This window comes from Hypanus sabinus, chromosome 13, assembly GCF_030144855.1.
Source record: "Hypanus sabinus isolate sHypSab1 chromosome 13, sHypSab1.hap1, whole genome shotgun sequence".
NCBI classification, from domain to species: domain Eukaryota; kingdom Metazoa; phylum Chordata; class Chondrichthyes; order Myliobatiformes; family Dasyatidae; genus Hypanus; species Hypanus sabinus.
In genome coordinates, this window is record NC_082718.1 from 10,277,965 (window position 1) to 10,566,322 (window position 288,358).

Here is a 288,358-nt window from a genome sequence, read left to right on the forward strand (position 1 = left end):
TTATTTTGGTTTCACATCACCATTTCAGCAGATTTGATTTAAAAAATGGAATGACTCTTCCCTAGTGAAGGAATGAAATCTGGGTTTACAATTCAGCGAAAACATTTAGTCCTGCAATGGTTTGGGGTCAAAGAATGGGTCCATATTTTGCAAATATATTTTTTGAGGTTTCAAGGAAATTGGAAATTTAGAGAATATAAAAAACAAATCAAAATATAGACTGCCTCATTTAAATGCTAGTTTTTAAAAAGCACAACATGGGCATATTATCTTTTGAAACCCTCCCAAAATGTATTACATTTTATCTTTTTTGACTACTTAACAGACAATTGCAAACAGCAAAGTATGCAGAATAAATATCAGTTAACACAGCTATAGTGTTGACAGCTAAGCATGTTTACAGTGAGTCATACAGGCATAGAACACTAGGGATTGGGTGGGCAACAAAGGAGAAATAATGGCCGTGATAGTGCAATGCTAACTAGGTTACGCTCAATATTTCAAAGTAACATCAAGAAAAAAGTCGTAGAAAACAGCACAATAAATATCAAACTGTGTTCAATCAGATAGAGCAAAATAAATCTATACACCTATTGGTCATCTACTGAACATGGTATGACCAAGTGAATTTTAGCTAACAATTTAGTAGTCTCCCAATTATAAAGGCAGCAATTTTTTTACTCAGAAACAGATTTTTTATAGCTCTAGGCAGGTTAATTTTAATGTTTAAATTTAGTATAAATGCTTATGAAGTTTAAAATTGGACGTCTTATTGAATCTAATATTTCTCTTGGGTGTTCACAAAATTCTATAACTGACTCCTGAAGCAATACCCCTTATAGGCATCAAGTGCAAATGATTTCCAGCAAATACAAGCAAAGGTTTGTCCTGTGAACATTGTTTTTAATAACCTTTAAAGGAACAATATATTCAGTTGTATACGTAGACTATAATCCTATCTACAAAAGAAAATTCAAGCTAATAGCATTTGGAAACACTCAGGAGCCAAGCCAGGTCAAGGAATTTCATTTGCAAAAACTTACCTATGCATAAGTGCCTTTTCCTCCAATGGAAGAGAATGTTATAAAACTGAATTAATCACCCTTTACCCTTACAAAACAATTGACAAATACTGCTCATTTTTTTCAGCTAGATAATTAAAACATCAACTAGATGAAAAATTGTTTGAGGCAGTAAGTTATAAAAATAGCTGCAAGTTGCTAGCCTTAAATACAGTCCAAATCAAATCAAATTAGGCACTTTAAATATTGTCATGTAACCTTTTAGGTCACTAGACAAAAAAAAAACTATTTCTGAGCAGTAATAGGAATGCAATGCTTGTCATGCTAATTATGAGAAGCTTCAATGAAACTTCTACCTGTATATCAGACAATTGTTAGCCTCATGGACTGTACAAGCACTAATTCACAATATGTGGATAAAGGAAAAAACCGCAGCACAATACCGGTAATTTAATACAACAGGTGGGGGGGGGGGGGGTCTATATATATATATACACACACACACACATACACACACACACACACACACACACAAAAAGAACGCTTTGGTTTCAACTCAGATGCCTTAATCAGCATTTATCTGTTAGACGGTGGCCAACTGGTCCTGTGCACTGAGCATTCCTTTTAAGCAAAACTTAGCCAACTCATGACATACTATTCCAATCTCACTGTGGAACAATTTGAGACAACTCTAATTTTTCATAGAACATGCACAACTTTTAACTTAGTTTCTTCTAATTAGACCGCAACTATCCAACAAGACCTTTATAATCTCTTTGGTTAAAACCAGTGATTTTGGTACTGATCATTAAGGCTTTGCTGTGACATTTTCATTCCTAATCCCCACCCCAACACTCAGTTTTCTAAACACAATAAAACAGTGTTTTCCCACATTAACAACTGATTAATAGTAATGAAGGGGTTTGGGAAAATAACAAACATTTGATTTGTAGGATACTTCCATGAACTTAGTGGCAAAATAGTGTTTACAGAAGGTTTAAACCAAATCATTTAAAAGGTTATGTAATCAGAAAGGTCAGCAATACTTTATCACTTTGCTTAGTTACCAGTGTAACTTTTAGTGCGTTGAACAGAATCAACCGCATCAAGTGAATGTTTCTTCCTGTCGGTATTTCCATCAATATTATGTATAAATGTTTTAATTATGATTAGCCTCTGGCAAAGATCATTGAGGTCACGTTAATCAAAACAAAATTATCGGTGATAATATGCTTTGGTTAAAATGATTGTTAAATTGCGAGCTCTTAATGAGGATTGCTCAGTGAAGAAGGTGCAAGGCTGAACTAACGCATTGTACCAAGTACGAAAGGAAGAACATTGACTGGTAGAAGAAACAACTGTATTTTACAAGCTGGGAGAAAACATTAAGCAAAAGGCTTGCCTAAAGATTGACTTACAACTGAAACCATGTTGGAAGCTTTTCTTTTAACTCAACTTTCAACACTGCTAAAACTACAATCTTAGTCTGGAAGTATGCTCAAGTTGAGATTCACAAACCTATTTCTTAACAAATTCCTTATCTGCAAAATCAACTCAAAGCAACCATGTCAAGCTCCATGTCAAGACTCGCTAACAGTCTTCAAATCTATAGGAGAAAATCAAATTTTTACATGGCACAAGATGCTTGTCAGAGGCAAATGGAACAATAATGAAAGAAATTTTCATTCAGTTAGTCAGTTTCACCGATATACCCCTAACCCAATTAAGTATTTCATTGAAACTGGGAGGAAAAAAATGTACAACAATCTTTTACCTAAGAATGAAAGAATTTTACCTCAAAGTAGTCTAGAACACCAGCAGCATACAAACAACAATCCAAACACTGAGGTAAAGTACCATGATCAAGAATATTTGCAAGCAAAAACCTTCCAGAAAGCCATTGCCAATTAGCAAAGACTGCTTTTCACCTTAGCTATTTCCATGTGAGTAATTGAAAAGTAAATGTAATGAAAAGGTAAATATATTACAATTATGTAGATAATCATTGTACAAAGCTGTACATTTCAGAAACTTTCCTTGGTGCAAAACAACTTCTATAATCATGGGATAAGATTCCTGAAGGCATAAAAGATTTAAAATGGTTTATCTGAGAAGCTCATCAAAAATCTAAGTATTGTGACAAGGTTCCCATTCCCACACAACATTGCAATCGATCTTTGGTAGCTGAGTTGGATTTTTCTTAAAGCACAATTTGCTTCAAAGCATCAGTTTTACATATTTCACAACTTGATGTTATAACAAATGACTAAACTTTATTCATTATGCCTGATGTCATGAAAAAAGACTGAGAAAAAACAACGTGCAAGAAATGACGGAACAAACAAAATTAGATGTCAACTACAAGGGGTGTGAAAGCAAAAAATTAAGAATCAAGATGAACCAATAATGATCAACATAATTTTTTAATTATTTTGAAGGGAACACCTAGCACTCTTTCAATTTCATAAAAAAGGACAGCATAGAATCTGTTGTAGTGGAAATACTCTTATTGCTGGATTTCTACAGCAAAGCATTTCCTTTTTGTAACCACCTTTTTGTGAGCATATCTCATTTCCAAAGGAAAATTGTTTAATACCATGCATTTTTCAGCAGCCTATATCCCAATATAATACTGCAATATTAATAAGTTGCAAAAAAGGTGCTTCTTTCACAGCAAAACTGAACTCATGCCAGCTAATTCTTTGGAAACTGGCAACTGTGCATCATACTCTTTACTAGCTGCAACAGAAAGGGAGAAGTGCTGACAACTATTACTTTTGTAAGTAATTGCTTAACAATAATCTTTTGACAAGAAGGCGATACTAAATCTTTCACACCTTTTAACCAGCCTGTTAACAGCCATTTTGAAAGCTGGATATTTTTGTTTGCACAAACAAAACCAGCGAAATGGGGAGAATAAAGTTAATTCATCTGTAAATGGGACAGGAACTTCAAAGTGCAAACTAAAATAGACAATAGAAGGGAGTTATTCTGAAGTCAAAAAGCAACTAAATTATCCTCTACCTTCCCAGAATTCCAGAACATGATGCACAGTACTGAGATTTATTCAAAGTAAAAGGCAAATCTACATTTTGAAGCATTATTAATATTGCTGTAAAGGGCAAAGAGAACCAGATCTGACAATACAACAATACCTTGAAGTTGGGTTGATAAATTTACATGAACATAGACAAAAATGCTGCTGTGAAAATCAGTTGAGATCTCTGCAGTGTCACTCCAAGAATCAGGCCAGACATTAAGAATTTCAACTATGTGTTTATATGGACAGTCACATGGCAGGATTTATTATTTAATCTCAAAATAGTTTTAAATATTTACCAATGCAAATGACTTAACACATATGGGAAGCAAACCCATATTTACATAGCCAGCATCTGTTCCAACCCAGTTTTTAGAAGGTGGCATGAAAAAAACCACTGGAATTGGACACAACTCAAAAACCAGAAACGTGGAGGTATGTTACATAAAACACCTTTGCCAGCCAAAACCATAATCCAATCTAGCAAGTATAAAACAGGAGATTAGATCTGTGATTGACGTCCTCTTCAGCCAGTATCCAGCAAATACTGCGGAGCTACAGTGTGATGAGGTCAACCAGATTGCCTTTTGGAGGTGTCATGCTGTCAGGAAAGAAGTTTACCAGTGTATCAAACAACAGAGTCCTCTGGGCATAATTCTGATCGACATCTAAAAAACCTGTTGGAGATTTTTTTTAAAAAAACACACATTAATACCTGAGTGAAGTTGTGCAATTTCAAAATCAATAATTACTTAAGAGCAACAAAATATAACACTAAACAGAAACACAACAAAAAAAGGGAAAAAATGGGTCGTATTAAAATCACATTAAGACAGTATCAAACTTGTTTTTAAACAGACACTCTTATTTTTTGACTCCAACAACTAAAAGATTTATTCAAAAGAAATTCCCATTTTAAAACATTACAGGAGCAGTTTTATACACCAGTTAGAAAAAACTTAAATTCTACGCCTAAAATACAGTAAAATCACAATTAGCTGAATCTCTTAATGAAACTGCTAATTAGCTAAGTGGAATTCATGTCCTTTACTTGTTCTATAACAAGTACAAATTAAAAGTCCACAACATGCAAAAAAATTACTTGAAAGCTTTTCATCTTTTAATTAAATTCCTTCAAGCTCTAAAGCCTGGAGAAGGGATCTTGTGCCACAACCTAATTCTAATATTGCATTAAAATCTCTTAATGCAATGGATTAATGTAATCTTTTGCCAAAATCAATGAAAGGAAATACATTCAAATTTTTTATTTTATTTTTCCTCTTAATACAGGCCACACAATTTGCTGAATACTTATATCATTGTTACTAATTTTAGATTTCCTGAATTCAGAGCTCAAGACCGTTACAATCCCAGTTATGAGACCGCTCTATGAAGCAGAACATTCCTGAAACAGATGCATTCCAATTTGAAAATATGTCCCTGCATGCCAATTATAATTCTTTGGGAATATTATGCACTCATAACTTTGTAAATATTATAAAACTTGGAAAATTGGAGATAAAAGCAGTTTCATCATAGAGTAACAAGGCAATGTAATGAATACAAGAAACGGCCAAGAACAATTATTGACAGTCTGGTAACACTCACTCTTACCAAAAAACGTGGGCAACACCCTATCTGCGTCACTACAGTTCATTAAAAAGTCAAGAAGAGATCACATGCAAAGAAAGTATGTGAACAGTTGAAATCATAAGCATCAGATGAGGAGAGTCGGGCAGTTGTTTCAGCTGGTGAGGACCTGTTAAAACCCTGGGATGGGACTCCCACAGGTGGGTTTTCTGATTCTAGAATTAAGAGTAAACACTGTTTGGAAACTAAATAAATTGCTAACTAACCTATTTATACTATGATGATCTTTTTCTCTCACAGTATTTCATATAAACCTACCTTCACCCATTGTTTTCTGCCCAGCAATATACTTATCCAGCCCGGCTCTGAAGGGTCCTCAACCAAAAATATTAGCTCTATCTCTTTCATCCAGTTGTATCTGACCTGCTAAGGGGTTCCCAGCATTTTAATTTTAATTCAGACTGCCAGATTCTGCACTTTTTGATTTTCATTTACATTTAACCAGCATTCACTGAAATCTACATACAAATACAACATACTCACAAATTACATATTGTCACCATCCAACCAAATTATAAAAATATTCTACACAAAACAAACCATCCATGGTGTATATAAAGCAATAAATCTTTCAGAAAACTTACCCAATGGGATAAAATCTGAACCAGATCTGAAGAGTGCTTGAGCCAATAACTGAAACTTGGGAATAGAAGTAACAAATTAATTACAAATATATTGATGCAATAGTATTAATTGTTAAAATACCCATATATTAACTGACAATAAATGGAAACCTATGGGATCACCAATTCTATTCTGGAACAACACAGTTTCAGCTGGTTTCAAAAAAGTGATTAAAGTTCTTAAGAATATTATGTAAAGGAAGAAGACAGATGCTACAGAGGACCCATGGCTGTCCCCATTAACCATAAGTACTCCTGTTTGAGTACTGTGGAGGATGGGGGGCAGCCTACCTGGGGGAAGCAAAAGTGGCTGCGCCTCTGGTACAGAGTCTGGCCCTGTGGCTCAGAATCAGAATCCGGTTTATTATGACCGGCATGTGACGTGAAATTTGTTAACTTAGCAGTAGCAGTTCAATGCAATACATAATCTAGCAGAAACAAAAAAAAATAAAATAAAATAATAAATAAACAAGTAAAACAATTAAGTATATTGAATAGACTGAAAAAACGTGCAAAAACAGAAATACTGTATATTTTTAAAAAGTGAGGTAGTGTTCAAAGATTCCATGTCCATTTAGGAGTTGGATGGTGAAGGGAAAGAAGCTGTTCCTGAATCGCTGAGTGTGTGCCTTCAGGCTTCTGTACCTCCTACCTGATGGCAACAGTGAGAAAAGGGCATGCCCTAGGTGCTGGGGGTCCTTAATAATGGATGCTGCCTTTCTGAGACACCGCTCCTTGAAGATATCCTGGGTGCTTTGTAGGCTAGAATCCAAGATGGAGCTGACTACATTTACAACCTTCAGCAGCTTCTTTCAGTCCTGTGCAGTAGCCCCTCCATACCAGACAGTGAAGCAGCCTGTTAGAATGTTCTCCATGGTACAACTATAGAAGTTTTTGAGCGTACTTGTTGACATGCTAAATCTCTTCAAACTCCTAATAAAGTATAGCCGCCTTCTTTATAACACTATCGATATGTTGGGACCAGGTTAGATCCTCAGAGATCTTGACACCCAGGAATTGAAACTGCTCACTCTCTCCACTTCTGATCCATCTCTGAGGATTGGTATGTGTTCCTTTGTCTAACCCTTCCAGTAAGTCTTTCGTCTTACTGATGATGAGTGCCAATTTGTTGCTGCGGCACCATTCCACTAGTTGGCATATCTCACTCCTGTATACCCTCTTGTCACCACCTGAGATTATACTAACAATGATTGTATTGTCAGCAAATTTGCAGATGGTACTTGAGCTATGCCTAGCCACACAGTCATGAGTACAGTGGCATGCAAAAGTTTGGGCACGCCCGGTCGAAATTTCTGTTACCGTGCATAGTTAAGTGAGTAGAAGATGAACTGATCTCCAAAAGTCATAAAGTTAAAAAAGAAACATTCTTTGCAAAACTTTAAGCAAGATTAGTGTATTATTTCTGTTTTGTATAATTCTAGAGTAAAAAAAAAGGAAAGGAGCACCATGCAAATTTTGGGCACCCCAAGAAATTTGAGCTCTCAAGTTAACTTTTACCAAGGTCTCAGACCTTAATTAGCTTGTTAGGGCTATGAATTGTTCACAATTATCGATAGGAAAGGACAGGTGGTGCAAACTTCAAAGTTTTATAAATACCCCGACTCCTCAAACCTTGTCCCAACAATCAGCAGCCATGGGCTCTTCTAAGCAGCTGCCTAGAACTCTGAAAATTAAAATAAGTGATGCCCACGAAGCAGGAGAACGCTATATGAAGACAGCAAAGCGTTTTCAGCTAGCTGTTTCCTCAGTTCGTAATGTAATTAAGAACTGGCAGTTAACAGGAATGGTGGAGGTCAAGGTGAGGTCTGGAAGACCAAGAAAACTTTCCGATAACTGCTCATAAGATTGCTAGGAAGGCAAATCAAAACCCCTGTTTGACCGCAAGAGACCTTCAGGAAGATTTAGCAGACTCTGGAGTAGCGGTGCACTATTCTACTGTGCAGCGACACCTGCTCAAGTAGGACCTTCATGGAAAAGTCATCAGAAGAAAACTTTTTCTGCATCCTCACCATAAAATGCAGTATCAGAAGTTTGCAAAGGAACATTTAAACAAGCCAGATGCATTTTGGAAACAAGTCCTGTGGACTGATGAAGTTAAAATAGAACTTTTTGGCCGCATGTTTGAAGAGAAAAGAGTGCAGAATTTCATGAAAAGAACACCTCTCCAACTGTTAAGCATAGGGGTGGATCGATCATGCTTTGGGTTTGTGCTGCAGCCAGTGGCACGGGGAATATTTCACTAGTAGAGGAAAGAATGAATTCAATTAAATACAAGCAAATTCTGGAAGCAAACATCACACCGTCTGTAGAAAAGGTGAAGATGAAAAGATGAAGGCTTCTACAACAATGTTCCTATGGACTACCTCAAGAGGAGCAAGCTGAAGGTTTTGCCACGGCCCTCACAGTCCCCCCAACCTAAATATCTTCGAAATTCTGTGGATAGACCTCAAAAGAGCAGTGCATGCAAGACGGCCCAAGAATCTCACAACACTAGAAGCCTTTTGCAAGGAAGAATGAATGAAAATTCCCCAAACAATAATTGAAAACACTTTGCTGGCTACAGAAAGTGTTTACAAACTGTGATACTTGCCAAAGGGGGTGTTACTAAGTGATGACCATGCAGGGTGCCCAAACTTTTACTTCAGGACCTTTTCACTTTTATTATTATTTTGAAAATGTAAAAGATGGAAATAAAAAAAGTAATCTTGCTTAAAATATTAAAGAAATGTGTCATCTTTAACTTTATGCTTTTTGTAAATTAGGTCATCTTTTACTCACTTAACTATTCACAGTAACAGAAATTTTGACCGGGGTGCCCAAACTTCTGCATGCCACTGTATATAGAGAGTAGAGCAGTGGGCTAAGCACACAAACCTGAGGTGCACCAGTGTTGATCATCAGCAAGGTGGATAAGTTATCACCAATCCGCACAGATTGTGGTCTTCCGATTAGGAAGTCGAGAATCCAATTGCAGAGAGAGGTACAGAGGCCCAGGTTCTGCAACTTCTCAATCAGGATTGTGGGAATAATGGTATTAAATGCTGAGCTATAGTTAATGAACAGCATCCTGATGTAGGTGTTTGTGTTGTCCAGGTGGTCTAAAGCGTGTGGAGAGCCACTGAGATTGTGTCTGCCATTGACCTATTGTGGCAGTAGGCAAACTGCAATGGGTCCAGGTCCTTGCTGAGGCAGGAGTTCAGTCCAGTCATGACCAACCTCTCAAAGCATTTCATCACTGTCGATGTGAGTGCTATCGGGCAATAGACATTAGGCAGTCCACATCATGGGACCTCTTTTGGGACAAAAAGGACGGGTTGCACTTGAATCCGACGGAGACCAATATCCTGGCAGGGAGGTTTGCTAAGGCTATTGGAGAGAGTTTAAACTAGAACTGCCGAGGGGCGGAAACCAAACTGAAGAGACAGAGGAAGGGGTGGTTGGCTTGGAAAGCTTGGAGACAGTGTGAGAGGGAGGATAGGCAGGTGATAGAGAAGGGATACGCTCAGACCGATGGTTTGAAATGTGTCTATTTCAATGCAAGAAGCATCATGAACAAAGCAGATGAGCTTAGAGCGTGGATCAATACTTGGAGCTGTGATGTTGTGGCCAGTACAGAAACTTGGATGGCTCTGAAGCAGGAATGGTTACTTCAAGTGCCAGGCTTCAGATGTTTCAGAAAGGACAAGGAGGGAGGCAAAAGAGGTGGGGGCTTGGTACTGCCAATCAGAGATACAGTCACAGCTGCAGAAAAGGAGGGAGTAATGGAGGGATTATCTACAGAGTCTGTGTGTGGAAGTTAGGAACAGGAAGGGGTCAATAACTCTACTTTTATAGACTCTTATAGACCACCCATTAGTAACAGAGACATCGCAGAGCAAATAGGGAGATAAATTCTGGAAAGGTGTAATAATAACAGGGTTGTCGTGGTGGGAGATATTAACTTCCCAAATATTAGAACATAGAATAGTACAGCACATTACAGGCCCTTTGGCCCACAATGTTGTGCCGACCCTCAAACCCTGCCTCCCATATAACCCCCCACCTTAAATTCCTTCATATACCTGTCTAGTAGTCTCTTAAACTTCACTAGTGTATCTGCCTCCACCACTGACTCAGGCAGTGCATTCCACGCACCAACCACTTTGAGTGAAAAACCTTCCTCTAATATCCCCCTTGAACGTCCCTCCCCTTACCTTAAAGCCATGTACTGAGCAGTGGTACCCTGGGGAAGAGGCGCTGGCTGTCCACTCTGTCTACTCTTCTTAATATCTTGTACACCTCTATCATGTCTCCTGTCATCCTCCTTCTCTCCAAAGAGTAAAGCCCTAGCTCCCTTGCATTAATTGGCATCTCCCTGAAGCAAGGTGTTTACATGGGGTTGAGTTTACTAGGTGTGTTCAGGATGGTTTCTTGACACAATATGCAGATAAGCCTACAAGAGGTGAGGCTGTACTTGATCTGGTATTGGGAAATGAACCTGGTCAGGTGTCAGGTCTCTCAGTGGGACAGCATTTTGGAGAGACTGATCACAATTCTATCTTCTTTACCATAGCATTGGAGAGGGATAGGAACAGACAAGCATTTAATTGGAGTAAGGGGAAATATGAAGCTATCAGGTAGGAATTTGGAAGATAAATTGGGAACAGAGGTTCTCAGGGAAATGTATGGTAGAAATATGGCAAATGTTCAGGTATATTTGTGTGGTGTGCTACATAGTTACGTTCCAATGAGACAGAGAAAGGATGGTAGGGTACAGGAACTGTGGTGTACAAAGCCTGTTGAAAATCTAGTCAAGAAGAAAAACTTACAAAAGGTTAAAAAGACAAGATAATGATAGAGATCTAGCAGATCAGGAAGGAGCTTAAGAATGAAATTTGGAGAGCCTGAGGGGTCCAAGAGTTGGCCTTGGTGAGCAGGATTAAAGAAAATCCCAAGGCATTCTTACAAGTATGTGAAAAGCAAGAGGATAAGACATAAGAGAATAGGACCAATCAAGTGTGAAATGGAAAAGTGTGTATGGAATCAGAGGAGATAGCAGAGATACTTAATGAATACTTTACTACAGTATGCACTATGGAAAAGGATCTTGGCGATTGTAGGGATGACTTGGGAAGTGTATGGCAATACACTATGGTAGACAAAATGAAAGGGTTGACTATTTTCTAAATGGAGAGAAAATACAAAAAACTGAGGTCCAAAAGGATTGGAGAATCCTTGTGCAGAATTCCCTAAAGGTTAATATACAGGTTGAATCTGTAGTGAGGGAGGCAAATGTGATGATAGTATTAATTTTAAGAGGACTTGAATATAAAAGCAAGGATATAATGTTGAGATTTAAGCACTGGTGAAGCCTCATTTGGAGTACTGTGTGCAGTTCTGGGCCCCTCATCTTTGAAATGATGTGCTGAAACTGGAGAGGGTTGAAAGGAGGTTCAAGGTATGACCAAGATTAAGTAGCTTGTCATATGAAGAATGTTTGATGACTCTGGGCCTGTACTCACTGAAATGTAGAAGAGGGGTGACTTCATTATAGCCTATTGAATGGCGAAAGGCTTTGATGAACTGCATGTGGAAAGGATGCTTCCTTTGGTCTAAGACAAGAGGACACAGCCTTAAAATAGAGAGGCATCCTTTTAGAACGAAGATGAAGAAAGAATTTCTTCAGCCAGAGAGTGGTGAATCTGTGGAATTCGTTGCAACAGGCAACTGTGGAGGCCAAGTCTTTATGTATGTTTAAAGCAGAGGTTGATAGATTCTTGATTGGTTAGAGCATAGGTGTCAAACTCAAGGCCTGCGGGCCATACCCGGCCCAGCGTACAATTATATCCAGCCCGCGAGATCATTTTAGATAGATCTATTATTTTAATTATTAATGGCCCAGCAATATGAAGCCTATGATTGTAAGTTAATACCAATCATAAAAATAATGCTTGCTCAGCAGTCTTCTTCATAAGAAACGGAATTTGTGAAGTGAAACACTTTGTAGTTATAGCAGAGACTGAGACACATGAGAACAGGCTGAAAAAACTGAGGCAATGAAAGCTGCGTTCGCATGCGCCCGACTGATCCGGCCCGCATGAAGCTGCATTTTGCCCAATCCGGCCCGTGACCTAAAATTAGTTTGACACCCCTGGGTTAGAGCATGAAGGGATATGGTGAGAAGAGAGGAGATTGGAGCCAAGAGGAAAACTGATCAGCTAAGATGAAGTGGCAGAGCAGATTCAATGGACCAAATGGCCTAATTCTGCTCCTATTTCTTAAGGTCTCACGGTTTAAATCAACTGTAAATAGCCTGCAAAATCCACAATTTATATCATTCTCCACTCTAAAATCCAAAAATTCTTCACTGGTTAGACCCACCTTTCAACGTTGCCTTATCCCCCACAGGACAGAAGCGATTTTAAAACCCAGACTAATAACATTATATACCTAGTTGAGATAATTTTAAATAAATTCTATTTACCGACTATCAATGCAACTTTTCAGCCAGCTATCAACTTCAGTGTCATCAGAAAGTTTCGTAAATAAAGAAATGAAATGGTTCCTTATGTGCTTCATTTTACAGAAAGGCCACTGAATGCTGGACCACAAAAGAGAATATGGACAGACAATAATAACTTTTTAAACACAAAGAAGCCATCACACACTCTATATGCTGTTGACGTGGGTGGTGGAGTTGTTCAACTTATAAGGTACAAGGAAAGCTGCAGGCCTGGCAATGAGTCTGGTTCTGTGGCTCAGAGTGAAGAAGTGGTTGGGGTGGGCGGGGATTGAAGAGGAGAGCAGCGCTGATAGGTGATTCAGTAACTAGGGAGAATAGATTCTGTGGACATGGAAGAGGCTCCTGGATGATCAGTTACCTCCCAGGTGACAGGTCAGGGACGTCTCAGATCAAGTCCATGACATTTTTTGGGGGTGGGGGGGAAAGAAAAAACAGCAGCTATTAAGCTTCCCCTTCCCTAACACTAATTGGCATCTCCTTAGTGCAAGAGGTTTAAATGGGACCGAATTTGTTAGGTGTGTCCAGGAAGGATTTGTCACACAATAAATAAGCAAGCAGACTAGAGAAGACAGTTTTAGTATGTACTACTGGGCAATGGACGTCGTTAGGTGGCAGATCTCTCAGTGCATGAGTATTTTGGAAACAACGACCACAACGGCTTGACCTTTAGCATAGCATAGAAACAATAAGGATCATGGTATGGGAAAATATTTAATGGGGGAGGAGATAATTATAATATCATCAGGGAGGAAACAAAGTAAATTGGGAACAGAAGCTCTCAGGGAAATGCACAATGGAAATGTGATGGTTGTTTAGGAGTACTTGCATGGGGTTCTGGATAGGTTTGTCCCATTGAGGCAGGGAAAGGATGTTAAGTAAGGTGAAGGAACCATGGCTAACAAGAATGGTGGTACATTTAGTCAAGAGGAAGGAGGAAGCATACTAAAAGTTTAGATAGGAAAGATCAGACAGGGCTCTTGAGAATTATAAAGGTAGCCAGTTTAAGGAATGTCTTAGGAGAGTTAGAAGGGGTCATGAGAAGGCCTTGGTGAGTATGATTAGCAAAACCCCTAAAGCATTCTAAAGGTGTGGGAAAAAAGGAGGATGGCTAGACTGAGTATAGGACTGATCAAAGATAAAAGAAAGAAACATGTGCCTGGAGTTGGAGGAAGTAGGGGAAGTTCTGAATGATTACTTTACTTCAGTGAGAGGGATCTTGATGAATGTGAGGTCAATGTAAAATAGGCTAATGTGCTGGAACATGTCAAGGTTAAGATAGAGAATGTTAGAACTTCTGAAGACTTAAACTTCCAGTTTAAGATAGCGCTACCAAAAGCATGTGACAGCTCACTAGTAGTTCAGAAGGCAAGAAATTTGACTAAAAACATTATAATAATACCTCTTATGAAGTAAATTATCATCACAAACAAAAAAGGGGTGCAAGGGCCAAACAAATTTGATGAATGAATCGTGCTGGTATGTTACAGAAACAACATAGATGGAGTGAGCCATTCGAAAAGGAGAAGTCAGGGCAGAGGAGTTTCGGTGCCTGTACAACTGGCTCAAGAGCAAGGTTAGATCGCTCTGAGCAGTGAAACCTGGGTCCAGAGTGAGTCACTCGGTGGTGTGGTCTCGGCCCAGAGCCTTTCTCTGCAGCAGTGCCCAGATCCTAGTGCAAGGGATGATACACTGTTTGAACAATTTAATTTTTGAACAATAGACTGGAAAGACAGTATCAGGATCAGAGGTGAGAGCCAATTTCACTTGCCCGCTCACAAAGTTCACTCCCCTCTTCATGGCACTGAGACTATGAAGACTGCCCCAGCTGCTGTGCTCCATATCCGCTAATATGATAAACTGACACTGAGGCTTTGGGCTTATACCAGGCTGCTCCAGGGTTCGGATCTAAGGACTTATTTTGGTTTAGAATGTTGTTGCATGCTTCTATTGTTTGTATAATTTGTTTTCTTTCACTTTTTCTGCACATCAGGTGTTGATCATTATTTTATTTATTTTTAATCATGTTCTTCTGTGTTTCTTGCGTTGTGGCTGTCTGTAAGCAAACAAATCAAGGTTCTATAACTTATAAATTCTTTGATAATAAATGTACTTTGAAACTTTGAGATAAGTAACTGAGACCAGGCAGGTTAAATCCTTGGTTCCCATGGAAAGCAAGGGAAGAGAATGCTGCATGTATCTTTCTTTCCTTAATGGCCAATGGTTCGCACCAGTAGAATCGAGGATTGCAAATGTTATTCCTTTGTTCAAGGTAAAAGGGATAATCATAAAAAGTTTAGACCTCTAAATCTTACATCTTTGGTTGGCAAATGATGAGAGGAGTTTCTTGGAGACAGGATTTACAAACATCTGGAGAAGCATAGTCTGATTAGGGATAGTCAGCATGGCTTTGTGAGGGGCAGATTGCATCTCACAAGCCAGACCGACTTTTCTGAGCAAGTGAAAAAACTAAATGATGAAGGTAGAGTGGTAAATGTGGTGTATAAGGTGTTCAACAAGGTTCCCCATGCTAGGCTCATTCAGAAAGTCAGGTGGTATGGGATCCAGGGAAACTTGGCTATGTGAATTCAGAACTGGTCTGACCACAGAAGGCTGTGGTGGAGCATATCCTGCTTGAAGGTCAGCGTCCAGTTGTTTTCCACAGCCTTCTGTTCTGTGGCCTCTGCTCTTTATGATTTTTATAAATAACCTGAGGAAATAGAAGGGTAGGTTAGTGAGTTTGTAGATGCCACAAAGGTTAGTGATGTTGTTAATAGTGTAGAAGGTTGTCTTGGTTACAAGGGGACATTGATAAGATGCAGAGCTGGGCTGAGAAATGGCAGATGGAGTGTAAAGTGATGCACTTTGAAAGGCAGAGTACAAAGTTGATGACATGACTCTTACCAGTGTGGAGGAGCAGAGAGCTATTGGGGTCCAAGCCCATAGATCCCTCAAAGTTGCCACACAAGAACGCAGATGGTTAAGGCATATGGTGCGTTGCCTTTGTTAGTCAGATGGACATGCATAGGATGAGGTACAGATAAGAGAGGATAGCCAGTTCGTTCTTCCCAGCACAGCAATGGCTAATATCAGAGGACATACTTTAATATAATTAGAATAAAAGTGAATGTCAAAGGTATTCCATTTCCCCTTGCACAGAGCGGCAAGTGCATGGAACACACTGCCAAGGGTGGTAGTAGAGGCAGATACTGTATACTTAGATCATTTGAGACTCTTAAAGAGGCACACTGATGATCGAGAAGTGGAAGAAAGGGTTATATTAATCTTGGAGTATATTAAAAAGTCAGCACAACATTGTGGGCTGAAGGGACTGTACTGTGCTGGTCTGCATTCTAAAATTTTTTCAATAAGCAGCTGTATTAGGCCCAAATACTAACCTTACACACAAAGTATTGAAGCAGTAAGTTGCCGGAGTAGGACACATCCACTAACTTCGACCACTTCTTGTCCTTATTCACCTCAACCCCACCCTTGGTCTTGAAGGGAATTATCCTACTCTATTAGTGAAGTATTGTACTGAGCATTAGGTCTAAGCTACACACACACTAAACGTAGGCTCACTTGACAAAAGCACCAAGACAGTATCAGACAAAAATCAGTGTAACTAATTAAAAAATGCACATGCCAGATGTTAAAGGGCAGAAGTCTGACAAAGATCAAATGCAATTGCAATCTTCGATCTATTTTGTATAACTAACAAGGAAGTGAGGAATATAAGAAAGAACAGGTTGTGCAACTCCAAGTCTGCTGCATCATTCAGCAATATCAAACTAACTTTCTATCTCAATGTCCTTTGATTCCCTTAAAGCCCAGAAATACAGTCACCTTTATTCAAATGAAGAGAAGGACTGAACATCAGCATATCTTGTCCCTCACTACTCAACATATCTCTGCTGCTCTTTTCTGCTCCAAAGTGGATGTTGACATTTTCTCCACATTACACTCAATCTGCTATGTAACACCTACTCACTTGGAATGTCTTGGCATCCTTGGTTTGGTACTCTGAAGCAAAATTAACAGAGATTGTAAATAACTAGGGCCCAAGCATTGAGCCCAGCGGCACCTCACTAATCATAACGTGTCCACAGTCCCAGTCTTTGCTCTTTATCCCATTATCAATTCTCAATCCCTGCCTATGTTTAACTTCCAATTCTATGTGTGCATAATTTGTTGATCAGTCGCAAATAGCACCTTTTTATGAGCCTTCTAATAATTTAAATATATATCCACCGTTTTCCCACCTTACCTGTTTTCCAAGTCACACTGAATGAACTTTGGTACATCAATGATTTTTCATTCACAAATTCATGTTAACTCTACACTTTTAAATGTGTTCTTTACTTCCATGCACAAATTCAATGACAAATGCTCAAGTTAAAACATTTTTTTGTTTCAAGTTTTTGGGCCAATTTAATCATCAGACCATCCTCCATTTTTAAAAAAACAATTACAGAATTTTCAATGCCATACATTTGACTGACTTCTTGGTATTCGCTTTGTTTTGCTGTCTTGGATGCAACTTAAGTATGAAGTCATTTATGAAAACATAGCTTCTGGAAACCAGACTTCATGTGTTAATTTTCACTGATTGGTTAAGAAGTGAGCAACAGCAATTAGAGAAGATTACAGAAGTGGTAGAAAGTGGGTGTACTTACCTCTTTAGTTTCTTCTGGATCAGAATGATCCACAGTAACATACAAATCGTTCTGTAAGTATTTCAAAGCATTCAAAGGATCTGCTCGCGCTTTCTCCTCAAATCTGTAAAAAATTGAAAGTGCAGCAAATAAAGAACAAGCACAAGATGGCAAGTCATATCACATTAATGAAACAATTCCCAAAGCCAAGTGACAAGCTCAGTTGTGAGAGCAAAATCTAGCAAGGGCACCTGTTACTTCTTTCAGAGTAGAATGGGGAAAAGGCTAGGGAAGAACTAAGAATTGGTTTCACTACTCCTTGTGGCCTTCTACAAAATTATACACCCAGAACTCTCCAGACATCACCCACCAGCTTAACTAGGGATTGCTTGTAAAAACATGCCAAAGGATCAGCATAACCCACTGTAAAAGCTCCACCTTGCAATGTAATTAAAAAATTCAACAGGAAAAAAATCCAGTCTACTACAGTACCTGAAATTTATTAAAATCAGTTTTACCAGTACTTTTCAGCAGCCAATACAAACTGCAAATATATTATCCCATTTTATAGTACTATCAATGTTCATTTCTGACACCTTCATCAGACAGTATCAAACAGAAAACCCAGGAAAGGGGATATTCAATCATGGCTAGATCTGTGTGTGGACCCATTTGACCTCCTGACATTATAATCAAATAATCACCCTGGAATTTAAGCAATGAAAAATAACACACCTGTTACGGTTTCAGAGCTCTGTAGCTACGTGCAAAATTTCAGCCAAAATTAAAGAGCAAATTGGTGATGGGAGCTTATAAAATTGAATAAGAATGCAGAAATAAACATTTGATAATGGCTAAAATCTTCAGTTTATCAAATGACTTCAGATTATGCTTATTTGAAAAATAGGCTATTCGAAAATCATCCTTTCAGTATATTCTGTTAGTTCCATGGGTGTAAGTTAACAGAAAGGGATCAATAATTCTACTGGGTGTTTTTTTTAATAGACCATCCAAAAGTAACAGAGATCTAGGGAAAGATAGGGAGACAGATTCTGGAAAGGTGTAATAACAGGGTTGTTGTGGTGGGAAATTTTAATTTCCCAAATACTGATTGGCGCCTTCTAGAGCAAGAAGTTTAGATGGGGTGGAGTCCATTAGGTGTGTTCAGGAAGGTTTCCCAACACAATATGCAGATAAGCCTACAAGAGAGGAGGCTGTACTTGATCTGGTATTGGGAAATGAACCTGGTCAAGTGTCAGGTCTCTTAGTGGGACAGCATTTTGGAGATAGACAATAGGTGCAGAAGTAGACCATTCAGCCCTTCGAGCCTGCACCACCATTTTGAGATCATGGCTGATCATCTACTATCAATACCCGGTTCCTGCCTTGTCCCCATATCCCTTGATTCCCCTATCCATAAGATAACTATCTAGCTCCTTCTTCAAAGCATCCAGAGAATTGGCCTCCACTACCTTCCGAGGCAGTGCATTCCAGACCTCCACAACTCTCTGGGAGATGTAGTTTTTCCTTAACTCTGTCCTAAATGACCTACCCCTTGTTCTCAAACCATGCCCTCTGGTACTGGGCTCTCCCAGCATCTGGAACATATTTCCTGCCTCTATCTTGTCCAATCCCTTAATAATCTTATATGTTTCAATCAGATCCCCTCTCAATCTCCTTAATTCCAGCATGTACAAGCCCAGTTTCTCTAACCTCTCTGCGTAAGACAGTCCAGACATCCCAGGAATTAACCTCATGAATCTACGCTGCACTTCCTCTACAGCCAGGATGTCCTTCCTTAACCCTGGAGACCAAAACTGTACACAATACTCCAGGTGTGGTCTCACCAGGGCTCTGTACAAATGCAAGAGGATTTCCTTGCTCTTGTACTCAATTCCCTTTGTAATAAAGGCCAACATTCCATTAGCCTTCTTCACTGCCTGCTGCACTTGCTCATTCACCTTCAGTGACTGATGAACAAGGACTCCTAGATCTCTTTGTATTTCTCCTTTACCTAACTCTACACCGTAGAGTTCACATAGTGATAGTGATCACAATTCTATCTCCTTTACCATAGCATTGGAGAGGATGGGAACAGCCGTCAGGGAAGTGTTTAACTGGAGTAAAGGGAAATGTGAAGCTATCAGGCAAGAACTTGGAAACTTAAAATTGGTGACCAGTGGTGTGCCTCAGGGATCTTTTCTGTGACACCTTCTCTTCATGATTTTTATAAATGACCTGGATGAGGAAGTGGAGAGATGGGTTAATAAATTTGCTGATGACATGAAAGTTAGGGGTGTTGTGGATTGTGTGGAGGGCTGCCAGAGGTTACAATGGGACATTGATAGAATGCAAAATTGAGCTGAGAAGTGGCAGATGGAGTTCAATTCATAAGTGTGAAGTGGTTAATTTTGGTAGGTCAAATATGATGGCAGAATATAGTATTAATGGTAAGTCTCTTGGCAGTGTGGAGGATCATAGGAATCTTGAGGTCCGAGTCCATAGGACACTCAAAGCTGTTGTGCAGGTTAACTCAGTGGCTAAGAAGGCATACAGTGCATTGGCCTTCATCAACCGTGGGATTAAGGTTAAGAGCCAAGAGATAATGTTACAGCTTTATCGGACCCTGGTCAGACCCCATTTGGAGTACTGTGCTCACTTCTAGTCATCTCACTACAGAGGGATGTGGAAACCATAGAAAGGGTGCAGAGGAGATTTACAAGGATGTTGCCTGGATTGAGGAGCATGCCTTATGAGAATGGTTTGAATGAACTCGGCCTTTTCTCCCTGGAGCGATAGAGGATGAGAGGTGACCTGATAGAGGTGTATAAGGTGATGAGAGGCATTGATTGTGTGGATAGTCAGTGGCTTTTTCCAGGGCTGGAATGGCTAACTCAAGAGGGCATAGTTTTAAGATGTTTGGAAGTAGCTACAGAGGAGATGTCAGGGGTAAGTGTTTTTTAAAAACACAGACACAGAGTGGTGAGTTCGCGGAATAGGCTGTCAGCAACAGTGGTGGAGGCAGATAAGAGATTTCTGGATTAGTACAAGGAGCTTTGAAAAAAAGAGCTGTGGGTAACCTGAGGTAATTTCTAAAGTACATACATGTTCGGCACAGCATTGTGGACCAAAGGGGGCCTGTATTATGCTGTAGGTTTTCTATGTTTCTATGAAGGATTAACACACAACTCGTGAGCTATGCTTTTACCAATTATCTAAAAGTTCCACTGTTGTCTGAGGTGTTATGCTTTATTACCTTGGGAAAGGTTTGGAACTAGGGTGTAACATACCTGTGCTTCCTGATGAGATATCTGCAATGTCTCAGGAGGTAGTCCTTGGAGGGGCGGCAAAGCTTTAATGACCAAAAATCATCTAGTCTCATCTTCGGAGAGCACGACTTGCCAGGATTCCCACCAAACAAGTAGTGAACCTGCACACAGAAATGTACAGCCTCATTTAATATGTAACAAAAGCATAAACCACGGGACTATCATTCTAAAAGACAAGACTTTCAGAATCAGAATGACGACACTGCAAAAAAATGCTTGAATACAATGCTCAAAAGTCTGCATCAAAGAGAACCAATTTATCATCAAAGCTTTAAGGATATCCTGAGGATGAAGACTGAAATGGGTCAAGGATCAGAAGACACAAACCCTTTTTTTTCTCACTAATGAAATACCCCAATGATTATTATCTGAAATTTCCCATCCACCAGCTGTGCAGGACAGCCATTAGGGAAGAGGAATAGCAAGGTTATATCTGCATAGGTATTCATCCTCCTAAATGTAAAATGTTATTATCACACTACCAGTTGTAAGAATTTGCTATGCATAAATTGGATGTCATGTTTTACATCAAGGAAAAGGAAGCAATAAAGTTCAAGAAAGCTACAAAATGAGTAAGCAAACCAAAGGATAACAATGATCAGGTCATTTTGTACTGAAAATGCCAACTGTAGCTAAATTGGTAACATCTTCTCTGCAATCTAGTTGCCAGGTTAAGTCCCAGAAATCTGATCACCAAGTAATGGACTAACAGTCCAGAGTGATACTGATCAAAGTGCTAGATTTCTGATGAGATATTATCTAAAACTGTCTTCTCTCAGGTGGATGCAATCTCATGGGAAGATTCAGAAATGAAAGGCATCTCGTGTCCTTGCCAATTTATCCCTCAAAATTAGCATCAAAAGCAGACCTGATCCATCCCTTGGGTTCTTGCTGTATATCACCTTTTTTTAAAAAAAACCTCTTCTCTTCTCATCATCCAAAGAAGCAAACAGTAATTCACTGACACTTAAAAGAGAAATTCTGCAGATGCTGGAAATCCAAGCAACACACACAAAATGCTGGAGGAACTCAGCAGGCAGGCAGCATCAATGGAAAAAGGTACAGTCGACGTTTTAGGCTGGAGGGCTCGGGCCAGTCCTGCAGAAGGGTTTCAGCCTTAAATGTCCACTGTACATTTCACTTGCACTTAGCCCAGTAAGTGCACTTAGCCCAGTAAGTGTTTAGCATTCAAAGGTTACAATATGGTTGCCCCTACAATGAAGAGAAATGCAAACTGACTGACCATTTTGCAGAGTACTGCATCCAGTTCACAAGGTGACTCAAAGATTTGAGTCACCACAACTTTCCATCACACTCTGATCCATTCATCTGAGGCTTTTTACAGCAATATGACAAGGGCCAACATAAACCCTCATCTCATGCCATAGCACGTTGTCTTTCAGACTCTATACTGAATTCCCTCCCCACCACTGAACGCATCTACAACAAACGCTGTTGCTGGAAAGCTGCATTCATCATCAGGGATTCCTGCCACCCAGGGCATGCCTCTTCCCGCTGCTGCCATGAGGAAGAAAAACTCACACCATCAGGTTCAGGAACAGATATTACCCCTCAATCATTAGGCTCTGGAACCAAAGGGGATAAATTCAGTCAACTTCACTTGCTCCCATCGCTGGGATATTCTCACAACCTATGGGCTCACTTTCAAGGACTCTGTCTCATGTTCTTGATATTTTTTCCTTACTTATTTATAATTATATCTTTCTTTTCACATTTTTACATAGTTTGTTGTCTTTTGCATGCTGGCTGAATGCCCAAGTTAGTGTGGTGTTTCATTAATTCTGTTCTGGTTATTATTCTATTGTGGATTTATTGAGTATGTCCACAAGAAAATAAATCACAGGATTGCTTGTGGTGGGATATTTGTATTTGAACAATTAACTCCAGGTAACCTCTTACTCTGCTTCCATCAGAACAATGCAAATCAATCATCTGCGATATTGGCTCAGTTTTTTGCCACTCCATCAGTGCAAGATGACTTGCTGGATCTCTCTCAAAGCTCTGTATTCTTCAGCTTTTATTTTCCTTGCATCTGGCAGCTACATTTCATAGTGTGTGTTCATTTTCATTTTAAGTGCCCCCATTAATTCATCAAGAAGGTGATCTCTTCAACTGGCCCCCACAACACTGTCCTCTACCTAATAGAGATATTCCCTTTAACATATATATCTCTTCACCAACATACAAACTAATGTTTTCTCTTTATCCCCATTTCTGACTGCTTTGACCTGAAGGATCTTTGACCTCAAATGATAATTGCTTCTTTCCATAGGTGAAGCCTAACTTGCTGGTTTAAAAAAAAAACTAAATACAAATATTGGTTTCTCTGAAGGGTTTTCTGGACTTCAAAAGTACTGGAATGCACATCTTGTTGAACACGGGCTATTACAATTCAAATGGGAATTCTCTTCCTATAACAATATTTTTCCATGATTTTCCTTTCTCATTAGTTGGCTGTATCCCAATTGATGCATTTTATTTATTACAGATTTCCAAATGGAAGTTCCATAGACACTGTCAAAAAAAACTTGATTGCTTTATTACCACTTTATAAGATGGAAATATGCTGAATATGCTAGTCAGAAGTGGAGAAATGCAGCAGCTGATTTCTAATTTTCCATTTAACTCCTCCCTCACCTCAACTCAGGGCCTGAAAGTCTTTCCAGGTAAGCCAACACTTCATCTGCAAATCTGTTGGGGTCATCTACTGTATCCAGAGTTCCCTATGCATCCCCCTCTACATTGCTGAGACCCAATGTAGATCAGGGGCCCACTTTGACAGTCACCTTCTCTCCATCTAGAAATGCAGGATTCCCCAGTAGCCAACCATTTAAATTCCTATTCCTATTCTGACATTTCAATCCAGGACCGCCTCTTATGAGGGGGACTCTCAAATTGGAGAAGCAGCACCTCCTATTCCATCTAGGTAGCCTCCAACCTGATGGCATGAACATCGCTTTCTCCAACTTCTGGTATTTGTTGCCCACCCCCTCCTTTCCCTCTTCTTCAGTTCCCCACTTTGGCCTTTTATCTCTTCTCCTCACCTGCCTATTACTTCCCTCTGTGACCCTCCTCCTTCCCCTTCACCCATGGACCACTCTCCTCTTCTATCTGATTTCTTCTTCTCCAGTATTTTATCTTTTTGACGAACCTAGCTTCATCTACTGCCTTCTAACTTGATCTCCTTCCTGTCCATCCACCTTCTTATTCTCGCATCTTCTCCTTCCTTTCCAGTCCTGATGAAAAGTCTCTACCCAAAACAGATGCTGCCTGATTTAATGAGTTCACAAGATAACAAGACAAAGGAGCAGAAGTGGGCCATTTGGCCCATCAAGTCTGCTCCGCCACTCCATCATGAGCTAAACTATTCTCCCATCTAGTTCCAATTTCCGGCTTTTTCCCCATATCCCTCGATACCCTGACTGAGTTCCTCCAGCATCCTATGTACTATATGTACTATGTATTTCCAGCATCTGTAGACTACTAGACTTGGTTTGCAAATCTAAAACCATGTGCAATGATTGCAGCACCAAGTTTTGGACTAATGCTCTAAAGATCCTATCAAATGAAAATTTTAAAAATAAGAAATCAGTTTCAGAGTTCCCTTTCACACTCGCTTAGTTAAGTCTTGGATGGCTCCAACCTCAGACCATGTACTTTCTTAAGAGTTGTCTACTCAGTGGCCACTTTATTAGGTACACCTGCTTGATAATAGATACCTAATCAGCCAATCAGGTGGCAGCAAGTCAATGCATAAAAGAAAGCAGACATGGTTGTAAGTGGATGGACTACAGCAGCAGAAAACACCAACATACACTCAGTGGCTACTTTATTAAAACCAGGAGGTGCTGAGTATATTTCATCAATGTGATTCACAACTAAAGTTGGGTCGAATAAAATAATGGGCAAAAACTTGTTCAAGTTATACTGGATGAATTGGCAACTGAACCGTATTGTAAATCTATCTGCACCCATACACCCTAAGAGTTTCTTGAAGAGTACAAGTTTCTTCAATGAGGCATAGGTGGTAATTGATCTTAACTAATCAGAATCACCATAGGCATACTGAGACAGTCAGTTATTTCATTCACTCAGAGGTAACTTGCTTTCATTTTTAGTCACCAACAGGAACCTCCAAATAACATTTCCATTAATCTTCTATCTAAAGAGGCATTATTTGGTTTGCATTCAAAACTTGCTGAAACTCCAAACCAACTTTGCACTTCAACATTGACAAGCTACTTCCCCTGACTGCAATCAATATTACATTCAAACTAAACATTTATGAGAAGCCTTCACAGATGGACATTATGTAATATAGTAATCTCACAAGTGAGCTTAGAGCATGAACCAACACTTTGAATTACAATATTATGTTAATCATAGTAAAGTGGTTGAAGGAAGAGCAGATTGGGAGCTTAATGCTTAAAACATAAAAGTTTTAGACACAACAGAAGGAAATGCAAAAGAGCGGGCGTGATACTGCTGAGTAGGTAGAACATCTTGGCAGGACTTATGTTTTCTAGGGGAATTATCCATTGAAGCCTTGAGTGAAATTTAGGAATGAGAGGTTTCATGGGTTTATATTATATTCAGCAACAATTAAGAGATATGTAAGCAAATCATGGAAGTTTAGGAGCAATAGGATTGTAATAGAGAGCAGGTTTAACTTTCCCAGTATTGACTTGGATGTCTTTAATGCAAGGGACAGCATTTCTTTATAAATTTGTCAAGGTTGGCCAACCTAATATCGTCAGCAGAGGTGGAAGGGTGGGGTGGGGGGGGGGGGGGGGAAGAGAGGGTATGTGTGTGGCGACACAGTCATAGGTATACAGAAAGTAAAGAGAATGAGTGAGGTCCAAAATGAATACTCATCTTTATTCATAAAAAAAAATGCAATTGTTAGCAGTTTTAGGGAGGGCTGCACTGATGGCCTGGAGCATATCAGAATTAAAAAGCAGAGATCTTAGATATTACAGAATACAGAAGAGCTGATAAAGCCCCAAAGGCAGCTAAGATCTATCTCAATTTGCAAGTGAGGAGGTAGCTGGGGTACTGACTTGAGTAGTCCAAGACAGGTTTCAGGAGACTTAAAGATAGCTAACATTTTTCCTTTAAGTCAGGTAGCTACAGGCCAACAAGCTTCAGGTGAGTAGTAGATAAATTACTCCACAAAATTCAACATGTTAGCAATTATACACTGTGCATATGGAAAGGAAGGGGCTGATCATTTGGAAAGCCAGAGGAAGCTAGAATGGCATTCTGCAAGGGAAATACTGCCTCACTAACTTGATTAAGATTTTTCAGGTGGTAAAAAAGAAGGCTGACAAATAGGGTAAAAGTTGTTTATTTGGCTTTAGTAAAGAGGTCGACACAGTCTTTCATGATAGCTTGAACCAGGAGGCCAAGGCAAATGGGATCCATGGCAAGCCCTTGTCCAGAACTGGATTGGGGATAGGATGTAGAAAATGGCAAGGAGGAAGGATATTGTTTTGATTAGAAGCCTGTGATAAGTGGTACACTACAGGAATGAGCACTGGAACTTTTATTGTTTATGATTTGTTTGAGTGTAGATTACTAATGTACAATTCATAAGTTTGCAGATGATAATTGTTGGTACCATAGACAATGACAAAGACAAAATGACAAAGAGCTAAGAGATCAGAATGAAAGATGTGCAGAATACTGGCAGGTGGAATTTAATCCTGACAAATATGAAGTGGTCCATTTTGGGAGGTCAAACAGTGATTGGTCATACAGAGTAAAAAGCAGAACATTTAGGAATGTGTTTAACTGAGCTAATGGAGTTGAAGTCCATGGTTCCCTGGGGAGGTAGCTTTGTGAAGGCAGCATCTAGCAGCAAAGGTCAGTAAACAGGATTAAAAAGATATGTTGCAACTTTACAAAGTGGTTAGACTACAGTTCTGGTCACTATACTATAAGATATGAGTGTGCTGGTAAGAATTAAAGTAGTTCACCAGAATGTTGCCCGCACCTGTTGCTCTCCTAGGGAGAGCTTGAATAGGCTATGTTTGAAATCTCTGGAATCAAGACTGCTAAGGGAGACCTGATAATCTTGAATAAAAGTATACAAGGGTTATAATTATACTATAGAACAGGTAGATGCTCAGAATAATTTTTCCATGGTAGAGGTATCAAAAACAAAGGGGCAGAGATTTAAAGCAAGACAAAGGAGTTATAAACGAAGTTTGAGGCAGGTGTTTGTTTAAAATATGGAGGAATGTGATTGATACTTGGAACACACTGCCAGAGGTGGTGGAGAAGTCAGGTACAATCACTGTTTGAGACACTTAAGACAGGAACTGGAAAAGGCAGTCTATAGGATATAATGCAGGCAAATGAGATTTATGTAGCTAGGCAAAAAAAAGAGCATGGACACATTAGGGTAAAAACCCCACCTCTCTGCTTTTGACTCTCGTAAACAAGTCTGTAAAAGTCAAACCAGAAGCCAAACACAGAGTACTGGATCATTCAAGTGCTGCATTTCTCTCACTTAATATTTCAGACTGCAGAAGAAACTAATGTAAAATTAGAAGACTATTGCTGCAGAACTCTATTTATCACACGGTTAGAAACTCTGCTTAATTCCCCATTATAAAAGGTATCAAAATAAAGAGTTTTGTTTTTCCAAACAGGACATATGTAATGTGTCTGTCTGAGGCAGCAGTTGGATAAAGATAAATTACCTCAACTGAAATACTGCAGGCCAGTGGAAACTTAGAAGCACTTGGAAAAATATTCTTGGGGTAGGTAACAATTTGATGCCGAGATGTTATGTTCCAGTTGCACAAAGCACTGCTGAAGTTGCAATTGGAACCACCCATCACCCCACTATGGAAAAGATGCCATGAAGCTGGAAAGTGCATAGAGAAGATATGAGGATGTGGCCAGGATTCCAGGGATAATATTACTGAGAGAGGATGGGACTTTATTCACTAGATTCTAGGAGAATGAGGGGCAATCTTAATAGAGGAGTACAAAATCAAGAAAGGCAGAGGAAGGGTGAATGCAGACAGGACTGATCAAGAACAAGTATAGTTTAAAGGTAAGATAGGAGAGATTTAATAGTAAGCTGAAGGGCAGCTTTTCCACCCAGAGGGTAACATATTGTTGCAAGAAAAAAATATTGTGAACCCTTTGCAATTACCTGGTCTTCTGTATTAATTACTCAAAATGTGGTCTGATCTTCATCTAAGGCACAATAATGGACAAGCACTACCTGCTTAAACTAATAACGGGGGGCCCCCATGCTCAGTGTGATGGTGCTGGAGATGCTGCTCCCGATCCAGACTGACTGAGGTCTCCCAGTCAGGAAATCTAGGATCCAATTGCAGAGGGAGGTGTTCAGGCCCAGCAGTTTCAGCTTTCCAATCAGGTGCTGAGGAATGATTGTGTTGACTGCTGAACTGAAGTCTATGAACAGTGTATGAACGTACTTTTATCCAGGTGGGTGAGGGCCAGGTGGAGGGTGATGGCAATGGCGTCGTCTGTTGAGCAGCTGGGATGATACGTGAACTTCAGGGAGTCCAGTGAGGGGGGCAGCAGGGTCTTTATGTGCCTCATGATAAGCCTCTCAAAACACTTCATGATGATGGATGTGAGAGCGACAGGACAGCAGTCGTTGAGGCAGGACACTGAATACTTCTTCAACATGGGGACAATGGTGGCGGGCTTGAAGCACATTGGAACAACGGCGCTGCTCTGGGAGATGTTGAAGATATCAGTGAGAACATCTGTCAGCTGATCTGCACATCTTCTGATCGCTCTGCCAAGAATATTGTCTGGTCCAGCAGCCTTCCGTGGGTTGACCCTGCATAGAATTTTCCTCACATCGGCCACGGTAAGACACAGCACCTGGACATTGGGAAGAGGAGTGGTCTTCCTCGCCACCACGTCATTTTCCACCTCAAAACGAGCAGAGGAGTTGTTCAACTCATCTGAGAGGGGGAGGCATCACCAGCACAGGCAGGTGATGTTGTCCTGCTTCACAGATGGGATGAGGTTTTGGGTGTTGATATGCAATGCCCTTTTCCCTCCAAACATAGCAGTGTTCACTTCTGCCAAAAAGTTCAATCTGTCCACAGAACATTGTCCCAGAAGCATTGTGCAACATCCAGGTAATCTTTTGCAAATTTGACACTTGCTGCATCTTTTTTTTTGGAAAGTAGTGGTTTCCACTGTGGTATCCTTCCATGAACATCATTCTTATTCAGTGTTTTTCTTTTAGTGGACACATGAACAGTGACTTCAGGAAGTTCTAGGGATATCTGCAGGACTTGTGCTATTACCCTTATATACTTTTTCACCTCCATCAGCATAGAATGTTGTGTTCTTAGTGTGATCTTTGCAGGATGCCCACTACTAGCAGAGGTAGCAAGAGAACTGAATTTCCTCCATTTGTAGACAATTTCTCTTACTGTAGACTGATGAACACTCAGGGCTTTAGAAATGCAATTTTTGTAGCCTTTTTCAGTTCCATGCATCTCTACAATTGTTCTTCTAAGGTCCTCTGAAAGTTGTTTTGATTGAGGCATGGTGCACATAAACAGATCTTTCTTGAGAAGAGCAGGCTCTGTCATTAACCTGACTTTCTGTGTCTTTTTAAAAAATATATATTGGGCAGGGCACCTCTACAACTCACACCTCCAATTGCATCTCATTGATTGGAGCACCTGACTCCAAGTAGCTTTTGTAGAAGGCATTATCCCAGAGGTTCCCATACCGAGACTGTGAATGTTTAAATAGTGTACTCAGTATTGATGAAAAGGACAATTGCTTGTGCAAATTGTTAGTTTAAGCAGATTGTATTTGTCTACTATTGGGCTTTAGATGAAGATCAGGCCACATTTTGAGTAATTAATGCAGAAAACCATGTAATTGCAAAGGGTTCAAACTTTTTCTTGCAACTATATATGGAAAAGCTGTCAGGAAAAAGTGGTTGAGGAAGGTATATTAACATTTAAGATAGTTGGGCAAGTTTATGGATAGCAGAACTTCAGAGGGATGCGGTTGGACAGGAACTTATTATAGCATAGATAAGAGAGGTCTTTTTCCATACTGTATGACTATGACTCAAAGAAGTATTATCATTTTTCATTACCAAAGTAATGCTCTTTAAGCATAGATTAGTTGCACTGTCTTGACAACCACTGTAAAGGCCTATTGATGGAAGATCCAGATAGAGTGGATGTGGAGAGGATGTTTCATCTAGTGAGAGAGTCTAGCACCAGAGGGCACAGCCTCAAAATACGATGTCCCTTTCAAACAGAGATGAGGAGGAATTTCTACAGCCAGACCATAGCCAGAGGGTGAACCTGTGGAATTCATCACTACAAATGGCCTGAAGGCCATGCTATTGGGTTTATTTAAACGGAGGTTGATACGTTCTTGATTAGTAAAGGGACTAAAGTTATGAGACGAAGGCAGGGGAAAGAGGTTTAAAGGGATAATAAATCAGCCATGATGGAATAGTGAAGCAGACTCAAAAAGTCAGATGGCCTAATTCTGCTCCTAGGTTTTACGCTTTAATTGCAGCAGTTGCATGTGGTACTTGAAGCTGATACTTTGCACAAATTTTTAAAGTTTTGGAACTTCAAGGATGCAATTCTGTCACCTCTCAAGATCATTCTTACCTAGAAACAAACTGAACTCTGGCCATTTCCATTTACACACCTTTGTGAACACTGCCAAACTGTTTAAGCAATTAACATTGAAAGGATTTTAACTCTGGCTTGATTCCATCTCACTAGAAGTGAATTAAGCTGAATTAACTTGCTGGAATCACAAAGTGCTTTAAGCAGAATAAAGTTACACAGCAATGCATCACCTCCCACTGTAAAGTAATTCTGACTCACTTGATGAAACAAATACACAGAAGCAGAATGAGGTTTTAACTTCATGGATATGAGAGGGGGCCATCACTTTTCAAAGGTATTTGAAGATTATAGATTTAGTGTGAAATTGAAGATTCTCCTTTGTGCATTTACTCTTAAGGCTCTGGCTTCTTTCTGAAAGCCAATTGCACATTTACCTCTGGATATCTAAACAAACTCTATCCTCAGGGCAAAGGGGATCAAAATAAAGCCGATGTTTGAAGAAGGATACAACAAATATGCTACTTTAAAAATTAATGGCAGGGGAAGAACAATGCCCATTTGTCTCATTTCATCCACTTTAACCAAGGCTAAAGTAACAAATTTAAAAGTTTACTTTAAAAGGAGGTTGTTATGTTTTGGATTAGTAAAGGCACCAAAGGTTATGGGACGAAGGCAGGGGAATGAGGTTTAAAGGGATAATAAATCAGCCATGATGGAATGGTGGAGCAGACGTAGATGACTTCATACCCTGGACAATGTTCTGCCAGTCAACAAAATTATGGTCGATCTTCTACCTCAACACCATTTTTCTGCCCTATCCACCAATTACACAGGTAACCAGAAATCTTTCTACTTCGGTTTTCAACACAATGACAAAAGCTCCAGAATACTCCAGAGAGGAAAATTCTAATGATTCACCCCTCATTGATTGAAGATTTTTTCCCCCTCTTTTGCATCCCTAGTGGCCTAATCTTCATTTTGAGAAAAGAGCACTGCAGTTTCCACCCAAAAGATACTGGTTCAAAGTCCCTGCCAAAGTCTAAAGTCTGAAAAACCTGCTCATTAAAAGGGCCAAGTTTACATTTCACCTTTTCAAGACATCTCAGTGCACTTCGCACAAAACTGAAGGTTATAACCTTTAAGTGAAACGTCAACTATGCTAAATATAGAAGAATAGGATTCTATGCCAAATGGCTCATAAGCTTTGTCCAGAGTTTTCAATGCCAACTTTGCCCAATAGGAAGCATAAAGGATATGGGAATGATCAAATGGCAGCACAGACTTGATGGGCCAAATAGCCTAATTCTGCTTTTATATCTTATGGATATTCACCAACAATCAAATCTAAGAAAAGTGCATGAAAGAAGATCTGTGATTGCCCAATGTTTGTTCTCGACCCACAAAAGCCTCCAACTCCATCAATCAAGGCTTATTTTAAAAGATGCTCCTTTGCGCACACCACAATAATGTACAATCCACGACAATAATCAGTGGGTCCACTACAAACTACCCCACTGGAGAACTGTATTAAGCAACAGCTCTTGTCAACATTCTAACTACAATGATTCACCCACAACACACTTTCCACTACTGTAGAAGTCTAAAATTATTTGTTTTGGTTTGAGAAGCAGAGGTAATCTAACCTCAATCATATTACAGTTGTTTGCGTGAGCACTGAAAGGTGAGGCTCTCTTGACACTGTTGACTCACTCACTGCAATGTACTGGATTTTACATAAAAGGATCCAAACTACTCCTCCAACACTCAACACCTGCTGCAATGAACAACTTAACGTAGATCACTTCAAATTTTTTAGGGTTCCATCTCTCAGTAATAAACATCAATAAAACAAAATCCACCAGAAAGCTCTAACAGCCAGGATATCAAGACATCTGCAGCTGCCTGAAGAAATAAAAGGCATTTGAAGACCTATAAACCTGCTTCTGGTTTACTGATCAACAGCCATTCACAATCCCCTGAATCCAAAGACAAGGATAATGTACAGTAGGAGCCTCAGAGTACTCTAGTACAAACTCTTAAAAACCTTCCAAATCCACAAGGATAGCCATGCATAGGTAAGTGTCCTCACCCAGAACAAAATCCCAAGAAGATGCTCTAAACACACTCTGCAAGAACCAAAGTGAAATCTGTACTTCTGTGCAGACAGCTCCCAGAAGCAAACTCTTATCTGGTACATTACTGGAACCACCAAAGCCTCAGTGACATTCCTGGCCAAACTGGAAGTAAAGCATTTGTTTTCCTCTGCTGGAGACCAGGGAAAACAACAGAACAATAAGAGATTAAAAAACAGTGAAGACAGGCAAGAAATGTCCTTTACCTTGTGCATATCATCATATACCAGCTGGTGCGCAAACCGAGGACAAGGCTCTTCCTCTTGAAGGCTTTTGTTAGGATTATCTTTTAAAGACTGATCATTCTTATAAACACAGGACCTATAACCACAGAAAAACATGAAGGAAACATAGCTTAAAATATAACCATAGCTCTCATGTAAACAAATTACTAAAAGGTTCATTATATCCAAAGAAAATTGTGTGCAATAAAAAATAGATTGTGTTTAAAGTATCATCACAGCAAAGATCCACATCAATGGGAATTTATCAGTATTCTACTGGTTATGCATTTTGAAATTATCGCCCTCTTTCTGATGCAATCTACAAGCAGAGAATGATACTGGCATTGGTACAATTTAATTCAACAGGTACATCATTTATGACATCTTTCACTCATCAGGGTCAGAGCAATCAGTAAAAACTGCTGCATAACAACGTTTTAGCTTGTATTGCCAGCTGATTATCTGCAATCATGATCACATAGATCAAGAAAGCTGAACTGGTCTTTTTTATTTCAGAAGCCTCCCTCAGTGAGGTAGCTTAAATCCCACCAGCGTAGGAAGTGAAGTGCAAGTATTCCAATACATGGCCACAACAGAAGGAACGTGAAATATTTCAGATGATCATTTCCATGCTCCGAAGAAGGTAAAATACAGATGTGTGACACTTCTTTAAAAATAGGTACGATGCCTGAGAACAAGAACTGGTATTAAAGACAATTTCCTTTGGATCTGCAATTTTGGTTTAAAATAGGTCAGTTTCAAGCCATTTGAAAATACCCATTCTGTTAACAGAAACAGAATACTATATATTTTCTAATACCAAACTACAAATTTCACTTTTCAACTCAGAATCTTTCTAGTACACATCAGGAAATTGTAAACATCACTACCTAAAGATATTAAGAAAGTGCAGATAATGGTTCAAAAGGCAAATCATAAACCATAAACAAGAGTCACTCTGCTCAAGCACAATCTAGAAAGCATCAACCATAGATATTGCTTAGAATACATATTTCTGTTCTGTTTATGGAAGTAGGAAAAACGAAGTGTACGTACTGAAAACAATCACTTAAAATTGTGCAAGCACATTTTCTCTTCTTCCCCTCCCCCCCAACATACACACAAAAATCTGGTTTGAATGATCACTGTAGTTTACACTTGCACTTCAGTGCTGCAGGTTTCCCAAATACAAGTGTCATCAACAATTAGAAAAAAAGTGTCAATGAATATCAGTCAGGCGGTACAAAATAATCAGGCACTACCAATGTACGTTTATTACCAGCGATCAGGTAATTCTTTCTTACCAGTTGTTTCGTGCAATGTCATAAATCCAAAAAGAGTTGCGAACATTCTCGTCCCGTTTATCCTTGTCTTTACTGAGGCCTGACAGGACGTGAATCTCATTCAGTTCAGGGTCAATTGTAGCTCTCTGAGTGAAACCTGTCATTGGAACTAAAGAACACAAACACTCAAAAATACTTCTTAAAAAACAAGCATTTTAAAAATGTTACAAAATGGTACCAGTTGCAAAATGAGCAACAGCTTTGCATTTTCTCTTAAACCAACAACAATTTGGTGATTAACTTGATGCCAAGTAACGATATATGCTGAAGATCAAAAGTTCTCCTTTCACTAACTTTAATCAAGATAGCATAAACTTCAGAAATTTATATTTCCTTGTCAAAGGGCAGAAAGTACTAGCCAGCTGCACGGTCTAGCAAAACAAATGACAAATCATAAGACCACCAATATACCAGACTGTCTGAATACAGATCCAAGAACATATAGTAGCCTACATTTAGGCAGGTTACACTTAATGGATATGTGGAATTACTGTGTTAAGGACTGAGGTGGGTGGGTGGGGGGGTGTGGAATGTGATTGTACAAAGAGAACGGAAATTAGAAGAAAACTTAATCCCTCTCAGCAGGTGCTGTCCGACCTGGTCATCTCTGGCAATCCCTTCTGCATCTGCAATCGGCTATTTTCCATTTAAAATAAGCAATTTTAACATCAATTAGCAAATGCAGAAATATTTTAATTTCTCAAATATATTCTGTACATACTAGACTTCCTGCATATTGTCAAAAGATGACATTGGGTTTCTGATGTTAAATTTTTGTTATGTGTTAAAATTGTGTTGAAGTGAAACACTTAGAAGTAGTTAAAAATTATAATCCTTCCTATGAAATTAAACCTAAAGGCACATTGGAGATATTAATTCAGCAGATTCTGCATTGTTCTTGGAAGTGCTGTCAGGAGTCAAAAAGTTCTGAAGTTACCAACAGGAACAAAATATACTGAATGCCAGAAATGTGAAATTTGATGCTGGATTTGCTTATTATTTGTAATGCTGAACTCACTATTGATTTTCAATGGTTAACTTCTGGTTAAACTTGTTACAACATTCTGAAAAGTAATCAACCTGAAATGCAAACTGATTCATTTTCCAGAGAAGCTGCTAACAAGTTGAGCATTTTCACCTTTTGGCTTGAAGTTAATAACTCGTCAGGGGTGATTGATAAGGTAGAAGGAGATGAGTTATTAACTTCAAACTTTCTGCATAATCAAAGAGCAGACCTACATGTGCATGTAACAACAGCTGTATAACTCATCTCCTTCTACCTTAGACCATGAACTTATCATCCCTGGTATGTCAATATACTTAAGAGTTGCAATGGGATATTTTGAACCGGGCGGGGCAACAATGAAGCATTTTAGAAGCATCTGGGCCAATGAGCAAGGCATATAAGGATACGGGATTAATGCAGACAAGCGGGTTTAGTATTGATAGACAAAGTTGGTATAAATACGATGGGTTGAAAGGACTGTTTCTATGCAGCCAAGCAATATTGTTAGAACACAGCTAGGGTACTGTAAGTAGCCAGATGACAAGAAGTGAATGCTTTGAAGAAAATACAGAGAAGAATCACTGGGTTGCTGCCTGGAAGGGAACACTACAGTTACAAAGACAGACTGAGTAGGCTGAGTTTGTTTTTCTAATAGCAGAGGCCACTGAAGTTGGATTTTAACAACAGCTGATTTGAGGGTTGAAATTTCAGTGGTTGGAAAGAGAAAGGCTACCTCTTTAAGTGATGAATACAGGAAACAAAGTTCAGCCAAAGCTACACAAATATCTACCAACCAATGGTACTACAGAGACTGATTGAGTCCAGGCCAGTAGTACATATTGCATGGAAGAAGAAACATAGTACAAAAGTATAAGTAAATTTATTATCAAAATACATAAATGTCACCATATACAACCATGAGGTTCATTTTCTTGTGGGCATACACAGTAAATCCAAGAAACACAATAGAATCAATGGAAAACCACACAACAGGATGGACAACCAACCAACATTCAAGAACAAACTGTGCAAATGGGACCTTATTCATTAGTACTGAATACTGAGCTGTAATCAACGAAGAGCATCTTTATATATGCATTTTTTGCTGTCCAGATGCTCCAGGGTTGAGTGATGAGCCTATGAAACAGAACCTGCTGAGAACTTGTGCTGATAGGCAAATTACATACTATTTATTATAAATTACTATAAATTGCACATTTAGATGGAGACGTAACAAAAAGATTTGTTCACATGTATATGAAGGATGCAAGTAATAAAGACAATCCAATCCAAATTGGAGTGGATTCAATTTGCTTCTCAGACAGGAGTTGATGTTTCATTACCAAACTCTCAAAGCAGTTCAGTAAATCCAAGTGCTTCTGGATAATCGTTCATTAAGGCAAGTTATCATGTTCTTAGGCATTGATATAATTGAAGTCTGCTCGAGGCAAATAGGTACCACAGGCTGCTGAAGCAAGAAGTTAAAGACTTCAGTGATCATTCCAAATAGTTGATCAGCACAGGTCTTTAGTATTCAGCCAGGTACCCCATCAAGACTAGATTCTTCCCATGGGTTCACCCTCCTTAAGGATGCTCTCACACCGGCCTCAGAAACAGAAATTACAGGGACAGGAGGGGCTATAGGAGTTTGTCAAGTTTCTTCCATGTTTTGGCAGTCAAAGCTGGCATTGAGTTCATCTGGGAGTGAAGCCTTGTTGTCACCCATTGGCTTGTTTTGACTTTGTAAGAGGTAATAGCATTCAAGCCCTAACACAGCTGTTGAACTTCCACCAGTGACTGAAGCTTGGTCTGGAATTGCTACTTCACAGAAAGTGGCTTTCCAGAGATCATACTTGGACCTCTTGTATCTTACTTGGTAGCCAGACCTAAATGCCACTGGTTTGGCCCTCAGCAGATCGGAGATCTCATGGCTCATCCATGGCTTCTGGTTAGGGAAGATTCAGAATGATTTTGTGGTGACACACAAATTCTGTCTGTGACAACTATGGTATATTCATTCAGATCCTCTGATGAGTCTTTGAACACAGCCCAGCCCACCAACTCAAAGTAATCCCACAGCCGCTGCTCTAGCTCCCTGCAACCACCACTTTGTAGTCCTTTTCTTTTGAGCCTTGCTCTTTAGCCTCTGCTTGTATGCAGGGAGGAGGTCAGCCAAGTAATTAGATTTCCCAAAAAGCAGTCTAGGAATAGAATAGTAGGCATTCCTAATCATAGTAAAGTAGTGGTCTAATGTGTTGGGACCCCTGGTGCTGCAGGTTATATGCTGATAATAATTGGGCAGTTATTTCTTCATACATGCCAGATTTAAGTACCCAATTATGATTTGAAATGCACTGGGGAGGGCAGTTTCTTGTTTGGTGATGGCAGTATTCAATATCTTAAGTGCCTGGTTAATATCAGCTTTTGGCGGTATATAACCTGCAGGCAGGATCCTGGAGGAGGACTCTCTTGGTAGGTAAAATAGTTGGCACCCAATCATTATATATTCCAGGTGGGGGGACAAGGGTGGTACAAGACCAAGACTGCTATGTTCTAGCACCACAGAGAGTTTATTATGAAACTCAGACCCCCATCTTTTGCCTTCTCCAAATTAGCAGTTCAGTCCTTCCTGTGTCACCAAGAATCTCTCGGGGCCGCTCATTGAATCTTGCCTGTTCAGAGTGAACCATATATCCATGAAACACAGAATGCAGCAATCCCTCATTTCCCTCCAATATAGCAATCTTGTCTTAGGTCCGCAACCTTGTTCTCCAGTGATTGCACATTTGCAAACAAGATGCGAGTAGAGGGAATTTCACTGCTTGGTGTTTTGGCCTGACTTGGAGTCCTCCCCTCCTCCTTCTTTTCCAGCTACGGTGACGTACCTTCATCGGCTTAAGAGTGCCGTACCTGCATGATTGAGAGTTAAATTTAGAAGATAATGAAATTGCTGGTTCGTTAAGACAGTTCAAAGCTATGCTGCTTGAAGCGACACCACAAGGTATAGATTGCAGTGAGAAGAGGTATGATTAGAAGTTTTGTAAGTTGCCCGTAACATGTCACCATGGTTCACCACTGCCATCTTGCTATCATAGTAGCACATTTAAATTCAGAGCAATGCGATGACTGTTGGAAGTGTCAAGAGTACATAAAATGACATCACGCCAACCTGGTGCACAGTATGAGTCTGGGGAGCCACTTAATTTCCAGATAGTTGACTTCTCAACTCAAGAATCTGCAAGGACAATAGATAGTCACGTACATAGAGATGATACTCTAAACCCTGCAATATATCTTAACCTACCAAATGTTGTAAAGACTAGATAGGGTGGATGTGGAGAAGATGTTTCCTATGGTGGGGATATCCAGAACTAGGGGGCACTACCTCAGAGGTAAGGAGGAATATTTTTTAGCCAGAGAGCAGTAAATCTGTGGAATGCTCTGCCACAGACTACAGAGGAGGCCAAATCTGTGTGTATATTTAAGGCAAAAGTTGACTTTTTTCTTGATCGGTCAGGGCATCAAAGGATATAGCAAGAAGGCAGACTCAATGGGCTGAACGGCCTAATTCTGCTCCTATGTCTAATGGTCTTATATCGAAAGAGACAGGAATAGACTAACACACTTTGAAACTCTTGAAAATATACAATTCTATTATCATTGGGCCAAAATCCCAGAATACTTCTACAATGCACAAGATCGTCACAGCGAGTGCAATGTTCTCCAGAACAAAAAAATGAATTTAAGTACTGACCTCGCTAGTGAAGCTGTCATCATTCAGTCTCATATTATTAGTTAGAATTGCTTACACAAGAGATGCAACTACAGTACTTTACTGGTGTAAGGTTAAAGCTTGCTTGCCGCAGATACGTAAGTACTGTAGCTTGTGAATTACCAGATGGGCACATCCCGAAGAGTAACATATGGAACAAAACAGTAGGTCAAATGTGAAGAAGCAAGATATATACCATAGTAAATAAATGCCTGCATGGAGGGAAATTGCACAGACAGTGACAATGAGTAAGAATGCTGAATACTGGCCTGGTAAAAAGAGAACGAGGCCACAGTAAGGGGTTAAGGAACTTACACAAATGAATATAATCACCAGGTCCAGATAAAATATATCCCAGGCTCTGGAAAGGAGGAAAATCAGGAGCCAGTTAACTTGACTCATTTTGAAGAGATAACAAAATTGACAGCCGGTTGGTGGTGTGGTAGCATCTGCACTGGACTTTGAGGCCAGTAGTCTCGGGTTCAAATCCGGCCGGCTCCTCACACACTTTCCATCCGTGCTGGGTTGAGGTTTGAGCTAGCAACTCTGCCTCGTAAAAAAAAGACAAAAATGCTAAGAAATGACAAGGTTGCCACCTGATGTGCCACAAGGTGCAGCAAAGAGCAACAACAACAAGGTATGATGACTGATGCACATGATTCAGTTAAAGACCGTAGCAAAGCTTGTGACGGCTTCATAACAAATTGTCAAGAAAAAGACTGAAATTCAAAGGATGGTGGGAGGAAGGTTTCAAAAATTGGCTCAGTGGGAGAAAGCAATGTAAAGATCAACAGGAAATTTAGTGACTTTAAGACTGAATGCATTGCGGTTCCACAGGGTTCTGTTCGATGCTTTCCTTGTGATAATAATCAACTAAGCAAGGATGATGCAAAATCTCTCAGTACCATTGATAGAAAGAAAGTGGTAGGTTGTAGAAAATGTAGTCACAGAATGTATTCATTCATTCATTAAACCATTTAGTCTTTTAAGACGGCTCTGTGATTGCAGAACACCAAGATCAACCATGTCTGACATCTGCAGGCCAACACCCAATTTGCAATGTTCTTGATTAGATTAGCTATAAAAATAAGTTACCTTTCTTGGAATAAGCAGAGCCATATGTGGAGGGAATAAATATACTTCACAGATCCCCTTTAACCCTCCTCCTCCTCACCATAAATATGTTTTAGGCTGACCTACCACATTATCTACCCTTTCTATGTCTCTCGTCATGCTATATACGTGTTATGTCACCTCTCAAGCTTCTTTGCTGCAGTGAAACCAGATCCAGCCTATCCCATCTCACTAATAATCCAAACCAATTTCATTTTAAATTTCTGCTGCAACCTTTCCAGTCTTGCACATGTGCTGCCTAACACTTTGCACAACTTTTTCACATCTCACTCTTTGATTCAATGCCTCAGTCAATGAAAGGCAAGTACGTTGTATACCTTCCTCACCAGCGTGTTGCCACTTTCAGAGATCTATGTACTCTTGTACCCCAAAATATCTGTTCAACAGTACTCCCAAGGACCCCTCATTCACTGTGTTTTTACCATAAACCTTCCTACATCATCTCTCCTTTTTACCAAAAACCTTCCATTTTCCACCTTCCCTGCCTTTTCAAATAACCCTTCCTCAACACTCCCCAAGTGTTAGCTCAACTAAACTGACATAAGCATTCTGAAATAAGGCCGTGTTCTCAAAAATAACCAAAGAGTTAAATATAATTAATCTGGGATCTGGGACATCCTGATCTACCTGACACATCAATTCTTTTCCCTCCATAGATACCGCCTGATCTGCTGAGTTTCTCCAGCTGTTTGTTTTGAAATCCAGGTTTCAGCATTGTAGTATCTTGTGTACCCAAAATAAAGAATGGGATTTTGAATGTGAAGAGGGTAAGGGGTACGTGTGGAAGGGGTGGGCGAGGGGTAAGTGTAGCAAAATATGTAGACAGGACCAGGGAGAGGATACGTCATTGGGGAAGTGTAGGAGGACAGGGAAGAGGTAGCTAAAATAAGATGCCAGACAGCATGTGGCAACCACAAAGAAGAGGAACCTTGCGACCACAAGACAACGTGTTCAGCAAAGTATTTTGAGCTATATACCTATTTCGAGTGTTTTGCTTGCGTCCATAACCATTCCAAGTATTACGCTTGCGTCTATGCTTATTCCGAGTATTTTGCGTGCTTAGCTATGCAATAGCCAATCAATTGATGAATTTGAATCGGTAACCATATTTGCGAATGTAGTACCCTGATTTTGGGTATAAGTATGACCTTTGTAAACCGACAAATTGGGAGTTGGCTACCTTACACCCGAAGTGCGTGGGGCTGTGAACTCCTCTCTGAATAAAAGCCGTTTCAGAGATAATTTCGTGTCTCTGGTGTTTTTCCTCAACTGAGCAGGTTAATAATTTCAGGTTGACAGGATGTTCACACTGTTGTATGACCAAACTGTGTGCAGAATGGCATCTGGTTTAGTCTACTGCAAGAGACAGCACTTCAAAGTAATCCACTGCACGCAAAATACTTGGGGACTCAGCTAACATAAAACTGCTACATAAAATCTCAATTCTTCATTTCAGCAAAGCATTTCCATTTGTGACTCAAGTCACAAGCTTTGAAAGTGCCCAGAAGAACATCTGCTGTACAAGACAATTTTTAATAATGCCAAAACTTCTGCCACTCCTTTATGTAGAATTATTTGTGACCCGAATTCAATTTAATGAAGATCATTCGCAGAAATGTGTCCGAACATTATCATTTTTTCCATAGGCAACACTCTAAGCAAGGAAAAAAGTTTTTAAATGAACATTATCTAGTAAATGGATTGTTATTAATATACACAAAATAATTTCCATACACACCAAACAAATAGGAATAGAAATAACATTGTCCCTTACTGAAAGCACAAAAGTCAGAATTTTTTTTTACTGTACAAGATTCCAGTAAGACATCTTTTTGAATATACATGCAGTATTTGGCCTCCATACCAAAAGAGAAACATACACACATATTAGAGACAGTACAGTACTGATTCCCTAATTGGATTTCCACAAGGTGTTTACCCTGAGCCCATTCTTGCAGGACTTCCTAGAAAAAAATTCTCCAAAATGTGCAATATTTTGAGGGTTAAATTAATAAATGTAGGCAGCCCCTAATACTTCTGAAATTTGATTGATAAAGTATTATCCTATAGATTGAATCACAACAACTGATTAGACTCAGGATTAGTAATCAGCTGTTTCAGAGATGAGACCGTAGATGCTGGAATCTAGATCAACACAACTGCTGCTGCAGGGGCTCTGCAAACCAGGTAGCATATAGGGAGGGAAATGGACATCTTAGGACAAAATCCTATATCTTCTGAGTTCTCTACACAGGGCATTGTGGATAGAGAGCCAGAATATACTTAAGGCAAAAACCTGTAAGATTTTTAACACAGAATGAACCAAAGATAAAGGAGGTAGAGGTTTGGAAAGAGAGGGGCAGACATAATTTTAATGAATGCAGTGGAGGCTAGAGGAGCCTTGGGATCTACTCCTGTTCCAATATTTAACATTATTAATAGATTTCAAACTGCTCACACACTGTATAATAATTTTCTAATGGAAATATATCCAAATACTGAGAATGAGTCATGTAAGCTGCATACCACAGTTAAATAATCTTGAGATATTTATTGTATCTGGGAGGTTCAATGCTTCTTTTTCATTAGGCATCTGTGGGTGCCGCTAGTTTCCAAGCAACAAGGTTCATTCTTTGTTGAACATTATGAATCTGGATGCTGCTGATGCTTAATAAACTGCGGCAATTTATGTCCATACACTTCTGTAAGTGATTGCTAGCAAAAAGCACACCATCACATCTTCAAGTACTTTACTGAGGCAACTGTAAAGCAATGATTATAGGCAGAGTTTGAAGGAGTATTTCCTCATTACCCCACCCCTCCTCCAAATTGAATTTGACATTTTAGAATACTTGGGAAAATATTTTCATGTGGGAGAGGGGTTTAGAACATGGACAAAGGAAAGTTAGTCGAAGGCTATGCCACTGATGGAGTGCAGGGATAAAGGAGAGTTAGAGCATAAGATATAGGTGTAGAATTAGGCCATTTGGCCCACTGAGTCTGTTTCGCCATTGCATCATGGCTGATCCATTTCCCTCTCAGCCCCAACTTTCTGCCTTCTGCCTGTAACCCTTCATGACCTGACTAATCAAGAATCTTAAGAATGTATCAAACTCTGCCTTAATTATACATAAAGACTTGGCCTCCTCCATATCTGTCTCCGGCAACAAATTCCACAGATTCCCCACTCTCTAGCAAAAGAAATTCCTCCTCATCTCTGTTCCAAATGGATGCCCCTCTATTCTGAAGATATACCTTCTGGTCGTAGAATCCCCCACCCAAGGAAACATGCTCTCCACATCCGCTTTATTGAAGCCTTTTATCTTTGATAGGTTTCAATGAGATCCCCCACTTCATTCTTCTGAATTCCAGTGAGTACAGGCCCAGATATTCAAATATTCTTCATATGATAAGCCTTTCAATCCCAGAATCATTTTTGTGAACCTCCTTTGAACCCTCTCCAATGTCACCACATCCTTTCATATGCAAGGGGCCCAAAGTTGCTCACAATATTTCAAGTGAGGCCTTATCAGTGCCTATAAAGCCTCAACGTTACATCCTTGCTTTTATATTCTAGCCCTCCAGAAATGAATGCTGAACATTGCATTCGCCTTGCTCACCACCAACTCAAACTGCCAATTAACCTTTAGGGAATCCTGCATGAGGACACCCAACTCCCTTTGTGCCTCAGATTTTTGAATTCTTTCTCCAGTTTCTTCTACCAAATATATGATCATAAACTTCCTGACACTGTATTCCATCTGCCACTTCTTTGCCCATTCTCCTTCTGGAACTTCTCTGCTTTCTCAACACCACCTACCCCACTTATCTTCATCTCATTTGCAAAACTGTCATCAAAGCAATCAAGTCCATCATCCAAATCACTCGCGTATAATCTCAAAGAAGCAATCCTAACACAGACCCCTGTGGAAGGCCACTAATCACTGCCAGCCAACCAGAAAAGGCTTCCACTCTTTGCCAATGCTCTATTCATGCTAGTGTCTTTCATGTAATACCATAGCTGTTAACTTGTTAAGCACCCTCAAGCATGGCACCTTGTCAAAGACCTTCTGAAAATCAAAGTATACAACATCCACCGAGTCTCCTTTGTCTATTCTACTTGTTATTTCTCCAAATTCCAATGGATTTGTCAGGCAGGATTTAGCCTTGCAAGGAGTATTATTAACATAGTGGATGAGCTTAGTGTGGATCAGTACTTGGAGCTATGATGTTGTGGCCATTACAGAGACTTAGATGACTCAGGGGCAGGAATGGTTACTTCAAGTGCCAGGCTTCAGATGTTTCAGAAAGGACAGGGAGGGATGCAAAAGAGATGGGGGATGGCACTGGATCAGAGATAGTGTCACGGCTGCAGAAAAGGAGGAAGTCATGGAAGAATTGTCTACGGAGTCTCTGTGGGTGTAAGTTAGGAACAGGAAGGGTCTACTGGGTCTGCTGGGTCTTTTTATAGATCACCAAATAGTAACAGGGACATAGAGGAGCAGATAGGGAGACAGATTCCAAAAGGTGTAATAATAACAGGGTTGTTGTGGGAAATATTAATTTCCCAAATATCAGCTGGCATCTCCCTAGAGCAAGGGGTTTAGATGTGTTAGGTGTGTTCAGGAAGGTTTCTTGACACAATATGTAGATAAGCCAACAAGAGGAAAGGCTGTCATTGATCTGGTATTGGGAAATGAACCTGGTCAGGTGTCAAATCTCTCAGTGGGAGAGCACTTTGGAAACAGCGATCATAATTCTATCTCCTTTACAATAGCATTGGAGAGAGATAGGAACAGACAAGTTAGAAAAGTGTTTAATTGGAGTAAAGGGAATTATGAGGCTATCAGGCAGGAAATTGGAGGCTTAAATTGGAAACAGATGTTCTCAGGGAAACGTACAGAAGAAATGTGGCAAATATTCAGGGGATATTTGTGTGGAGTTCTGCATCGTTACGTTCCAATGACACAAGGAAAGGATGGTAAGGTACAGAAACCGTGGTGTACAAAAGCTGTTGTAAATCTAGTCAAGAAGAGCAGCTTACAAAAGGTTCAAAAAACTAGGTATCTTCTAGATCTCTATCATTATAAGGCTAGCAGGAAGGAGCTTAAGAATGAAATTAGGAGAGTCAGAAGGGTCCATGAGAAGGCCTTGGTGGACAGGATTAAGGAAAACCCCAAGGCATTCTACAATTATGTGAAGAGCAAAAGGATAAGACATGGGAGAATAAGACCAATCAAGTGTGACAGTGGAAAAGTGTCAAAAGAGTTCAACTCCAATGAGTGTGAGGTGGTTCATTTTGGTAAGTCAAATATGAGGGCAGAATATAGTATTAATGGTAAGACTCTTGGCAGCGTGAAGGATCAGAGGGATCTTGGGGTCCAAGTCCATAGGACGCTCAAAACTGCTGCACAGGTTGACTCTGTGGTTAAGAAGACATATGGCACATTGGCCTTTATCAACCGTGGGATTGAGTTTAAGAGCCGAGTGGTAATGTTGCAGCTATATAGGAACCTGTGACCCCACTTAGAGTACTGTGCTCAGTTCTGGTCACCTCAGTACAGGAAGGATGTTGAAACCTTAGAAAGGGAGCAGAGGAGATTTACAAGAATGTTGCCTGGATTGGGAAGCATGCCTCATGAGATTAGATTGCATGAACTCAGCCTTTTCTCTTGGAGCGACAGAGGGTGAGAGGTGACCTGACAGAGGCATAAAAATTGATTGTGTGAACAGTCAGAGGCTTTTTCCCAGGGCTGAGATGGCTAGCATGAGAGGGCACAGTTTTAAGGTGCTTGGAAGTTGGTACAGAGGAAGAGATGTCAGGGGTTAGTAGTTTTTTTTAAAAAAATACAGAGAGTGGTGAGTGCATGGAATGGACTGCTGGCAACAGGGGTGGAGGCAGTAACAACAGGGTCTTTTAAGAGACTCCTGGATATGTGCATGGAGCTTAGAAAAACAGAGGGCTATGGGAAACCCTAGGTAATTTCTAAGGTAAGGACTTGTTCAGCCTGTACTGTGCTGTAGGTTTTCTATGTTTCTGTATTTCTACGAAACCACGCTGACTTTGGCTTATTTTATCGTGTGCCTTCAAGTATCATGAAACCACATCCTTAACAATCAACCCCAGCGTTTTCCCAACCACTAAGGTCAAACTGACTGTCCTATGATTTCCTTTCTTTTGCCTCTCTCCATTCTCAAAGAATGAAGTGACATTTGCAATTTTCCAGTCCCCCAGAACCATCAACTTGAACTTCATTTACTTTCCCACTAAGTTTTTCTGTATTCTATGGAGATGGATTGGAAGGTAAGGAACCTCAAGTGCTTGTTTTGATGATTAGCAAAAAATGGTGAAGCTTTTCATGCAGATTTCAAAATATCAAATGACTGTCCGTGTGTAAACGTTTACTCAGATCATCATCCAAGAAGACAAAGGAGCAACAAGTCATACAATTTTTCCACATTTCTTTTAACAAGCAACATTATTTCATTTCCTTACTGAGTTCAAGTAATTCAAGGGCAAAAGTCCACACTTGGATTTCTAAAATGTGCTTGATGTCATACAGATTTTACATTCATGTTACTAGCTCACATGACCCCTAACGTAAAGTTAGTATCACTTCACAGCGCCAGCAATTACTAATTTGATCCATTCCTGCTGTTGCCTCTAACGAGTTTGTACATTCTTCCCGTGACCACGTAGGTTTCCTCTGGTTGCTCCTGTTTCCTTCCATTTTCTAAAGATGTATGGGTCTGGTTAGGGATCAGTAAGTGTGAGCATGCTATGTTGGCGCCAGAAGCGTGGCGATACTTACAGCTGCCCAGCACAATCCTCACTGATTTGACACAAATGATGCACTGTATGTTTCAATGTACATGCAATAAATAATTCTAATTTTTAAAATCTTTTTTTGTTTAAAAAAGATTGGATCAAACCAAATATAGTCATCTAATTTATGGTAACATTTGTGAAGAATCTACATTCTGGCTGAGCTGTTAGAAATCTTAAATTCTGAGATAATAACAGTACTGGGGCAACACAAGTTTTCCTAAGAGAACATTAACACAAGCTAATATCCTCAACAAACACTGGAGCTAATTCAGTACTGAATACCAAATCAATACTGTGTGAGACATTAACAATTCTCCCCATTGTTCTCTAACAATTCCTATAAAATCAAAATGATCCATACACCTTGGCTGCTTGCCTCTGGTATCTTCCATGAATCATCTGACAACTTTATATCCCATGGATACAGCAGAGTTTGTGGATAGGGCTTTTTGTGGGATGAGTCAGCTCTAACTACAATAAGCAGTAAACAAAAAAAATACAGCAAAACAATGAAAGTATACCAACAGAACACTCCACTTCCATTCAAGATTTAGGATATCTGCTTCCCAGGCCCAGTGTTCTGGACTCAGGTCAAGGTGGAAATGGATGGTTGCTGGTTTGTGGACTAAATAGGATGGTAAATCTCTCCACACATCACATCCAAATGCCATGGAAAGTGACCACTTGGCAGTGTGGACATTGAGTTCGACACTGTTGCCCGAATGGACCAGGTCCAAAACTGATGCAGGTGCAGACACGCAGTAGAGTGATGACTTAAAGAGACTGCAAACAATCTGCTGGATGAGCTCAGCACGTTGAGCAGCATTTGCAATCTTCATTTTTCTGGTGGAATCCCTGCATCAAGAGTAAAGTGATGCAGGTATACAGATGAAGAGGCAACCTGGTTGATACTCTATTAGTTATAATAATTTTTAAAATTCCTCTCTGGTTTGGAACTTTAACCTCTTCCCCCCATACAAATAAACCTGGTCAACATATGAAGTACTACTTCACTGCCAATTGTATGGTTATACACTTCTGAAGGTCTGAAGATTGCTAACTCAGTTCTATGGTCTTACTCTATGGTCTGCACCAAGCCTTAACCTATAATGAGTTAAAAGTCAAGGTAAAGGTGAAATACATAATATTTCAGACAACTGTGGAGGCCAAGTCACTGGGCATACTTAAAGCGGAAGTTGATAGGTTCGTGATTAGGAAGGGTGTCAAAGATAATAGGAAGAATGCGCAGGAGAATAGGATTGAGAGGGATATTAAATCAGCCATGATGGAATGGCAGAGTGGACCTGAGGGCTGGATAGCCTAATTCTGCCCCATTGTTTTATGGTCTTGACTCTTCAGTTGAGCTTACTATCAATTATTAAAAAGTACTTTCATCAAAAGGTAGGTTTAGCACTCCCACTTCCTATAAAAGACCAGATCTATTCTCCATGCCATATGATCAGCAATGTCTTATCCAAGTCTGTAAAGGTTACAAGAAATCAACTAAATGCCATGCTGTGAAAGCAAGCATGAAGGCAAAGCCAAGACCCCCGCATGCAATTGCCTGTGCTTAATCACAGACAGACATAAATAGGTCACAAAATTACTTATTTTGTTGCTCTTCTAACCTTTATTATGTCAGCATGAACAAAGAAAATCTTCCTGATCAGCAAAGGGCCAATCAAAGTAACTGCAATGACAATTAGGAGAGAAAGAACTATTCTACCTCCTTATCTCATGATTGAAGGCCAGACTTCTAAATTATGCCAATCATAAGCAATCAATAACCTAGCACCACAGCTTAATAAATTACACTACATTTCTTGATAGCATTTTCACCTCTGAGCTAGGTGGCTCTGGATTCAAGTTCCAGTCCACCAATTTCAACAAAACAAAATTACTATCACTGGGGTAGAGATCGAAGAGCCCAAGTGCCTGCAGACGCACATTCTTGGGAACAGCTGTTCCTCCTTGGAGTTCAAATTTCAAATGAGATGGCAAACAAATTCTACAACCACTGTCTCAGATTCAAGATCCCATTAAGGCCTTGTTGGGTACACTCTTTCATTGATTCTATTATGCTTCTTGTATTTACTACGAATGCCCACATGAAAATTAATCTCGGGGCTGTATTTGGTGACATGTACGTACTTTGATAATAAATTTACTTTGAACTTTTAGAAGATGAAGAGAAAGATTATCCCGGTGTCTCATATATTGCCAACATTACAAAAATAGATCTGGCATGACATGGCTCTTTTTGGGAACTTCAGAATCTGCATCAGCTCCAATATCGCCGGCATATGTTGTGAAATCTGTGAATTTTGTGGCAGCACTACGATGCAGTACATAATATAGGGAAAAAATAATAAGCCACAGTAAATGCATATACAGGCAGTCCCCGGGTTATGAACAAGTTCCGTTCCTGACTCCGTCGGATTTGTACGAAAGTCGGAACGAGTACATCCGGTATTACTTAGCGTCAGTTAGTCAAACATATGTCTTGGTATATTGTACATATTTTACTTTTCTATGCATATAAAACACTTAAGAAATATATGTATTACGATAATTAAACCACTGTGTTGCTTAGTAATAATTGTAGCTTTTATCAGGGCAGGGCTTTTCACATGCTCCATTATTCTCACTTTATCCTTTAAAATTGTTCCAATCGTTGACTGACTGTAACGTAACGCTTTTCCAATGACCGATGACATTTCACCTCTTTCCAAATGCTGTATTATTTCAATCGTGATCGCTTCCCGTCAATGGAACAGAAATACTGTGGGTGGCGGGTCCCAAGCTCCACCGGGTCCTAAGGACCACCGCACTGAATTCTCCAGGTCCTGAAGTCCACCACACTGAGCTAGGTTAAATGGGACAAGTGGGGGCTGTGCTGAGTTTGGGTATTTGATCCTCCACAATATTCCACGTGGGAATTTAAACTGGAGATGGTAGTGTTTTTTTTACAAGGTCGAGTTGCAAGCTTGACATCAACCCGGCACGGATGGGAAAGCACACTCAGGAGAGGTCAGTCACTGGATCAAACTTGGGAACCTCCGTTCTCGAGCCCAGCGCTGATCTCACTGCGCCACCAACTGACCGATAACGAGGGGTGGGGTCAGGGTGAATCTTGCTAAGAAAAATTTAAGCCAAATACAAAGTTACACACTCAACACAGTGTCAACGGCAATGACTTAAAATGGCGGACAGCATTGCCATCCAACTTAAAATGGCGGACGGCATTCTCCTTCCTCGGTTCGTAAGTACGAGCTGTTCGTAGGTCGGACGTTCGTAACTCGGGGACTACCTGTACCATAAATTCCGGTGTATAAGCTGAGAATTTGGCACTACATTTTGGTCCTAAAATTCGGGGGTCGGCTTATATAGAGGGTTTGGGAAAATGAATACACAGAAGACAGGTCGTATTTATTGGCTGTTTTTGAGTCAAGTTCGTTCCACTGTCAACGCATGAATTCTTTGAATGGTTTGTCTGAACTCACATCTAGTGGCTGGAGCACGGACATCAAACCATCAGGGATGACTGCAATGTCTGTATTTTCAGCTTTCAATGCTGCTTTTGTCTCACCTGACAAGTGTGCATTGAACATGTCCCAAACAAATAGCAACTTTTCCTTCCTGAAACCTTCGGGACATTGACGCCATACCTCTTTAACCCACTTCAAGCATCGCGCTTCATCCATCCAGCAGCGTTCTTGAATGTAAACAACAAAACCTTGCAGGAATTTTCTGAGCAATCTTTGTTTTTTGTCTCAACACAAGATCACGTCTATTCATAAATCGGGTGCAGCAACTTCACATAGCTTTGAAATTTTCACTGACACAGTGTTTTTCAGCCCATTTCAACGCTTGAACTCAAATCATTTCTCTGGTAACAATATATTCAGACGGTCACTGGTGATTCACCAACTCTTAAAACTTTTTCTTCCAGTTCTGGCCACTGGCACATTTTCCCGCAGTTTGCACATTTCGTCTTTGGCATTTCCCTCAGCATGTACTCTGCCTTTCTCCACTCTCACTTGTTTCTCTTTTACACTAAACTTCTTAGAAGCTGCAGAATTATTCGTTCCTTTAGCAAAATCAACAACCTTCAGCTTGAAGCCGGCATCATATCGCATTTGTTTTAATCTTTTGTACATGGTGGTCACAAACTCAATACTGAGTACACATACTGATCCTGCCACCCCATGTTATGTTTTAATGAGATTACTATGGGTGCTAAATGGTTTCATGAGGGTTACGTTTCAGAGGATTCTTTAGCATTGGGAGCCTAATCCAAAACTTCCCTCCCTGATTTATTTACTATGAATTTGCTTATAACCCTCTACAATGTGTAGGCCTACTTTCTTAACAGGTACTGGTTCACAAAATTTCCAGGTTCCGGATCTGGCAAAGCTGAGTACCAGTATGTGAGATCTTGTGATCTTTTCTAGTTAAATCAAAAACCTCTACAAAAGAGGTCGGCTTTTACAAAGGTAACATGAAGAAGTCACTTTTTAAACCTTGAAAATGGGGGGTTCAGCTTATACTCCAGGTTGGTTTATACACCAGAATTTACAGTATTCAAATAGTTAAGTTAAATAGGTAGTGCAAAAACATAGATTAAACAAAGGAGCGAGGTAGTGCTCATGGTTTCAATGTCCTTTCAGAAGTTGGATGGCAGAAGAAAAGAAGCTGTTACTGAGTCACTGAGTGTGTGCCTTCAGGTTTCTGTACCTCCTTGATTACGATAACAGTAAGAAGAGGGCATGTCCTGGGTGGTGGCCACCAGTCCTGGGTGGTGGCCACCAGTCCTTGAAGATGTCTTAGATACTACAGAGACTAGCACCCATGATGGAGCTAATTTTACCACACTCTGCAGCTTACCTCGATCCTGTGCAACAGCCCCACATCCCACCCTCCATATTAGCCAGGGATGGAGCTTGTCAGAATTGAAGTAAGTACACTAGATGCTACATTTGTGACTTCAAAAGCATTGTGTTGGTTATGAAGAACTTTAGAATTTGTGAAAAGCATTAAGTAAACAGTTGCCTTTCTCAGTTTATGCACTGTTAACCCATGAAGTCAGGTATAACATAGAGAAAATGGAGAATGCAGACATAGGTCTTACCCATACCAGAGTCCTTCTTTGTCCCATCTGATATTATTTCCACGTGGTCACTATCCACATCATAACTGAAGAAATCGTTCAAGTATGTCTTTGACCTCTGCCCACCAAAAACATAAAGGCACCGATTTTTCTGCAACAAGTAGGATTTTCTTTTATTAAAAAAGATCAGTGTTGAATATGAGCACCGTGCTGAAGTTCTATAAATCATTTTACTGAGGGAAGCAAATTCCCATTGACTTGATTAGTGTCTTCATTTACTTAGCCTTCACAGGTCATGTTCCACTCTTTACTGGCCCAAAACAATACAAATCAAAGATTCAAAATACATTTATTATCAATGTATAAATTATGCAACCTTGAGATTTGTCAGCTTACAGACAGCCACAAAGCAAGAAACCCGAAATAACCCAATGAGAAAAGACCAACACCTAATGCACAAAGCAAGAGGAAAAAACTCAAATCATGCAAACAAGAGAAGTGAACAGTGATATTCCAAACCAAATTTGTTCCTGAGATTGGAATCCCCGGAGCAGCCAGAGTAGGCTCAAGCCTCAGCCTCATTCCATCATATCAGTGGAGCGAATTGCTGCGAAGCTCACAGACACAAAACATGGCAACCAGGGTAGTCTCTTAGCCTGAGCCTCAGAGAAGAGTGAACATTGTGGTGAGCAAAGTCAGCCCTGACTCTTGCCTCCAGTCCTGACATCCTGCCTTTCCAGACTATTTAGGTCAGAATTGTGGATCATGGATCAGTGGATCATGCCTTGCATTAGGACTGGGGCCCCATCGCAGCGATACATGCTGGGCCCAGACCTCACCACCTAGCCCAAAGCCCTTCTTGCCCTCTCCTAATCAGCTCGGCCCTTAGAGCAATCCAAACTTGTACCCAGGTTAGTTGTACAGGTACTGAAACTCCTCTCCAAATCAATCACTCCAACTCTACCGGTGATGCTGTCTCGAACACATGCGGCTATGCTATCCACCAACACGTCTCATTCCTCCAATCAGCTTCACCTTCGCTCACCTCTTCAGTGTTTGCGGTGATAGTTTACCGCAATTTATTTCAGAAAATGTGTTATTAATTATGTTTTTAGTCAAACTTCTTGTCTTTCCAAATACCAGTAAGTGGTCGTTTGTCTTCAGTAGCACCATCTTTAACTTGGTTTATGACAAGAAAGATTTTTATGTCTAATGGCACATCTGTACCTCAAATATTGCCCCCATCCAATCTTTAATTTACTGTACTTACATGTCAAAATCTCTCATTTTTCCTCCACACTTCCTGTCGTTTCAATATTTTAATTAAAATTGCATTACAAAATGCTGCCAGCTGTTGCAGTTAACCCCAGCTGCCACAAGATGGCAGCAAGACCCTAGAGAGAAATCCTTGAGATAATCCAGTGGCTAGAAGTCAGGAATTCCAGAATTTTGGCTAAGCAATGAAGTGGCATAATATATCCAAGTTTAAGATGGAACCTTATAGCAGGGGTACTTTGCAACACTTGGGAACAAGTTCAACAGACTGCAGCATTAGATAGCTGATCAAAGCAGCTGGACTGAAATGCTGAATTTAAAGAAAACCATCAATGAAGCTGAAGTTACATTCAATTGACTGAGTGACAAGTGCCCCTCACATCACTAACTCCAGTTTGTTAAGAACAGCGGTGTGTTTCATTTAATGTCAAAAATACACTTTAATCAAAATAATACACAAACAAAAGGAAAAACAGTGCAAAACTCCTTACATTCTTAGTGCCTTTTGGCCAATAATTCAGTAATGTTAATATTTGGTGTTAAGGATAGCACCGTTGGCACTCACATGGCCTGCAGGGTCAAATAATTGTTCAAAAGGGGTTCACAGTGATACTACTTCGGCAATTATCCGTGCAACAGAAATTACAAAAAAAAAATGACTGTGAACCGTCTGAGATATTATGACAACTTTAAATATTACAGATTATGTACTCAGGAGAAGACCCTCAAAATAGGTATCCCATACCCAAGTGAAAAGAACAGCAAACTGCACAAGCTTAACAGAGCATTCAAATACTTACAGTATGGAAGAGCATGCAGTGTCCAATCCGAGACTGCACATCTTCTGGTCCAGCATTGCAAGAATCTTCTCTAAGTAGCTTCCAGGTGTTAGTAAGACAATGGTAAGCAAAAAGTCCACTGAACTGTGGCTCATTAGCTCGAGCGTCATCAACATTTCCATTGCAAGTCAATATTCTTCCACCAAATGTGTAAATCATGTGCTTTTCAGAATCCATACACATCTAAGAGAAAGAAATTTATTTTTGTGTTAAATACATTGCAGGAAAAATAAAATCAACAGGGAATTAAAATAAAAGCATCTGCACATTACCTTAATCTGCCCTAGTAAGAGTAGTAACCCAAGATCAATCTAAGGCTTTAAAAAAGGACGGAAGAAATTAAATGTGTCATTTTATCCTATAATAACTATACATTCTCAGTTAGGAATGGAAAATATTTCTCATCATCAATGTCATAATGTAGAACATTACAGCACAGTAAAAAGGTCCTTTGGCCCATGATGTTGTGCCGACCTTTTAATATAATCCAAGATCAACCTAACTTCTCCTTCCCACATAGGCACATGTATGAAAGAAAAATGAAGGGCTATCAAAGAAATTCTTAATTGTTCATAATGTATCTACCTTCTACCAGCACCCCAGCAACGCATTCTACACACCCACAGCTCTAAAAAACCTTCCTCTGATATGACTATTCTTTGCAAGTTAATGAAAATTTAGAAAAAAGGCCTCTGAACAAATAATCAACAGGAATGGGAAGAGGCTAACAGTTACTTACAACTGGAGTTTCCAGTGCATCATACCTGATGATCAAACACCAACTTTGGTCCACCATCAGTTGCTGTATCTTCACTTAATAATGACCACTTATTAGTGTCTATATCATAGCGATAGAAGTCACTCTTCAGAGACTTGCTATTTCTCACTGAAGAATCCAAGTAACGGCCCAGTGTGTATATTTGTCTCCGAGTTGTGTCAATGCACATCTTGTGACAGGATCGAGCACTTGGGCCACTCTAGAAAAGATGATGGGGATGAGGTTAAAAGTCCATATATACAAAATGCAGTTCAGCCACAAACTTGACCAAGGGTGCACAAGTCAACATTTTGTCTATCTGCTAAATGGTGGCTCGTATTTCAACTGATAATTTGAAAATTTGTCCAGAGCTAGCTTAATACAATGAAATATTTCAGCAGAATCTACTACAACTGGTAATTAAATCATCAAAAATTACCTCATCTGAAAAAAATTCTGATACTTCATACACTTATCCACGGAACATTTGCAATAACAGTTTATATCTTGATATAAGGCATACCTTTCATTTCCTATCTTTTAAGGACAAAGTAACCACATTTTAAAACATTCAATATAGAAACAGGCCCTTTGGCCCACCATGTCCATACTAGCCAATTTAAATTTCTTATCTGCCCACATGTGGTCAACATCACTCAAATCCATGCCTCTTCAGGTGCTATCTAAATGCCTCCTCAGTAACAAGAATTGCACAGATCCATCTTAGGTTACCCCAGTACCATGCCAATGTGAAAAAGCACTGTGCATTATCTTTTCCTTTCAAAGAGCTTAAAATAATTTAGGACAATTAGAACAATCTAATTTATAGAGAAAAAATAACCATGAATTGTTGCCAAATATTAGTACTGGTCTTGTCAATATGCAATCCCTTTGATAAAATGCAGAAATGATTGCAGTCAGAAGGAAATCTGCAGATGCTGGAAATTCAAGCAACACACACAAAGTGCTGGTGGAACACAGCAGGCCAGGCCGCATCTATAGGAAGAAGCACTGTCAATGTTTCGGGCCGAGTCCTGACAAAGGGTCTTGGCCCAAAACATCGGCAGTGCTTCTTCCTATAGATGCTGCCTGGCTTGCTGCGTTCCACCAGCATTTTGTGTAATGATTGCAGTGGTAGTGTTGGTTTTGGAGGTATGGGTGGTGAGAAATCGGTTTTGAGACAAAGAATATCAGACAAATGTTTATGTTCAATAATTCTTGAACCCAGATAGAAATTACAATTAACCTTATGAAAACAGTAAGAAAGTTAGTGATAGACTTCAAGAGAATACAAACAGGCTAACAGAATAATCAAATTAAATTTAAAGCAAAATTAACTAATGCTGCTTTCAATGAGAAGGATCAGGATAGACAATAAATCAGAGAGAATAATTTAAGCAGTAGTATGGGGAAGAGGAGATTGGAAGCTACAAGTATAAATCACAGAACATGAAAAAAAAAGATAAATGTAGTAGATAAACACACATCAATCCCACACTTGATAATTAGCAGCATTGTGCACAAAAACAATAAGGTTATTCAGCCACATCTGGGATTATTGTGTCCAGTTCTGGGCACCTGACTACAGGACAGATGTGAAGGCCACAACAGACTGCCTTGGAGATTTAGCTCATTAGAATGATTCCAGAAACAAGAGCTTTTAATTATCTGCACAACTAGAGAGGCTGAACTGATCATTGACGGAGTACACCAATAGGGAACCTGATAGAAATTATTAATATCATGAAGGATTGAAACAAGAGACAAAGTAAACCTGTTCCCAAATAACAGAAGGGCAGAATGAAGCCAGTTAGTAGAACAACAAAAAAATGAGAAACATTTATTTTACACAACAAATGGTTAGGGCTCAGAATGTCCTTGAACAGATTCAAATCAAAAACCAGCTGGACAGGAATTTGACCAGAATCTATAACTTAAATTCTGATGAATTGTAAGGTTATGGGGAGAGGGACAGGATGGTTTGTTATTTCCTGGAGCTCCAATGAATTCACAAGTTCATTCAAATAACCCCCTTCCATGTTATAAATGATGATAGTGCAACTGCTGAATACAATCAAATAAACTGAATTCCAGTTCATTGGGAGACATGAGGACCAGTGCATTTTGGCTCAATTAAGTGGCTGCCCCAATTAGCCAAAGTTTCATGGTAATAGTTAAAAAAGTATATAAAAAATAGACAACATTAAATGGAGTACCATTTAAATGAAATACAGAGCAAATTAAAACATTGCCAATTCTACTGGTGGTTGTCCATCATATCCAAAGATGACTGCAAACCTTTGAGAGTGAGTTTTTAAAGCGGAAACACCATCGCACTGTTATATTTCACTCTCTCAACCCCAGATGTCCATGTCCAGTGGTACAAGTTGATGTCACAACTGGGGTCTTCCCTGAATGACCATGATTTCTTCTGTGCATTGTCACATCTTTTGCTCTCCATAGAGCATTGCAGTACTGCCTTCCTGGCCGATGGATCTCACTGTAGATCCCATCTGCCCAGACCAATAGAGCTGCCTTCGCACACTGGGATAGGCATATCCCTATCTCATTGGGGTATGAAGCCCGTCAGCTACCCTCATCTGGATTAGGCCACTTGTCAGAGCAGTGTACCAGGGTGCAGCCGGTGTCACATGCAAACAGCTACTTGGAGCCACAGGTGAGAGCTGATTGTCTGGTGGACGCCAAAGAAAACATTCAAGGTGATTGTCAATACTTCAATTCCTTTGTAGTTTCTACCTAGAAGTAGTGAAATAGTTTCACTTACGCTCTCAGCAGTTTCTGGCATTCCCAAGCCTGAATGCTTGAAACCACAGTGAACAAAATAGTTCCAAATTGCCTTACCGCTTATTTCTTGCCAACTATCAGTGAAAAAAATCACTGCTTTTTGGACATAAGAACACGCAACTGACAGTATTTAAAAACCGTACACTCTAAGCACAACGTAGTGTCTCACAGCCACACAAACACATGCCACTGACCCTTGTTAGAAACTGTGAGGCAACAGTCTCCTGTCCCAATTAAGCACCATAGTGTTGCAAATAAACAAAGGGAATCACAGCTATTTTCTCAATCAGATTCTGTTCTTAAAGAATTGTCCCAAATAAGTAGCTGCTCAGATAAACCGATGACCCAATTAAGCTGAATCCACTGTACCTTATTTGACACCAGTTGTCAGCAATAACATGACAAAATTTAACAAGCACTTCCCCCAAGAGCTATCAAACTATCCTGTTCTGCAATAATGTCAGGATATTAAAATGAAGGAAGTTTCCAAATTCCAGTGGCAAGTCACTTTGAACATGAATTTTAAAGTAAAGCCATTGGGCTTTTCTGACAACATCCACGTGATCGGGCAAAGAGTTTGACTAATTATATTTGCCAGCATTGCAGTCAGCAACTTGGAATGAGGACACTAAAACAAAGGTGCAGTTTCACAGAATTCAGTGAAGTTCATCAAGACCTGCACTCATAGATACATAGTCATTAGAGACTGCTCCAGCTGAAAGGTTAAGTATCAGAAAGCATTATGAAAGGACCATAAGAACAGTACTGTGGAAGAGTAAATTCAACTGCTTTAGAATGCTTTTTATATACAGATACTGTAAACATGTCAATTAACTCAATTATTCCAAAACAATTTCAGATGAGATACGTGAGAACCTATCATGAATTCACTTGTTTAATTGGCAGTTTGGTGAACACAAGAGGAAAAGGAAGGCTGCTGTTAATTTCAAAATCTGTCTTTATTTCAAGAGATACAGTGACTTGTAAAAGTATTCCCTTTGTTCACATTAATTTGCATTACAGCCAGGGATTTTGATCAATTTAACTGAGAACTTCTATTTGTGAATTTTTATTTTTTCCACAGTAGAGCACCCCCTGACCAAAAACGAACAATTACAAAGCATGAAAAAACTAAAAATTCATAAACTGAAATGTCTGAAATGTTTGCTCTGCTCCCCAACTAACTTGGCACAGCTTAAGTAATTTTGCAAGGAGGAATGGGCAAATCTTACTCCATCATGTTGCATGAAGCCAATAGAGACTTATTCAAAAAGAAAACTGGCTATTATAGCTGCGAGAGCTGGTTCAACTAAGTAATGAGCAAAGTGGGATGAAGTCAAGAAAATCTGCTGATGCTTGAAATCCAAACAACACACACAAAATGCTGGAGGAACTCAGCAGACCAGGGAGCATCTACAAAGATGTAAACAGTTGACATTTTGGACTGAGACCCTTCACCAGGACTGGGAAAAAAGAAGAAAAGTTAGAGCAAGAAAGGAGGGGGTGAAGTTTATTTCAGGGAGAAATATCAAAGCTTGCGCAAAACTTAAATTTCTGAAATATAATGACAGGTCTAAAAAACATGTACAGAATAAAAGCCAAAATGCTAAAATTATTTAGATCAGGCTACTGACCAAGTACTTAAATATAATAAAAATGTCTTTTCTCAAAACACTCAGATTTATGTTATCCTTAGTGGTAAAAAAAATCCTGACTTCCCCTCTGGCCCTCTGCCAATTACATTTTGATTAGTCCTCATCCAAAATGCTTGTGACCAGACTATTTCGGGATTTTGGAATACTTGCATCAACATATTAAGATACCTTGGGTTGGGACCCAAGTCTGAACCCAAAATCCATTTATATTACACACATAGCTTATACTGTACCTATACCTTGAAGCAAGTTTATGTAATATTTTTAAGAGCTATAACTACCTCGACCACCCAGATGGTCAGTCAGTGGCTGTTTGGCATTGCCATCATTCCCAACACTGAATTTATGTGGAATCTTTGTCTTACATTTGTTCAACACACATACAGTTACAAGAAAAAGTCAGTGACAGACCGCTACCCTGACATTCTGTAAAATGTCTTAATACAATCTTGAATTTACTGTTCCCTCAATAATTGCAAGCTGTCCAGGGCCTGAGGCAGCAAAGCAGCCCTAAACCATGATGCTCCTTCCACCATGCTTTACAATTGGGATGAGGTTTGGGTGTTGGTGTGCAGTGCCCCTTTTCCTTCAAACATAGCAGTGTGTATTTCTGCCAAAAAGGTCAACTTTTGTTTCATCTGTCCACAGAACATTGTCCCAGAAGTGTTTTGGAACATCTAGGTAGCCTTTTGCAAACTTCAGATGTGCTGCAATGCTTTTTGGAAAGCAGTAGTTTCCTCTGAGGTGTTCATCCATGAACACCATTCTTATTCAGTGTTTTTCTTTTAGTGGAAATCTGAACAGACACTTTAGCAAGTTCTAGAGATTTCTATAGGTCTTTTGCTGTTACCCCCTTGGGTTCTCTTTCACCTCCTTCCACATTGTACGTTGTGCTCTTGGTGTGATCTTTGCAGGACACTCACTCCTTGAGAGAGCAGCAACAGTATTGAGTTTCTTCCATTTGAAGACAATTTCTCTGACTGTGGACTGATGAACACTCAAGTCTTTAGAAATGCTTTTGTACCCTTTTCCAGCTTCATTCATCTTTGCAATTCTTCTAAGGTCCCCTGAAAGTTGTTTTGATCGAGGCATTGTACACATAAAAAGACCTTTCTTGAGAAGGCTCTGTCAGTAACCTGATTTTGTCTTGTTTTTTTAAAAAATGGGGCAGGGTACCTCTACAAACGACAACTCCAATTTCCTCTCATTCATTAGAATGCCCGACTCCAAATAGCTTTTATAGAAGGGCATTACCCTAGTGTTTCACATTCTTTTTAGATGCTAGACTGTGATTATTTAAAAGGTGTACTCAGTATTGATGAGAAGTAGTACAATTGTTTGTGTTATTAGTTTAGGTCAATTGTGTTTGTCTATTAGTGTGACTAGATGAAGATCAGACAACATTTTGTAAGTAATTAATGCACTAAACCATGTAATTGCAAACCTTTTCTTGCAATTCCATGTACTCATGCAGCCATTCAATGTGTTAGATTTTCATCAATGATGATCTTGGAAAACTCAATAAATTTCTCTGTTGCCTTGTGATCAGTAGACACTATCACCAAAAATATTTTAAAAATTCATGCCGCGCCTTTTCTTAAGTTTCTGCAACAAGCCCGAATATTAACAATTACCCTTAATTTTCCATTCATCATGATAGACCTTTGTTTGCTTCATTATGAGCATCCCATAAAGCCACATACATTCACTCTGACACTGATGAATCCACTCTTTCAATACTCAATCGAGATCTTTTTTTTGCTTTATGCAATGCTTTTCTATTTTTTTTTATTAACGTTTGTTCATTACATATGATGTTACTTCTCAAAACCATTTGAGGTGTGCAGGCCTCGCTTGGGAATTTCCCAGTGCCTTATGGAATTTTCTATTTGTGATCTTATGTCAGCACTCTGAACAATTTTGGATTTTGGAGGTTTTCCAGTAAGGGGTGCAACATGCACTCTCAAGATTACTAAGAGAGCAGGATCCTTCTCCGTTCCTCTGTTCATGTTTTTCATAATTTTACACACGTCAATTCTTTCCCCAGTCTGCCCTGTTACCAAAGCAAAAATCTCAACTTGTATAGTTTTCCTTCCTAAGAGACAAAACAAAAATTTCAGTCCTATAAAACCTTTTCTACCACAGCTAATGCTACCACAAGTTTCCAGTAATGCGTTAATCAAAATTGCACATTGTAACCAAGCTGTGGTCTAATTTAGGTCATTTCAGTTTTAACATAACCTCCCTGCTCTTGTACTCCACACCTCAACTAATAACTGAAAGCATCTCATGTCTCTTGAACCAGCTTACTGACCTATCCTGCTACTTCAAAGGATCCGTGAACATGCAATCCAAGTTCTGCATTTCTCTACACTGTTCATTGGCTTCTCATCAATACACATTTTCTTGCCTTGCTGGACCCTCCCAAATGCATCACTCACACTATCTGGAATTGAATTCCAATTGCTACTTCTCCATTGGTCCTCTCCATTGATAACCTCCCTTCCAATGCAAAGCTTCCTTTCTGTCAGCAATTGTGCCTACTATTATTATTTACAAACTTCCGTGTTCCTACATGCAACTCTAAATTAATAAATGCTCTGAAGAGCAAGGTACTGAGTATCAAGCCCTGTAGAAACCCAAAGGAAACAACCACCCAGACACAAAATACCCATTGTCATCACTCTTTAGTTCTTTTCTTTGATCCACTTTTGGATTCAATTTTCCCACTTTCTTGGAAACCATGGACTTGTACTTTATTGACCAGACTGCTGCATGCGACACTGCCATCTTTCCTTATTAAGTCTTCAAATATTTCAATCTAATTCGTCGGACCCAACCTTCCCTATAGATTACCCATGCTCTTGACTTTCTAAACGGTTTATAATGCCCTTTTAAGTTAGTTCCAATAATTTGCCCAAAAGTATATTAATTGACCTTGAACTATTAAGATTACTTTTTCTCTTCCTCCACACTTTTTTTTAAATTGTACAATCACAAAAGTCTTCCATTTCAATAGACAGGGCAGATTAGAAAATGAAGACCTGAAACTCCACAATTCACCGCATTTATACAGAACACTAGAGGAACTTGGTGGGTCAGAGCACTGGTGGAGTAAAATGGACAATACTTTCAAATTTCCAAATTAAATTTATTATCAAAGTATATATATGTCACCATATACAATCTCAAGATTCATTTTCTTGAGTAACTACAAAGAAACATAATAGAATCAAGGAAAGACCACACCAAACAGGACAGACAACAATCAATATGCACAATAAAAAAAAGTGCAAATACAAAAAGAAAGAAAAGAGTAAATATATAAGCAATAGAGAACATGCATTGAAGAGTCCTTGAAAGTGAGTCAATAGGTTGTGAGAACAGTTCAGCGATGGTGCCAGTAAACTTAACCTTTCTGGTTCAAGAGCTTGATGATTGTTCATTTCTACGCAAAAGTGCTGCCTGACCTGCTGAGTCCCTCTAGTGCTGTGGGTATTGCTCCAGATTTCAGCACCTGCAGTCTCATTTATCTTCTGTTCACTGCCTTGCTTTGTTTAAATAAACCAAGGATACACTGCATCCATCTCTAACCATCTGGCAAATCCACTGTGGTTTCAAAGTAGTCATGAAGTGCAAAGAAATCAATTCAGTGCAGTTTAAACAAGGCTTCACAATCCATCAAAGTACTGAGAGTTCAGAAGGTAAAGAATGCAAAGTTTAATGCTGTAATAAAAATGGCCTCAGAACAATTTAGGTAAAGTGCTGTGACTCACAGTTTAGAGGAGACTTCAGACAAATTAAAATTGCTGGATTACAGGCATTTATTGGCCATCTTAACTACCTAGAAGAAATGGAAGTGAGTCACTACCTTCAATTATTGCAGTCTTCACAATGAAGTTATACCAAAGAACTGGAAAATAGATATCGAAGTTTAGAACCAAACAGATGTTTCCAGATCATACTAATTCTAGATTGAAACCTGAGGGTTGGAATGGAATGCTGAAGCACATTTTGAAGATAGTATACCTACAGCCACAGTGCACCAAGTGGCAGAAGAAATGAGTATTTTGGGGGATGTGCTTTATCCTACATGCTTTCATGGCTCTCAACTATTTAAGTTGCACTCCTTCAGCCAACTGAAAATTATTCAATCTCACCAAGCCTTGTATGTAAATTAAAAGCTGTGGGGAAATCAATGAAGCATTCACCTCAGAATACACATCCACTGGTGTCTGCGTATGAAGATAATTCAGATATTTCTGGTCTGTTATATCCCAAAATAGGCTCAACGATAGTTGGGTCAAGTGAACTGCTATGAATAATTTATGCAATTTCATGTTGGAGCCTCCAACGATCACTGCCATTTTCGAGTTCGGCAAAGAGGCAAATTCCTACACAGGAAAAGCTTCTCCTTGGCTACAATCTAAATTATTTTTTCATGATGTTTCCTGATGCCATGCTTAATTAAATACTGATTTCAACTCACCTCTGGAATTCAATTCCTTTGTCAGTGTATGGACCATAAACAAAAATGAATTCTGGCACACCCAGACTGAGCATTTAACTATTCTCTTAGCAAGCATCTTGATACAACTTAAAATTATGCCTTCCATTTCTTTGGTAGTAACTGAGCACTAATGAATAGCGTGTTAGCCAGAGTTTGTCCCAACTTTATTTGGAAAGGACATATGATGTACTTTTCCATACTTAAGGATAGATTCTGGTGCTGCAGCAGAACAACCTGAGCTGCAGAATAGTTAGGATATTGTTGGAGGATTATGTACTTCTTGTACCTGGCTATTTGACATAAAAATATAGCAAACTGAATTGGCTGCATTTGCTTCTGGGACAGTTGACACTTCAGAAGGCAATGGAGAAAGATTTCTGGCTCTAAAGATCAAGCAAATGCTTCAAATTTGTCATGTTGGGCTCTACAGTTACTGATAATATGACTGGACTTCCATAAATGCTTAACATCAACTGTTTAATTATTTACCACTGTACATGACTGGATGTGACAGAGTTGACTGAGATTATTTAACTATCAAATGCCAGTTACTTAAAGTGATCATCACACATGAGGTCTTGTGTTAAAATTACAGCAGGTAGGAAATTTCGAAGTTCAAAGTTAATTTATATTTACTTGCGAACAAGCTCCTCTCTGAACCTGATAGTCCTGTAGATTGTGGGATATTCTGAATCATGAGGTTAGCAACATAACAGAGTACAATTAAGCTGCTGCAGTATAAAGATGAGATTTAGCTGAACAGGGTCTTTCCAAAAAATAGATTGGTGCATCACAAGAAAAGACCCTGGGGCTCAATCAAGACCATTTTGACTATTAATTACTATTCCTACATTAATTACTAGTTATTTCTGTTACATTGTGATATCTTTTACAAGAATGATGGATAGATGCATCCATAACAGACATAACAGAATAATAATTTGAACTACAACAACTTTATTCCTCACTACAAGGAACTAGACTGACAGCAATTTCCTGCAGAAGCAGCCAGGTTCGTGGTGATGTCACCACTACAAGGGACATGTAGGCTTTCCACCCACAGTACAAGGTAAGCATGCTATCTTTAGAACAACTTGCAAATGGCTTTTAACTAGGAAATGCACAATTTCTTAGCTGAAGGAAAGATGATCAGTATGAGATTTCACTGAATGAGTTTAAACTAATGCCATAAAACTTCATGTGTTCATAGTTAACAATGAGATCTTGAACCATTTCTTCCCAGGTACATTATACTGATGTTCCAATTGGTTTCAGCATGTTCTGGAAATAAAACATAATCTAGAAATATTGAGATAGGCAATATCTCAGTCAGCCCTATGTTAATGATTGCATTATGCTTCAGTGAGGCTGATCTATTGGAAAACTATTAACTGAAACACAAAATTCCCAGATACTCAAGGGCTCACTGGGCTAAGGCTGGTGATCTGTGCAGCTTTGTCATGTAAGAATCAACTGCCAAAGTTTGAACCAATTTCAACTAATTAGTTGTGCTGTACCTCAGACAACACAAAAAGGAAGCAACAGGCCAAGATGTACATTACATGAACATTACAACCTGCTTTGTTATATCAAGGCCTGCTCACAAAGCAGTCACTTTCTCATTTAATACTACCACAAATCTACTTATTTCTCTTTGAAGATGTTCAAAACTTAGGACTGAGTTGCCTTAGTGGATGAAAACCACTGTAACACCAAGTTTAAACCCCCATGTCAACCCTACAAGAACCTCAAAATTCAATTCCTGGGATATTTCAAACAGTAATTTTAAGACAATCATAAATAGTTAAGGACACAATGCCTGCGAAAGACACTATCTGTATAAAGCTGACTTTTGCAAACTGTATTTGAATCAGCCATGGCAAAGCATGAAAAAGAACACTGTTAGCAACACTAATGAAAGCAAGACCATTTTTTGGCTAGGCTTTAAAGTTAATAAGCATCCTGGCTAATAAATGTGAACTGACAATAAATCTAATCATGAACTCACTGCTGCTCACTGCTACCATATTTCCTACAAACAACTGTAACATAACATTACAAGTGCTTCAACAAGTTACAAAGAAAAAAATTAAAAGTGCTTTCCTGATCTTTTGTTCTTAAATTGCATTTCTTGGAGGAATTATGATAGTTTTAACTCAAGCATTTAAGTTACACATGTACTTTCTTCACAACATCCACAGCTTTGAACTGTTGGTGCATTTAGGCCAAATGGCAATACCCAAATATCCCCCAATAAAATGGTACCAGCCACTGTGGTTTTCAGCCAATTGCTCATAAAGGACCCCAACCATCCATGGCATGCCCTCTTCTGGGTGCTACCATTGGGAAGAAGATACAAGATCCTCAAGTCCCACACCACCAGATTCAGGAACAGTTATTATCCCTCAAGCTGACTCCTGAATCAGTGTGGACAACTTCACTCACCTCAACAGTGAACACAACCTACAGATTCACTTTCAAGAGCTATACAATTCGTGCTTTCAGTATTCATTGTGCAATGCCCTGGTTAAGATTTTTACTGCTAATGGTGTGGGATGGTGTCAAAATAGTGGTTGTGATGCATCAAGTGTGGTAGTGTAGTGGGTGGTGCTTGCTCTAACTTTCAGCTTCCATCGCTGGCTAGCAGCCTTGCAAAAAGGGGAGCTGAATGTGCAAGTCTCTACCTGCCAGTACATAACCTCTCCAACAGCAAGCCTCATGCAGTGCCTCTTCACTGGCAACACACAGAAAGTGAATTCCTTTCGGGCTCCCACGGCAGCTGGACAACATTGAACATCCTTACAGCAGCTCCTGCAGCCAAGCTGATTTCAAATGTATTGCTTCATAAGCTTTCCTCTGGACTACACTGAGAGAGGGATCCTGACAACTCGGCATCTCACAATCACCATATCTTCTGCCCAGACTTGTGATGATGATGATCATCATCGTCCATTTTCTTTCAAGATAGACAGATGCCATGATAATTCATTCAGTAGCTTTCTGTAAAAGCAGTGTGTCCTGTTGATAGCATGTTTGGGTTTCAGGTAAAGAGGCTATGATATTCAACTTAGGACTGTTGTGTCAGCCAAATTAGGAAAGTGGAACTGGCAGAAGGTTCTAGTGAAAGCTGGGCAGAGAGAGAATTGTGAAGGGTTCTGGTAGGATTCATGATCCTTTTGGCGGGAGATGCAGAAAGAAGATCAGGATAGGTGGCTGTAGGGTTCAATCGGAAAGTAAGATGTGATTGCAGGGAGTGCTTCACGGCTCCGGGGAGTCCAAAATAGGAAGTTGTACTGATGATTGGTAATGAGAATTCAGTGCCATGAGTAACAGTTATACCCAACTTTTGGTCAATATGAACTCCAACAACGTGCACATTTAGATTAATTTAATTATAAAGGAACTTTTTTTTCCCTCTTAATAACTGATTGATAAAACTGAAATTAGTAAATATACTTTCTTTATATTTAAATACAGTATACAATTTGTTATTTCTTGACAACAGATAATTGTGTATAGGCACTATTTACACAGCATTCGCTCAAATCTGGGTTCTGTAAATCAAAACATCCCAATTTCCCAGTTTGGTTGAACCCAAATCATACCAACCCTAGATGTCTATTGTTTAAGAAAGGTGGCCTTCTCACCACTAAGTCTAGTGGCTGTTAGCAGAGCCAGATAACGAGCCAAGTTTCTATATGAGCCTGGTGAGGGGCTTCAATTATTTATTATCAGTATTAGTAGCAGAGGTAGTTTTTTTTTCTGCATTTGCAGTTAGTTTTCTTTTGCACATTGTCAGTCTTCATGAGTAGTTTTTCACTGATCCAATTGTATTTCTTCGCAAATGCCTGTAACAAAATGTATCTCAGAATAGCATATGGTGGCATATGTGTGTACTTTGAGAATCAATTTGCTTTGAATTTTTATTGTAAAGCAGTTGATCTGTTGTTTGAAAACAGCCGCATTTCCCAACAAGTTAGGTGCACTGAAAATACGTGGCTTGACACAATATGATGTCAACGGTTGAATGGGAATGTGTGGTACTGCTGACAGCTTGGAAATCTAATGACCAAGTAGCCAGTTAAAACTTTCAAGACAGAAAAATTAGAAGATAAAGGTGGAGGGAAGGAAAAATAACTTCCATCTTCAGAATTCCTAAAATATCCGTCAGGCTAATTTCACTGTTTTTAAATAAATCAGCTGCCAAGAAAACTACTGCAAATAAAGGGCTCCTCTTTCCAGCAGGGAGTGTTAGATAATCAGACTATTAAGATGGAAGATCATATAGTTCTTCTTAAATTTCTTCATGCAAGGGATCCTGTAAGCACCTTTGTCCACGAAAAACTCACTCGTTCAAGAAACAAAGCAGTTAATCTTTTGAAATAATTAACCTACAAAGTAAAGCAAAGAATGATAAATACATCATCTGTTCCAACAGATTTCCACAGAGCTATTCAATAATCTTTCAAAGCTGCCCTTTGAAAATATTAGGCATTATTGGATCATTTGAGGCATGCAGGAATACAAAGCTACTTTACCATTGCAATGTCTTTAATTGCAATTCTTTTAAAAAAAGTCGAAGCTGAAGCTCAAAGAGCCACCCACATCCAAAACATATATGAAAGGAAGGTAAAGTTCATTTTCTTTTGTAAAAATGAACTCATTTCTGATGTAATTAAACCATTTATGAACTTTTTCCAACAAGAGTGCCCTGAACAAATTTTATTTAAAAAAAATATAATTTCTAATTTATTATCTGATATCTGATTTGGGCTGCTCTCCTGTCCCCAGTTTAGCAAGGAGTGAGAATCAAGAATGTAAAGACCAACCAGAATCCTGATACAAATACTAACCACAAACTCCTATGGATTCTGACTGGTTGCAACAAAGTCTGGTATGGAAATTCCAATGCACGGGAATGCAGAAAGCTGCAGTGAATGTTGGGCTCAACCAAATTATTGGTACAGCTCTCTCACCAATTAGAGGTAATGTCTCAGAAAGGCAGCATCCATCATAAGGGATCCCCACCATCCTGGCCAAGTTCTCTTCTGTCATTAAGCAGCCTGAAGGCCCACATCTGAGATCCAAATACAGCTACTTCCCCACTACCATCAGGCTGTTGAACCAATCTGTAAAGCCCTTATTTCTAACTTGTTTCTTGTATATTCTGTAATTTATATTAAGCTTATGTGAACTTATGTTTGCCATGTTTGTAAGGTTCTGTTCTGCTGCTGCATGGCAGTCACACGACCATGATATTAAACTTGACCTTGAATATACAGGAAATTTAAAATTTCAAACTGATGCCACACAGCAAGCTCTCTACAATGATTCACTCAACTTGCACATTAAACTCTCCAGCTGCATCAGAGTGTACAAACCTCCCAAGAATTTTATCAGTCTGGACAAAACCTGTACCTTTAGACACATAAACCTGGCTTATTCCAACTTGAAAGTTAACAATATTTTATTCCAAATTCATCAAAGACAATACAGGTAAGCCAAACATATGAAGTTTGTTTGCATTTATGCATTAAATTCTCTCTTCTTGAAACAAAACTTAACTTTAAGGCACAAATAGCACATGATATGCAAAGGTCAATGAAAAAACTTGCACTTATACGTCACCCTTCTGATCTTATCAGAGCCAGTGAATAGTCAGTATGACAATGTAGCCCCATTAACAGTAACCTGCTCACAAGAAGCTGCAAATATGAAATGACCACAAAAAATAATACTTATGCTTGTTAACAATTAAATATTGCCCAAAAGATAGGGATAAAGCATCACTTTTTGACTAAAATGGTATCATGGACCTTTTATACCTATCTGAAAGGATAAAGGGTGTCATTTCAGCAGAAGTATATCACTTTGATTCTGCTACTTTCTCCATACTCGGCAATGATGGGAGAGTTTTACAGGTGAGCCAATTAGAAAATAATTTGGACAAATCATGAGCAAATTAGGACTGTTCCTGCAGAGTTAGAAAGTTTCTGCCTGGTATTTGCAGTTTTCAAAACTACATTTATAATCTTTCTTCTTTAGCTTCAGAATATTTTGTCCTTTTTGGATGCCTCATTATACATCATGCACACATTTCAAGTCTGTCTTGCTGTTCAGTACTTTTTTTTGCTGGGTTGCATCCACTCCCACAGAAGTCATTATTCTCTCAGTTACCTGAGTGAAAGAAAAACCTGCTCTAACGTACTTCCTTCTCCAAGTTCTGATCAAGGATGTGATCCTGCTACACATCTCCATTTAAAGAGTGCGTTATTTTTTAAACAAACATAAACAGAAATGAGTCTCCTACTCTCAACAGAATCCAGTTTCTTCCATTAACGTCACAGCTGACTCTGGCCTGGTAAGTTGGGAACTAAGATCACAAGATGCCGATTCAAGCCTGAGAGGCCAGCGTCGGGCATTTTTTCATGCCATACAAGGCCCGCCACTCCTCATACAGACATTTCACAGTATTTTTTCTTTATTTTACACACAGCACCACCAGCCAGTCAACAAGACCATGAAGAAGAATTAGACCATTCAGCCCATCAAGTCTGCCCCATCATTCAATCACAGCTGACTTATTATCCCTCTCAACCCCATACTCCTGCCTTCTCCCCATAACTTTTATGTCCTGACAAATCAAGAAAATATCCACTCATCACTTTAAATATATCTAGTGACTAGGCCTCCATAGCTGTCTGAGGTAATGAATTCCACAGATTCACTACCCTCTAACTAAAGAAATTCTTTCTCATGGTTCTAAAGGGACACGTCTCTATTCTGAGTCTCTGTCCTTTGGTCCAGACAACCCCATGACAAGAAACATCCTTTCCATATCCACTCTAGCTAGGCCTTTCAATATTCAATAGGTTTCAGTGAGATCCTCCTCATTCTTCTAAACTGCAATGAGTACAGGCACAGGGGCATCAAATGCTCTCATATATCAACCTTTCTATTACCAGAATCATGCCATGAGCCTCCTCTGGACTCTCTCCATGCCTGCAACAGGTGAGCTGGTATGCCATTTCAGAAGCAGCATTGCACTGTCAAAAAGTGTTTTTCAGTTTTGTCTGTTTATTTTAGTATTAAAAGATCCCATCAGAATTTACAGAGAAACAACAGGTTCACCCAATACCACAAACCAGCTGGTTATTAAGTTCATCACCTCTCCACGGGACATCGTTTTCAAGTTGTCTGGTATATTTCACTTCTCAATACAAGTTACTTTGCTAGAGCATTTTTACTGCTAATACTTTGTATTTCCTCATTACGGTTATGAATACCAGTTGCTTTACAACCCCAGTATCTATTTTTATGACCAGAAAAACCATTAAGGGCCAAGGCAAGGATTTATAAAATTCATTGACCAAGAATCACTTTCTACCACTGATGTCGGATTAGTCTAAATTTCAATTATTTTAAATTTATGCTTTTCTTTTTTTATATAATCACCTGTTTGTCTATAATTGTTCAGTGAATATCAGTAATTATATTATCGCTAGTTCTGTATTACTCTACCAGTTTCACTGCACCCTGTATCATGCCGCTGAATTTGTAGGGATCGCAGACTGCTGCAAGAAACAAGAGGTTCTGACTGTAGGTGAACTTTCCACAAATTCACTAGGACGCCCATATTGTAAAAGGGTTGGATGGGAAAGAATGCCAAATGAGTTCAGGAAAGTTTCCTTAGTCAGTACATAGAAGTCCCAGCTAGACAGAGAGTGATAGTAGGTCTCGAAGGAGTTTGTGTAAGAGAACACTTTATATCCAATAAGCATAATGCCATTAGTTTCAATATAATTACGGAAAAGGATGGGTCTGATCCTTGGGTTAAGATTATAAATTAGAGAAAGACAAATTTTGATGACATCAGAAAGGTTCTGGCAAGTGTGCATTGGGGCAGGTTGTTTTCTGGTAAAGGTGTACCTGGTAAGTGGGAGGCTTTCAAAAGTGACATTTTGAGAGTGCGGGGTTTGTATGTTCCTGTCAGAATAAAAGGCAAGGTGATCTGGTTTAGGGAATCTTGGTTTTCAAGAGATATTGAGGCCCTGGTTAAGAAAAAGGAAAAGCATATAAAATGCAAAGAATGAGGTAATCAGGGCTAAATGAAGGCATGAGGTTACTCTAGCAAACAAAGTGGAGGAGAATCCTAAGGACTTCTACAGACATATTAAGAGCAAAAGGACAGCAAGTGATAAAAGTGGCCCTCTGGAAGATTAGCGTGGTAATCTATGTGTGGTGCCAAAAGAGATGGGGGAAGATCTTAAAATAGATTTTTTGTAACTACATTTTCTTGGAAGATAAAAGACAGAATCTATAGAACCAAGGCAAAGCAGTAGCAAGGTCATGAACCCCATGTAGAATACAGAGGAGGTGTTTGCTGCTTGAGGCAAATTAGGATAGATAAATCTCCAGAGGCCGACAAGGTGTTCCCTCAGACCCTGTGGGAGGCTAGTGCAGAAATTACAGGGTCCAGCCACTGATATTTAAAAAATCTTTAGCCACAGGTGAGGTGCCAGAGGATTGGAAGATAACTAATGTTGTTCGTTGTTTAAGAAAGGCTCTAAACATAAGCCAGGAAATGTTGGCCCAGTGAGCTTGACATCAGTTGTGAGAAAGTTAGTGCAATGAATTCCAAGGGACTGGATGTACAAGTATTTTGATAGCTAGGGACTGATTAGTGATAGTCAACATGGTTTTATGCTAGGCAGATTGTGCCTAACCTATATTATAGAGTTTTGAGGAAGTTACCAGGAAAGCTTATGAAGGGAAGCCATAGGATGTTGTCAACATGGATTTTAGCAAGGCCTTTGACAAGGTCCTGCATGGGAACTTGGTCAAAAACATTCAGTTGCTTGACATTTATCATGAGGTAGTAAACTGGATTAAACACTGGCTTTGCAGGAGAAGCCAGAGTGTAGTAGATGGTTGACTCTCGAACTGGCAGTTTGTGACTAGTGATATGCCATAGGGATCTGTGCTAGGTCCGTTGTTGTTTATCAACTATATCAATGATCTGACTGATAATGTGGTAAACATTAAACGTGTGGATGATACCAAGATTGGGAGTGCAGTGAAGATGACCAAAGCTTGCAGCGGTATCTGCAAAATGGCAGGTGGCATTTAATGCAGACAAGTGTGAGGTGTTGCATTTTGGGAAAACCAACCAGGGTAAAACATTGGTACTGCCAAATTTGGAGTTTTATGTCTAGTTTTGGTCAACTACCTACAGAAAGATTGAAAAGAGTACAGAGAAAATTTAGAGGGATATTGACAGCCCTCAAGGAGCTGAGTTACAGGGAAGGGTTGAATGGGTTGGGGCTTTATTTCTTGGAATGTAGAAGATTAAGGGGAGATTTGACATAGGTATACAAAATTCTGCGGGTTATTTATAGGCTAAATGCAAGCAGCCTTTTTCCACCAAGATTGGGTGAGACTACAATTAGAAGTCATGGGTTAAGGGTGAAAGGTGAAATGCTTAAGGGGAATATGAAGGGAAACTTCTTCACTTAGAGGGTAATGATAATGTGGAATGGGCTGCTGGAGCAACTGGTGGATGCTGATTCAATTTCAACATTTAAGAGAAATTTGGATAGGTACATGGATGGGAGGGGTATGGAGCGCTAAAGACCAGGTGCAGGTCGATGGGACTAGCCAAATTAATGATTCTGACCTGACTAGATGAGCCAAAGGGCCTTTTGTGTTCAATGACTCGATCAGCCTGACCATCTCATAGGTACCTTCTTATCAATGAAATGTCTGTCAAGTCTCAGCTTAAATACGACTATAGCTTTTATTATTTTTCTCTTTGCTCCCTCTCTTCCGTACATTAGAACAAGTTCATTACTGTTATTTCCTTGTTATGAACATCAAATAAAACAGATGTCACCACCAGATTTATGCCTCATCCTTGACTTCTGAAGATCCTCTAGATTTGGAGATAATTTGATCCAACACTCTCTAAACAGCATTGAGAAATCTTAAAGGAGTAAGGAGCAGGTTCTGAAACATTTTCTAAAAACCAGAAAACACTGTTTCAACAGTGTCAGGCAGCTACTTAATGAAATTTAATGAATTTAATGAAAGAGAAACAGTTAACACTTCAATGTCCAGGACCCTTTATCAAAACTGGAAAAAAAACATTAAGTTGTGTGGTCTATGTAATATGTGGCTGATATTGTGCAATGTTGTAGACTATAAAACTAGAAGTGGAAAAGGGATAGTAAGCCATTATACCAGAAACTGTTCTCATCATCTAGAGTTGGAGAAATTGAATTAAGGGTCTTCAGGATATTTCATGGTTATTGTCTGATTTGATTAGAAATCAAAAGATCAATACTGATAAGGAGACATCCATTGAAATCCCACCTCAACTGCTGTATAATTTATTGTTTCAATTAATTAATGTTAATGTTTGTAATGCAATGCTAAAACTACTGGATTATTGCAAAAACATCAACCATTTCAAAAAGAATCTACCTCATCACCCATTCTCCAACATGCAATTCTAGACCCTTGCTAATGTCAGTGATTCTCAAGTATCCTCAAACAGTCTAGTGGCTCTGTCAACAACTACAAAGAGTTCTGGGAATATTCTCAACACATGGTCTGTTTGTATCAATTACAAAGGTTTATCTCAACCATATTTTCAGGTAGGGTAAAATTTACAAATCAATATAGTTGTAAGCATGGTAGATTCTGCAGAATATGCAGTACGACAAATTGTTGTCTTGCATTGCAAAGAAAATCAACAGATTGAACAATGGGGTACAGAAATTTTTCCTGAAAGATGGGGTTCTTGACAACAGATAATCTTTTGATACACACAAGATTAAATGGGAAATTTCTCTCTAAACATGTTAGACTGAATAAGAATTTAGATCTAGTAACACAGATAAAATGGTGCCAAATCTGAATTCTGGAAGCACAAATACTATTTTCTTGTAATCAACTTATTGTCTATGGCATCAGTAACAGCAGAGCTCACGAGCTCCTTCAGCAAGGCTTATCTGGAGCATGATTCTCTAAAACAAGGAATGAGTGATCTACTTCTCCAATACAAATACTTAACTACCTGACACTTCTCTCTACAGGGGTACAAACCAAAAAGTAAATCAGATAGGATTAAGATGAAGACAAAATTGAATGAAACACTATGAAATTCAGAGGTACTAAAAACAGAAGAGTGTATCGGTATTGTTGGCAATGCATGCACACAAACTGAAGAAAATGAGAATAGGCCCAGGTGAATATGAAAAGTACAGTTCACCACTGAATATACTCGCTCTGCAAGTACGATGTGAAATACAACTACAACCCTCTGAGAAACAGCATATCTCTATTTACCTTGACGTGCCATCCCAGAGATGGCTCTACCAGAAATAAGATCCTTATTTACAACTACACCTTAATTCTACTCATTTCCTACCTCACATTATTTTCTAAAACAAAACACTTACCTCTTTCTCAGTATCTCTAGATATAAAAGTCCACTGGTTTTCTTTAACACTGTATGCCCAGAAATCTGCCAAATCCTGTGTTCCATCCCAACCACCAAATAAATATACTGTTTCTGCAACGAAAAAGTTATTAAAAGTTATACAAAGCAGTACATGTTTGTAGACCACTGAATTAATGTGGCATGGCTCGTGTGTCACATATTGGCACAAACTTTGCACAATATAATGTTTTAAGTCCCCAAACATGGTTCACTGCCAGGAAAGAGTGAGGAGTGGTCAAGTTGAAATATATATACATCAACTGATTTAATTCTTACATTAGAAGAAAGATAAGAGGAAGTGCATATAGCTGCCCAATAGTTTGGGGGGAGGAGGGGAATGGATACACAAGTCAAAGCTCAGTATTTCATTAACTTCCTTACTCTTCATGAAACCCTTAGAGGAAGAATTACTGTTGGATTAATGCAAACTGAATCTTGACTCCCCTTTGTTACAATCTTTTTTGAATATGCTCATTAAGATTAATGAAATTAAGAGAAGCAAACTATCTGAATATAAACATGTTCAATACTTTCAGAAAATATGATAACAGCACATTCAGCGAGGACAGCAAAATATTTGAATCCATTATGAATCAAGATCCCTCCCATTCTTAACTTCAGAGCAACATGACTGCATGTCATTTCAGAAAAGAGAGGGAATAACATGAGATATGGTCACAAGACAAGTCTTTTAATGCTGTTAACAATTTATATTTGCCTTTTTGCATGTTTTTCTTCTCCTTATTAAGCAAATTAGAAAAGGACAAGGTGGGGAAGAGAGAAATAGAAACAGTTGAGTTCCATTGTGTTTATAAAGAAGGTTATGAGAGTTTATTAACTCTAATTACCCTTCAACAACAGACTCCTTGTGTTTCAACTGAGAGAAGGCCTTCAACGTTCATAAATTTAAAGTTTAGAGACGCCATAACATCACAACAGCCTGATTGAACTCAAATCTGGCATAATCTCACTTCCTTCTACAAGACTGAGCCAAGTTTCGAAAGGTCATCAGACAACATTTCCCATCCACCTCTGCCCAGGCTGAGCATCTTTTTTAGTTTGCAATTAACTGAAAGCATTTTTGGAAATGAGACAACTCTACTTCCTCCATGCTCTGATTTAAACAACAGCAACTTTTCTTTCAGGATTGCAGCTCCAATACCATGCTTTTCTTCTGGCTACCCATTTTTCTGTTCTTCATGTGAATCTGCTGGGGGGAATCCTGGCTTGGATCGTTGGTGATCTGCTGTTCATTTTTCATCTAATGCTCATAAACTTCCCAAACTCCAAACACAATAAGACCAATGTGGAACTGTTTCAGGAATTAGCTAACCCATGCACTTTAGAGCCTCAAAAATGTATACTGGCCTTCAACATGGTATCTGAAAATCTGATGTCATGTGGGATACAAAGAAAGTATTCTCAAGACATTTTCATGGGTTTTAACCAGGAAGATGTTTCAGTAAGTTTACCTCGTGAACACATTCCATTCAAACTTACCTCAAATAAAACTACCCACCCCCCCAGAACAAAATGAGACAAGGTTTGCTGCATCACCAAAAAGACCAATATATCCTCCATCGATCCAAACTGTGTGCAGTACTTCAGGTATGGTCGCACTGAAGCCTGATATGCGTTATAGAAGATTTGCCTACTCTGGCAATCTAGCCCTTTACAATAAAGGCAAACATCTGATTTACCTTCTTATTGGCTACACTTGGTGCTTCTTGTGCAACACACATATCTTTCCAAGTTCATCACATTTATGTATTGATCAGGCAAATGTGTCTCTTTTCCTCCCTCATAACCACCCCAAAGACAATTTCTGCACAATATACTCCAATTTCTATCTCTTTACACACTCACATAACCCATGAAAATTCCTTTTGCTGTTGGCACCCCTCCTCCCAACTTACATTCCACCTTGTTTCGCTTTGTCAGCAAACTGGGATGCCAAACACATTACTTTAAGACCATAAGACATAGGGGCAGAATTAGACCATTCAGTCCATTGAACCTGCTCCACCATTCCATCACGGCCGATCCCGTATCCTCCTCAACCCATAACACTTACCTTCTCGCCATATCCTTTGATGCCCTGACTGATCAGGAAATGATAAACTTCCCACAAACCCACGGACTTGACCTCCACCACAGTCTGTGGCAGAGCATTCCAGATTCACTACTCTCTACCTATAAAAAAAATCCTCCTTACCTCTGTTCTAAAAGGTCACCCCCAATTTTGAGGCTATACCCTCTAGTTCTGGATACCTCCACCATAGGAAACATCCTCTCCACATCCACCCTATCTAGTCTTTTCAACATTCGGTAGGTTTCAATGCTTTTCTAAGTGTTCTGTTATTACTAAGTCATGGATTCAAGTTTATCCCTAGCAAGCAAGGCTACCGTTCTGACGAAGGGCCTCGGCCTGAAACGCTGACTGCTCATTTCAATGGACGCTGCCCGAACTGCTAAGTTCATCCAGCTCGTTTGTATGTGAAGGCTACTTTTCCATGTTTCCACTCCCTCCTCTCCTGCATTACAGAGTTACTTTTGCTACTTTTCCATCTTCATGCTTGTTGAGATGGTAGAACATTTCCAACATAAGTTTTAAGAACAGATAAGTATAGAATGAGTAATCACTTGTCAGTCATTAAATCAGCAATAAAGTTATCAGAAAAAAATCGTTTAGATACGCAAAGACCATTAGGCATGAATTTGTTAGGAAATCTAATTTGATGGATTCATTTAATAGATGTACAATGAGGCTAGTTACTTCAATATATATTCTGCAAGGATTTAACTTGCACAAATAAGTGATAAGTGCCCAATGGGATTTAGCAGAAAGTGGCAAGTCTACTTGAAAATTGCTTCCATGGAAATAAATGGAACAAGCAAAGGGTAGAAGGCTTAGTGATGATAAGGCTGTAGAAGTTATTTGAATTTTGGAATTTTACAAAGTTAGTAAGCTAATTAAATATAGAGCCTCTGATAAAGTTTGTTTGTACTATCATATCTTCCCAAGAGGTTGATAGAAAGGAAGAAAATTCTAAGCTGCAGAAAATTGTCAATGGACTGGGTCATGGAAAAAGAAAGAAGCAAAATATATTTTAATTCATAAAAGTACAAAATGGTGTATTTGGAGATGACAAACGTGGCAAAGGAGTAGAGAATACCTGTGGATGCTGATATGCAAACAGGAATGCAAATATCTCGAAGAAAATGGACAAATACAGGAAAATTAGAACAAGTGGTTAAAGTATCATATTCAATTCTTTCCTTTTTAACATGAACAGAATTAAATCAGTTCACAAGTATGTACATAACTACAGAATATGTGGTTCTACAAGACTATCAAGGGAATATACAGATAGCATTAGATCAAATGCACTCAATGTACAATTCTAAGTAGTTCATCCTGGGTGCAGAACATAATTCAAAACAGCTGGAATCCTTTTACAAATACTACAACACACTAGTCACTGTCTTTCTTCGAATAGTTTGTGATTAAGAATCATCCACACTGGTGCCTGTCACTATAAATTATAGCTACTGACTGAGGAATCACTTCCTCATGCTCTATGTCAGTGGTTTTCAGCTCATGGCCCCACCCTCCATAGTTCCAATTACTGTAACCTTAATGTCATGTTTTATAAGTATTAACATGCATGGGTCAGTGAAAGGCAAACAGAACCAGCCTCCTACTGCATATTTGTTGATTGGCCTTGGTCGCAGCCAGCCCCACCCAATCTGCAGTTTGTGATTTGGGATTGAATGTGGAGCGAGGTCAGTGGGCAGTCCTGCAGGGTGTGAACGGTGATTTATGTGTGGTCAAGCACAAACAAGATAATGATTGACGTGCTCCACCACACCCCCCACCCCCAAGCTAAGCTGTTATGCTGACTCATTTACATCATCTAGTATATTTTCCCATTATTTTATTCATATTATTACATATATTCATTTTTTTTATTTATATAGTTTAGTCATATTTCATTAAAACAGTAAAGTTGTCATGGTCCATTCAGAAACTCCTATGGCAGTTTCTTGTTTTATTACTTGTGGCCCCCTACAATATCCGGCATAGCCCACATTGAGAACAACTGCTCTACGTGATGTCAATAGTGCACTGTTGTTATTAGCAGCAGAGTAACTTGTTCAAGGCTATTCCAAGAAATCTCAAAATATCCAGCAAAATGATAAAAGGGCTTTGAATTGAAACAGATTTCTCCATCCAATTAAACTTTTTCAAAATAGTTTTTCATCGTAATCACCATTTAATTCCACACAAAAATCTTAGTATCAATTCAAGCTAGTATCAGGTTTAAAAATACCTTTTTGTTTTGAAGATCACACTTCAATCCAGCGATTTCAAAGACAGAAACAATCTTACTGAACAAGTCAGTAACCTTAATGTTTCTCTACTTGCTATATTTTGAACTCTCATCAGAAGCTAATCATTCACCTTTTCTATCTTCTTCAGTATTGATTTCATCCTTAAGTGAGCCATCCATAATGAACTGGACAGGGCATATTTTCACATTTCATACCACCTCAACATTCAACATGCATACTGCTAATTCCACCTCTTGCAAAGATTCATCAGATTAAGATTTCACACCAGCAAGATAAAATTAAGATAAGATTAAGATTTCACACCAGCAAGATAAAATCAGGTTTTTTTTTGTAAAATTGCTTCCAGTAACTTAGGCTATGAAAAGTTTATGAATGCAGAAACTTGACCAAATGTAGGATGGGCAAAGTGATTTTAACTTTCAAGCATTGGGATACACAATCTTATCAAAAAGGATGTAAGCTACTTCAGCAAGTTTATAATTGCCTTGTGCAACATTGCCCAGAATCAACAAGGTGTCAGGCTATATCTATTGTGGTGGTGAATGAACAGTGCATCAAACAGCAATTGCAAATGCAGTTTAAAGGTTAAAAATGAATATGAAATATCTACCAAGATTCTGGATTTAGATAAAGCTAATTTCACCCTTCCTCTTTTCTGCCACTTCATACTTTTCGCCCCACTTTCCTAGCTCTGATCAAGTGTTTAAAAATTTCTTCTTTTCTTTGGATGTTGGCAAGTGCTTGTTGTTTTTCCTTATTTTGGATTTCCCAGGGCATGCCCTTTTCTCACTGTTACCGTCAGGTAGATGATACAGAAGCCTGAAGGCACACACTCAGCGATTCAGGAACAGCTTCTTCCCCTCTGCCATCCATTTCCTACATGGACATTGAACCTATGAACACTACCTCACTTTTTTTAATATACATTATTTCTGTTTTTTGCACAATTTTAATCTATTCAGTATACATAATACTGCAAATCGATTTACTTAATATTTTCTTCTTCTATATTACCTATTACATTAAACTGTGGCTATTAAGTTAGCAAATTTCATGACACATGCCGGTGATAATAAACCTGACTCTGATTCAATGTCCTCAGTATTCTGCTCCAACCATATGTGTCTTAATTTATTTTGATGGTCTGCACAGAAAACTGAGGATGTTGGAAATCAAGAATAAGAAAAACAACATCCACCCACAAAGAAAAAAAGCAATTTTTAAACACTTGATCAAAACTAGGAAAGTGGAAAAAAAAAGTGTGAAGGGGCAGAAAAGAGGAAGGGTGAGAAAAGAGAGGAAATGTCAAAGCATGCATCCATTTAACCATTACTAACCATAGCAATTAGAGAGAGCAGAAATAAGAAAAAGAGCTAGTTACACAAAATTATGCTGTTCCTCAAGCTTACGTTGAGCATAGCTGAAGCAATGACAACAATGAGAAAGGGTGAAAACAGGACAGAGAATTAAGGTAAAGGTTACAGGGTCACCCATTGTAAAATAAGCTTCCAGTCAACCATCAGTTTAATACTCATTCTCAGTCTCACGTTGGTGTCTTTGGTCTCCTATAGTATTCCAACCATGATCAGCATGAACATAAGGAACAGCACCTGACTCAGTTTGTTGCAGCCCTTAGGAATCTACAATGATTTCCAAGAGCTTCATCATTTCAGCTTTTGTTGTTCCTTTTCTTTCCTGTCTACCTGCTGGTATTTAAAAGGAAAGTTAACTCATAAACTTTTGTCTACATCCAGACAAAGTATTCTTTCTGCTCTCTCTACCCTGCACATTCACACTACCTAAAGTCCATTTACTTGCACACTTTTCCAGTATTGATGATAATTTCAGATGGAAGAATGAAGTTGTGATTTTAACAATAGAGATCAGTGTGTATGAGTTTAAAACTGATTAAGACTAGAACTAATTTATGTCATCAATATACTTACTTGTCCAAGAGAAAAGTCATTTATAACTAAAGAGCAATGGGATAGCTTATAAGTGAAACAGTATCTTGAATAAATTAGATATGCAACAGCTACAAGGAATATTGGAAATTTAAATTCAAGTAAACCTAGAATTTTAGACAATTAATGCCTGTAATCATGTTCTCAAAACTGCCACACTGAGAGAAAACTGCATCTATTTTAACAACACCTTTCAGGTAGGAAATCTGCTTTCCTTATCTCGTCTGACTATTTGCAACTCAAGTTAACCAATACAATTGATTTCTCAGTCATCTCACCTCAATGTAACAGATGAGTAACATTTGTTCCACCCAGAACACAAATGAATTAAAACAGGATAAAAAGAAACTTAAGGCATAACAAACAATTATTAACAAAATTAATATCATACAGAATAAGTGTGCTTATAAGTTTAATCTTGATAGATTCCAGATAACAGTAGCCTGTTGAACCTCCTGTAATTAGTAGCAAATTAGCAACAACTTGGAAATAGGCTGTGTGGCAGGGGCAGGAGTGTACAGAAAACAGACGGGTATTCAGATTGGCAGGGTACAAACAGCATTGTTGCCAAAAATTTGCATTAAGCTTGAACATGATGCACCATATAAAACAATTGGTGATGGAACAAAAAGTCTGGTGAAGGAGAGGATGGGAGCTGATGAAGACTTGTAATTACAAGAAGTGCAAAGGACGAACTTTGATGCAAAGCAAAACTGCCACATTGTCAGAAAACTGCATCTATTTTGAAAAGGTTAAAGCAGCTTTCTCCTAAATCATGAAAAGTTCACAGCAGTGGTGGACAATCCAAAAAGTCTAGGTATACAAATCACCCAGTGCTGAATTTAATCCACAAGGCAAAGGGATGGAAACAAAGGGAGGTTGTTGAATTTATCTGATACCAACATAAAAGCTGACAGACTGTAGGCAGTTCTGGGCCTCTCTTGAGGCTGCTATTTAATGGTCACTGCTACTGTCCTTGTGAAAGTGATGATGAGCTTGAATTGTTCCACATTGTGATAAAATAATGTCCACAGTGAAGTTGGACAGTGAGTCACTCTATTTTGATTTGGTGGTAATAAAGTGATGCCAAATGTTGCAGATCAGCCCAACACACAACTTGCAACAGGCAATCTATAAGTGGTAGCACTCTCTTAGTAGGACTCTATTACAGTTCAGGAGTCACAGAGTTTAGAGTTCAATCCCAGCATCCTCTGCAAAGAGTTGCATATCCTCCTTGTAGAATGCAGGGGTTTCCCTGGGTGCTCCAGTTTCCTCCCACAGTCCAAAAATGCACAGATTATTAGGCTAAATGGTCATTGTAAATTGTCCAGTGATTAGGCTAGGTTTAAATTGGGGGTTATGGACTGCATGACTCCTTGGGCTGGAAGAGTCTATTCTACACTGTACTGCTATACAAATAAATGTGCCCAAAGTTCTTATTGTTGTATGTTAGATGGATACTGTCAAGAAGTTTACAAGTTTCTACATTACTTTGTGTAGATGCCACGCACTGCAGCATTATTACATTACTGCTTTAAAATAATCAAGAATGGGTCAAGATGTTGCTTTGCCATAGATGGTGACAGGCTTGTTGATAGTTTTTGGAGTAGCATTCATTCAATCAAGTGTTTTTTTCCTCAATCCTGGCTTGTGCCTTGTGGATGGTGTAAAAAGGCTTTGAGAGGTCAGGAGATGAGTTGCTTGCTTTTAGATCCCAGCTTTGAACCTAACATTGACATGGTTCATTCAGCTAGGGTCCTGAATCATAGTGAGCCTTTGGACACCGATAGTGGGAACTACAACAGTAGCAATACATTTGTAGTAATACATTAGAATATCACTATAAAACAGCTAGATTCCCTCTTGTTTGCAGATATTGCAGCAAGCAGGCACAGGCTACTTTACTGAGTTGTGAATACAAATTACCTAAACATCCTCTCTTGCTATGAAGAGAATGTCAATGACTGGGCCTGAAGCTAAGATGACTGTCCTTCAACAACCAACTTACCCATTTTTATTTGTACTTGATTTTAATCAATTAAATAAAAACACATTAATGCAAGTTGAAAACATTTACTTAGTTATCTAACATAGTTATCTTACCTGTCTGAACATCAATTACCATCTGATGGCCTCCCCGCATACCAGGCCGATTGTCTTCACCATCACCTGATGGGGAAAAAACAATTCCTTTTAGCACCTGCTAGAAACCAGAGTTGCAGCATCACCTTTTGAAGATACAGGGAATACAGATAGCATAAGACTGTATACATGCACAGGGCATTTTCAACAAAGACAAATATGAGTGAATCAAGTTACATCTGTCGTGTCTTGCCTTCCAGTGCAAGCTGACTCCTCAAGCCAGGACAATTCTTTTTCTTCTAGATTGGAAAACAGTTCAGCAGCAGTATTGCTGACTACAAAATTGGACATTTGTAAAGTGTCCACATTACTGCATAGAAGTCCTAAAAATCAAAATGCACTGCTGTACAACTTTACTATGTTTAAACCACACATTAAGGAGGGAAAATGAACAGTAAATTTATTCTTTTAAATAGTAAGCCTCCAGATTAGGTCATTGTATTTTTGGACAGTTTTAAAAAGGTTGAACTAAAATCTGTTTGCACTTTAAGTTAAATGGATGGCTATGCAATTGCTTAGGTAAGAAGTTCTTTTCACCTTGAAGTCAAAGTCAGGTAAACAAGAAGCAAAGCTCACTACTCTGTCATTTTGGATGAGGTATCAACACATACTTCCATTAATAGCTCACTTCAATCTTTCAGCCCTACACATTCTCCTGTCATGTTTAATCACAGAACAAATTCAGAAGCAGCAAGTAAATATTGAGAATTTATAGCAGAGTTTGTGATTCCTCAATGCATAATGGGTAACATCTAGAATTACCTAAACTTCCTAAAACTGATCTTTGGAATGCACCTTTTCTTCCTTGCAGGAATATAAAAGTATAAACTCAATTCAAACTATAATTATGGAACAACATTGCATAGGAACAGGTCCTCTATCCACGATGTTGTGCTGTATTATTAAAACCAGTAATTAAATGCCCAACTAAACTAGCCCCTTCTGTTCACACAGGGTCCATGTCCTTCTATACTCTCATGTGCCAATCTAAGAGCATCTTAAACAAATCTATCGATTTGCCTCCACTACTGCTCCTAGCAGCGTATTCCAGGCACCCACCATTCTCTGTGAGAAAAATAAAACTTAACTCACACATCTTCTCTGAATTTACTCCTCCTCACCTTAAATAATGACACTCTAGTAATTAGACATTTTGACCCAGGAAGAAAGATAAATTGTCCACCTTATCTCTGCCTCTCAATCTTATAAAATTTCTCCTCATACACCCAATATGTACCATACTTTCTTGACCAAGATAATTTTCCTCCATATGGGATGGTCACCAAAAATAACTCTAGAAAAGTAAAACTTTTTTGTCAGTCCTTAAAGTATACATTTGCTCAACATACTCCAATATACTTACAATTATGAGGAATTTGGGCTTTGTTGGGACAAATTACAATCAAGGAAAAACAGAATTTGACCAAACTGAATACTGCAATTTGAAAATCAAGGGGCAAAGGCAGGCTTCACAAGATTCATTGAAGAGTCTCTTCAATTTTCAGTATTACATAAGCATAATCTTTCAAGCAATATAACTTGCAATCAAAACTGCTCCTCAAATATCCATTCAGAACAGCATTCTTTTGCTTCACCTGGAGCACTGACCTTTTGTAAGAGATGCTAAAGGTAAATTAACCACACCATTAAACTAGGGTTCCTGGACATGCACAAGATCTGCAGCTACAGACAAAGTAAAATGAGGCATCCTAACATGAATGAACGTTGTTACAAAGGCCTGCAGCTTCATTCACACAAAACCCATCACACAATATCTTTGCATATACAGTTTGACAACAAAATCCCTTTCACCCTTCATTAAATGTGATGGGCAGGTGGTTTGGGGGAATGCAGTATCAATTTTCAAACCAACCCAATTACTCTTGCCAAAATACAAACTACAAAATCCACATCAACACATTCCACATCTCCTACCTTTGTTACTTTGAGGGATGATCTGTGTCCATCTGGGCTTGTATTCTTGTTGACTAATGTACTGATTAAACAAACCATCTGTAATTAAAAGAAAATAATGTTTTTGGACGTTGCTGTGCAGCTGAAGCGCAAACCTTGCTTGTCCAATTTTTGAGGTAGTCTTTGTCCAGTCATCTTTCCTCTTGTCTGCAATTCAGATTCAATCCACTGGTATAAAGAACACCATCATTTTTGTCAGATTGTCATTAAAATTCTTATATGGCTTATATGCAATTTGACACTGAATTTCTGTAAGACCATGGGTGTAAAAGCACCCATTCTTTCAGATTTTACAAGTTTAACTGAGCATGAGGAAATAAGTCAAAAGTATATAGAAAAGCATATATCAAAGCATATGGAAAAGGGTCAAGATCAGATTCTAATTTCTATTGAAGATAATACAAATGAATTCAATCATTAACCAAGAGTCACAAACTACAATTGATCAAAGACTAACAACAAATTAGTAGGATTAACTTCTCCCATAATTGTTCAACAATTCTTCCCCCTTTGCAGCTATAAATAGGGCTTGACTTAAGACCCAAATCAAGATGCTTCACAATGTTAAAAATAATTCCAAGGGAAATTAGTTAGTTAAATTTACAGATTTCCTCATGGTTGATAAAGCATTTGACTACATTTCATCTATTTCCTGTATCTCTACTTTCATCCATCTCATGCAGAGGAATGAAAATTTCTGAGGCTTTATTTCAACACCACATACAAAACTCCACATACAACATATCAACCACCACCAACCACATCACCCCTCCTTTTCAATATTTCCCAGGAGCTATTCCATTTTCAATTCTTTGAGCTGCTCCTCAATCTCCACCAACCAATCTCCTTCATATTGAACATGTCCCTTTGCCTCTTCCTTTCTCAACAGGAGTTTCATTAGTCCTTTCAGGTCAAGAATGCAGTTGCACTTCTTCCAATCTAACATCTAACAAAGGTGGTAGAAAAGTGCCTCTACTTTGAGAAGTTTGTGCAGTTACAGCATTTCATCTATCAGTTTGTCAAACTTCAGATGTACGGTATAGAAAATCCTGATTGGTTGCATAATGGCCTGGTGTGGAAATACCAGTGCCCAAGCTTATAAAAAGTGGTATATACAGCCCAGTCTATCACAGGAAAAGCCCTCTGTACCACTGAGCACATCTACAAGGAGTGGTGCCATGAGAAAGTAGTATCCATTATCAAGGGCCCCCACCATCTCTCTTCTCACCATGCTCTCCTCACTTCATCAGGGAGGAGATCCCACACCACCAGGTTCAAGAAGTTATTACCCTTCAACCATCAGGCTCCTGAACTAGGTTAAATAACTTCAGCTCTGAACTGATAGCACAACCAATGGACACACTCTCAAGGACTCCACAACTCATATTCTCAGTATTATTTGTTTGTATTTCCACAGATTGCCTTCTTTTGCACATTACTATTGTTAATCCTTTTGTGTAGTTCTTCAAGGATTTGTTGTGTTTCTTTGTTCAACCGTGAATGTCTGCAAGAAAATAATTTTCAAAGTTGTATATGGTGGCATACTGATTATTCAATGAACTTCAGTAATAAATTTATTTTGAACTATGATGCTGAATTTGGTGTTTATAATGTAGGCACATCTACAATGAAGAAACCAAATACAAACTGAGTGATCACTTTGTGGTTACCTGTATTGAGTTGAGCTCACAGGTCTGACCCCTAACTTTCAGCTGCCTGCCACTTAGATTCTCCATCCAAACTCCATGTAATGAAGACAAATTACCTCAGTGCCCATCTGAGCTGCTGACTAACATTGAGACTGAAAGTGTAAATCCAAACTGTAGCATTTTATTCTCCACATTAATCTAAAGCTTCCAGCAACTAGGAGACACAAGAGACTGAAGATGCTGGAAATATGGAGCAACAATCAGCTGGGTCAAACAGCATGAGCAGGAGGTAAGGAACTGCCAGCTTTTCACATCAAAACTTTACATTAGTCTCCAGTGACTTGCTCGTTAGCATGACAAGTCCTGCTTTGTATTAGCTAAAGCTCAGCATTTTATTTCAAATTTTCTTTGTTACTGTTAACAGCTCTCATTAACCTATCAATTACATTATATCATTAACATCTTGTGCCACAAAAAATACTGACCTCGCCAATATTCCCCAAGTCCTATCCGACCTCTCCAGCTTCTCTGAAACATAACCTTAAGTTGATTTCTTCCTTCATCTTTTTCTGATAAGGTGTCAACGCAAAATACCAACTCCACCTTTCAGATTATGTCCAACCTAACTGTTTCCAACAATTTGTTTTTGCACATGTTGCATTTTTTCATGAAACAGCAAAAGGCTGAATTCAGGTTCTAAAAGTTGAATATAACATTAAAACATAGACATTATTTAAGTTTGCTCCTTTCTGTTCCCTTACAATTAAACACACCCCATCTAATGTGGCAGGGAGACCCAGGCTAATTTATTTGTGTGAAAGGCCAACACCATGTGAATCATTCTGGGACTGAAGTTAACCCACGAGCATCTGTTCTGGTATTGAAAGTTAGATAAAAGATTGTTAAGTTTCAACCTAAAGTAGTATTTCTGCAATACATCACCTTTCAATTATATTTTCCTGCTAACATTTAAATTTATCAGCTTAGACTCAGATTATTCAAATGATATTAGAACATTCCCAACACACAAGATGTTTTAAAGTTTCATCACAGAGCCATGTTACAAACAGTTTTTAATATCTCTTTAACATATTGGAACAATTATTCTTTAAGATCCTTAGTTCCAGGTTATTGTATGGTTCCTCAAGAATTTGTGAAAAAGCAGGAAGATGAAACAGGTACTTCTAAGTGAAACATGAATGGCAGAATTTAGACCCACATGTGGAACTAGTCCCCTCTGTCAAAAAAAAGTAATCTGGGACGGAACAGCAGAAAATAGCAACTTTAAGACTTTGAATAATTCACAGAACAAAATAACATGCCAGTCAGAGCCCCCCAAAATGTTGTGTCCAACCAACTGAAAACACACACACTCAAACTGCCAGCACTTTTATCCTCAACCTCAATGCCCATCTGTTTAGGGTTTATAAATACTGGTATATTTATAAACAACCCAAATACCTGCAGATTCTCACACACTGGTTCGGAAATTGCACCATCTCGAATCACAAGACTCTGCAGCAGATAGTGAGGTCAGCTGAGAAGATCATCAGGGTCTCTCTTCCTGCCATCATGGACACTTACACTACATACTGCATCCGCAAAGCAAACAGCATTTATGAAGAACCCCACCCACCCCTCATACAATCTCTTCTCCCTCCTGCCGTCTGGAAAAAGGCAGCAAAGCATTCGGGCTCTCACAACCAGACTATGTAACAGTTCCTTCCCCCAAGCTATCAGACTCCTCAATACCCAGAGCCTGGAAAGATACCTTACTGCCCTATTGTCCTGTTTATTATTTATTGTAATGCCTGCACTGTTTTGTGCACTTTATGCAGTCCTGGGTAGGTCTGTAGTCTAGTGTGGTTGTGTGTTTTTTTTCTCTGTGCTGTTTTTTATGTAGTTCAGTCTAGTTTTTGTACTGTGTCATGTAACATCATGGTCCTGAAAAACGTCTCATTTTTACTATGTACTGTACTAGGAGTTATGGTCGAAATGGCAATAAAAGTGACTTGACTTGACATGTCTGAAGAAGAGTCTTGGCCTGAAACATTGACTGTTTATTCATTTCCATTGAAGGATGTTGCTTGACCTGTCTCTTAAGCATCTTCATATCAAATGATAGTGCATACTCTCTTAACTGGTGCTGGATAATACGCTGATTTCAGTAATCATCACAATCTTTTGACTTAATACACCACACTAGTGATATACAACTTTCTGTTTGAAGCAAGTTAAACAAGCATAAACAGTCTTGATGAAGGATCTTGGCCTGAAATATCAAATGTATATTCCTTTCCATAGATGCTGCCTATTCTACTGAGTTCCTGCAGCATTTGGTGGGTGTTGCTCTCAATTTGCAGAATCTCATGTTTCAGCATAACCAGTGCATTGTTCTTACAGCTCTTCTCATGTACAAAATACTTCATGATGAGGAAGTTATCTTCCCTGTTAAGCTTTGTTAGAACTTTCTGAACTCAATGAAGCAGAACTACTTTAACTCTGTAACATAAGTTACTTTGGCCTATTGCTGATAACAGCCAGTCTGAAAAGAAGCACTTTAAACTTTGAAGTGTTTCAACTTTCTTAGTAATGTTTCCATTATAGCAGGCTGGCAAATGGACACAGGTTTAAAAAGTCAAAGTGCACAAACTGCAGAATGTACACATTAATTCTAAAAAATTATACTTCAAACTGATTTTGTGACCCAAGCAGTTCAAATTAAAATTCAAGTTGAACTTCTGAAATTAATAGCTTGCAGTTAGATTTCAACCTCTTGATCAGATCAATATACATATGATTAACTAATAAGTTTCCCAAATGGTTCAGCTGTTGAAATATAGAACTCAAAACTGAGACAATGTAAGTGAAGCCTGCAGCAGTTCCTTTCCCAGGAGCAAATGGAATAATAATAAGGCACAAGAGAATAGTACACAAGGGCACAGATTAAACTCATTATTTCAGATACAACTATCAACAAATCTCTGCTCGGTCACTGCCTCTGTAGTTGTTGCATAAACCATATTCCACATAGTTTCGGGCACTCTGCCCAAAATACACCAGTCTGACACAAGGATAGGAATTTAATTATGAATAAACTCTTCTTGGGCTTCCAGCTGGGTGCAACTATCAATTACAACCAAAATTTCAATGACAAGCTCTGCCATCTTCTTCAGGGCGATGCTTGGGCATGTCTAGTCTGGTAGTATTTATACTCCCATTATCCCTCTCTCCTGACTGGTTAGTCCTCATCCAATCAGGTTCAAACTCTCTCACCTTGTTTACAATCAAATTCCAGTTCTTGCTTAGAGAGAGACCTATGTCTTTGTTAAAATTATTTTCCTCTTGTTTTATTTCAATGATTCCTTTACCAAGCTGCCCCAAAAGCCATTGGTGTGGCAGAGTATTTTGTGCTGAAGTCAATCCTATGGCCATTGCAAAGCGCCGATTTCTATGGGTAATCCAAACAGATACACATCGTCTGTTCCTTGATGCGAGTTTCCACCGTGCATCCCATCTGCTTGGTCAATATACACTGCTCCACATTCACAGAGAATCCTGTAAACAAACGCCAGTCAAACTAAGTCCCAGGTTATCTTTGACCCACAAATGGTGTGACTTGATCTTCCTTATGGGTTTGTGAATGGTATTAATCCAATATTTCTTCAGGTTCCTGGCGATCCTTCCAGAAACTGTGGAAATACAGGAAGACGGGAGGAAGCGACAGGTTCCTCACTCATTGTTAAGTTTCCTGGTTTTGTTGAACTTATACATTAATTAAATTTTCTTGACTTTGCACATCTGTATTTTTTAAAAATGATGACTAAGCAATGTAATTGGGTAGATATAGGGAAGTGATTTCCTTTGGTGGGAATCTAAAAGAGTACAATTATAAATATTAGAGCAAGGCCATTCAAGGGTGAAACTGCGAAGCAAATTCTCTACCACCAGGTGTGTTAGAGTGTTTTTTGGGGTTAGCACATATAGCTAAACTTCAGTGACTAACTTCAGCCACAGTCTACAGATGTAAAGATTAATTGTGGATTAAGTCTAAAATGCAGCTCTTAACAATGGGTGTCCAAGAACCGTGAAACCACAGTTAATTGGAAGACCAGACAATTTTGATAAAATTTGTTATTTGGGTGCTCTGGTATGGGTGCAGAGGGAGTTACGAGGGTGGTATGTAGTTCAAAGGAAGCAGTGTAAAATAGAGAACCGTCCTTTGATCTTTAGCACATAAAAGTGTGGGTTAGGCCGGCGTTTCTCCTCCGAAAAGGGTCTGAATATATGATGCCTGCAATGTCTCATTTTGTTGAATAAAGTAACTACTTCACATCTACCAGTACTTCTCTCTGGTGATTTTATTCACGTGACAAGATGTACTATAAATGTAGAAGTGTTGTGGTTGTTGAGTTGATAAACACTGAGGGTAACAGAAAGGGGATGAATCAACTTCAAAGATTAGTGGAGTCCATAAACTAAGCAATCCTAATCTAAACAGAGTACCAAACAGACCCAATGGCCTTCTCTGACATTTTCACCAGCCTTAACATTTTCACCAGCCTTCCTCTGGTCTAGTCTGACTGAAATTGGTAATTGTGATCTAAGTAATAAGCTTTAAATCTGCCAAATTCAAATGAAAAATGGCAATCAAAATCTCACCTTGTTTCACAAAGGTCATCTCTTTGGCATCAAGTTCTGTATTAAGTAAAACTCATATTCAATTCCAATTAAGTCCAATTATCTCCAAAAGGCAAATCAGCCAGTTGCATATGGGTTATATAAGTAGGCCTGGGTTACACAAGTCCCGTCCCTGAGAGATGTCGGCAAGCCAAGTTTTCCACAAATCAGAAACATCTGTTTTCCTTAGTTGTGTATGGGTTATACAAGCAGGCCCTGGGTTACACAAGAGTCCTGTCCCCATGAGATGTCAGCAAGCCAATTTTTCCACAAATCAGAAACATCTGCTTTCTAGTGCCACCCCAATTGTTATACCCATATTGCTATGTTTTCATTTCATTGACTAATCACCCTATCACCATCCATAACATCAATGGAATGTATGTAATGTATCCAGTCGTTAGTGAATGCATGAAAGATTTATGGGTTTAAAAATTTATGAGAGAATTTGACTCAAGTTGGAATTTCACAAGTTATGTCATTGATAGCCTGAGGAGTATTCATCCACCAGAAGAAACTTGATAGACCAGACATGAAATGAGGCCAATTATTGGAGATCCCATGATAAAATTCTGCAATGGTACCCAAGTTCTTCTTAGGTTCTGATCAATACTGATTCAACTACAATGGAAAACAATTAAGTCAGACACAGAAATGTATCAGAAGGGATGCAAGTAAGAAAATTGCTGCTTCTTTACTTAGTTGGCCAATTTGATTTAAATGATTGCCCACATGTGCACAAAGACTGGGCTTGTACTCTAAAGTTTACAAAGTTCAACAGAGATGAACAGGAATGGTAACTCACTGGGTGCAAATGTCTGCTTCAAATTAAGGAGTCAGGTTTTCAGGACTGAGGAAAGAATAAATTTCTTTATCTGAGGAGAAAATCTTTGGAATTCTCTGTCCGAGAGGGTGAAGAAATACAGCAAGTACAATCAATGAGAGAAATTCTTGGGATATTAAAGGAACTAAGCAGAAGAGTGACTCAGAGTTAAAATATAAACCACAATCCCAGTGAATGGCAAAGAGGACACAAGGAACAAAATGGCCGAAACTTGCATCAAATTTTTGAGTTTTTATGAACGATGTGATATTTTGCAAAATAATTCAACATTTTTTTAAATCAACAATATGCCAAGATCCTGGATTTCATTTTAAGTCAAATTCCTATAGGTTGACAACTGTAATTTGATGTAGCCATGGAGTTGACTGATGAAATATTGTGCCTTTTGCAATACAATTCCCAACTCAGAAATAGCACAACTACCACAACATCAGAAAAGAAACTAAATTACTAAGATCCAGACAAGAATCAAGCAGTACCAATCAATGCCATTGATAGCCTCCTAAGTATACATTCTGGGGAAAGTTACATCACAAAAATAAAAACAAAATGAAAATTCAGTACAGTTGAATCAAATTAACAATGGCATGAGGATACTCTTTTTTACACTATTTTAATTTGATATTTGAAAATTTACATTGCATTGTCAATTATTCCAATTTACCACATGACCTCAAATGGTTGATGAAAATCTGAAATCATCAAGATTATCACGTTCACAACGAAACTATACACATCACAATTTATTCGCTAGCCATCACATAAATGGAATCCTAGGCACAAGTCTTAATCCTGCATTGTGGCCCTCGGAAACACATCTTGCCTTGGCATCCGTCAGTATCAGTCATTAACTCCAAGCTCAAAATCATGAAAGGAGGTGCTGGAATTATTTTTGAAGATAAGTAGCATTACCAATTGCACTTTCTCGATTTACATAGGAAGCACCAAGATAAACAATATACTCACCGCTGACAGCTTTCTCAATTAGTCCTTCACATGCATCAAAGTCACCTTTCAGAACCAACTTGTCATGCAGCTCAGTTAGCATTGGATGCTCCAATGCAATCTTAGTTTTCTTCTGCAGTGACTCAAAGGCCTCGGTGTAGTTGTGCTGACGGAAGTGTTTCAAGCAGAGCCTAATGGCTTCTTGTTCACGGTACTACTGGAACATAAGGAAAAAGTGACCACCATTTTTATGCTGTGAAATATTTTGTGTCCAGTAATGTTAACATGCCAACACTAATTTATTGCAACACTGAAGGAATCTATCAGGCTTTTGCAAGCTTGGAACTCAATCACATTCCATTAATATGTCCTAACTGAGAGGTAGCTAGTATAAAGAGATAATAGCGAGGGATGAAGTAGGGACTGGCAGGTGGAGCCAGATACATAGATGAACAGATGGAGCCAGGCAAGAGGGAACAAGGAATCAGAAAACAGTAGTTGCTGAGTGACAGGTAGAAGCAGACAAGAGAAAGGAAGAGGTCTGATGAAGCCAGATAAGATCCCTGCATTTGGTTCCACCTATTGCCAGCCAATCACTGCCTCACCCCTCTACCTCACCTCTGTAGACCGTCCATGTTCCCTCTAAACTCAGTCCTCATGCAGGCTCACAAACCAAAATGCTGACTATCCTTTTGCCCCACAGATGCTGCTTGACCCAGAGTTCCGCCAGCCATTTGGTTATTGCTCCAGATTCTAGCAACTGCAGTCTCGACTCTTTACAACGTTTGGGGTTCCACTTAAAAGACATAAGACTTTGAACATGAGAAAATTCAAACAAGTAATTTGGCTCCCAAAGGATATTTCTTTTAAATTTTATTGACAAATTCTGAGCTAAGCCTCATGCCTCATTTTACTGACAATATGTCAAAATACAGCCCAACTCAGAAATTTGAAGCTAGTCAATGCAAGGTTTTAACATGCACAAACTAACCTAGTAAGTCCTACTACAGTATGTCAAAATAGTGTTTTTTTTTTAACCAAACTACAAGTTACTCTCCAAAATAACTTCATATTAGCATGTTGCACAAATTAAGTTGACATATTGGTGCCAGAAAAACAAGTAGTAACCAAATGATTGAGCAAACTAACTTTAAAAGTGCTAATGTAATGCTACTGTCTGTCCTCATTTGGTATGAATATTAACTTTTAAAGAAAGTTACTCATAGAATAGGGCATTGAGGTAGAGTTGAACCATTACTGCTGATCCCCAATTTCTCTTGAAGTGACCACTGTACTTAGAAACAGATACCAATTCTCTCAGTACTCATAATTCAGTGTGAAAAATCCATTACCTTAAATGATAAATTGTGTAAATTGTGCAGTGGTCTAACTATTCCCCAAATCACCAGACACATTCAGTGATATCCTCAACAGGGTTATTGTTCCTGAGCAAAAAAGAATAAAGACCAATTTCTCTCACTGCACTGTTGTCCCACCTTTCTCACAACCTCTCAATAAAGTCAGAATCAAAATTTAAACTGACTGGAACAGAACTAAGAATGTTCAATGATTCTGTGGCATAACATTAATTCCATCTTGCCACTCAGAAAAGACCATAAAAGATTTATGCTGGAAAAGATTTTTTCTCCCTTTATCAATAAAATAGTAGAATACGCAGATTGTTCACAAAGAGTCCCTTGAATGTTCCCAATGTATCTGTCAGCAGCACCACCTCCAGTCGTGCATTCCACACACTTGGCACTTGATGTAAAAAACAATTACCTCTGGCAACTCCCCTCTACTTTCCTCCAATCACCTTAGAAGCATATACTTTCATATTAGCCATTGCCATCCTGATTAAGAAAACACTAGCTATCTACTACATCTATGCCTCTTATCATCTTGTACACCTCTATCAAGTCTCCTCTCATCCTTCTTCACTCTAAACAGAAAAGCTCTCGCTCATTCAACCATTCCTCAAGACAAATCTCTTCCTCATCCTCACTGAAGCTTCCACATTCTTCCTGTAATGAGGCTTCCTATATTGAGCACAATATTCCAAGTATAGTCTAACCAAGGTTTTATAGATCTGCAAAATAATCTCATGACTCTTGAACAATCCTGACTAATGAAGTCAACACACCATATGCCTTCTTAAACACTCCCCAAAGTTGCCATACAATTTGATAGGATGTATGGACTTGGATCCCAAGATCCCCCAGTTCCTCCACACTGATAAGAATCTTGCTGTTATCTTAGTAATCAGCTATCACGTTCCACCTTCCGAAGTATAACACTTCGCACTCCATCTGCTACTTCTCAGCCCAGCTCTGCATCCTGCCAATGTTCTGTTGTAATGAACAACAACCTCCTACACTATTCGCTCCACCACCAACCTTGATGTCATCTGTAAGCCCACCTTTCTAACTTCCTTATCTTGCTACCACGCACTGTCTTTTGTGGGCAAACCAATTCCAAATCCACAGAGTCAAGTTTCCCTGGATACCATGCCTTCTGAATTTCTGAATAAGAATACCATGGGAACCTTGTCAAATGCCTTACTAAAATCTATATACACCACATCCAATGGTCTACCTTCAATTTGTTTTGTAAGTGTCTCAAAAAATTTAGTAAGGCTCATAAGGTGTGACCTATTCTCTCATAAAGCCACGCTGACTATTACGAATCAGACCTTGCTTCTCCAAATGCTCATAAACATTGTCTCCAAAAATCTTCTCCAATAATTTGCCCATCAATGATGTCAATCTGATGAGACTTCAAGATCATCCTAATGAATAAACTTCTGAGGCGCTCTTCATTACAGCCTCTCCTAAATTAAGAGAAACTGGTGATGCAAGAGTTCATGCTATTCCCTCACAGCTCCAGGGACCCAGATTCAACCCTGACCTCATGGAGTTTGCACACTCTCACCATGGCAACCTTACTCCAGGTGCTCAGGTTTCCTTGAATGTTTCAAAAACAGCGTTGATTAGGTTAATTGGCTACTGTAAATGTAGAATAGTGGCAAAATGAAATCAAGAGTACTGATAAGCACGTCAAGAAAACAACAATTTGCAGGCAGGAATACATTAAAATAAAAGAGAAGTGGGACTGATGGATTTGCAAAATTAACCTGAAGGGCTGAATGGACTCATTACATTAAGTTCTAAATATAGATAACCAGGTACCCTCTGTGTAATTAGACAGTGAATTGCAGGATTTAAACACAAATTCTCATGTGCAATTTGGTGGGTGTACCTATAGGTGGTGGCAGTTTCTTACTTCAACTAACCTTGTCCTTCTTGGTGATAGTTTTTCCAAACCTTCTCTGGTTTGGAAAATTCTGTCAAAGTAGCCTGGATGAATAACTTCAGTGCGTTTTTTTAAATAAAGAGTGAAATCCAGGCTACTCAGCCTCTGATCTTCTCTGCTAGTCACAGTATTTACATTTCTTGTTAGTAATAACCCTGAGGATATTTGATGCGAAGGACAGAATTATGGTAATGACGGTCAAAGATAGATTTGAGTGGTAGTTAAGACTACAATTCCCTCACATGGTTGTGACACAAACACAATCTATCACTTATTCGCCTTTGCTGAATGCTGTATAATGCCTGCTTGGTAGTAAATATTTAGAATCAGTTTTATTATCACTGACACTTATCATGAAATCTGTGGCCAGTTTAGAAGGCGCTACTGGGAAAATAATTACTGATTCTCTGAAAGAAGTGAATATTGTTCCTTCAAGAGCAAACTCCTTGAAGCCAAACTCAGTTTGCTTTGCACAGATTCCGGTTTAATGAACTGATGGAAAAATTGCTTTAAGATTTTAATCAAAGCCCAGACCCAAAAAGTTGATTCGTGTTTCTTGCTGTAGAAACTCCTTGACCAGCTGACTAGTGTTTGTTGTTTTTCGCTTCAGTATTTCAGAAACTGCATTTTTTGTTGCCTTTAGTTTAGAATGGGTGTGCTTTAAACATTTTTACCAACTTTAACCCACTCACCAGGAATTGCTAGTAGTTTACGCAAGGAACCATAATCATTAAAAACTGACAAGCAGACAGCATGCACATACAATGAAAAACCTACTTAAAGCCAACTGAGGAAAACCAGGAAAGAACACGTACATCATGCTCAACCTATACATCGAGTGTAAACTTCAAACAAATATCAAGAGGAAATTCAGTCACTTTTCATCAAAGCATTTCTTAGCATTCACTAGAATCCATCCCAAGTGGATTCAATCTAGATTACAAGTTGATAACTAATGGGCTTTTACAGGCTTCTACACACTTCAATAGAAGCAACAGTGGATAAAATTAGATTTTCAAAGTAGCTACACATAGAATTATTTCAATTTCATTTCATTCCATTCACTTTTAAGGCTCAGCAGTCCTGTTTTGCAAATCAGGAAGTATTTTAGTTAGAACATTCTAAGCATTCTGAATTGAGCAAGATTTAGTTATGGCCAATTTCTAAAAAAAAATGCACAATTATGAGGTAATTTTCCAATGGTTCGATTTATCTGTTGCTGGGAGGGGGTGCAAAGGAGGGGATGGGGTCTTGAAAATAATTGCATTTCTGAAGGTCTTCATTTAAATGACGCAAAAGCTTCATTTGTCAACAGTAGAAAAGATAGAAGTGTTATTAAAGAACAGTTAGACAAGTTAAAACAAAAATCAGTGACATTTGTTTGCTGCTTCAGCCCAGATTTCAGAAACACAGGAATGGAATTAAAATTTACTTCAGTTTGATAAAGGCCAAATTAAAACCTGTATCAACCTGCCATGCAATTTTTTTTTTACATGGGCTTCAGAACAAATTCCTCTCTTTCAGCACATCACTCTTTTGGAGTGAAGATTTATTTTTGCTAATCAATGAATTAATTATAATAATTAAAACAACATATCCAAAGCATAAAGTAGTATTTAAGTTCTGTATTTAAATTCTGACAGAGGAAGTGTTTTACATAGAAGATATCTCCTACCTTGCTGTACCAGTTAAGGCAGGGTTGTACAATATCTGGTTCATCTATTCCATGTATTTCAACATACCAGATGCTGAAGTTAAAGCTAGGACCCCAGGACATTAATGGAACTGTAAAGGATGGAAAGAAAATAGTTTCATGCCCATATTTGATATTCTGTAGTTTTATACAAAATTAATATTTTCTACATCACTTATTTACTTATTCAATAACTATAACCAAAAATAGATTTCAATTATGACATTTTAAAGATTTGACAAGAGAATGCAGAGGGAAAATAAACCAACAATCAACACTCAGAAAAAATATTAAACATGAAGCTACCTGTATTAAAGCCTAACAAATAGAATTTGTGCAGTTTTTTGTCAACAGTACATCCATTAATGAGTATTCACTTCACTTTCATCTGTTCAAACTGTACTCTATAATCCCATTATAAAGTCACTTTTATAAGATAAAAAAATTGAGCAATGCTACAAAGCTATTTCAAAATATGTTCCTTCTTAGCAGATGATGCACATGAATACATTCCCTCTATCAAACTAGAAAGAAGCACGGTACAGGAGATAATTAAAGGACTTCAAAATCATTCAGCTTGGAGGTGGTTCTAATTCTGTTTGAAGACAAGGCTGAAACAACTTTTATTCAGTGTTTTTATGCAGCTCACAGCACATTCCGGACTTAACGAAAACAAACAATTAATTGAAACCATTTCATGATTAGATTATGCTATGTTCACTAATAACAGACCAGTACTATGTATAAAATAGATAACCTATTGGAGGGTTTACTTGAAAGTCGAAATGATGTCTGAACTACACTGATTATCGAATAGTACAGTAAAGGAACTAATTAGTTCTTCTACCCATTTTTCAGTGCTGGCCATCATACCATTTCCCATTTGCCTACACCTGGTCTACATCTCTCCAATCCCTGCCCACACATGCTCTACATCCTTCCATTCCCTGCCAATTCATTCATCCATCTAAATGCCTCTTAAATGCTATTGTATTTCCTTTTACCACCTTCTCATACAGCATTTTCCAGGTACCTACCAGTGTGTAAACAAAAAACATAACCTTTAAATTTCCCTCCCCCACCTTATTTGACATTTCCACACTGGGAAAAATACCTTCCACTTAACCTATTTCTACCTCTCATAATTTATATATTTCTCTCAGGTCACCCTTAGCCTCTGACATTTCAGGAAAAACAATCCATGTTTGTCTATTTTCTCCTTATACACCCCAATTCAGGTTATCGGCTTCTGTATATTCTCCAGAACTTACACCACCTTCCCCTGTAATGCAGCGCCCAGAACAGCACACAATATAGTACCCAGAACTGTGTCAACCAGGCAGGACATAAACTCCCAACTGGTTTACGGGAACACAAAATGGTTGTACAGAGACTGTCGCTAATCTTGGAACATGAAGACTGAGGACACCACTTTAACTGGGACACTGTGCAGGTTCTGGCGCAGGCAAACACAAAGCAGGCACGAGAACATTTTTTTAGAAGCATGGTTCTCTTCTGATAACCCTGTAAACAAAACTATCAAAATAGACACCACCTACAAACCCCTAAGAACCAAAGAAACATAAGCCAACAGAATTCAAAGGTCAACTGAAGGGGAAGCCAATCTGGACCAAGGCAAGCAAACAGGGGCGAGCACTCCCAGAGAGAAACACCAACAATGTTGCACTGAGGATGACAACTTGCCTGGTGATGAAACATCTAGCTAACTGCCAAGCTCAGCGACCAGTGCAACATCAAACACCTCAACCCAAGCTAACAATATTTACCACCACCCTAAGCATAACACCCAAATGTAGCTTAATCAGAGTTGTACACTACGACAACCTGGCATCCCAAATTTTATACTTGATAACCAACTGATAAATCTTTAAGTATTTCAGTACAGCCAATTCTTCATGCCATGAAAAATACTTATGTAGGGACTTCTGGTAAAATGGCGATTACTTAGCCGCTTCGAACTTTTGCTCCGTCATTCTCCCTAACTTTGCACTATGTGTCTCCATGCTTAAACCTTAGTTAGGAATTTTATTAGGTCTCTTTTACTTGCCTGCGAACACATCTATTTTATAATGTCTACCAAAAGCTCTAAATCTGGGTAAAAGGAAGTTATGGCTCTGCCGACTGAGATTCGCGCTGCTCTGGAGCAACATCGAGAAGATATTTTAAAGTAATTTAGAACCTCTTTCAACCAGCTGGATGCCAAACTGGATCGGATCAACGCTAGAGTGGACGAACATGCTGAACATTTATCTCGCATCGACTCGACCTCTGAAGATGTAAAACACCGTGTCCAATACCTCGAGACCCTCTGTTCCAGCCTAGAGGAGAAGAATAGTAAACTTTTTTCCAAAATGGTGGATCTTGAAAACCGGAGCAGGCGTTGCAATCTACGAATTCTTGGTTTGCCAGAGGCCACCAAACAGGGTTCCCTCATGAAGTTTTTTTCCCGATTTTCTCTGTGAGATTTTCAGGAAAGAATCTCTTCCGAATCCACCTGAGCTTGAAAGGGCACACAGGGTCTACGTTCCCCGTGCAATTCTGGGTTCCCACCCACGACCAGTAATTTTGTGCTTTCATCAATACCAGGTGAAAAACCGTTTGATTATGGAGGCACGCCGTAGAGGTACTTTTGCTTTTCAAAATTCAGTCATTCATTTTGGGGAGGATTATGCCCCCCAGGTTCTGAAGATGCGTGCTGAGTTTAAAGGTGTAATGAAAGTGCTTTCTGATCATGGACTTAGACCCTCCCTTCGTAATCCAGCCGACCTTCGAATTACGCTTGCTACTGGAGAATATAAGTGGTTTAAGTCAGTGAAGGAGGCTGAGGCATTTGTTGGAAGTCTTCCGGCTATCCAGTCTTCTTCGGAACCTGGTCGGACCTCCTAAAATGGTGGATAAGTACCTCTCGCAGTAAAATTATTTTTTCCGGACTCAGACTTTACTTGAATAACTCAGACATTATCTATTGAAACTCTAAGGGCTGTAGACAATTCTCCCTGGACGATGCATTTTTTCTAAATTGATATTCTGTGCTTAATGTTTCCCTGTGGACGCTTAGATTGTACTTGTGTATTCTATTTTATTCTTGTATAACTTTATCTATTGAGTTCTACAATTGACTCTAACTTGTTTTGGAGGTTTGGAGTTTTTATTGAAGGCCTCCCTGTTGGTTGATTTACATTTAAGTTTTGCTGCCCTCTTTTTTCCTGTAAATGGTTGATAAGTACTCTCCTCAAATCTATAATTTCCCCCTTTTCTCACTCCCTTTTTTTTCTCTTCTTTTAATCTTCTATAATTTTTTGCGGGTAGGTTAGTTTTGGTTTTCCTTTGATTTTCTTTGTATTAAGTTTTATAACTTCTGCAGAAGTTGTTCCTATTTGTAATTATGTTTTCTAGTGCATAAACTAGTTACCATTTGCTATAGTATTTATATGGAACTGTTGTTAATGACACAGATCTGGAAGTCATATTTGGGTTAATTTTTTTGGTAGAGCTAGCTGCTTTTTTTGGTAGCCGTCTAGTTTTGGGTTGAGAGGGTGGGGTGGATTTTCCAGTTCTAACATCACTCACTGTTTCTATTGCTTTCTCTTGTTACTCAGGACATGTTTATGTTTTGATTCTACGAATCTATGTTTACATATCTGCTCCCAGACTGTTATTGTACTGCTTGACTTTTTATATGCCTGCTGCCTTTTATGCATTAACAATTGATAACGGCTAGTACACTTAAATTTGTGAGCTGGAATGTAAAGGGATTGAATCATCCTGTTAAAAGAAGGAAGGTATATTCTCACATATTAAACAACTCAAAGCTGACATTGCTTTCCTTCAAGAAACTCATATTCATTGTTCTGATAACTCCCGCCTTTTGACAAAGTGGGCGGGTCAGCATTTTCATTCATCCTTTGCCTCTAAAGCTAGGGGGGTCTCCATCCTTATTAACTCAAATATTCCTTTTGAACTCCATAATAAGATATCTGATACAAATGGCCGTTTTATTATTGTTTCTGGTAAACTATGTAATACTAAAGTTGTACTAGCAAACCTGTATGCCCCCAATTTTGATTATGTTAATTTTTTTGAACGTTTTTTTTCTTCACTACCAGACTTAAACTCATACTCCCTTATACTGGGTGGTGACTTCAATTGTTGGTTAGATCCTAATTTGGATCAATCGTCCTCTGTTACTTGACCACCTACTAAATTTGCCTTAGCTATCCAATCGTTTCTCTCGAACTATGGTATCTCTGATATATGGCGTTTCCTTCATCCTACTGAGAGAGATTATTCTTTTTTTTTCACATATTCACCATACTTTTACTAGAATTGACTACTTCTTACTCGATAACCAACTCATTCCATTTGTCTGTTCTTGTGATTGTCAGAGTATACTGATTTCTGACCATGCCCCAATTACTCTCTCTTTAAACTTTCCTGGTCTCCCTCAAAGGAACAAACACTGGCGGTTTGATTCGACTTCATTATCGGATGATGATTTTCTAAAATTTATTAAGGATCAGATAACCTTTTATTTTAACACTAATACATCACCTGAAGTGTCATCCCAGATTGTCTGGGATGCCATGAAAGCATAACTGAGGGGTCAAATCATCTCCTATACAGCAAATCTTAATAGAAAGTCCTGTACAGATCGATTAGACCTCATTAACCAGATTAAAGAATTGGATCAACTGTATGTTCAAACTAAGAATCCTGAACTATACAAGAAGCGTGTAGAACTTCAAACTAAATTTAATCTCCTGTCCACTCAAACTGTCGAACGCCAACTTCTTGAAAGCAAGAGTCGCTTTTACATTCACAGTGACAAATCTGGTAAATTTCTAGCCAATCAGCTGAGGCATTCCAAAGCCAAACAACATATTACAAAGATCTGGAAGGAAAACGGAGACTTTACATCAGATCACTTAGAAATTAATGACGCATTTAAAATTTTCTATTCTCCACTTTATTCCTCTGAATCTTTGAATGACAATATCTCTGTTGATCATTTTTTAAATAATCTGAATATTCCTTCGCTTTCATCTGATTTTAAAGCCAAACTTAATGCGCCTATATCATCAGAAGAAATATCTTTTGGAATTTCTGCATTGTCCTCAGGGAAATCTCCTGGACCTGATGGGTTCCCTGTAGAATTTTATAAATCATTCTCTGCACTTCTTTCTCCTCAGTTACTCTCAGTATTATCTGACTCGTTTAATTACGGCAAATTGCCACCCTCTTTTAATGAGGCATCTATTATCCTTTTCTTTAAAAAGGATAAAGACCCAACAGAGTGTTCCTCGTGTAGGCCGCTCAATGTTGATTTGATGTTAAAATCTTGGCTAAAGTTTTGGCTTATAGATTAAAAACTGTTATTCCCTCTATTATCTCTGATGACCAAACTGGTTTTATTAAAAACCGTCTCCCTTTTTTTAACATTCGGCATTTATTTAATATTTTATATTCACCTCCAACTGGGATTCCTGAATGTGTTATTTCCCTCGAGGCAGAGAAAGCATTTGATCGTATAGAGTGGAACTACCTTTTTGCAGTTTTAGAAAAATTTGACTTCGGTCAAAGTTTTACCTCTTGGATCAAATTGCTGTATTTGTGTCCTACTGCCTCTGTTTTAACTAATTTTCAGAAATCCCAGTTATTTAACCTCAAATGTGGCACCCGTCAGGGATGCCCTTTAAGTCCCTTTCACTTTGATTTGGCTATGGAACCTTTGGCGAAAGCATTTCGAAATTGTCCTGAATTGACCGGGATTTGGAGAGGGGATGTTGAGCATAAAGTTTCTCTTTATGCTGATGACTTATTACTCTTTCTCTCAAATCCGTCTACATCCTTACCTCCAATGTTTTCACTTCTTGACCAGTTTAGCCAGTTCTCTGGCTATAAACTTAATTTACACAAGAGCGAACTTTTCTCAATTAATAAAGAAGCACAAGAATTAACATTTCGTGATCTCCCTTTTAAAGTAGTCCATAATCAATTTACCTATCTTGGTATTACAGTCACAAGGAAGTTTAAAGATCTCTTTCGTGAAAATTTTGCCAATCTTTCATATACTATAAAACAGAGTCTGGTACAATGGTCACCTCTATCTATGTCTTTGGTAGGTCGTATTAATGTTGTTAAAATGTATGTTCTCCCTAAACTTTTATACTTATTTCAATCAATCCCAATTTTTAGTCCTAAATCTTTTTTTGATTCCTTAGACTCTATTATTTTGTCATATCTGTGGAAGAATAAGCGCTCTAGAATTAATAAAGTCTATCTCCAAAAACCTAAAAAAGAGGATGGCATGGCTTTACCTAACTTTCGTTTATATTATTGGGCAGCCAATATACGTAGTGCTACCTTTTGGTCTTTTTTTCCATGGCCAACCCGAGTGCCCTAAGTGGGTGGCAATGGAGTTGAGCTCCACTGAAGAATTATCTATCTCTGCACTTCTTGGCTCTGTACTCCCTGGTAGTTTGTCCAGATTAATAGTTAATCTTCTTGTTAGACACACTTTGCGTATTTGGGCTCAGTTTAGGAAATGTTATGGTTTCCATGGTTTTTCCATCTCCAGCCCTGTCGTACATAATCACCTTTTTTTTTTACCAACTACATATGACTCAGCATTCTATGATTGGTATAGGAAGGGCATTAGACATTTTGAAGATCTTTTTGTTGATAATCACTTCACTTCTTTTCAACAGCTCTCTGCTAAGTTGAATCTGCCCAATGCTCATTTTTTTTAGATATCTCCAAATTAGACACTTTATTGTTCCTTTAATTCCTAACTTCCCTGAGATGCCTGAGAAAATTGTTATGGACTTATTTCTTTCCATTAATCCACTAGGTAAAGGTTTAATATCAATTATTCGAGATAAGTTAGCAGTCTTACAACGTGCCCCTGTGGATAAAATTAAAATGGCATGGGAGCAGTATTTATCTGATGAGACTTGGGACTTGATTCTCAAATCGGTTAATTCAACCTCTCTTTGTGCTTGCCATTGCCTTTTACAGCTTAAGATTGTTCACAGAGCCCATATGTCTAAATCTAAATTATCTCGATTTTACCCTAACATTAGTCCGCTTTGTGATAAATGCAAAAGGGGCGAGGCCTCTCTCATTCATATGTACTGGTTTTGTCCTAGCTTGGAGAAATTTTGGAAAGATGTCTTCATAACGTTATCGTATATTCTGAATCACCACCTAGAACCAAACCCTTTAACTGCTTTGTTTGTTTACTGGGGTGAGACAGATTTACATCTGAGTTTGACTAAGTGTCGAATATTATCTTTTGCCTCTCTCCTGGCTAGACATTTAATCCTCCTTAGATGGAGAGATGTTGCCCCACCCAGGCATGCTCAATGGCTTAACGATATTATGGCCTGCTTAGACCTTGAAAAAATTCATTATTCAGTTCTTAATTCAGATTTAAAGTTCCATAAGGTCTGGGGACCTTTTGTTGAGTACTTTCATAACCTTCCTCTTAACTAAGGTTTTTTCTTCGGTCCCTTGCTTTCAGCTCCTTTTTCTTTTGGTAGTAGGTATTATCTTCTGTTGCTAAGTGTATTCACAGTTTGGGGGTTTGATTGTCCTGATTTATATTCTCTATATTGTGTTGTGGTTGGTCTGGAGCTTTTTTTGTGTTGTGGGGTTTCGGGAGGATACTAAATTTACTTGTCTTCAATTTGGGTGCTTTTTCAATTATCTTTCTTTGTATCATATTGTTATTGTATGCTTATTTTTGCAGTATATCAATGTTCTTCATTTTGATCTGGGGGTTTTTTATCTGTAGTTATGTAGAAAATGTATTAAAAAACTAATAAAAAAAAATTAAAATTAAAAAAATACTTAAGTAACAATTTGCAAAAGCCAAATGAAATCTTAACCAATTAAAATATTAAGGTATCACAGTATTCAGTGTGAATCATAGCAGTGGAAGCACACTGATAACTTTACAAGAATGAATATTACATATTAATTTACCATGGGTTGCCATATAATTACATTTGCCAGATACGATGTGAGCTTCAAGGATGTTTAAACAAACACAATGGATTCCAATAAGCATTTCTAAAATAGAAATCTGCTGGCCCCCTTTATATTTCTATACAGAGGCTCTAATACTTGGTGCTTTCAGTACAGCCTTTCCGTGTTACCCAATTTTAAAAAATCAACTCTAGGCCATCAAAACTGAAACTTTACCATTGTTTAAAAGGAAATAAAACTAAGGTGCAAGGATGAGACCTCCCAAAACAAAGGCATGAAGTTCTCACTAAAAGGGAAGCTCTACTCCAGTAACATAAGCAATGAGCCTCATTCTTTTTTGAAGTGGACTGCAGAAGGAATATAACACTCAAAATTATGCACAACATATCTCAGAACAATGAAACAAATGAAATCACCAAATGGAAAGTTTCACTCTCACAAATAAACTCATGTTAAAAAGATGGGAGAGGGGGTGTTAAGAGGTACTGAAGTAATTTAAAAAACATTCAATGTGGAACTTGCTACATGCACTTTAAACAGCATAATGAAAATAAATCAAGAAACTGAAGTTTCTTTTTGTAATCCCTTCATTTCCCCAAGCCTATATTGCCAACTTATTGCTGACGTTAACTTTTATTTGCATAATTTCCAAACATCAATCTTCACATGTCCTTCATGCCAATTTTGACTTAAATCTGCATAATGAAAAAGTTCTTTGTGTCGATAAATGACTAGAAACACAAATCTAATGCAGTTTAACAGAGAGTTTAACAGAGTTTAACAGAGTTTCAGCTAGTTTAACAGAGAGAACAAAATTAAAATTGTGAAGTGAAATTGCATTAGTTTTGCCTCAACTGTCAATAATACTACATGTAGTCAGGACCAAGACAAGCACAGCAGTAATAGTGAATAATCAAGTTCTAGATTTTGATGGACAACTGTGTACCTTATTATTCTGACTTAAAATGTTAATTATTGAATGATGGATGTTGAAAAGTGAAAGCTTAAATCAGAGATTCCCTTAAACTCTACCCATGACATTTTTTTCTATAAATATCACCTACTATAGCCTAAAACGCTGACTGTGACCCATGGATTGCAGTGTGCATCACTGCCCTCCTTTCCCTATTGTCTTTTAGCTAATTACTCAATGAATCAAGATTATGCCTTTATTACCACAAACATTGTCACATGCACTTCCTTAACACTTAAATCAGGAAGCAGTTGGGTAAGTGTTCCTCTGGCAGTTTTTTCCAATGCTTTTATCCTTCACATAATATGCTCACTAGAACTAAAGCTTCCGTCAAGGTTCTACTTGGTTTAAAATAGTTTTGTTCCTTTTCAACTTCACTCTGTAATCAATCCTAATGCATTGCTTGCTTCAGTTTTAAAATTGGTTTCTTAGCTAGTGTTGTAGATTTCCAGCATCCAGCAATTGGTACACCTGGGCCCTTGTTGCTGTACCCTATTCATTTTCTAAAGTTCGCCACCTCACACCTGACTATATTCACACGTCACCCCTAATCTGCAATTTCCTGAATTTTCTCAATATTACTTATACCACTCTATCACCTACTTAAAAATTCAACAGTACAAATTTTTGGTCCAAGATAGATGATACATGATCAAAGCTCTTTCAGGAAATGAAATATACAATGGCTATGAAACTATCCCATCTATCATTTTTGTTCTTTCTGCAAATAATTTATTAAATATAACACAAATTTCTTTTTGGGATCTGTGACAATTATCTAATTTTCAGTTGTATATGCTTTCTGGTACATCTTTGGAAAAGGATTCAATTGATACCTGCTATCTCTCTCCCTGATTACTTTTAGTTCAGATTTGTGCACTGGTTTAAACAGAAAATACATTGAAATTGACCAGTCCCGATTCACTATTGGGTATGCTCTATCTAAAAGCTTATGCAATAATTCAAATCGCAAAAGCACTTCAAAGCCAAATTTTCAAAACAGACCCAGAATTCAAGATACAACAAAAAGAAAATACATAAATTCAAATCTGAAACCAAGCACTAAATATTCAAAATGCTGGAGGAACTCAGCAAGTTAAGCAGCATCTATGGAGGAAAATAAACAGTCAACATTTCGGGTCAAGTCCCTTCATCAGGGATGTTGGCCTGAAATGTTGACGGTTTTATTCCAGCATATTGCATGTGTTATTCAAGATGTCCAAGCATCAGCAGAATCTCTGATGATTAAATATTCAAGCCAGCAAAATGAATAACAATAAACTTCCTGCGTAAAATATACGCTAGAAGCAAATTAACAAAATGGTGATCTTACTTCACAATTATGCTAGTACCACTAACTGGTAGATTTGGTGCTTGTCCTCACATCCAATGAACAGATTCAGACCTATAATCGTTCATGAATATATTCATGATGCAAGCAAAATTCTTTATAGATTTGCCAACTGCTTCTTAAGAACCATGTGTTCAGATTCACTGCCAACTGTTCAGACAGCAGCTTCAATTTAAACTTCCCAAACTTCTTCACTCCATTTATTTCAAATGCAAGTCTGCAACCACTTATTTGGTTGTTTGCCCTCCCAAAGCACTTATGCACCAGTCCTACTGAACATCTCACATGGATGACTGAAACAAATCAATGAGAGGCCTTACCTATTTTAATGAAACGACAAGGGAACATCTGATCATCAATTTTGTGCTTCAATGTGAAAGTCTCCTTGTTGTAATCATTCTTTAAACCACTGAATTAGAAGCAGATTGAGATGTGAATGGATTGACTTTTCTTATTGAAATTGAAACAAAACACAGCATGTAATGTCATCAAAATTAAAAGTTTTCCGCCTGATATTCATACCATTATGGGTGGCAGGGAAACAAAGAAAGATCTTGACCCAAAGCACTAACTCCAGAATCCAAATATTTGTTCCTTCTATTTCATTAAAATCATTACAGGTAAAAGTAATTATTCTTTCCCCCAATCAGGACCCACATCTATGTGCAAAATGTTATTTCAGGTTCAAGTCTCATTGCAGTTCCTTGGTATTTTTAGTTTTACAGCCCCAACCAACTCCCTTCAAAGACAAAATGTTTTAATTTTTTTAATTGAGATACAGACCTTCCCGCCCTTCGAGCCACGTTGCCCAGCAATACCCTGGTTTAACTCTGGCCTAATCACAGGACAACTTACAATGACCAATTAACCTACCAACCAGTAGGTCGGACTGTGGGAGAAAAATGGAGCACCCACAGGAAGCACACAAGATTACCGGGAAAACGTATAATCTCCTTAAAGTCAGTGGCAGGAATTGAACCCGAGTCGCCTGTACTGTAAAGCATTTCGCTAGCCACTATAATACTATAACTATCCAAGAAATGCTTTTTGCTTAGTATCTTGAACCCTTAAATTACACCCTGTTCAAGTGCTATCATAAAAGCGCATGGCCATGTGCTTCTTTGAAAGGACCAAATAAATCATAACAATTTGCCTCTTCTTTACCCAATGCCAGCAAATTGGTTGTTTTCAAAAAAATACCCAATTTCACTTTTAAAATGTTAGTATTATGTTTGCTTGCACCATGCTGTTAGGTAGTACCCTGGCACATTTTGCCGTGTAAGGGGGGAAAGAGACCTTTATTTTCCCTCTGGGATTTGTGCCAATTTTAAATTTGTGTCATGAGGTTTCCACTTTTTCTGCCAGAAGAAAATTTCATTCTCAACTGTTTTAAAATTCTGTCACTTATCAACAAATTGCCAAGATTGCAACCCAAGCCTCTCACTACCAATGGATGAATGACTTTTCTCTATTTCTATAACTTGTAGTTTTTTCTTATTTTAATCTAGCACATTTTGGTTTGATTTTGGAGTGTTTGCAATTTCTTTTAGTCCTCCTGCCGAAAACATCAGTTTATTGGCATAGATCTTTACTACAAACACTATTACTTATATTGGCATAATGCAGCACATTCTTCTGCACAAATCAATGGTCAACAACTAAATATGGTGTCATCTTTCATGTCATGCACAAGGTACAGGATTCAACCGTGGACCTCGAGTGTTCTAACCAGTGGAAAATGGAGCTACAACTCCAAATTTTAGACATGCTGCTGAAAAAAATCCTCTTCAGCACGGGATGTCCACCTCATCTGATTAAGCCAAATGTCCTAATGAGAAGATGATTTAGTTGTAGAAGGAATATTTCAGAATCAGGTTTATTATCACTGACATGTTGCAAAATGTGTTGTTTTGTAGCAACAGTACAATCCAGGATGTGAAAAGTTACTACAAATTGCAATGATAAAAAAATGGAAAAGAGTAAGTGAGGGCTCATGGACCATTTAGAAATCTGCCGGCAGAGGAAAGAAGCTGTTCCTAAAACAGAGTTTGTCTTCACACTCCTGTACCTCCTTCCTCATTGTAATAATAAGAAGGCATGTCCCAATTGGCGAAGGATACTGTCTTCTTTGAAGTAGTTATGGTCTTATTGTCCTCCACGGTGGGGAAGCTTGTGCTCATAATGAAGTTGACTGAGTTTTTACAACCCTCTGTAGCATTTTTCAAACCTGTGTACAGGCACCTCCAGACCAGGCAGTGATGCAACTAGTCAGAATGCTCTCCATGACACATCTGTAGAATTTTTAAGTTAAGTTTTTATGTATTCTCCTCTGTTACGTACTCTTCAACACCAATTATTCTTTCACAAGTTAAGCAACTGAGCCAAGGGTTTTCTTCCCCAACACTAGTCAACAGTCATCCATGTCACAGGGCTACACAGTAAAATTGCCATTAAATGGCTAGAGTTTCAAGTTTCCTTGTAGCTTTACTGCTCCTTTGTCCTGTAGTTACTCATACCAATTAACATTCAGGTTTTCTGTTCTGATATCAGTTTTGCTTTACTCAACATTTCTTTTCCATTAGTCCTCAGGTTAACAGATTAATTTAGTTTCCTCACTCAGTGGGCAGAAGCTTTTGGATGTATCACCAATACTGCCTATCACTGCTCTGCTCACTGTACACCAATGACTGTTTGGTAAGTACAGTTCCAATACCATATGCAAGTTTGCTGATGACACCACTGTTATGGGAGTGATGAATCAGCATACGGAGGGCACTTGAAAATTTGGCTCAGTGCTGTAATAAAAAAATCTCACACTCAATGTCAATAAGACCATAACATCTTCAAGGAACTGACTGTAAACTTCAGGGGAGGGAAAAACATAGGTCCATGCAATCATCAGAAGATCAGAGATGAAGAGGTTCAGTAACTTCAAATTCCTAGGAGTCACTATCTCAGGAGGACCTGTCCAGAACCCATCATATGAATATAATTGCAAAGAAAGCACGACAGCACCTCTACTTCCTCAGGAGTCTGTGGAGATTCAGTATGTCATCAAAAACCTTGACAAACTTCAATAGGCGTGAAGTGGAAAGTGTGCTGACTAGCTGCATTACAGCCTAGTAGCAGAATATCAATGCCTTTGAGCAGAAAATACTACCAAAGGTAGTGGATTCAGCCCAACACATCATAGGTAAAGCCCTCCCAACCGTTGAGCAGATCCACATGAAATGTTGCGTAAAAAATCAGCATCCATTATCAAAGATCCTCACCACCCAGGCCACGCTCTTCTCTCACTAGCACCAGGTTCAAGAACTATTACTATCCTCCATCAGGCTCTTGAACAAAAGGGAAATAACCACACTCATTTAAGGACTCTCATTTTGTCTCATGATTTATTGCTATTTAATGATTATCTGCACTTGCACAGCCAGCTTACAGATCCTGGTTAGTTATTATTTATACTTACTGTTCTGTAGATTTACAAAGTGTTCCTTGAGAAAAAATCTCAGGGTTGTATGCGGTGGCATGTACTAACTCAGGTAATAAATTTTACTTTGAACTTTGATTTCACATTCACACCCAAATTATTTGTCACTTGTGAATTGTTAGTGAGATGGATGAAGTACTGTATATTTGGATTCATTTCAAATAGACTTATAATTTTTAGTAGTATTTTTAAACCTCTTAAGTTGTCTACAAATTTCTCTACCCTGCTTAGCTTTGCATATGCATTTGGAATACACACAATTATGGATATCATTCCAAACACATTTTGCCAAGATACCTGAGCACTTCAGAAGTTTAAACTTGAGCAACCCTAGGAATGTTCAACTTCCTCACTATACCTCAATTTCTATTCAGTATTTACCAATATAGAAATTTCCACTCCCAGACCCGTCATTAATTTCCAGTTGTCGCAGGCAAACGTGCAAATTAAGGATTGCCTAGCAACTGGTTCACAGTTGCCCTTTTAAACCATTGTTCCGCAATTTTTCCTTTCAAACATTCACTTATTGGAAGATGCAACAAAAAACATTTGAGTCAATTCAAGACAGCTTAACACTTAGGAAAACTTCTCTCCATCCTATAAAAACATGACCAATTCCTTTCTTGGAAAAATACAAAAGTAAAAAAGCTTTTATTTGCATATAAAAACCATGTTCATAAAAACAAGATGTCCATTATAATCTTCATTCACAATTAGGTATAAATTGTAGAATTTTGGAAACACCAATGGCCTTGAACGAGAAATCCTACAAAACGTAGTCAATATGGTCCAATTCATCAAAGGTAACGCCCTCCCCACACTGAGCACATCTACAAGAAACACTGTCACAGGAAAGCAGCATCCATCATCAGCGACTCCCCAGCACCCAGGTAAGGCTCTCTTCTCACTGCTGCCAACAAAGTGGTGGTACAAGAGCCTCAGAACCCACATCACCAGATTTAGGAATAGTTACTACTCCTCAACCATCATGCTCTTGAATCAAAGGGGATAACTTCACTAAACTTCAATTGCCCCATCAATGAAACATTTCCTCAACCAATGGATTCACTTTCAAGGACTCTTCATCTCAAGTTCTCGATATTTATTGCTTATTTATTTATTATTATTACTTTCTTTTTGCATTTATACAGTTTGTTATCTTCTGCACTCTAGTTAAATGCCCAAGTTGGATGGTCTTTCATTGATCCTGTTATGGTTATTATTCGAGAGACTTACTGAGTATGCCAGCAAGAAAATAAATCTCAGGGTTGTATATAGTGGTGTATTTGCACTTTGATAACAAATTTACTTTAAACTTTGAAATTGCATAGACAATTAGCTTTGGGTAACTCAGTCTAAATTTAAATATTACATCTCAAATAGCAAGATGTTGTTCAATAAATTATTTCAACCTGTTTCAACACAATACAGAAATTCCCCTCATGAAAATACAAATTAAAAGGAACACCAAAAAGTTGGTACTGGCAGAATGAAACAGGGCGACGGAGCTGTGGTCTTTGCAGAAATCACAATGATACAAGAGCATTACACTCAAAATCTTAACTGGACCTTCAGATCACAACCAATCCATAAAGCAGAATGGAAAAACTCATGACTAGAGATTTATTAAAGATCAAGATGGAAGCCAGCAACAGCCACTCTACTGCAAATCACTGATCAATATTACTTGCCTTGACAATAGTTCAGTCATGTTTTCTTCACTCATTCCCCCATAAACTTTGAACTTCTTTAGGTTACAAACATGAGTCTTTTCATATTTTCCAAAGGTAATACTCTGGACTATGGCTGGTCTCTCAAGTTTTAGAATCAAGTACTAGAGGAAAAGAATCAAAAGTAATTCAAAAAGAGAGCAGTAATATTCTTTGAGAGCACTATTGCAATATTATCGTAGAGACAAACCTAACTTGTTAACAGTGGTACAGAGAAAAGGTCAATTTTACAACCAGAGAAAAAAAAATAGGATAATCATTGTCATTTTAGGAACTAACATGCCACTTCTCTTAAACAAACAACAAAACTAGTGGCAATCCAAGTTTTCTTGGATACAGCACAAAGAATGTCTTAATGGAATGTTTAAGGAATGCATTAGCTTAAGTATCTGATGGCTGTTGACTGAACTCAAATTAACAAATGCCACACTTGTCAAAGTTCAAGATTTAAGCTTTTAAGAATGAAGATGCACAGCAATCCACGGCAATTAAGCCGGCTATACTCTGAACAGGTCTATAAGCAGTTATAAATAATGATTCTGAGCTCATTTAAATGAGCCCAGGCAGCAATAAACACAACCGCGCCATTGGAAGAATCTATAATTTATTATTACAATGGGATAAGCACCCTTTCTTTAAGATTAAAGAAGTTTGGGAAAAGGAACTTAATTTGACTTTTATAGCGGAGGACTGGATGTGGTTCTTGAAGTTGGTTAACTCTTCTTCAATTTGTGCTAGCCATTCATTGATTTAATTTAAAATTGTACATCATTATTATCTGACGAAGGAGAGTCTAATCTTCCCTAATGTTGATAGTTATTGTGATAGATAAAAAACTGAGACAGCCCAAGAGTTATATGGACAATTTCATGGGAACATCGTATAGACCTATTTTTTTAAAAAAAGAAAAGAATTAGGCCTTAGACAGTTTGCTAGTGTTGTGTTTTTAAGAACTATTTTCCATTAAACATACTGCAGTATGGGGGGGGGTTGGGGTGAAGGCAGATGGGATGGAAATAAGGACACATTCCTAGTTTAAATTGTCATCAAAAAAGTTGGGATTTTAAAGTGAACCCTATGGTGCTCTTCCTTTCACTACACTGTCAAAATTAAGTAAACAGTACACACATTTTATCTCATTTGCACACTTACATTAAACTATATAAAACAGGACAAAAAGAAAAATCTGCCCATTCATAACTCCCAAAATGTCAAACTAAGTTCAGTCAACAAGCAAAGCTATGCATGTTACCAGAAACATTTCTCCACAGCATACCCATACTGATTTTTTTTTAAACTGCAAATCACATTTTCTAATAAAAAGGTGAAACAGACATGAAGTATTAACTGAGGGAAAGCACTCCACACAGAACACCGAACAAAAACATCTTCAAAAACTATTATCTTTGGTACTCTACATTATAGATTATAAAGTAAATATTTCAAATTAAGAATGAAATAATTTCTTCAATTTCACACTTACTTGGCTATTGAATATAGTTAATATACCAACAGGTTTTTCATAAACTTCCAACCAAATGGCAAAAAGTCAGTAACTTCAGTTAACAGCAGACATGCTGGCAAAACACAACTCTTCTCAAAATGTTATTCACTGCTCTTATTTTGTTTGCAGCGAATTAATACTTGCATATGTTCCCATTTGTACTTGCAAAGCACTTCCCCTTTCCAAAATAAAAGTCTGTGCCTCCAAATGCAATTGATTTGTGAAAAGTATCAATTGTGATAATTGCATCAAGTTTCTGAATGAATACTTTAAATAGTTCAGAATAATTAAGCAGAATTTAAGGAAATGAACATACACAGTCTTTGTTCTAATGAACATACAAGTCAGAAGATCAGCTTGAGGAACAAATTAAAATCTGAGATGTGAACATTAATTCAGTTTAAGAAGCTAGAGATGGACAGAAAGAAACAGGGCTCAAAGAAAACAGCTTGTTCTTCCATGTTTAATTGAAAAAAAATGCAGCTAATATAACAGCAGAGAAGTCAAGGGAGGCTTCAGATTGCACCAGTCGAGACTGCAGTCATATCTTAAATGAAATATACATAAACCCATCTCTCCAATCAAAGTGCATCACATACAGCAGCTTTGGGGCCACCCTGGAAATTCTAATGAAGCACCATTTATCTAAACAAAATCGTCACTTACTTTCCCCTTCCACCTCACCTCCAAGCAGACCTCAGGTTCCACCTGTTTTTTGGAAGAGTGAATCTATAACTTCTCAGTTAAATGGTCAAAACTAATTACAATAAGATACTTTAAAAACATGGAGACCAATTTATTATCCAAATACCTGCAAAATGGATATATAAATAACTTATCAGCACAGAAGAAATATTTTCAAATACTTCACTGCCTGCAGAAATTCACTTGTTAAAACTTTCGGTTGAAACTGTTAAACCCATCTTCCAACGCTAAATTTTGCTTTTGTCAACCGCAACACTGTGTTCAAATTGGGATGACTCGGCATTTACAAAGACCAAAGTTCCACGGCTCAAGCCCCATTCTTCACAGGCCTTCAATTTATATAGTCAAAGAATTTTCTCCTAGGGGTATTTTCAAGTTTAAAGATGGTTTTAATGAAGTAATCACAATATCTAGAAGTGTTGTACAAATTAGCTCGACAAGGTTAAGAGGTTCAGAAATATAATAATCAAAGATGCAATCGGGAAGGGATTCAGTTTAGACAGCAATAAATGGGCACATTAAAACCCTGAAATCAAGTTCTAGCTGCACTAACTCAACTGAGCTGAATCACAAAGTAATTAGCCCCTCATCTCAAGACACACAATATATTAATGAAGTCTGTCAATTATCAATGCATGAAAGGACTGATGCAGCAAGGCAAACCCGAGAAGGGGTATGGATCATTTCACCTGGGGTGGGTAGTTGCTTTCAGATGACCATCTTGAAGATTGATCATTAGGTTTATCCACCAAAATATTCCTAAAAAAAAAAGAAAACAACATATTAGCTCATCCACAACTCCTTTTCCATAATCAGCATTACGTGCTGCTGCGCAATCTTGCCTGATTACACAAAATAAACATCTCTATCAGTTCACTGCTTGAATCATTTCTAACATAGAGACATCTACACTGTTTAACCTGAACTGGAACCTTATGAGAACATCATGTGGGGAGGGAGGGCTTTTGAAACACCTCTCCTCTGCACACAAGACCCCATTGGCCAAGTTGGAACAAGCACAAGAAAGTCTGCAGATGCTGGGAATCCCAAGCAACGGACAGAAAAGGCTGGAGGAACTCAGCAAGTCAGGCAGCATCTATGCAAAAGAATAAATAGTTGGCGTTTCAAACCAAGACCCACAAAGAGTCTCAGACAGACAGACATACTTTATTGATCCCAAGGGAAATTGGGTTTCGTTACAGTTGCACCAACCAAGAATAGTGAAGAAATATAGCAATATAAAACCATAAATAATTAAATAATAAGTTAATCATGCCAAGTGGAAATAAGTCCAGGACCAGCCTATTGGCTCAGGGTGTCTGACACTCCGAGGGAGGAGTTGTAAAGTTTGATGGCCACAGGTAGGAATGACTTCCTATGATGCTCCATGTTACATCTCAGTGGAATGAGTCTCTGGCTGAATGTACTCCTGTGCCTAACCAGTACATTATGGAGTGGATGGGAGACATTGTCCAAGATGGCATGCAATTTGGACAGCATCCTCTTTTCAGACACCACCATCAGAGAGTCCAGTTCTACCCCCGTTGTCAACTTTTTATCATTTTCCAAAGAAGCTGCCTGACTTGCTGAGCTCCTCCAGCATTTTCTGTGTGAAGCTGGAGCACTCAACATGTTACTGAATAAGAAACAAATACTGCAAAGTAAATTCAGAAATCAGTTTGCAAAATACAATGTTATAGCAACTCGCCGATTCTAATGCCACGGCAGATATCACAGAAATAATACTAATGCATGCTCTTTGAATTAAGCTAGAAATGATTTCACAAGATTACTGTTGTACAAGATGGCCAAAAATTAGGCAAAATTCATTAAACAAAAAAAAATAAAGGAAATTATCCATACCTTTCTTTCCTATGCTATCCTCATATGAGATATTATAGTAGGAAGTTAGATTGGTAAGATTTCAAAAACCAACAGAAGGCAACTAAAAAAGTCATTAAGGTAAAGATGGAATACAAAAGTACCTAGCTAATAATATTAAAGTTTCTTCAGATACAGTGCCTAAAAAGTATTCACCCCCTTGTAAGTTTTCATGCTTTGTTTTACAACATTGAATCACAGTGGATTTAATCTAGCTTTTTTTTACACTGATCAACAGAAAAATACTCTTTTGTGTCAAACTGAAAACATCTCTACAAAGCGATGTAAATCAATTCAAAATATAAAACACAAAATAATTGATTGCATAAGTATTCCACCCTTTAATATGACACACCAAATCATCACTGATGTAGCCAACTGGTTCTAGAAGTCACATAATTCATTAAACAAAGATCACCTATGTGCAGACAAGGTGTTTCAATTGATTATAGTAAAAGTACACCTGTATCTGGAAGGCACAACTGCTGGTGAGTCAGTATCCTGGCAAAAAATGCACAAGACGACAAAATAACACTCCAAGCAACTCTACAAAAGGTTATTGAAAAGTTCAAGTCAGGAAATGGATACAAGAAAATTTCCAAGTTACTGAATATTGCTTAGAGTACAATTATGTCTATCATCAAGAAATGGAAAGAATATGGCACGGCTGTAAATCTGCCATGAGCAGGCTGTCCTCAAAAACTGAGTGGCTGAGCAAAAAAGGGACTAGTGAGGGAGGCAAGAGATCTTTGACAACCCTGGAGGAGTTACAAGCATTAATGGCTGAGATGGGAGAGACTGTGCATACAACTGTTGCCCAGGTGCGAATCACAGCTTTATGGGAGAGCAGCAAAGAGAAAGAGAAAGACACTGTTGAAAAAAACTCACATGAAGTCTTGGCTAGAATGTGCCAGAAAGCATGTGGGAGACTCTAAAGTCAGTTGGAAGAAGGGTCTAAGGTCTGATGAACCCAAAACTGAACTTTATCGCCATTAGGCTATACATTATATTTGGCATAAGACAAACACCGTACATCATCAAAAACACACCATCCCTAACATGAAGCATGGTGGTGGCTGCATGATGCTCGGTGGTGGCTGCATGATGCTCTGGAGATGTTTCACTGCAGCAAGCCCTGGAAGGCTTGTGAAGGTGGAGGGTAAAATGAATGCAGCAAACACAGGGAAAACATGATGCAGTCTGCAACAGAACTGCAACTTGGGAGATTCATTTTCTGGCAAGACAATGATAAGCATAAAGCCAAAGCTACACAGGAATGGCTTAAAAACAACAAAGTTAATGTCCTGGAGTGGCCAAGTCCAAGTCCAGACGTCATTCCATTTGAGAACTTGTGGCTGGACTTGAAAAGAGCTGTTCACTCACAATCCCCATGCAATCTGACAATATCCACACAGACTCAAGGTTATAACTGCTGTCAAAGGTGCAGCTACTAACTACTGACTTGAAAGGGATGAGTAATTATGCAATCAATAATTTTGTGTTTAATAATTGCAATAAATTTAGATCAATTTGTAGAAATTTCATTTCACTTTGACACAAAAGAGTCCTTTCTGTTGATTAGTGTCAAAAACGCCAAATTAAATCCACTATGATTCAATGTTTTAAAACTATGAAACACAAACTTCGGGGGGGGGGGTGTGGGTGAATAGTTTTTATAGGCATTGCATACAAAGTGTAAAAGAGAGACAAAAGTGGATATTTATGCTGGAGACATAGTAATGAGCAACAATGAAATGGCAAAGTAAGTATCTTGCATCAGCCTTCATGGTGGAAGACACTAGCAGTATGGTGGAAGTTCCAGGTATCCAATTCTGCTCCTATATCTTATGGTCTAAAATTACCCTAATTCCAAGGTTACTGCAAACCTCACACGTGCCTCCAAAACTGCAGGAGGGCAACATGCAAATCTGGCTGCAACATCAGAGAATAAGCTTAAATTTAAATTCCTTTGTGACCTAGAATTCATGTAATGATGTACATAACACAATCATTGACTTCTGAGAGAAAAAATAAGATTAGCCTAATGCCTATTCAAATTGCCAAGTGCAGCAGAAAGATCATCAAAGAAAGAGTAAAAACTCAACAGGATATTGAACATCTCCCAGCAGTAGCACAGAAGAGTTACCTGTAATTCACCAAAATATCAAGATGCACACCACTAATCAAAGTAAAATGGCTCCTACCACCAGTCATTCGTCAAGAGTAACAATGCCATTTTGTTTGCAAGGAAACAAATTTCTCAGCTTTATTCATGTCAAGTGAATGGTTCATTAATTCATTGGTTGTAACAAACTATAACAATTCACTATCAATTGATCCTCAGCAGTCTGTACACTACACTTATTTTCTGCAAAAGCAATGTTAGTTTTGGATCAGGAGCCCCTGGTTTAGAATCAACAATTTGGAATACATCTGCAGCTTGCTACCACCCACACTGGAGGCCCTACAATTTGCCTACCGACACAACCAATCGACAGATGCCACATTAGCCACAGCTCTACATACCATCCTTGCACACCTGGAGAAGATTCTTATGTGAGAATGCTGTTCATCAACATCAATGGAGCTGCGGTTAAGAGGATAAACAGCTTTAAGTTCCTCGGCATAAATATCACCGAGGATCTCACGTGGTCTGCACATACCGGCTGTGTGGTAAAAAAGGTACAACAGTGCCTCTTTCACATCAGATAGTTGAAAAGGCTTGGTATGAGCCCCCAAATCCTAAGAACTTTCTGCAGGGGCACAATGGGTTGTATCACTGCCTGGTATGGGAACTGTACATCACTCTCTGCAGAGTCCTGCGATTGAGGGGTGCGGGCAACCCAGCGCAACTGTAGATGTGAACTTCCCACTATTCAGGACATTTACAAAGACAGCTGTGTAAAAAGGGCCCGAAGGATCACTGGAGACCCAAGTCACCCCAATCACAAACTGTTCCAGCTGCTACCATCTGGGAAATGGTACTGCAGCATAAAAGCCAGAACCAATAGGCTCCGGGACAGCTTCTTCTACCAGGACATCAAACTACTTAATTCATGCAGACACAACTGTATTTCTATGCTATATTGACTATCCTGTTGTACATTATTTATTATAAATTAGTATGAATTGCACATTTAGACAGAGATGTAACAAAGATTTTTACTCCTCATGTAAGGATGTAAGTAATAGTCAATTCAATTTTGTAACAGTAAGATGCATATATCTTCGTAAGACCATAACATAAGGAGCAGAATTCAGTTTTTAGCCCCATCAGGTCTGCTCCACCATGGAAGATTTATTCTCTCTCCTCAACTCCATTCTCTTGCTTTCTCCCTGTAACAAATGAAGAACCCATCAACCACCACTTTAAAAATATCAAATGACTCCGCTTCCACATCAGTCTATGGCAATAAATTCCACAAAATCACCATCTTTTGACTAAAGAAATTCTTTCACATGTTCAGCTGTTCCAAAAAGAAAGTCACAGCCTTTTTCCTCAAGTCAAATTCAAGTGATATTAATGCTGACAGAATACTTGCTCATCCACTTGTGTCGGATTAAGGTTATTCACAATCTCAGCACAGCTTGAGATAAAAATGTGAAACAGGCAACCATAGTACAAGTTCAATAGCTGTTCACTCCTTAAATATGTCTAATTCTGTACCAACTAATTTATCTTATATCTGTCCAGTTTAAAAAATGATTGCCTTAATGCTTTGATGTCATCTAGTATCTAGACATTAGAGCAATTACAATGAAACAGCAGTCTAAAGCAAAAGTGACACAATCTCTAAACTGAAATTGTCATAAATACAAATGGAAAGGACAAAAGCCTCCATGCAGGAAGAGACAAAATAGTAAACAATGGTTGCTAAGATCAGAATGGGGTTTAATATCACTGGCATATGTTGTAAAATTTGTTAACTTCGCAGGAGTACAATGCAGTACATGATAATAAAGGGAAAAAATGAAGTATGTATATTTTTCTTTCAAGAGTTAAACTTGTTACGAACCCCATAACTGGGTATCTTACCAGCAAAGACAGGAGTATCCGTTGGGAGTCTGGTGATACTATTTTTAACAGTATTTATTAGTAAAAATACACAAAAATATTATCAATGCAAATATAGAGATAATATACGTCATCAATACTAAACCTAAAAGTGCGGGTATAATAATAATCAATAAGAAATAAGCTGTATCATTGTCTAGGGGATAATGAATTGTCCGATGGAAATATAAAGTTCAGTTCAGTTCATGCAGGCTGCAGTAGTTGTTGTTCACGGTGTTGCAATTGTTGGAGAGAGAGAGAGAGAGAGAGAGAGAGAAAGCAGTAACAGCTATTGACTTGCCGCCTTTCCTTTTACAATCTTGATCCGTCGATGCGTTGTTGTGGCCATTCACGTATGACCCCTCCGTCCTTTAGCTAGACCGTTCTTCCGTGGCGGACTCGTCACCCAGGCAAGGGCGGACACACACACAAGCCCCCACTGGTCTCGTAGCGTCTCTCCTGGTGCATCAGAGGAGTGTTGCCCCAGACCTTACTTTTATCCCCACTCACGGGGTCCCAGGTGTCAATCAGGTTGGGATATGCAACCCATCAACCAGACCACTCTGGTTGCCCCGAAAGGGTTTCAATGAATAGAACAGTACTCAATACTCAATCCTTCTCCAAGAGACAATAACAGTAATCAGTGGTTCCGTTCTGCTTTTGTTAGGAGGAGACATTCCACTTTTGTGTATCTCTGCGTTGTCTCTCTCTCACTTCCTTGATATCAGACCCGAAATAGTACTGCAAAATTTAAGAAATAAAAATTAGTGAGGTGGAGCTTATGGGTTCAATGTCCATTCAGAAATTGGATGGCAGAGGGGAAGAAACTGTTCCTGAAGCTATGCCTTCAGGCTTTTGTACCTCCTTCCTGATGGTAGTAATGAGAAGGGAGCATGCCTGGGGTGTGAGAGTCCATGCTTGGGGTCCTTTCTGAGGCACAGCAAAGATATCCTGGATACTTAGAGACTAGTATCCATGATGGAGCTAATTTTTACTACTCACTGCAGCTTACTTCAATCCTGTGCAGTAGCCCCATACCAGACGATGATGCAGCCAGTTAGAATGCTCTCCACAGTACATCTGTAGAAATTTGCCAGTGTTTTAGGTGACATACCTTAAGAAATACAGTCGCTGTCTTGCCTTCTTTATAGCTGCATTGAAATTTTGGGTCCACATTCGTCAGATATGTCAGGTCAGATATTGACACCCAGGGGGACGTCATGTGATGACGTAGGATCGAGACGCTGGAACCCAGCTCTCCCGTAAAAAATCAATAAATTAATGTTTAAGTGAAGAAAAGTTAGTCAATACTTTCCTAAAAGTTACATATAAACTACACCAGATTGTTTCAAGTTATGCCTCACAAACAGAAGATGTAGAAAACTACTACCGTGAAGACAACGCAAGTTGGAACAGAATCAAGGCCCACTTCTGACAAAGAACCGCGGGCTCAAGTACATTATACCACCGGTGATACAGAACAGGAAACTGCGGCAACATCGACCATTTCTAAAGAAAAAGACCAACGAGAACTGCACAAACGTGAAGGAAGGAGCATACGCAAACGGAAGCAACCAGAACTACAAATCCCAGTTACGACTGAAACCGAAAGTGAAAGTGAATCTGAGAGAGAGTCAGATTCTCTGGAAAAATCAGATGAAGATGGAGGTAAAAGTTTTTCTGGAAATATAGAAACTTTGATGCAAATAATGCGTAAATTTGAAAAATTAAACGCATTAAAAGTAATCAAAAAAGTGATAAATATGGAGATTATGTTTGATAAAATTACAAAAAGACTGGAAAAAATGGAAGAGAGAATTATAGATTTGGAAACTACAACGGAAAACATGGTTGAAAGAATGATTAAAATGGAAGATGATATTACTGCCTAGACATCAGAAAGAAAACGATTTATGGAAAAAATTGATAAGCTTGAAAATTTTAGTAGATGAAACAATATTATAATTGTTGGACTTAAAGAAGATATAGAAGGAGAAGATCCAATAAATTTTTTTCAAAACTGGATCCCTGAAAAATTGGAAATGGAAGGAGAGACTCTAATTGAGATTGAAAGGGCTCATAGAGCCTTCAGGTCAAGACCTCAAGCTGATCAAAATCCACGATTAATTTTGATAAAATGCTTAAGATACCAAGATAAAGAAAAGATCCTGAAGGCAGCTGCCCAATGTGCCAAAAAGAGAACTGGGCCATTGATGATAGCAGGGAAGGCAGTTCTTTTTTATCCTGATATAAGTTATAACCTTTTGGAGAGAAAGAAGGAATTTAACCCAACGAAAAAAGTTCTATGGGAAAAGGGTTATAAATTTATAATGCGTCACCCAGCAACACTGATAAATTTTTGGAGGAGGGAAAAAAAGGTTTTTACCGATTGTCAAGCGGAGTTCACACAAAAACTTCCATCTACTCACTAATTACACAGAGATTTCCAAGCGTAATGGATTAAAGATGAAGATAGAGACAGTGAATGGAAGTGATGGACATTTAAGGATGATACAGGGGAGAAAAGCAAAATTTCAGAAATACTAATAGAGAATAGTATTTTTTTTCTTCTTATATATATATACTTTTTTATGTTGCGGGGGTGCTGGGGAGCTTTGGATCGATTACTACGGGATTCACGTGTGTAATCATGGCGATCGTCATGACCCGTACAACAGAGGGGGGTAATGTTGTGTTCTTTTTTTTCATAACATTAGTAGGGGGGTATTTTGTTTTTTTCTTTATACTCTATTTTTCTTCTACCTTTCCGCCTGGATGATCAGTTGGGACACACATAGCAACATGGAGAATCTTAAAAAGATTTCCCAAGATACCACGAAAGTTGAAAGATTAGGTATTATTATAGATTGGAGTAACATAATTAAAAATAATGACTAATTTACTGAATTTTTTAAGTTTTAATGTTAATGGGATTAATGGACCAGTGAAAAGAAAAAGAATTTTAACATACATTAAAAAAATGAAAACAGATATAGCTTTTTTACAGGAAACACATTTAACAGACATAGAACATCAGAAATTAAAAAGAGACCAGGTTGGAAATGTTATTGCAGCTTCATTTAATTCAAAGGCGAGAGGAGTTGCAATTTTGGTTAATAAAAATTTACCAATTAAAATACAAAACGTATTAATTGATTCGGCGGGGAGATATGTGATTATACATTGTCAAATTTTTTCAGAACTATGGACTCTTATGAATATTTATGCACCAAAAGAAAATTACATAAAATTTATACAAGAGGTCTTTTTGAATTTGGCTAACACACATGACAAAGTATTAATAGGTGGAGATTTCAACTTTTGTCTAGATCCAGTTTTAGATCGATCAACAAAGGTTGTCACAAAATCAAAAGTAGTAAAATTAACTCTATCATTGATGAAAAACTTAAATTTGATTGATATATGAAGAATTAATCCAAGGGATTATTCATTTTATTCAAATAGACATAAAACATATTCAAGGATAGATTTTTTCCTATTATCAACGAATATTCAAGATAGAGTGAAAAATATGGAATATAAAGCGAGAATATTGTCAGATCATTCTCCTTTGATAATGATAGATAAAGAGAAATCAATTTATAGATGGAGATTTAATTCAATATTACTAAAACGTCAAGATTTTTGTGATTTTATGAAGAAGCAGATTCAGTTCTTTTTAGATACAAATTCACATTCAGTTGATGATAAATTTATATTGTGGGAAGCAATGAAGGCATATTTGAGAGGTCAGATAATAAGTTATACTTCTAAAATTAAGAAGGAATATATGATAGAAATAGATCAATTGGAAAAAGAGATTACAAAATTAGAAAAAGAATCTCAAAGAAATATGACAGAAAAAAACAAAGACAACTTATTAATAAGAAGCTGCAATATAATACACCAGACATATCGAACAGAAAAAGCAATTATGAGAACTAAACAGAGATATTATGAACTAGGTGAAAGATCACATAAGGTTCTTGCGTGGCAGTTAAAAACAGACCAGACTTCTAAAACAATAAATACAATTCGAACGAGAGTAAATAAAATTACTTATAAACCTTTAGAAATTAATGAAATTTTAAAGAATTTTTATTGAGTTGTATAAATCAGAATCACAAAATGATAATGTCAAGATAGAAAGGTTTTTATCACAAATAACTCTTCCAAAATTAAATACGGAAGAACAGAAGGGTTTAGATATGCCTTTTACATTGAAAGAGGTCGAAGAAGCCCCAGGATCACTTCAAAGTAATAAATCTCCAGGAGAAGATGGTTTTCCACCTGAATTTTATAAGTTTAAAGATTTATTAATTCCTCCTTTTATGGAGTTAATACATCAAGCGGAAAGAACGCATAAACTTCCAGAATCTTTTTCGACATCTATTTTAATAGTATTGCAAAAAAAAGATAAGAGATCTTTTAAAGCCAGCATCATATAGACCTATTTCTTTATTAAACACTGATTATAAAATAATAGCAAAAATCTTATCTAACAGATTATCTAAATACTTACCAAAATTAGTACATATGGATCAAACAGAATTTATTAAAAATAGACAATTGGCAGATAATGTAACTCGGTTATTTAGTATAATTCATTTGGCGCAAAAGAGGAAGGAAATGAGTGTGGCAGTTGCTTTAGATGCAGAAAAAGCATTTGGTAGATTGGAATGGGATTTTTTATTTAAGGTATTGGAAAAATATGGATTAGGAGTATCTTTTATAAAATGGATTAAAACCTTAAATACTAATCCCAAACCTAAAGTAGTGACAAATGGTCAAATTTCAACACCATTTCAGTTAACAAGGTCAACTAGGCAAGGTTGTCCATTATCACCTGCTTTACTTGTGCTGTCGATAGAACCATTAGCTGAATTAATTAGAATGGACCCAGATAGTAAGGGTTTCAGAGTTAATCAGGAAGAATATAAGATTAACTTATTTGCTGATGATGTTCTGCTTTATTTAACAAACCCATTGCACTCGTTGCATAAATTATCCTATAGATTAGAAGAATATGGGAAAATATCAGGTCATAAAATAAATTGGGATAAAAGTGAAATTTTACCTCTTACTAAAGGAGATTATAGTCAATGTCAATTAATAACTCAATTTAGATGGCCAGCAAATGGTATAAAATATTTAGGTATAAGAGTTGATAATGATATAAAGAACTTATATAAATCAAATTACTTACCATTATTGAAAAAAATTCAAGAAGATCTTGATAAATGGATGGTATTACCAATAACATTAGTAGGTAGAGTAAATACCATAAAAATGAATATATTCCCTAGACTACAATACTTATTTCAATCACTACCAATACAACTACTCCAGAAGTTTTTTCAAGAGTTAAATAAATATGTGAGGAAGTTTCTTTGGAAAGGTAAGATGTCAAGAATATCGTTGGAAAAATTGACATGGAAATTTGATCTAGGAGGGTTACAACTTCCAAATTTTAATTATTATTATAAAGCAAATCAACTTAGATTTATTGCATCTTTTTTTGAGAGAGATAGACCGGCATGGATTAGAATAGAACTAGATAAAATAGGAGAAAATACACCAGAAGATTTTATATATAAAAGGGAATCTAAATGGATACGGGAAAAGAAAGAATCTCCTATATTAAAACATCTGATTGACTTATGGAATAAGATAAATGTTGATGATGAGACAAAGAAATCTTTATTAGCAAAGAGATCTTTAATTCAAAATAGACTTATTCCTTTTACAATGGATAATCAACTTTTATATAATCGGTTTCAAAAAGGGATTAGATATATAGGAGATTGTTTTGAAGGAGGTATATTAATGTCATTTGATCAATTAAACAATAAATATAAAGTATCAAACAACACTCTTTTTGTTACTTCCAATTAAGAGCTTATTTAAGAGAAAAATTAGGTCAAACAATGTTATTGCTAAAATCTAATGAAATAGAAACTTTAATTCAAAAAGGAAAGACTAAAAAATTTATTTCTTGTATGTATAGCTTGATTCAAAAACAGGCAATTAAACAAGGAGTCCATAAGTCAAGACAAAAATGGGAAAATGACTTGAATATTAAAATTGAAGAAACAAATTGGTCAAGACTATGTCTTGATAGTATGACAACAACAATAAATGTCCGGTTAAGATTAGTGCAATATAATTTTTTACATCAATTATATATTACACCACAAAAAATAAATAAATTAAACTCAAATTTATCCGATCAGTGTTTCCGATGTAACCAAGAAATCGGTACTTTTTTAACATTCTACTTGGTCTAGTTCTAAAATTCAACCATTTTGGACAAATTTAAGAGTTTTATTGGAACACAACTTCCACATAATCCAATATTATTTTTATTAGGTAACACTGAAGGGATAAAATCAAAACCCAAATTGAATAAATATCAGAAAGAATTTATAAAAATTGCACTGGCAGTAGCCAAAAAGGCTATTGCAGTTACTTGGAAATCGGATGTATACTTAAGTATAGATCGTTGGAAGAATGAAATTTACAGCTGTATTCCACTTGAAAAAATTACTTATAATTTAAGAGATAAATATTAAACATTTTTGAAAATTTGGCACCCTTATTTACAAAAGACAGGATTAAATATATAGGTGCTCCGAAGATAAAATAATTGGTTATTTGGGGAAAGAAATAAATATATATATATACTAAAGTTATTACGAACTCCATGGAGCATGTGGGGATCTTCCGATATCCAGGCACTCTTTTTTTTCTTTCTTTCTTTTTTTTTCTATAGGGAGGTTAGGGGGAGGGGTTAAGGGGGGAAAGGGTATATATTTTCTTACATATTTTCTTTTTCTTCCTGTATTTGAAAACTCAATAAAAAGTTTAAAAAAAAGATATTTACGCCCAGTAACTTGAACCATTGAACTAGCTGATATATCCCACTCTTGTACACCCTCTCATCACCAGCTGAGATTCTGCCAACAATGGTTGCATCATCTGCAAATTTATACATGGCATTAAAGCAGTGGCTAGTCACACAATCATGGATGTAGAGAAAGTACAGTAGTGGGCTAAGCTTTCGTACAATTTTTGTTTTTCTTGAGCACATTGTGGCTAAACTACTGAATTTATTCAACAATCTGTTTAATGAACCAAGGATCAGAACACACTAAATGAAATTAAATTCAGCAAAAATTAATTTTAAAAGTTCAAAATAAAACTCACTAGCTTCAAAAGCAAGCATCAAGTAAATCTATAAATCCTTCAGTCACAGGGCTTCCCAGACTCTAGATTGTGGCATCAGCTTGTATAGCCATGATCCACATTTGTAGCTCCCACTGACACACAATAAAAGCTAAAGTTCAGACTACTGCCAATTTCACCAGGAACACTTATTTCAAGCTCCTATTACTTGACTATTTGCCATGTAAAAGAAACTCATGGGTGGTGTGACAATCGGAGTGGAAAAAATGATGTCTCCATTTCCTTTCTATGGTCATACGAATACAGATCTCATGACGTTTTTTCTTCTAATTGTTTTCTTTCTTGTACTATTTTTGCTTTTCTTGCATTTTGCCTAATGCTATGTGCCTACGATGCTGCGGCATATAAGATTTTCATTGCACCTGTGCAATTATACACTTGTATGTACAAAAATAAACTCTCCTTTAAACAGTCATGCAGGTTCATGGCAGTAATTTTAATTTCTTTCTTTTTTTTTCTTTTTCAATCTTTTTATTATTATTATTAATATCAACATAATAAGATTAATACATAGCTAGTGGGATTACAAACTTACAAATTTAAACTGAACATGAAAGGATACACAAGCAATAGTTACAATATAATTAAGTCTTCCCAAATCATGAATGATACAAATATCATATAAACAAAGCAAAACTAGGTATATCATAATATGTTTAAAAAAAAAGAGAAAAAGAAAAAAAATTAACCCTAGAAAAACTAATAACCTAATAACTAATAGAGGAAAAAAAGGAAGAAAAAAAGAGAAAAAAATGAATAATGGGCTGTTTATAATAGCTATTTAAAAAAATACAAAATCATCAGTGTCGCCAACTTCAATCCTCTCAACATATGTATAATCAAAACTGGAAAAACGAATAAGTTTGGAACAGGGTCAAATTACATCATATGAAAATACTGAATAAATGGTCTCCATGTCTTTTCAAATTTGTTAGAACTAAATCCTTCTCAGAAAGGTGTAATATCAAAACTCTACAATATAATTATGAAAATACGTTCAGAGTCCTTCTATTAGATTAAAAATGATTGGGAAAGAGAACTTAACCTTACTATCCTTATGAGAATTGGGATAAAATTCTTCAATTAGTCAATTTATCATCTAATTGTGCTAAACATTCATTAATACAGTTTAAAGTTGCGCACAGGGCTCATATGTCCAAGGATAAATTGGCTCGTTTTTATTCCTATATAAATCCTATATGTGACAGATGTCATTCTGAGATAGCGTCTTTAACTTTGGTCATGTCCACTTTTGAAAAAATATTGGAAAGACATTTTTGATATTATTTCCACGGAATTGAACATTGATTTCCAACCTCATCCTATTACTGCAATTTTTGGTTTACCAATGATGGACTCAATCCATTTATCTTCTTCTGCTTTGTCGAATGATTGCATTTCTTACATTAATGGCTAGAAGATCTATTTTGTTCAATTGGATAGAAAATAATCCCCCTACCGTATTTCATTGGCTTTCTCAAACTATGTTATGTCTAAATTTGGAGAAAATTAGAAGTGTTGTATTTGACCCTTCTATTAAATTTGAAAAGACATGGAGACCATTTATTCAATATTTTCATATGATGTAATTTGACCCTGTTCCAAACCTATTCGTTTTTCCAGTTTTGAATAATTTTAATTTCTATGTTCTTATAAATCTTCTGTATCAAAATTGTTCAATTAAATGCCAATGCTTTAACTTCAGATAGCCCTGCATGCAAAGTTTGGGTTGAAACACAAGTGTGGTAACTTCAAGAATGCAACATTGGTCTAAGAGCCATTTTAAACCAAATTGGATGCAAAATACCCTAAAATATATGCATATCTTTCTACTTTATCAACACTCTTAATAAGTGAGATTAGTCAAGTCATAAGTAACATTGTCAAATTGTCATTTACGGGATTTTTCCTCTCCTTGACTACCAGTTTGTTTCAGCCACATTCTGGGATTATATGTTATTTCCAGAATTTAAAAAAATAACTCCAGAATTAATTTGGGATAAACTTTTCTAATAAATCTTTTTGCATTATTTTACTTTTATATAGCAAGGTACTTCAAAAAAAGCAACAAAACTACATATGGTAACCATTTAAGAGATCAGTGGTAAAAAGCATTCTAACAGAAAAATCAATATGGCTTTGGGAAGGAATTACAAATCCTTTGGTTTAGACAACTGAGAACACAGCCACAAAAAGCAGACCAAAGAAAATTTAAGGTAGCATTGTGGTTTTAGTGGTCAACCCAGACGCGGAGGCAGAGTTAAGATGGCGCTAAATGGTGACTCCTTTGCTTGCATCTTCAGAAAAAGCTATTTCCATCTTTAATATGTTTATTTGTTTCTCTCGGGGTTCTTTTGACAGACAGACTTTATTGATCCCAAGGGAAACTGGGTTTCATTACAGTCGCACCAACCAAGAATAGTGCAGAAATATAGCAATATAAAACCATAAATAATTAAATAATAATAATAAGTAAATTATTCCAAGTGGAAATAAGTCCAGGACCAGCCTATTGGCTCAGGGTGTCTGACACTCAGAGGGAGGAGTTGTAAAGTTTGATAGGAAGTCATTCCTGCCTGTGGCTATGATGATCAGTGTTGAAGACCCTGGCCTGGAGTTATACACAGACTTCGGTTCTTTGCAGGAATGGGACCCATTCTCGGGGTTTCAGGACTGGTCGTAATCCGACATCCAAGGGTTCGGCCTGAGAGTCTCTCATATTTGCAAGCCCAAGATCTTGGCGGTTCTGGAAATGAGCAGATCAAGGGTCGGTGGACACTGCAGGAGACCCGTGTGTCGTCAGGGGCGTCAGAAAACCTACAGCTGTGGGTCTGAGACTTTGCAATCTTCAGGCACAGAGCTCGTAAAAAGCAACGAAACAGAGCTTTAGCACCTTAAACCAGCAAGTTATTGCTATGCCCCCCCCCCCACTTGCTTATTCGGGAGAGAGAGAGAACCTGTGGTTTGTCGAATGCCAGATGAAATGCAATGTTTTTGGGGTAAATACTAATCTGTGTCTTGCTTTTTATGCCAGTGGGGAGAGGGGGATTGTTGCTCTCTGCCACTTGTGCATGGGAGGGGGGAGATGACGGCGGAGACTTTGGGGTTCTCACATTTGACTGCCGTTCATTCTTTGGGGCACTTCTCTGTTTTCGTAGATGTATGCAAAGTAAAAGTATTTCAGGATATATATATGGTATACATTTCTCTGACATTAAATTGGACATGTGAACAATAAATGCCAGATGGTCGTGAGTCAAACAATAAACTAAATATTCATAGAGTTGGAGGAAGAATACAAAATTGGACACGCATATAAAAATCATAAGCAGCAGTACAAAGTTGCATAAAAAGGCAAGTGAAACCATAATGAAAATTTTAAAAATTCAAAACCTGCAAGACTCAGATGTATTTAAAATTCATACATTGATCAAAGCTCAAAGTAAAATTTATTATCAGAGTACATACACGTCACCACATACAACTTGGGATTATTTTCCCCTACAAACATATTCAGTAAATCAACAGAACAGTAACTGTAAACAGGATCAATGGATAACAAAATGTGCAAATTCAAGTATAAATAGCAATAAATAACTAGAGCATGAAATAACAAGATAAAGAGTCCTTAAAATTAGATCACTGGTTGTGGGAACACCAAAAATACAATGAGTGTAGTTATCCCCTTTTGTTCAAGAACCTGATGGTTGAGGGGTAGTAACTGCTCTTGTAACCTGGTTACAAATAACCTAGTAACCTGGTAGTGTGAGTCTTGAGGCACCAATACATTCTAGCTGAAGAACATGGCGTGGGTGCTGAGATCTTTGATGGATGCTGCTTTTTTTTTTATGGCAACGTTTCATGTAGATGTGCTCAGTAGTTGGGAGGGCTTTAACTGTGATGCACTGAGCTGAATCCACCAACTTTTGTAGGATTTTTCTGGACTTTATTAATCTGTTACTACAAAAAGATTATCCAATGACTGACCATCCCATTTGAATAGTGGAATGGACAATATCATTGACATTTTTCAATAAGCTTTCATCTTTTTTCCAACTACAAAATTAAAATAGTTCACAGTATTTCATTACAGACTAACAGGTTTGTGGTTAAAAACATTAAATTTTTCAATCCACAGGAATTCCAGAAGTATTTTGACCAGTGTCTGCAGAATTTCTGCTGGCAGGGCAAAACACTTGCTGCACTCGTTGCACAATATACGACTGAAACAACACAATTATCGCAAGATAGCCGGCAAAATTACCAGTTTAATTTGAAAAATAAATCATGCCATTTTAATTTTGACAAATCCCTATTGTGCAGCCAATAAACAAAATGCTGTTCCTCACGAGGTCAACCTTTCAGATACTTAATCAAATTTCATAGAAACCACTTAGTAGAGCATTAACAAGATAAATTCTAAGCAAAGTTTTTTTTTTAAAATGCAATTTGCTCCAAGAAAAAAATAGATCCAAACATGCCAGAAAGAAATTCTGCACATTTAACTGCAAGATCAGTTACTCTCTCCAACTCATGTTTATCAGGAGTTCATTCCACTGAAAGCCACATCCTTCAGCTCTTGTGGGACATGATCCTATTGACAAGAGCAACTGATGTCAAAGAAGTTAATCCTGAAACTAATCTGTTAAAGTTTCTGGCTGCTGGCAGGTTGAGATCAGGTTTTGTCTTGGACCATGCGAGAACAAGTTCACGTTGGTAGTAGTGTTAATACACCAGTAAAACAAGTCACTTGGGCACTCAATTAGAGATTGACAGAACACAGGCTGGACATTTTTGGAGATGCAAGACTATAGCCTTGTATTTACATTGAGAAGTATATTATATATTTCAACAAAGCCAAAACAAGTTAATTTGTTTAAATCTATGAACCTCAACCTGATTTACAACAGCATTTCTAAATGCAAATTGAACATACTACAGCTTTCACTAAATTGACCTCACTTCTACAAAGCTCACAGCAGCGGAAGTGCCCTCAAGAGCACAATGTTCTCTATTTTCAATCATATTTCCACAGTTATTCATAAATAAAATTTTCAGTACTCTGTCAACATTAAGGGTAGCACAAGACAGTGAGTATCTGCAAATTTCTCAACTGCAATCCATTAACCTCAATTGCTATTTTTCTTGTATTATTATTTTAATAAGGAGTTTAAAAAGGTAGAAACAACCTGAATGAACACTTAATTAAATTCCTGATTCCGCCTAATGAACAACTCCTCACCACAGGTAGCAATTGTATTATTCCGAAGTAAAATAAAACTATTAAGCAAGTTGAACAATTCATTATGTACAGATACTTCCTCTACAACCTTTCTCCTCCTAAATTTCTATCAAGATTTAAACAGACTACATCAATTGATAGTGAAGATGGTCATCAGGATTTGCAAAGATATCTTGATCATCTGGACAAGTGGCTGAGGAATGGCAGATAAATTCGAGTTGTTGCATTTAGGTAAAAAAAATGGCAGTAGGCATTTCACAGTCCATGTTCGTATCTTGGATAGGACCCTAGGAGTAAAAATATATAGCTCTCTAAAAGTGGCACCGTAGGTATGCAGGGTGGCACAGGCGCCACAGATCTTCATCAGTCAGGGCACTGAGTAAAGAAGTTGGTGAGGCTACATTTGAAATACTGTGTTCAGTTTTGGTCACACTGCTTCAAAAAGGATGCCATTAAGTTGAAAACAGTGCAGTGGAGATTCACAAGCATGTTGCTGAGACTTGAGGGACTATGTTCTGGAGAGAGATTGAGCTGGCTAAGAACTCTTTTTTCTTTACAGCATAGGATAATTGGGGGGGGGGGGGGTGACCCTTTAGGTCGTCCCAGGGTTGGGAAATCAAGAACTAGAGGTCACAGGTTTAACATGAGGGGGAAGAGCTTGAATAGGAATCTCAAATGCAACTTTTTCACCCACAGGGTTGTACATATATGAAACCAGCTGCCATAAGAAGTGGTTGGATAAGTTAAATATTTAAAAGACATTAAATAAGTGCATGGATAGGAAAGGTTTAGAGGAGTATGAACCAAAGGCAGGCAAACAGGACTAGCTTAATGGGAATTCCAGTGGTCGGATCTACCAGTTGGGCCAAAGGAGTTTCCATGCTGTATCTCTGACTCTAAAATTTCCTTTCACAATAAGCACAGATAACCCTGTAAAAACTACACTGGTGTTTCATAGTTCATTCTAAGGTGTAAATACTTTGTTTTGAAAAATATTCCTCTTAACCATTTGTTGGAGAATAAAAATCAGACGCAAGGTGATTTGCCAATTTAAAAAATTAGAAGTAATTTTGGGAGACAAGATCCATGGCAAAAAATTTAGGTCAGAAATTGAAAACCATAAATTGTGAAGCATGAATGCATGCTTCAATCTTGAAACACACAAAATGGGATTAGTGTAAGTGAATACAAAGAATAGCAAAGACACGGCTTGCTTCCGTGCTGTATTGAAAGAAAAAGTGGTGACCAATCATCTAATTAAAGACGGAACCCAAATGGTGTTAATCCAAAAATTTCAAATCTCCAGAACACTTATAAACAGTTTGAACCACAGAAGAAGCCAAAAGGAAGAATGTTTTTACACATGCCTCAAGGAACAAATTTTATCACATATTTTCAAAGGGATTTGGCCTTTATGTGATGCTTAAAATAGATCAGCAGTGATATATCTAATAGTCTCTTAAATTACTTCTTCTAGGATTGTGAAAATAGTTTATTTACTACTCACCATACTTAGAAATGGATTCAATAACTATATGTGACATTCAAGAAAAAACATATGAATGGTAATGTTCATAGGACAAGACTCTTATCAAATGTTTACCCCGGATGTTTGCCCATTCTGATGGAGCAACTTTGATGGCTACATCAGAAATCTATGTTTCATATTGTGGCAATTCTTACAGAATTTGGAAGAGGGAGGGAAATAAACCACTATAATTTACTAAGAATACCATGCTCGAAGCAGGTAACAGACTGGGAGCAACAAATTTCCAAAACACAAGTTGAAGCACACATACAAAAACTACTATTTAACATTATTGTATGTTAACTCATTCTGTGCACATGCAATATACATCTGAAAATATCCTTCTCATCCAGCCTCATGCCTTGCCTCCATTGACACTTGCTGACCACTTTGTTTATCTGCTTTGAAATTAAAGCCCCATGTTGCTGTAAGGGCACCTGAATGATCACTTCTCAGATATTTTGGTACAGCAACTTACCTCATAATACTTACCCCTTAATAATGCCCTCATATACTTAATCATTTTTTCATATATTTATGGAATGATTATTGGATAGATTAGCATTTACTGCCCAGCCATAGTAAACAACTTTCTTCAGAAATCCCCACCACCATCACCAAGGCCAGTAATGAGCAAGTTCATGAAAGAACTGTAAAAACTAGGTACAACAAAGGCTCCCGAACCAGAATGCATTCCAGATCTAGTACTGAAGGCCTGTACTCCGAAACAAGCTGCACCTCCGGCCAAGTTCTCAGTATATTTATTTTCAACACCAAATGGAAAAATCATCTAAATTTGCCACATTCACAAAGCAACCAAAATCCATGCTGGCTAATCACACCTTAGTCTTCTTCCAATCATACCTGATAGAAGATATTAGGGACAGTGTTATCAAGCTGCACTTCCTCATTCCTAAGCAGATCAACAATACCCAGTTTGGGTTTATCACAGCAGTACTCCAGAAGCATCGCTTTGAGCATGAACCACAGCCAAATTCCTGAGGTGAAGAGTAATTGTTTTAACTAACTGTGGCAGCAAGATCTCCTTGTAATCTTGGCAATATTATTGGCTTTAAACAATTGGGAGCTTAAACTAAGATGGTTATTCTAATGTCAGTGACAAAATGCTTCAACCAAAGCAGCAATGCATGCAAGAAAGGAGGAGATATGTCTAAGTGACATAGCACTCAGGAGTCCACAATGATCAAGCATCCATTTACACCAATCAGACTTCATTCTCCCTCAACTCCTCCCACATTCTAACACACTCAGCTCACATTAGGAGCAAATCACCTTTGCCTTCGGAGCAAGCCATTCCTGACCTCTAGTGTAATTTGCAGGTTTCCTCTCCCATCCAAAAGACATTCAAGTGGCTGCTATAAATTGATGTAATATTTAGTTCTGAGGTCAAATCTGGGAAAAATTGACGGAAAAGTGAAGAGAATAAAGTTTTGGATGAAGGGCCTGTTTCTATATTGTATAACTCATAATTACTCCTTCAAGACTAACGTATAATTATATCAACAACTAAGTTTGCTAGCTCAGAAAATATGTGCAGTGTTGGGCTTTCAGATCCATGTTTGCTTTGACTAGAGGGAGTTGACCTGTGAAATAACAGCAATAAAAACAAATCCAATTACAGGCTGTAGTTCACACATTCCTAGTTGGTGCGAAAAAATAATTTACTCATATTCAGTTTGGGTCAGAGTGACCTCATCTGCACATAACACACTGAAGTTGAAAAAGATGACTACAAAATAAATGCCACTTCCCTTGATGATTATTCATTCCCCTGAAGTTTATCACCACAGTAAATTGAAGATGAAATTTACACCAACCTGGCAAATTGGTTTGAAATACTATCACCTTCCAAATACAGTGCACAAAATTCAAAGAAGCAATAAATAAAAGCTTATGGCTAATTGTTACTGGGTTACAATTACCAAGGGCTTTTCCTGGAAGAGAGGATGGCAGAGAACAAAAATCAGAATATTATGAAGGACTACTTGATTACTCTTTGGTAACTAAGGACAGGGTAGGTCCAGTTGAGAATAAAGAAAGGGGTTTCTATTTGGAGTCACAGCAACTAGTTAAGCCAATGTATGAGTACTTTGCTTCAGTATTTACCAACAAGAAGGACAGTGAAAGCAGATGTCACAGGCAAATGTATTGGAACATCTTGAGATTAAGGAGGTAGTGTGAAGTTTTCTGAAAAGCATCAAGATGGTTAAATCCCTGGGACCTGTTGACAGAATATCCTAGAATACTGAAAGAGGCAAATGAGGAGATTGCTGGGGTTTTGACAAGGACCTGTGCCCTCACGAGCAAAAGGCAACATCTTTGAGGACAGGAGAGCAAGAAATGTTGTTCCTTTGTTCAAGAAGGTAAATAGTAATTCACCAGGTTTTCCATAAAAACAAGAGATTCTGAAGATAGTGCCTGACTTGATTTCCACCAGCATTTGATGTGTGTTAATTCAGGCAAATATAAACCAGTGAGTCTCATGTCAGTGATAGGGAAGCTACTGGAGAGGATTCTGAGGGTCAGGATTTTTGCACATTTGTAAAGGAATGATTAGAAACAATCAGGGCTGATCATGCGCAACAGATTTTGTCTTTTTTAGGTGACAATGGAGCTTGATCAGGCTAAGGCTGTGGACGTTAACCACATGGACTTCAGTAAGCATTTGTTAAGGTCTCTTATGACAGGTTGATTTGGAAGATGCATGGGATGCAGGATAAATAGCATGTTTGGATTCAGAACTGGTTAAAAGCTATTAGTCTAGCTGGAGAGTTATAACCAGTGGTATTCCACAAAATCAGTGTTGGGATCTCTGTTTGTACTACACATCAATGATTTGATGAAAACGCAGGTAGAAAATGAAACAAATTTGTGAAGAACACTAAAATTGGTGGAGTTGTGGGCAGCGAAAAGGATTAACAAAGAATACAATAGAATATAGACCAATTGCAGATATGATAGAGAAATGGCAGATGGAGTTTAATCCAGGCAAGTATGAGATATTGCACTTTAAAAAATCAAATGTAAAGACAAAGTACAAGGTAAATGGTAAGCACTTTAATAGTACTAAGATACAGAGGGATACTGGAGTCCAAGTCCATGGTTCAATGAAACAGGTGTTTAAAGTGGCAAATATGGCACATGGCATGCTTGTTTTCATTGGTGGGGGTACTGAGTACAAAGGTTATGCTGCTTTAGTCAGACCACAGGGTATCATTCTAATCGTCCCTTCATAGGAATGATGAGACTGTGGAAAGGGTGCAGAAGAGATTTACCACGATATTGCCTGGATTAGAGGGCATGAGCTGTAAGAGAAGGTGAGACAAATCTGAGTTGTTCAAAACTTGGGAGTCAAGAGGCTGAAAGGAGGCGTGACAGAAATTTTTTAAGTTACAAGAGGCATAGATAGGGTGGAAAATTAGAATCCTTCTCCACAGTAGAGCAGTCATACACCAGTGAACATGTTTCTGGGGGGGGGGGGGGGGGGGGAGGTGGTTGGTGCCAGGAGTTAACGTCTCTTGAGAAGCAAGCATTTTGTGAAATAAATGCAATGCCGGATCCCTTCAACTGGTTATCACAGGTGGTGGTGGAAGCAGACAACTTGCTGGAGTTCAAGCGGCTTTTAGACACACATATTCGAATGGATATGATACACAGGACGACAATGACAACGCATCACAATAAACTGCACAACACTGTGGGCCAAATAGTCTATCCAGTGCTATACTGTTCTATGTTAACTCACCAAAATATTCAATTGTAATTGGGCAGAAACTCATTTCCCTGAGCATATGGGTCAAAATGTATTTAAACTCCAAGCATCAGATGCTGACACTCCTTCCTTAATTACCTCAAATGCATCCTCGTCCTCAATTTTAACTACGGTTGGCCCTCCTTAACCATAGGGGGATTGGTTCCCGGACCCCCCCCCCCCCCCCCGCAGATACCAAAATTCGCGGATGCTCAAGTCCCTTATTTAACTTGTCTCAGTGTGGTGGTCTTTAGGACGCAGCAGAAACCCGGACTTTACCTAACATGTCCCCGTGCAATGGACATTAGAACCTGGCAGTGCAGCTCTGAATCCACAGTGTTTCTGTTCACGAAAATAAACACGATTGAAAATAAGGTGGAAGTAATAAAGCGATCGGAAAGAGGTGAAACGCCATCGGTCATTGGAAAAGCGTTAGCTTACAGTCGGTCAAGGATCGGAACAAATTTAATGGAGAATGGCCCTGCCCCAATGGAAGCTACAATTATTACTAAGCAACGCAGTGGTTAAATTATTGAAATAAGTATGTTTCTTAACTGTTTTATATGCATAGAAAGGTAAAATATGTACTATACACTAAGAAAAACGTTTGACTAACTGACGCTAAATAATACCGGATGTACCTGTTCCGACTTCAAATCTGACTTAAAGAGGACTCAGGAATGGAACTCATTCATAACCCGGGGACTGCCTGTACTTTTAAGTCATTTCTAGATTACTTATAATACCTAATACAATGTAAATGCTATGTAAGTAGTTGTTGTATTGTATTGTTTAGGGAATAATGACAAGAAAAAATAGTCTGTACATGCTCAAATAACGAGTGCTGGATAGAGAACTTCTGGATTTTCCCGATCCGCAAATACGGAATTCAAGGATAAGGAAGGCTGACTGTACTCCACTTTTGACAACCTTTCAGCTACCATGGCTCTAAATAAAGCTCATACTTCAAAAAAGTATTTCACTGAATGCTATTCAGTCCACGATGTGTTTAACTGGATGGCAATGTATGCAACATCTCCCCTTCCTGTGTATCATATATACCTCTCAGTTTCGGAACACAAAAGTCAGTTACACAAGGGTTATCTGCACTGGCAAGCTTAGTAATATATTCTCCACAATTCCCTTGTCCCTTTGTCCCACCCCACTAATCTACCTCCAGGTACATATCCCTACAAGGAGCCGAAATGCTGAAGCTGCCCATTCACCTCCTCCCTCACCTCCATTCATTGCCCCAGGTAGTTCTTCCAGGTAAAGCAACACTTCACCTGTGAATCTGCTGAGTCGTCCATTCTGTCTGATGCTCCTGAAGCAGCCTTCTCTACGTTGGTGAGATCCGTCATAAATTTGGGGACCACTTCGCCGTGCACATATGCTCCATCCCCCAAAAGCGGGACTTTCCGATGGCCAAACATTTTAATTTCTTTTTCTTTCTTTCTAAATCTTTTTATTAGTATTGGTAATATGGACAGAATACAAATGATATATTGATAAAGAAATTACCAACATACACATTCCATTACATATGAAAAAAAACATACATAATAGTTAGAATATATATGAGTTTACCAAGACCTAAAACATAAGATATATGTATGGACATAGTAAATCTAAATATTTCATGATGTATAATATAAAGAAAACAGAAAAGGAAAGAAAAAAAACAAAAAAAAAATTATAATGCAAAACTAGCTAATCTAATAACTATAACTAATAAGTAATAAAAAAGAAACAAAAAAAAGAGAAGGAAAAAAAAACAGGGGGCTGTTTATAATATCTCACAAAAATAAGTATTCATCAATGCCGTCACTTCCGATCCTCTCAAAATGCATAAGCTAAAAGCTGGGAAATCAAATGAACTTGGCACAGGGTCATATTACATCATATGAAAATGTTGAATAAATGGTCTCCATAACTTTTCAAATTTAATAGAAGTCTCAAAAGTACTTCTAATTTTTTCTAAATTTAAACATAACATAGTTTGAGAGAACCAATTAAATACAGTGGGAGGATCAATTTCTTTCCAATTCAACAATATAGATCTTCTAGCCATCAGAGTTAGAAATGCAATCATTCGACGTGCTGAAGAAGATAAATGCAGTGAGTCTAACATTGGTAAACCAAAAATTGCGGTAATAGGATGAGGTTGTAAATCGATATTCAAAACCACAGAAATAATATCAAAAATATCTTTCCAATATTTCTCCAAAAGTGAACACGACCAAAACATATGAGTTAAAGACGCAATTTCAGAATGACATCTATCACAAATAGGACTTATATGAGAGTAAAAACGAGCTAATTTATCCTTGGACATATGGGCCCTATGTACGACCTTAAATTGTATTAGTGAATGTTTGGCACATAACGATGATGTATTAACTAATTGAAGAATTCTATCCCAATTCTCACTAGAAATACTAAAACTAAGCTCTCTTTCCCAATCCTTTTTAGTCTTATAAAGAGGCTCTGAACGTATCTTCATAATTATATTATAAAGTTTTGAAATAAGCCCTTTTTGAAAAGGGTCTAATTCAAATAAACTCTCCAAAGTATCTGAAGGCACAAAATTTGGAAACGTAGAGAGTACAGAACTTAAAAAATGTCTAGTCTGTAAATATCTAAAAAAATGAAATCTCAGCAAATTATATTTGTTGGATAATTGCTCAAAAGACATGAAACAATTATCTAAAAATAAATCAGAAAATCTTAGTAATCCCTTAGTTTTCCAAGCCGAATAAGCTTGATCTATAATGGAAGGGTGAAAAAAACAATTAGATACAATAGGACTATTTAAAACGAATTGAGTCAACCCAAAAAATCTCCGAAATTGCGAATATACGCAAAGTATGTTTAACTATCGGGTTGTCAATTCGTTTCGGCAATTTAGAAAGAGCAAAAGGGAGAGAAGTCCCTAAAATAGAACCCAGAGCATAAGCTGATACCGATTTAGTTTCTAAACTCACCCAACAAGGGCCAAAAGATCCACCCCCATCTTTCAACCAACATAACAAATATCTAATATTAACTGCCCAATAGTAAAATCTGAAATTAGGTAATGCTAACCCGCCTTCCTTTTTTGTCTTCTGTAAATATGTTTTACCTAACCTGGGATTTTTATTCTGCCATATATATGAAGAAATTTTAGAGTCAACATTAGTAAAAAAAGATTTCGGGATAAAAATTGGTATCGCTTGAAAAATATATAAAAACTTAGGTAAAATAACCATCTTAATAGCATTAATCCTACCTATTAGGGATAAAGACAGAGGTGACCACCTAGTAAACAAACCTTTAATCTGATCAATTAAGGGTAAAAAATTAAATCTAAATAAATCTTTATGGTTTTTTGTGATTTTGATCCCTAAGTAAAAAAGTCATTAACTAATTTAAAAGGTAAATTTCCATAAATTGGGACCCGTTTATTCAATGGAAACAATTCACTTTTATTAAGATTTAACCTATACCCAGAAAACTCACTAAATTGAGCCAATAATGATAAAACTGCTGGAATGGATTTCTCCGGGTTAGAAATGAATAGTAATAAATCATCTGCATACAAAGATAACTTATGAATATCTGTCCCACGATTAATACCCAAAATATCCTGTGATTGTCTGATGGCAATTGCCAAAGGTTCTAAGGCAATGTTAAATAGTAATGGACTAAGAGGACATCCCTGTCTAGTGCCCCGAAACAGGCGAAAAAAGGGAGATCTTTGATTATTGGTAAACACTGAGGCTACTGGAGTATGATAAATCAATTTAATCCATGATATAAATATCGGACTAAAATTAAACTTCTCCAACACATTAAATAAGTAAGGCCATTCAACTCTGTCAAATGCTTTCTCCGATTCTAATGAAATCACGCATTCTGAAGTATCATGTGAGGGAGTATAAACAATATTCAACAATCTCTTAATGTTAAAAAAAGAATAACGATTTTTAATAAAGCCAGTTTGATCATCTGAAATAATTTTGGGTAATACCTTCTCCAATCTAGATGCCAGTAACTTGGAAAAAATCTTGGAGTCTACATTCAATAAAGATATAGGTCTATAAGAAGCACAGTTAGTAGGGTCTTTATCTTTCTTCAATATTAAAGAAATGGAAGCTCTATAAAAAGATTGTGGCAAATTCCCTAATCTAATGGCTTCCTCAAAAACCTTACCTAACCAAGGGGAAAGAGTAGCGGAAAAAAATTTTAAAAATTCAACTGTATAACCATCTGGACCCGGTGCTTTCCCAGAATTCATTGAGGAAATAGCCCCTTTAATTTCTACATCCGTAATACGAGTATCCAATATCAAAAGATCATCAGATGATAACCTTGGAAAATTTAATTTTCCAAGAAAATCAGACATGGTATTATAATCTTGAGGAAATTCAGATTGATACAGGGAGGTATAGAAATCTTGAAATGCCTTATTTATCTCATCATGATTAACTTTCAGATTCCCATTCTGCTGACCAATCTTAGTGATTTGACGTTTAACCAAAGCATTCTTCAATTGACTAGCTAACAGTTTACCAGATTTATCACTATGTATATAAAAATCAGATTTAGTTTTCATTAATTGATTTTCAATCGAGGATGTAAGTAATAAACTATGTTCCATTTGAAGTTCAACCCTTTGTTTGTAAAGCTCCTTACTAGGAGCAATCGAATATTTCTTATCAATCTCTTTAATTTTATCAACCAATAAAAGAGTTTCCATCTTGATACGTTTCCTCAAACCAACAGAAGAAGAAATAATCTGTCCACGTATATAAGCTTTAAGTGTCCCAAAGTGTTCCGCAGGAAATATCATCTGTAGAATTAGTTGAGAAGAAGAAGTCGATCTGCTCCTCCATAAATTTTATAAACTCAGAGTCTTGCAACAAGGTAGAGTCAAATCACCATTGTCTAGCATTAGAAGCTGTATCCGTAAATTTCACAGAAAGTAATAACGGAGCATGATCAGAGATAACTATAATATCATAGTTACAACCGATTACCAATGGAATAAAACAAGAGTCTACAAAAAAATAATCAATTCTTGAATAAGAGTGATAAACATGTGAGAAAAAAGAAAACTCTTTGTCATTAGGATACCGGAATCTCCATTGTCAGTCAAAAAAGAGTTAATACAAGTGGCCGACTTATTAGGTAAAGTCTGAATAGATAAAGATTTATCCATCAGAGGATTTAAACAACAATTAAAGTCACCACCCATTATTAACTTATATTCGTTTAGATTGGGTAAAGAATAAATAAAGACTTAAAAAAGTCAGGACAATCCACATTTGGAGCATAAACATTAACCAAAGCAACCTTTTTATTACAAAGTAAACCCGTAATTAACAAAAATCTGCCATTCGGATCCGAAAAAATATCATGTTGAACAAATGAAATAGAGGAGTCAATAAAAACTGAAACTCCTTTTACTTTAGCAGTCGAATTTGCGTGATACTGTTGACCCCGCCAAAATCTAAAAAAACGAAATTTGTCCTCCCTCCTCACATGAGTTTCTTGTACAAAAATGATATGAGCATTAAGTCTTTGGAATACTTTGAAAATCTTCTTTCGTTTAATTGGATGATTTAAACCATTAGTATTCCAAGACACAAAATTAATGGTCTGAGCCATAATTCTATAATCAACCCTTTGGTATAAAAAGGGTTAACCAACTTATAAACTCATGCACCCGGAAGAGGAACAAAAGTAGTGAGAAGACCCGGAAGTGACGACAACACAGACATATTTGAAGTTCAAAAACAGCCCAAATAAAAAAACTAACACAAACTGGTACAAAAAAAATAGAATTAGAAAACAGACCATCCCCCCACCCCCCGAGAAAAAGAGAAAAAGCCAAAATATGACTTAAAAAGAGAAAAAGTAAGACTAATCCTACCCCCGTGTCAGCTGAAGAACACTCCACATATAAAGGATATAAATAAAAGAATCACCCCAACTTTAAAAATTAAAATCGCTCTAATAAAAACCATATTTCTAAGTATAGTTAGTTGTAAAAAGAATAAAAATATAATCACTAAAAAAAAACTTCTAAATCGGGCTCTGGCCCAGACAAAACAAAAAATATTTAAGCTAAGATAAGCGATGCATTGTACGAAAGAAACACGAAAAATATAAACATAACGCCATCTTAAGCAAAACCAAAAACCTTTTCCAAAAAACCACCATCTTAATCAAGGAAAAATTCACCTTCAAAAAATTAAAAATATACCTTCGAAGGAACAAAGTTAATAGACAAATATGTAGTTAAATGATTAAAGTGTATAAGGCAAAACAATTAATATGACGCAAACACACTTTAACTTAAGTATAAAGTGTAGGATGAACCTACACCAATAACCAGATTTTAATTCTGGTTTAAGAGATCGAGAACCATCTTACACGATCAGAATCGTTCATTTATTAGAGACTGGTGTCTGTAGCAGTAGGGAAGTTCTCCTCCAGATATTTTCTCGCTTCTGAAGTTGAAATGAAAACCTGTCATGGAGCATTCGACGGAGATATTCGAAGCTTCGCAGGGTATAGAAGCGCAGGTTTCAGATTTTTCTCATAACATTCAGCCATCAACGGTTTAAAAAGAAGCTTTCTTTCCATAATATCATAATGTATTTCATATTCGTCTATGCAAGTAATTAATAAAAATATTGAAAAAGAGTAATATAGAAATCCTTGACACCCTCCTACATTAAAATCACTATCTACAGCCACCTTCCAATTTATCAGGGTTAATATCCTATTGCTCTAATATGCACCAATATCAGAATGCAGGACTACTGAAACAAATAAATTTTTACAGATGTACCACAAGCATCATGACTGACATAGAAGTTAATAGAAAACCTCTCCTTCAAATACTCACTTTCCTCTCTCAGCACTACCCTTGGGTCAATGGGCACACCTTTGATATTTTCCCTTAATCACTTGCTTCACAGCTTGCTGCCCAGCATAGAAACACCAGCTAAATTAAAGGTTTGAGAGATCAAGCCTTACTCCATCCATATACGGAAACCTGATCACGCCAGACAATGAAGTAGTAACAGAACTATGCATTTCCAAAGGCATGAGAGGGTACAAAACAGTGTTTTCATCTCAAAGTGAACAATGGTATATAAGGAGAGGACAAAAGTCATGCAGAACCCACTGTCTCACATGCTCGAGACACTTCTGCACAATCTAAGAGATAAAATTTGTAAACAAGCACCTTCAATCTCCTGACAGATTTATAAATCCTTTTTAGAAAGTTACGTTCAACACTGCCTTTGAAATTGACAGATAGTTACAGAAATGCATAGACTCAGGCAATGAAGACTGCATGACACTATTTTAAATAATGTCAATGGAATTTTTCTCAACCCAAATGAAAACCAACAAAAGCCGCAGATGCAGAAAAATCTAAAATGAAAACACTAAATGCTGGAAACACTCAACAAGTCAGGATGAATCCATCAAAACAATGTCAAATGTTTTATGAAATATTATGTCTTTTCCCACATGATCTGAGTATTTCCAGGGTTTTCTGTTTTTATTCTCCAACCTATCATAAAATCATTGCTGTTTGTTGGAAGTTGTGGGGAAGATATTGTTCACCCCCATGGTTGTTCAAAATAAAGATCTCATCAAATTACAGAGCTGATTTTAAGGGCAGCTGACTTTCACCCTTGCAGTTCTCCATCATGGCAAATCATTTATTTTTTATATTACAGTGCATTCCAGTTAATTGGAACTCATCAGGACCAGTGCATTTTGGTCCAATTAAGTAGCTGCCCCAATTAGCCCAAGTTTCACGGAAATAGTTAAAAAGATATATAAAAAAGAAACCCCATTTAACTGAGTAACAAATTACACATATTGTAATGAAATACAGAATTAGACCACTATCAATACTAACACAGAATAAAACTGTTTTAATTCCTAATAGCTCTATGTATACTGTCACATTCTTTTGATTGACTATAAATGAACAAAATCAGTGCAGACACCTATTGTGGATTATGGACTGCCTTCATACAATGGTATCAAGGAATACATCCTCCATTTTTATTGTAAAACTCAAGATGATTGTCAATACCTCCAAATTCTTCATAGTTCCTAACTTGAAGTAGTGAAACTGTTCCATTTTCACTCCCTGCCTTTCCGGCATCTCTAAGACTGAATACTTGAGACTGCAGTGAGCAAAACAGTTTTGCTGCTTATTTCTCGCCAACTATCAGTGATAAAAATCATGGCTTTTTGAACACAAGCACACATAACTGATGCTATTTAAAAATTGCTCTAAACATGGTCCAGTGTCTACCTGCCACACAAGTGCACGTCAGTTAGAAACTGTTCAGCAAGTCTCCTGCCCCGATTCCCAAATTTAAAAAATCCCAACTAATTTCTCAATTTCGTTTTCGCAACTAACCCATGGACCAATAAAACGAAAGTCACTGTATTTTATTTTATTTAAGAGATAATGCGTGGAACAGACCTTTCCAGCCCACTGAGCCACAGTGCCCAGTAACCCACCTACTTAACCTCAGCCTAATCGCAGGACAATTTAAAAATGACTAATTTATCTACCGACTGGTACATCTTTTGACATTTACTTCAACACTTTCTTGTGCTATGTTCTTTGATTTTCTCTCAACATCTGAGATCAAGCCTAATTCAAACTCTTATGTAATCTTCCAATTTACCTTTTCTTCCTCCAGCAAAATCTCCTTTTACCCAATCCTTTGTCTCTCATTCCAAGATGGGAACCTGTATTGTGGGCCTCTACTAAATTTTCCTGTGTACTTCAGGAAATTTTCAATTGTACAATTAAAATATATTCATGGACATATTTTCTCCCAAGACAATACTACGAAAGCTACTCAAGCTAATTTTTTTAGGCCGATAAGATTGATGCAGATAATCCAGTGAATTTGTCTGCTGCCTGTGTTGAAAGGCATAACAGAAAAGGCTCATTAATATTCACCTGGTATGAAGCAGAAAAGAACTTTAGTATAAAATGAAATCAACCATCCATCCCACAAAAACATTTCTCCAATATTAATTTCTTCTAAAGTATACACCTCAATTAGTGTAAAGTATTTTGTCTCAATCTAGTCACTGATGTGTACTGAATGTTGGTGCACATAAAACACCCATCACTTTAACCACGCTTGCTCCACTGCAAAACTGATTTACGGGAAGCATTTTCAATTTTGTGATCAATCAAGGACACCCACCATCCAAACCCAACCAAGCACTCCTCTCGCAGCTGCCATCAGGAGAGTAGTACAGGAACCTCAGGACCCACACCACCAGGTACAGGAACAGCTATTATCCCTCAACCATCAGTCTAATAACCCAAAGGGAGTAACTTCACTCACCCAATCACTGAACTGTTCCCACAACCTTTCAAGAACTCTTTATCTCATGTTCTTGATATTTATTGCTTTTTTTTGTATTTGCAGATTTTTATCTTTTGCACATTGGCATTCATTTTGTTGGGTGTTGTCTTTCTTTGATTCAATTGTGCTTCCCTGAATTTACCGTGAAGGCCGACAAGAAAATGAGTATCAGGGTTGTGTATGGTGACCTGTGTGTACTTTGATAATAAATTTACTTTGAACAAAGCACTAAGTAACTAGAAAACTCTCATTTGTTCCTCAAAAGCAAAAGCAGAAATTTATAAATGCAAAATAATTTCACAAGGCCATTGCAACATTCTTTGCTACCCAAGTAACAAGTTCAATGTAAAAGCCCCTGCACCATCAGCTTTCTGAATGGTCCAACAACCCTATTTTTGCACTATTTATTTTGTAATTTATAGCAATTTTATTTCTTCATACCCCACTACTGCTGCAAGACCTACAAGTCAGTATTGAAAAACCTTAATCTGATTCTAATTATAATAGCATTCACATGGGAAATAAGCAATTCTTCTTTCAAACTGAAATGAGACCCTGAAAAGTCAACATTGCAATAATGTCTTTCAGATAACTGTCAAAGCAACCATAATCAGCAATGAAGTGTCCTCAGAATCTAATGTTTCAAAGCTAACCAACAAAGAATAGGTTATCCAAGTTGCACAACACAAATGGGCATGTCAGCCCACCATATCCATGCCAATCTTTTTGTCCATCAACACTAATCTCATGCTAAGTCCGTACACACCCATTTACTTCTTATTGGTATCAATGTCTCTTCAAAGCAGTGATAATATACTAGCAAGTTCAAGAGAGCAACCATTCTCCGTGCAGAGAAATCCCCTTACCCACAAGATCCTCCTTAAATCTCATTCCTCTTAGTTTTGATACTCTACTAATGTTGCAAGATTCCAACACTCCATGGCTTTAATCATTTTAAATACCTCTACCAGATCACCCTCAACCACCTCTGCTGCAGGAAAACAAAATAATTTTATGAAAGAACTACACACGCCTGAGGAATTAAAGCCTATCAATTTGAATAAATATTCCCATATTAAAACCAGACAAATAATTGCTAATCTAAGTAAGGTAGATGTAACTAAAAGCAAAATAATCCTATTCTTCAGTCAGTTAATTTTTATACCAATTTTTATTAACAAAATATTTAGTTATTGTTACAATCTTAACTGTTTCTATCTTCCAAAAGGCTGAAATGCTTTAGTGATTTATTCAGATACACCGTGGTCCTTCCTGCCCCTCGAGTCATGCCACTCAGCGACCCCCAACTTAACACTCGGCTAATAACTGGACAATTTACAATGACCAATTAACCGATCAACCAATCCATCTTTGGACTGTGGGTGGAAATTAGAACACCCAGAGGAAACGCAGTCATGGGGAGAATGTTTAAGCTCCTTACAAACAGCAGTGGGAATTGAACCTGGGTCACCAGTACTGTAAAGCGATGTGCTAACCACACAACTATACTGCCCCTAAACAACAGAAATAACAAACTGAAGAAACAAATTTTGACACAAATGCACAGATTAGATTTGCGAAAGAAAACAAAATACATCTGTTCCAACAAGATCAATTGAATTATGCTCAATTGTTCAGGGAGTTCATTATACTATTGATGAGGATACATTTGTCAAAATCAATCTGATCATTCATGCAGAAAAAAAGAGAAAACTGGAAATATTCATGTTTATACAATGACTGTAGATAAAACAAAGGAATTACAGAAATCTTATCAAACACGTACTTGCAAGCTGAACTCAGTTCGGTTGTTTTCTGAAAGAAAGAGAATTCATCCGCTACATCGTTTCACAACCTATGTTTACAATAATACTGGTTTTAAGATACTGCATATTTAACATTCCCAAATATTCGAGACTGACAGTATTTGCAGATACCGCCTGAACAGCAGTATCAATTGCAACCTTTCTAAAAAGATTTGTGCTACTTTCAACACATGCTAAGTGCACAGCTGAAGAAACAATGTACTCAGACTAAAGTCTCAGTCATGGCTAAAGCACTTTTAAATATAATTAGAAGTTATAGCAAACCATAAGTGTAGAAGAGGGTCGACTTATAACCAATTCACACTAATAAAACACAACATAACAAATTCCAAAGGAAAAGTCGACTGTTTAATCATTTCCATATAAGTTGCCTGACCTGCCGAGTTCTGCCAGCATTTCGTTTTTTTTACTTTGGATTTCCAGCCATCTACAAAATCTGGAGTTTATAACCAATTCCAAATCTCCCTTCGTGTTCCAAAGGACAAACACAACAAACTACTAAAATATCGCTTCACTTTCATTGAACATTAAGCATTAAGATACATAAATAGGACAGCAGATAAATTGGATAGTAGTTTGTCATTGCAACATATCAAGTTGCTCCGTATTACGCACACTGAAGGGGTTGGGCAGATTTACAGCCCCAATCAATTGTGCTATCGGCATAAATTGGAGAATGTCCTAAACATGAACATGATTAATCGCTACACGTATTTTGGAAGTACCTGTGTAACATATCGGGTTTGAAACATAAAGGGCGTAATTACATCAGCCCTCTCCCAACACAGGTTGCTCTCTAATTCAACGCTTAATTCAACCTTAACAATTAGAATAGCATTTTATTTTAGAAAAGGTTAACAACGCTCCTAACAGCCGACCGCAACCTCGAAACTGCCCTGCAGCCCAGCAAGGGTGAAGCTCAGGGCGGCCTTGGGCAGTAATCAAAGCCGAGGCCTCAACGGCTCCAGAGCCTGATGAAGATAGTGATCAGAAGCAGCGAACGGGAGTTCTTCATCGGCAAGGCTTGTGAGATGCTGCCTAGTTATGTTACAGAGGTTAAAACGCCACTCTGGATACTTACTCCGGGACATATGTAGACGAGTAACTGGACCATTTATAGACGCAGTAAGTCAGCACCCTCCGCTCGGGCAACGCGGCCGCCATCTTACAGCATCGGCGGCGCGACTCGCACCACGTGATCCGCAGGCGGTCGCCGACTCGCCGAGCGCAGATAACCAGCCCCCGCGCTGACACCGAGCTCACTGGGAAAAACCCCCTCCCCGTCCCCTCATTCCGCACTCCCCCCACCCCGGACACAGGGTGCAGATGTCTGACCCCATGTTCCCCGTATCCCGCTGCACAGCGATATTCAGCGCAGGCAACTCGCACAGTCGGCTAACTCATTGCACAGACACTACAAAACCATGCTATGCATTAGGATATACGCTCCACCCCCACAACTGTGACATCCCATTGCCTGCCACACGATGATACGTATACCCCAAACCCCACGACACAGAGGCATGAACTATCCACGCTGCAAAGGGACATTTTCCGTGCAGATTTTCATTCACAGGTATTACCCAACGTCTACGGCACACGACACAGATGTAATTCATTGCATAGGGCCTACCACTGCCAACAGGTACAAACATCCAAAATGCTGGAGGAACTCAGCAGTACCTCTGAAAAGGAATAAAAAGTCGACGTTTTAGGCCAAGACCCTTCTCAGGACTAATGTTTCAGGTCAGATGGTGCCTGACCTCCAGAGTTCCTGAAAAATGTATTCTTTGAGATACCATGTGGAATAGGCCCCCTCAGGCCATTCGAGCCATGCTATGATTTCACCTTAGCCTAATCACAGGAAAATGTACATTGACCTGCCAACCAGTATGACTTTGGACTGTGGGGGGAAATTGGAGCACCTGGAGACCACCAGGTCACAGGGAGAACATACAAACTCCTTACAGGTGGAGGCGGGAACTGAACCTGGGTCACCTGTACTGTAAAGCATTGTGCTAACTACTACACTACCATGCCACACTTTGTGTGTTACCCTGAATTTCCAGCATTTGCAATATCTTTTGTGTTTAGGTACAAGCATCCTCCACTTTCCCCCTACATACACTAACACACAATCACTTAACCTCATGGCACACGGATATAATCCAGGCTTCTCAGATTCACATTGCACAGATAACTTTCCTCCCATTCTCATCCAGCTACTCACTGTACCTCACCTCACTGCGGATACATGTGCCTCCTTAAACAGAAATGGATGTTCTTGCTCCAAGCCAGAACCTCAGCACTGTGAATGAGTTAAATCCTCTTGGGATTGGTAAATTCTGGGATGGCTCATGAGGCTGGTTGAGGGGAACTGCAGACTCAGGAGGTGATTGATAGGGTAGGTAGGCAGGTACTTTCTGCCAACCAAACTCCTAAAAAAACACTATCCCTATGTTCACAAATACTGACCGTTCAGAATCTGGTTCAGAAGGGCTCCGTTCTCATGCTCTTGAGAAATACACCGAGGCTCCCTTTCCACACTCCTTATGAATACACTGTGCTTCTGTTCCCAAGCTTCCCTGAAACACACCAGATTTGGGTGTGTATGCCACATTCCATTTAAACCCACCTGGTCCATTGAAAAATACATTTACTGTGGAATATCTAAAAAGAGACAGATTAAAAGTGCTTCATGAGATTCTGCAGATGCTGGAAATCTTGAGCAACACACACTAATGCTGGAGGAATTCAGCAGGTCAGGCAGCATTTATGCAGGACATAAACGGTTGACTCTTTAGTCAGAGACCCTTCATCAGCACCTTAGCCCGAAACATCGACTGTTTACTTCCTTCCTGAGATGCTGCGTGACTAGCTAAGTTCTGTCAGCATTTTGTCTGAATTAAGAGTGTATTGGCGTGTTCCTGGCCATGTCTCTTACTATACTGTATCTCTTAACAAATAAATAAAATAAACAGATTCAGGACTGCTTCTGCTTCACAACTTAGCAGTTTCCTATGGTGAAACAATCGCTAGCGGGACTGAGAGGCCAAAGTGACCAGCTCGGGTTGGAGAATGGATTCAAGTTATCAGAGACGAAAGGTGAGCGGTAACTTGAAGGAATACACTGTCTGCAGTCTGCTGGGGGAACTCAGCTGGTCGAGCAGCATCTGGGGTGGGGGGGGGGGTGTAAAGGAGATGCATATTCAAATTTACGGCCATTTTCATTCCCTTAACTATTTATTTATTTTGATTGTTGTTCCTTTCCACGCCTTGTGGCACATCTGGCAGCAACCTTGCCACTACTTTAGCGTGTGTCTGTTTTATGTTACAAGATCGAGTTGAAGGTATGAGAAGGTTTGGGGAATACAAATTGCACCTTCCTCTGGAGATTATCTTGTGCAAACAGTATGTAACAGTAAATTTTAAGAAAATGACTTCAGAATCAAATCTTGTCTGTAGAAGTATACTCATGTTACCATGGGCAGCTGAGGAAGTGCACCCAAGAGCAGGACACAGGCTCGGAGACTTGACACGGAGACAGACTTGGACATGACTCGCACTCAGAACTTGACTCGGACTCGGAACTTGACTAGACTGGAACACAGAGCCTGGACTCGGACTTGACTAGACTGGAACACAGAGCCTGGACTGAACACTCGGAGCTTTGACTTGGACTGGACACTCAGAGCCTAGACTTGGACTTGGACTCTGAGCCTTGGACTGGACTGGGACTGGGAGCCTTGGACTGGACTGGGACTGGGAGCCTTGGACTGGACTGGGACTGGGAGCCTTGGACTGGACTGGGACTGGGAGCCTTGGACTGGACTGGGACTCAGAGCCAACAAAGCAAAACAATGACAGACCACTCGAATCCCAGCTCGGAGCAGCAGCAAAGCGGCCGGACCCACTCAGAAGGAAACGAGGCAACAAAAACAAACAACAGACAAAATGTATTTTCACAGGGAGAAGCTCATGAAGACAGTCCCTTATTCTTGTGGCTCAGAGTGGCGACAAGCGGCCAGCAAAGCTCAGGCAGACATGAAAACAGCAAAATTCGCATCTTGACTCGGAGTAGCAACAGAACAGCTGGCAATTTAGCTGGACACGAAAACAACTGAATTCACTAAGCAGCCACAGGCACCGACCGAAGCAACTAAAAGTGCACGATTCTCGGCTGCCCCGGGACGAGCATAGCCACACAGGCTATGGTGATGAACCAGCACTGAGTAGATATAAGCCGGGGTTTTGTCCTGCCTGTTCGAATGAGGATCAGGTGCCTTAATCAAGGCACCCAATGGAACACATGGAAAAGGAAATAACCAGAATGAGAAGTACACCGACCGGACCGCAACAACTCAAGACTTTTTCTTCTGGTTACAAACAGGGAACAGTTTATCAATAGTACTTCTACTCGTAACGTTTTACAGCTTTAGAGATTAAGGTTCAATTCCCTCTGTAGCGCTAAAATACTGATCCAAATTCAAAACAAAACAATTGCCACCAGCCTACAACACCAGGAGGAGTTGTTATACTTGTATGACTCGCGCACAGCTCCAGTGATTGCTGCAAAGAGTCAAATTCCTTATTTCAAATCCTTCATTAGCAATTAGCAAACTTACAATACAGCATTGTTGGACATTATCTCAGCGGTCAGCAAATATATGGCCTCCATGGTCCCAAGCTCCAATCTCTATGAAAATAACCATGAATACATAATTTATCCCCTGCACTTTTACCTTGTCCCCCACTAATGAGACTGTTTATCATAATACCCCCAATAAACTCGCAGAATAGGACATGTGGCTGCTACATTCCGTGCTCGATGTTCAACCCAGCACAGATGAAAAGCGTGCAAGGAATCAGAATCAGGTTTATTATCACTGGCATGTGACGTGAAATTTGTTAACTTAGCAGCAGCAGTTCAATGCAGTGCATAAACTAGCAGAGAAAAAAATAATAACTAAAATAAAACATAATACACAAGTAAATCAATCACATATATTGAATAATTTTTTAAAAAACATGCAAAAAGCAGAAATGCTGTATATTTAAAAAAGTGAGATAGTGTCCAAAGATTCAATGTCCATTTAGGAATCGGATGGTGGAGGGAAGAAGCTGTTCCTGAATCGCCGAGTGTGTGCCTTCAGGCTTCTGTACCTCCTACCTGATGGTAACAGTGAGAAAAAGGCATGCCCTGGGTGCTGGAGGTCCTTAATATTGGACGCTGCCTTTTCGAGCCGGCCTGATTTGAACCCGGGATCATTTGATGTCCAGTGCGGCTCTTGTAACATATAGTACTTGTTTATGTCTTGCTGCTGCCACAGGAACAACAAATTCACAGCACAGGTCAGTGATAATAATTCTGATTCTGAAATATTAACCCTCCATCTAAATTCTTGTGAGGATTCGACCTGCATCAGGATACCTCTGAGTGAGGGGTTTATTGAGTTAAGCCATAACCATCCCACTGTTTGAAGCCTGATTGTTCTAATGCTGTGCCATTGTATTTGAAGATACTGATTTATCCTCTCATAGAACATAGAATAGCACAGTACAGGCCCATGGAGAGCAAAACAAAATATGGAAGTGAACTCTGCATTCTGTGGTTATTCTGCCATGTACTTGCTCAGTCACAACTGTGAGAAAGAAAATTAAATGGGTTAAATAATCCAGATTATTGAACTGGAAAATGTTAACACAGAGATAAACATATGTACAAAACAAAACGCAAAAACCCAGCAGGTCAGATGGTATCTGCTGAAGAAGAAAAACTATATGGTTCATGTATCTGTGTAAATGAGCAATATGTATATTTGTTCTCTGCAAAAAAAATTACCCAACTTGTTCAGTATTTCAAGAATTTCCTATTTTATTTCAGAGTCCCAAAACATGAAATATTTTGGTTTGATGCTTATGATTAGGAACACTTTCCTTTATCAGACTGGTTTCAGATGGGTCTAAATCCTTGATCCCAGTTACAGGAAGTCATCAACTAGATTCCATAATTGACTTATATTTGTTTAATTTTTAAGTGCAATACAGCTGGAAATTTGCCTAAAACATTATGCCACCTTAAACAGTGAACTGCATTAGAGCCTTTAATAGATAAACAATATACTGACACAGATGGATAAACAAGATTGTAACAAAAAAATAATTAGGCCTGAACATCATCCAATTGCACTTAGCTGATGATGAGAATTTTAGGTTCAAATAATCACTGTTAATTTCTTGGAAAATGGCTTTGGCATGATTTTTTTAAACCAAGCCTATGCCTGATCTGCGTGAAAATACATTAAAACAACATATAATGAAAATATAAGAAGGTATGTGGAATACAAATTACATGTTCCTGTGAAGATTATCTTGTGCAAACAGAATGTAATAGCAAGTTTTGAGATAATAACTTCAGAATCAAATCTTGTCTGCAGAAGTATACTCAAGACTGGTGCGGTCGGATGGATACCATAAGAATAGTTACAAAGCTCAACCTCATTGGTGATACAAAGACATACATTACCACTGCACTTCAGTGGGACCAGCTGAAATGGAAACCACAATGTGTATCCATGGAGCACAGCTGATTCTATTGGGCAAATGAGGAATATATTTTATTGCAAGTGGCCACATGTTCATCATCTATGTACCAAATTTGCCACAGACAGAAAGTAAATGTGTACTATTGCAGTTTGTGGAAGATAGTGATTAATGTGGATTCATTTGCCTAAAATTACGAAGTCCAAAAATAATTAGGTTACGTTTCATCACCAACCTGAGGCAGGTTACAACATTCTTCTTAGGCATTGGTATAATTGAAGCAAATGGGTACCTCATTCTGCAGAAGCGAAGGTTAAAAATATTGGTGAACGCTCCAGCCAGTTGATCAGCACAGGTCTTTAGTTCTCGGCCGTTTACCCATCTGGGCCGGATGCTTTCTGTGGGTTTATCCTCCTGAAGGACGCTCTCACTTCGGCCTCAGACTGAAATCACAGGGTAATGGGGTCTGTGGGAGTTCATGAGGGTTCCTCCATGTTTTGACAGTCTAAGCAAGCATAGAACGCTTTGTGCTCATCTGGAACTGAAGCCTTATTGTCACCTATGTCACTTGGTTTTGCTTTATAAGAGGTATTAGCATTTAAGCCTGGCCACAGCTGTCGAGAATGCTTCTGTGATTTAAGTACGGCCCGGAATTGTCATTTGTCCATGATGACTTTCCAGAAATCGTTCCTGGATTCTTGTATCTTACATGGTCGCCAGACCTGACTGCCACCGATCTGCTCCTCAGCAGACTGCACATTTCATAGTACATCCAGGGTTCCTAGTTGGAAAAACTCTGATTTTGTGGTGCACACTGGTCTATGAGTGTTTCTACAAGGTCCATGACATCCGTGGTGTATTCGTACAGATCATTTGATGAGTCATTGATCACGGCTCAGTCCACTGACTTGAAACAAAAGAAGATTCCCCCTTGCATAAAGAAATTGCCCCTTTTTAATACACTTCAAGATCTCTTCAAAAATCTACCATAATACTTACCCCAGTATTTTTCCAGGCAAATGGTACTCACACTAAGTTCTCAAAACATGGCTCTGGACTGGTGCCCTTGTACAACCTCAAAACTTCCCCTCATCATTCAGCTGAATCTTCAATCAGCTCCTTGCTGAATCTACCCTCTATCACTTGGTGTCCAAAAAAATTGACTTCTCTCCTGAAACTGTGGTCATTTGATGTCACAAATCCAAAAGATTCAAATTTTGAATGAAGAAATATTTCATTTCTAACTGGTATACTCCTTATTCTGAACATGAGGGCATATTTGCATTTAACTAGCTAGTTCTGCTCCAGTTAATTCCCAGGAAGTGAGTATTTAAGCAGACACTTCACAAGGAACATATTCCACATGGATAGGCACTGGCTAAGGAGATCTTGTACTTCAGAATCAGAATTAGAATCAGATTCAGAATGAGGTTTAATATCACTAAAATTTGTTGATATGCAGCAGCAGTACATTGCAATATACAATGATAAAACTGTAAATTATAGAAAGAATTATAGTTTTTTAATGTCGAATTAAATATGTAGTGCAAAAAGGTAAAATAATAGTAGTGCGGTACTGCTTATGGGTTCAATGTCTATTCAGGAATCAGATATCAGCAAGGAAGAAACTGTTCCTGAATTGTTTAGTGTTTGGCTTCAGGCTCCTGTTCCTCCTCCTTAATGGTAACAATGAGAACAGGTCATGTCCTGGGTGGTAGGGGTCCATAATGATGGATACTGACTTTTTGAGGCATTGCTCCTTGAAGACGTCCTGGATGCTGGTGAGGCTAGTGCCCGTGATGAAGCTGATTAAGTTCACAACTTATGCAGCTTATTTCAATCCTATGTAGTAGCACCCCCCCCCCCCCATACCAGATGGTGACGCAGCCAGTCAGAATGCTCCCCATGGTATATCTGTAGAAATTTGTGAGTGTCTTTGGTGACATACCAAATCTTCTCAAACTCTTAATGAAATATAGCTGTTGTCATGCCTTCTTTGTAACTGCATCGACATGTTCGTCCCATGATAGATCCTCAGAGCTGTTGTCACCCAGAAACTTGAAACTGTCACTCTTTCCACTTCTGATCCCTGTATAAGGACCAGTGTATGTTCATTTGTCTTACCTTTTCTGAAATCCACATTGACATTGAGTGCAAGGTTGTTGCTGTGACACCACTCAACCAGCTGATCTATTTTGCTTCTGTATGTCTTCTTGTCACCATCTGAAATTCTGCCAACAATAGTTATGTCATCAACAAATTTAAAGATAGAACTTGAGCAGTGCATAACCGCACAGTCATGGGTGTAGAGAGAGTAGAGCAGTGGGCTAAGCATGCATCCTTGCACTCCACCTTATCAGCAAGGAAGAGATATTATTTCTGATCTGCACAGGCTGTGGTCTTCCAGTGAGAAAGTTGAGGATCCATTTGCAGAGGGTGATACAGAGGCCCAGGATATGGAGCTTGTTGATCAGGACTATAGGATTGATGGTGTTAAATGCTGAGCTGTAGTCAATAAACAACAGCCTGACATAAGAATTAGTATTGTCCAGGTGATCCAAGGCCGAGTGGAGAGCCAATGAGATCACATCCTCAGCAGACCAATTATGGCGCTAGGCAAATTGCATTGTGTCCAGGTTCTTGCTTAGGCAGCCGTTGATCCTAGACATAACCAGGTGGGAACCTGGACTGTGGTAATGTGAAGCACAGGCTTTCAGAGCCCTACCAGGTACACCATCAAGTCCTGTCACCTTGTCAGGATTGACCCTCTTGAAAGACATTCTGACATTGCCCTCCGAGACAGTGTTCAGTGTCACTGGATGCTGCAGGAATCCTCATAGCTGTAGCTCAAAGCGAGCATAAAAGGCATTGAGCTCATTTGGGAGTAAAACATCACAGCCATTCATGATGTTAGGTTTCACTTTGTAGGAAGTAATGGCTTGAGAACCCTGCCTGAGTCCACGTGCATCTGATTCTGCCTCTAACCTCAAAAGGAATTGTTCTTTTGCTCTTGAGGTAGCCCTCCACAAGTCAAACCCAGTCTTCTTCCATTGTCCTGGGTCATCACACATGAATGTCACAGATGTAGCCCTCAGCAGACTACAAATCTCCTGGTTCACCCACAGCTTGTGATTTGGGTATATCCAGTATGTTCTTGAAAGCACACATTCATCTATGCAGGCTTTAATGAAGTCAATGACATCGGTGGTATATACATTGTGTGCTGTCTAGTCCACCAGTTCAAAGCAGTCCTGTATATGCTCCTCCACCTCACTTGTCCATACCTTCCTGATCCTCACTACCGGTGCTAGGGTCCTTAGACTGTGCCTGTACGCATGGAGTAGAAGTACAGCCAGGTGATCAACTTTCCAGCTGCACGCTAGGTTCAAGGCCAAGGCCTTTGAGCTTCCTGTCGAGCCTGGATGGAACAATGGTGTTGAATGCTGAACTGTAGTCCAAGAACAGCATCCTCACATAAGCAACCTTCTTCTCCAGATGTGTAAGCATGTGTAACAGTGGTCTATAGTGGTTCAGTGTGTTGGTTCCTCTGGTTCCACAACTGATATGCTGGTGATAATTATTTAAGTACTATTTCAAGCTAGCATGATAAAATTCCCCAAAATGATGGGGAAGGCATCAGGGTGCACAGGTCCATGCCTGTTGATTATGTTGTTCAGTTTGCCTAGAGCTTGTTTGACATGGACCTGAGGTAGAATGTACACTGCTACCAAGATGATGGCTGAAATTTCTTTCAGCAAATCAAATGGATGATGTTTAATCATGCAATGTTCTAGATCAGGTGAACGGGACTGGGGCAGAGCTGCCACGTTTGTGCACCATGAGGAGTTAATCATAAAGCATACTCCACCTCCTCTGCCTTTGAAAGTATCAGCAGTCCTCTCTTGGCGGTGAATCATAAAGCCAGTGAGCTGTATTGGTGAATCTGGAATGGCGGGGGACAGCCAAGTCTCTGTGAAACAAAAAATATAAAGACTCTGATGTCCCTCTTGTACAGTAATCTTGCTCTGTGGTTTTTGATTTTATTTTCCAGAGAATGATAAATGGTAGTGGAAGTTGGAGCCCTCTTTTCCTTAAACAAATTTTTAATCCAGCACGGCATCCTCTCTTCCATTGTTTTAAAGGGGAAACACACCTGCGTCTGAGATTTGTCAACTTTGAGGAGTGCTAGATTTTAAAATTGCCTTAAAATGCCTTCAAAGCACATAACGTGCTGACAGAAGTTGACAAAACAATTTTTGCCTGTTCACAGCTTAAGGACAGGAGAGGATATGTAAATCTCCATTTGAAGATCAGGGAATAATTGTGCAGTGAAAATAATATCACAAAAATGAACTTGCCTCAAGAAAACAGTACGTTTGTATTCCAATCACAAACGAGAGAAAATCTGCAGAAGCTGGAAATCCAAGCAACACACACAAAATGCTGGAGGAACTCAGCAGGCCAGCCAGCATCTGTGGAAAAGGGTACAGTCAATGTTTTGGGCCAAGACCCTTCATCAGGGCTGGAAAAAGATTTTGAGGCATCACAGAGTAAGAAAATGGGTGGAGGGGAGGAAGAACCACAAGGTGATAGGTGAAACCAGGAGTAGGGGGCAGAGTGAAGTAAAGGGGTGTGAAATGGATTGGTGAAAGAGCTACAGGGCTGGAGAAGGGGAAATCTGATCGGAGAGGACAGAAGGCCATGGAAGAAAGAAAATGGGGAGGAGCACCATAGGGGGTGATGGGCAGGTAAGGGGATAAGATGAGAGAGGGAAAAGAGAATGAGGTGATAGACACATAAGGAGACAGGGTGAGAGAGGGGAATGGGAATGGTGAAGGTGGGGGTCATTGTTGGAAGTTCGAGAAATCAATATTCCTGCCATCAGTTGGGAGGATATCCTGACAAAATACCAGGCTAATCTCCAATATGAGTGTGGTGTCCTCACAACAGTCAGTCCATGTTAGAATGGGAAAGGGAAGTGGAATTAAATGGACGGCCACTGTGAGATCCTACTTTTTCTGGCAGATGGAGCATAGGTACTCGGCAAAGCGGTCTCCCAATCTGCATCAGGTCTCACCGATATACAGGAGACCACATTGGGAGCACCAGATACAGTAGGTGACCCCAACAGACTCGCAGGTGAAGTATCGCCTCACCTGGAAGGACTGTTTGGTTCTGAATGGTAGTGAGGAGGGAGGTGTAGGGGCAAACATGGCACTTGCTCTGCTTGCAAGGAGGAAAGTTTCAGGAGGAGGTTCAGTGGAGAGGGACGAATGGACAAGGGAGTCGCGTAGGGAGCGATCCCTGCAGAAAGCAGAAAGTGGGGGGGGGTGGGGGGGAGGCAGTGGGATCGCACTGGAGATGGCGGAAGTTACGGGAAATTACGTGCTGGATGCGGAGGCTGGTTGGGTGATAGGTGGACAAGTGGAACCCTATCCCTGGTGGGGTGGCAGGAAGATGTGGGGAGGGCAGATGTGCGTGAAATGGAAGAGATGTAGCTGAGGACAGTGTTGATGCTGGAGGAAGGAAAGCCCCTTTCTTTGAAGAATGAGGACATCTCCTTAGTTCTGGAAAAAAAACCCTCATCCTGAGAGCAGATGTGGCAGAGACAGAAGAACTGAGAGAAGGGGATGGTGTTTTTACAAGTAACAGGCTGAGAAGAGGTATAGTCCAGGTTGCTGTGAGAGTCTATGAGTTTATAATAAACACTGGTGGATAAGCTGTCTCCAGAGATGGAGACAGAGAGGTCAAAAAAGGGGAGGAAGGTGTCAAAAATGGACCAGGTAAATTTGAGGGCAGGGTGGAAGTTGGAGGCAAAGTTGATGACATCAATGAGCATGGGTGCAGGAAACAGTTGTCAGTGTAGCATGGGAAAAGTTGAGCTGTGATACCAGTGTAGGCTTGAATCAGGGCCAGGGAACTTAAAAACTTTAAAAAGATTTAGGTCCTTAGAAATATTGACACCTAGAAACTTGTAATTGCTCACTCTCTCCACTTTTCTAATCCCTCTATAAGGATTGATTTCTGTTCCCTCATCTTACCCTTCCTGAAGTCCACAATCGGCTCTTTAGTCTTGCCGACATTGAGTGCCAGGCTGTTGCTGCGACACCACTCCACTTAATGGTATATCTCACTCCTATATGCCCTTTTGTCACCATCTGAAATCCAGCCAGCAACGGTTGTATCATTAGCAAATCTATAGGTGCTGTTTGAACTATGCATAGCTACACAGTTATATGTGTAGAGAGAGTAGAACAGTGGCTAAGCACACATCCCTGTGGAACGCCAATGTTAATTGTCAGTGAGGTGGAGATGTCATTTCCAATCCACACAGATTATGGTCGTCCGGTTAGGAAGTCGAGGATCCAGTTGCAGAGGGAGGTACAGAGGCCCAAGTTGTGTAGCTTTTTGATCAGGACTGTAGGATTGATGATGTTAAATGCTGAGTTATATTCAATAAACAGCATTCTAACATGGATATTTGCATTGTCCAGTGATCCAAGGCTGTGTGGAGAGCCACTGAGATCATGTCTGCTGTAGACCTATTGTGGTGACAGACACATTCAGTGGGTCCAGGTCCTTCCTTATATCCGTGACCAACCTCTTAAAGCATTTCATCACTGCAGATGTACCGCTGACACTGCTCTTCTTCCATGCTTCCATACTTCAGGAACCAACGTAGCATGCCCACAGCTTACTATCCCTAACCTGGACATCTTTGGAAATCAGTGCACCCTGAGGAAAAACAGTCACAGGGAAAATGTAAAAACTCCTTACAGACAATGGTGAAAATGAACCCCGGTCACTGGGTTAGTGGGTGCCCTTCTCTACAGCATGTTAAGAGCACGTTGAAGGGAATGACATAGAGGAGTACAGAAAACAATCAACTCCTTTGAGAGATTGCTGGATAAGTTGCATTGGGAATTGGACTTAGAAAGAAATGAGTTGAAGTTATTGGTAAAAGTTATGTGAGGTTGTTAGAGTACAGAATAGGGAACAGTACTTTGTTGTATTTCATGTAGTAAAATTGAAATGAAAAAGAAGATTCAGAAACACAAAAAATATCAGCAGATGCTGGAAATTCAAGCAACACACACAAAATGATGGAGGACCTCAGCAGGTCAGGCAGCACCTATGGGAAAAGTACAGTCAATGTTTGGGGCCACGACCCTTCATCAGGACTTCCAGAGAAAATTGGTGGCTTATGTTGGCTGCTTGTATCTAGGGTTGTTCACCAAGCCTGAAGGCAAATATTTCATCACCAGTCAAGGTGACATCATCAATGTGCAATTGATGGTGTCATATTGACTGGTGACAAAACGTTTGTGACCTAACCTCTAGGCTCAGCAATTAACCTTACAAACATTGAAAGATCTTCTGCAGTTTCTTATAATAGGTTACTGTATCTGTAGTGCTTATATTAATATTATTTTAATTGAAGCATTTTCTCAGTCTTGATAAACATTTAAGAGAGTTCAGTCCTGATGAATGGTCTTGGCCTAAAACGCCTCAGTTTATTTCACTCCATAGATGCTATCTGAGTTCCTTCAGTACTTAACCTTGATGATTAACAACAAGATAATCCTATTAGAGAAAAGAAGACACAAACAAGAGAAAATCTGCAGATGCTGGAAATCCGAGCAACATACATAAATTGCTGGAAGAACTCAGCAGGCCAGGCAGCCCCTATGGAAAAAAGTACAGTCTATGTTTCGGGCCAAAACCTTTCAGCAGGATTGAGAAAAGAAGATTTTGAGGAAACCTGGTTCTGCTATTTAAAATGTAAGGACATGTTACATGGAAGTGAAAATGTTATTTACTTCAGATTATGAACAGCAAATTAAGAGAAAAAGCCTTAAATAAAAATAAACAGGCAAAATTTAAAATTGGAAGAAACATTTTTACACCAAGTTTTGAATTTAAAAATGTTGTGACTAAGTCTAGGTGTTGCAAATTCTTTAACCCCCATTCTGTATGGGAAAATCAGTCAGAGTCGTAGAACACTACAGTACAGGCCCTTCAGCCCATCTAGTCCATGCCAAAATGTTATTCTGTCTAGTCCCAAGGAACTTCACTTGGCATTGTGACTAATGATAAGTGACCTCAGCCCGATTTCTTCCTAAATGTGGCTCTGCTCCAACTTAGTCCTGAATGCTAATCAAGGTTTTAGCGTAAGAAGCTGGAGCTGCATTCATCCTTGCAAGTGGAAGGTATTCCTTGACGTCTGTGACTTGTGCCTCCTCGTAGATGGTGGAAAGTTCTTGCTGTGTGAGGATTTTCTTGCTGCACTGTAGTCAGCCTCTGACTACAACCTGCTCTCTTATTCATGAGGCTGGTCCAGCAGAGTTTCCTGTCAATGGTGAACCCAGAGTGTTGATTTTTAGTGAACTTAAACAAACCATAAGATATAGGAGCAGAATTAGGCCATTCGACCCATTGAGTCTGCTCCGCCATTCCATCACGGCTGATTTATCATCCCTCTCAACCCCGTTCTCCTGCCCTCTTTGATACCCTTACTAATCAAGAACCTATCGATCTCTGCTTTAGGTATACCCAATGGCTTGACCTCCATGACTACTTGTGGCAATGAGTACCACAAATTAAACACCTGCTCGCTAAAGAAATACCTCCTCATCTCAGTTCTGTATTCTAAATAATGAGGATGGCAAGTATGCCTTCTCAAACCTTGCTGTTCTATTGGCTTCAGAAGCTCGTGAACTATCTTGCCAAGTTGCTGCAGTGCAGGAGCTAGAAGTGCCAAGAACCACCTCAGAACACTGATGGTGGAGGAGGGAATGGAGGGTGGCTGTCAGTCAAGAGGGCTGGTTTACTCAGGGTGACTTCAACTTTCCTGACAGATTGTCAAAGTGTGTCAAAGTAACTTTATTATCAAAGTAGATTCATTTTCCTGCACCATTGTTGGTAAATAAAGGAACACAATAGTATTTACGAAAAATTCTACAGAAACAAACAGCTCATGTGCAAAATAAGACACATTGTGCAAATAAAAACACAGCGCATGAATTGTAGAGTCCTTGAAAGCGAGTCTGTAGCTTGTAGATTTTGAAGCCACACTCATTGAAGTCCTTGGAGGGTATCCCCTCACTCACAAGCAGTGCCTAAGGAGAGTGAAGAAAAGTCACAAAATACCCAGCCTCTGACTTGCTTTTGTGACTGTGGTGTTTTTGTCAGAGTCTATTTAAATACTGGTGCAGACGGAGTTGGATTAAATGGCAGAGGTGGCACTGAGAGCTAGCACGGGGATTTAGATTCTTTCCTGTTGAAGAAGTTCATTACCTGCCCCTAATGTGGTGGAAGTGGCCCTCACCGCTTGCCACCCTGACTGCTGCCTGGATCGAGTTCAATGCAGTACAGAAAGCAGAATTCTCTGTGGATTTGCAAAAAAAGAAAGGAAACCATGCAATCTTTCCACCTTCTCTCCTTATGATGGACTATGTATGTGTGCAGGTGTGTGGGCGGGTGGTGTATTAGCAGATTGCCCGGTGGGTAAACCCTAACCCATCACTAAGCAGCGGGGGATATTCTACTTATTTAATGCTCTTTAATTGTACGCTAATATCTAACTTTTCATGAAAGGTCATAACTGAGTGTCCATCAACAGGATATGGTGTCTTAGGTCACATGCTTTTGGCTCTTCATTTGAGATCACAATTTAATTCCTTGGAGTTAAGCACCACAGACATATTTCTGAAAGATGGCAGACGATACATAAATATGAGCAACATACACAAAATGCCAAAGGAATCCATCAAGACAGGTAACATTTGTGGAAGGAAATAAATAGTTGACATTTCAGACCAAGATCCTGAGTCAGGACCAGGCCTCCATCCAAAATAGTGGCCATTTATTTCCCTCCATACTGCTTGGTTTGTGAGTTCTTCCGGTTTTTTGTGTGTGTGTTACTCAAGATTTCCAGAATCTACAGAATCTCTTGTGTATATTAAATTGAACTGAATTGACTTTATTTCTTACATCCTTCACATACATGAGGAGTAAAAATCTTTACGTTACGTCTCCGTCTAAATGTGCAATATGCAATCATAGTAATTTATAATAATTTATAATAAATAGAACAGTCAATGTAACATAGAAATACACTCAAATCAGCGTGAGTTAATCAGTCTGATGGCCTGGTGGAAAAAGCTGTCCCAGAGCCTGTTGGTTCTGGCTTTTACGCTGAGGTACCATTTCTCGGATGGTAGCAGCTGCAATAGATTGTGGTTGAGGTGACTCAGGTCCCTAATGATCCTTTGTGCCCTTTTCTCACACCTGTCTGTAAATGTCCTGAATCATGGGAAATTCACAACTGCAGATGCACTGGGCTGTCCGCACCACTCTCTGCAGAATCCTGCGATTAAGGGAGGTACAGTTCCCATACCAGGCAGTGATACAGCCAGTCAGGATGTGCTCTCAGTTGTGCCCCTGTAGAAAGTTCTTAGGATTTGGGGGCCCATACCAAACTTCCTCAACTGTCTGAGGTGAAAGAGTCGCTGTTGTGCCTTTTTCACCACACAGCTGGTGTGTACAGACCACGTGAGGTGATGCAGATGCCAAGGAACTTAAAGTTGTTTACCCTCTCAGCCCCAGTCAATAGGGGTTAGCCTTTGTCCAGTCTTCCTGTAATCCACAACCAGCTCCTTTGTTCTTGCGACATTGAGGGAGAGGTTGTTTTCTTGACACCACTGTGTCAGAGAGATGAGTTCTTCCCTGTACGCCACCTCGTTATTGTTTGAGATTAGGCCAATCAATGTAGTATCCTCAGCAAATTTAATTAGCAGATTAGAGCTGTGGGTGGCGACACAGTTATAGGTATACAGGGAGTAAAGGAGGGGACTCAGTACACAGCCCTGAGGGGCTCCTGTGTTGAGAGTCAGAGGGGTGGAGGTGAGGGATCTGCAGAATCTCTTGTGTACACACAGTAAATGTAAATAGCTCTACCTATGGAATCTGGAAGGGAAAGGGTGGATAGAAGCTTTAACTATTACCTCTATTTTTGGAGCAGATCTAGGATTATCTAGCAGGGTTAGATTTTAAATAATAAGCTTTAACTCGGAAGCTTTGTGCTTGGATTTGATGCTGCCACTTTTCACAACTACAAACACTTTCTACAGAGACAACAACACAAAGAAAACAGAAGATGAATTAATATGTTATTAGGCACAGCAAGACTTGCTCATGTTGACTCTTGGTCAACAGCTTGATTCTTGAAATATGCCTATACCTGTGGGCCCACTGTTGAGTTTTGTAACTCCAAAACATAAAATTAATTGAAAGAAAAGCACGGAGCTAGGGATAACTCCTGTATGTGTAGTTTTTACTTTAGTGAGTGTAACAAATTGTAGTGTAATGTTGTGGTGCTGTAATGAACTATGCTGTTCCCATACTTTTACATATAACCTGTAATAATTTTATAAACAAACAAAGAATGTTTAATCAAACAATATATTCACAAAATTACTGAAATATTAAATACACAATATGGATAATATAATACAACTATTATAGTATTATTATAATACTATATAATATAACTACTATATAGACATCCACAGCACAGTAAATTTTGAATGGTCCCATTCAGACCTGTGGAGGATTTTTCACTCTTGTGGCATAACATCTTTCCTGACAGGTGGGGGTTGGTCACTCTGGTTGGAGGTGAAACAGCCTCAGTTTCCGGGACCTCCTCCATGCAGGTTGTAGGAGTTGACGATGTGGTTCTTTGTACCTTTCTTCTGGATGTATTGGCATTCTGAACAGCGCATGCCAAGCTTCGATTCCAGGCCTCCAGACAAAGCTTCAAGTCAACACTTTAATTCTGACCACGCCAAGATGACCGGCATGTAGCTCCTCCAACACTTTGGCTCTCATCTTGGATAGTACAACAGACAATGCATCTCACTGTATGTTTCAATGTAAATGTGATGAATGGATGGATGGATGAATGAATGAGTGAATGAATTAATGAATGAAAGGATAAATGGTGATGCTTTTTGCCAATTTCTCCCGGAAAAAAGGCAGGTCAGTGTGAGAAAGGGAACAACTTTACTTGACTGCCAAACAGTTTCAGATTAGATTACAGATCTAAAATCAAAAGAAAACGATTGCGATTTAACAGTCCTTGCAGATGAGTGTAACAGGAGCATAATGCATGGAGAGATAATAGCAGCTCCTTCCTGCTTTGATCTGTGCTTTCTCTTCAAGGTTCTCATAATTATATACTATACTTCATCATGCCTTTCAAAAGTGCATCTCACATGCTTAATTGCAATAAATTAAAGTGAAGAGTCAAAAGCACTTTGAAATGTAGAGTGTGCAAAGGTACCATTTAAAAGTCAGTTAAACTCCAGAATGGAATGCTGATGTAAGTATGCATATTAAAGAGCACAAAAAGCAGATTAAACTGATAGTGACATATGCAAATACTGGAGGAATGCAGGTCAGGCAGCGTCTATGGAGAAGATGAAAGAACCAATGTTTCAGGCCGAGACCTTTCATCAGGCCCGAAATGACTGTTAATTCATTTCCTTTCCTTTCCAATTTACTATGGAAAATCCTTTCCCGAGATGCCTGACCTGCTGAGTTCCCCCAATATTTTGTATCTGTTAATCTGCAGAATTGCTTTAAATTTGTTTAATTGTCATTCAACCATGCACATAAATACAGACAATTGAAACAGCATTCCCCAAACACTAGAAAGTCTGCAGATGCCGGAAATCCAAAGCAACACACACAAAATGTTGGAGGAGCTCAGCAGGTCAGGCAGCATCTATGGAAAAGAGTTAACAGTCATTTTTTTGAGCTGAGACCCTTCTTCAAGACTGGAAAGGAATGGGGAGGACGACAGAATAAAAAGCAAGGAGGGGAAGGAGAATAGCTGAAAGGTGATGGGGAAGTCAGGTGGGTAGGAAAGGTAAAGTGCTGGAGAGGAAGGAATCTGCTAGGATGTTAGAATGGACCACAAGAGAAAAGGAAGGAGGACAGGGCCCAGTGGGAGGTGATAGTTAGGTGAGAGGCTAGAGTGGGGAATAGAAGAAGAGGGCTGGGGGAGGGAACATCTTTTTACTGGAAGGAGAAAACAATATTAATGCCATCAGGTTGGAGGCTACGCAGACGGTAGCCTTATCGTGGCACAAAAGGAGGCCATGGACTGACATGTTGGAACAGGAATGGGAATTGGAACTAAAATGCAAACACTAGGAAATCTGCAGATGCTGGAAACTCAAGCAACACACGCAACACACTGGGAGACTGTTTCACTGAACACCTACGCTCTGTCCGCCAGAGAAAGCAGGATCTCCCAGTGGCCACACATTTTAATTCCACGTCCCATTCCCATTCTGATATGACTATCCATGGCCTCCTCTACCGTCAAGATGAAGCCACACTCAGGTTGGAGGAACAAAACCTTATATACCGGCTGGGTAGCCTCCACCTGATGGCATGAATATTGACTTCTCTAACTTCCGCTAATGCCCCTCCTACCCTTCTTACCCCATCCCTGATATACTTACTTCCCCCCCCCCCTTCTCTCTCTCTCTGCCCATCACTCTGCCTGTTCTCCATCTCCTTCTGGTGCTCCCCTCCCCTCTTCTTTCTCCCTAGGCCTCCTGTCCCATGATCAAATTTCCCTTCTCCAGCTCTTTATCCCTTTTGCCAATCACCTTTCTGGCTCTCAGCTTCACTCCACCCCCTCCGGTCTTCTCTTATCATTTCGCATTTCCCCCTCCCCCTCCTACTTTCAAATCTCTTACTATCTTTCCTTTCAGTTAGTCCTGACAAAGGGTCTCGGCATGAAACGTCGACGGTGCTTCTGCCTATAGATGCTGCCTGGTCTGCTGTGTTCCAGCAGCATTTTGTGTGTGTTGATTGGAACTAAAATGTTTGGCCTCTAGGGTCAAGGTACAAAACACACAGAAAGTCACACACAGCACATGTAGCACATAAAATTATGATAGTAGTTACAAAAATCAAATAAGATATAATATTATAGCCCAAGTCCCCAATTGTGTTTAAGATTTAACCTGTAGGTTTAGTAAAAAGTTATGTTTCATCCACTGGGCCTCTCAGAAGGAGATTCTTATCTGGATCTGGCACATTGACATGTTAATTGCTGCTGGGAGAAGCCCAGAACAAAGTGTTTCATTCCATTAATGGTAATGCCCTGGGAAATGTTTTTCAAATGCATGTATACAGCCATTCATTCACAACAAAGACTTGATTTTATGAGGTATCTTTAATGTGATGGAATTTATTCCAAGATTCATATGTTTTAAGGAGTGTTTTAAAGGTGAAAAAGGACAGTAAATGGACGAGGTTAATAAAACAGATTTTACAACACAGAACAGTACAGGAAAAGATCCTTCAGCCCAAACTATTATGCTAACTATGATTTTAATTTGTTGTCCCATGTTTCTTCAAAGACAATCTGTGATAATCTTTGAAGATATCTCAGACTATTTTCAAAGGAAATATAGCAGAAAAAAATCTCTTTATCATCCCATCATTGGGAAGACCCATTTCTGAGACTTCTCTCAGATTATTTCTAATGGCCAACAAAACCAATGGCTCACACAACAGAGACATTTCTTGTCTAGCTTGGTTATGGAATATTTATTGGCAAGAGGCAGAAGTAAAATATCTTACCAAACTCAGTCTTCCTAAAATGCCTTCAATGTTGGCACTCATTTCCTGGAAGAAAGGAGGTGGAATGGGGAGGGGATTACGACTTCTTGGGCAGTCTTTCTCATAAATCTCCAAACAACAAAATGAGTGTGCTTTTCTGCACTGGTAGAACAGTACGTATGTGTCATTGTTTCATCATTAATATTGTCCTCAGAAGGAGAATAGTGAAGAACAAGAGGCAGTCTCACCCATAAGACTGAGATTTAGTTAATGTGTTCATAAACATCTGTGATGTAGACCATAAGACATAAGAGCAGAATTAGACTATTTGACCCATTGAGTCTGCTCCGCCATTCCAGCATGACTGATCCCAGATCCCACTCAACCCCATACACCTGCTTTTTTGCAATATCCTTTGATGCCCTGACCAATTAGGAAATTAAATTCCACCTTAAACATACAGACAGATTTGGCCTCCACCACCTATCAAACACCTTCTGAAAATCCAAATAAATGATATCCACCGCTTCTCCTTTGTCCACCCTGCTTGTTATGTCCTTGGAGAATTATAACAGATTTGTCAGGCAAGATTTCCCTTTACAGAAACCATGCTGACTTTGACTTATTACTGATATATTATTGGCATTCAGAGGTGTATTTGTGAATAAAGCTCCTCAGAAAGACCAATGCACCACTTTCTCAATGCAGCTTGTTAACTTTTATTTGTTTGTTTAACATCCTTGTACCTTGGCCAAGATGTTACTCTACAAATGCTCTGTGTGTTTACTTAACTTAGATGTTGTGGCACTTGCTGAGCTTGGCAATTAGCTTACAGGCATTTAAGATATAGGAGCAAAATTAGGACATTCAGCCCATTGAGTCTGCTCTGCCATTCCATCATGGCTGATCTAATTCTTCCAGTCATACACGCTCTCTTGCTTTCATCCTATACCCTTTGATGTCCTGTCTAATCAAGAACTTATCTATCTCTGCCTTAAGTGCACCCAATGATTTGCCCTCCACAGCCACTCGTGGCAACAAATTCCACAGATTTACCACACTTTGACTAAAGTAATTTCTCCGTATCTCTGTTCTAAATGAATGTCCTTCAGTCCTGAAGTCGTGCCCACTTGTCCTAGACTCCCCTATCATGGGAAATAACTTTACCCTATCTAATCTGTTCAGGTCTTTTAACATTTGCGATGTTTCGATGAGAGCCCCCTCATTTTTCAGAACTCCAGGGAATAGAACCCAAGAGCTGCCAGACATTCCTGATACGGTAACCCTTTCATTCCTGTTCTCGTGAATCTTCTCTAAACCCTCTCCAATGTCAGTATATCCTTTCTCAAATAAGGAGCCCAAAACTGCACACTACGTTTCAAGTGTGCTCTCACAAGTGCCTTATAGAGCCGCAACACCACATCCCTGCTCTTATATTCTATACCTCTAGAAATGAATGCCAACATTGCATTCGCCTTCTTCACCACCAACTCAACCTGGAGGTGAATCTTTAGGGTATCCTGCACAAGGACTCCCAAGTCCCTTTGCATCTCTGCATTTTGAATTCTCTCTCCATCTAAATAATAGTCTGCCCATTTATTTCTTCCACCAAAGTGCATGATCATACACTTTCCAACATTGTATTTCATTTGCCACTTCTTTGCCATTCCCCTAAACTATCTAAGTCTCTCTGCAGGCTCTCTGTTTCCTCAACACTGCCCACTCCTCCACCTATATTTGTATCATTGGAAAATTTAGCCACAAATCCATTAATCCCATAGTCCAAATCATTGACATACATTATAAAAAACAACGGTCCCAACACCAACCCCTGTGGAACTCCACTGGTAACCAGCAGCCAGCCAGAATAGGATCCCTTTATTCCCACTCTCTGCTTTCTGCCGATCAACCGATGCTCCATCTATGCTAGTAACTTCTCTGTAATTCCATGAGCTCTTATCTTGCTAAGCAGTCTCCTGTGTGGCACCTTGTCAAAGGTTTCTGAAGATCCAAGTACACCACATCTACTACATCTGTGTTTACAAGGCTAGTAATTTCCTCAAAAAATTGTAGTAGATTAGTTAGGCAGGATTTTTCTTTCAGGAAACCATGCTGGCTTTGGCCTATCTTGTCACGTGCTTCCAGGTACTCCATAAGCTCATCCCCAACTATCGATTCCAACAACTTTCCAGCCACTGATGTCAGGCTAACAAGTCTATAGTTTCTTTTCTGCTGCCTCCCACCCTTCTTTGTCACTAGTGGAAGTGATATCCTTCAGTGTGCAATTGTTGGTGCTTCTCTCCGGGAGTGTCTGCGTTTATATAGCTTCCTGTTCACTTGCCTTGGTCCTGAGTGGCTACCCCGTCAGTTGACCTTTGAATTCTATTGGCTCATGTTTCTTTGGCTGTTAGGGGTTTGTAGATGGCGTCCATTTTGATGTGTTTGCTTTAGGAGTTCTACAAATGCTCATGCCTGCTTTGTGTTTCTCTGCACCAGAACCTTGGCTGTGTCCTAGTTAACATGGTGTCCTTCACTCCCTTCATGTACTGAGATCAGAGACAGTTGATCATGTCTCCGTACCACCAGTTTGTGTTCTTGTTTATTTAACTGTCATGTGAGTAGGATTGAGAGCTGAAGGATCATTTGTTCTGTTCTGGGGTGCTCGGTCTGGCTTATGCCTGGAAGGATCAAGTAACTTCAGGTGAGTCATTGCTATCTGTGATAAAAGGATGTGCAAACAAGCCAGGTAATGTGCAATGCTGATGGAATTTTCATGAATGAGCTCAGTTTGTCACAGGCAACTCAAGCCAAAACCTGCATTGTTAATTAATCTTCACTACAAGGTTAGTGAAATTTGCTTCTATATTCCTTTTCAAAGTTCAAAGTAAATTTAATATTGAAGTACATACACTATATGTTGCCCTGAGATTCATTTTCTTGCAGGTATTCACAATAGAACAAAGAAATACATTAGAATTAATGGATAACCACACAGAAGTACTGACAAACAACCAATGTACAACAGAAGAGAAATACAAGACAAACCTTAATGGGAAGTTACAGGCTGCAGATTGTAGTGTTCGTAGTTCAGAAGGTCTATCTAGTAGTTTTGTGAGCTGCCCACAAGACGTTGCCATATATTCCCAGTGCCATCTTGGATTTTTTGGTTTCATATGATACCTTGCTCAAATTTTGAACATAGAAAGGAAAGAGAGCATATAACAAGTGTGCAAGACAGATCATCAAGGCCAAGCAAAGTCCTCTCCCAACACACAAGTGCATGCATCCATACACATGCAGACGCATGTATGTGCACACGTGTTTCTTAATCATGGGAAGTAAGTTTGAATCCTACAACAGTCAGTTGGAGAATTCAAATTCAAGCAGTCAAGTAAATAGAACATCAAACTATTTATCAATAATGATGGTCAATATGCATCTTGATTAATAAACATAAGAGATTCTGCAGATGCTAGAACTCCGGAGCAAAACACATGAAATGCTGGATGAACTCAGCAGGTCAGGTAGCATCTATGCAGAGGAAAAAACAGTCAGTATTTTGGGTTCTAATGAAGGGTCTTGGCCTGAAACCTCAAATTTTATTCCTCTCCATAGATGCTGCCTGACCTGTTGACTTCCTCCAGCATTTTGTGCTGGTTGTGATTCAAACCCCATCTGTTGTAAAAGGTCTTCAGGCAGGAAATTTGCCATCCTCACCCTCACTGGACAGGCCTATATGTGACTCCAGACCCAACAAAGTTGCTGCTTCCTCAGTTCCGGAACAATGAGGGAAAGGTAACTACTGATAAAAAGACACATGACATCCAATAACTGACATCTGCTACTCCCAGTTACCTCATGGTTTAAAATGGAACCTTCTAGGCCTGCATACCCGAGAATGCCTTTGCGTGATTTTAAACTAACAAATGCAAATTCCATTTAAACAAAAATAATCTATTCTTCATGGATGCTCTGTTCTCAATACGGAAAACGTACATGTGCATTTAGTGATACATTATAATGAATTGCGCTCTATTTCACTTCAGAGTTTTGAGATCAGGCAGCATATATGGAAGTGAATAAACAGTTGATGTTTCTGGCCGAGACCCTTCTCCAGGACTGGAAAGAAGGGAAGGACGCCAGAATAAAAAGATGGGAGAAAGGGAAGATGGATAGCTAGAAGGCACGTGAAGCCAAATGGGTGGAAAAGGTAAAGGCTATGAGAAGAAAGAATCTGATAGGAGAAGAGGGTGGACCATGGGTGAAAAGGAAGAAGGAAGTGCACCAAGGAAGATTCTGCCATCTTCAATGGGATCCTACCACCAAACACATTTTTACCTCCCCCTGCTCTCTTCTTTCCACAGGGATCACTCCTTCTCCTTCATTCATCTCTCCCCACTAACCTCCCTCCCGGCACGTATTCCTGCAAGTAACAGAAATGATATACCTGCCCATTCACCTCCTCCCTTACCTCCATTTAGGGCCCCAAACAATCCTTCCAGGTAAGGCTTCACCTGCAAATCAGTTGGTATTGTCTATTGTATCTGGTACTCCCAATGCAGCCTCCTCTACATTGGTGAGACCCAACATAAGTCAGGGAACCACTTTGTTGAGCACCTTCATGCCACTACCAAAAACAGAATTTCCAGGTTTAATTCCTAACCCTGATCCCATTCTGATATGTCAGTCTGTAGCCTCTGCTTTTGCTATGATGAGGCCACTCTCATGGTGGAGGAGCAACACCTCATTGGAAGCCTGCAACCAGATGGCATGAATGTTGATTTCTCACTCCGATAGTTTTCCCCTCCCCCTTTCCTTCTTCTGCTATTCCCCATTCTGGCCTCTTACCTTTTCTCCTCATCTGCCTATCACCTCTCCCTGGTACCCATCCTTTTCCCCTTTCTTCCATGGTTCACTCTCCTCTCCTATCAGGTTCCTTCTTCTCTAGTCCTTTATCTTTCCCACCCACCAGGCTTCATCTATCTTTTTTTATCTGGTCCTCCTTCCTCCTCTCCCCACCTTTTTATTCTGACATCTTTCATTTTCCTTTCCAGTCCTGATGAAGGGTCTCAACTCGAAACATTGACTGTTTATTCATTTCTATAGATACTGCCTGATCTGCTGAGTTCCTCCAGTGTTTTGTGTGTTTTACTCTGGATTTCCAGCATCTGCCGAATTGTTTCTGTTTAGTGTTGAGAAGCTGTCAGCATTTTTAATTAGCTTGTCTTTCCAAAATGTAAGAAAAAATTTGACAAAACTTGCTTTCAAAAATAACGCCTTCCTTGACTGTATTTCATAATATTCACAAACCAAATGATGCCAAGATTGTTGGAGTGAAGCAATATCTATTTTTATGCATTCAAGTCAGTATTCGATCACATTTGCTTCTTCAGACATTATGTTATGAGAACACACTTTATTGCAGAGTGTACATTTTTCTTTCCATTTGGCTTTTCAGCTGTTCAACAGAATGTCCAGTTAACTATCAAGTTTTTAGTACTTCTTGCTCTAAATTCAGCCTCATTTGAGACTGAGGGAATGCACACAGGAAATACAAAGAAAGATTTCTCATCTTAAACTGAGGCAGAGTTGGAGATTTCATTTTTGAGGCGGAACCATTGTCATGTAGTCATACAGCATAGAATCAAGCTGTTTGACTAACTACATCCAATGCCACCAATGGGTAACCATCTGTATTAATCCCTAAACCATAGCTCCTCTATTTAGGCAATTCAATTCCTCATCTGCACAACATCTTAAATGTCAACGACTCTGTCTCCACCACTGCCTCAGGCAGTGTACTCAATATGCTGACCATTCTCTGAATGAAAGAAGTCCTCCTCATATATCCTGTTAATCCTTTATCCCTTCCCCATAAATCTATGTTCTTCAGTTCTCTTCACTCCTGATTAGAGAAAAAGGTTTCCTGCAGTATATCCTTCTATATTCATCATCAATTTATATATTTCAAAGTTAAATTTGAGGGTTTCACCCATGGAAACGTATGGGGAAGAATTTCTTTAGACAATAAGACTACAAAGTATAGAAGCAGAATTAGGCCATTTGGCCCATCGAGTCTGCTCCACCACTTCATCGTGGCTGTTCCATTTCTCTCTCAGTTCCATTCTCTTGCCTTCTCTCCATATCCCTTCATGCCCAAGCCAATCAAGAATCTATCAACCTCTGCCTTAAATATACCCAATGACTTGGTCTCTACAGCCACCTGTAGCATAGAATTCCACAGAATCCCTACTCTTTAGTCACAGGATAATGAATCTGTGAAATTCATTGACACAGACAGGTATGGAGTCCAAGTCATTCAGTATATTTAAAGTGGAGGTTGATAGGTTCTTCATAAACAAGAGAAGTTCTGCAGATGCTGGAAATCCAAGCAACACACACAAAATGATGGAGGAACTCAGCAGACCGTCAATGTTTACTCAAGCCAAAATATCAACTGTTACTCTTATCCATAGTTGCTGCCTGGCCTGCTGATTTTGTGTGTGTGTGTGTGTGTGTGTGTGTGTGTGTGTTGTATTGATAGGTTCTTGATTAGTCAGAGTCTCAAAGGTTATAGGCACAAAGCAAGAGAATAGGGTAGAAAACAATAATAAATCATGATCAAATGACAGTGCAAACTTGATGGGCTTAATGGCCTAATTATGCTCCTATGTCTTGTGGTTTTATGAGTCAAAGGGTACATGGAGATGTTAAAAGGCTCAGTATTGTAACCAGGGCTTCACATCTGAAGCTAAGCTTCCCTGATTTTAGTCTATTGACAGGGCTGGTTGCTATGAGATGAAGAGATCAAATCAACAAATATTTTATGATTCAAATTCAAGTTTTTCCCAGAAAGCTTTTGCAAATGGTCCCCATACATCATCATTGACACTAAATATATAGATGTTAGATAATAACTGTCGTGTACTTAATATTTCAGTAATATTTAAGTAATCTTGTGTGAGTGTGTGTATATCTATATAAAGTTTGATTTGGCATTCCTGTTTGTTTAAATATTTCATTCTAGATTGTATAAATAAGTCATTTGCATATGTCATCATGCTGCCATGTGATATATGCACATCTCGCTTAAAGTAAGGATGAAGTTAGACCCACATTTCAGACTCACCTGTATTCCTTTGAGTTAGCTTAAAGTTTTGGAGTTACAAAACACAACATTGGTGCTGTGGATAGGGTTTTTGAAATAAATCTGAGTGGCTACCAACTTGTTGAAGAGCAGCGAGATGATTGAACTAAAAAAAAGTGCAGTGAAGAAAGACGCGTGAAAAATGCAGCCCAGCACATGCAGAGATAGTCAAGTTTAAAAAAAATGGCAGAAAATGGAAGAAATCACGGGTTCATTAAGAGTGAGTACCAGGTGATAATAATCATTAAAAAAGATCAGAAATGGCTGACTACATCAGAAAGATTGGCACATTTGATTCCACAAGAAATAACTGGCTCATGTATACTGAGCTAATTGATTGGTATTTTGAAGCAAATGAAATAGCCAATGAGAAATGAGTACCAACTTTGCTCAGTGCTTTGGGCTTACAGTTTGCTTCAAAGTTTGACTGCTCCAACCAAAGCAGCAGAAATTAGCTTTACTGATATTATGAAAGTGATTCTGTTGATTGCAGAAGGTTTTAGGTTTGACAAGTGGAATGAAAAGGAAAGGGAGTCCATTTCAGCATACGTGGCTGAATTGAAGAGATTATCTGAGCATTGTCACTTTGGTAATAGTCTCAATGATGCACAGAGAGATCATTTAGTTTGTGGAATCTTACAGTGTCAGGGAACACATTACATGACTTTCCTTAGTTGCTTTGAGCATTTGACAAATAGAAGACATATAAGAGTATCCATTAACAACTTTATTTTAGGGCTTTGAGAAGGTTTTTGATGAATATAATTACAGACTATCCGTGTGATGCAGCCATTGTTTACAGAAACTTCCCTTTGCAGAATTCACAGATCACTGCCGAAAAATTAAGATACAGAATAAAATTAGCTTTTACAGAATTTGTGTGGAGTAAATAATAAATAAATAAAAAGCTACCCGAGGCCCTCCGTTGGCTAGAGTCGACCATGGATGTTGCGTCCTAGCTGTTTATGTGATACGCAAGCCAGAGCAGTAGGTTGTGGAGAGCAAGCTGTTGCCCATGCAGTAGGCTCTCTCTCTCTTCAGCTGATATATCCAAAGGAACAGCAGAAACTGGTAGTTTGGCACCAGCAGCATCACAGCAGTTGCCAGTCAGCCTTAGGGACTTGAGCGCCAAGATTTTCTTTGGGGCTTATTCCTGAAGCCTTCTCCATGAATGGGTATAGCTGCAAGACAGAAGAGGTTTGAGATCAGAGTTTTCCTTCCTCTGGACTCTGCAGTTCATGCTCGATGTATAACTTGTTTATTTCTATTCACTATTGGTATAATTTGTCTTCTCTTGCACATTGGATGTTTGTTGGTCCCTGTTGTGTTCCTGCAAGAAGATGAATTTCAATGTTGCATATGATATAAATACTTCAATAATAAATTTGAACATAACTTTAGATGAGCTGCTAACAGCAGCTGACGAGCTGCCTGGAGTGACTGGTTTTAAGGTGCCAGTAACCTGCCTTTGCCCCTTCTCCTACCAGGAGAAATGGTTTCACCAGTTTAATAAGTTAACCACACTCGAAGGCCAGGAGCAGCTGGACTTGGTTGTCAGAGTCTATTTGAGATGCGTGCCATTGGGAGCAGTTCATACAGCGTATCCCCATCACCACCTATGGGCTATGACAACTTTAAGGAACTTGAATTTGAGAAAAGCACAAAAAAGCAGCTTCTCTTTCATAGCTACTCCCCTCACTTGCTATTAGCTGTCTTTCTGTCTTCTATGTCCCCCCTCCCCAGCTATAACAACCTTAAGGAACCAAATACATAGGTATATATATAAATAAACAAACACAAATCTCAAAAAAGACAAGGTGCTTTCTGCGAGGTACTTTCACTAACGCATTGTATTATGGAGAGCCACAGTAGGCATAATCAACCTTAAAGCCCTCATTCCACTTTCACTAAATGATCATGCTTTAACCCACTAGCCCACAGAACTCTTCCCACAGTGCATTTCTGCTATGGATACCAATCCTTGAATCCCATCCCTTTCCCTGATATCCCCACTTCCTAAACCTTTCACTGATGCATGAGCCTTGCACGTCAGAGACAATGCCTTGCAGTAGAAGACATGCCTGCCTGGCTATAAACAATCTCTTGGTGACTATCTGAAGAAGGATGTGAAAGTTTCCTTTTGTGCCAAGCTTAACACTTACACCTCAACCAACATCACTGATGCAAATTATTTTGTCAATTTTACTTTTTTTTGTGTGTGGGAGCTTGACCTGGTCAGCAGGGTAGGTGCTGGTTAGCACAATCGCTTTATAGTGCCAGCAGCCACTGATGGGGGTTCGATTCCCGCTCTCTGTAAAGAGCTTGTACATTCTCCCTTGTGACTGCATGGGTTTCCTGCAGGTGCTCCAGTTTCTTCCCGCATTCTTGGGATGTACAGACTAGGGTCAGTAATTTGTGGGTATGCTATGTTGGTGGTGCTGGGAATCTGGTGATATATGTGGGCTGCCCCCAACACATTCCTCAGACTGTGTTGGTTGTTGATGCAATATGACACTTTTCACTGTATGTTTCAATGTACAAGTCCCATTCTGCCTTTGCTTGATGACCTGTATTGATTATCAGAAAAGAAACACGTTAATTTATACAATACACATGCTTCTTTACAAATTCCTAGCGTCTTTGCATTCTGCTCCAGCCTTACAAACCCCCCAAAGATACTTCTGCTCCATCAAGAGATGATTTCCTCCATCAATCCTAAATTTTATTGCCCCTCCAGTAGCAGAGCCTTCAGCTGCCAAGAGCCAACACTCTAGAATTGTTTTCCTGATTGTTTCCACCTCTCTAACTTTTCATTGCCTAGAATCAGGATTACTACGACTGACATGTGGCAGCAGTACAATGCAAGGCAAAAAAAAAAAATACTGGAAGTTACAATTTAAAAAATTTTAAAAGTGCTGAAAGAAAACTAACAAGATCGTGTTCATGGACCATTTAGAAATCTGATGGCAGACGGGAAGAAGCTGTTCCTAAAACATTGAGTGTGTGTCTTCAGGTTCCTGTACCTCCTTCCCGATGGTAGTAATAAGAAGAGGGCTTGTTTGGGGCTGTGAAGGATGCTGCCTTCTTGGGGTATCTCCTTTTTAAGATGTCCTCTTTTTAAACCATGCCTTTTAAACCTACAAGTTTGACCATATCTTCAGTCTTCTGGGTGAATATTTCATGAGACTGGGTGTTAAAAGTAATGCTGGCTGGAAAGTTTGGTGTCTTAAAGATTCATTGTATAGGAGAGTCACCATGATATAGCCACTGTGTGGTTATCAGATGGATTGGAGTGGACCTGACTGTGAAAGAAACAGAACAATTGAGTCCTACAGCACAGAAATCAGCATTTCCACCGACAAAGTTCACATTGACCATCAAATACACATTCCGTAGCATACTATGCTCTGGTGATTCTAATGCTCATCCAGATGTTTCTTAAATTTTATGTTAGTTCCTGCCTCCACCACCCACCATCCAGAAAGCAACCAGTCTCTTCATTAAAAATAAACCTCCACAGATACCCTCTAAACCTCATAATCCTGATGTTAAACCCATGTTGACACAACATCGTGGGCCGAAGAGCCTGGGTTGTTTTATGCCCCCTGGTCTGAGTCTGGCATCAAATAGCAAGACAATTCTCATGTATCAGTCTCCAGACAGTCATGGTTCTGAAGCACTTATAGTGGATAGAGAAGTGCACAGTACAGGCCATTCTGTCCATGATGCTGTGCCAACCTTTTAATGGTACTTCACCTGTGAGTCTGTTGGGATCATCAACTGTATCTGGTGCTCCTGGTGTGGCCTCCTGTCTATCGCTGAGACCCGGCGTAGATTGGGAGACCGCTTCACCGAGGACCTACAGTCCACCCACCAGAAAAAGTGGGATCTCCCACTGGCCACCCATTTTAATTTCACTTCCCATTCCCATTCCAATATGTCACTCCATGCCTCCTCTACTGTCGCAATGAGGCCACACTCAGGTTAGAGCAACAACACCTTATATACCCTCTGGGTAGCCTCCAACCTGATGGCATGAACATCGAGTCCTTGAACTTCCAGTAATGCCCCCCCCACCCTCCTCCCCCCCGCTTCTCTATTCTTCATCACCTTTTCCCTCTCTCACCTGTCTATCACCTCCCTCTGGTGCTCCTCCCCCCTTTTCTTTCTTCCATTGCTTTTTGTCCTCTCCTATCAGACTCCCCCTCCTTCAGCCCTGTATCTCTTTCACCAATCAAACTCCCAGCTCTTTACTTCACCCCACCCCCTCCTGGTTTCACCTATCACCTTGTGTTTCTCCCTCTCCTCCCCACCACCTTTTAAATCTATTCATCATCTTTTTTCCTCCAGCCCTGCTGAAGGGTTTCGGTCTGAAATGTCAGCTGTACTCTTTTCCAAAGATGCTGTCCGGCCCACTGAGTTCCTTCAGCATTTTGTGGGTATTGCTTGGATTTTCAGCATCTGAGGATTTTCTCTTGTTTCCAAGAATGAATCTAACACTTCCCTAGGACATCTCTAAATTGTAAAGCCATGAAAGGAGAGGAGAATGAGGAGGAAAATCGAAGTATGGAAGAAACAGGCATTAAAAGTAATTGGACTAACAGGGTGTTCTTAGAACCTTATATTTTCCCATCTGATCACTGCACTCAGAGTGACAAATGCATGTGGTAACCATGGAGACGTTACTATGGATAGACACCATGATGTACAGATCTGCCCTACATCAAACTTCAGTCACAGTCAGACACTTCCGTGCCGCCCACCACCCCTCCACTGTTAATCATTTTTTTACTTGCGCAACAGGCCATCAAAAATGGGTGCAGAAATCGCAATTCCCAAATAACCGCTGCTGTCAGTTGCAATCCTACAGTCACACCATCTTCATTCTCCCTGCCTTCCTGTATGAATTTTGCATACAGACTGTTCAAATTGTTGAAGTTCCCAGCAAAGTCCAAACACATAATGTCTGAGCATCACTAAAAGTGAGCGTGAGCCTGCATTCCTGAAAGGAGAAGTGCCCAGAGATCAGATCGGGTTCCCCAGTTGCTGGGAATCAATGAAGAATTGCAGAGCAAGTAACAAGCTACTGGAAGAACTCAGCGGGTCAGGCAGCATCCCTGGAGGCTGGACGATTTAATCAAATTTTTGGGTTGAGACTGTTTGCCAAGACTGAGAGTGTAAAAGGGAGATAAAGATATCTTTCAAGATAAAGATATACTTCAAATAGAAAGTACAGACCTGTTAGCCTGACATCAGTGGTTGGGAAGTTGTTGGAACTGATTGTTAGGGATGAGGTTACGGAGTACCTGGAGGCACATGACAAGATAGGCCAAAGCCAGCATGGTTTCCTGAAAGGAAAATCCTGCCTGACTAACCTACTACAATTCTTTGAGAAAATTACAAGCAAGGTAGACAAAGGAGAGGCAGAAGACATGATGTACTTGGATTTTCAGAGAGCCTTTGACAAGGTGCCACACATGAGACTGCTTAGCAAGATAAGAGCCCACGGAATTACAGGAGAGTTACTAACATGGTGGAGCATTGGCTAGTTGGCAGAAAACAGGGAGTGGGAATAAAAGGATCCTATTCCAGCTGGCTGCCAGTTATTAATGGAGTTCCACAGGGGTTGGTGTTGGATCCACTGCTTTTTATAATGTGTGTCAATGATTTGGACTATGGGATTAATGGATTTGTGGCTAAATTTGGTGACAATATAAAGATAGGTGGAGGAGCAGGTAGTGTTAGGAAACAGAGAGCCTACAGAGAGACTTAAATAGTTTAGGTGAATGGGCAAAGAAGTGGCAAATGAAATACAATGTTGGAAAGTCATGCACTTTGGTGGAAGAAATAAATGGGCAGACTATTATTTAGATGGGGAGAGAATTCAAAATGCAGAGATTCAAAGGGACTTGGGAGTCCTTATGCAAGATACTCTAAAGGTTCACCTCCAGGTTGAGTTGGTTGTGAAGAAGGCGAGTGCAATCTTGGCATTCATTTCTAGAGGTATAGAATATAAGAGCAGGGATGTGATGTTGAGGCTCTATAAGGCACTCGTGAGACCATGCTTGGAGTATTGTGTGCAGTTTTGGGCTCCTTATTTTAGAAAGGATATACTGACGTTGGAGAGGGTTCAAAGAAGATTCACGAGAATGATTCCAGGAATGAAAGGGTTACCATATCAGGAACGTCTGGCAGCTCTTGGGCTGTATTCCCTGGAGTGCAGGAGAATGAGGGGGAATCTCATAGAAACATTCCAAATGTTAAAAGGGCTGAACAGTTTAAGTATGGCAAAGTTATTCCCCATGGTAGGGGATCCTAGGACAAGAGGGCACAACTTCAGGATTGAATGACATCCTTTTAAAACTGAGACGCAGAGAAATTACTTTAGTCAGAGAGTGGTAAATCTGTGGAATTTGCTGCCACGAGCGGCTGTAAAGGCCAAGCCATTGGGTGTATTTAAGGCAGAGATAGATAGGTTCTGGATTATCCAGGGCATCAAAGCGTATGGGGTGAAGGCAGGGGAGTGGGGATGACTGGAAGAATTGGATCAGCCCATGATTGAATTGCGGAGCAGACTCAATGGGCCAAATGGCCTACTTCTGCTCCTATATCTTACGGTCTTATGGTTATCTCTTTATACTCTCAGCTTTGATGCAGGTTCTTAATCAGAAACGTCAGCTATTTCTTTGCTTCCACAGATTCTGCCTGGCACATTGAGTTCTTCCAGCATTTTGGTTGTTTTGGCTCCAGATTCCAGCAACTGCAGTCTCTGTGTCTCTGGTATGGGATAGTGCTGGATCCGAGGTCCTTAACCACTATACTGGAGAAGGTGATTTGGGCCCCATATTCACAGTGTTAAATTTAGTAAATATTATTAGATGAAAATCTGAACAATTGCAAGTGACACTTTAACTCTTTGTGAGTTTGCAGCATGTCTGTTAAACACTGTAGTTTTGTTAAATATTTGCTAAAAGGGCTGGATTCTTACATTGTAGGTTTGTTTAATGTTTGCTTTTAGTGGCTGGATTCTTTCTTAGCTCAAGGCACCAGTGGCATGAGAACAAAAGACCCAGTGTGTCTGTCCCTGTGTCTCTCACTATGCTTGTGGGTTGAACCCTTTTTACTGAGGCACCTTTTGCTGAGTTCTTAGGACTTCACCTAGACCAGGGGTCAGCAACCTTTACCACTGAAAGAGCCATTTGGACCCGTTTCCCACAGAAAAGAAAACACTGGGAGCCACAAAACCCGTTTGACATTTAAGATGAAATAACACTGCATACAATGTTTTTTTTTGCCTTTATGCTATGTATAAACAAACTATAATGTGTTGCATTTATGAAATTGATGAACTCCTGCAGAGAGAACGAAATTACATTTCTGCATGCAACAAAAACATTTTGAACTCCGAAAAAAAGATGTTGGGTTGAAGGTTACTTTTAAGTAAAATACTCAATGTCTATTTGAGTCCTTCTTGTATTTATGAAAAATGCCGAACTTAAATTTTCCGTCAGCAGCAAACCAAAAATAACGTCAGCCAGCTGTCAACCTGAAAAATAAAAGGACTATTTCACTGAACAATGAAAACATATGAATATACATAAAATAATAGGCAACTAAAATATTTATCATACTTGGTTAATGGGATTTCTGCTCCTGGACCTCAGCGCACAGCGTTTGGACATCAGGGCTATATGACGTCACCTTCATCTTTACACAGGATCACAAGCTGTCATCTGTGAGGCGTGCGCGATGTTTGTTTTTAATAAAGTTCATGTTGGAGAACACCTGCTCACATACATATGTGGATCCAAAGATCCACAGGACTCCAAGCGCATACGTTTTAATGTTTACATAAATGTCGGGGATAGCATTACGTGTTTGTCCGGTTTTGAGAGGTTTTCAATATCACTCCATTTGTGATTCTGAGCAAGAACCGCCTTCTGACGGGCAACATCTTCAAGGTCTGCTGTCAAGCGTCTAAACTTGGACACCCATATGTCTTTGTCGGCTGTGTCGGCCAGTTCCATCTCAAGATCAGGTTGACTCACACCTGCCAATGCAGTTGTATTCAGTAGGGAAGGATCGATGCTTAAGGGAGTGACCGGGAAGGATAATGTGTTTTTTTCCCTCTCTGAACTCACAGAAGCGTTTCCCAAACGATGTTTGCATTGTGATGATTGCAGAATGTAAATACTCCGAATTTATCATGTCGTGACATTGTTTGAACTCTCTCAAATTGGGGAAGTGAGACAAAGTGCCTTTCTGTAAATCTCTGGCAAGCACTGTCAACTTGCGCTCGAATGCCAAAACATCCTCCAACATGTGTAGGGCTGTACGTCCTTTCCCCTGAAGAGCTGTGTTCAGCGTGTTCAGGTGCGCTGTCATGTCTACCATGAAGTGTAGCTTTTCCAGCCACTCTGGCTGTTCCAGCTCAGGAAAGGTGAGCCCTTTGCTGCCCAGGAAAGTTTTCACTTCTTCCAGACACGCGACAAAGCGTTTCAGCACCTCCCCTCTGGACAGCCACCGGACTTTGTTGTGCAGCAGGAGATCAGAATATGCGCTTTCCAGCTCGTCCAGTAACAAATGGAATTGACGGTGATTTAAACTTTTTGCCATTATTTTATTGACAATCTGAATGACAACATCCATTACTTCTGTGCATTCCTGAGGAAATGTTTGAGTGCACAGTGCCTCTTGGTGCAAGATGCAGTGAAAAGTCAGCAGCTTTCTGTCCAGCGACTTCTGCAGTAAAGCCACAAATCCCTTGTGCGCTCCTGTCATACTTGGTGCCCCATCAGTAGCTATTGACACCAGGTGGGTGGTCTTTATTCCTTTGGCTCTTAAACAATTCAAGACAGCCTCAGAGATGTCCTCCCCCGTGTTTGGTCTTTTAGAGGTATCAACTCAATCAGTTCTTCCTGTGGCCCGGCAGAGTTTACATACCGGCAGAACAGCGCTATTTGTTCAATATCACCTTTGTCTTTAGACTCGTCACAGGCAATCGAGTAGGCCACAGCTGAATTGATGTCTTTAATTTGCTGTCTTGTGATGTCTTCTGCCATTTTTATGGGTCTGTCTTTGACAGTCTTTGCAGAGAGGGGCATATCCCTGATTTTCTGCACAATTTCACTCTTGTTTTTAAAGTCCGTAAATAGATGTTCTGAAATCTTAATGAAAGATTCTTTTATATATTCACCATCTGTAAACTGCTTCCCGTGCCTGACTATTTCCTGAGTGGCAATATAACTAGCGTATGTAGTTGATTTTCCAGACTTCATCCATTTCTTGAAATGATTTTTGCTCAGATCAACCTTCCGCATCAGTTCTGAAATGGCTTTTTTTCTCTCATCTCCATCCGGATATTTTTGAGCAAAGGCTGCGTGTTTATTCTGGAAATGCCTTGCGACATTTGACTTTTTGTTGTTTGCTAGTTTCTCATTGCATATTAAGCATACCGGTAAACCAGTCTCGTCAACAGTGAAAGCAAATGAATCTGTCCACGTATCATTAAACGTTCTGTTTTCTTCAGTCACTTTTCATTTTTTAGAATTCTCCATAGTTAGCCTACCTTGGATCGAAAAATTAAAGAAATCGCGCACTGACGGGTGTCAGGTATTGGCAGTGGTGACGTATATTAATAGCAATAAAAACACGTTGTAGTGGTGTGCTCACGCAGTCAGTAAACTGCAGTCGAATAACTTTATTCGAACTAAACAGCCTTTCTTTTAAGCCTCCCTCAACCCGGCCCCCATGGGCACGGATGCTCCAAAAGACACATACTCACAAACCCCTGTAGGCTATCTCCCTTAGCCTGAACGCCGGCTAATTGTGAGCCAGTTCCAATGTGCCAGGAAATGGGTCGCCACAACATCTTATTTAGATTGTACAAGATCACCATAATCTTCAAATTTAGAATTACATTTCAAAAACTAACAAACTAACATAAAATACATTTTAATTAAATACTGACCATTTATTTTCCAAAGCCACAGGGAGCTGCAGCACAGAGGTGAAAGAGCCGTATGCAGCTCCGGAGCCGCGGGTTGCTGACCCCCGACCTAGACCAAGGAATCATGATTGATCAGTGCCGAGGACGAACTCCGGATGATTTCACAAGTTTGGAATTCAGAGCTCCCCTGACAACAGTGACAATCAATCGGCAGCTGAGAATTGGGAGCCCACAAATCTTTGTGGAAATATTGGTAACTTACTAGGTCGTATTTTGTGTGGTTTATTTGTGCTTTCTGTTTTATAATAAATTAAGCTTAAGTTACTTTGTTGTGCTTGTACATTTGTTACCATATCTCCTGGACTCTTGAATTGTTTGGGTCTTTTGTGTCTGATCAACAACATCTATTACACCATGCACAAGTCTGACTGTCCTTCAGTGACTTGAAAAGCATTGTGAAGGCACGCTGGCAGGGCTGAACAATGTGGAAAGATAAGTCAGTTCATATCTATACGCAATCTGTATTTATAATTTTTGTTTATTAATGTACTTTCAGCTGGATTTTGTTTTTTTTTGACTGTGACCAAGTAAATATTGCAGGGAGCAGAGCAGAATCAATATTTTGTTTCAAGGACTCCTTGTTGGAGATCTTTCACCATTGCTTCAAGCTCTATATTTTCTTCTCAGATGTTCGGCATTTTCAGCTTTTTTGCACCAAGCAAACACTGTAGGTTGCAGAGGGAAGCTGAGAGGAATTACTTCATGAAGGATATAAACATGTTGGAACCAGTTCACAGAGGAGCTACAAGATTAATGTTGAATGTCTCATGTGGGAAGGTTGGACAGCCTAGATGTCTGTTGACTGGAGTTTCAAAAAGTGAGAGGGAGCTTGATTGAAACATTTAAAATTCTGTGGGGTATTGACATGTGATGAGGATGTTTCCTTCAGCTGAGAAACTAAAATGCTGTGTAAAATAGAAAAGAAGCAAAATTATCTCCCTGAGGGTGAGGAGTATCACATATCATTTGCTTTTGGTTGCATGCTTGCCATGTGTGATTTTATTTTGCTGTTACTTTCTCACAAGTTTATGAAGATTCGGCATGACATCTAAAACTTTGACAGTTCAGGAACTGTTCCCGTAATCAATGGATTGACTTTCAAGGACTCTTCATTTCATGTTCTCTCAATATTTATTGCTTCTTTATTATTATTATTATTTCTGATTTATTTTTGTATTTGCACAGTTTGTTGTCTTTTGCACATTGGCTGAATGGCCAGTTAGTACAGTATTTTATTGATTCTCTTATAGTTATTGGAATTATTGAGAATGTCGGCAAGAAAATTCATCTCAAGGTTGTATATGGTGACACATATGTACTTTGATAATAAATTCACTTTGAATGTTTTACTTCATAAAACTCTGTATATTATTCCTGCTATTGATCACTCTTTATACGAGGAAGTGTTTTCTGTCAGCATTTTGCCTTTGATTCATTTGTTGGTCATTCATTGAGTTGACACAACCCACATGCCAATTCCATCCACCTTTATATTCCCAAGGTTCTGTCTCTTTCAATTGTCCACACAATTAAACATCTTTATCATATCGTATATTTTGTTAAGATATGAAAGGACACTATTTGATCCATCCAGTCTGAGTTGTCAAAGCATTCCAAATAGTCCCATTCCCTTAATTTAATTCCCTAAAACCTATTCTCTTTCATTAACTGCTCCTGATTCTCCCATTACACTCTGAGCACTGCAATCTACCAACACATCATTGGGATGTAGGGCAAGAAACTGGAGAAGCCAGCAGGAACTTGTATGGTCTCAGAGAAAGATGCCCGCTAAACTCAAGATCGCATCTGACGTCAAGATGAAACCGAGGTTGTAGGAGGTGTTGGCAGCAGCACAGCTGCTGGGCCACTGCACTGCTCTTCAGACTTTACTTTGTAACTGCTGCTGGACATGAAGTATCAGCCCAGTGGAGTCCAGGGCTTGCAGATCCATTGCTTCCGGCTCTATGTGGCCAAGTATGAAGTCTATAACTGAGTCACATGATGTAGCAGCCAGAAATTTCCGTTGACATCAGCCCTCGTACACATCTACACTTATCCTTCTATGTCCTGCCAACTTAAGATTCAGATATATTTATTTATCACATGTACATTAAAACATATAGTGAAATGCATCATTTGTTTTAACAACCAATACAACCTGAGAATGTGCTGGAGATTTAGGAATAAAAATGAAAACTTATATATAGTGGATTCTGGTTAATTAAGACACATCAAAACCAGTACATTTTGGCCCAATTTAGCAGCTGCCCCAATTAGCTGGTTTCATGGTAATAGTTAAAAAGGAATAAAATAGACAAAAACAGAAAAAAATCAGAACACTAGAATACTACTACAGAACTATAATAGTTATCGATGAAGGAATTAATGCAGTATATGCTGGTTTATTCTTTTGATTGACTGTAAATAAACAAAATCAGCACAGACACTTAGTGCAGATAATGGACTGCCTTCATACAATGCTTTCAATGATTGCATCCTCCAAATCTTCATTTTCATTGTAACACTCAAATTGATTGTTGATACCTTCAAATTCGTCACAGTTCCTAACTTGCTGAAACAGTGAAATCATTTCATTTTCACTCCAGGCCGTTTCTAGCATCTCCAAGGCTGAATGTTTGAGCACAATAATTCTGAATTATCTTTCTGCTTATTTCTCACCAACTATCAGTGACAAAACTTACTACTTTTTGAACACAAACACATGCAACTGATGCTAATTAAAAACTGTTCACTCTAAGCATTGTGTCATGTCTGATAGCCACACAAGCGCGCATGACTGACATTAGTTAGAAACCATTTGATGAAGTAAACATCCTGAAATATTCCCAACAAGAGATGTCAGATAGTTTTGTGATATGAAGACAAATATTCATTGCTTTCATTAAAATAGGAAGTATGATTACAATTATTAATTTGCAATTATGTGATTCCAATGAAGTTCACAGAAACAAAACTTAACACAAAACCATGGAAGGAGATATTAGGTTGGCTTGGCCAAGGAGGTAAACTTGAAGTAACATCTGAAAGGAGAGAAAGAGATTAAAGGGATTATGCTGGGTTGTCTTTTGCAGTTGTGGGAGTGATGGAAGTTTGTAGGACAGGGAAAGGTTACAAATAGGAAAAGGCATATTTAAAAACAGAAATAAGAATTTTGTAATCAAGACTTTGCTGCATGTTGTTTAGTGATGTAGTATCAAAAAGAATTACGGTGTGGAAACTGGCCCTTCAACCCATTGAATACTAGCTGATCATTAACCTTCCACCCTACATTAATCCCATTTTTCTCTCTTGTCATCAACATCCCCAGGTTCTACTGCTCACCTACACACTTGGGCGAATTTACAGTGGCTAATTAATCACCCAACCCACACAGGTTCAGGAACAGCTTCTTCCCCTCTGCCATCAGGTTTCTGAATGGTCTATGAACACTACCTTGCTATTCCTCTTTTGCACTTTTTAATCTATCTACTTATTTATTATTTTTATTGTAACATCACATTTTTTATGTTTTACATTGTACTGCTGCCACAAAACAGCAAATTTCACAACATAGTACATCTGTGATAATAGAATTGATTCTAATTCTGATGTCTTTGGGACACTGAATCACCATTTAACGCAGTGCAGGTGAAGGCACACGTTTTGGTATCTATTAAAAGTTGGGAAGCTGAGCTTTGCTATAAAGATATTAATAATGTTGAAACAGCATTGAAAAAAAATTACAAGGATATTGCCTGGACTTCAGGACCTTATTTATAGGGGAAGGTTGAATAGGTCAGGACATTTTTACCTGCGGCACAGGAAAATGAAGGGAGATTTAATAGAGATGTACAAATTTAGGAGGGGTATAGGTAAGGTAAATGCAATCAGGCTTTTTCCACTGAAATTGGGTGGGACTATAACTAGAGGTCATAGGTCAGGGGTTAAAGGTGAAATATTTAAGGGGAATCAGAGGGTGGTGAGTGTGTGGAATGAGCTCTCAAGCAGTGAATGTGAGTTTAATTGTAACATTTAAGTGAAGTCTGGATAATTACATGGACGAGAGGGGTATAGTACCAGTGCAGGTCAATTAGACTACACAGGGCAACAGTTTGGCATAGACTAGATGGGCCAGTTACTATGTATAGTACTCTCTGACTCGATGACCCTAAGCTGAACTGCATGGATGATGTAAGGAGTGAAATGTCCGGAATATCTAGTCTCAGAGATAAGCACACAATAATTACAAAGAATATTGTACCAGCAAATCAAGCAGAGGTCCTGCAGTGTACCTGAGAGAGATCTTTGAAGGTCAGTCATGTATGCTGTGGAATCTCTACCATTGTCCATACATTAATTTCAGTTTTAATGGATGGAAAATGGTGAGCAGTTTGCCTGCAGTTTCTTCGTACACGTAGCACAACATGTAAGCCTTCATTCCAGTAGTGTGGATTAGTAACAACGACATTCAAATGCTTCAATCCATAAAATAAATACAATTCTTAATGCTTTGCTATTGATTCAGTTTCCCTTCCCTCTGATTTAAAAAATAATTCATATTCATTGAAGGCCACAAGAGTTCCTGCAATGTCCTAATTATTCTAGAGGCTTCAATCTTAAAATGTTTCCACAAGTATCTAATTAAGTATTATATTTCTTGTGAATATGATTGCATTTAACGTAATCATGAACTTCTCCACGGTTATAAAGGGATGAAACAAGGCTGAGAAAATAATAACCCATTTCCTCAATTCCTGGTTCACAAATCAACACCCAATACCCATTTTAGTACATTCCGCTTTGCTGGAAGAACCATCATTCAGAACTGTATCTGACATGTCATAAAAACATTGACAAACTTCTGTAGATGTGTGGTGGAAAGTGTGCTGACTGGTATGGAAACACCAATGCCTTTCAGTGGAAAATCCTACAAAAGCTAACAGATTCAGTTCAGTACATCATGGGTAAAACCCTCCCAACCACTGAGAACATCGACATAAAACATTGCTGTAGAAAAGCAGCATCCATCCTCAAAGATCCTCACGCCCAGGCTGTGCTCTTTTCTCACTGCTGCCATTAGGTAGAAGATACAGGAGCCTCAAGACTCACACCACCAAGTTCAAGAACAGTTACTACCCCTCAGCCATCAGGCTCTTGAACAAAAGGGGATAACTACACTCATTCTATTTTTGGTGTTCCCTCAACCGAAGATCTCACTTTAAGGACTTCTTATCTTGTTGTTTCACACTCTCGTTATTCATTACTATTCATTTATATTTGAATTTGCACAGTTTGTTGTCTATTGATCCTGTTTACAGTTACTATTCTATAGATTTGCTGCGTATGCCTGCAGAAAAAAAGAATCTGATAATAAATTTTACTTTGAACTTTGAACCCACCACAAACAGGATCGTTACTACTTGAAAATAATTTCACTGCAGTGATATATAGATTGGCATTATGCAGGAAACATAAAGATTTTAGTTTTTAACTGCAGGGAGAATAGTGGGCGAACACTGCTCAGTCACGAGGGATAGGAACAGACCTGATGAATCACATTTCTAATTTAGCAGCTGTGCCTTATGTCAGGCAACAGACAAGATCCTGTGTCTTGTTTCAGTAACATTGCCTAGAACGTTGTGAGCGGTCTTAACGCAACCTTTGCATCAAAGTGTGTGCCCACAAAATTGTCATGAACGCAGTGATTTCTTGATTTCTTTCCTCTCCGGGGTTCCTTCCTCTTTAAAAGGCATTGACCTCTGTAAGAGGTTTCAGTCCGATGTCACTGGGTCTCCTCTGGTACCTTGCGGGACTCTAAATCTGACATTGATCAGCGGGTTTCTTCAGGTGGCAGGACAATATTCATACGCCAAGACTAACTTTGATTCTATCCTCACCTGCGACCCATTACATCTATTAAAGAACAATAGAAACGAGGAGCTGGAGTAAGTCACCAGACTTTCAAGTCTGCCCTGCCATTCAATATCAAAAAATGGAGGGCTATGTGGGAGGAATGTGTTAGATTAAATTTGGTGTCAATTAAAAGGTTGGCACAACATCATGGACTGAAGGGTCTGTATTGTAATTTTCTATATGTAATATGCTCATGTTCATTTCAACTCTTTTTTGACCTTTAATTCCTTGATTTTTCATCTGGTTATCTATCTTCACTTCAAATTTATCTGATGATCTGGCCTGCAACACCCTCACGAGCAGAGAATTCCAGAGAGTCACTGTTCTTTGAGAGAAATTTCTCTGCAGCTCAGCACTAAAAGACCAGATCCTTATCTCGTAGGTAATTCCTCTTCTTTCTGTCTCTCTCACTAATGAAGACATCTCAGCATATATCCTATCAACCACTCTTAAGATCCCAAATGTTTGAATACTAACTGAGACTGTCTTGCCACTCTTGATAACTGTCATGTCTCAGGAATTGGCCTAGTGAGCCTCCTTTGGGTAGGCCCAAAGCTAATATATGTGATTTTAGGTGAAGGGACTAAAGCTGTGCACAGGATTCCAGCTGTGGTCTCATCAACACCTTGTTTTTAACTGTCTTCCATGTTCTTAAGCTTGAAACCTTTGCCAGAGAGGCCAAAATGCCATTTGACTTCTTAACTGCTTGTTGGACCTGCCAGCTAACCTTTTTCGATTCATGGAGAAAATACCTAGTCCCTCTGTACCTTACTTATTTCAGCCTCTCTCAATTTGGATAATAATTTGCCTCTTGGTTCCTCCTACTGAATTGCATGACCCCACATTAAACTCCATTTTCCAGGTTTTCGCCCAACCACAATCCATCACAATGTCCTTATTCACATAATCTTGGAAATGTTCCCTCTTATCTTGTTCCCAAGTTGTTCCGTCTTCCAAGTTATTGATGAAAATAGTGATCACTTGAGGTTTGATCCCTGAAATACTCCCACCAGACTGATAGGGACCAGGTTATTCTGTTTTCAATGTATGTTAACACCCTCCCTTTTATACCTTAAGCTTCATGGAGATAAAGGGTCATAGAGCACTACAGCACAATATAGGTTCTTCAGCCCATTTACTCTGTGCTAGGCTGGTTTTCTGACAAGTTGCTTCAGCTTGTTTTTCAGCCTAGTCCCATCTAACTGCACCTTGACCATAGCCTTTCATATCTTTCTTATCATGTAATGATCCAAACTTCTCTTAAAATGCTACAATTGAACCCCATTCTTACCACTTCTGCAGGCAATTTGTTCCATGCTCTCATCACCCTCTGAATAAAGAAGCTTTCCCCTCAGATTCCTCTTAAATCATTCATCATTTGCTCTAAACATATGACCTCCAGCTCTAGTCTTAACCAATCTTAGGAGAAAAAACCTGCATGCATCACCGTCTCTATACCCCTCATAAATCTCTACTCTCTCTTAAATCTTCCCTCATTCTGCTGAACCCAAGGGAATAAAATCCTAACCTGTTCAACCTTTCCCCTATAACTCAAGTCCTCAAATCCCGGCAGTATCCTTATAACTTTTCTCTGCACTCTTCCAATCTTATTGATAGCTTTCTTGCAGGTAGGCGACTAGAATTGTAAACAATACTCCAGATTTGGTCTTACCAAAGTCTTATACAAATTCAACCTATCCCTGTAACTCAAGTCCTTAATCCTGGCAACATCCGTGTGAATTTCTGTTCCAATGTAAGTGTGCAACTTCATGAAATACACAAAGGAAAGAGAGACTATTACAACAGCCGCAGTGAAGACCAGTCGCAGGAAACAATCAAGTGCGAGTAATGTTTCAATAAGCAAAAGATGAAGCATTGGTTTTAATTAATATATCACTGATGAATTCCTGTTTGTACTTTGCAACATTCTGTAATAAAAACAATTTGTACCACATCCTTCATCTGAATGCTGCTACATATTGCAGAGGCTAACACCGTCTTACTTGTTATTGGCAGTTTATGCAACAATTTTCCCCTGCATTTGCATTTCCTTGTTATTATGCAACAGGCTTTGCAAATCTTCATGACGCAAGTTAATTTTGGCAGGGGAAAGGAAAAGAACCAGGAACCTTTGAATTGGAAGCTTTTGAGGATGGTGGTCAGGGCTGCTGGGGGCAGGGGGATTTTTTTGTAGAGATGGATGTTTGATTGCAGTGCTTATTGGTCACTTTTAAGGACTCAACCCTCATGTTCTCAGTATTATTTATTTGTTTATTTATTTATTTTTATTGAGATACAGCACGGAATAGGCCATTCTGCCCCTTCGATCCTCAATTTGGACCGAACCTAATCACGGAATAATTTTGAGTGACAAATTGACCTACTAACTTGTACGTCTTTGGAATGTGGGAGGATACCAGAGCACCCGGAGGAAACCCACATGGGGAGAATGATCACACTCCTTACAGGCAGTGGCAGGAATTGAATCCAGATTGCGTGTACTGTAAAGCTAACCGCTATGCTACCATGCTGCCATTTTTAGTATTTGCATAGTTTGTCTTTATTCTGCACACTGGTCACTTATTCTTGGTTTTCTGTGTAGATAATCCATTGATTCTACTGTAATTCGTGGTTCTGCCAAGAAAGTCTGCAATCTCAGGATTGTATATGGTAACATATATGTACTTCGATAATAAATTTACTATGAATTTAAGTCTTCTCATTGAAATACTTTTCATACTTTGTCTTTGGTCTGGCCACAAGAGGGAGCACCAATTAAAAAGTTAAAATTGATTAGATCGGAGTCACATTGGTGGCAGAGTCATTGCTCCCAGCAAGGAAGCAACACCTCAAACAATTGCATAACTGTCTGTATTTCATCAAAATTCCACACAAGGCCGATAATGTTTCAACTGCACTCACTTGTTTGCCATCATGTCAAAAACCACTTCAGATCAGATTGGCAAAACTTCAGAATTCACAGAAACCTAAGTGTTATTTTTGCGGTGTGTTCACTGCATGTCAACATGCTATATCAAAAATGAGGCAGCAGGTCTAAATCCACTGATCCTTCTGTGAGAAGTTCCTAATATTGTTCCAGGTATGAACATGACATGGTAGGACTTGCTGAACAAAATTCTGTTTGAACAGGATGTGCAGGTCAGAAGCTTGCTTGGTTTAGAAAATTCAGATTCAGATTCATTTATTTATCACACGTACATCGAAACATACAGTGAAATGCATTTTTTTGTGTGTTTTAACAGCCTAAGTACGCAAGTGTCACCACACATTCCAGCACCAACAAAGCACACTCACAAGTTTCAGCAGAACAACAATAACAGACCAACTCAAAACAACAACAGCAAGGCAACCCCCTTTCCTCACCTCCACCCACAAGCTCACACATATACAGCCTCTGGACAGGACACCTCTGGGCTTCTAACCACCAGCGGACCCTCCGATTCACAGATGTCAGATTTCTGATCTCTGATTTACCCTGTCTTTACAGATCCAGGATTCCAGCGGGTGTTGAATGCAGATCTGGAGGGATTAAGCAGAAGTGTGATATGCATAAAATGTGTTGGATCCTTGGTGATTCAAATTCATTAGAGATTTAAGATGACAGTCAGAAAGTCACAGAATCAGACAGTATGGAAATAGGCTCTTCAGACCATTGTGTCCTTGGAGTGACGGAGGATGAGAGGTGACCTGATAGAGGTGTACAAGATGATGAGAGGCATTGATCGTGTGGATAGTCAGAGGCTTTTACCCAGGGCTGAAATGGCTAGCATGAGAGGGCACAGGTTTAAGGTGCTTGGAAGTAGAAACAGAGGAGATGTCAGGGGTAGGTTTTTTACGCAAAGAGTGGTGAGTGCGTGGAATGGGTTGCCAGCAACGGTGGTGGAGGTGGATATGATAGGGTCTTTTAAGAGACTCCTGGATAGGTACATGGAGCTTAGAAAAGTAGAGGGCTATGGGTAACCGTTGGTAATTTCTAAGTTAAGGACATGTTTGGCTCAGCTTGTGGGCCGAAGGGCCTGTACTGTGCTGTAGGATTTTCTATGTTTCTATGTGTTGATACTAGCCATAAAATAGCAATCCCACTTTCCAGTTCTTGGCACACAGCGTTCATTGCCATGCTGATTCAGGGAACATCCTTCTTCAACGTATGAGACTTCTTGCATCTGTTGTTAATTAGTATTCAACACATGCTAGCCTGCTCATGACCAGTGGCCATGACCATGCTTTTCTTTGGAACTGAAGGTTGTCCAACACCAGCTGTCAGAGAACAGATGGAGAGCCTAGAGAATGAGGAATGGTCAAAGATTGGGGTCTTAGCCTGAACGAATTGATCGTGTGCCTTCGGGTGTGGCCCCCGGATTCCTCGCTGATGTCACAGACTGAAACGTTGAACCAGCAACTGGTGTGTGCTGCTGTTGGAAGAAGGCCTGTGCATTTGAGCTATCTTCTCTCACTCTCTCTGTTTGATAGTGAATGAGAGCCGGTTAATCCTTGAGTCGGGGGACGTGGTGAAATGATGCAGAAGATTGTAAGAAGGGAACAATGAGCTGCTGGTCTCCTGCTCTCATTGTTTCCTGTCTGAGATACCAAAGTGTTGAGGTGGACTGTAGTTTTTGATGGACTCTCAGTCAAGGTCTCTGGGGGCTTTGCTATTGCTTGCATGGAGGGGGAGGGGGTCAGTGCTTCTGCTGGTACGTGGGGGAAGGGGGAGGGAGAGGGTCGATGCTTTTGTTGCTGCTTGTGGTTTTTTCCCCTGTTTTCTGGATGTCTGTGAAGAGTAAGAATTTCAGGTTGTACTGTACACTGTATACATCCTCTGATATTAAACTGAAGAAGACAGGGAAAGATTCAAGACAAGCTAATGGCTTTTCCAAGTGATAAAGATTCATCAATTCTCCCCAAAGGAGGCCAGATCATTTGACCTGTCACATTATCTCTATATATCTCTTTCTCCATATATGCTTCATGATCTGTTGAGTTTTTCCAGAAATTATTGTTTTTTTTTATCTTGGTTACATCCAAGACAGATGATATTAAACATGGTTTTCAAAGGTTTATGTTTTCTTGAATAGAATTTTCTGTTATAAACCCAATACATCAACTAATTTTCTATCTCCACAGACCTGCTGAGCATTTTCAACATTATAGAAATGAGCTAATTTGCATAATTTGGATTTAAGACAATGATCGACTGACCCTGTCCCTGCTTTGGACTTAATTGTTCCAATGTCCTCACCATTGTTATCCCATTGTCAAATTAAATAAACTTCACCTCAACCAGATCTCTGACCCCATGTCGTGCCTGACATGCTGAGTATGTACAGGCTCATTTTGTGTGTGTTACTCCAAGTTTCCAGCATCTGCAGAACCTCTGATGTTGCTCATCTGATTATCTGCAGACTGGCGTTGAGACATTTTATGTGCCTGCTCCACCTTTCAAGAGGTAGCATAACGGTTAGCGTGATGTGATTACAGCACTTGCAATGGCAGTTTATTCCACACTCACCATCCTCTGAGCGAAGAAGTTCCCTCTCATGTTCCCCTTAAACATTCCACCTTTCTCCCTTAACCCATGACATCTAATTCTAGTTTCAGTCAACCTCAGTTGAATAAGTCTGCTTGCATTTACCCGTTCTATACCCCTCATAATTTTGATTACCTCTATTAAATCGCTCCTCAATCTTCTAGTTCTAGGGAATAACGTCCTAACCTATTCAATCTTTCCTTATAACTCAGATCCTCTCGACTCAGCTACGGATTTACAACATGCTAAAAGTGCAAGGATTATATGTTTTGATTTATTTATTCTTTCACTTATTTAGAGACACAGCGTGGAACAAGTGCTTCCAGACCAACAAGCTGCACCACCCAGCCATCAACCTCTTTAACACAGCCAGAACGATAGGACGATTTTTACAATAACCAATTAACCCACTCAGCTGTATGTCTTTGGACTGTGGGATGAAACTGGAGCACCTGGAGGAAACGCACATGGTTCTCAAGGAGACAGTGCCAGAACTGAACTCCAAACCCTGGAATGGCCCAAACTGTAAACGCTTTGCTCTAACCACTACGCTACCATGGCAAACAAACTTGTAATGATTCCAGTGGCAAATGTTCCTGTAAAAAGTAATGGCACTATTTCATGGGATACACACCAGCAACAGGCACAAAGTCTGAGGTGACTAACCACAACCACTCCCCTCCCATTTCTGATGAAAGCTGCTACACCACAAGCCCACTTTCTCTTTTCTGTATTTTCTGCTGGCCTCTGCTGTCCAGGTGTGAGCAACTCCTGCAACTTAAACAAGTCTGAGGTCTGCTTTCTCTCATCTTCTGCCTGCAGTGAACCACACAGTTGGAAGTCAAAGGCACTGGGCTAGGAGGTGCAAGTTCCAATCGGTAACCACACTCCCCTGTGACGCCCTTGGCTAAGACTCAGAGGACCAAGGTGAAAGAGAAATAAGAGCTGGTATATTTCATTAGGAGTTTGTGGAGATTTGATACATCACCAAAGATTCTAACAAATTTCTAAGGATTTATTTTATTTTATATTTTTTTATTTAGAGATATAGCACGGAATAGGCCCTTTCAGCCCTTCAAGCTGCTCCACCCAACCCCCAACAATCTCAATTTAACCATAACCTAATCATGGGACAGTTTACAATGACCAATTAGCACCTTTGGATTGAGGGAGGAAAATGCAGGGCACAGGGAAAATCCATGCATTCCACATGGAGCAAGTACAGAGACTCTTTACGGAGGACGCCAGGACTGAACTCCCAACTCCAATGCCCCGAGCTGTCAAGCAATGCACTAACGGCGAGGCTGCCATAGTGCCCATGTTCCGTGGAGAGCATCCTGACTAGGATCCAGTCAGGAGGTGCCGTGGCAGCATGGCGGTTCGTGCAAAGCTGCAACAGCTCAGGCTGTCGGAGTTCAGAGTTCAAATTTGATGCTGTCTGTAAGAAGTTTGTACGTCCTTCCTGTGAGCTTGTGGGCTTCCTCTGGGCGATCCATTTCCCTCCCACAGTCCAAAAGTGTACTGGTTGGTAGTTAATCGGCCATTGTAAATGTCCTGTGATCAGGCTAGGGTTGAATAAGCGGGTTGCAGGGCAGTGCGACTCACTGGGCCAGAAAGGCCTATTCTGCACTGTAGCTCTAAATAAATAAATAGATTTATGACTTTTTTCTTTTAGATTTTACTCGACTTGTATTCCGGCGGCTAGATGTTAGTTCAAGTACCCCTAAAGAATTGGGGGCATTAAAATCAAGTTGATTAAATATGCAACTTGAAGCCATGAAACTACCAAATTGATCAGTCTCATTAGTAATCCCTCCGGTGAGGCAATCTGCTCTCCAACAATGTACGTGGCTTCAGAACCCCAGTCAGGTTATGGCCAAATTAGTCATTCAGTTGCACCAAGTTGCATCATTTGTGTACTCGTTGGACATGAGTCAGCTTTGCCATTGAAAGCCTTGGCAATGATGAAATGAGCAGTAAGTAATGGGCACAATGTTCAGATTATATTATGATTTGTAGTTTATCTACTGAGCACAAGCATACTGAGAAATCTTTGCTCTCCTTCACCTTTCCTTAAATTATACAATAAAAAACAACTAAACAATGTTGTTTGTGAACTTTTTTATGCCAATATTTAATTCCTGCAGCTTTAATATAGCTGAATAAATGATTTAGTGGGGATCTGAACTCTGGGAATTCAGAATTAGATTAAATGCCTTGATAGACTGTAATAACCCACTAATTTATCCACCATTTTCCTACTGTCAGTGGAAAGAAAACTGCAGATGCTGGAAATCTGAAATAAAAAGACTCTCAGTTCACACTGTTTCTTTTCCCATGGATGCAGCCTGACCTGCTGAGCATCTGTAGTATTCTCAATTCCCCCCTCCACCACGCCACCTTCCCATGCAGGCTTTGGAAGTCATATAACGAATCTCTGTGCTTCTATACTCTAAGCCAAGCAGTTAAACAGATTCAGCAAAAAAGCTATCCAAAAATTATATGAAAAAATGTCATATGTAAAAAAATACTTCGAAGAAAAAATATTGATTTAATTTATTTACATACCAGGCAAGTTTCAAAGAAGTTATACAAACATCCTGTATTATTCTTTTAAGTTTTAGTTTAATATCATCGTTTATACAACCAGGTTTCATCAGCAGAGATGTTTCTGGAATGATAACATTTGGTTTTGGCATTTACTAAACTCAGTCTGCCCAATAACATTTCATTGGTATCCATTCACAGGCAAAAAGTTTGACTTTCATTTCACTGCATTAACTCAAAAGAAAGTTGTACTGATTGATTTTGTGGATGTAGGTGTTATTGACTGATCACCCACTTTTGATTATCTTTGGGAAAAACAAGCAGCTGCAGTCCTAGTGGTAAAGATACTCTGAAAGCTGTTGGGGAGGGAGTTTCTGCATTTAGACCCAGTGGTGAAGGACCAGCCAAGTCAGGATGAACCATGGAAATGTGAAACTCTGAAGAACATGTGTATTCTTCCGGTACTGTTAGTTTCACGTCCTTACCACTGGAAAGTCTGCGGAGAATGTATGTGAAAAGCCCTGCAGATTGTGGTGTTTAGGAGATCAGGCTCCAATACCAAGGCATTCCCAGGCAACTAACATGCCATGGCATCAACAACTTCAGTCCAAGTGCTGGGATTTGGGATTAGAAGAGATACCTAAGGCTGGTTAAATGGTTAAGTTGCTGGACAAGTGTCCAGAAGCCTGAAGTGTTGACCCAGGGACTCCTGTACCCCTGACCCCACTACCCTCTTCCACATGGCAGTTGGATTCAGTTAATTAACTAACAAAATACAGGAAACCTGGAGTGAAAAGTTGGTATAGACAATGATTGAATGTTGTGAAGACCAATCTGTTTCACTGCTAATCTTCAGAGAAGGATATCTCCTGCTTTTCTCTGGTTTAGATTAACTATGACTCCAGACCCATCTAAGAGTCTCTTAATTGTCCCTATTGTACCAGCTCTGCCATCACTGCTGGGGAGGTGGTTGATACTGATAAACAGGGACAATTAAGAGACTCTCAGATAGGCACATGGGTGTAAGAAAAATGGGAGTTATGGGCTGTGGAGGAAGAAAGTGTTCTATTGATTGTGGAGTAGATTTTCCTAGGTCAGATCTATATTGCAGGCTGAATGGCCTGCACTATGCTATGTTCTAATATGGTCAACACTTAACCTGTCCTTTGAAATTACCCAGTAGATGATTCCCCACCCAGGGCAGAGGTAGCGCAGTGACACTGCTAATAGAGTTGCTGCCTCATGGTGCTGGAGAACCAGGTTCAATCCTAACCTTGGGCACTGTCTGTGTGGAGTCTGCATGTTCTTCTGCCTGGGTCTCCTCCAGGTGCTCTGGTTTCCTCCCCCATCCCAAAGACATAAGGGTTGGTAGGCTGATTGGCCACTGTAACCTACTGCTGGTGTCTAGGCAAGTGGTAGAATCTGCAAAATGATGAGAAAGGGGGAGGAGTTATTAAAGTGGCATCGATGTTGGTGTAGGACAAGTGTAAACAGGCGGCTGATAGCTGCAGAGATCCAGAGGATGAAAAGCTGGTGTCCACACACCTTCAGCAACACTTATTGAATGCTAGAGGAGCTCAGATGGTCAGACGGCCTGTATGGAGGGAAATGAACAATCAATATTTCAGGCCAAGAGCATTCATCTGTCCTGATGAAGGGTCATTGCCCGAAACATTAACTGTTAAGCCTTAGGTCTCACACCATCAGTCTTAGGAATTATTATTGCCCCTCAACCATCAGGCTCCAGAACTAGTGTGGATAACTGCACTCACCTCAACACTAAACTGATTCCACAACCAATGGACTAATTTTCAAGGATTCGACAATTCCTGTTCTCAGTATTATTTATTATTAGAATTAGTTTTTTTTTGTATTTGCACAGTTTGTCACCTTTTATACATTGGTTGTTTGTGTGTCTCTATGTGTAGTTTTTCACTGAATCTGTTGTGTTTCTTTGCAACAACTGTGAATGCCCACAACAAAATGAATCTCAGGGAAGTATATGGCGACATATACTCTATGAACATTGATAATAAACTTACAAAGCACTTTGAAGTTTTTCAACATCTCTTGTTTCCACGCTCCTTCTGTCCTTTCCTCTGTGATATCTACAGTGCCTATAAAAATCATTCACCTCTCCCCAGAGGTTTTCATGTTTTTTTTATAGCATTGAATCACAATGGATTCAATTTTGCTTTTTTTGACACTGATCAACAGGAAAAGACTTTTTGTACCAAAGTGAGATACAAAGTTAAGCTAAGGCTCCGACCTGGAAATGCTCTGAGGGTACATGGACCACAGGAACAGGCCATTCCATTCAGCTAGTCCTTGCTGGACTGTCCCATTGACTCATACCTGGACTATATTCCTCCATACACTTCCCAGCTGCGAACTTATCCAAATCTCTCTTAAAAGTTGAAATTGAACCTGCATCCACCACTTCCACTGGTAGCTTATTCCACACTCTCACCACCCTCTGAGTGAAGAAGTTTCCTTCCATGTTCCCCTTAAACATTTCAGCTTTCACCCTTAACTTATGACCTCTGGTTCTGGTCTCATCTGACCTCAATGTATAAAGCCTGCTTATACTGACCTCATCTACAGTAAATCCCTCATGATTTTTACATACCACTACCAAATCCCTCCTCATTCTCCTTCACTCAGGGAATAAAGTCCTAACCAATTTAACCTTTCCCAATAGTTTAGTTCCTCACATGCCAGCAACATCCTAGTAATTTTTCTCTGGATTTTTTCGATTGTAGTGATTCCTGTGGGTAGGTGACGAGAACTCTACACAATACTCCAAATTAGGCCTCACCGACATCTTATACAATTTCAACATAACATTCCAACTTCTGCAAAAGCGTTCTTGATGGCCGTACCTACCACATTTGAGGAATTATAGATCTGTATTCACAGGTCCCTTTGTTCTACCACTCTCTTCAGAGCTCTACCACTCACTATGTAAGATCTACCCTGTTTGGTCCTCCCAAAGTGCAACACCTCACACTTCCATCTGCCATCAATGGGCAAGCCAGTTCTGAATCCAAGCAGCCAATCCACCATGCATCTTAGTCTTCTGGATGAGCCTCCCATGAAGCAGTTTGTCAAATCCATGTAGACAACATCCACAGCTCTACTTTCATCAATCACCCTTGTCATCTTGTCAAAAAACTCAATCTAGTTAGTAAGACACGACTTGCCCGTGCAAAGACACGCTGACTCTCCCTAACTAGGCCACAGTTGTCATGGTGAGCACTTGCAGAAGTGGACCCAGGTACAGAGGTATGGCAGATTCCCTCTGTCATGATGGTCACTGGCACTGGTTCAACCCAGGAGTGGAGAAATAGCCGACTCTCTGTCAAACATGAAATTAGATATAGAAATACCAACAGAGCATCGGAAGCACGACCAAGCAACACTGCAAGACAGATCATTCTCCAACACACCGTAGGACTCCGCTAACAGAGCACAATGAGGGTCTCCTTTAAGTGATCAGAATGCGGGAAACAGGTGCCAGTCACAATTAACTTCACAAGATTAAGCCGAAAGCACCTGGGCTTAACAGCTCCAACAAGCAGTAAATACAGGTGCTTGACAAACCCTGATGCCCAATGCTCTACGGCGAGCTACAGAGGCCTGCAGGGCTTGTGACAACAGTTTTCTAAATGCTCATGAATCCTATCCTTAAGAATTCTCTCCAGTAACTTCCCTACCACTGAACCATGATCTACGGTTCCATGTATCCATATACTGCGGGATGTACAAATGTATTGAATATATTTTCACTTTCTTCGGTGGCTCTGATTCCGAAGGATCCTTCAATAAAACTGGGACTTTTAAATTTATGTCAGAAGAATCAGTAATCCATTTCAATTCCTGCTTTTTTCAAGTGCAGGTGTCAAAAGCAACACTTATCTTGGTGTAAAAGATTTGAGACATGTGCAGAAGTATTTAGAAATAGTAAAAGCAGATGTCACAAATGTAATAATGCATATTTCAGGAAATTAATGACTTTAATCAGCATAAATCATTTCAAATTGGATAAGAATAACAGTTATATTGGAAAATACTTTTCTTACATACCTGAATATTTTAGGCAATAAACAAAAGATAAGGGGTTTAAAGATTAGCTTTATTTGTCACGTATACATTGAAGCATACAGTGAAATGCATCATTTTGCATCAATGACCAAATACAGTTCGAGGATCATGCTGGGGACAGCCCACATGTGTCGTTACGTTTCTGGCGCCTATGTAGCATGCCCACAACTCACTAAACCCAACCCTATCATTAGGTTTGGAACGTGGGAGGAAACCAGAGCATCCAGAGGAAACCCTCACGGTCAACGTAAAAACTCCTAAAAGACAGCAGTGAGAAGCAAACAAACAAGAAAATCTGCAGACGCTGGAAATACAAAGCAACGCTGCTGAGTTCCTCCTAAATGCTGGAGGAACTCAGCAGGTCCGGCAGCATCTGTGGAAAAGTGTGAACAGTTGATGGTTCAGGCTGAGCCCCTTCTTCAGCAGCGGGAATCAAACCCTGTTCAGTGATCGCTGGCACTTGTAGAGCATTTGTACTAGCCGCTACGCTACTATGCCACTCTAAACAAAAGCAGCAGTAAAAGACATTCCCTGTGCTTATAACTCCACTTGCTTCTTCTTTCTTCTGGAACTCCCACTGGTAAGGTGAGTGATTAATGTCCTTCCCTAACTGACCTTGATTTAGTTGATTTTTGATCACATCTATTAGGTAACAATAAATAAATGCCAACACCACAATAGCACAAAGAACTCATAAAGTCAGTCATTAATATGTTGTAGAATGGGAAAAATGCAGTTATAAATTTCTAAGACGATTCTTCCAGACGCTGCTAAAATTTACTTATAGTGGTACGAATTAATGCAAAGCAACTTCAACAATACTGAAACCATTTTGCTTTGGCCTCAGGAACAAATCACTTGAGAGCCATTCATGTAGGCTATAAATGAGCATGTATTAAAGACACAGTAACTAGCATGAAATTATCCCCAGTCATGGCAAAGGGCTGGAAAAGCACTTTAATTAATTTGGAGCAGCGACTTTAGCGGACATATGTGAACCAGAGCACAAAAGAATGAGAAGACATTGTTCACACAAAAGAAGCTGACTGACTTGTTATGAAATGTAAAACCTTAGGAGATCTACTTCAGTACAGTCTTCTGGCCAGGCTCACAATGAGTTCCGATATAGTTCGTAATTAGTGCTACCAGGAGCCGAGAAGATCATAGAAACTACTAACTCCTGTGATACAGGTTCTGTCTAGCTGTAAAAGGAAGGCACTTGTATTCCAGGAATTTTTTTTGCATGCTGCAATTCCTTTGTGCACACAGGCAAATGAATTTGATTTGAGATATTTTTACTAAATGTTATTTGACCCTTTGTGTTTGGACGGTTCAGTTTTGTTTCAAGCTCTCAGTCTGTATGACATGTACTGTATTTTGAATTCACTAACACATGACAGGGTAGCGTAGTGGTTAGCACAATGCTTTATAGTACCAGCGACCTTTCGCTGCCTGAAAGGAATTGGTATGTTCTCCCCATGATCGCTTGGGTTTTCTCTGAGTGGTCACAGTCTAAAGACGTGCCAGTTGGTAGGTTAATTTGTCATTGTAAACTATCTGGTGATTAGGCTGGGGTTAAATTGGGGGAGGGTGGTGAATTTGTGGAATTCATTGCTACTGATGGCTGTGGAGGCCAAGTCATTGGGTATATTTAAAGCAGATGGGTTTTTGATCCCACCAAAGGTTACAGGGAGAAAGCAGGAGAATAGAGTTAAGAGGGATAATAAATCAGTCATGATGGAATAGCAATGCAGACTTGATGGGCTGAATGACCTAATTCTGCTCCTGTGTTTTATGGTGATTGCTGGGCAGCGTGACTCGAAGGGGAGGGAGGGCCAACTCCATGCTGTATGTCAATCAATCAATCATTTTACACATCTGTAAATGATCTTTTACACAGGCAAGTATTAACATGGAGTTGAGACCAATACATCACGGGCACATTCCTCCGTGCTATCATTAGCATCCTCATGCAGTATTGCCTCCAAAAGGCAATGCTTAACATCGGCCATTTTGGAGTTGCCATTGTTGGAAAGCTTGCTGCTAAAGTGGGGAGCCATGACTTTGGCTCAAGACACTTCGCTGTGAAGAGGCAGAGTTAGTGGCCCAGGTGTGGGCAGTGAGAGCAGCTCTTTTAAGAGGCATCAGTGTGAAAGCACGGGTAGGAACAGGTAAGGTTTTATTCTGTCTCTCATCCTTAGTGTTTAATCCCCTGTCGGCAGGATGGTAGGGGAGTGGAATACTCCTCCTGCAGGATATGGAAAGTCAGGGCAAGTCATGATCTCCACCATGCCTACATGTGTGGGAAGTGCACCCAGCTGCAGCCCCTGACAGATCAGGTCAAGGAAATGGACCTAGTTATGGAGGTACTTAACATCTAGGAAGTCAATGACTTCATGAACAGGATTTTTACTGAAGTGGTCACACCCTCAAGGTATAGGCTTTAGATAGATGGGTGACATGAGGAGAATTAAGTGGAGAGAGGATATCAGTGCAGAGTTCCATGTGGCCATTCTCCTGACTAACAGAGATACCTCGTTGGGTATCATTGACGAGGATGTTCTTTCAGGGGCTGCCGGCAGTAGAGAAATTTCTGGCATTGTGAGCAGCTCCGAAGCTTGGGTGGGGGAAAGTTTCATCAGACAAGGCAATAGCAACAGGAGGCTTGAGAATGAGGGTACAGACAGGAAATTCTGTGGCCATAGAAAAGGCACTGGGATGGTGCAATGAGTCCTGATGAAGAGTCTCAGCCCAAATCGTCGACTGTTTGCTCTTTTTAATAGAGGCTGCCTGGCTTGCTGCGTTCCTCCAGCATTTTGCGTGTGTTACAAGGATGGTGTGCTGCCTCCCGGGTGCCAGGCTCAGTGATGTCTCTGAGCAGCTACTGAAATTCAAGGGGGAGAGAGCAAATTGCCCGTGATTATTATTACTAATTGGTAGAGATTCTTACAAATGGGTAGAAATGGTGTACGTAGGACAAGGGACGAAGCCCTACAGATTGCCTATAAGGAGTTAGGTAAGAAATGGATCTTTCAGTGTTGAATCTCCTGTTAGGGAATGAAATAGGTCAGGTGACGGAGGTACGTGTTGGGGAGCACTTTGGGCCCAGTGATCACAATGCCATTAGTTTCAATATAATTATGGAGAAGGATAGGACTGGACCCAGGGTTAAGATTTTTGATTGGAGAAAGGCTAACTTTGAGGAGATGCGAAATGATTTAGAAGGAATGGATTGGAACAATTTGTTTTATGGGAAGTATATAATAGTGAAATGGAGGTCATTTAAAGGTGAAATTTTGAGGGTACAGAATCTTTATGTTCTTGTTAGGTTGAAAGGAAAGGTTAAAAGTTTGAGAGAGCCATGGTTTTCAAGGGATATTGGAAACTTGGTTAGGAAAAAAGAGAGATATCTACAATAAATATAGGCAGCATGGAGTAAATGAGGTGCTCAAGGAATATAAAGAATGTAAGAAGAATCTTAAGAAAGAAAATAGAAAGGCTAAAAGAAGATACGAGGTTGCTCTGGCAAGTAAGGTGAAAATAAATCCGAAGGGTTTCTACAGTTATATTAATAGCAAAAGGATAGTGAGGGATAAAATTGGTCCCTTAGAGAATCAGTGTGGACAGCTATGTGTGGAGCCGAAAGAGATGGGGGGGATTTTGAACAATTTTGTTTCTTCGGTATTCACTAAGTAGAAGGATATTGAATTGTGTAAGGTAAGGGAAACAAGTAGGGAAGTTATGGAAACTATGATGATTAAAGAGGAGAAAGTACTGGAGCTTTTAAGGAATATAAAAGTGGATAAATCTCCAGGTCCTGACAGGATATTCTCTAGGACCTTGAGGGAAGTTAGTGTAGAAATAGCAGGGGCTCTGACAGAAATATTTCAAATGTCATTAGAAATGGGGATGGTGCCGGAGGATTGCTTATGTGGTTCCATTGTTTAAAAATGGTTCTAAGAGTAAACCTAGCAATTATAGGCCTGTCAGTTTGACGTCAGTGGTGGGTAGATTAATGGAACGTATTCTTAGAGATGGTGTATATAATTATCTGGATAGACAGGGTCTGATTAGGAACAGTCAGCATGGATTTGTGAGTGGAAGGACATGTTTGACAAATCTTATTGAATTTTTTGAAGAGGTTACGAGGAAAGTTGACGAGGGTAAAGCAGTGGATGTTGTCTATATGGACTTCAGTAAGGACTTTGACAAGGTTCCGCATGGAAGGTTCAATCGTTAGGTATTAAAATTGAAGTAGTAAAATGGATTCAACAGTAGCTAGATGGGAGTTGCCAGAGAGTAGTGGTGGATAACTGTTTGTCAGGTTGGAGGCCGGTGGTATGCCTCAGGGATCTGTATTGGGTCCAATGTTGTTTGTCATATACATTAATGATCTGGATGATGGGGTGGTAAATTGGATTAGTAAGTATGCAGATGATACTAAGGTAGGTGGTGTTGTGGATAATGAAGTAGGTTTTCAAAGCTTGCAGAGGGATTTAAGCCAGTTAGAAGAGTGGGCTGAACGATGGCAGATAGAGTTTAATGCTGATAAATGTGAGGTGCTACATTTTGGTAGGAATAATCCAAGTAGGACATACATGGTAAATGGTAGGGCATTGAAGAATGCAGTAGAACAGAGTGATCCAGGAATAATGGTGCATAGTTCCCTGAAGGTGGAATCTCATGTGGATGGGGTGGTGAAGAAAGCTTTTGGTGTGTTAGCCTTTATAAATCAGAGCATTGAGTATAGGAGTTGCGATGTAATGTTGAAATTGTACAAGGCATTGGTAAGGCCGAATTTGGAGTATTATGTACAGTTCTGGTCACCGAATTTTAGGAAAGATGTCAACAAAATAGAGAGAGTACAGAGAAGATTTACTAGAATGTTACCTGGGTTTCAGCACCTAAGTTACAGGGAAAGGTTGAACAAGTTAGGTCTTTATTCTTTGGAGTGTAGAAGGTTGAGGGGGGACTTAATAGAGGTATTTAAAATTATGAAGGCGATAGATAGAGTTGACGTGGATAGGCTTTTTCTATTGAGAGTAGGGGAGATTCAAACAAGAGGACACGAGTTGAGAGTTAGGGGGCAAAAGTTTAAGGGTAACATGAGGGGGAATTTCTTTATTCAGAGAGTGGTAGCTGTGTGGAATGAGCTTCCAGTAGAAGAGGTAGAGGCAGGTTCGGTACTGTCATTTAAAGTAAAATTGGATAGTTATATGGACAGGAAAGGAATGGAGGGTTATGGGTTGAGTTCGGGTCAGTGGGACTAGGTGAGAGTAAGCGTTCGGCACGGACTAGAAGGGCCGAGATGGCCTGTTTCCGTGCTGTAGTTGTTATATGGTTATATGGAAATTAAAATGCAGGGCCTCAAGGGCTGTTATCTCAAATCCTGAGCAACTGGCACTAGCAGCGAGGATGTTGTGGTCGGCCTGGACCATGTGGGTTGAAGGGCTGTCTCACAGCTACATGACTCTATAGGTCCTCAGCTTCCAGCCCATACCATCTCCTTGCAGCTCCCAGTGGGCAGGGTGGGCTAAAGCCTGAAGTCCCACAATACTACGCTCAAGAACAGCTACTTCCCTTCAACTATTTGGTTGTTGAACCAAATAACAGAACTCTAATCAGTACCTGAGTATGGAAACACTATGACTACTTCACACTACAATGTGCATCAGTTTTCCTTTGTTCTAATTGAGTTCTTTCTTTTATAATTCTGTATAATCTATGTTGTTAATTAATGCTTTACTTGAGATTCTGTGCAGACATCCCACCTCTCCTGGAAGTTCTGGGAGTTTCACACATATGGATAGCGGACCCCTGATGCCTGCAAATTATATACATTATCCCAGAAATCAATTTTTTTGAGACGGAGAGGGAGAGGAAGAGGAAGAGGAAGAGCCAGAGCCAGAGGGAGCATCCTGATTGGTCTTTCTTCGTGCTAAGTAGACCTATCAGTTTTCTCTGTGGGCGGGCTTTACAATCGACCTCAAAAATAATGACAGTGTTGCTCGCTGCACTGTTTGCAACAGTGACTTTTCTATTGCTCATGGTGGGTTAAAATGTAAAAGACATGTTTGTAAAAGACATGTTGAGGTGAGTTTAACAGGTTCCATTCTTTCATTAGCAACTAGCTGGCTAGCTGCTAACGAGTTACTCTGTTGATGTCCTATGTGATGAGGCCAAATTCCTTGTAGACTTGCTTAATAAAAAATGATTCCATGAAAATATAAGTACATATTTTAATGTCACATTTTCTGCATATACCCAACTTGGTTTACGGATTAGACAAAATCACTAAACCAAGTATTACATACACCCTTGGAGAGGGGCAGGGGTGCTACCTCCCTGAAATGGTGGGAGTTTTTGCAGGGTGGGATGTTTGTGTTATGTACCTGTGATGCTGCTGCAGGTAAGTATACACTACAACTGTATATGACAATCAACGACTTTTGACTTTGATTCATTGGCTAAAGACTTCTGGGATATCCTCAGTGGGTTGCAAAGCATGTTATTTGAATGCAAGATGTTTATTTAATTTTGATCAGTAAAGGAATTTTGACAACTTCATAACATTCAACGATTTAGATGAGGGCATTGAAAACTATATCAGCAAGTTTGCTGACGATACTAAACTGGGTGGCAGTGTGACATGCGAAGAGGACGTTAGGAGAATACAGGGAGACTTGGACAGGCTGGGTGAGTGGGCAGATACTTGGCAGATGTCATTCAATGTGAATAAATGTGAAGTTATCCACTTTGGAAGCAGGAACAAGAGGGCAGAGTATTGTCTGAATGGTGTAGAGTTAGGTAAGGGAGAAATGCAAAGAGACCTAGGAGTCCTAGTTCACCAGTCAATGAAGGTGAATGAGCAAGTGTAACAGGCAGTGAAGAGGGCAAATGGAATGTTGGCCTTTGTTACAAGGGGAATTGAGTACAAGAGCAAGGATGTCCTTTTGCATTTGTACAGGGCCCTGGTGAGACCACACCTGGAATATTGTGTACAGTTTTGGTCTCCAGGTTTAAGGAAGGACATTCTGGCAATTGAGGAAGTGCAGCGTAGATTCACTAGGTTGATTCCTGGGATGGCAGGGCTGTCTTACGCAGAGAGATTGGAGAGATTGGGCTTGTACACGCTGCAATTGAGGAGATTGAGAGGGGATCTGATTGAAACGTTTAAGATAATTAAAGGATTTGATAGGATTGAGGCAGGAAATATGTTCCAGATGTTGGGAGAGTCCAGTACCAGAGGGCATGGATTGAGAATAAGAGGTCAGTTATTTAAAACAGAGTTGAGGAAGAGCTTCTTCTCCCAGAGAGTTGTGGAGGTGTGGAATGCACTGCCTCGGAAGACGGTGGAGGCCAATTCTCTGGATGCTTTCAAGAAGGAGTTAGATAGATATCTGATGGATAGGGGAATCAAGGGATATGGGGACAAGGCAGGGACTGGGTATTGATAGTGAATGATCAGCCATGATCTCAGAATGGCGTTGCAGACTCGAGGGGCCGAATGGTCTACTTCTGCACCTATTGTCTATTGTCTATTCATTAAAGACATTTACTGAAGATGCTGGAAATCTTGAGGAACACCCAAAGTACAGGAAGAACCCAGCAGGTCAATATTTTGGGCCGAGAGCACCCACACAAATGGCTCAGCCTGAAACATCAACTGTTTATTCCTCTCTGTGCTGCCTGACCTGCAGAGTTCCTCCAGCATTTTGTGTATGTTCATTCCATTCAATGCCATGAATTTGGCAAACATAATCATCTTGGGTACTAGCCTACAAAGTACCCAGGACATCTTTAGGGAGCGGTATCTCAGAAAGGTAGTGTCTATTATTAAGGACCTCCAGCACCCAGGGAATGTTCTTTTCTCACTGTTACCATCAAGTAGGAGATACAGAAGCCTGAAGGCACACACTCAGTGATTCAGGAACAGCTTCTTCCCCTCTGCCATTCGATTCCTAAATGGACATTGAATCTTTGGACACTACCTCACTTTTGTTTTTAATTTACGGTATTTCTGTTTTTGCACGTTAAAAAAAAATCTACTCAATATACATAATCAATTTACTTGTTTATTTATTATTATTATTATTATTTTGTTTCTGCTAGATTATGTATTACATTGAACTGCCGCTGCTAAGTTGACAAATTTCATGTCACATGCTGGTGATAATAAACCTGACTCTGATTCTGACTGTTGGTGTTTTTGTATAACCCAGTGTTATATATACATATAAATTCTAATAGAAAGAAATTACAGCTGCTACTGAAATGGGAAGCTTCTGCTCATATCTGAGTTCATCGTAGGGAAGCACTGAAGAGTCTCAAACGGGGAAGAGGCTTCCTTGGAGCCACTCAGATCCGAAAGCTTTCCCATCAGGTTCAGTAAACCCTGTCTGTCTGTCTATTTATTTATATTTAGCAATACAGCACAATAACAGGTCCTTCCGGCCTAATAACACTGGCCCTCAAATACACCCACATGATCAATAAACCTATTTTATTTATTTACTTACTTATGTTTGTTGAGACACAGTACAGAACAGACCATTCCAGCCCTTCAAGTGCACCGCCAAGGAACCCCCAATTTAACCCTAGCCTAACCACGGGACAGTTTACAATGACCAATTAACCTACTAACCAGTACACCTTTGGACTGTGGAAGAAACTGGAGCACCCAGTGGAAACTCATGTGGTCATGGAAAGAACGTACAAACTCCCTACAGAGAGCGGTGGGAATTGAACCTGGGTCGCTGGTACTGTAAAACCCTGTGCTAATCTCTACACCACTGTGCTGCCCTACTGTGGTAACATGCTATTAACCCGTACATCGTTGGAATGTGGGAGGAAACTGGAGCACCCCAAGGAATCTAATGTGGTCACAGGGAGAATGTCAACTGTGTATTATTGATATCTAGCCAAAGTACATGCAAGGTCTTGGAACAACAATGACGTGGATGACCAGACAGTTGGAGTTAATAGAATGAAAGATGCATTTGGACCATGTGGTTAACCCTATTGAAAATTAAAAAGAAAAATGCAGATGCTGGAAATCCGAACTGAAAACAGAAATTGCAGGAAACACAGAGGAGCTCAGGAAGCACTGAGAAGAGAGAAACAGAGTTCACATTTTCAGTCAAAAACTCTCTGTCAAACAAAGATTTCAAACAGGTAGAGCAGGTCTGAATCTAGCAAAGGCTCAGCACTCTGTAAATATGGCACTGAAGCATCTGCCAAGGTGCCATCTCAAGGAATTGGACATTACTTTGTGTCCTCTGTCTTGGAGACAAGACTATTTCAACTGTGCTGTTTGACAGGCTAGTCTTTTCTTGAATCAAGAACTTTTTTACTGGTTCTGTTAGAAAGAACCCGAGTCAGCTCAGCACGCTAAGGAATGGGAGGCAGTAATTGCCTTGGAACGCCTGGATGTTGTCTTTGAATCAGATTTGAATTTTAAATCCCACATAAAGTAAGTGACCAGAGCAGCATTCCTTCACTTAAGGAATTTTTCAAAGGTATGTTTGTTTTTGTCACGTAATGAGGCTGAAAGTCTAATTCATGCCTTTATATCGAATATACTAGATTACTGCAATGTATTTTTTACTGGCATTCCAAAGCAATCTGTTGACAAACTTCAATTCATTCAAAACATCACTGTTAAATTTTTAACCAAAACCAGGATGAGGGAGCATATCACTGCCATACTAGCTACTCCGCTTCAGCTTCCTGAATTGATTTAAATATTCTCCCACTTGTTTTTCAAGCTCTCAGCAGTCTGGGACCAGAGTACATCACAGAATGGCTTTTGTTTTACATTCCTGCTCAAGATCTCAAGTCTTCTTCTGCAGGTCTTTTAAATTTAAAAAATCTCCCTCAAAAGCTAATTGGCAGGTGAGTGCTTTTGAACTACATCCCTAAACTGTAGAATTCAATACCTGAAACTACAAGGGAAGCAGACTTTTAAATACCAGCTCAAAACCAATTAATTTAGCCTTGCTTTGAAATAACATCTTTGTCTTTGATTTTCTTGCTTATTTTTATTTTTAAAAATTTTCTTATTTGTACTTTTATCCCATTGTAAAGCACATTGAACCACATCAGCTGTATGAAGATGCATTATAAATAAAGTTATTATTATTATTATTATTATTATTGAGTTGCACACAACAGTAGTAATGATCCAGCACACAGAGTGATAAAATAATAACAAAGTCCCTGAGTGGCATGGCCTGAATATTGACAGGTTGACATAAAGTGCAAGGTGCATGTTTATATACATTATAATGTTATTGGCACTATTATAAAAAAAAAGCAAGCAGTCGTATAAATATGTGAAACAGCAACAATAAAAGATGAAAAGTGGCTAGTGCAGGGTGAGAGTTGGGGAGTGGGTAGGTGGTGGGGGCAGCAGGGCATTTAGACAGGGTGTATATATGTACTGAGTGGCAGTACACTGTAAGAAGCCTAACAGTTTGGGGTAAGAAGCTGTTGCCCAGCCTAACAGTTCCAGTGCTTATGCTGCAGAACCTTCTGCCTGATGGTAGGAGGTCAGAGAGGTTGTGGGAAGGATTTGTCAATGCTGGAGACAGTGTGTGCACAGTGCTTCTGGTATATTGCCTGAATGGGGAGGAGAGAGACAACAATGTTGATGTTTTCAGCAGTCCTCACTGAAAATGTTGCTAAAATGCTGTGTAAATCCAAACCTTCCTTTACGATTAAAGTTGACCTCCAGATATTTCAACATTAATGTCCTTAAATCAAATAGATGAAGGATAAAAGAAACCAAATCAGAACTTATATAGAGCAACACAAAGTGCTGGAGGAACTTAACAGGTCAGGCAGCATCTATGGAGAGAAAGGACAGTCGGAATTGCCTGGTCCCTTTACAGATGCTGCCTGACCTGCTGAGTTCCACCTGCATTTCGCACCTGGCGCTAGATTTTAGCATCTGCAGTATCTTGTGATTTGATGAATTTGTATAGCATCTCTTAAGAGTACTTTGAACTGCTTTTAGAAGACATAAACTATCAGTTGTTTCATTAACCAAAAGCCAGCTACCCGTGGGAATAATTCAAGCTGCACTCGTTATGTTGGACAGACAGGAAGACCGATTTCTTCAGATGGGAGGATATTTATGGGAAATATAATCAGTTTAACTGCTGTTTGACTATATCTGGAACTATTTTCCTCGCTGTGTGACAAGCAAGTAATGCACACTTTGCTCTCAGTCAGTCTGAGCCACTGATCTGTGGTTCGCTCAGACATTGGAGTATTTAAAGCAGTTTGAACTTATCCTTCATGATGCAGTCTGGAGCCGTAACCCAGAAACAAATGGAAAAATAATTGATGGCATTGGAGACTGCCTTTCAGAAAAGTGCTGGAATCACCGCAGAACTCTGAAGCTGCTCCAAGTTTTCTTTTCATTGTACCTCTACCTCACTGTACTAGGGCAAGTGACAAGAAACGCACTGACTTGATTTGACATGCTCAGAAACACAAGGGGCTGTGTCATTTTGACATGGCAAGGAGGATGCTGTGGCCAGCGGGACCAGTTGAGCAGAAGGGCTATTTTCTGCGCCCATTTATGTATGACTCTAACCACACGGTTCAAATAACCAGCTAATCACCATGGCAACCGTGGCCTCAATCCATCAGAAATATTCCCTTTGCCCAATTCATTCATTCCCCTATTCTCCCTGCAACATAAAACTAACTTGTTTCATTTCTTCCCTGGTTCAGAGGAAGGGTCTTTAACTTGAAACATGACATTTATTACTTTTCCTACAGATGCAGTCTGATCTGCGTTTTCTATTTTTATTGATAAAAATAACCATTTTGAGGGTTGTCTTTCAGTTTGCAAAGGTGAACTAAAGCTTCCACTCAGGCCAACTTTATTTCCATTCCAACCCTACTCCAACTTCCTTGTCCTCTGCTGGCTAACCTGTTCAAATGAAGCTCTATAGCAGCTCCAGGAAAGTAGTCATCTTGGGACTTAGTGTCTGCTGGCCTTTTGGACATAACATTGATTTCAGCAATTTTAATTAAACAACTTATTCATTATTTGCAATTCACATATCCTGAAGTCACAGCGTGCTACCTTCAATAACTTCAGACAGGTTTCTACTGTGTCACCCACAAAACTGACCTTTGACCTTTCATTACTCTTTTTGCATCTTAATCCATTTGTAATCTTACTCGTTTAGTGTTTAATCCCTCCCGTCCTCTACTCTATTAATTTCTTCCCTTTTCTCTTTCTCCTACTTTCTTAGTACATTGAAACATCTTCCACTCCTTGTAGTTCCAGATCTGAGGGCTATTAATTTAAAATGTTACTTTTCCCTATCTTCACACGTGTTGGAGCCATGCACCTGTTTTCTATCTGCATTACATCCTGTGCTGTGAATTTATTATGGTAGTTAGTCACATGAGTGAGGGTGTGGTAAAAACAAAGGGTTTAGTTATGTATTCAAAGTCAAATCAAGTATAATTATCATTCAACTATATATGAATGTAGCCAAATGAAACAGTGTACCTCCGGGGCCAAGGTGTACAGCAGACACAGCACAAGGCAGACAGCATGTTCAAGAAAGCGAGCATGCATACAGTCACACACAAAAAAAATATCATTCTTTATTCTGGTTAATTTTAGAGCTAGGCTCCTCCAGGTGTCATATCTTTTGGTCACTTAACTTTGCTTAATTACACTTAACCTCACTTAATTACATTTGAAATCGCTTAACTTTGCTTCAGTCCACTTAAGTACATTCAATACCGCTTCAAGATTGTATGTTTTGCGAGTTGCTGGTACATTTCTTCGACTTTTTTGGCCATTATTATTGGATGGGTCGGAGGGCGCTGTGGTGAACTACATATACCTGTCAGGACACGCCCCCTGCTGACTGCTCCTGTGGCTCCTCCCACAGACCCCGGTATAAAGGTGATTGAGGCCTGAGCCCGGCCCTCAGTCTCCAGGATGTAGTATGGTGGTCAACCACTGCTTGCTCCTTCTTCCAGTCAATAAAAGCCGATATCTCGCCTTTAAGTCTCGGAGAGAGTTATTGATGGTGCATCAGGCGCGTCCAACTGTGTGGTCACCATCTGAGATACTGGTTTGTTCAAGTTGCTATGACAACATGTACTGCCTAATCTGCTAAATATTAACAGCATATTCAGTCATTATAGGGTCATAGAACACAATAGAACAGGTCCTTCTTCCCACCTAGTCCATGCCTAACTATTATTCTGTCTAGTCCCATCAATCTGCACCCAGACCATAGCCCTCCCTGCCCCTCCCATTCATGTACCTATTCAAATTTCCCCTAAATATTAAAATCAAACCCACTTGTGCTGGCAGCTCATTCCACACTTTCACCACCCTCTGGATGAAGAAATTCCCCCTCATGTTCCCTTGAAACATTTCATCTTTCAACGTTCAGCTCTTGTCACACCCAACCTCAGTGGAGAAAGCCTGCTTGCATTTACCCTATCTACATGATATCCCTCATAGTTTTATATACCTCTATCAAATTGTTCCTCCTTCTCTAACCTAACCTATTCAAACTTTCCTCATAACTCAATTTTTTAATTAGTTCTGCATGAACCAAGGATCTATATACTGCCAGTAAGATGGCATGTGCTCAGCGCAGTGGCTTCTACAGTGTCAAATAAAGGTGTTATTAAACATATCTTTTATGATTGTAAGAGCCTGTTGGACATTAGTTGTGTGGAGTGCTGCGAGTCAGATACATTGGTTTATTGGTGAACAGTAGGGGCATATGGCAGAGGCGCTGCGTGGTCTTCGTGGTAGCACGGACTGAACATCAAGTTGTTTGCAGCTGCCCAAAGGGAGGCGTCAGAGCCGGGCGCCACCAGAGTGCTGGAGGTGGTGTGGTATGGCATCCATGCTGGAGTCGGTGCTGCCTCCGTCCCCAGAATTCACTCAGCAGAAGACAAGTTGCATTGTGTTCGACTGCAGACTGCTGCAACATTCATGGACTCAGGGACTTGGACTACAGTTATTCCATGTGACTGTATTTTAATGCTGTCTTATGAGTGATACATGTGCCTTGTGCAGTGTATGACCGTTGACACTGTGACTTGCACCATGGTCTTGAGTAACAGTTTCCTTTGGCTGTATTCATGGGTATTCATATATGGTTGAATGGCAATTAAACTTGAAATTGATCTCTTTAAATGTCACTGGTCAGGGGTGGTGTGGAGTTTAGGAACTGGGTTGGGATTCTTTCTGATGTTCAAATTTGGTGTCCTTTGCACAGGCCTGAATGTCTGCTGGGTATAGAAACAAGTGATCCAACTTGGTCAGGTAGGGATCAGATCAGCATTGCACAAGGTTCACTGGCCGTACTTATATTCCACGTGCAACACAAAAAGATCTGCATGATTCAGCTTAACAAAAAGGACCTGGACCTTATAATGTTGAGATCATGATCTGTATACCAGGATGCATTGATAGAAGAGAATCTTACAGTGCAGATGGCGGTCATCTTAATGCAAGAGGTATCAATTTTGCTCCACATACCTGCCCTAACCTTTATGAATAATCGATAAACATTGGTAAGGGTCGACAGGGACATGCCAAATTTCTCTAGCCTCCTGAAGCATTGGAAAGCTTTCTTGGTCATGGCATCCACACGGTTGGATAAGGACAGGTGACAGGTGATGTTCACGCTAAAGAACTTAAAGCACAGAACCTCAACACCGTTGATGTAGGCAGAAGTATGTGTACCACCTCCCCTTACTGAACTCAATACCAGCTCTTTTGATTTGCTGACAGAGAGAGAGGAGTTTGTACAATCATTTCTGTTCATTGTATTTCTACAGATGTACCATGCAGAGCATTTTAACCTGTTGCATCACCTCCTGATATAGGGAGTCCAGTGTGCAGGATCGAGAGAGACTGGAGAGGGTTGTGGACTTAGCCAGCTCCATCACGGGCACAAGCAGCTCCACAAGTATCAAAGACACCTTCAAAAGGTGGTGCCTTAAGAAGGCAGCGTCCATCATTAAAGACCCTCACATTTGGGATGTGCCCTTTTGCTACCATTAAGGAGGAGGTATAGGAGCCTGAAGACGCACAGTCAATGTTTTAGGAACAGCTTCTTTCCCTTCACTTCAGATTTCTGAACAGTCATTATTCCTCTTTTGCACTGTTTATTTCTATTATAACATACAGTAATTATTATGTCTTGCATTGTACTGTTGCCACAAAACAACAAATTTCACTATAAATGTCAGTGATAAACTTGATTCTGATTCCCTTTACTATGTTAGCCTAACTTAGATGAGAGAATATTTCAAACCAGAGAGCAGTGCCTTTCAACACAGTATCAGGGTAGTGACACAGGAGGGATCTTGGCACAGTATCAAAGTTCTCAGCAGTTCTGTGGTACTGCTAACATTACCCATTTAACCCATGACACCTTCCTGCATCAGGCACCCTCTTACTGGTACCAGCTTCCTTTCAGCACACACAGAACTTAAAGTGGTAACAGTTTTAAAGCAACAAAAGCATATACACTACATGAATAAAGCCCCAAACCCAGCTTCAAAAATCTGTGTCTGATGTACAGACAAAACTGTGTGAGATTAATACTGATTACTATTAGCCTCAGTAAGTCAACAGGGGCTTGTTTCATAGAACATAAAATATGACAGGCTCTCTGGCCCACAATGCTGTGCAGACCTTCAAATCTACTCCAAGATCAAACTAGCCTTTCCCTTCTACACAGCCCTGTACTTTACTTTCATCTGTGTGCCTGTCAAGACTTTCTTAACTGCCCTTAAAGTCTCCTGGCAGTGTGTTCCATGCACTTACCTCCCCATGAAATAGCAACTGACATCTCTCCGATACTTTCCTCCAATCACCTCAAATCTATCTGCTCTAATATTGGCCATTGCCACCCTGGGGGAAATGTCCAAATCCAACGTACAAAAGCCCTAGCAGCAGTCAGCATTCAACGCCATCATTCCTGCAGTCCTGATCACAAATCTACAGAACCTGGGCCTCTGTACCTCGCGGTATATCGATGCCGCTATAAGGAAGGCAAGATAGCAGCTATTTTTCATTAGGAGCTTGAGGAGATTTTGTTTGTCACCTAAAATACTCAAGATCTACAGGTGTACCATGGAGAGCATTCTGATTGTCTGCATCACCTTCTGATTTGGTGGGGGGACAGCGGGTGGAGTGGCTACTGCACAGGATTGAAGTAAGCTGCAGAAAGTTGTAAAATTAGTCAGCTCCATCATGAGTACCAGCCTCCTTAGTATCCAAGACATCTTCAAGGAGCGATGCCTCAAGAAGGTGGTGTCCATCATTAAAGACCTCCACCACCCAGGACATGTCGTCTTCTCATTGCTACCATCAGGAAGGAGGTACAGAAGCATGAAGGCACACACTCAGTGATTCAGGAACAACTTCTTCCACTCTGCCATCTGATTCCTAAATGGATATTGAACCCATGAACACTACCTCACTACTTTTTAAAAAAAAATGTATCTTCTGTTTTTGCACTACTTACTGTATTTTAACTTAACTATTTATTGTACATGTATCTATATACATTCTGTAATTCAGTTTTTTCTATATTTAAGATGTGTTGCATTGTACTGCTGGCACAAAGTAAACAAATTTCATGACATATGCCAATGATATTAAACCTGATTCTGATTAGTCTTTTTAAAGAAATTGTTTAAGGTAGCAGTCTCTTTAAACTATGTTCTATGTTCTAAAACGGAACGAGCATAGACCAAAGCTGTTCAACCTATTTTATAATTCGCATCCTAATTTTATAAAGCTTATATTAAATTACAACCATCAGTCTGAGCATATGATGCCACCCAGGTGAGCCCCTTTAATTACTAGGCATAACTGCAACATCAACAACATCTTTTTAAGCAAACCTATGTTTAGACTGAACTCTACAGCGTTATCCGTCCAGGCAAGTGGAATTGAACTAAGGATTTGAATAGTTGCTCCAGATCAGAGCAGAAGTAAACCGCTTGCTATTAAAACATGCAAGGTATTTTGAAGAGGGTCTTATGGGGAGAAAGTGATTAATAATTTGTTGAGGGGGGAAATGCAGTTTAAAATCACTTTTTATACACTTAACCATATTGTACCTTTTGTGAAATGTGTGTCTTTTGGAGATCCATCCCCCACTGACACTACACTGCCACGCTAGTGTAAAATGGGGTCTGGACCTCGGGGAGAATGTAACCTCCAAGACATGACCCGACCCCAGTATGGAAAACAAGTCGAGCTGGGGCAGCCTGACTGTGGTGAACTACATGTACCTGTCTGGACACGCCCCCTGCTGACTGCTCCTATGGCTCCTCCCACAGACCCCTGTATAAAGGTGATCAAGGCCTGAGCCCGGACTCTCAGTCTCCAGGATGTAGTATGGTGGTCACTCACTGCTTGTTCCTTCTTCCAGTCAATAAAAGCCGATATCTCGCCTTACCTCTCAGAGTGTTATTGATGGTGCATCACTGACACTGTGGAACCTCTGCCAATGGACACTGACCGCTCAGCTGGTGCCCACGCGTGTAGCCCACATTGCTCTCCCGCTCATGTGCTCACTCACCTTTGTGGATCGAGAGGTGGATAGAGGGAGCCAATGTGGGAAAGAGACAGTGAACAGCACTGCAGCCTGGGTCAAAACATGTCCAAACATTGTGTAATTTACAACTTCCACTCAATAAAAATTCAGGTAGAACTTTAAATGTGAAATATTTTTTTCTTTTTATTTAGAGACACAGTGCAGAACAGGCCCTGCAGGCCCTTCAAGCCTCACTGCCTAGCAACCCTGACTTAACCATAACCTAACCACAGGAAAATATCCAATGACCAATTAACCTACCCAGTATGTCTTTGGACTGCAGGAGGAAATTGCAGCACCAGTGGAAAACCCATGCATTCCACGGGGACCATGTACGGAGACGCATTACAGAGGATGCTGGGATTGAACTCTGGTACCCCATGTTGTAATAGCCTCATGCTAACCACTACATTACCATGGTGCCCATTTTTCCATTCAAAAACATTCTGCATCATCTCTACTTTAAAAATAATCAGATAAACATTTCCATGTGCGAACCTTTGATAATTCAGAACATGAATTCTTTTCCTTGTTTATAATTGTTACTAATTAAAACACAAAACATGGACCTGATGTTGGAAGAGAATCAGTTTCGCAAGCACAGACTACCCAGATTGAATACCCATAAACCACAAATACCGTCTCTGAGTAAGAGATTGCCTTGTTTAAAAAGTTCTCTCCATCTTCCCTTTAATATGTTTAAAACTTCTGTTTTCAGAGGAATTGTCATTGGAAAGATTAGAAACATTACAAATTTACTTGCAAATTCTGCCCACCCCCATAAAATAATGGTATTAATTTGAGAAATGGCTGTAGAGGTGAGAAAAAACTGATTATAAATTGACAATGCAACTAATGCCAGATAGCAGCTCTCAAGAAGGGCAGAGAGTTCCAAGGACTTGCTTTGTTCTTCAAGACCAAAAGCCCTCTAACTAAGAGCATGTGTTTGAAGAATGTAAAGCAATTGCTGTTAATACTCCTACATTTCATAGAGAAGCCATCAGCTATGTGCATTTGTAATGTTTCACAGCGCGTTCTGCAAAGCTCTGAGTGGTCTAAGGGATGAGAAATGAGTATATGTGGTACTGCAGTAACAAAGGAGAAGCCACTTGGCTGGAAAACAATTCATTTTTGTTTCAGTTTATATCTTCATTGGTTTGCAATTACTCTATTCCTCATGTTACAAAATTCATGTGTTGGATCAAACTGTTCATTTTTTGCATTAGACTGTTATTTTTTTGCAGTTTAACAATTACCTACTTGTATTTTATATAATTACTTATATACAAGTAACTGCCTAGTATGCTTCCTAGTGGTAATAATATGTATATGCAAGTTTACTATGCCTCTAGTGGTTAAACAAAGTATAATTCTCGAAAGGTCTGGAAATTTGTGTTCTGCATTTGAATAAGAGTGATCTCATTGTTTAATTCTTACTTACAAATTTGAATGGAAATTTCCTTATCTCTGTAGTATGAAAATAGCTAAGTACAAGGCAGCAGCAGCTTAATATTAAACTTAGCTTCTGTTCACTTGGTAGACTTCATTCACAGTCTGGTTCAATTTCTCTTTGTTCTATCAACATTATGTTGGCACCAGAGGCACAGCGACACTCGTGGGCTGCCCCCAGCACAATTCTCGCCAATTTGATTTGATGCAAACTATGCATTTCACTTTATGTTTTGATATACATCTGATAAATAAAGCCAACCTTCACTTCCATATATTCCTGTTGACATTCATTTATTCCAACAATGGTAGCTGCCCTGATGAGTGGCTGTCATTCTTTGAGATAATGCTGAGAGCTGAACTCTCCTCTCTGCTGTGGACTGTACATAATGTTTGCCTTTGATTTTGGAAGCTGTTTGCCTTTCTTCTTTGTTTTGAATAATGCTCAATTTAAGAAGCCTAAGGTGAGATGGGAGGAAGTAACATGGGGTGTGTGGAGCCTAGCACTCATCCATGATGCCTTTGGTGGTAGGTGAAAGTATTGGTTAGAGGAAAACTAATTTTAACTTGAAGGACACTGCAAATGCTGGAAATCCAGAGTAACACACAAAATGCTGCAAAATGTCAGCGGCTCAGGCAGCATCTATGAGTAGAATAGATAGAGACATTTCCATAAGACTAAGGAGCAGAATTAGACCATTCAGCCCATTGAGTCTGCTCGCCATTCCATCACGGCTGATTTATTATCCCACTCAACCCCATTTGCCTGCCTCCTCCATGTAACTTTAGGTGCCCTGACTAATCGGGCCGCAGGCCAAACGTCACTGTCTATTCCTCTCCATGCACGCTGCCTGAGCAGCTGCGTTCCTCCAGCATATTGTGCATGCTAGCTGGCTGGCATTCACTGTAAAGGCTTGGGCTAAAGTAAGGTGACAATGATGTCTGCAAACAGTGTAATAGTATCACTCTCTAAGATACTGAGGAGAACCAGTGAGCTAAAATATCAAAGAGCCTTTTTAAAAAGGGATCTTACAAAGACAGAGAGAGTCGCTTATACATAGCATTTAATAGGCAGTAGGCAGGAAGAGTACTGAAATCTAAACCGTTTTCAACATCACTGGTTGTGAAACACTCAGATAAACCAATGAATAAAAATGCAAGGCTCGTCTTGTTTCATTTCTAAAACAGATCGAATAACCTATTGTCACTGGAAGGATAAAAGCTTACCTTCACAGGGTACCTTTCATGACCTCTGCAGGCCAGAAAACACTTTACAGGAATAAAGTGCTCTGTCATGGTGTCCATGATGTGCTGAGCCACATCTACAACTCTCTACAGTTTCTTGTGCTCATGGGCAGAGCAGTTGCAGTACCAGATAAGATGCTTTCTATGGTACATTAATAAACATTGGGAAGGCTCCATGGGGACATGCAGAATCCTTCAGCCTTCCTTAGGAAGTAGAGGTGCCGGTGAGCTTTCTTGGCCATGGTACCAATGTGATTGGATCAGCACGGTCTAGTGGTGATGTTCACTCCTGGGAACTTGAAGTTTTCGACCCTCTTGGCCTTGACGTTGGTGATGTAGACAGTGTGCTGCCCCCTCCTTGAAGTCAATGATCAGCTCTTCTGTTTTGCTGAAAGTTTTATGTCATGAACCTTGGAATCCCTGACAGCTTTGCTGGCATCATATTTCTATTTCTTGTAAAGGTCAGAGTCAACTGGTTTGAGCATTGCAGTCCTAGACTTTAGTTGGGAGTGGATCTCCAAATTCAAACCTTGCTTCCATTTTGAGAACATTCAGACTGTCCCCTTTGGTAGACAGTCCTGAACAAAATTGACAGTTCAGTCCATGACAATGGAAGCATCTTCATCTAGGCTGGCTGCTGAGTCATTGAATATGAACCAGTCTACTAACTCAAAACTGTCATATAGAAACTCACTTGTTTCCTCAGACCATCACTGTCCCATTTTCTATATTGGATCCTCACAGTTCACTTTCTGTTTGTATTGAGGGCGAGGGAGCACAGCCTGGAGACTTGACTTACAAAGTGTAGGTGGGGTGGTCAACATCTCTTCAATGAACTCTGTCTACATTTCTCACTGGCTCGGGAAAAGCAACCAGCATTGTCAAATACGTTCCCATCCAGGACATGCTCTCTTCTCCCCACTCTCATCGGGCAGAAGATACATAAGTCTAAAAGCACATATCACCAAGTTAAGGACAGCTTCTAGCCTACTGTTATGAAGTTACTGAATGAATCAACATATTCTTTCCGATCCTGATGGAGTCTCATCCTGAAATGTAGACTGTTTATCCCCTCCATAGACGCTGTCTGACCTGCTGAGTTCCTCCAGCATTTTGTGTGTGCTGCTCAAATTTTCCAGCATCTGCAGAATCTCTTGTGACCCTGCAATCTGTTCTCTCCCACATGCTCCTTAACCCCCCCTTCTGATCTCTTACTACCCACTTAACCAGTGGAAATTCACAACTGCAAAGCAACCTACCAGTTGGTCAAGATCTTCCATCCTTTCTTGGATATGCTGTGATGTCAGTTTACTGCATAACTACAAATTGTTGAACAAGAGGGCACCTGGGCAAAAGTGGAGTCAGAACAAACTCATTGAGGATAAGGCATGATTGACTAACATGATTTAAGGTTTTTGATGAGCAGTACAAGCAATGTTACTCCAATTGTTATTTCGTGATTGGTTTAAAATACAAAGTGATGACAAAGAACTGAAAAGATGTAGACTTTTACAAGTAGGTCTGGAATTAATGTTAATTGGAATCAATGTAGACTTTAGTAACTCTAAATGCAACCCTCATTTGTTTTATGCATTATAAAGCAATTATTCATTCATTTTTAATTGTGTTTCATTGTAGATAAATTAAGCATCTTGTTTATGCAGTGAACTGCATTGCATTTGAAACTATCACTGTTGTAAGCAGTACCCTCTTGTTTAGGTCTTTGACTCCCAGCTATTAATTAGACTAATTAATTTGTTTTGCATGCACAGATCTTTCTGTATTCTCCTGAGATTGAGGATAACCCATGAGAACCGTTATGCCCAGATTTGCCTGAGGATTCCCAGGAAATCCATGTGTAACTAACACAAAGTTCAGGACTCCTGCAAGTACATTTAAGCCCCAAATTAATTAATTAATCAATTTATTTATTCAACCATTTATTTCCACATTTCATTTTTTTTTCTCTCTACCTATCTATCAAGATAAAGCGCAGAATAGGCCTTTCTGTCCCTTTGAGCCACGCCGCCCCCAAACCCCGATTTAACCCCAGCCTAATCAGAGGACAATTTACACTGGCCAGTGAATCTGCCAACAGGCGCGACTTTGGACTGTGGGATTAAACCGGAGGACCCGGAGGAAACCCATGCAGTCCCGGGAAGAGCATACAAACTTCTTACAGACGGCAGCAGGAATTGAACGTAACGTAACCACTACACAACCCTGTCGCCCCATGTTGCGAAGTCATTGAGTCTAGAAAAAGAATCTTCAGCCCGCTGATCTTGTAACAAGAATCTATCACCTAACTATACTGATGTTACATTTATCCCTCTATTTTTATTCTGTTTACATTTCCATTACTTCCCCAAGATTCACTGAGCACCAGGAGCAATTTACAGCAGCAAGGAATCAAGCCTTTGGGAAGTGGTAAGAAACTGCAGCACGTGGAGGGAGCCCACCCAGCCACAAGGAGAATGGACAGACAGGCTCCACCAGAGCCGGGACTGAACCCACGTTGCCACAGCTTTATTGACTCTGTTGTGCCATTTCCCTGCACTCTAACGTTGGTGGCATCTTGGTATCAACATAGCTATCCCACGATTCACTAACCCCAACTGTATGTCTTTGAAATGTGGGAGGAATCCCATGTTTTCCCTATGAACGTACAAACTCCTTACAGACAGCGGTGGGAATTGAACATTCAGTGATTGCAAGTGATGTAAAGCGATTGTACTAACTGCTTTGTTAAATTGATCCTTGTTTTTCACAAGTTTCATTTTCCTGGTCAATGCACTACTTTTATCAGGAAAACAAGATGTAACTTGAAGATGAGCCAGCAAACAACGCTACCAAAGACGACATTCTCAAGACGGTTCATGAAGCAACTCCTTTCACTTTTTTAAAACTTCTTTTACGTCTTCTTTTTATTTCATATGTGGTTCTCCTACTGTCGGTGTGTTTCCGGGCTGATCGGGTGATCTGGGGCTTTGTTGTCTTCGAGATGGTTCCACGAGGCTGTGAGACATGGAGGCCGGCAGCCAGGGGATGAGGTGTGAGCCTATAATGGAACTCATCACTCACTGATTAAAGTGCCGAGGAAGATTGAAATCATCGAGGCGGGGGCGGAGGGCAAGTGAGTCTCCAGCACTGTCTACCAGCCTCTAGCACATTGCTGCCAGAGGAAGGTGACAGTGTGTGACGTTCTCTCTCTCCCTCTCTCTTGCTGCTCCCGAGGGAAGGTCCTTGTGTTTGTATGATTGCCCTCTCCCTCGATGCTGTCAGAGAATGGTGCTGGAGCAAGGCGTAATCCCATTGGTTTTTAAGTTTGCACTCTAATTCAAGTGTTTTTGATGTGTTCTAGCAGATAATGAACTCTGAGCTGAACTGAACTGAACTGAAATCTGCCTTTTGATTTTGTGTTTTACAGTCTGTTCTTACTCGCTTTTTTGGTTGCCATTTGTGTGATTTATTTTGCATGGGATGGTGGTTGATGTATTTCTGTAAACAGGTTGGTTCCAGGGTGTTACTTTGCTTTGTGGCTGTCCGTGGGGAAGACGAATTTCAGGGCTGTATGCGGCACACATTACTTTGATAATAAATGTACTTTGGATCTTTGAACTGTTTTGTTACATCAATTGCAATAATTTGCATTTAAAAAACACCTTAAGCAGAGAAAATCCACCCCAAGACATTTCACAGAGGCACAGAGTTCCTGTGAGAATGATAGAATTATTGGAAAGGTAGACGTAAAGTGTGATCATAGAGGCAGGTTTCAGGGATAACCTTAAGAGGGCACAGCAAGCTGAGATTGTGGTAGTTACGGTTAAAAACTTTCTTGAGATGAAGCTGTAGCTGGCCAAACACTGGCTGCCTGTGTTAAGGGGAGAGGAACTGAGTGAACAAAAAGGAAAATGCAGAGGATCAGAATGTTTGAAAGCATTTAGAGTCAGATTGTGTTCTAGAGACAGGGAGGGGAAAGGGCACGAAGGGAGTTCAGCAGTTGAATGAGAACATTCAATGTCAGCTGTGAAAGGGATAGTTATAGGACACGATCACCTGCGGATTTTCAAATATGTCCGTAACACTGGCTGGTGCTAGATTGGAAGTGTTATTGTAATCGGCCAGGAAGCAATTGGCGAAAATGCAACTTGAATTTGGAGAGCTTCACTAGTATGGTAATGATCACAAGGAACAGGAGCAGAGTGGACCAGTCAACTTCTCATACCTGCTCCCTATTGAATAAAATTACAGCTAATTCAATCTTGACCCCAGCACCAGTTTCCTGCTCCTTTCATTGTCATCGTTATGTACTGTGTTGCATGATGGGGGCGATCGTGGTCTCATAACCATGATTGTTATTGGAAATTTTTTCTGCAGAAGTGGTTTGCCATTGCCTTCTGCTGGGCAGAGTCTTCACAAGATGGGTGACCCCAGCCATCATCAAAACTCTTCAGAGATTTTCTGCCTGGCATCAGTTGTCGCATAACCAGGACTTGTGATATATACCAGCTGCTCACACGACCGTCCACCACCTGCTCCCATGGCTTTACATGATCCTGATCAGGGAGGTCTAAATAGATGCTACACTTTGCCAAAGGGTTACCGGCAGGCTAGCAGAGAGAAGGGGCACCTTACACCTCCTTTGGTAGAGACTTTATCTCCCCCTCTCCACCTCCCCTTTCTTCACATGCCCCTTTACCCCCTTGAATTCCAATATCTGTCAGTCTCCACAGAAATTCCTCCTTATCTACATCATACATCCATCTACGTGGCTGAACCCTAATTCTTAATCTATGCCCTTGAGCTTCAGGTGCCGCCAATAAGGGAAACATCATCTGAGGAACCACCCCATCAAGTGCCAGCTGAATCTTGTGAATATCCGTAAGGTTGGTTTTCTATTCCAATGGAAACAGCCTTGTCCTTTGTTCAAAAGTCTTTTCCTTCATTCCCTGAATTAACAGAGTGAAGCCTCTCTGCACTGTCTCCAATGTAAGTTTATTTTTCCTCAAAAGGATGGATGGCATGAGAGTAGAATGAACTGCCAGCAGAAGTGGTGGAAGCAGGTTCGATTGTAGCACTTAAGAGAAATTTGCATAAGCATATGGATGGGAAGGGTATGGAGGGCTATGATCCAGATGGAGATCAGAGGAACTAGGCAGAATAACACTTCAGCATGGACTAGATAAGCCAAAGGGTCTGTTTCTGTGCGGTAGTGCTCTATGATGCTAAATTGAAATAAAGGCCAATTTTCCATTAGTTTTCCTTGGTCATTTCTATACCTACATGAGAATTTAGTGTTTCATGCATTCGGATCATTAAGTTTCCTACTATTGTTTAAAAATGTATCTGTTTTTATCACTCTTTCTATCAAATTGGTTCACTTATATTATACACCATTTGCCATTTTTTTGCCCACTCATTTAATCTATCAATATCCTCACACAGGCTTGTTTATTCTCATAGAACATAGAACATAGAATAGTACAGCACATTACAGGCCCTTCGGCCCACAATGTTGTGCCGACCCTCAAACCCTGCCTTCCATATAACCCCCCACCTTAAATTCCTTCATATACCTGTCTAGTAGTCTCTTAAACTTCACTAGTGTATCTGCCTCCACCACTGACTCAGGCAGTGCATTCCACGCACCAACCACTCTCTGAGTGATCAACCTTCCTCTAATATCCCCCTTGAACTTCCCTCCCCTTATCTTAAAGCCATGTCCTCTTGTACTGAGCAGTGGTGCCCTGGGGAAGAGGTTCTAGCTGTCCACTCTGTCTATTCCTCTTAATATCTTGTACACCTCTATCATGTCTCCTCTCATCCTCCTCTCTCCAAAGAGTAAAGCCCAAGCTCCCTTAACTTCTGATCATAATCCATACTCTCTAAACCAGGCAGCATCCTGGTAAATCTCCTCTGTACCCTTTCCAATGCTTCCACATCCTTCCTATACTGAGGCGACCAGAACTGGACACAGTACTCCAAGTGTGGCCTAACTAGAGTTTTATACAGCTGCATCATTACATTGCAACTCTTAAAATCTATCCCTTGACTTATGAAAGCTAACAACCCATAAGCTTTCTTAACTACCCTGTATACCTGTGAGGCAACTTTTAGGGATCTGTGGACATGTACCCCCAGATCCCTCTGCTCCTCCACACTACCAAGTATCCTGCCATTTACTTTATACTCTGCCTTGGAGTTTGTCCTTCCAAAGTGTACCACCTCACACTTCTCCGGGTTGAACTCGATCTGCCACTTCTCAGCCCACTTCTGCATCCTATCAATGTCTCTCTGCAATCTTTGACAATCTTCTACACTATCTACAACACTACCAACCTTTGTGTCGTCTGCAAACTTGCCAACCCACCCTTCTACCCCCACATCCAGGTCGTTAATAAAAATCACAAAAAGTAGAGGTTCCAGAACAGATCCTTGTGGGACACAACCCTCCAATTTGAATGTACTCACTCCACCATGACCCTCTGCCTTCTGCAGGCAAGCCAATTCTGAATCCACCTGGCCAAACTTCCCTGGATCCCATGCCTTCTGACTTTCTGAATAAGCCTACCATGTGGAACCTTGTCAAATTCCTTACTAAAATCCATGTAGATCACATCCACTGCATTACTCTCATCTACATGCCTGGTCACCTCCTCAAAGAACTCTATCAGGCTTGTTAGGCATGATCTACCCTTCACAAAGCCATGCTGACTGTCCCTGATCAGACCATGATTCTCTAAATGCCTATAGATCCTATCTCTAAGAATCTTTTCCAACAGCTTTCCCACCACAGACGTAAGGCTCACTGGTTTATAATTACCTGGACTATCCCTATTACCTTTTTTGAACAAGGGGACAACATTCGCCTCCCTCCAATCCTCCGGTACCATTCCCGTGGACAACAAGGACATAAAGATCTTAGCCAGAGGTTCAGCAAACTCTTCCCTTGCCTTGTGGAGCAGCCTGGGGAATATTTCATCAGGACTTATCCATCCTAACGTATTTTAACAACTCCAACACCTCCTCTCCCTTAATATCAACATGCTCCAGAACATCAACCTCACTCATATTGTCCTCACCGTCATCAAGTTCCCTCTCAGTGGTGAATACCAAAGAGAAGTACTCATTGAGGACCTCGCTCATTTCCACAGCCTCCAGGCACATCTTCCCACCTTTATCTCTAATCGGTCTTACCTTCACTCCTGTCATCCTTTTGTTCTTCACATAATTGAAGAATACCTTGAGGTTTTCCTTTACCCTACTCGCCAAGGCCTTCTCATGCCCCCCTTCTTGCTCTTCTCAGCCCCTTTCTTGCTACCTATATTCCTCAATAGACCCATCTGATCCTTGCTTCCTAAACCTCACGTATGCTGCCTTCTTCCACCTGACTAGGTTTTCCACTTCACTTGTCACCCATGGTTCCTTCACCCTACATTCTTTATCTTCCTCACCAGGACAAATTTATCCCTAACATCCTGCAAGAGATCCTTAAACATCAACCACATGTCCATAGTACATTTCCCTGCAAAAACATCATCCCAATTCACACCTTCTAGCCTTACAGCCTCATAATTTGCCCTTTCCCAATTAAAAAATTTCCTATCCTCTCTGATTCTATCCTTTTCCATGATAATGCTAAAGGTCAAGGAGCAGTAATCACTGTACCCCAGATGCTCACCCACTGACAGATCTGTGACCTGACCTGGCTCATTGCCTAATACTAGATCTAGTATGGCATTCCCCCTAGTCGGCCTGTCAACATACTGTGACAGGAATCCATCCTGGACACACTTAACAAGCTCTGCCCCATCTAAACCCTTGGAACTAATCAAGTGTCAACCAATATTAGGGAAGTTAAAGTCACCCATGATAACAACCCTGTTATTTTTGCACCTTTCCAAAATCTGCCTCCTAATCTGCTCCTTGGTATCTCTGCTGCTACCAGGGGGCCTATAGAATACCCCCAGTAGAGTAACTGCTCCCTTCCTGTTCCTGACTTCCATCCATACTGACTCAAAAGAGGATCCTGCTACATTAACCACCCTTTCTGCAGCTGTAATAGTATCCCTGACCAGTAATGCCACCCCTCCTCCCCCTTTCCCCCCCCCCATCCCTTTTAAAACACTGAAATCCAGGAATATTGAGAATCCATTCCTGCCCTGGGGCCAGCCAAGTCTCCGTAATGGCAACTGCATCATAATTCCATAAATGTATCCAAGCTCTCAGTTCATCACCTTTGTTCCTAATGCTTCTTGCATTGAAGTACACACACTTTAGCCCTCCTACCTTACTACCTTTACACCCTTTATTCTGCTGCTCTTTCCTCAAAGCCTCTCTATATGTTAGATCTGGCTTTACTCCATGTACTTCTTTCACTGCTCTATCGCTCCGGGTCCCACCCCCCCTTACAAATCAGTTTAAATCCTCCCGAACCATGCTAGCAAACCTACCAGCAAGGATATTACTCCCCCTCGAGTTCAGGTGCAACCCCTCCAATCTGTACAGGTCCCACCTTCCCCAGAAGAGATCCCAATGGTCCTTTTGCCTTGCTGACCCATCAGTAAGTTTATTAATTTCATTCCAAATACATTACATCTGCTGCTTCCCCTTTATCAACACAGTGCATCATATCCTTAAAAAACTGCTGTTAATTTGTCATTTGTGATTTTCCTTTCCTAAAACCATGCAGACTCTAATTGTCTTGTAATTTTCTAAATATACTGCTGTTACTTCCTGAATAACAGCTTCCCGCATTTTCCCAATAACAAATGTTAGACTAATGTGACTTTAGCTTTGTGCCTTGTATAAATAGGAACATTATGGATTCTCCAAAAACCAAGGAATTATAGAGAATTACAACCAAAGTATCATTATCTCTACCGGCACTTCAAAATCCGAGGATGCAGGTAACCAAGTCTGCAGGACCTGACAATCTTCAGCTGCATTAATTTGTCTTGTACTTTACACCATGTGTTAGAGATTGATATGTATTTCCCCTCTGTATAGTTCCATGATGATCTATTGTTATTGGGATGTTATTTTAGTGTCTTCTGTCATGACAATCAACACAATACAATTATTTAGAATATGTGGCTTCACTTAATCTCCCATTATTAATTCCCTTGTCTCATCTTTCAAGGGACTCGTATTTACTAAAGGTGTTTTTTCCCATTTTATAGACTGTTTTCAGATTATTTGCCTGTTTAAACAGTTGGCTATTGCCAGCTCAGGCTGAACGAGCTCAGGTCTTTCCTCTTTGGATGAGAAGTGACTTGGCAGAAGTGCACAAGATGATAAGAGGCACGGATTGAGTGGACAGCCAGAGACGTTTTCCTGGGGTAGAAACGGCTAATACAAGGAAGGATAATTTAAGATAATTGGAGGAAAGTATGAGGGGAGGTGCTAGAGGTAAGTTTTTTTGTGGAGATTGGCAGGTTTGTGGATTATGCAGCCAGGCAGATACATTAGGGATATTTAAGAGCCTCTTATATAGACACATGGATGATAGAAGAATGGCGGGCTGTGTGGGAGGAAAAGGTTGGTTGATCTTAGAGTACCACGAACAATCTTTGGTTAACAGGTTGGCGCAAATCATGGACTGAAGAGCTTGTACTGTTGCTGTAATGTTCTATATTCTTAACTTATACACTGACAATTCTTCTTTATAATTTCTTTAGTCCACCTTTTGTGGTTTCTAAAAATTTCTCAATCTATTTCAAGCCTTTCATTAATCTTTGCTCATCATCCTTAACTTCCTTAATTAACATGGACCATGTATCCTTCTTGAAAAACCCCTCCTGCACAATTAATTAACATGCATGATGTACTCTTCTTGAAAAGCCCCTCCTGCACACTAAATTAACATGGGTGGTGTACCCATCTCAAAAAGCCCCTCTTGCACACTAAATCAAAATGGACAATGTATGCTTCTGAAAAAACCCTCCTGCTCACTTTGCTGAGGTTTATGAAATATCTGCTCAAGTATTTGCTGCAACTAACCTGTGGTATTTTCCTGTAACCTTTTGTTGATGAATCTATTATCTAATGAATGATCACAACTAATTTCACAGCAGGGTTGATAAAATACAATCTTCTACTGAGTCAGTACATTCTATGGGGTTTTTCCAAGACTGGGTCTGGTTATATTATTGGGGCGTGCTTTAGGCAATCTGACACTGCATCTGGTCTTGGTGATGTAAAAGGTGAGCTACCAGACAAATGTTGGATACGCTGCTAAAACAAAGCTAATTAATTACTTTTTAATGTTTGTTTATGGAACCAGTCCAGGTTTTGCCTTGCTACAGTAATTCAAGTTAAAGTTCAAGTTCAGTTTATTGTCATTCAACCATGCACACGTATACTGCCAAACAAAACAAGTTCTTCCGGACCAAGATGTGCAACATAGTACATATAGAACTTGCACACAAAACACACCAAGTATTCTTACCATAAGTAAATAAAAAATAAGATACGTATACAATTCAAGTTAAAAAGTGAACAGTATAATGCTACTGGCGCTTCATACGTGATGAGATCTGGGTGGTGGCAGGGAGTTCAGTAGTCTTTACAGTGTGGTGAAAGAAGCTGTTTCCCATCCTGACAGTTTTTATCTGAATGCTATGGGACCTCCTGCCTGACAGTAGGAGGTCAAAGAGATTGATAGACGAACAGGAGGAATCATTGTCAATGCTAATTGATTTGGTATCTGGAGAATCTAATTTTTTCCCCCTTAAATTATAACTGTGATACAGCTTCACCTCTGTGATCTGCTTTCTGTTCAGGAAGTGCATTGCTGTTGGCCAGAATTTCAAAGCATTAAACAATTCTACCCTCACACAAGAACACTTAGAACACACAATACCACATCCTCCATATAATCCACAGATAGATTCAACATCAACAACTATAACTCACTCCTCATATTGTTCAAATGCAGAATGTATGATGTGATAGGTTCATTCTGAGAGGACCAGAATATAAAAGGATGCAATATTCCAACTATATGAGGCGTGGGTCAGACCACATTTGAATATTGTGAACAGTTTTGGGCCCCATATCTAAGAAGGGATGTGCTGCTTTGGAGAGAGTCCAGAGGAGTTATGAGAATGATCTCAGAAAATGACAGGGCTAATGTATGAAGAGTGTTTGCTAGAGGTCTGTACTTGCTGGAGTTTAGAAGGAAGATCTAATTGAAACCTACGGAATGTTGAAAGGCCTCCATAGAGTGGACATGGAGGCTATTTCCTATGGTGGGAGAGTCTACAACCAGAGGATACAGCCCCAGGATACAAGGACGTCCCTTCAGAACAGAGATGAGAAGCCAGAGGCTGGTGAATCTGTGGAATTCATTGCCAGAGATGAAAAGTTACGAGGGGAAGGCAGGAGAGTGGAGTAGAGAGAAGGAGAGTAAATTTTACAGCTATATATGACCTTAGTTAAACCCCATTTGGAGTATTGTGTTCAGTTCTGGTCACATCACAACAGGAAGGATGTGGATACTATAGAGAGAGTGCAGAGGAGATTTACAAGGATATTGCCTGGATTGGAGAGCATGCCTTATGAGAATAAGTTGAGTGAATTTGGCCTTTTCTCCTTGGAGTGACTGAGAATGAGAGGTGACCTGACAGAGGTGTATAAGATGATGAGAAGCATTTATTATGTGGATAGCCAGAGGCTTTCTCCCAGAGCTGACATGGCTAACATGAAGGGCCGTAGTTTAAAAGTGCTTGGAAGTAGGTACAAGAGGTATGTCAGAGGTAAGTTTTTCACACAGAATGGTGGGTCACTGCCAGCAAAGGTGATAGAGGTAGATACAATAGGGTCCTTTAAGGTACATGGAGCTTAGAAAAATAGAGGACAATGCAGTAGGGTAATTCTAGGCAGCTTCTAGAGTAGGTTACATGGTCGGCACAACATTGTGGGCCAAAGGGCCTGTAATGTGCTGTAGATTTCTATGTTTCTAAATCAGCCCTGATTGAATGTTGGAGCAGACTTGATAGGCCAAATGGCCTATTTATGCTCCTTTGCTTCATGGTCTTAAGGAATGAATACTTAGGATAGGAGTTGGGGTGAAAATCCAGTGGGCTGCGTTGATCTGGATGGTAGCAATAAAGAAGTGAGAAAAGAGATTAGGGTTTCATCAGAAAACTAGGTGGAACCAAGGATTATGAAGAGATGACATTTGCAGGATGTCAGTGGCTGAGTCAATCATGGATTTGGGTGAAGATCATTGGTGGGGTCTATCAGTACTTTTGAACAACATGGGCATATCTTGAAGGCTCCCTGTTTAGCACTACACAACATAATTGTGCTGGGAGATACAAGAGACCGCAGATGCTACCTCAGGACTACATTCAGGTTTGTACCCAAACAAGGACTATTTCTTTCCTCCCACAGATGCCACTGAATTGCCCCAGTAGATAGTTTGTTCCTGTTATGGAGTCAAGGAGTCTTCTAGCACAGAAACAGGGCTTTGGCCTTCTAGTCCATGCTAATCTGATCTTCTGCCTCGTCCCATCTACCTGCACCTGGGTGATATTTCACCAAACCCCTCCCTCGCACTGAAGGGAGTGACAACTGCTCTGTGAGAGAAGGACACATTCCAGCATGTAAAAGTGAAGTAAATGGGATTTACTGGTAATTTTTGGCAATTATTGGTATTGATAGGTTAAGCTAGCAATCCTTGTGAAAAGTGGTGCAGTATTTAAAAAGTAAATGGAGTCAAGACACAGAGGAGGAAATAGAGATGATGAGTCATCCACTCAATGCTTTAGGAACATGTTCTTCACCTCTCCATCCCCCACCTACACAACCCCCTGCCATTTCTGAATGGACAATGAACCCATGAGCACTACCTCTGCCTTTTTAACACTAATTTTGAATTATATATATATGTTTCTTATTGTAGTTTATAGTATGCACTGTATTATATTCTGCACTGCACTGCTGTCACGAAATGTCTAATCCCATGGCCTATATCGGTGATAATAACCCTGACTTTGAGGCATGGCAGATGAGCTGAGGCGGAAGTGGAGTTTCTGTAAACATCTAAGCTGCTGAGCGTTTCCCAGCATTTTCTGATTTCACTTGTGATTTCCAGCACCTCTAGTATTTGTTCTTGGGTGTTGTGTCACCAGTTGCATTTGCTTTCATTTGACTCACTGCCCTTTGCATCTTATTCAGTCAGTGGCCTCTGTGCTGATGCTGTCACGTCTGCTCATTCGGGAAGTAGCATGTGCTGGGAACCCAGTGAAGCCTGCCAACCGTGACAACAGTAAATCTCTGCTGGCAAAGTAAGATTCAAGAAGCAACACACACAAAATGCTGGAGGAACTCAGCAGGCCAGGCAGCATCAATGGAAAAAAGTACAAGCGACATTTCGGGCCCACAGTCCGGATGTAGCCAGTAGTAGGTTAATTGGTCATTGTAGATCGTCCTGTGATTGTAAGTGAGTGAGGCCTTCATCGGTCAGAGTTGACCATGGACATTGCATCCCTAGCTGTGTAGATACACAAGCCCGGGTAGTACAATACCCAATACAAAAGTTCGAGAGCAAACTTTTACCCATGTAGCAAGCTGCCCCTCTCCACACATCTGATGAACTCAAAGGAACACCATGGACCGACACAGTTTGGTACCAGCAGCATCGCAGGAGTTGCCAGTCAGAGTTGAACTCAATGTAGGCCTGCCTTAGGGATTCCAGCTCCGGATTTTTCCCTTGGAGTTTACTCCTGAAGCCTTCCTCATGAGTAGCTATAGCCGCAAGGCAACAGAGAGTTCAGGTCAGAGTTTTCCTTCTCCTAGGTGAGCTGGCAACCATGGCTGGTGAGCACCATCTGCCTGAATTGTCGACTGTACATTTTTCCTCAGATGCTGCCTGGCCTGCTGAGTTCCTTCAGCAGTTAGTGCGTGTTGCTTTTTGATGTTTCAATGTATGTGTGATTGCATTACCCCACTTAACCAATTCAAAGACAAACAGATTAGCTTCATCAAAGAGTCAGGGAGCATGGTATCTACACCTTGGGCATGGTCTGCAAACACACATTTCACTGTGTTTCAATATACGTGCCATAAATAAAGCTGGCAACTGAACTGATAGCTGCTGTATTTCCATGAGTAAAGCCACTTAAATGTGCTGCTGACCTTCTTCCCTACGATTTCGGAGGTGCTGACTCATGTGCATACATCAGTTTACGTTGACAATAATCGCCAGGAGGCTACAAGACTATGGGTGTAAAATGACTTGAGTTTCAGTTGCACTTCTAATGACCTCCGGATGTCTCAAAGCTTTTAAGACCCAGACATCAGACCTGACATGTAACCACCGCTATGAACAAAAACATCTATCATCTACGAGCATGATGAGGCCATTCAGCCTGCTGAACTTTCAATAACAACATGACTGATCTGATCTTCAGCCACACCTCCAGTTTCCAGCCTGATCAGCACAATCTGCCTTCATCTTAACTCCATCTAGGCCAGGGGTCGGCAACATTTACCACTGAAAGAGCCAATATGGACCCATTTCCCACAGAAAAGAAAACACTGGGAGCCACAAAATGAAATAACACTGCATACAACGGGTTTTTTTTGGCTTTATGCTATGTATAAACAAACTATAATGTGTTGCATTTATGAAATTGATGAACTCCTGCAGAGAAAACGAAATTACATTTCTGCATGCAACAAAAACATTTTGAACTCCGAAAAAAAGACGTTGGGTTGAAGGTTACTCCATAGTTAGCCTACCTTGGATCGAAGAATTAAAAGAAAGCGCGCACTGGCGGGTGTCAGGCATTGGCAGTTGTGATGTATATTACTAGCGATAAAAAAACACGTTGTAGCGGTGTGCTACACGCAGCGCTAAAATAAAGACTGCAGTCAAAGGTAACTTTATTCGAACTAAACAGCCTTGCTTTAAAGCCTCCCTCAACCCGTCCCCGTGGGCGCGGATGCTCCAAAAGACACGTACTCACAACCCCCCGTAGGCTATCTCCCTTAGCCGGAACAGTGGCTAATTGTGAGCCGGTTCGGATGTGCCAGGAAATGGTGTCTCCACAAAGTTTTCAGATTGTACAAGATCACCATAATCTTCAAATTTCGAATTACATTTCAAAAGCTAACAAACCACAGGGAGCCGCATCACAGAGATGAAAGAGCCGCATGTGGCTCCGGAGCCGCAGGTTGCCGACCTCTGATCTAGGCCTTAGAATATAGTACATTACAGTACAGTAGGGGCCCTTCAGTCCACAATGCTGAGCTGACCTATAGAAAGCTGCTCCATGATTGGTCTAACTCTTCCCTCCTGCACAGACCATAATCCTCCATTTTTCTATCAACCATGCACATATCTAAGCATCTCTAAATGTCCCTAATGTATCAGCCTCCACCACCTTCCCCAACAGGCATCCACCACTCTCTGTAAAAAAAACTCCCACTGACATCACTTCTAAACTTCCCTCTTCTCACATTATACAGATATTCTCTGGTACTGGCCGTTGCCTGGGAAAATGGTGCTGGCTGTTCACTGTGTCTATGACCCTTTTCATCTATCTATCAATTTATTTAGATAGTGTATGGAACAGCCCTTTGAGCCACACCATCCAGCAGTCCACAATTTAACCTCAGCCTAATCAAGGGACAATTTCCAAAGACCAATTAACCTAACAACTGGTATGTCTTTGGTCTGTGGGAGGAAACTGGTGCACCAAGAGGAAACCCATGTGGTCATGGGAAGAACATACAAACTCCTTATGGGCAGCAACAGCCTGAACTGTGATGCTTTGTGTTAACCACTACACCTTGGTGAGACCCCACTTGCAGCTTGGCCTCTTTATCTGAGGTAGGATGTTCTTGCTTATAATGGAGCCTCTTTTTACTGATTCCTGGGCTGATAGGTCTGAGGAGAGATTGGGTTACTTATACCAAAGTTCAAAATTCAAAGAACATTCATGATTAAAGTAAGTATACATTCTACAACCTTGAGATTTGTCTCCAAACAGACAGCCATGAAACAAAGAAATGAACCCATAAAAAAGACTGTCAAATGCGCAAAAAAAATCATGTAAACTATAAATGTAAGCAAATAACGTTCTAAAGTCCACAGAGAGGCCGTCCCCAGACCCTCAGATTAGTGGGGAGACAAGTAAATGAAGCGAGGCAGCAAGCTGAACTGGCCTGTCCACCTCGGCACCTAACACCCTGACCTTTACACTCTGGCCCTGCATCCAAACCCCGCCACCTTGATTTAGCCTGTCCCCAACATTTCTGATTCGGCCCGGCGCTTAAATTGTCGTCCAATCATTGGGTTCAGTCGCTTCAATATGCTCTGGGTCCAGGCGGATCATTCCAAAAATAAATGCATTGAGGTAGTAAAAAATGGAAAAAAAAATCCAGAATTCAGAATAATGTTACAGGTACAGAGAAAATTCATTGCAGGTATACAAGGAGTGAAATAAAAATTAACATGATTTGTCACATGTATATCAAACTTCAAAACAATATAGTAAAATGCATGTGTGCATCATTGTTTGTGATGTGCTGGGGGCAGCCTGCAGTATTGTTATGCTTCTGGTATCACCATAGCACACCCAGAACAGTATGTCTTTGGAAATGGGGAGAATATATGAATTCCTTACAGACAGCAGTGGGATTTGAACCCCAAACAATGATCGCTGGTACTGTAAAGCGACTGTGCTAGCTACTACACTACCTTGCCACAAATAAAGTGCACAGGCCATGACAAGGAGAATTCAGAGATCAGGGGTTCATCTTTATTGAAGAAAAGGTTGGTTCAGATGCCTGCTACCAGTGGGATTAAGCTGCTTTTGACAGGGCAGCAAATAAAACTGAAATAAATCAGCTATGATGATACTGAAAGGCAAGACACCTTGACCAGGCTGATGGACCACTCTTGTTCTTAGCCTTTCTTAGCATAGAGGCTAAATTCCACATTGGGTTTGTACAAGTTGGCCAACCCAGAGCAAACATCTGGAATCTTCCATATCTCTGTTGCCAGGGACCACAACAGCTGGTTCAATTACATATTAAACCACAGCGGTTTCCAATGTGCAATGTTAAATCTCTTCTTAGAGAATAAATACCAGATATTGTCACCCACTCTGCCATGGATGGTCCCAACTGCCAAAGGGGATCGTTGGGATGGACTATCAACCCCATCCCGTAGAAACCCAGAGCTGCAGAAATGCCAACAGAAGCTCCAAAGACTTCATCCCTGGGAGAGAAGGGATCTTCGCCTAGAAGACATATGAAGTTGTGTTGAGAAAGCAGAAGCTGCAGGACTAATCAGGACTAATCAGCTCAGGACAGAGGACTCCGGTGAGCTCTGTCAGTGGCCGATGCCCCAGTTGGCGTGATGAACTCTATCACTGTATTTCTGTTTGCTCTATTTAAACCCCAATGACATATTGAAAGATTTTTATCATCAGTGGAGATGAGCTTTTGAAACTGAAAGTGGTTAACTGCACAAAAAAACAACAACTTACAATTAGCCATTTCATGGCAAGATTGAATCGACCGATAGAAGACATTTCTGTGTTGACTGGCCCGCATGTAGACAAGGCATATCTATAATGTGGTTACATGATTGGTACAGATGTTACTGTGAATATTTGGCATCATGACCTTCTGAGGTTTCAAAATCAATTTCTCTGTGTTCTGTACATCTAAAGAACCATGATGATGTCAAGAATACGCCAATGCTTCCTGCATTCGCCTTCCTGACTGTCTTTTGATGAACAGGCTCTCTGACATTAAATGACTTCTAGTTTTCTCAAGTGAAATGTATGAAGTTAAGTGAGAAAATGCACTCAGTGGCCACATTATTAGCTACAAATGTACACCTGCTCATTGATGTGAATATCTGCTCAGCCAATCATGTGGCAGCAACTCAATGCACAAAAGCATGCAGACATGGTCAAGAGGTTCAGTGGTTGTTCAGGCCGAACATCAGAATGGGGAAGAAATGTGATCTCAGTGACTTTGAGTGTGGCATGATGGTCAGTGCCAGTTTGAATATCTCAGAAACCACTGATCTCCTCGCATTTTCATGTATTACAGTCTCCAATAGTTAACAGAGAATGGTGGGAAAACAAAAAGCAGTCAGTGTCAGTTCTGTTGGTGAAAATGCCTTGTTAATGCGGGAGTTCAGAGGAAAATGGCCAGACTGGTTGAAGCTAACAGGAAGGCGAAGGTAACTCGGTAACTCAAATAACCGTGCATTATGATATTAGTGTGGAGAAGAGCATCTCTGCGTGCACAACATGTTGAACCTCGAAGTGGATGGGCTGCAGCAGAAGACCACAAACATACATCCAGTGGCCATTTTATGAGGTAGAGTAGGTACCCAGAAAGTGGACACTGAGTGTGTATTCGCACAGTAGCTACAGCCTGTAAATACTGTATGTGATAAAGGCTTTGTTGGGTAGATATACAGATATTTTCACGTGCAAGAAAAAGAAATCACCAACATATACAAATATAAAATGATAAATTCACATACTATATCGTTATCAAACTGTGGCATGTGAAAGACAAAAGGACAATTCAGCAAACCCGGCTACTTATACAGTCAGATCATTATAGATACATGGAGGCCACGAGGTTAAAAGTCAAATCTTTTGTTACCTCATTCTGTTTAGCCCTTACATTTTGAGTTCACGCAGATGTACAGCAACATAAGTCTAGACCGAAATTCAATAGCCAGCCTCTAGATTTAATTTACATTTTAGTATCTCAAACCCAGTGTACTGTTTGTTGAAATCTATAAATAGTGCAGGATTGCTTGATTATCCTTCAGAGCTCTTTAGTATTTTTATTTTTTTCATCAAAAAGCATGTGACTGACTTGGTGTTTTGGGCACAGACTTCACACTAAAGTTTGTGATGGGGTTGGAACCAAAGATATTTTTCCGTACTGCCAATTTAGTCCCCTGCTGAGGCAAGAAGAGAGACTTCCTGCTCTCTGTGATACATCTCACACAGCCAAGTCCTATCAGAAACTGTCATAGCCAGCACTTCCCTTACTCCCCTTCCCTTCCCTCTGTTCTGCACTACATGCTCTTTGACTGATATTTTATTAACTTATTTATGGTAATATTTCAGTTTATGCGCCTTGTGCTATACTGTATGTTTTGTGGGTGCACCATGGTCTGGAGGAATGATGTTTTGTTTGACTGCATATAAGAACAGTCAGATGACAATACACTTGAACTTAAGCTTGACCTTTATTGGAGTGGTTTGCTTGTCCATCTTTGTGGACCTGAAGGCCTGTGCAGAGCAGAATGAGGAAACACACAAGCTTTGCTTCCCTTAAAAGACAAAAATAAACCTGATTGGTCCCCATTACCGATTTGAGCTCTTTATTCCAGATTTCAAGTTTCTCAGCTGCTTTCATGGGATTTGATCTTTTGCTTCAGAGTCTTTACTCCAGACATTGTACTTCCAAAACATACATATCTCTGTATCTGTCCCACATCTCTGAACACTTTTGGTTAGAAATATATTGCTCAATTTCAAAGTTTGCAACTGACCAAATGTTTACTTTAAAAACCTCGCAACTGATTGGAAAAGCAACACCTCATATTCCATCTGTGTAGCCTCCAATCTGAGAGCATAAACATCGATTTCTCTAGCTTGTGGTAATTTCTGCCCCTTCGCTGCTTTACCTTTCACCACTCTGGCTCCCCTCTTGTCCCTTCTCTTTTCACCTGGTTATCACCTCACTCTGGTGTCCCTCCTCCTTCCCTTTCTCCCATGGCCTACTCTCCTATCAGATTCCTTCTTCTTCAGCCCTTTAACTCTTCCTGGTGTGTCACGCTGCAGCTTCTGAGGGACCGAGTTAGGGAACTGGAGATGCAGCTCGATGACCTTCGACTGGTCAGGGAAGTGAGAAGGTGATAGAGAAGAGTTACAGGCAAATGGTCGCACTGGGGCCACTGGAGACAGACAGGTGTGTCACAGTCAGCAGGGGGAAGGGGAAGAATCAGGTACTGGAGAGTACCCCTGTGGCTGTGCCCCTTGACAATAAGTATTCCTGTTTGAGTACTGTTGGGGGGGGGGGCGGGGGGGAGGACAGCCTACCAGGGGGAAGCGGCAGTGGCCGTGCCTCTTGCACAGAGTCTGGCCCTGGGGCTCAGAAGGGTAAAGAAAAGAAGAGGAAGGCAGTAGTGATGGGGGACTCTATAGTTAGGGGGTCAGACAGGTGATTCTGTGGATGCAGGAAAGAAACTTGGATGGTAGCTTGCCTCCCAGGTGCCAGGGTCCAGCATGTTTCAGATCGCATCCAAGATATCCTGTGGTAGGAGGGAGCACAGCCAGAGGTTGTGGTACATGTTGGTACCAATGGCATAAGTAGGGAAAGGGAAGAGGTCCTGAAAACAGGTTACAGGGAGTTAGGAAGGAAGTTGAGAAGCAGGACCACAAAGGTAGTAATCTGGGGATTACTGTCTGTGCCGTGCGACAGTGAGAATAGGAATAGAATGAGGTGGAGGATAAATACATGGCTGAGGGATTGGAGCAGCGGGCAGGGATACAGATTTCTGGATCATTGGGACCTCTTTTGGGGCAGGTGTGACCTGTACAAAAAGGACGGGTTGCACTTGAATCCCAGGGGGACCAGTACCCTGGCGGGGAGGTTTGTTAAGGTTAGTGGGGAGAGTTTAAACTAGAATTGTTGGGGGAATAGTGTTGGTGGGAACCCAACTAAAGAGACTGGGGAAGAGGAGGTTGGCTCACAAATAGAGAAAGCTTGTAGAGGAGGATTGGAGGGTTGTGGTTGTTGTTCCTGTGGTGAACTACATATAACTGTCTGGACACGCCCCTCTGCTGACTGCTCCTGTGGCTCCTCCCACAGACCCCTGTATAAAAGCGATTAGAGGCACTGCTCCCCCTTTAGTCTCCAGGATGTTGAGTGTGGTCACTTGCTGCTATTCGTGGTCCCTTACAGCTAATAAAAGCCTATCGTTCACCTCCCGTCTCCAAGAGTAATTGATGGTGCATCAGTTCCTTTATTCAATAAAGGGAGTAGAGATAGCCCAGGAAATTATAGACCAGTGAGTCTTACCTCAGTGGTTGGTAAGTTGATGAAGAAGATCCTGAGAGGCAGGATTTATGAACATTTGGAGAGGTATAATATGATTAGTAATAGTCAACTTGGCTTTGTCAAGGGCAGGTCGTGCCTTATGAGCCTGATTGAATATTTGAGGATGTGATTAAATGCATTGATGAAGGAACAGCAGTAGATGTAGTGTATATGGATTTCAGAAAGGCATTTGATAAGGTACCCCATGCAAGGCTTACTAAGAAAGTAAGGAGGCATGGGATCCAAAGGGACATTGCTTTGTGGATCCAGAACTGGCTTGCCCACAGAAGGCAAAGAGTGGTTGTAGATGGGTCATATTCTGCATGGATATCGGTGACCAGTGGAGTGCCTCAGGGGTCTGTTCTGGGACCCTTACTCTTTGTGAGTTTTATAAATGAACTGGATGAGGAAGTGGAGGGATGGGTTAGTAAGTTTGCTGATAACACAAAGGTTGGAGGTGTTGTGGATAATGTGGAGGGCTGTCAGAGGTTACAGTGGGACATTGATAGGATGGAAAACTGGGCTGAGAAGTGGCAGATGGAGTTCAACCCAGATAAGTGTGAAGTTGTTCATTTTGGTAGGTCAAATATGATGGCAGAATATAGTATTAATGGTAAGACTCTTGGCAGTGTGGAGGATCAGAGAGATCTTGGGGTTCGAGTACAAGGGACGCTCAGAGCAGCTGCACAGCTCTGTGGTTAAGAAAGCATGTGGTGTATTGGCCTTCATCAATTGTGGAATTGAATTTAGGAGTCGATAGGTAATGTTGCAGTTAGATAGGACCCTAGTCAGACCCCACTTGGAGCACTGTGCTCAGTTCTGGTTGCCTCACTACAGGAAGGATGTGGAAACCATAGAAAGGATGCAGACAAAATTTTTCAAGGATGTTGCCTGGATTGGGGAGCATGCCTTATGAGAATAGGTTGAGTGAACTCGGCCTTTTCTCCTTGGAGCGACGGAGGATGAGGGGTGACCTGACAGAGGTGTATAAAATGATGAGAGGCGTTAATCGTGTGGATAGTCAGAGGCTTTTTCCCAGGGATGAAATGGTTGCCACAAGAGGACACAGGTTTAAGGTGCTGGGAAGTAGGTACAGAAGAGATGTCAGGGGTAAGTTTTTTACTCAGAGATTGGTGAGTGTGTGGAATGGGCTGCCGGCAACGGTGGTGGAGGTGGATGCGATAGGGTCTTTTAAGTTACTTTTGGATAGATACATGGAGCTTTGAAAAATAGAGGGCTATAGGTAGGCCTAGTAATTTCTAAGGTAGGGACATGTTCAGCACAACTTTGTGGGCCAAAGGGCCTGTATTATGGTGTAGGTTTTCTATGTTTTCCACATATCATCTCCTAGCTTCTCAGTTCATCCCTCCATTTCCCATCTGCCTATCATCTTTTTCATCCGATCTCATCTTTTAACTTGTACACTTTTTAATTTGTACACTTCCCCTCCCTCCCACTTTCTTATTCTGGCTTCTCCCTCCTTCAATTCCAGTCGATGAAGGGTCTCTGCCCAAAATATTGACTCTTTATTCCTTTCCACAGACGTTGCCTGACCTGCTGAATCCCTCCAGCATTTTGTTGCTCTGGATTTCCAGCAGTTGCAGAATCTCTAGTGTTATTTATGGGATGTGGGCATTACCAGAAAGGCCAGAATTTACTGCTCTTCCTTATTTATCTTTGAGAATTCTTGAATTGCTCCTGTCCATCAGTTAAAGGTACTCCCACAGAGCTATTCAGGAGCTTCTGGATTTAGATCAAGTGACAATGCAGGAATAGTGAAACACTTCCAAGACAGGATTGTGTTTGATTCAGAATATGTAGGGTTTGTGTACGTGTGCAGGCTAACCTTATTAAGTTCTGAAGACTGGGTATTTTGGATGTGCCGTCAAAGAAATGCAGTTTTGCGTTTCATTAGGTGGTATACACTGCAGATACAGTGTACCAATGGCAGATGGTGTGCCAGTCAAGGTGGCTGTTAACTCGTGAGGCTCCCACTCTCAGTCCTGATGCGGGGTCTCAACCCAGAACTTTGACCATCCCACTGACTCGATGTATACTTCAATATGCACACAATGGCCACATTTTTAGGTTCACCTGTACACCTGCTCACTAATGCAAATATCTCTGATCAGCCAATCATGTAGCAGCAACTCAATGCATAAAAGCATGTGGTTTAAGATGGTGCTGGTGAAGCCCAGTGGCAACTTACTTGCAGCAAAGAAAAAAAAGAATACACCCAATTTTTTTATTAATGTTACTTTTTCTGGTAAACGATCACCACAAAGAATAGAGAGGTAAGCAGGGGCAAGGCAGCATCAAGGCAAAGTCAAGGCGGAGTCAAGGCAAGTGGGTGCAAGGCAGAGTCAAAGAGGGCAGAGGTGAGACAGAGTTGAAGTGAGCAACAACAAGGCCCATCCACTGAAAACTGAGAACAAGGAAAGATCTGACATTTGATCGGTATAAGCACCAGGCTGATTTGGAAAGGTCAGTTATGGGTTAATTGGGTTCTCTTTATCTAGTTTTTAGGACGTGTGAAGATTTGATCTCATTTTAGGTCATATTTATGCAGAAATAGAGAAAATTCTACAGGGTTCACGTATTTTTTAGCACTACTGTACTTTGAACTTTGAACTTTTGAACTTTGAAATGTGTTCTAAGTGACTTTGCGAAATGATTGTTAGTGCCCAATGGGGAGTTTGAGTACCTCAGGAACTGCTGATCTCCTGGGATTTTCATGCACAACTGTCTCTACAATTTACAGAGAATGGAGTGAAAAATAAAAAAAAATCCCATGAGTGGCAGTTCTGTGGGCGAAAACACCTTGATAATGACAGAGGAGAACGTCTGGACTAGTTCAAGCCAACCAGGAACTCCAGTAACCACGTGCTACAATGATAAAGTGGCCACAGAGTGTACCTCACATTGATTGAATGAAAATGTGTTACATCAAGCACAGTGTGGAATAATGGCTTGAAATCTAATTTTCCCAATATTTGGTCTGCTAAGTGAGTGAAGATAGAACAGTAGAAGACAGGAGCAGGTACATCAGTCCATGATGTCTGTGTTGAACACAAAGCCAAATTAAACTAAGTTGCTTCCAGTACCAACATAGTAACCCACAACTTACAAACCTGAACCCATATGTCTTTGTACTGTGAGAGGAAACCGGAGCATTGGGAGTAAGCCCACCCAGTCATGGGGAGAACATACAAACTCTTTACTGGCAATAACGGGTATATACTCCCACAAACAATCAAAACCCAGCCTATGTACATCACACACCTCACCATTGGCTAGGTAGATAGCAAGCAATGACATTTGCGTTCTGATCCACGGAGAGTGATTCTGACTTTTGTGAAGCGATCTCACTGTGGTACCCGTGGGAGGGTGAGGAGAGAGTGTGGTTAACAGGACCAGGACAAACACTTCCCAGAAAAATGGAGTGGGGTGACAATGGCTGCAAGGAAATTTGGCCATAAGACATAGGAGCAGAATTAGACCATTTGGCCCAATGAGTCTGCTCGCCATTCCATCAATGCTGATACATTATCCATCTGAACCCCATTCTCCTGTCTTCTCCCCATAACCTTTGATGCCCTGACTAATCAAGAAACTATCAACCTCTGCTTTAAATATATTCAATGACTTGGCCTCTACAGCCACCTGCAGTAATGAGTTCCAGTGACTCACCACCCTCTGGCTAAAGAAATTCCTCCTCAGCTCGGTTCAAAAAGGACACCCTTATATTGTGCCCTCTGCTCTGAGACTCTCTCACTATAGGAAACACCTTCTCCCCGTTTACTTTACCTAGTCCTTTCAATAGTCAGTTGGTTTCAATGAGATTCTTCCACTGCCCCCCAACAATCTCATTGTAAACTCCACTGAGAACAGGCCCAGAGCAGTCAAACACTCCTCACACATTAACTCTTTCACTCCTGGGATCATTCTCATGAACCTCCACTGGAATCTCTCTAATGCCATCGCATCCTTCCTTAGATAAGGGGCCCAGAACTGTGCACGTTACTCCAAGAGTGGTCTGACCAACGTCTTATAAAGTCTCAGCATTTCATCCTTGCTTTTATATTGAGTCCCAACAATCCCAAGGAAGCACTGGGGTAACAGAAGGAAAAGCTGGCAATCTGCAGTAAGCAGTTCTCAGTAGCCACATTGTCAATGATTTTTCACAACATGTAAGTGTTATCCCAGGGAGACACTTTAAATCCCACATAATCAACTACTTTCAGCGGGATGTACTCCATTTGCAACTGTAACCTGTTGTAGGTTGTAAACTATGATCCAATTTTCTGTCGGTAAGAAATTTATGGGTTTAATGCACATCGATGACATCATTTCAGGTACGACTGGGAATTTAGATGAGCATTAGATTGAATCATGGCATATACAGTAAGTGTCTAGACAAAAGATACTGTAGGAATTCTGAAAGTTAGGTAGCACAATCTGCCCCACCTTTCTTTTCTCCTTTTCTATTCCCCATTCTGGTTCTCCTCTTACTCCTTCTCCTCATTTACCCATAACCCCTCCACCTTCCCTTTCTTTCATGATCTACTCTCTTCTCCTATCAGATTCCTTTTTCTTCAGCTCTTTGCCTCTTCCACCTATTACCTCCCAGCTTCTCACTTCATCCCCTCCTCCCTTGACCTCACCTGGTCTCACCTCTCACCTGCCAACTTGTACTCCTTTCCCTCCCCCCATCTCCTTATTTTGGCTTCTACCCCTTCCTTTCCAGTCCTGATGAAAGGCCTCAGTCTGAAACACTGACTGATTATTCCCCTCCATCGCTATTGCTTGACCTGATGAGCTTTTGCAGAATTTTTGTGTGTGTCACTCAGATGTCCAGAATCTGCAAAATCTCTTGTACCTACCTAAGTGCCTAGTCCAGTTTCCCAGTGGTCAGGACTTCAACGGGATGTGGGTGTAGATACTTCAGAATGTGTCCAAGATCATATCCAATGTACTATTCATCATTAATAAAAGCCACAAATGCTTTGAACCCAGCCTGACTTCTTGCTCTGTTGTAATATGAAACCGCACAAATCCATTGACAGAAACTCCATGAATTGACTTCAGCTTTTTGGGGAAGTGGGCATCAGAAACGATGCATGAGAATACATAAGTGTGGTTAGTGTGCTGGTATTTGAGTGAGTCTTAAAGCAGATCCCTGCAGGCCTCTCTGTGACGCTTCTACGCGCTAACATCCAATCATTAGAAAATAGCTGGATTATCCGATCTGTGTCTGAATTGGTGAGAAATGAGGGTCTGCTGCATACTCGATCTGACAGTAATGTGGCTCCAGGACTCCACTCTAGACAAGGCTGTCCATTTAGAAGGCCTAATATCCTTCTGAGTGGAGAGAAAAGCTACAACCTCCAGTAAGACCTGCGGAGGAGGTCTCTGTGTCTATATCAATAAGAATAGGTGTGTGAACATCTCGGAAGTAACGGCCCACTGCTCACTGGAGATAGAGTTTTTAATGATGAAGCGCAGGCCCTTCTACTTACTGAGGGGGTACACTGCCATTGTGATTGCTGCTGATTACGTACCCCTGCCCGTGTTGGTTCTTGGGAAACGTTGCAGAAGCTGTTTGGAGCAACCTGTGACCTCGAAGCAATTCACCCCAATGGTGTCTTCACTGTTGTTGGTGATTGCAAGCATATCAAATTTTAAAAAAAGTCCTGCCAAAGTTCAACCAGCATACCAACTTCACAACCAAAGGAGAGGATATATTAGACCTGGTTTATACCAGCCTTCATGGAACCTATAAAGTCTGCCCTCTGCCTTCACCTCATGCTCAAACTGCATATCCATTGTGCTAATCCCTGCATACAAATCACTGGTTAAACGAGTCAAACCAGTTCAGAGGGAGATCAGGATCTGGCCAGAAGGTGCCAACACAGGACTGCTTTGAAAGCTCGGGCTGGAGCATACTCAGGGAGGTGGCTGCCTATGATCATCACATCTTCATTGAGGAATATGCGGGATTGATGACTGGCTACGTTGTGGGTGTTATTATGATTGAAAACAGTTCGGTCTGAACCACAAGTGAACAACTTGACCATGTCTGCATGCCTTGATGCATTGAGTTGCTGCCACATGAATGGCTGATTAGATATTTGCAATAACAAGCAGGTGTACGGGTGTAACTAATAAAAATGGCCGCTGAGTGTATTTTGGAAAGTGAAACCACCGCAGGGCTTAAACCCTGTATGGTAGGGAATGAGGGTGTGTAATAGAACAGAGAGGCTTAGGAGTACAGGTGAATTATTCATTGAACGTGGTGTCACAAGTCGATGGTGGTGATAAAGGCATTCAGCACGCAGGCTTTCATCAGTCAGGGCATTACGTATAGGAATTGGGATATTACCTTGTAGTTGGATCTCATTAGTCAAGCCACACCTAAGGTACTGCATATGGATTTAGTTATCTTCCTAAAGGAAGGATGTGGTTGAACTGGAAAGAGTGCAGAAATAATTTATGAGGATATTGTTAGGTCTAGAGCAGGGGTCAGCAACCTTTACCACTGAAAGAGCCACTTGGACCCGTTTCCCACAGAAAAGAAAACACTGGGAGCCGCAAAACCCGTTTGACATTTAAAATGAAATAACACTGCATACAACGTTTTTTTTGCCTTTATGCTATGTATAAACAAACTATAATGTGTTGCATTTATGAAATTGATGAACTCCTGCAGAGAAAACGAAATTACATTTCTGCATGCAACAAAAACATTTTGAACTCCGAAAAAAAGACGTTGGGTTGAAAGTTACTTTTAAGTAAAATACTCAATGTCTATTTGAGTCCTTCTTGTATTTATGAAAAACGCCGAACTTAAATTTTCCGCCAGCAGCAAACCAAAAATATCATCAGCCAGCTGTCAGCCTGAAAAATAAAAGGACTATTTCACTGAACAATGAAAAAATATGAATATACATAAAATAATAGGCAATTAAAATATTTATCATACTTGGTTAATGGGATTTCTGCTCCTGGACCTCAGCGCACAGCGTCTGCACATCAGGGCTGTATGACGTCACCTTCATCTTTACACAGGATCGCAAGCTGTCATCTGTGAAGCATGCGCGATGTTTGTTTTTAATAAAGTTCATGTTGGAGAACACCTGCTCACATACATATGTGGATCCAAAGATCGACAGGACTCCAAGCGCATACTTTTTCATGTTTACATAAATGTCGGGCACAGCATTCCATGTTTCAAACACAAGTTGGTCCGGATTTGGAAGGTTTTCAATATCACTCCATTTGTGATTCTGAGCAAGAACGGCCTTCTGACGGGCAACATCTTCAAGGTCTGCTGTCAAGCGTCTAAACTTGGACACCCATATGTCTTTGTCGGCTATGTCGGCCAGTTCCATCTCAAGATCAGGTTGACTCACACCTGCCAATGCAGTCGTATTCAGTAGGGAAGGATCAATGCTTAAGGGAGTGACCGGGAAGGATAATGTGTTTTTTTCCTCTCTGAACTCACAGAAGCGTTTCCCAAACGATGTTTGCATTGCGATGATTGCAGAATGTAAATACTCCGAAATTATCATGTCGTGACCTTGTTTGAACTCTCTCAAATTGGGGAAGTGAGACAAAGTGCCTTTCTGTAAATCTCTGGCAAGCACTGTCAACTTGCGCTCGAATGCCAAGACATCCTCCAACATGTGCAGGGCTGTGCGTCCTTTCCCCTGAAGAGCTGTGTTCTGCGTGTTCAGGTGCGCTGTCATGTCTACCATGAAGTGTAGCTTTTCCAGCCACTCTGGCTGTTCCAGCTCAGGAAAGTTGAGCCCTTTGCTGCCCAGGAAAGTTTTCACTTCTTCCAGACACGCGACAAAGCGTTTCAGCACCTCCCCTTTGGACAGCCACCGGACTTTGTTGTGCAGCAGGAGATCAGAATATACGCTTTCCATCTCGTCCAGTAACAAACGGAATTGACGGTGATTTAAACTTTTTGCCATTATTTTATTGACAATCTGAATGACAACATCCATTACTTCTGTGCATTCCGGAGGAAATGTTTGAGCGCACAGTGCCTCTTGGTGCAAGATGCAGTGAAAAGTCAGCAGCTTTCTGTCCAGCGACTTCTGCAGTAAAGCCACAAATCCCTTGTGCGTTCCCGTCATATTCGGAGCCCCATCAGTAGCTACTGACACCAGATGGGTGGTCTTTATTCCTTTGGCTCTTAAACAATTCAAGACAGCCTCACAGATGTCCTCCCCCCGTGTTTGGTCTTTTAGAGGTATCAACTCAATCAGTTCTTCCTGTGGCCCGGCAGAGTTTACATACCGGCAGAACAACGCTATTTGTTCAATATCGCCTTTGTCTTTAGACTCGTCACAGGCAATCGAGTAGGCCACAGCTGAATTGATGTCTTTAATTTGCTGTCTTGTGATGTCTTCTGCCATTTTTATGGTTCTGTCTTTGACAGTCTTTGCAGAGAGGGGCATATCCCTGATTTTCTGCACAATTTCACTCTTGTTTTTAAAGTCCGTGAATAGATGTTCTGAAATCTTAATGAAAGATTCTTTTATATATTCACCATCTGTAAACTGCTTCCCGTGCCTGACTATTTCCTGAGCGGCAATATAACTGGCGTATGTCGTTGATTTTCCTGACTTCATCCATTTCTGGAAATGATTTTTGCTCAGATCAACCTTCCGCATCAGTTCCGAAACGGCTTTTTTCTCTCATCTCCATCCGGATATTTTTGAGCAAAGGCTGCGTGTTTACTCTGGAAATGCCTTGCGACATTTGACTTTTTGTTGTTTGCTCGTTTCTCATTGCATATTAAGCATACCGGTAAACCAGTCTCGTCAACAGTGAAAGCAAATGAATCTGTCCACGTATCATTAAACGTTCTGTTTTCTTCAGTCACTTTTCTTTTTTTAGAATTCTCCATAGTTGGCTTACCTTGGATCGAAAAATTAAAGAAATCGCGCACTGGCGGGTGTCAGGTATTGGCAGTGGTGACGTATATTAATAGCGATAAAAACACGTTGCAGCGGTGTGTTCAGGCAGTCAGTAAACTGCAGTCGAATAACTTTATTCGAACTAAACAGCCTTGCTTCTAAGCCTCCCTCAACCCAGCCCCCATGGACGCAGATGCTGCAAAAGACACGTACTCACAAACCCCCGTAGGCAATCTCCCTTAGCCGGAATGCTGGCTAATTGAGAGCCGTTTCGGATGTGTCAGAAAATGTGTCGCCACACTTACATTGTACAAGATCACCATAATCTTCAAATTTAGAATTACATTTCAAAAGCTAACAAACTAACATAAAATACATTTTAATTAAATACTGACCAATTATTTCCCAAAGCCACAGGGAGCCGCAGCACAGAGGTGAAAGAGCCACAAATGGCTCGGGAGCCGCAGGTTGCCGACCCCCGGTCTAGAGGGTCTGAGTTACAGGGAGAGGTTGGTCAGGCTGGTTCATTATTCCCCGGAATGTAGCAGAATGAGTGGCCACCAGACAAGTATGAGAGGAAGAGATAAAGTGGATGGAGACAGGATTTTCCCCATGGAAACATACATAAATGTACAGTGGGGTGAGGGAGGAAAGATTTAATCGGCAGCCTTTTCGTGCAGAGAATGGTGAGCATATGGAACCAGCTGCCAGAAGTGGAGGCAAGTACAACAGTAACATTTAAGAAGCACTTGGACAGGTACATGAGCTTAGAGTGATATGGGCCAAATGGAGGAAATCAGGACTAGCTGGGTGTGCACCATTTTTACCATGGACTCGTTGGGCTGAAAGGCATTCACATGCTTTGGGACGTGTGAGAAAACTGAAGCACCTGGTTAAATTGCAAACAGTTACCGGGAGAACATGCAAGTTCCACAGAGATAGCAGAGGTGAGTTCTTTCTGACACCATTCCACAAAGGGAAGGGGTTGAGCCTGGGTCTTTGGTACTGGCAAGCAGTAGTTCTACAAGCTGCACCACGGTGCTGGCTTATACAACGGTATCCTTGCCAGAGCCAGGGAAGATGAAGCAAGTACAGGCAGCAGGTGAGATAACTGGGAACCAAAATATTGAAAACTCCAAATCTGTCCGTTAAGTTTCGAAGCCCTTATTTGAACTTTGAAAGAGCAGTGGAACTAATGATTTGTGAATATACCAGGTAGATGTTCATTAAAAATCTCTGCCTGTCGACCAAATAATTTATTGATTTACTGAGTAATTCCTGAAAGTTTCACTGAATTAATGTATAGATGAACTCTTATCTTTTCAGAGATACCAAAGGAATTCACTGCACAATGCCCACCACACCACATTGGAGCTCATTCATTATATTGGCTGAAGCTTGTTTCACCACAAAATGATGTCCTTGAACAACAAAATTCAGCGACGCTGCGTTGTCACATTCATAATGATTCTGACAAGAGAGATACAACTGCTCCAGTGTTAGGTTTAGATTCAGAAAGTTGTGGGTTCAAGCGCACTGTTTAAAATAATGAATACTGTTTACAATACTGACAAGAAGATTTTTCAAGATGATCTTTATTTGTCATACGTATATCGAAACATGCAGTGAAATATATGTTTTAGTGTTAATGACCAACACAGCCCAAAGTTTGTGCTGGGGCAGCCTGCAAGTGTCACCTATGCCAATGTAGCATGCCTACAACCCATTAACCCTAAACCATAATGATTGGAAAGTGGGAGGAAACCAGAGCATCCAGAGGAAAGCCACATGGTCATAGGGACAATGTACAAATGACTTCCATTCAGTGGCAGGAATCAAACCACAGTCGCTGGCTCTGTAAAGCGATTGTGCTAACCATTATGCTACCATGTCGCCCATGTTAAAGGTAACCAGGTAAGCTGTGTTTTGTAGCGAGATATTATAAACTAAGACCTACCTACTACCAAGAACAGACATAAAAGATCCCAGGCACCACGTCGAAGAAATTATTTCTGATACCTTGGCTAATATCTATTGTGCTTTTACATTTCATCAGTGCACAATGGCAGAAATAAAGGTCCTCAGGGCTTCCTTCATGTTCCTCTCAGTTTTCACTGCTGTCAGTCATACAGACCTGGATGGAGACTCAGGAATATGCCACAATCAGATGGAAAAGGATTCTTCATTGCTATTTATGTAAGAATTTTGTTTGGCCCGTCCGGGTTGTTAGCCCTGAGTTGAATCCCCGTATCTGGAGGACCGGTGGACCACTCTTAGTCTGGCCTCTTCCCTTTGACCTGTTTGCCATGGTGACCCTACCAAGAGCCAAAGCATAAAGCCCTGGCTCTAGCCAACATAACTCTCTACTTAATTGAGGCACATAAACCTCCAAACGATGACAAGGTTGTGGTCCTCTTCGAGGAGAAGGAGACTCAGAATCAGGTTTATTAACACTGAGATATGTTGTGAAATGAATTGTTGGGCAACAGCAGTGCTGTGAAATACAGTACCTGATCTCTAATGGTAGCAATGAGAAGAGGACATGCCAGAGGTGATGGGGGCCCTTAATTATAGATACTGCCTTTTTGAGGCATTGCCTTTTGAAGATGTCCTCAATGCTGCAGAGGCTAATGCCCATGATGGAACCTGTGGAGATAACAACCATTTTCTGATCCTGTGCATTGACCTTTCCATATCAGGCAGTTAGAATTCTCTCCACGGTCCATCTGCAGAAACTCGTGAGAGTCTTTGGTGACCTACCAAATCTCGTCAAACCCCCGACAAATCCCAATTAACCTAACCTAATCACAGGACAATTTACAATGACCAATTAACCTACCCAATACATCTTCGGACCATAGGAGGAAACCAGAGGACTGGTTAGGTCTAGGACTACACCTTCAGTATTATAATTCTAAGCAAACTCATCTTCGAAGTCCTAGACCTGGAACTCAATGCCTCCCTTTGCAACTGGTTCCTAGATTTTCTGACAGCAGACGTTAATCAGTAATGAAATAGGATCAGAGGACATATTGGCTGTCATACTGAAGTCGTATCCTCTAGAATTAGCCATGCTTTTGTCATGGTTTCTAAATTCTTGTGGGGTCATTGGCGTCAGCCCAACCACTTCCTCCAGCTTGGATTTTACTTGCAGAAGCATGGCATCCAAAATGCTATGTTGGAACAGTGTGGTGATAAATAAGCTATTTTCCACCTCTTGCTCAGTCTCCAGTCTCCACCTTTTCAACCGGTTTTCTACGTAGGCTGCTGGGTTTTCAGTGTCTCCCAGTGAATCCCCCTTTAAGGCTCTGGGGTCCACTTTGGGTGGATAAAGCTTTCTGAGGGCCTGCCATACCCTCTGCCTCACTCTGTCAAACCCGTCTCCATCAATTCTTGGGTCGTTCGAGTTGACTATGCCAGCTATTTCCATTAGTTCGTCAAATTTGGAGGCTCCCATCAACCTTATCAGTAGTGCCTTCAAATCTCCCATGGCCAATAATCGTCCCGCCATTTCTTCTTCAAAGGCTCTAATCCATTTCCCTGCTCATTTATGTAGATTGGGCAAAGTGTTTTTTAGCCCTTCTAGGTCCTGGGATCCCCAAGGGATATACTGCACTTGTCCTGATCCTTTAACTAACAACGGCATCATTCTTCCTCCTTCTTCCCACCTGCCCTGGCTCTCCTCCTCGCCTGACTCCCCATCTGTCTCAGGGTATGTCTTTACTGCCTCCCACACAAGTTTCTCCGGGGTCCTCTTCTTCCTTCGGTCTCCTTGTGGAGTCCTTCCTTTCTGTCCTGATTCAATACTTGGTTGGCCCCTGGAGTATTTTTCGCATCTCCTCTGGCAATCCCCTCTCAGTAACTTACCTAGCTCTCTCTCTACTTCCACAAGTCGCTTCCCTACCGCCTCCTTCTGCCTCCTACCTCTTCCCCACAAATTCTCGCATCCTCTCTCTCTCCACTTAATTCTTGCTCCTTCAGTGAGTCATCTTCTCTTTCTTCCTGTCCGTGTCTGTACACCTGTGGCAGGAACTCCTCATGATCCTTACACTTGCTTGATTCCCTTCTCTCTTGTGTTTTTCCAAGACTCTCATCTCTTATCTTTTTTCCACTTCCTCTTGAATGCCTCATCTCTTCCTGCCCTGATGAGCCACTTTCTTTTTCTAGTCTGTTTATTTCTATGGTATAACCGATACTCCTCATACTCCTTTTCCTCTCTCAAGTATTTCGTCCGTTCAATCTCTTCTTTCATTTCTCTCTTTGCCTGTTCCACCTTTATCCTTTCTGCCTGTATCTCCTTCCATATCGCTGCTTTTTCCTTCTCGTATTGTCTTTTTTCCTCCTCATTATCCCAAACTTGTACTTCTCCCTGCATGTTTACTGTTCCCGTCAGCAGGGGGCACTGCTCAGGGGTTCCTTCCTCATTATAGGGAGGGGGCTTTTCTGTTTCTTTCACATCCGGGTACGGAGCTGAAGCCAGCTTCTCACTGTACCTTCCTCTCTCTCTCTAACAGGCTGTTTCTCCAGCACCTTAGTGTCTTCCTCGCTTGTAATCAATATTCTACCTGTCCTCCTCAACCTTTCTCCCTCCATTCTGAAGAGCTTTAGCACTTCCATTTCTCGTTCTCTTTTTTGCCCTCTTTTCTTAGATTTAGCTTTTGGTTTAGTTGTATTAGTTGTATCCAATCGGTCTACATATCACAAGTACATCAGCCACTATTGTTTCTCCCCATTAACTTAATCATGTTCTAATCTACATCTCTTAGCTACCTCTCATTAACATACCATTATAATCTACATCTCTTAGCTACCTCTCATTAACACACCATTATCTTCTACATTCTTAAGATTTCATTCTCCTACTAAATTGGATACATACATAGCAAATAGCAAACACAAAGCTGACTACATAGTTTTGGTTACACAGCAAACAATGAAACTTTTATACTCCAATATATTTAACCAAGCTGTTCCAATACAGTTAGAACACTGGCAGACTGGTGACAAAGAAGAACAATGCCCAGAAGAGTGCTGTTCAGAAGCAGGACAAATCCAGTCCAGCTAAGTAACCACAAGTAGTTGCCCTCCAACCAGCAGCAATGTAATGTCATCTGTAGAGCTATCCTGTCACACTTACTCAGAAGTAACTTACTCATTGATGTCCACTTTATATTTCACTGGGACAACTCGGTTTCAAATCTTACCTTGGCATTGGTTCAGAAATGGAACAAAGAGCTAAATTCTGGAGATGTGGTGAGTAAGACAGCCCTTGGCATGAGAGAAGCATTTGATCAAGTGTTCCCTGGTAAAACTGAAGTCATCAAGTGTGAAATACCCCATTGAGCTATATGTACAAAGGAAAATGGTGGTGGCTCCCAAACATCATTCACCCCAGACACAACATCCTAAGAGTTCCTCGCAATGTTCCCTCTAAGTTGTGAGGGTGTGTGCACGTGCTACTTTTGCTACTAGAACACTAAGGAATTTATTATAGGCAGCCGTTATTCTCAAGAGACCATGGATTTGCACCTTGGGAAGTTTCCAGGGTGCAGGCCTGAGCAGGGTTGTATGGGAGACTGGCAGTTTCCCCTGTCCAAGTGAAGGGCAAAGGCCGATACAGCTTGGCACCAGTGTTGTCGCAGAGCAATTTGCACAACACGCTGCCTTAGCTGAGGCTCGAACTCGTGACCTTCAGATCACTAGATCAACACCTTAACCACTTGGCCATGCACCAACACACTCAGGAATTTAAACTGCACACAAAAGGGTGTCACCTTCTACCCAGTTGGCATGCTAAGTATACTTCACAATCATACACAATCACATTTCCTTTTCTAGTTTTTGATGTGGATGGTGTTGACAACATGGAGTTTGCAATCATTTGCTTGCAGATTTTAGAACTGGGTTATTTATACTGTTTTTATTGAAGAGATTATTCAGAGCGCGCATGTTGGTGTCATTGGGCAAAAAACTGAACAGCACAAGATTTTTGCACACTCTGGTCATTGCAAGTTAGAGGGAACATTGGTTCCTTAGATGATTAACAATTCAAATTCCACTAACAACCAGAACTAGATAATATGTAGGCAAGTCTGTTGTACAGCAAATAACATTTAGAATATCAAAATGCAAGGCAATGACTAACTCCCTTAAAATGTATTCTATCTGCCTATCCTCGATAATCAGTGGCAATATCATTCATTGGTCTATCTGTCTGTTCGTCTGTCTACCTGGAGACACAGCATGGCAACAGGCCCTCTGGCCCTATGAGCCCACACTTACCAATTATACCTATGTAACCAATTAACCTACTAAACCCTGTTTCTTTTGAACGTAGGTAGAAACTGGAGCACCCAGAGGAAACCCAGTCACAGGGAGAATGTATAAGCTCCTCACTGTAAGTGGCAGGATTTGACCATGAAATGCTGGCACTGCTAACTGCTAAACAACTGTAATGCCCCCCTCATCAGTGCAACAATTATTGTGGAGGAGGGTCAATACCCCCAACATCGACATAAATTGACTGCAGTGTGTACTATCTAGTTCTCCAAAGATCGCTACCTTATCATGGTGGAGAGGCTTGTGAGTTCCTGTGATATCAAGAGTGATGCCATCTTCAGTTTATCTGTCTGGAGCTCAGTTCCTGGTAGGGTCACCCATGGTTGTAGATCTGGTAGAAGATGCTGACACATCACTTTGAGGAGATTACAAGTCGGATAGATAAAGGGGATGCAGTGGATGTTGTATATTTGGGCTTTCAGAAGGCCTTTGACAAGGTGCCACACACGAGGCTGCTTCCAAGTTAAGAGCCCATGGCATTGCAGGAAAGTTACCAGTGTAGTTAGAGCATTGGCTGATTGGTAGGAGGCAATGAGTGGGTATTCAAGGATCCTTTTCTGGTTGGCTGCCAGTGACCAGTGGTGTTCCACATTGGTCGGTGTTGGGACTGTTTCTTTTTATGCTGTATATCAATGATTTAGATAATGGAATAGATGGCTTTTTTGCCAAGTTTGCAGATGATACAAAGATTGGTGAAGTTGAGGAAACTGGTAGGATGCAGGAGGACTTTGACAGGTTATGAGAATGGGTAAGAATGAAATACAATATTGGAAAATGCATAGTCATGTACTTTGGTAATAGAAAAAGTTTTCTAAATGGGGAGTAAGTCCAAAATTTGAGATGCATAGAGATGGGGGATTCCTTGTATGAAACACCCTAAAGGTTAACTTGCAGGTACAGTCAGTGGTGAGGAAGGCAAATACAATGTTAGGATTCATTTCAAAAGGTCCAGAATACAAGAACAGGGATGTCTTGCTGAGGCTTTATAAAGTACTGGTAAGGCCTCACCTTGAGTATTGCGAACAGTTCTGGACTCCTCATCTAAGAAAAGGTGTGCTGGTGTTCAGAAGTGGCTCACAAGGATGATTCCAGAAATGAAGGGGTTATCATACGAGGAACATTTGATAGCTATGGGTCTGTACTCACTAGAATTTAGAAGGATAAGGGGGTATCTCATTGAAACCTTTTGAATGTTGAAAGGCCTAGACAGAGTAGATGTGGAAAGGATGTTTCCAATGGTGGCGGAGTCTAGGACAAGAGGGCACAGCCTCAGGTTAGTGGGGCATCCATTTAAAACAGAGATGGAGAGAAATTTCCTTAGCTAAAGGGTGATAAATTTGTGGAATTTATTACCTCAGGACATTAGGTGTAGTTAGGGCAGAGCTTGATAGGTTCTTGATAGGACACAGCATCAAAAAATATGGGGGTTGGCTGGGGAGTGGGGATGAGGAGGGGGGATAAAGGATCAGCTGTGATTGAATGGCGGAGCAGATGCAATGGGCCAAATGGGCCAATTCTGCTCCAAGGTTTTATGGTCTTATGGTCTTATCACAATGGCAGTAAAGGCAGAGGAAAGGTGAACCAGTGAAGACTCCTCAGTTATCTTACATTCTATGCCACTGACCCTGACCCTGATCTGTCAAGGACTGTGTGGTGGCTGCCCATGCATCAGCTTCCCATGTTAAACAAAGACATTCTCCATTAAGGGAATGCACCCTGACATCCTGATTACGTGTATCATGGATTGAACTCTACAGCCATGTGAGGACCCACCAATAGACAAGCCCGTAGGAGAATATTATACTCGACTTGAGTGATCGCACTGCTAGCTACACAATGTGCTGCTGTTACTTGCTGAGACTACTGTGACAGCACCTCCCAAACCCATGACTATAATGGAGAAGTTCAGCAGTGGGGATTTCACAACCTGCAGATTCCCTGCCAGTTCACACGCCATCCCGAGTTGGAATCTTATCAACGTTCCTTCATGATGACTGGGTCAGAATCCTGCAGGCCAGAACCTACAGCACTGGGCAGTTGCCTTTGCCTGACGGACTGCCGAGTTCAAGATGATAGGTCACCTAGACCTTCTGAAGGGCAAGAAGAGATGGGCGGTAATTGTTGGTCTCGTCAGCAGCATTCACATCCTGAGGAATCAATAAATTAACTCGCTGTTCTCAACCAACCAACTGAGGGAGCAGTCCCATTAGATCTGCTTTCTCCATACTGAGGAGAATTTCACTCATCTCATGGACGTCATAGAACATAGAAAATACATTACAGCAAAGTAGAGGACCATCAGCCCACAATGTTGTGCTTACCTTTTCACCTATTTGAAGATCAATCTAACTTTTTCCTCCAACATAGCCCTCCATTGTTCTATCATCCAAGTGCCCATCTATAAACCCCTTCTGCTAAACTATTTGTGGCAACTTATCTTTTTATTCTTTCTACTTCTAATATTTCTATATCTGTGCATTTGTAATGCTACTGTGATACTTTAACTTCCTTTGGGATCAATAAAGTATCTGTCTTTGGATCTTAGGAATTGAATGAGGTGGAGGATAAATGCGTGGCTGAGGGATTGGAGCAGGGAGCAGGGATTCAGGTTTCTGGATCAATGGCACCTCTTTTGAAGCAGGCGTGACCTGTACAAAAAGGATGGGATGCACTTGAATCCCAGGGGAACCAGTATCCTCGTGGGGAGTTGCTAAGGCTATTGGGGCGAGTTTAAACTAGAATTGCTGGGGGGGTGGGAACCGAACTGAAGAGACAGAGGAAGATGCAGTTGGCTCACAAACAAAGGAAGACTGGAGACAGTGCGAAGGGGAAGATAGACAGTTGATAGGGAAGGGTTACGTTCAGACTGATGGTTTGAAATGCGTCTATTTTAATGCAAGAAACATCATGAACCAAGTGCATGAGCTTAGAGTGTGGATTAGTACTTGGAGATATGATGTTGTGGCCTTTACAGGGACTTGGATGGCTCAGGGGCAGGAATGGTTACTTAGAGTGCCAGGCTTTAGATGTTTCAGAAAGGACAGGGAGGGAGGCAAAAGAGGTGGGGGCGTGGTAATCTTGATTAGAGATAGCATCACAGCTGCAGAGCAGATAAGGAGGAAGTCATAGAGGGGTTGTCTACTGAGTATCTGTGGGTGTAAGTTAGGAACAGGAAGGGGTCAATAACTCTACTGTTTTTTTTTTATAGTCCACTTAATAGTAACAGGGACATGGAGGAGCAGATGGATAGACAGATTCTGGAAAAGTGTAATAATAACAGGGTTGTCGTGGTGGGAGATTTTAATTTCCCAAATGTTGATTAGCATTTCCCTAAAGCAAGGTTTTTAATTGGGGTGGAGTTTATTAGGTGTGTTCAGGAAGGTTTCCTGACACAATATGTAGATAAGCTACAAGAGGAGAGGCTGTCCTTGAACTGGTATTGGGAAATGAACCTGGTTAGGCATCAAATCAGTGGGAGAGCATTTTGGAGAGAGTGATCACAATTCTATCTCCTTTACCATAGCATTAGAGAGGGATAGGAACAGACAAGTTAGGAAAGCGTTTAATTGGAGTAAGGGGAATTATGAAGCTATCAGGCAGGAACTTGGAAGCATAAATTGGGAACAGACATTCTCAGGGAAATTTATGGCAGAAATGTGCCAAATGTTCAGCGGATATTTGTGTAGCGTTCTACAGAGGTATGTTCCAATGAGACAGGGAAGGAACGGTACCGTACAGGAACTGTGGTGTAGAATGGCTATTGAAAATCTAGTCAAGAAGAAAAGAAAAGCTTACGAAAGGTTCAAAAAACTAGGTAATGATAGAGATCTAGAAGATTATAAGACTAGCAAGAAGGAGTTTAAGAATGACATTAGGAGAGCCAAAAGGGGCCATGAGAAGGCCTTGGCAAGCAGGATTAAAGAAAACCCCAAGGCGTTCTACAAGTATTTGAAGAGCATAAGATATGATGTGAGAGAATAGGACCAATCAAGTGTGACAGTGGAAAAGTGTGTATGCAACCATGCAACCAGAGGAGATAGCAGAGGTACTTAATGAATACTTTTCTTCAGATTTCACTACAGAAAAGGATCTTGGCGATTGTTGGGATGAGTTACAGCAGATTGAAAAGTTTGACATATAGACGTTAGGAAAGAGGATGGGCTGGAACTTTTGGAAAACATCAAGTTGGATAAGATTTTGAGGATGTGACTAAACACTTTGATGAAGACAGAACAGTAGATATAGAGATTATAGATTTCAGCAAGGCATTTGATAAGGTACCCCACACAAGGCTTATTGAGGAAAGTAAGGAGGCATGGGATCCAAGGGGACCTTGTCTTGTGGATCCAGAATTGGCTTGCCCACAGAAGGCAAAGAGTGGTTGTAGACGGGTCATATTCTGCATGAAGATTGGTGACCAGTGGGGTGTCTCAGGGATCTGTTCTGGGACACCTTCTCTTCATAATTGTTATAAACATCCTGGATGAAGAAGTGGAGAGATAGGTTAGTAAATTTGCTGATGACACAAAGGTTGGGGGTGTTATGGATAGTGTGGAGGGCTGCCAGAGGTTATAGTGGGACATCCATAGGATGCAAAATCGGGCTGAGAAGTGGCAGATGGAGTTCAACCCAGATAAGTGTGAGGTGGTTTATTTTGATAGGTCATATATGATGCAGAATACAAGGATGTTGCCTGGATTGGAGAGCATGCTTTATGAGAATAGGTTGAGTGAACTCGGCCTTTTCTCCTTGGAGCGACGGAGGATGAGAGGTGACCTGATAGAGGTGTATAAGATGATGAGATGCATTGGTCATGTGGATAGTCAGAGGCTTTTTCCCCAGGGCTGAAATGGCTAACACTAGCAGTGTTAAGGTGCTTGGAAGTCGGTACAAGGGAGATGTTGGGGTAATTTTTTTATGCAGAGAGCGGTGAGTGTGTGGAATGGGCTGCTGGTGACAGTGATGGAGGCAGATACGATAGGGTCTTTTAAGAGACTCCTGGATAGGTACATGGAGCTTAGAAAAAGAGAGGGCTATGGATAATCCTAGGTAATTTCTAAAGTAAGTACATGTTCAGCACAGCATTGTGGGCCGAAGGGCCTGTATTGTGCTGTGAGTTTTCTTTGTTCAATGTTTCTATCTATCCAAAAGTTTCTTGGATGTCGCTAATGTATCTTCCTCTATCACCACCGCTAACAGCAGATTTCAAGCATCCACCATTCTCTGTGTGAAAAACTGTAATACTATTCCCCCTTGTGTTAGCCATTTCCATGATGGGAGAAGTCACTGGCTATCCATTCGATCTATGTTGCTTATGAACTTGTACACCTCTATCAAGTCACCTCTCATCCACGTTCCCCCCAAAGAGAGAAGTCCCAACTCACTCAACCTTTCCTCTTAAGGCATGCTCTATAATCCAGGCAGAAGCCTGGTAAATCTCTCTGCATCCTCTCTAAATCTTCCACCACAGTCCTCAGTCTTCTAAACTGTAGTTTAGTTAAAGCTGAGTATGCACAGTCCCTTGTCAAAGGAATATTTATTTGAATTCTATACTTCTGTAGGCACAGAGAACAGAATTGTATGCATTGCTTCTTATGCGGTCTCCACAAAGGCCGGTACAATCTCAGCAATGCTTACTTTCCTTTCTCGTCCACAATCTCTTCCCCATGTGAATAACGACTAACATACCATTTCACTTCCTTAATTGCTGCACCTGCATTTTGTGTCTCATGCATCAGCACACTGAAATCCTGTCCCAATGCTGGGTTTCAAACCTAACACGTTGACAATTCCTTTCCACCCACAGACAGTGGTCGAGCTATTCACTTTCTCCATCAGATTGTTTGTTGCTCTGGATTCCAGCAGCTTTTGTGTCCCCTCTAAAATCCATCTGCCTGTTAAAAATAGTTCTGCAACATTTGAAAAATTTCTATTTCTTTGATCAATGCAAATAACCTGTGTTTTTCCCATATTAATTTTCATGAATCACTTTGTTGTTCAGCTGCTGGTATTGAAGATTTTTTGCATTCTCCAAATCACTTTCACACTATCTTTTCATTTATACTCAGTGGCCACTTTACAAGTACCTCCCGTACTTAACGAGCGTACGTTCATGGTCTTTTGCTACTGTAGCCCATCTAATTCAAAGCTGATATTCAGAGATGTACACTATTGCTGTAATGCATGGTTATTTGAGTTACTATCGCCTTCCTGCCAGCTTGAATTTTCCTCTGATCTCTCTCATCATCAAGGCATTTTGCCAACAGAACTATCGCTCACTGGATATTTTCTATTTTTCACATCATTGTCTGTAAACTCTAGAGACTGTTGTGTGTAAAACTCTCAGGTACCTTGGATACTCAAACCACCCTGCCTGGCACCAAAAAACATTCCACTTAGATCACATTTCCTCCCCGTTCAGATGTTTGGTCTGAACAACAACTGAACCTCTTCACCATGTCTGTGTGCTCTTATGCATTGAGTTGCTGTCACATAGTTGGCTGATTAGTTATTTGCATTAAAGAGTGGGTGTACAGGTGTACCTAATAAAGTGGCCAGCTAATAAAGTGGTCAATGCCATAATCCTTTCCATTATTCTCATTCTGCCAATCCAAAAATGAATGGTTCATTCTTAGTCAGCTCTTCTTTCATCAACGTCAATGTCTACGGACAATTTCTATGAGGCAATCTTATGTTGCAAACTCTTCCTTGACACCATATGAAGTGAAATCCAGATATACTACATTTACTACTTAACCATTATCTATCCTTCAGCTACATCCTTAAAAAACCCTATTAATTTGTTAAGTATGATGTTCACTGATAAAATCACTTTAAATAAGAAATTACATTATGACTTTCTGTGCCAAAGCCACATTTCTAATGATAAGCTCCAGCATTTTTGTTTTAGATGTCAGTCTGGCAGTGTAACTCTTGCATTCCCCCCCCCCCCACTTTTTTCTCTTCCACAAACTGTAATGTTACACATACAACCTTCCTTCCAGTTTACTGGACTATTCTAGAAATTAGGGAATTTTGGAAGATTATTGCTAATGTATTTCAATCAATGCTGCCACCTCTTTTGAAATTCTAGAATAAAGGCCAACATTCCAATGCATGAGGATGTTTCCAATCATTTTAATGGTATTTCTTCTTCAGCTATATTATCAGCAGTTATTGGACCTTGACATTCCTTCCCAATTTACTTATCATGGCTTTCCTACCCAAGGAATCTCGAACAAGCTATCCCAGCCTCAGTCTTCACGACCGAGATGAAGAGAAATACCTTCATTGAGGAAATGAAACTTTAGAATTTTCCACCCTGCAAGAGCGAGAAGGCTAGATCACTGAGTTCCTACAAAATGAAGACATTAAGACCATCAGGGTATGAAAGGGTAACGCATGAAGGTGGTAGTGATGTAGATCAGTCATTGAACATGGAATACAGCACTGTACAGGCCCTTTGGTTCTTTAACCTATTCTAAAGTCTAATGCTTTCCTCCAAAATAGCCCTCAATTTTTCTATCATCCACTTGAGTTTTCTAAAAGCCCCAAATGACTCTACCACCACTCCTGGCAGGATGTTCTAGACATCCTCCGCTCTCTGTGATAAGTAAACTACCTCTGACATTCTGCTCTATACTTTCCTCAAATCACCTTAAAATTATTCCCCCTTGTATCAGCCATTTCTACACTAGGAAAAAGTCTCTGGCTGTCCATTGGATTGATACCTCTTATCTTATACACCTCTGTCGAGTCACCTCTCATCCTCCTTCACTCCAAAGAGAAAAGCTCCAGCTTGCTCAACCTTTAAGACATGCCATTTAGTTGAGGCAGCATCCTGGGAAATCATCTCAGCACCTTCTCTGAAGCCATGATCTCAAAGAATGACTGGGCAGGCTCCAAGAAGTGGATGGCCTCCTCTTTTTCTGATGAAAGGTCTCGGTGCGACACATCGACCGTTAGTTTATTTCCATAGGTGCTGCAAGCCAGCTGAGTTTCTCCAGAATTTAGTGTGTTGCTCTGGATTTCCAGCACCTGCAGAATCTCTTGCGTTTATGGGCTTTCTCTTCTTAATATTTCTATTTCTACTGTTCCAGTGTGATGAAGACAGATGTACTTTTCTTTAAACACTCTGGAATTTCTTTATTCCCCTTCACAATTCCTCCTCTCATTTTCTCTGCAGGGCCTAAATTTCTCCTTCTTTCTACATGGTCAAAAATGCATCATATTGCTTTTCCAGTCAGTGGCCACTTTATTAGGTACACCAGTACACCTGCCCATTAATGCAAATATGTAATCAACCAATCATGTAGTAGTAATTCAATGCATAAAAACAGTCATATGATTCAGTTGTTGTTCAGCTTAAACATCAGAATAGGTAAGAAATGTAATCTAAGTGACTTTAACTGTGGAATGATTGTTGGTGCCCGACAGGGTGGTATGAGTATCTCAGATATTATCAATCTCCTGGGATATTCACACACAACTGTCTCTAGAGCTTACATAGAAAGGTGTGACAAACAAGAACATGCAGTGAGCATCAGTTCTGTTGGTGAAAATACCTTGTTAATGGGAGAGGTCAGAGGAAAATGGCCAGACTGGTTCAAGCTGACAGAAGAGCATCTCTGAATTCACAACACATTGAACCTTGAAGTGGATGCACTAAAGCAGCAGAAGACACAACCATATAATCAGTGGGCACTTTATTAGGTAGAGGAGATATCTGATAAAGTGGCCACTGAGTGTATGTTTCATGCTAACTGTCTCATCTGCTTCAAAGTTCAAAGTAAATTTTATTATCAAAGTACATATATGTCACGATATCCAACCCCTGGGATTCAGTTTCTTCTGGGCATACTCAGCAAATCTATAGAATAGTAACTATAACAGGATCAATCAAAGATCAACCAGAGTGCTTGTTTACACCTTTATCTCAAATGTCCAAGGTTGATTCAAGTGTCTGTATTTGGACTGTATATTTATTTCCCAGACAATATGGAGAGATTTCTACTTCATTCATGCACTCCACGTCTTTGTTGCTTTTGAAATTATTGGAAGTAAAAAGCAGCAGAGATGCAAAGCAGGCAGTCGATTAGCACTTGTTACTTACACAGCTCAGCTGGATGTATCTTCATATATCTGGCAAAGGGGGAACCCCACGTGTGCTGAAATTATATCTTCCTTTGGTGTGGATATTAGAACACAACATGTGTACTGGCAGATATAGAACCAAACCTCATTGCTATTGATGAGCTGGAGGTACAGAAGTCTGACATCCCATACTTTCAGGTTCAGAAACAGCTACTTCCTTACAATCATCAGGTTTTCGAACCAATCTGCACAACCCCGATCCCACCTCAGCAATGAGACACTATGGACAACCTCTTGCACAACCAGGGACTTGGTTTTAATTGTATTTTTGCACTAATGTTTTGTTTTGCACATTCTGCTTCTTCAGTGTCTTGTACACTTCATGTATATTTCATGTTCTGAGTGTTGTCTGCTTTATTTTATTGCATTTTTTATAATATCAGTGTTGCAACATTACAGTTCCAGTTTTTTTCTCTGCACTGTTCTCACTTACTTCCTTTGATTTAAACCTCCTCCACTTTGGCGTTGTGTTTAAAAAACATCCATTCCACCTCTTCTGCAAAAGAATCATTGATATGAAATATTAATTCAGTTTCTCTCCTTCTGGATACGGTCTGATCTGCTGAGGGTTTTCAATATTATCTATGTTGTATTATTTATTGCATTGCTGCTGCAATCACGTTTTTGATTGTAGTTGTAACTCGCCATTTTTGTCCACACGACAATAAAGTAGACTGGAAGAATTTCAAGTAGGAAAAAGGAAAGATGGGAACATGAATTGGCTTTAGCAATGCACACAAAATGCTGGAGGAACTCAACAGTCATACAGAATCTATGAAGGGTTATTAACAATCAAGGCTTCAGGCGAAACCCATCATCAGGACTGGAAAGGAAAGGCACAGAAGCCAGAATTAGAACATAGGGAAAGGGGAAGGAGCTGGTAGGTGATAGGTGAGACCAAGTGAAGAGAAAGGTAGGTGAGTAGGGGGAGCAGGAGATGAAGACAGAAGATGGGAGGGGATAGGTGGAAGAGATAAAAGGCTGAAGAAGAAGGAATCAGTTAGGTCAGGACAGTGGACCACAGGAGAAAGAGAAGGAGGAGGAGATTCAGAGGGAAGTGATGGGCCGGTGAGAAGAAGGGTGAGAGGGAATTGGCTTTTTGTCTTCTAACCCTCCTCTGTCATTCGACAAGATTTAGCAAATAAGGAACTTGATTCCATGTAACGGACTTCCCCAGTATCCCTTAAATTGTCAGCAGAAACCTAACTATTTGGACTTTTAAAATGAGCTATTCATCAGTAATCAGTTGTTGTTCAAGGGGAGAATTCCAAATTTTGGCCAATTTGGAATGCTGAGCCCTTTCCTAACTTGACAACTGATTAATTTTGAAACCACGATGGCCAAATCAAAGACCTCTTCACCACACCCCTCTCAATATCTGCTCCAGCAGAAATAACTCCAGTTGTATATTGCAATTCTAGCACATGTTCCACAACCTTATAAATTCCAGGAAAAAACACTATCCCCTGTTATCAATCTTGTTGATCTACTGTGCACTTCAAAGTTCAAAATTTCAAAGTAAAATTTATTATCAGAGTATATACATGTCACCACATACAACTCTGAGATTTTTTTTTCCTGTGGGCATATTCTGCAAATCTATAAAATAGTAACTATAAACAGGATCAATGAAAGGCAAGAGCATAGAAGTCCTTTCTCAGAGGCATGGTCCAGAGCTACTCGGAATGAGTCCAAGTGATCTATTCTGTACGAAGTACATGTTTACTAAAAACTCTGACACTGTATCAAATGGATCTCACTTCAAAGTTCTCAGAATTATAACTGAGGTTGATCTTATCTTTATACAAAGAGTCCTTAGTTTGGAATGTGGTTTCAGAACATCAAGTTCATTTCTGTTTGTCCCAGTTCTTTGAGTGACAATTTCACAAGATTGTACCACAACATTTTGAGTTCTTGCCAGATTCATTAATGGCGCCCAATGCCAAAGCAGATAGCATAGGCCAGTAGTGTCATACTTGCCAGTCATACTGCTTCCTGGCATGTCTTGGGTGAACAATTCATTCTGTCTGTTCTCTCTTGATTTAAAAATAGATTCCCACTATCTTGCCATCTCTAAGGGCTATTAATATAATTTCAACTGGACACCTTTTGTACCAGAGTCAAGACCATATTGCTTTATTTGGAGAAGATAGAGTCAGTTGTCAAATTAAGCCTGATTAATTTGACAACCAATTGGTGATTTAAACCAATTGGTGATATGTTATTGAGGCAAGCCAGTGTTTGAAATGCATTGCTAGCCTTTTGCAGACATTTGCAGCAGATAATTATTAGAAGTTTAGTTGAAGCTTAATCCCGACTATTTTGAGCATGCTGTGAAGGAACAAGAGAATGGATATAATTCTTACAGTTGTTGTAATCAGACTAGCCTCTCTCTTCCGCTACGTGATTCCCCATTGATGTACACTCAGTGATTTACCTGAAGGTATCTTGTAGTTTGGTGAACTTCACGGTGAGTGAAATACCATGTGCTCTGTCTGTGGTATTTGTGAGTGAGCAGTCAGTCCAGAGGCTCATTAATGAACAGTTAGCATTCCTCTGACCAACAGAATGGAATGTGAAGGATACACAAAAGGTGTGTGAATCAGCTCTCTACTGAATGTTGTGAGTGGGCCAGTTCCCTTTCCCACACTGTACAATACCTGAGTTATTATCTTCCCCAAACATAGAATTCAACAAGACAACCAGGTTTACCAGCCTGTACTAGACTGTCCAGTTCTGATGAAAAGTCACCAACTTATTATATTGAGTTCCTTTCTCTCTCTCTCTCACAGATGCTGCCTGACCTGCTGAGTATTTCTGATATTCTCTTTAGTATCAGGTTTCTAACTGCACAGTTGCAGCCACAAAATGCTGGAGGAACTCAGCAGGCCAGCACTGCCGAAGGGTCTCAACCCAAAACGTTGACTGTACTTTTTTCCATAGATGCTGCCTGGCCTGCTGAGCTCCTCAAGCATTTTGTGTTTGTTGCTTGGATTTCCAGCATCTGAAGATTTTCTCTTATTTGCGATTGGATTACAGTTCCAGCTTTTTTTTTCTCACTCTGCACTGTTCTCATTTACCTTGCATTAGGGTTAGGGTTAGGGTTAGGGTCTGGCCTGCTGAGTTCTGCCAGCATTTCGTGTTTTTTTCTCATTTACCTCCTTTGATTTAAAACTCTAGTTTGATGGTTGTTTTTAACAAAACATTCACTCCACCCTCTTCTGTTGAATCCATTGATGTGAAACATTAATTCAGTTCCTCTCCTTACAGATCAAAGCTCAAAGCTCAATGATCAAAGTACATTTATTATCAAAGTATGTATACATAATACAACCTTGAGATTCATCTCCTTACAGGCAGCCACAAAGCAAAGAAACCTGAAAAGAACCGATTAAAAAAAGACTGTCAAACACCCAATGTGCAGAGAGAAAGAAAAACAAACCAGGCAAACAATAGAAGAAAGAAAATAGCATTCAGAACTGAAGTTATATAAAAGACACGAGGCCAGGCATCATTGCAGCTGGAGCAAGCCACAGCCTCATTTCAGTGCAGTAAATGTCTCAGAAAGGCAACCAGAACTGATCGGAACCGGGCTGAAGTGGCCTGTTACTCACCTCCAGTCCTGACACCCTGAGCTTTTCACTCAGGCCCGGCACTTAAATCGTTCTAACATCAAATCTTTCATCACTTTTGGACCGTTTAGGGGCCTGGACCCCACCACCACGATTCGGCCTGTACCCGACCTTCCTTTCCAATTTGGCCTGGTGCTTCATTTGATCAACCACTGGGTCTTTCTTTACCATCAGGGCAGGTGTATGGGGTTGAATGGGATCTGGGATCAGCCATGATAAACTGGTGAACTCGATTTTGTTGGCTGAATGGCCTAATTCCACTCCTCTATCTTATGGTCTAAATTCTCTCTCTCTCTCTACTCAATCTTGCGTCTCCTTGGGACTGTGGTGCACAAAAGGTCAGTGATAGTTGTGAAAAATAAGCAGTAAGATAATTCAAAACTGTTTTGATCACTGCCGTTTTAAGCATTCAGACTAGGAGATACCAGGAAAGGCCAGGAGTGAAAATGAAATGATTTGACCACTTTGTCAAGTTAGGACTATAAAGAATTCGAAGGTATCGACAATCATCTTGAATGTTCCAACAAAATGAGGATTTGGAGGATGCAATTATCAAAAGCATTGTATGAAGGCTGTCCATTACCTGCACTGAGCATTGGCACTGATTTTGTGTATTTACTGTCAATCAAAAGAACTCAGTAGTATACACTAGATGAATTCCTTAGTTGATAACTATTAGGAACTAATACACAGCTTTAGATTACTGTAGTAATATTCATAGCATTCTAATTTTTATTTCATTTGAATACATATTTTGTTGCTCAGTTAAATGGTACTTTGCCTTTTTTTTATACCTTTTTAACTATTTCCATGAAACCTTGGCTAATTGGGGCAACTGCTTAATTGAGCCAAAACGTATTGGTCCCGATCTGACCCAATTAACCGGAAACCACTGTACATGTAAATGTAATTAGCAAATTACATTGATCCAGGCCAAAGGAAGAGCATACCCATAAAGGCTACATCATCCGGTCTGACTCCGAGAATTCACATCTCAACTACATTTGTCCTGGCCATTGGCATAAAGATGCCAAATGCATGCTGCTCCCTTGCACAACTGGTTTTACTTATTTTGTTTCAAGAGAGGTGTTCACTCTGAAGATGGCATACTGTACGTTGTAGGGAGGGGAACATTTCTGTACACTTCATCTGATGCACAGAAGGAGTGAAGCTGTTAATTCCCAAAAGGCATAGAATCCATGAAGAATGATAAAAATCAAGTTGAAAGCAGATGGTGTGATTCTAAATAAAAACAGTTAATATTTTATTATATCTATGTTTTTAGAAAAAAAATTGGTTTGGATATATAGACAGTAACAGGCCCTTCCAGCACCATGAGCATGCACTGCCCAAGCACACCCTTGTGACCAATTCACCTACTAACCTGTACGTCTCTGCAATGTGGGAAGAAACTGGAGCACCCAGAAGAATCCCACGTGGTTTCAGGGAGAACTGACAAACTCCTTAGAGACTGGCGGAACTGAACTCAGGTCACTGGCAATGTAAAGCGATGCCACCCCTCTACCATGCACCCATAATATTGAAAACCCTCAGCAAATCAGGCAGCACCTGGGTTCAGATGATGCTGGTGATGCTCAGCGACTACTTATCAGCAGCAAACAAAACAATGAAAAATACTAAATAACGATCATCGCTAAGAAGGGAGAGGCAAGGTGAGGCGAGCAGGAGTGTGAGAATCCAGAGGTTGTGGTCCACATTTGGTACCAATGACATGGGTAGGATGGGTGATGAGGTCCTGGAAAGTGAGTTTGGGGAGTCAGGTTCTAAGTTAAAGGACAGAACCTCCAGGGTTGTGATCTTAGGATTGCTACTTGTGCCATGTGTTAGTGAGGCCAGAACTATACAGAAATATACTGTAAGGTTATACAGTTTAATATGTGGCTGAGGAGCTGGTGTGAGAGGGAGGAGTTCAGATTTTTGGATCCTTGGGCTCTCTTCCTGAGAAAGTAGGACCTGTACAGAAGAACTGGAGGAGTCTAATATTCTAGCATTTGCTAGGATTTTTAAAATCCTAGGTTTGCTTAGTGCTGCATGGTGGTGGTGGTGGGGGGTGGGGGGGGGGTGGGGGAAGGGTGTTTAAACTAGAGTTGCAGGGGAATGGGAACCAGAGATGCCAGAACAGATAGTGGGGTGGTTGTAGAGAAAGATGTTGTTAAGCTACATACAAGGTCAGATCAAAAGGTCGAGCATGGTGAGACTAATGTTTTGAGCTGCATATATTTCAATGCAAGGAGTATTGTAGGAAAGGTGGATGAGCTTAGGGCTGGTTCAGCACGTGGAATTATGACATTGTGGCCATTAGGATCGACTTGTTTGCAGGAGGGGCAGGACTGGCAGCTCAGTGTTTTGGGATTCCATTGTTTGAGATGTTCTAGACCAGAGGTCGGCAACCTGCGGCTCCGGAGCCACATGCGGCTCTTTGATCTCTGTGATGCGGCTCCCCGTGGTTTGTTAGCTTTTGAAATGTAATTCGAAATTTGAAGATTATGGTGATCTTGTACAATATGAAAACTTTGCGGAGACACCGTTTCCTGGCACATCCGAACCGGCTCACAATTAGCCACCGTTCCGACTAAGGGAGATAGCCTACGGGGGTTTGTGAGTACGTGTCTTTTGGAGCATCCGCGCCCATGGGGACGGGTTGAGGGAGGCTTTAAAGCAAGGCTGTTTAGTTCGAATAAAGTTACCTTTGACTGCAGTCTTTATTTTAGCGCTGCGTGTAGCGCTACACCGCTACAACGTGTTTTTTATCGCTATTAATATACATCACCACTGCCAATGCCTGACACCCGCCAGTGCGCGCTTTCTTTTAATTCTTCGATCCAAGGTAGGCTACCTATGTAGTAACCTTCAACCCAACGTCTTTTTTTCGGAGTTCAAAATGTTTTTGTTGCATGCAGAAATATAATTTCGTTTTCTCTGCAGGAGTTCATCAATTTCAAAAATGCAACACATTATAGTTTGTTTATACATAGCATAAAGGCAAAAAAAAACCGTTGTTTGCAGTGTTATTTCATTTTGTGGCTCCCAGTGTTTTCTTTTCTGTGGGAAATGGGTCCATATTGGCTCTTTTAATGGTAAACGTTGCCGACCCCTGTTCTAGACAGAGCGAGAGGGGTCTAAGGGGAGGAGTGGCATTACTAGTCAGGGAAGATGTCACAGCAGTGCTCAGTCAGGTCAGACTGGAGAGCTCATCTAGTGAGGGTCTATGGGTAGAATTGAGGAATCAAAGAGGCTTGACCCATGTTCATGGTATTATATTGTAGACCACCAGAATCTGCAGGATTTGGAGAAGCAAATCTGTAGAGAGATAGCAGACTTTTGCAAGAAACATAAGGTTGTGATAGTAAGTGATTTCTACTTTCCACATATTGACTTGGACTCCATAAAAGGGCTGGATTATGGACAGAGTTTGTCGGATGTGTTCTGACTCTGAATTTGTGAGCAAAAGGTAAGCAGTCTTTGTCGTACACTTGTTTATTTCACTTATGTACGCAACAGTAAAAATTACCGACATTATTAATAGAATGAAAATATAATGTGTAACAAAAGCACAACAGCATTGGGGGATACCAGAATCAGCTGTTGAACAATACCTGCAGGCTTTTAGTCTCCACCTATGATGCTGTGTTTTGATCTAAAGGTTACAGGACACTGTATTTGTGGTTGGAGCCATGTACCTGTTCTCTGTCTGCATTTTATTCTGTGTTGTGCATTTATTATGGTAACTAGTCTCATGAGTGGTGCCGTGGTAAAAGCTAAGGGAATAAGTTTGTATTCTTGCTTATTTTGTGGCAGTTTGTAGGTTGGGACCGGCAGAGGTCACATCTTTTGCTGACTGCTGAATAATGCTTAGCTTACAATTGGGTACATTTAAGTTTCATTGTTTCAAGATTGTATGTTTGTTAATTACTAATAAAGGATCAAATAAAGAAACCAACTTTTGGAGCAATCATTGGAGCCTGGGCCACGTCATGCAAGTATAGCAAATCCACAGGGTCACAGGCAGTGGCAATTGTTATCAGTAGATGCTTAAAGAATTTAATGCCATGCCATTTCTTAAATTACACAATTACCTTCAGTTTCAGTTTGTTGTGATAGATCTCTGCTTGTTTCATGATCGCAAACTGCTAAGTGGCATATGTTCACTCTGATATTGATGAATCCACTCTTTCAATACATGATTGAGATCTTCATTTTTTGCTTTATGCAATATTTTTCTGTTTTTCATTACATATGTGAAGTCACTTCTCAGAACTGTCTGTGGTGTGCAGAGACCTGTGCGTCACCTGGGAACCTTCCAGCGTCTTGTGGAATTTTCAATTTGTAATGTCTTGTTAGTGCTCAATAAGATCCAGATTTTGGAATTTCAGTTAAGTGGTACCCAACCTGTATTGTGATAGACAGGGACTGATCAGGGATTGTCAACATGGACTTGTGCATGGCAAGTTGTGTCTAACAACTGACAGAGTTTTTCAAGGAACTTTCCAGGAAAGTTAATGAAGGTAATGCCATGGATGTTGTCTACATGGACATTAGCAAGGCCTTTAACAAGATCCCACATGGGTGGTTGGTCAAGAAAATTCAGTCACCTGGTATTTAAGATGAGGTGGTGAATTGGATTAGTCATTGGCTTCATGGAAGAGAGTAGTTGTAGATGGTTGCCTCTCTGACTGGAGGACTGTGACTAGTGGAGTGTTGCAGGGATCAGAGCTGGATTTTTGTTGTTTTTCACCTATATCCAAATGACAATGTGATAAAATGGATCAGCATATTTGCAGATAACACCAAGATTGGGGGTGTAGTGGACTATGAGGAAAACTGTCAGAGCTTACAGCGGGATCTGGACCAGCTGGAAAAATAGCAGATGGAATTTTATGCAGACAAATATGAGTTGTTGCACTTCGGGAGGACCAACTCGGATAGATCTTACAAGGTAAATGGTAGAGCAAAGAGACAAAGGAGGAAAAAGAAAGACCGAAGGTGGTTATACCAGACCGCTGAATCCATTGAAATTCCAACAGATAACAGTCAACCAATTAAATAGCCACACTTAAGCAATGTGACACTCACCACTGATAGCAAAAAGATTCCAGGAAAATGCAGAGGCACCTGTAACCACTGGAAAACTCATTGAACAATTTCATGTATGTAGGTCATTATATAAAATTACAAACAAGCAAAGGAAGTTAAACTACAAGGAACAACTCTACAGCTCAATCCAACAGGATGGATATGGAATAAAATGTGCATAAATACCACCATATAATTATAAAGGAAACAGAATTATAAAAAGTGGTTTAAAGTGTTTACAGTGCAGTGTAGCGATTGAGTTAATAGATAGAAGGGGGTGAGGGACCGACTAGAATGGTTGATCAGATTAACTGCCAGGGGGAATAAAAACTTTTAAGAAGATGTGATGTTTCTATTTTTACAGGGATCACTCACGTAAAACTGCAGTAGACCTGATCGGGAACTAATGTGCATTTGTAAAGATGAACTCTGCTTCGTTGGACAGCTGTTCCTACTTCTTACTGAGGAAAGCAGTTTAAAATTGTGGATGTGAAGATACTAACAATGTCATGATGGAGTACGAAGTATTTAATTAATTATTTAACTGCATTACATTCAGTCAATGCTTTCTTGTTTCACCTTTTACATCTACAAGGAGCACTACCACAAGAAAGCAGCTTCCATCATTAAAGACTCCCCCCTGCCACCCCCCCCCCCCCATCCGGGCCATGCTCTCTTCTCGCTGTTGCTATCAGGAATGAGATAGAGCAGTCTTATTACCATTTGTGTTTTATATTCACAGTTTGTCTTCTTTCGCACATTGGTCTTTGTTTATGTGCAGTTTTTCATTGATTCTAAGGTAGTTCTTCGTTTTACTGTGAAAACCTACAAGAGAATGAACCTCGAGGTAGTAACTGGTATTAACAGTAAAAATGACAGTGAACCTTGAACTTCATCACAGCATGAAAACAAACAGCGAAGCAGCATAAAATCTAATTGTAATACTCTCTTCCTAATCAAATCGCTTACAGTATACATTTGAGGGATTACAACACTAAAAACCAACCAATGGAACATAATTACACATTAATTAAACTATCCATGTCTCTTGTTCTTCCTCCACCACAAATTGTCTTTATTTTTTGCTTCCCATTCTCTGTGTGTTGAGTCACTCTCCTTTCCGAATAATTTCTGGTTAATCCAGTCACTGGTTCCTTAAGGTTGTCATAGCTGGGATGGTAGTGGGGATAAGCTCTCATCCCCTATTAAATGCTCCCAATGGCATGTATCTCAAATACCCTCTGACACCCAAGTCCAGCTCCTGGCCTTCCCATGTGACTTAGCTCCTCAGCCCGGCGGAACCATTTCTACTGACAGGTGAAGGAGCGAATGTGGTTTACTGCCACCTTAAAACGCGTCACTCCAGGCAGATGGGACTCACCAGCCATGGTTGGCAGCGTATCTAGGAGAAGGAAATATCTGATCTCACACCTCCATTGCCTTACAGCTATACCCACTCACGAGGAATGCTTTGGGAGTAAACCCTGAGGAAAAATCTGGCACTGGTGTACCTAAGGCAATGAGTTCAATGTTGACTGGCAATGCCTGCATCTTTGCTGGTGCCAAACTGTATTAGCCTCTGCCATTCCTTTGGATTCATCTGCTTCGTGGAGAGGGGGGAGCTTGCTACAATAGCTTGCTCTCCGTATTATACTGCCCTGGCTTTGCATATCACTTAGGCAGCGCAACATCCATGGTTGATCCTGACCAAAGGAGGGCCTCAGCTACGGTTTCATTTCCTGGGACAGCCTTGGTCCTTTGGCACAGAAAACAAGCTAGTTTCCACACGTACTCTTCCACTGAACCCAGTCGGCACAGGTAATGAAACTGCCATAAAATATTCTACCAGGGATTTATCCAACTATACCTCCTACTTGCAACATCTAATAGTTTTTATTTGCATTGTAATTAATGAAACTGTGTGTGGCAAAGCCAGGTGAATAAATTCTGTGCATGGGTACAGAATTTAATTTTGATCTTGGTACATTAACCTGTCTTTCAGAATCAGACTTCTTATCACTGATGTATCTCATGAAATTTTATTGTTTTGTGGCAGTAGTACAATGCAATACATAAAATATATTATAAATTACAATAAGAAATAAATATTAAAAATTAAGTAGTGCAAAAGAAAGCAAAAATAGTAAGGCCATGTTAATGGATTAATTGTCTGTTCAGAAAGCTGATGGCGGAGGGGAAGAAGCTGTTCCTAGAATGTTGAGTTGGGTCTTCATACCTCCTTTTCTGATGGGTGGTGGGGGTCCTTAATGATGGATGCTGCCTTTTTGAGACATCATCTTTTGAAGATCTCCACTGTGGTGGGGAGGTGAGTGCCCATGATGAAGTTGACTGAGTTTACAGCCCTCCGCAGCCTTTTCTGATGCTGTGCAGTGGCTCCTCCATACCAGATGGTGATACAAGTTATAATGCTCTCTGTGGGATATCTGCAGAAACTTGCCAGTGTCTTTGGTGGCTTACCAAATCTCCTCATATCATAATCTTGGTTTGACCCATATCAAATTGTATTATCAAACTTGTGATCCAAACAGAAAACTAGCCAGCCAGTGCCAAACACTTTCACTTGTCCACTCTTGACACAATTATATGCAACTTCAGTCAGCCACAAAATTAGACAACGAATCCCCCATCTTTTAAGCATTTAATATTTTCGGAAAAGTATTTGCCACTGTCAAATATAAAGTCTACCACTTGTTTTGAATTGATATTGTTTTGAAATTTACATTGCCCAGTGAATCCAACAGAGATGCTGTTAATCCTGTAAGTCTGTGCTAAAGCTGAAATGGGTTGCCAACTGCCCTAAATAATCTACAACTGGAAGAATCATGGCCTGTTTTTCAACCAACAGCATGTAGATGATTAATCAAGTTCGATGTTAAGGACAGGAATTTCAGAAAGCACGTATAGTGGTTTGCGCCAGCAATCACCAAGACATATGGTTAGGGCTAGCGTTGTGGACATGCTATGTTGGTTCTGGAAGCATGGTGACACGTACACAGCACAATCCTTGCTGATGTGAGTTGACACAAATGAAGCATTTCACTGCATGTTTTGATGTACATGTGACAAATAAAGCTAATTTCAAAAATCGGCTGAACAGTAATGGGGAGTACAGGTGGATCATAGAATATGTCAGAGGTAAACAAGAATGATTGGTAAAGAGCTGGTATTGGTAACTCTTTTCTGGTCTCATTGGAAGTTTCTGAATTTATAATGAAATATCACAAACCTTTTCTGGAACAGCTGTATAGTGGCTACTGGGGAAAAGATCCCACTGAGAGAAACAACACTGATACCAAAAACTTCAGGGTCAGGTGACAATTCATCTACAGGACTGAAATAATCCAGGATGTATGGATATTCCCTCAGTATGTCAGGTTATTACTTAGTTAGGAATTGAGTTACAGCTTCAATTCAGGGGGTTCACTGTAGAAGTGGGTGAATTCGGACTGATAATGGTATCTCCTCCACAATCTCCATCAGCACAGGCACTTCGCAAGTCCCCTGCACGTATACTTACGTCTGTGAGGCTAAGTATAATTGCAATGCCATATTTACGTTTGCTAATGACACGACTGCTGTGGGCCCAATAGAAGGTGGTGGCGAATCAGCACGTAGGAGGGAGATTGGAAATCTGGCTGAATGGTTGCCCCACCAACAACCTTTCACTCAATGTCAGCAAAACTAAAGAGGTGATTATCAGCCACAGGAGGAGGAAACCGAGGGTCCATGAGCCAGTCCTCATTGGGGGATCAAAGGTGGAGAGGATCAGTAACTCTAAATTCTTAGGCGTTATCATTTCAGAGGATGTGTCCTGAGACCAGCATGGAAGTGCCATTACAAAGAAGGCACAGCAGTGCCTCTACTTTCTTAGAAGATCGTGCTGATTTGGCATATCTAAAACTATGACAAACTTTCATAGATGCACAGTGGAAAGTATCCTGACTGGCTGTATCACAGCCTTGTATGGAAACACCAATGCCCATGAATGGAAAAGCTGACAAAAAGGTGTGAATACCACCCAATCCGTCACAGGAAAAGCCCTCCCCACCATTAACCACATCTACAAGGTGCTCTAACACAAGAAAGCAGCATCGATCTTCAAGGACTCCTGCCATTCAGACCATGCCCTCTTCTTGTTTCTGTTATTGGGAAAGAGTTACCGGAGCCTTAGTTCCCATACCACCAGGTTCAGAAACAGCTATTACCCCTCGACCATCAGGCTCCTGAACCAGTGTGGATAACCACACTCACCTCAACTCTGAACCGATTCTGCAAACTACTTTCAAGGATTCTACAATTTGTCTTTTCAGTTTTATGTATTCATTTATTATTTGTGTTTCTTTTTGTATTTGCAGTTTGTCGTCTTTTATGTATTGATGATTTGTCCATCTTTGTGAGTAGTTTTCATTGGTTTTATTGTGTTTCTTTGTACCTTCTGTGAATGTCCACAAGAAAATGAATCAGGGTAGTATTTGATGACATATGTACTTCAATAATTAAATTTAATTTAACTTTGAGAAGAGTATGGAAAACCTATTCCCTTTCAAGTATTGCAGTCATACTTTGCGTTTTATGTATTCACTATTTTATTTTAGATTGGATCAATTCCTACATCTCTATTGGGATAAAAATCCTTTCTAAATGAAGTATCTAAATGAACATGGCCAACTTTGCCTAAGTTTTTATTGCCTCTGGGTTCAAAGCACCAAGCACTAATTTTATTTAATTGGCCATGTAATATCTTGTGCAGGAGATGAAAGATGTCTCACTAATGCTGTGGTATTCTCCTAAGCTTGTATGTTGCACCATATTCAAGGCAATGCTCCCATGGGAATGAAGTACAGTGGATTCTGGTTAATGGAGACTCTTTGGGACCATTATATTTTGGCTCAATTAAGCGGCCACCCCAATTTAGCCAAAGTTTCATGGAAATAATTTTAAGGTATAAAAAAGACAAACTACCATTTAACTGAGTAATAATTAATGTATTTAAATGAAATACAGAACAAATTAGAACATTACTAATACTTCTACAGGTCTAAAAAACTGTGCATTAGTTCCTATAGTCACTGACAGAGGAATTCATCTGCTGTGTTCTTTTGACTGATAATAAATGAACAAAATCAGTGCAGACACCTATGTAGACAACGGAATGCCTTCATACAATGTTATTTTTATGCCATGGGTCCCTACCATTAACTGAGGCGTTCATGAACTCCAGTTTGGGAGCCCCTGTTTTAGATAATTGCATCTTCTAAATCTTCATTTTCAAAGTAACATTTAAGATGATTGTCAATATCTTCAAATTCTTTGTAATTCCTAACTTGCTGAAGTAGTGAAATCATTTCATTTTCACTCTCAGCCGTTTCTAGTATCTCCAAGCCTGAATGCTTGAAACTGCATTGGCTGCCTGACCAACCAATGGCCTAACTAACTGGAAACCACCGTACTCAATATTTGATTTAACTATATTTGTCTTTTTGTTTCTTTTCATCCTCAACCATAAATAATTATCACCCCCTTTTTAATGTAATTAGTCTCCATTTTTCATTGCAATTTTCTTCTGACAATTAATGCTCAGATGCATTGGTTAATTTAGGACATAAAATGGTATGTCATTTATTTAATCGTAATATTAATTCCACAAATATTCTCCTGTTTCAAAGTACA

At 39.9% G+C, this 288,358-nt stretch overlaps 1 protein-coding gene across 5 annotated transcripts; it reads right to left on the minus strand.

Moving 5' to 3' along the window:
• Window positions 1–3,426: 3,426 nt before the first annotated feature.
• On the minus strand, window positions 3,427–152,843 carry mkln1 (muskelin 1, intracellular mediator containing kelch motifs). Of its 5 annotated transcripts, none has more exons than XM_059987088.1 (19): window positions 152,733–152,837; window positions 117,383–117,452; window positions 116,655–116,696; window positions 114,446–114,588; window positions 109,585–109,673; window positions 98,913–99,022; window positions 93,947–94,139; window positions 85,769–85,846; window positions 83,795–83,860; window positions 75,331–75,443; window positions 54,906–55,118; window positions 54,103–54,324; window positions 52,055–52,178; window positions 34,138–34,285; window positions 32,816–32,930; window positions 20,801–20,940; window positions 17,532–17,634; window positions 6,297–6,351; window positions 3,427–4,739 (listed from the first exon to the last, which is right to left on the minus strand). In XM_059987088.1, exons 1-19 carry the CDS (start codon window positions 152,813–152,815, stop codon window positions 4,618–4,620), a joined length of 2,229 nt encoding a protein of 742 aa, XP_059843071.1. In that variant the 5' UTR covers window positions 152,816–152,837; the 3' UTR covers window positions 3,427–4,617. The 5 variants fall into 5 exon arrangements, with proteins under 5 accessions (XP_059843071.1, XP_059843070.1, XP_059843072.1 ...); XM_059987087.1 differs by having other exon boundaries at window positions 52,049–52,178; XM_059987089.1 differs by lacking the exon at window positions 116,655–116,696 and having other exon boundaries at window positions 52,049–52,178.
• Window positions 152,844–288,358: the final 135,515 nt, after the last annotated feature.

What these genes read in the sequence shown, in the direction of transcription:
- mkln1 (XM_059987087.1), bottom strand. Translation starts at nt 152,815, where the DNA reads ATGGCGGCCGCGTTGCCCGAGCGGAGGGTGCTGACTTACTGCGTCTAT. An exon ending in AAAGCAACTACCCACCCCAG is followed by an intron (nt 116,697 to 117,382) that starts GTGAAATGATCC and finishes TCCAAAAAACAG; the next exon opens with GTGGAACCTGAGGTCTGCTT. An exon ending in ACTGCATGCTCTTCCATACT is followed by an intron (nt 52,179 to 54,102) that starts GTAAGTATTTGA and finishes TACTTGTTGCAG; the next exon opens with AAAAATCGGTGCCTTTATGT.